Consider the following 286,334-nt stretch of genomic DNA (forward strand, 5'->3'; position numbering starts at 1 on the left):
GGAGGGTTTCCTGGAAGTTCAATGCTGTGATCACCAGTCCTAACATGGGGACTGACTCCTGGGTTTTGCATATTGCTGTTTGGTTAAGACTGGACCCCAGGAACTGAGATAAAGAAGGGGAGAGGTTTACAGCGGTAGCTTTGGATGGCTGCAGAAACACATTCTAAACTGAGACCATAAGAACATGGCAAACTGAGCACAAGCAATGAATTTATTATGAACAATCAAGAAGGTAAGACACTGTGAGTCCTAGTTAATGGAAAAATAACATATTTAGACCTTCACAGACTAAAGGTATGGGAATCACCCATATGAGCAAATAAATATATTCTTGCCTTGACAAAGAAAGCAAGCTGAGTAATTTATGTGTGCGTGCTTAGTCACTCAGTCATGTCTGACTCCTTGCGACCCCATGGCCTGTAGCTGGCCAGGCACCTCTGTCCATGGGATTCTCCAGGCAAGAACACTGGAGTGGGTTGTCATCCCCTCCTCCAGGAGATCTTCCCAACCCAGGGATCAAACCTAAGTCTCCTACATTGCAGATTCTTTACGATCTGAGCCATCCGGGAATTTATAGATCACATTTTTAAGAGTCCCTCAGAGATCTGGGTTCTCAAAGAAAGCTAATTAACTAAAATCCAAACTCCCTTGACCTGCCACAAGGGAGGGGCAGTGAGGACACAGAGATAGCAGTGTGGGTGGTTTGTCTTACAGGCTTTCGGGCTCCTCTCAAAGGTCTTATATTTATTCTTTGCCCTAAGGATCTAAGGTCACAGGGTCTCTCCATTTCCCAGCCCAATCATTTTCTTCCCACATCGCACATACATTAGTATTCCAAACTCTATTATCCTCCTAATTGCCTCCAGACTTATGTTGAGGTACCTAGTCTGTGCGATACTGTTTAACATATGAAGCCCTTCCTAAAATGTGGACCAGCGCTCAATCTTCTCAGTAACCCCTTACTGGGGACTCTAATTCTCTTTCTGAAACCCTCTCCTGGGTCTGTGCCATTTACATAGCGTGGCCCAGTGGCCAGTTTAAATGAGACAGGTCTGGGTTATGCCTTAGTCCTGATACAGTGATAAGTGCTTCTTTCACTTTCCAAAGATGTCTAGTTACGATTTTTTAAATGTTCGTCCTACTTCTATAATCATGGCTACACCGCCCCCATAATGAGAGTTGTGCTCATCATTATGCTGACTTGTCAGTTCCTTCAGGAGGCAAACCTACAGGACAGAGTTCCCAGGACGCACCCTCTGCACTAAATCCTGTCGATAGGTCTCTGTCCATCTTTTTCTGACCTACTGAATAGATATAACGATAGATGCTGATGGAATTCAATCCTTTCTGATCTACCTGCCTACCAATGGGTCACTGTGCCTCACCTAGACATCCCAAGCTACAAAGTAAGGATAAAGCCGAATGTGATGCCATCAAGCATTCGGTTAACAGCGAAGGAATGATCTCTCTGCCGTCCTCCCCTATTGTCATCCTATGAGGATTATGAATCTGCAAGGCCAATTCCAGGGTCTTGTCTGACCCTCTCAACAGCTTTCTGAACTGTGGACCCAGGTAACCAGTCGCCACCTTACCCGGGGAAAAGAGGATCAAGAAGAAGAGCGCAGAGAGCAGCAGGTGGAGCCTCACGGGTGAACAGCAGCTGGAGGGAAGGAGCGTCAGCATGGCTCGAGCTGGTGATCGCTGGGCGGGCAGGTCCATGGCCTTTTATGGTGTCCCCTGGGCCTGCGGTTTTTCCATGGTTAGTAGAGCCTATCCAAAAGAGAGTTAACACAGTCTTTCACAGGAAATCTCCAGGGAAAAAAGTACATGGTGTGGTGGAAACTCAATGGATGAGAAAGCAGAAGCTGATGCCGTGGGTTTCCCAGATTCAGGATATCCGAGCTGTCTGCTGTGTTCCCTTATGGGGAGACCCTCCCAGCAGGGGATTGATGACTTTAGCAGTCAGCCGATGAAGATATAGTCAGTTCCTCTTTACATTACATGGAAAATAGACATTGAGTTCTGTTTCACATTTATAATGTCTAGAATTGAAAGTGTTTGCCCATTTTGCCTTTAAAATTGCTGTTTTAGTTGCTCCACAGTCTTTCTTAATTTTTATTTTTAATTTTTGACTGTGCTGAGTCTTCGTTGCTGTGTGGGCTTTTCCCTAGTTGTGGCAAACAGGGGCTACTCCCTAGTTGGCAATGCGCAGGCTTCTCATTGCAGTGGCGTCTCTAATTGTGGAGGTGCACGGGCTCTAGTGTGCTCAGGTCAGCAGTCATGGCAAATGGACTCGGCAGTTTTGGCTCCCAGGCTTTAGAGCACAGGCTTCATAATTGTGGCGCACTGGCTTAGTTGCTGTGCAGCATGTGGGATCTTCCTGGATCAGGGATTGACCCCATGTCTCCTGCCTTGGCAGGCAGATTCTTTACCACTGAGCCAGCAGGGAAGCCCGCTCTACAGTCTTAATGTATTTTTCATCTACTTGATGTACCAATGGTCAGTGAGAAAATGTTGCCTGCATTACCTTTGGGCCAGTTATTGTAAAGTAACTAGACCCAGAGAACTCCAAGGACAGGGGAGCCTGGCGGGCTACATAGCATTGCACAGTTGGGCATGACTGAAGAGACAGGCAACGAGACCTGTTACCTAGATTTCTAGGATGATACAGCAATAGTATCAGTAACAGCAGCAGGAGAAATAATAGTGGTAGCAGTTCTATCAGTCAGAATCCAGCCAATTAGAACAGAGTAGTGCTTTGGTTTACAGAGGGGACTTACATCAGGATTTGTTCAAAGAGAATGCCGAGGGAACCCAGAAGCAACTGCAGGCAGTAGATATCACCCCTCAGTGAGACAACAAAACGGAAGAAGCCAGGAGCCAGGGGCGGACTCCTGTGGTCCTCAGGCCTCAGAGGAGGGGGCATGCTGCCCAGCCATGCTGGTGCCTCTGCAGACGTGAGGGGAGGCCTTTCAGAGTCAGTCCTCAGGTCTATGAAAAGGGGCATCGGCTAGCTGTTGCAGACACCTGTTTGAGGACATTGTGAGATGGGTTCTGTAGCGCCACGAGAATGTGGACCCAGGAGGCCACAGTTGCTCCTGGATGCAAGCCATTGTTGCTATAGCAACAGTGACAGGAACAAAAGTGAGGGAGGAAGTCCATCCCCCTTCTCCAAGCTCACTCTCCCTGGAGAGTCCATCCTTGAAGTCAATTGGCAAAGGAGTCTGGGAAATACGATCTGCACCTTCCTGGTCCCCGAGTTCCTGTGAAGCATGGTGTCAAAGAGGGGGCATCTGGAACAAAGAGACTCTGGGGAAGTGACGCCACAGTGGATGCAATGTTAGAAAGTGCAAGCAGTCAGATGTTTTTCCAACATGCAGATATTTCAAGTGATTATGTTGTAAATTCATTCTGCATTTCTTAAATTTTAAGTCACCTAGGGAAACAATGTTCCAGAGTGAAATACAAGGAGGGATATTGAACTGGGGATGAACTAAATCAGATTCATTCTGGCAATGGGAGCTGATGATGATTGGGCCAGAAGGTGGTTAGACCCTGAAAAAGAAGCAAAAACAAGAGAGAAGCAATACATAAGAATGAAAAATGCTATCAGCTATGCTGGAGTATCTAAGAATCACTTTCCTGTGCTGCCTGTCCATGAAATAAAGGCTCACCATTCTGAAGGATAGTCATGGGAGTGGGTGGGTGCCTCATACCTATTTAGGGCTTTTGTAGGGAGGCTACAACATGCTCTTGAGGCAGGATATTTACCTCCTTCTGGTTTCTAGTTCTTATCATTGTGTCAAAGCCTGTAGCAGAGTTTTTCAACCTCAGCACTGTTGATATTTTGAGTCAGATAATTCTTTGTCTTGAAGGTCATTTCTGTCATTGTAAGATGTCTAGTAGCATCCTTGGCTGGTAGCCTCTTGGCTACTATTAATAGATGGTGGTAGCATCTTTCTGGTTGTCACAACTGAAGGTATCTCTAGACATTGGCAACTGTGTGCTGGGGAGAAAAGCCTCTCCAGATGAGAGGTCTGGTTTATAGGATCTAACTCCTCATGCGGGTTGTTTTTCTTCTACTTTTGGACCACTCCTTAGGGCCAAGGTTTGGCTGTAGGGTTATCAGATGGGAGCTGACTTTGAATGAACCCAGGTAAAAGCTGGGGTTATATGAACTCGTCAGGAGCAGAGCCAGACAGGGTTTTTTCCATCACTCAGTATCAGGGCCCACTGTTTTATAATTCAGACTGTAGGAGATGATGATGAAGACTTCTCTGCATGATGGGAACCCCTCCAGATTTTCACCTGACCCCATGGTGGTGCCAGGTCTCAAAGGTACAGGAGAGTTGTGGGGGCAGAAGCCGTGGTCACTCTGGAAGGCCGTGTTCTGGGTGGAGGAATGCAGCAGGTTCTCGTAAGTGAATTCTCTCCTGACGTTAAAGCCTGAGGAGAAGAAGCCACAAGCTGTTAGGAGTCAAAGGGAGCTCTAAAAGCTGAAGAAAGCAACAGAACTGACGTTCGTGTTGTCTTTTAAGTCAGACATATTGAGATGTGTCTTACACAATAATTTTCATTAAAATTTAGCTCATTTCTATGACTTTTTAAACGTGCATATAGCTGTATAACCACCACCACAATCAATACCTACACCAGTTCTATCACCTACAAAATTCCTGTCATATTCTTCTGTGTCTGACATCTCCTGTTCCCAGCCCCTGACAACATCTTATCTTTCTGTCCCTATAGTTTGTTTTGTCTTCTTCTTTATCTATTTCTGCTTAAGTGAGGTTTTGGTAGTTTGTTTTTTTCAAAGGATTCACCCATTTTCATTGATCTTATTGGATTTATGTACGTAAAGCTATGCCTAATAATGTCTGATTGTTCACCTTCTATCTGTAGGATCTAATGTGCTTTCTTTCATGGCTGGCATTGGTAAACTGTGTGCACTCTCTCTCTCAGATCAGAATGGTAAGACATATAAATTTTATTCATCTTTTCAAAGAACCAGCTTTTGGTTTCATTTCTATTTTCTATTGATTTTATGTTTAATTTCTTTTGTTATTTACATTAATATCCTCCTTTATTTATTTTAATAAATATTAAATATGCTTTAAATATTAAAGATTTAATATGCTCTTCTTTGACTATATAAGCATTTGGATACTATAAATTTATTTCAAAATGCTACTGTAAGCTTTATTCCACACATTTTGTTATATCAAATTTTAATTTTACTCAAGTTGCATACTTATTCATTTTTATCTAGAATTTGTTGTTTGATTTTCAAATATATGGGAACTTTCCAAGTACTCAATATTGATTTCTGGTTTAATTCTAGTAAGGTTATTGAGCATATTTTGTATGATCTAGATAATTTTGTGTTTATCAAGACTATTTTATGGCCCAGAATACAGTTTACATCTCCAAATGCACACTTAGAGTGTTTATTCTATTGTCATTGTGGGAAGGTTTTAAACAATATTAATTAGATTAAGCTGGTTGTTAGTATTGTCCAGGACTTTTATATACTTACTGAATTTTGGTCCTCATATTTTAGTTGTTACTGAAAAAGAAATGATTATTGAGATATAATTGATATGCAATATTATATTCATTTTGGGTGTACAACATAATGATTTAATATATGCATGTATTTTGAAGTGATCACCACCATAAGTCTAATTAACATCCATCAAAAAGCATGGTGAGCAAGCTCTGGGAGATAGTGAAAGACAGTGAAGCTTGGTGTACTGCAGTCCATGGGGTCACAAAGAGATGGACATGACTTAGGCATGGAACAACAAAGCATGGTTACAAATTGTTTCCTTGTAATTAGAACTTTAAGATTGAGTCTCTTAGCAACTTTCAAGTTGTTGAAGTGTTGAACATCACCCAGAATGAATTTCTGAGTCAAGGCAGAATGCCTGGCAGGACAAGTGTGCAATACAGTATTATTAACTATATTCACCATGCTGTACACTGGATCCCTAGGATTTATTTTATAATGAAGCTTTGTACCTTTTGACCATTTTACCCCTTTTACCCACCTCCAACACCCTCACTCCAATGACCACCAATCTGTTCTCTGTTCACCGTTTTTTGGGCTTGTTTTTTCTTTTGGAGTCCATGTATAAATGAGATCATACAATATTTAACTTATTTCACATAGCATAATGCCATCAAGGTCCATTCATGTTGTCATGTTTTTATAGCTTAATAATATTTCATTATATATTAATATATATCACATTTTCCTTATTCATTCATCTATCAAGGGACACTTAAGTTTTCCATATCTTGATTATTATGAATAATGCTGCAATGAACATTGGAGTACAGATATCTTTTTGAGTTAGTGTTTCTGTTTCCTTCAAAAAAAAAGAACCCAGAAGAAAATTTGTTGCATCATATGGTAGTTTTATTTTTAAAATAGCCTCTGTTTTCATTAAGGTGAAATGATCTTAAAAATAAAAAACCCTAAAGACTCCATAAATGACTGTTAGAACTAATGAATTAAAGTTTCAGGATACAAAATCAACATACAAAACTTAGTTGCATTTCTATATGCTAAAAATGAACTATCTGAAAAATTAAGAAATCAATTTTATTTGTGATAGCATCAAAAACAATAAAATACTTAGGAACAAATTTAGCCAAAGAATTGAACCATCTATACACTGAAAATATAAGACAATAATAAAGGAAATTGAAGAAGGCAGAAATAAATGAAAAGGTGTCCCAGAATGGAATATTGTTTGGTCATAAAAAAATAAGAAGGAAATTTTCATGGAAGAACTTTGAGAATGTATGCTAACTGAAGTAAGTCAGAGAAAGACAAATACCATATGATCTCATTTTTATGTGGAATTTAAAAAAATCCAAACTCATAGAAACCACAAATAGATTGATGGTTGTTGGGGGTGGGATGAATGGGTGAGGGTGGTCAAAGTGTACAAGCTTCCAGTTATAAGGTAAATAAGTTCTGGAGAGCTAATAGACAGCCTGCTGTGTATAGTTAACAACATTTTAGTGTATAATTGAAAACTGATAAGGGAGTAGATCTTAAAAGTTTGCACCATGTATGCAAAAAAATTCTAACTATATGTTAGGATGGTAGTGGTAGTTTAGTCGCTAAGTCATGTCCAACTCTTGTGACCCCATGGACTGTAGCCCGCCAGGCTCCTCTCTGTCTGTTAGGATGGCTATTGTCAAAAAATAAAAGAGAAAAAGTGTTGTTGAGAATGTGGGAAAAGGGGGACCCAGAGCACTGGCTGTGAAGAGGGTGTGAGAAGAACTCGTCTTTTATCTGGGTGTCATTCTGTCTGTGATTCAGCTTGCTGGTGACGTCCGGGAAGATTTCCTGTGAGCTGCCCTTTTGTCAGGAAGGGAGACCCCATGAGGCTGCGTGGAGTGAAGTGGTGCATTCTCCAAGTCGGAAAAGGGATTCGTCTCCCCAGATGAAGGGCAGAGGGGTGCAGGGCCAGGTGAAAACAGGAGGTGAGACAAAGTTCCTGCCCCCAACCAGAGCTCATCCAGGCCAGATAAAAAGATGGAAACCAAACCACGGCCAAGTGAGGATACATCACAGGATTCTTAGAACAGGTTCTGTGTTTGCAAATTTTGATTCTTTATTTATTGAGAACTCACTAAGAATCCCTGCGAGAACAAAAGACAGAGAGGCAAGAGTGAAAGGTCAGGAGAGTAAGAATAAAACATCCAAACAAACAAAAAGTTTCAGGAGGCCTTCAGCGCACCCTGGGTGTGGTGGGGTCGACTTCAGGGATCTTCACCAAGGGCAAGCAGCATGGGCGGCCATCCAGACATCGCCCAGAATGGATTTCTGAGTCGAGGCAGAATTCCTGGCAGGACCCATTTGGACGCTCACAGACCTCCCTGAAACTGGTGCTGCCTGCACAGAGAAGAGGGTGATGGTTACTGTTTACTGGTTTCCTTAAATTTTATTGAATTACATGCAGTGAAGGAATATCTGGAAACAAGCTTGTATGGATTTTTCATTGTTCCTCGATTTTCTTAAAAATCTGTTTGTTGTTTACTTGCTAAGTTGTGTCCAGTTCTTTGCAACCCCATGGACTGCAGCCTGCTAGGCTCCTCCGTCCATGGGATTTCCCGGGCACGAGTACTGCAGTGGGTTGCCATTTCCTTCTCCAAGGGATCTTCCAAACCCAGGGTTTGGCAGACAAATTCTGTACCACTGAGTACCTGGGAGAGTCCCTTAAAAAATCTGCTTTCACACAAAAAAATTTGGATTGGGGGCATTCTTGTAATATCTGGCAAGATTAAGTGCATCTAAGAAAGGAAAGACAGCTCATGGGTAGCCCTGCCCTTGCTCTGGGGCTCACACACATCAAAGCTCCTCCCGTCTTTCTCACTGCCTGTCATCTCCTGACACTGATGGCAGAAGTCAGTCTTTATTTGTTTTGAGTCTTACACTGCTCATTTTTCTAAAGTAGAAAAAACTTTTTAGAGAAAGCTGTCTTTCTGTGTGTTTGTGTATCTTTCAAAAGTGCAACTGAAATACAGATCCAAAAGATAATGTACACAAGGAAATTATTAGAGAGGATATATTTCTGGGGGAAGGGAACAATATTCCTGCCTATGTATAGCGCCCACGTCAGCATTTCTTGAATCATGAGGGGGCCGTCACTGCTTCTCTCCCTGGTGCTGCTCTTCCAGGTTGCAAACTGCTGCAGGAATCGTTGTGTACATTGAGTTCTTAAGGGATAGGCTACCCACTCCATTATTCTTGGGCTTCCCTAATACTTCAGATGGTAAAGAATCTGCCTGCAATGTGGGAGACCTGGGTTCAACCCCTGGGTTGGGAAGATCCCCTGGAGAAGGGACTGGCTACCAACCCCAGTGTTCTTGCCTGGAGAATTCCATGGACAGAGGAGCCTGGCAGGCTATAGTTTATAGGGTCACAAATAGTCAGACACAACTAAGCGACTTTCACTTTCAAGGGCTGAACACATATACTTGTTAAAAACATTGATTTGTATTTGACTTATGTCCTAATATATTAGTGTTCTGGAAATGGGTCACACACTATGAGGGGCTCAGTTTCGAAAGTGGCTTCATTTCAGCAGTCTCCATATGTAACAAAGAACACCTTTCCCAAGACAGTTTCTGAAACTCTTTGCTGGCATTAAAAAAGGTCTCAAAACCAGCACTTCTAGATTTTTCTATTCCAGAACACAAAAGCCAACTCTTGAATAGCTTCAAATCAGTATAGGGCATTTGTGGCAATTCAACAAAAGTCCATTGAATTCAAAGGAAACTCAAATGGATTAAATTGAATTTAACTCTTTACTGTTCACAGAACAATCACTAATTGATATTTGTTATGCATCCACTGAATGGGAGGCCCTTACTGGGGAGCAGGCTTCCAAAGAAAAAAAAACTATGATGGCCCTTGACTTCTAACATATCATGGTCCAGTCATCTTCGTGGTTAGACAGTCCAGGGAAGAGTCAACTAGCTCTCAAAGTAGAACTCTGGCCCAAGGATGAAGAAGAGGTTTGGTAAGTGAGAGCCAGAGGTAAATAAACCATGACTGAAATAAAGACAGCATTAAGTGTCCCAGGGGATGAGAACTCAAAGCACTAAAGCCTCAAAGAATCTGATGGTTGGAGCAGGCTTTGGAAGGAAAATTATGGGATCAGATTAGTGCTAAGTAAGGCTGTGTATTCACGGTTTTCATCTGCATTTTCCCCTATTCCCAGAATAGTAACATTCTCTGTATGTGTTTGTGTACACACACATGCATTTTGCCTGTCTGTGAAATATACCCACTGCTCCACGCTCCATAAGGGATCTGAGACGAATGAGAGGGCTGGGATTACAGCTCCTTATACGAGGACTGTCCACATTCACCCATCTCCATACCTTCGGACTCCTTCCCAGCGCTGAGACCCTGAATTCTCAGGAAAAGATGAGACATTCCTGTTGACGTAGAGCAGTGTGTCACTCATCCCTCCTTAGATCAACACGTCCTGGAGATAAACATCTGTGCCTGCCCCTGTGATGGGTGTTGGCATGCCATACGGCACGCAGGTGGATAGACTCCACCGCAGTGCCATCTTCACCCCTGTGTTTAAGTTCTATTCCAGGAGAACAGATGTTGAAAAGGAAGAGGAAGCCCAGGGTTGGGATGGAGCCTTCGGGGACATCATCAAGCCAGGAGACCAGCAGTGTTAAGGGGCAATGGGTTAGTGGTCTCTCAGGAGTCAGACACAGACTAAGCATGCACACACACACACACACACACACACACACACACACACTGACTCAGAGTGGCCTTTCAAGGAGACCCTTCACCTATCCACCTGCCAGGCCCCTGTAGCTTTGGAATAGCTCTCATATTAAGTATCTTAGGATTCTAATTTTTGCTGGAAGTAGTGGAGTTCTGGAGACCAAAATTTAGTAGAATAATGCCCCCATTTTTGCCACATAGATCTAGAAACTGCTAGTAAACTTGACTAAATAATTCATATTCAGTGCTGGGGCCAGGAGGGTTTCTTTCAAACCCTCCTTGAAACACCCTTGAAACGCCCTTGACCTCGTGTTGTCTGAGAGTCGCTGTGGGGAATGACTGAGTCAGGAGGCTGCGGGTCTTTCCAGGTTTCCCAGGCGGCTTCCCACCTCCTCAGGCAGAGGTGATGGCGACGTTGCTCTGATCCCTGGATCCGCTCAAGGTCTCAGGCGCTCTACTCTTACCAAGGCGTCAGCAAGATTTTGTTGTTGTTGTTACCTGGTGGAACGTGGCTCATAAAGAAGAGAACGGTGAACACGGGGACAGCAGTGGTCATGCTGGAGAGAGGACACGGCCTGGCTTCGTCTCCAAGAGGCAGAGGCCACTTCCGCCCGCGGCTCCGGCGCCTGCGGGACGGCGGGGCCGGATGTCCGCGCTCCTCCGCCTCATTAGGGCTCCGCGCAGAGCTGTTCTGAGCCCAGAGCGGCCTTCGCAGGAAGCCGGAGAATCCTCCCTTCGTGGGACGCTCAGAGAATTGGGAGCCTGTGGGTGCGCACTTTGGACCAGAAAACCGTGTTAAATGGGAACACGAGCTACAAATGCTTTGGCCTCGGATGAAAGGGTCTGAGCGAGGAGCCGTCTGTGTTCAGGTCCAATGAGCCGGGCTGGCTTCCTCAGTGACTAGACATTAGTGAGCTCTTCCAGGCTTTACGGGCCATCCTCACGGTCAGTCGCCTTCTCCCTCCGGGTCGGAAGGCCCACGGTGCCCTGCTCACAATGTACTCAGGACACGCATGTGAGTTTGCTTCCCAGACACTTGCCTCCAGTGAGCTGTGAGCTTGTTGCTGAGACCAGGCTTTGCTCCTCAGGGCTGAGGAGGAAGTTGAATCCTGTGGTCATTTACTCTCAGAACCTCAGCAGGTCAGACGCTGGTGGGGCAGGGAAATGGACATAACCTCTGAACATGGAGGCAGGAGGTCAGGTTCAGGTCCAAGTCTCTAGGCCAGCCCCTCACTAGAGGTCCAGGCATCAGCAGAAAGCCGTCTTCCTGGAGTCTCAGCAGCACCTGCATAGATTCAGATCTGCTGCACCTTGATCAGGAGACACTCGATCATGCATGAACACAACTGGGAAAGCTGCTTCAAGATGCAGACACCTAGACCCACTCCAGGAAGTTTTAGTTTGGTAGGGTGCAGTGGAGCCTGGACGTCTGCATTTTTAACACAGTTCCCAGGTACCAATTCTGGAGTGTATTCTGGAATACTCAGTGGAAAATGTCACCTTAGATCATCTCTCAGCTCCTTTCTAGCTCTACATTAGAGTATTCCAAGTGCTCTTGTCTGAGTAAATCTTGTGGTTGGCTTTTAGGACTAACAACAACATTCTGTGTGTATCTAGGTGTGTATGTGTGTGTGCGTGCCTGTAGGCAGCACACAAAGGTAAATTGCACACCTTAATCTGTGCCAAGTTAGAGTCCAGGGGAATAGTTAAATTGACAGAGCAATCTATTTGGAAGAAGGCGTTTGCAGTAATAGAGGCTAATTGAGGTTCCAGACTAAAACAATGTGTGTGTATAGAGAGGGAGAAGCAAGAATGTTTGAGAGACAAAGCACGGGGCCATGATGACATTTATAATGAAAGTGGGCACACATGAGTAGCCGATAATTTTAACCTCAGTGCTGAAGTAAATGGTAAGAACACTTACCTGGAAATAGAACTGTGCTGAAAGGCAAGCTGGCTTCCCTGATAGCTCAGTTGGTAAAGAATCTGCCTGCAATGCAGGAGACCCCAGTTCAATTCCTGAGTCAGGAAGATCCGCTGGAGAAGGGATAGGCTGCCCTCTTCAGTATTCTTGGGCTTCCCTTGTGGCTCAGCTGGTAAAGAATGCTCCTGCAATGCGGGAGACCTGGGTTCGACCCCTGGCTTGGGAAGATCCCCTGGAGAAGGGAAAGGCTACCCACTCCAGTATTCTGGCCTAGAAAATTCCGTGGACTATACAGTCCGAGTTGGATACAACTGAGTGACTTTCGCTTACTTCACTGAGAGGCAAGGGGGTGGTGACCCTCAGCCTGAGCAAGTGCAGCTAAGTGCCGGGTGGGTCAGGGAGTTTCTATAAGTGCCAGGTGGGTCATGGAGTTTCTATGAGTGCCTGGTGGGTCAGGGAGTTTCTGTAAGTGCCGGGTGGGTCAGGGAGTTTCTAGAACCACTTGTGGTGGCTTCTGCTGCTCCCTGTTGGTCCAGGAACAACGGTCACTGACACTTTCTTGTCTGCTGAGATACTCAGAAGCCTGCTGTCTGGACTCCCAGGCTTCTGGAGGAAGAGCTGGCAGAGGGCACCTAAGTATGAGGGCTGAGGCGATTCTGGGGCTTCCTGTGGCTGTAGGCAGTACACAGACTGACCACCTTCTCCATGCAGGGGACTGACACTGATGCATTTTTAACGTGCATAAGTGGCCCTGGGGATCTGGGAGGCCCTGATTCTGTGTTTTTAATAAAGCCCACCCATGCTCCTCTTTCCCCCCAGTTACAAGATCTATCTTGAGTAAAAATAATATTAAGATGATCTTCAAGGCTTAGAGATAAAAACCACAAACAAAATGTTTTATATGGTAAAACTTTATTAAAATTGAAATTTTTTCATTGGTAAATTTTATAAAATTTGTGGGAGACATTTTATCAGTCCTACCAAAATTATCATTAAAAAGCAAGGCAGCAACTTATTCCAACTAGTTTTTCATACCAGTATTACATAATAGGGCTTCCCTAGTGGCACAGTCTGTAAAGAATTCGCCTGCAGGGCAGGAGACCTGGGTTCAATCCCTAGGTTGGGAAGATACCATGGAGGAGGGCATGACAACCCTCTCCAGTATTCTTGCCTGGAGAATCCCCATGGACAGAGGAGCCTGGCGGACTGCAGTCCATAGGGTCCAAAAGAGTTACACATGACTGAGCAACGAAGCATAGCATTACATGATAACAAAATTAAATAATACATAATAACAAAATCAAAAATTTCCTTATGAGCATAAATAAAAAAATCTTAATAAACTATTAGCATATTAAATTCAACAGTATGTAATTATATATACATATAAAATGGATCTTGACCTATTGGTGATTTGATTTAGGGCAGAAGGAAGGCCCTGCTGGGGCTGGGTATAGGGTCTGCCTGACAAGGATGTTGAATATGACCAAATGATCTTTCTACATCTCTTGAGATGATTGTGTAATTTTTCTTGTTTGTTCTGTAAACAAGAAAACACAGAAAGAAAACAAGTAAACACAGAAAGAAATTTTTTAAAACAAAGCTTTATAGTAACATTTAATGAAACATAGTAAGCACAGCCATGGGAATTTTCCCCACTGTGATTTATAGTGAAAGACTCCACAGAGCCCACTAGTCTTATCTCAGGATGGCGTGGCTGACCTTCTGCAGAGCAGAGTCAGGCCCTTTAGGCAGGTTCCAAATGTTCAGATACAACTACTACCATCAACTACAGATACTGCCATCACTTGCTATTTACACAATGGTTAAAAGTTACTCCAAGAATTTGCCTCGATTGCTTATAATAGATTTAGGCTGACAGCGTGACATTAGTTTGATAAGTGCCCTGTGACAGACTCGGATTCCATGAGGAGACAGTGCAGTGTGCAGCTGTGTCCCCAGGGTGCTCCGGTCCCCCTGCTGTTTCACCCACCAGGGTGGGGAGTCCTGCTTCACCGGGAACCGCCGCTCCCTGTAACACCCACCCCACCCGCCAGAGTCACAGTCACGTCAGGGCATCTGGGGCTGGAGGACGAGTCTCAGTTGCCACTGGTGTCTTCGTCCCAGTCGCTCTCTTCAGAGGAAGAAGACACCTGGAGGTCGTCGTAGAGGACGCTCCGGGGCCTGGGGACAGCGTGTTCCTCGGGCTCCTGGTCGACGGACGGGCTCTGAGCAGGAGGGGCTGGCCGCTCCGCAGGCTGCGGAGATGGGGGCGCTGTGTACCGGCAGCTCCACCAGCCTTCGCCCTCTCTCAGGAAGAGCATCCTGAGAGGCTGGCCTGGGACGCGGATGATGGGCTGGGGGTGGGCTGCGGACACAGCGCAGACGCTCCTGGAGGGAGATCTGTCCGGTGGAGGCTGGAGGTCAAAGCGTTGCCCCTGGGCAGGTGTCTTCCTGGATACACGGGCTGCCACTCTCGGTCCACGTCCAGCTGTGCTGCTGCGTGGAGGAGGGAGATTCAGGAAGGCCCCCAGATCTGCTGTCGGAGTGCTCTCTGGGGGGGTCTGGACGGGGCTGAGTCTAGGTTTCTTTGGGGGGTTCACACATGTCGGGGTGGGGGTCTGGACAGATCTCTTGCCTGGAGTCTCGATGCTGCCCTTGGAGGCCTGGACCAAATTCCTGCTGAGGAGAGGCACTGCGAGGAGGGTGGATTTCACATTATCTTTCCTGGTTGGTGACCCTCTTGGGTGACCTGGATCCTGAGGGATTTCCTCTTGGATGTGTGGATAAGCACAGGCATGTTTGGGTGCTTAAGGAGACGACAGAGAGAGGCCAGGTGTGAGAATCTCCTCTCCATCCAGGAAAACACCTCATAGGAATTAATTTTATATGCTAAGATACTCAACATCAGGGTGCTCATGTGACCTTGATACATTTATGGATCATATAGGTAAATGGAAATGTTATAATAATAGATCTTATTAAGTAAGGGGAAACAAGCTTTTGGTACACCCTCTTCTTAGGACTGTACGCAGCTTGGTGTTTTGCAGGCACTATGATGGCAAAATGAGTTTTCATGGTCATGGAGGATGAATCACAACTCAGAGATTCCTGTTCTGACTTCTACTATGGAAGCTACTGATAAAATCACTTCCATGTCCCTGCCAGCTTCTTCCCAGACATGCAAGTAAGAATGCAAAATCAAAGGCACCATGAAAAATGGCATCTGAAGAATAAATGATCACATTGGTCAGCAAAGAATGTGAACCGTTTCCTCCCACAGAAAGGACTGAGGCCAGTCGATTAAAGAGGGGGCCCAGCAGAGACTGACCCTCAGGCAGTGGCCGGCCTCCAGCTCCTCCTTCCAGCTCTGCGGCTGCCGACCGCGGGGCCTCCTGGGAAATCGCTGTAGGAGCTTCCTCTGCTGCTCCTCTTTCCTGCAACACAAACATGTCAAGTGTCAGAAACCCAGTGTCCTTGGCACAGTTGGGACAACGGTGCTGTGGCCCAGCCCCTTTCCTAGTTTGGGGGTGACACCAGACCTGAACCCCTCTGCCTTTGTGCACACCCCCATGTCCTTCCCCGACTCCTGAGACCCCTCCAGGGTCTCCCAGGAAGTCCTGTCTGTTCATCTCTATGGCTTTGGGGCTGGTCAGGTGCAAAGTTGTGTGTGTTCCCCACACTTCTTCGTGACTTCAGGCATAGTGTGAGCCCGAGTGTGGCCTCTGAGGACGAGGCTCCTGTCTCTGTCTCCCCAGCTTCCCTGTCCTTTCTAGAGATGGCCCAGCACAGTGTCGACAAAGAGAGGAACCGCCTCCAGATTTCAGCCCAGACCTTGGGTCTCACCTCCCCATCACTCACCTCTGCCTTTCTTCCTCCTCTCTCTCTGCCATGTTAGGGGTCCCTGGGGTCGGTGGGTCCTGCAGCTTCCGTGCTTCCAGGTTCTCCTTACCGAGTCTGGACCCCAAGGGCAGGGGGGCCAACGCCCCTTTCCAGCGCTTCATGGGACACCTGAGGCTCCTTGCTGTGTGTCCAAAGGCTCCACAGTCCTTACACTTCACCTGTGGGTGGAGGAGAACCAGGTCAGTGAGTCAGCAGAAACCACAGGCACGAGTCCAAAGTGAGTCCCAGGACAGATGGAGAGGGCTGAGTGCTGGTTCTGGAGAAAGGACACGGTCTCTCAGGGGCCGGGATATTTACAATACTGTGGCCCCCAAAGTCTTCGTCAGGAGCGTCAGAGGAGGAGGGGCTGGCGGTCTAAGGTGAACAGTGAGAGCCCCATTGAAAGATCTGGATGAAGCCAGGCCAGACATAACCCCAAGGAGCCCAGGTGGTTCCTCCCAGCCTCTGAATGGCCCGATCTGCTGGGGAGGGAGGTCCCATGGCAGTTATCTTTGGATGGGAATGCACCAGTGAGCTATGGACCCAGAATATTCCAGGTCTAAACCCTGTCTCCACAGTCCATGCCACCCACAGATTCCCTGCGGTCCAAGCCCCCACTCACCGTGGAGTCTTTCTCCTGCAGTGGGGGAGCCATCTGCCTCCCAGGTCCCGGGTTTTGCTTCCTCACTTTCTGGTCTTGAAAGAGTTGGCAGGCTTTCAGCCATCCATAATGACCAGCCATCTTCCACACCTACTGGAGATTCTCCTCAATCTTAATTTCTGGATTTCCTCTGTGAAAAGAAAGAAAAAATTGTCATATTGATGCAGAGACACAGAGACATCCCTGCCCTATCGACCCTAAATAGGGATTATGACATCATGACCAGGTTTTTGACAATTTGACTTCTCCTGCCCAGATATTTCTCTTCACAGAAAGTGAAGAACTGAAGAGCCTCTTGATGAAAGTGAAAGAGGAGAGTGAAAAAGTTGGCTTAAAACTCAACATTCAGAAAACTAAGATCATGGCAAATAGATGGGGAAACAGTGACAGACTTTATTTTTTGGGATTCCAAAATCACTGCAGATGATGACTGCAGCCATGAAATTAAAAGACACTTGTTCCTTGGAAGAAAAGCTATGACCAATCTAGACAGCATATTAAAAAGCAGAGACATTACTTTGCTGATAAATGTCCACCTAGTCAAAGCTATAGTTTTTCCAGTGGTCATGTATGGATGTGAGAGTTGAATGATAAAGAAAGCTGAGTGCTGAAGAATTGATACTTTTGAACTGTGGTGCTGTAGAAGACTCCTGACAGTCCCTTGGACAGCAAGGAGATCCAACCAGTCCATCCTAAAGGAAATCAGTCCTGAATATTCACTGTAAGGACTGATGCTGAAGCTGAAACTCCAGTACTTTGGCACCTGATGTTAAGAACTAACTCATAGGAAAAGATTTGATGCTGCGAAAGATTGATATCAGGAGAAGAAGGGCACAACAGAGGATGAGATGGTTGGATGGCATCACCAACTCAATGGACATGAGTTTGAGTAAACTCCGGGAGTTGGTGATTGACAGGGAAGCCTGGTGTGCTGCAGTCCATGGGGTCCCAAAAAGTCAGACATGACTGAGCGACTGAACTGAACTGAACTGCCCAGACATTTCTATATTCTCCCCTGAATACTGACACACAGATTATTACCCAGACTAACATGCATTTGGATTTGCATCCTCGGAAGACTAAGTTTAGAGACTTGGGTTACATGTATCACAATCTAGGATATAAAAGATCTCCCCACATGTACACAGATATTTGTGCTAAGGGAAAGCTACATTTAATTTTGAGGAATAGGCATTTGAAAATAAAAAATAAGTGTGATTAATTTGGAAAATGGACTCTCCCATTCGACATCAGAGAAGGCAATATTCAAATACAAATTGACTTAAAATTATCTTCCTCTCTACCAGATTAGATGATTCACGGCTGAGGGTCTGTTTTCTGAAACTTTTGTCCTCAGCGTCTCATTTTTACCTAGCTAATGTGAAATACATGTTTCAACTAAGGATGAACAAATAATGTTTTTGGCTTTCAATAGTATGCATATTCAATGGAAATCTAATCAGCCAGAAAAAAAGAAAAATGTTGAGATGTTATTATTTTCCAGAACATGGAGAGACATTATTGTTATGATGCTAATGAATTAAGTCAGAGGCTGAAGGCAAACACAAAAGGACTTCACTCCTGGGTAGAACAGTGAGAACAAACAAAAAAGTAACAAATCAACAAATCAATGAACAAACCAGAGACAGAAGCAAACACACAGATACACAGAACAGTTAGCAGAAAATAGGGAGGAAGCTTCCAACATCAATTGGATCATCGTAAAAGGAAGAGAGTTCCAGAAAAAAAAAAATCCACTTCTGCTTCATTGACTATGCCAAAGCCTTTGACTGTGTGGATCACAACAAACTCTGGAAAATTCTTAAAGAGATGGGAATACCAGGCCACCTGTCCTGCCTCTTGAGAAATCTATATGCAGGTCAGGAAGCAACAGTTAGAACTGGACATGGAACAACAGACTGGCTCCAAATAGGGAAAGGAGTACGTCAAGGCTGTATATTGTCACCCTGCTTATTTAACTTATATGAAGAGTACATCATGAGAAATGTTGGGCTGGATGAAGCATAAGCTGGTATCAGGATTGCCAGGAGAAATATCAATAAATTCAGATATATAAATGACACCATCCTTATGGCAGAAAGTGAAGAACTAAAGAGCCTCTTGATGAAAGAGAAAGAGGAGAGTGAAAAATTTGGCTTAGAACTCAACATTCAGAAAACTAAGATCATGGCATCTGGTCCCATCACTTCATGGCAAATAGATGGGGAGACAGTGGAAACAGTGGCAGACTTTATTTTCTTGGGCTCCAAAATCACTGCAGATGATGGGTACAGCCATGAAATTAAAAGACATGTGCTCCTTGGAAGAAAAGCTGTGACCAACTGAGACAGCATATTAAAAAGCAGAGACATTATTTTGCCAACAAAGGTTTATCTAGTCAAAGCTATGGCTTTTCCAGTAGTTATGTATGGATATGAGAATTGGGCTATAAAGAAAGCTGAGCACATAAGAATTGATGCCATCGTAAAGGAAGTCAGTCCTGAATATTCATTGGAAGGACTGATGTTGAAGCTGAAACTCCAATACTTTGGCCACCTGATGGGAAGAACTGACTCACTTGAAAAGACCCTGATGCTGGGGAAGACTGAAGGCAGGAGGAGAAGGGAATGACAGAGCATGAGACGGCTGGATGGCATCACCGACTCAATGGACATGAGTTTGAGTAAACTCTCGGAGTTGGTGATGGACAGGGAGGCCTGGCATGCTGCATTCCATGGGGTCGCAAAGAGTCAGACACGACTGAGTGACTGAACTGAACTAAGGGAGGAAGCTTCAGGGAAGAAGGAAGGATAGTAATGGTGGTCAAATGTGTCGTGACAGTGAGAGAGGAAAATCTGGGTGGTGAGCATGAAAAAGGTTCAAAAAGCTGAAATGTAATAATGTGCAAAAGGGCAGAGTTGCTGCAGTCACCATGACACGAGGTAAGCAGCAGGAGCTCGCCGCCAGAAGAACATAAAAAAGCAGAGCAACTCGGTTAAGGGAAAGCACTGAGCTGATGGGGCGATTGTCCCCCAAACAGTGGACACGCAGATCATGCAGCAGAAGCTGAAAAAGGCAAAAGGGAAGCAGGAACCCAGGTAGCTTTGTGGCTTCGTGTGCAAGCCTCTTGCCCTTCGCCTGTGTGCCTGAAGCCAGTGCCCCCACACTGGCATTTCCTGCTGCAGTGCTCACAGGCCCAGGCGTGCTCACAGGCCCGGGACCGACAGCGCTCCCCTTGCCCAGGGTCTGCAGCGGGTCCCTTTTGTGCTTCCTTCCCCTCAGGTAACCCCTCTCCCTTTGGGCCACTCCCAGAGGGTGAGGGGGTTATCCTTTCCCAGTCTTTTTTATTCCTGTGGGGTTCACCCCAAAGTTTTAAAATTAGCTTTGTAATTGCAAAAAAAAAAAAGTACAGATAAAACATCTAATATTAATATCAACGTTAACTCAATTAAAAAAATAAAATTATGAAGTTAAAGACACCTTACCCTATTGCCAGGCCAAATCACTACACAAGTTTACTAAGGAGTTTTTTTCTAAGCGCTATGGTGAACACCAGATTTAAAAAGCAAACCACACTTGATCTTAGCCAAAAGGCCGAGAAGCTGGATGCATGAGACAAGTGCTCGGGCCTGGTGCACTGGGAAGATCCAGAGGAATCGGGTGGCGAGGGAGGTGGGAGGGGGGATCAGGATAGGGAACACATGTAAATCCATGGCTGATTCATGTCAATGCATGACAAAAACCACTACAATATCATAAAGTAATTAGCCTCCAAATAATAAAAATAAATGAAAAAATAAAAATAAAAAGCAAACCATCCTAAAATCCAGCCGTGCTCCTCCTCTCTGTAGGGGATGATCAGAGAGGTGGGGGAGTAATGCCCTCACTGAGGGAGATGCAGCTTTGAAGGTGGCTGAGGACCAGTCAAAGAGGAATTTCCCTTTCCCAGCTGACCTGAGGCTGCTCCAAGGTCACATGACCTTGTTGAGAGTTTCTTAGCCAAGTGACATCATTTATTACCTTTGGTCTAACCACATCTGAAGACATGTTAAGAGAAAGAAATAATTCACAATTTCACTCATGTGTGGAACACAAAAGACAAAAAGGAAACAAGTAAAAAGAATTTTAAAGAAGACAAAGTTGACATGATAGCAAATATGAAGATACACAGACGTGAGTAAAGGAAACCAGAAGAGAAGCCTCGAACAAAACGGGGCAGCAAATAGTAACAGAGGAAAACTGCATTCTTTGGTGTGAGGAGGTGTGTGGTTCACAGAAGCTGAAATGTATGGCTATGCACCTAAAACTTCACTAAAATTATAATGGGATAATACCAAAATTAGAAAAAAATCAAACTAAATTCAAAAGAAATTAGAGAATTGATCCCCAGCTGCCTAAAGCCACATCACTACATGATTTTACTCTTGTCCCATTTCCCTGAGGGACTAGCCAAAAACCAAATTTAAACCACACAACCTGAAATTCAGCTGTGAGCCTCTCTCTAGTCTCTCAGAAGATGCTCAGAATCATGAGTGCTGGACGCTCCAGCTGAGGAGATGCAGCTTCCAGGGTGGCTGAGGAGGGTCAGTGGGGAAATTTCCCTTTCCCGCTGACTTTATACTACCCTAAGATCACATGACCTTGATGAGGTTTTCTTCCTTTTTTTTTTTTTGATGAGGTTTTCTTAACCAATCAATGTTATGTAGGCTACAGTCCAGAGGGTCACAAAGAGTCAGACACAACTTAGCGACTGAACAACAAAAATCACCCTGTATCTATCAGTGTCTTGAAGACCCATTTAGAAAAGAGAAATACCTTGTGAATTCTCTTCGATGTGGAACACTAAACACAAATTTCAAAAGTAAATAAGTAAAAACAAGAAGAGGAAAGCAAATGACACAAAAGCAAACATTCTCAGGGCACGCCCAGAACAGAGCAGGGCATGTCAGAGGACAGTGGCAAGCAGATGGCTGATGAGTAAAACGGGTCCACAGGATGGTAACAAAAACACCTAAGTTGTTGGTGCTAACCAATTTTATGGTATACTGGAATTGAAATATATTTTTTGTACACATAAAGGTTATTCTAACATTTTCACTGAATAATACCCTACAAAAATCATTAAATTTAAAAATTAAAATATCCATATCCCATTGCCTAGACCACACTGGTACCTATTTTGTCTACTATCCCATTTCTCCGATGGATACACACCACCAAATTTAAATCAACCTTAATCTCAGCCACATACCTCTCACCTGTCAGTAAATGCTCAGAATGTTATGTGCCGGACACTTCGTGCACCTTTGAAGGTGGCTAAGGAGGGTCAGTGGGGTAATTTCCCTTTCCTGCTGCCTTTGATTCTGCTCCAACATCACCTGACCTTGATGAGGTTTTATTAATCCAATCAAGGTTAAGTATCACCTTTGATCTAATAACATCTTTTAGACACTTTCAGAAAAGAGTGTCTTTTCTTATAAATTCACTCAAATATGGAACACTAAATACAAAGAAAAAGAGTGAATAAGTAAAAAAAATTATTAAGAGACAGCAAATGACACAAAAATAAACATACATTCACAGAACAGAGCAGTGGGTGTCAGAGGGTAGCAGTAAAATAGGTCCACAGGATGGTAAAAGAAAAAAGTTCTCAGTTTTTGGTGCTGGTCAGTTTTATGGCATACCAGAGTTGAAATCTATTTTTATACAAATAAAACATGTAATATTGTAACCCAATGATACCCTAGAAAAATAAGTACTTAAAAATTAAATTATCCATGCCTCAGTGCATCCCTTGTGACTCAGCTGGTAAAGAATCTGCCTGCAATGCAGGAGACCTGGGTTCAGTCCCTGGGTTGGGAAGATCCCCTGGAGAAGGGAAAGACTACCTACTCCAGTATTCTGGCCTGGAGAATTCCATGGACTGTACAGCCCTTGGGATTGCAAAGAGTCAGACATGACTGAGCGACTTTAACAGTGCATAAAGCCACATGAGTACATATTTTGTCTATGTCCTGTTTCTCTGGGGGATACACTGAACACAAAATAAAAAGAAGCAACCTGAAATCCAGGTGGATACCTCCCATCTATCAGTAGATGCTCAGAATGTTGGATGCTGGACACCCTTCACTGGAGGAGATGCAGCCTCGGAGGTAGCTGTGAGGCTGTGGTGGAATTTCCCTTTCTTAGCTGACTTGTTACTGCTCCAAGGTCATGTGACCTTGTTAAGATTTTCCTGACCAATCCATGTCATATATCAACTTTGTTCCCTCCATGTCTGAAGACAGATTAAGAGAAGAGAAACACCTATTGACTCTACTCATGTGTGAAGTAGGAAGAAACCCAGAAACAAAAAGAAGACAAGTGAAAAAAAATTAAGGAGCTAAACAAATGACACAAGAACACACATACAGACACACAGAACTGAGTGGTGGATACAGGGGGAATTGGCAGGCGGGAGGGCCCAAGGGTAAAACAGTCACGGCAGAGTAAACGAGGGAAAATAACGTGTTGGTGCTGAGCAGGCGTACGGTATGCAGAGCTGAAATCCACTTGTAAATGTAAAACTCATCTAATATAACAGAACACCTCAGAAAAATGGAAATGAAAATTTAAAAAAATTAAAGAATCTTAACCCTATTGTCTAAAGCCACATCACTCCACATTTTGACTGCTGTTCCATTTCTCTGGGGGTTTAGCTGAACACCACATATATTTCAAACCAACCTGAAATCCAGCTGTACTCCTCCTATCTGTCAGTAGAATCTCAGAAAAATGGGTGCTGGACAAACTTCACTGGATGACATGAAGCTACTCAGGAGGCCGAGGATGTGCCCATGGGGAAAGTTGTCTTTGCAAACTGACCTTCACGCTACTCCAAGGTCACATGACCTTGTTGAGCCTTCCATACCAAAGGAATGAAATGCATGACAAGAGACAGACAACAGAATTGGTTGCTCCTTACCCTTACTCAGTTTTACCACCTGACTGTCCCCAGAATTCCTCGTGGAGATTTTGAAAGCTAATGATGGAGTTTCCCTGGTAGTTCAGTGGATAAGAATCCACCTGCCAATGCAGGAGACATGGGTTCGATTCCTAGTCTGGGGAGATCCCACGTGCTATGGAGCAACAAAGCCCATGTGCCGCTATTGAGCCTGCGTTCTAGAGCCTGGGAGACACAACTAGTGAGTCCATGCAGTGTAGAGCCTGTACCCTGCAGCAAGAGAAGCGATTGCAAGGAGACTGCAACGAGAGAGTGGCCCTGGCCCGCTGCAACTCCAGAAAAAGCCCTCATAGCAAAAAAGACCTAGTATAGCCAAAGTTAAGTAAACAAGTAAGGGGAAAAAAAGAAAAGTAGTGAGGTATCAGTACCATCCCTGTGTGTGTTTCTGTGAGTGGACTCAGGCCTTCTTGGGGAATTGTACTGCTTTGGCAGGAACACACCTCATCCGAGTGGATATCCAGGAAGACTCTCCCTGGAGATATGGGTTCAATATGGATGTGTGTCAAAGGATAACTTTCCAGGTCCTACAGACAAGAGGGGAGATTTGCTTTGTGATGACATTCATTTCTTTCTTTGGAAAAAGACATTGCACTAATTATTTTTAAAACCTGCTTGTGTGATGGCTGATAGTTTTAGGTATTTTATATTCTTGCAGATTTATCCCATGAGCTTATGTGAGGGTAACAAGACTGGGTTTCTGTTGAGACTGCTATGTGCATAATTCAGGAATCAGCTGAATAAGATCGACAGTATGATCATGGAAGGAACTCTTCATCCACTTGGCTCAGTTCAGAGGTCTGGGGACAAAATAGCAAAGATTTCTGAGGTCTGGGAGGGCAAAGATCAGATGTCTGTCTCTTGAGCCCCAGGTGGTTTCTCTCTGCAGACGTAGGTTGAAGAGCCTCAAATAATGTTGGACCAGATGTCTCTGAGACTCCCCCCAGGACCTTGCCTGAGCAGGGTCATGACATTCTGGGAAACCTGGCCAGTGGAGCTGAAGATCAGAGCTGTGTCACCACCAGGGCCTGAAGGGGTAGATGGGGTGGGGAGTTGTTGAAATGAGTGGAGCTGAGTTGTGTGGAAAGAACAGTGGAGAAAGGGGGACTCAGAGAGTGGGGCTGAGTCTCTGCCCACTTTCCCAGAGTGCAGACCTGCGTCCCTGTGTTTACAGGGGCCCAAAGAAACCAGACAGCAACACTGAGCTCCTTTAGCCACAAACAATTGTTTGAATATTTACAACTATTATTGTACACACAAATTTTAACTTCTTACAAAACTTTACATTCCATGTTGCCAGGTCTCTTCATTCTCCATTTTATGCCATGTTTTCATGAATAGGTATTTCCCCAAATTATAATCTACTCATGTTTGCTGTTGTTGTTGTTCAGCTGCTAGGTTGTGACTAACTCTTTGCAACCCCATGGACTGTACCCCCCCCCACCCCGCCCCACTCCAGGCTCTTTTTCCCATGGGGTTCTCTAGGCAAGAATATTGGAGTGGGTTGCCATTTCCTTCTCCAGGGGATCTTCCTGGACCCAGGGATCAAACCCATGTGTCCTGCATTTGCAGGTGGATTTTTTACCACTCAGCCACCAGGGAGACCTGATTGTGTTTTACAGGATTTTTTAGGGGCTTGCACAAAGAATCTTTTAGGGGCTTGCCCTGCTACACAAAGAATCTGCCTGTAATGCAGGAGACCTGGGTTTGATCCCTGGGTTAGGAAGATCCTCTGAAGAAGGGAATGGCAACCCACTCCACTATTCTTGCCTGCAGAATTCCATGGACAGAGGAGCCTGGTGGGCTACAGTCCATGGGGTCACAAAGAGTCTCACACGACTGAGCGACTAACACTACACCTCCTACAAAGGATTTTTTTTTTCATGATATGAAATCTAGCTGTAACTCCACTGTGATTTTAGGATTGCTGCATCCTCAGTGTAATAAGTTTGTGTTGACTGAGAAATAAGTGACTGAAGACTTCCCTTCCTTCAGGACCCTGATGGTATGATGTATAGTCTGAGTACATGTGGACCAGAAGGGTTGCTCTATGGAGAAAGAATTTCTCAGAATCTTCAGTGAAATCACTTCTCTAGGATAAATTGTTCAGAAGTATGCTTCGGTGCTGCTCAACATACTTTAGTATTTCTCAAGGGTCTTCGTCTTTGTTCTTGTTTTAGTGCTTATTTTTTTCACTGAATTTCTTGTGCACATCAAACCTGGGGCTTGGCTGAATGTTTGTTGACAGTTATCAAAGTCCTCGTGGTTCTCCACATGGAGTTGGCTCACACTGAACAATAATTATGAAAGAACATCTAGGCATTCTTATCCTCTGCTCACATCCTCTAGGGTTTTTAGAGTTGGGAGTTGTTGCTGAAAATACCCATATTGTATTTAGAGGGAGTTCTGCTAAGTTACCGGAGAAGGCAATGGCACCCCACTCCAGCACTCTTGCCTGGAAGCTCCCATGGACGGAGGAGCCTGGTGGGCTGCAGTCCACGGGGTTGTGAAGAGTCAGAGACGACCGAGCGACTTCACTTTCACTTTTCACTTTCATGCATTGGAGAAGGAAATGGCAACCCACTCCAGCATTCTTGCCTGGAGAATCCAGGGATGGAGGAGCCTGATAGGCTGCAGTCTATGGGGTCGCACAGAGTCGGACATGACTGAAGCGACTTAGCAGCAGCAGCAGCTGCTAAGTTCACCTGAGGTCAGGCCAATGACTAAAGGCTTTGCCACAGAGTTAGCGCACAAGTGGATCCACGTCCACAGGTGATGCCTGTCTGGACCGGGGAGTGCGATGCCTGAAGGAGCCTCCATATTGATTACAGACAGTTATTTAGTGACGTGAACTCGGTGAGTTTAAACGCTAACGCTATGGCTGCTGTTCCTCCCACATTCCTCATGTGTGGAATGTGGAAGGAACAGCGTGTCGTGTCAGGTGAGAAAGTCTACTGAGGGCCTTCCTGATTTTCTCTCTGGTGCTGGGTTCCCTCGTGTCGCCTAAGGGAAGAGCCATGACTAAAGCACTTCCCACAGAGCTGACACTCATAGGGCTGCTCTCTGGTGTGTGTTCTCTCATGCCTTCTCAGGTTGGCATATTGACTGAAGGCATTCCCACACCGCTGACACTTATAGGGTTTCTCTCCTGTGTGGGTCCTTTTGTGCCGAGTCAATTCAGAACTCTGACTGAATTCCTTCCCACACACAAGACACACGTGTGGTTTCTCTCCAGTGTGGATTCTCTTGTGCTAACGGCAGGGCTTTGGCTAAAGACTCCCATGCTGACAACATTCATAGTGCTTCTCTTTGGGATGGATTGTCTCGTGTTTTCTAAGGTAAGAGATGCAATGAAAACTTTTCTCACACAGATGACATTTACAGGGCTTCTCTCCTGTGTGTTTTTTCATGTTTCAGGTAGGAACTTTGAACAGTTTCCCACACACATGACATCTGAAACGTTTCCAGTGTGGACCTGGTTGTGGTTTCTAAGACCATGACTTAGGAAATAGCCGTTTCCATAGAGACTGCATTTGCATGGTTTCTCTCCAGTGTGAATCATCCTGTGTCATCTGAGGTTAAAGTAATTATTAAAGACTTTTCTACACAGAGGACATTCACATGATTTTCCTCTAGTGTGAATAGGACCCTGTGCATTAAGAAATGGTCCTTGACTACATGATTTTCCACAGTTTACTATCATGTTTCCTTCTTAAGTGAATTGATGAATGTTGAGGTGAAGATCTAGAAGCTAATTCATCTCTTAAATTAGTGCATCCAGCAGGATCCCCTTGATGGTGAAAAACCTGTTTTGGGAAAGGAGATATGAGGCTGTTACTGGTTTGCCCATGTCCAGGCAGACACTTAATCATCTACATGTTCACCCTAGAGCATCAGCCAGTAATAGTTCTCCTGGTAAAATGTCTCCCGTGTTAGTTGCAAACATGTTGTATTACTCCCCTTCAAGCACAAACATTCTCTTTTATAGTTTCTAAACCCCAGATGCCAGATTAATTTTTAAAACTTTAGTGTGTTCTAAAGACTAGGAGATGAACAATGTTTGTGCTATTGACTTTTTTCCTTACATTACAGGTTTAAGCTCATATTAACTTAACCAAAAATTTGCTCTGAAAGAACTTTATCGCAACTTACACACAGGCAACTGTGCTCAATTACCAACTTATCACACCGCTGGGTCTTTCATTTGGATGACTGAGGTTCCCACCCCTGAAACTTACTACTGACATAGAACAGGATATGTTCTTTCTATAGACACTTTGCAAGAATATAATTTCTTATTGTTTAAGGGAACTTTCACTGCCTAAAGAATGGAAAAAACATAGATTTTAGAATGGCACTAGGGAAATAAAATGTAGACAACCACCACGGTCCATGTGAGTATGTTTCAAAAATTGGCACTCAGTTGGAGAAACTGTATATAGCAAAGAAATACTCAATGTAGTATTTGAAAGAAATATTTTAAAAGTCATTGTCTATTAGAAAAGAAAAACAGGATTAAAATATAAAAATGTAATGTGGTCAGGAGACATTGGGTCAGAAAATGGTGGAAAAAACATGAAATGGCAGGATCAGGACAAGAATCACTATGTGAAAATTGAAGTGCAATAACTCCACAAAAACCCTTTTCCTTAAAGAAGAGAAAATGGCAGGAAGTAATACGAATTGTGATGATAGGGGCCCAGAATGATAACAACGCGAGGAATATGCCCCAATGTCCTCACTTCCACTTTGGAATATATCCCTGCCTTCATCAGACTTTCATTTGGTATCTCCACGGACTTAATACACTGGCTGAAATTGTTTTGCCCTGAAGCTCAGGCCCCTGACGCTCACCTGGACTCTGACCCTAGAGGCCTCCTGCTGCTTCACTCCACAGTTCTTTTCCTTGTTGCAGCTATGAAATCACATCTGATTTGCTAATTTGATAGCTTGTTTGATTAAAAAACAAAACGTGGATTTTGAGTGTGGGCTAATTACCCTTTGCTGTGCTCATGTCATGGGTAAGGTAGTGAAGACAGTAAAGAGATAATTGAAGGTCGGTGCAGGTAACATCTTCACCAGACAGAACAGTGAAGGTCCTTCAGCAGACCAGGAGGAAACCCAGAGCAGCAGCAAGAACAGTGAGGCTGTTCTTCACTGTTCTTCACTAGGGGCTGATGCCTGAGCACCAGTTCAGAGAGAGGCCACAGAATCCTCAGTCTTTTCCAAATGGGAAAGATCAAAAGACTCTACAGTGGGCTGAATATTTCTGTCAAAGAGGATCCAGTAATGAGTTACCTTACAGGAAGAATCAAAATTATGTCATATACAGGACTCTGGTCTTAAACCTTCATGAATGGATTGGAACAAAAGAATTATTTTTTAAATATTTGATCATTTTATTTATGCATTAAAATATCCATTGAATCCCCAGTCCTGTTCTGAATGTTAAGACTGAGTATCAATAAAGATATGAAACCTAGCCAAGATAACCTTTCAGTGTGGTAATGACAAGTGCCATGAAAGGAATGTCTTCCTCTTAAGTAATTATGAGGACTATTGGAGAATCAGGAAGCAGCTGGAGTGGGACTCAGCATAGCTTGTTCAGTGAGTGAGTGAGCAGAATGGACACAGGTGCAGTTACGTCCCTGTTGACAGACTCACCTACAGAGACCAGGTGGGTGATAGTTTCCATCATCACATCTCGGAACAGGTTTTTCTGAGACTTGTCCAGCAGGCTCCACTCTTCCTGGGTGAAGTCGACGGCTACATCTTCAAACGTCACCGATTCCTAAAAAACTATGGATGTTCTGGTTTAGACAGAGAGCCCTACCACTGTCCAGAGTGGGCGGCTGAGCTGAGGAAGGATGGGGACTGGGTGCAGCTTCAGGAGAAGGAAGCATCACTACTCACCAGGGGCTCCATGCTCAACAGCTCAGTCACCGGGAGCCTTTCTCGGGATCTCACTCACAGCCGATCCAAGCACTAGGCAGGCCAATCTGAGGATGGAGAAGCTGCAAGACCCTACTCCTGTACTTCCAGACCCACCTGAATTCAAGCCCCCAACCTTCACCTGGGTGTAGCCCCAGCCCAGCACTCAGAAACCAGTGGTGCATCCAGGGAATACTGTGCAGCTTCTTCTCTCCCAGATCCCATGTGAAGAGCTAGAGCTGAGGTTGCTAACACAGAAAGTCAGAGTCCGCAAATAGGAACGTGCTAGGCATTGACTCTGTGTTCATTAGCTTGTGGCACCCAGAATCACTCAGTGTCCTCCCTGATTCCAGCCCTCGGGGACCCTGACTCTCGCAGAGTAGATGGTGGTTTACTGCTGTAGGTGAACACTCTGGACGCCCCCAGTCATCTCCTGCCTTATGCGCCCACAGTGCTTCTCCAACAGCCCTGGCAGTGTGTTTCATACTGCCTTCCAGCTCTCCCTCAAACCTGACATCAGTTCTGTCCCCCATGCATGTGGATATCAGTTACCCAAGGACCTATTTTAGGATGGAGTTAAATTGAGGACTTATTCCATCTGGAGAAACCATGGCACCCACCCTGCCAGCCTCATCCTTAACATCCTCTGAACCAGAATGTAGCCGGAATCCAAGAGTCACAGTGTTACTGTCATAGACTGTTGCAGTTCTCTAGATAAAGGATGTTCAAAAATATGGAAAAACCGAGGTTTAGGAAGAAATTGCTTTATTTACCAATTTACAAATGACACCCAGAGATTCCAAACACTTTAATATGACAAGTTACACTAGAGGAAGGAGCAGCTGTCATTTAATTTTGCTCAGTGTCCTCTGATCAAATTCCTTTAGGGTAACAAAGGTCTCCCTGGTTTTACCTGTCGTATGACCTCTAACATTAACAATCAGAAGAAGCTCCCTGTAATCTCTCTTCATGTTTTTCACCCATGGGGGAAACCTCTCCATATATCCACAGTCAATCCCTTCATCACATCCCCTCTGTCTTGAAACAGAAATCTCCCTAGAGATATTTGCTCTCAGGCTCCTGCTCTCCAGTCCTCCCTTCACAATCAAAGTGAAAGCCTAGGGATCATTTCCTATCAGAAATGAATTCCTGGATCCATGCCTCTGTGAACTGTGGAGAGGAATCAAGTGTCCAGGACAAAGCACAAGCCCCCAAATCCACTCAAGAGAGTGACTGAATCACTGATTGGATTATCCGGAGCACCTGGGGAAACCAGGTGGAATGGACTGTCTTTGCGTCTTGCTAAGTCACTTTAGTCATGTCCAACTCTGCAACCCCATGGATCATAAGGGGCTGTCCAGGAAACTAATCAAGATTTGCCTTTCATTTTGACTTAAAGACAATTTCAGAGTGAAGTGACATGTTCTTTTTCACTCCTAGAATTTTCCTTCTACTGATAAGAGGAACAGGTAAATTCCTATGATATCGAAGGAAACCCCAGTCATATGCAAAAGGGCAGCCACACCAGTGGAGACATTTCAAGAGATATTCCATCTTGAAATAATTATTTCAACATAAAAATCTATCTCAAGTCACATAAGAATTGAAATGAAGAAAATCGCTTGATGAAACCCATAAAAGGAGAGTAATTCAGAGAGGCAGAAAATGAAGTAATTAGAAACAAATTACTAAAAACATCAGATGGAGATCAACAGCCAGTAGAACTTTCCAAGACGGAGGGCATGCTCCATACCAGCGTTGTATGATACAGAAACCTCCGTGCCACACATGCATCATGACAGAAGACTTGAAATCTGGATGGCACTACCAATGATGTGAAATTTAGCTATTCAGTTACATGAATTTAAATGTTCCAGCCACATAGGGCTGTATTGGAGAGCACATGGTTAGGATCTTCAGTTAGCCAGATGAAATAATTACATAGATTTAAGACTACAGTGTTAGAGCTGAAAAACAGGGATGTGAACAGTCAAAGGTTGGAAATGAAAGTGGCAAAGAAAATTTTGATACACTATGATTCAGAGACCATAAGAGGCTGCTTTAACACCAGTGTCTAGAGACAGTTAAAACATAACATTTAAGGGAAAGAAACACTCCTATCTCAGTTTGGAGGACTCACCAAAACCCCAAATGGGAGGAGCCGATGAAGCCAAGTGGATTCTGAGGACTCCACAGCAAGCAGCTGATTTCTTTCTTCAAGGTCCCAAGCAGTCCAGCTTCTTCTCTGAACAAATGCATCTGTCTGCCTGTTTGACTTCCTTTTATACCTGAATAACGGCCTATAATCCAATCTACGGTTCACCTATCAGGAACCCTGTTCAATTGATTAGGTTTTCCATACTAATAGGAAAGTATAACCCTCAAGTATGTTGAACAGCAAGGATGTAATGACATTGTCCAGGGACGATGAGAAGATCCATCATTTCCTTCTTCATCCATAAATATTTTTAGTGCATTTTCTGCACCAGGAACCATACTGTGTCTTCAAAACAAGCAGGATATCAGACACACTGGGATTCTGAGGAAATGAAGCTGGGATTCTCTGGGAGAAATTAAAAATAAAATGCAAGATGAAGAACGACAAACACTTGAAAGATAAATGAGGTGACCATATAAAACCTACTGCTGGACTGTAGAGCATGACTCATTAAAGCACTGGCCACACAGGGCCTTCAAAAACATGTTAAAAATTTATTAACTGCACAGAAAATGGGAAGACAATTTTATACTCTATTTCTTGGTTAGTGGGGAAATCAACAAAAAATTTTCCTACATAGTAAACTATTGTAATTTATTTTACTTTCATGCCATGCACAGTTGATTTCTATATTGGAGTAGAAATATTACTGGTGTGGCAATGGTTCTTTAAGCTAAAATTTCCTGGTTCCCAAATGGAAAAAATTAAACCAGAGGACATAGTATTTCATTGTATCTGAGGACATTTTGCTTATACCTCATATAATGCCTTGGAATCCTATTATTTCATGCATTTCAATTCCATCTCCCATGTTCATTAAAGAAATTTCATCTGAAGCTAGTATATTGAGGTAAATCCACTATAATTAAAAAAAAAAAAAAGAATATTTTAAACTTTCCCCGTTACCACTCAATCTCCAAGGGCTCATCCTTTTCCCTTATGGTCATCAGATTCTGTGTAGACCATTTCCTAAATGAAATAGATCATTTTAAGAGTGGACACTTTCCACCACAAGATTTAAAGAACTCTTGTAGGGTCATTCATTATTTATGCCATCTCCCACATGGAAGGAAAGGAGCTGCCTTTCATCTCACTTGGGAATTTATTTCTCTACCTGTGTTTTCCCCTATATCCTCCTGGCAATCAGAATGTATGTTATGATTTAAAATGTATGCACTGTATTTTATTTTCATCTAGTTTTTAAAGATAGTTGATGTAAAGTATGATATTCATTTCAGATGTAGTACAGTGATGCAGTATTTTATAGATTATGCCCCGCTAAAGTTATTGTAAAATATTATCTGTATTCACTGTGTTTTGTAATATATACTGGCAGCTCATTTATTTTATACATGTCAGTTCGTTCCTCTTAATTTCCAACCCCTAACTTGCCCCTCCTAGCTCCCCTTCCCCAGTGGTAACCACTACTTTGTAGTCTATATCTGTGTGTTTCTGTTTTATTTTATTTCAAATTACACACATAAATGATAATACACAGTATTTGTCTTTCTCCGAGTTATTTCACTTGGCATAATATACAGTGCAATATTAGTCATAAAAATAAAAGCAATTTGCCATTTGCAGCAACAAGGGTGGACTGGAGGGTATTATTGGTTCATCTGTGATGGACACTTAGGTGCTTCCGTATCTGGGCTCTTGTAAACAATACTAATGTGAACATGAGAGGTGCATGTATCTATTAGAAGTCACGTTTTCCTTTTCTCAGATTTTACTCAGGAGAGGGACTTTGGATCATACAGTAGTTCTGTTTAGTATTCTGAAGAACCTCCATACTGTTCTCCACAGTGGCTACACCAATTTGCATTCCCACCAACAATGTAGGAGGGTTCCCTTCTCTCCATATTCTAGCCGACACCTGCTAGACGTAGAATTTCGATGATAGCCATGACAGGTGTGAGGTGAAATCTCATTGTGGATTGGACTTCCATTTCTTTGATTAACATTGTTGAGCATCTTTTCATGTTCCTGTGGCCAAGCGTATTTCTTCTTTATAAAAATGTCTGTTTAGACCTCTGCTCAATTTTAAATGAAACAAAAAAAGATAAGCAAACAATTTGGATTCCTTTTATTTCTAATGGTTTCCCTCTCATACCCTCTTTAATCCAGGTTGAGGGTAGAGCTTATTAGCATTTCTCCCCACCTCAAACAATCTTGTGTTTTGTCCCCGTTAATTCATAGACATGATTCTTGCCAGCAAAGCTAATGTCCGATCAAAATTCAAGTCTCATGAGATGACATCAGTCTTCATGTTATTTCCATCCTGAGCAGAAGTTGATTTCTTCTGTTGTGAGCCTGATTTTCCCTGGAATCTTATCACTTTTGTCACAGTTTTGGATACCAGAGGGCAGAGGAGATGGAGCTTCATGTGCTGGGTATTTATTCTGGGAGAGATCTCAAGATGAACATGTGGGAAAAGGATGAGGAGGAAGAAATCCATGCAGTCAGGAAGCCTGGCTTCACCTCAGCCCGACAGCAAGCGCTGGCCAAGCAGTGACCACCGCGCCTACATGGCCCTTCGTGTGTGTCCTTATTCGGACCAAAATGTCCAGGGCTGGATCTCCATCCCTGTGGTCAGCCCTGCGAGGGAGGGTATCACCTGGAGACAGGTGGCTCTTTGCTGATGAGTCACCCCCTGTGTGTGCTGACTGGTAATGTCCCCCAGGGAGTGTGGGTCCCACAGTCCCTATCACCCTGCAGCTCAGAGAGTTTTGAGGACAACATCCTCTGTTCTCTGTGGCCAGAGTGGGCAGTCTTGATGTCAGACCCTCGCAGGCCCAGTCAGGGCAGATCACCGGAATTCAGATTCGATTGGGTGGGGGTAGCTAGGGGGAAACAAAACTGGGAACTGCACGTCCCAGGAGGCAGCGGCCTGCCAGCCAGCTGTCCTCACTCCAGAGAGCTGGCGGTGTCCTGTGGGGGTCCCGGACCAGGCCTCTCTGTGCCCAGAAGCCCCTCCTTCCATGACTGGCAATAGGGTTAGAGCCCCCATGCCCTCTTGGGGACGTGGATTCCTTTCTCTTCCTGCTCCCAGGCTTTTCCCCCAGAACATATTTCCCTGTTAAATCTAGATCTCTGCTGCCCCCTGAGGACTGATGGCATGACCTTGTCACGCACTTGGGGAAGCCTGTCCCTTCATCCCCTTTGCTACAGGTTTATCACCATCATTAATATAATAAGCACATCTCCCTCCACGCATTCATCATCGTCCTTACTGTTATTGTTGGTAATCTTCATTATTCCTATTACTGTCTATTATAGTACACTGTGGTTGCTAATATACAACTGAGGGACATGCTCTTTGGGGAAGTGTTTCCAGCTGTACCACATGGTATTTCTCTCCTGAGGAGCTTCCTGAAATATTCCAAACTGGCCTCCAGGAGCAGAATCAACACTTGATTCTACCAATAGATAATCAAGGTATGAAACAGGTAAGAAACAGATAACTAACAGGGATGCAAATGCACAGCATAGGGAATATAGCCAATATTTTATAACTACTTTATATGGAGTATGATCCATTATGGACTCCTGAGAGTCCCTTGAACAGCAAGGAAATCAAACCAGTCAAATTTAAGGGAGATCACCCTGAATACTCGTTGGAAGGACTAATGCTGAAGTTGCAACTCCAGTATTCTGGTCATCTGATTCGAATAGCTGACTCATTGGAAAAGTCCCTGATACTGGGAAAGACTGAGGACAGAAGGAAAAGAGGGTGTCAGAGGATGGGACGGCTGGATGGCATCACCAATGCAATGGACCTGAACTTGAGCAAACTTCGGGAGATGGTGAGGGACAGAGAGGCCTGGTGTGCTACAGTCCATGGCATCACAAAGAGTCGGACATGACAGGGCAACTGAACAACAACATGATCTATTATCATCATCCAAATATCAAAGTAGTAAATTGTACACCTGAAAGTAATATCCTGTAAGTCAATTGTATTTCTGTTTTTTAAAAAAGCAATAAAAAAATAAGAGCAGGTTTAAAAACAAACCAAAAAAACACAAAAAATGAATGAACTTTATAAACTGGATTGTGTCCCCTCCCCCAAATTGGTATGTTGAATCCCTCACGTTGAAGAGACCAGAATGCGACATCCCTGATGGGGGTTCTAGTGGTTAAGATTTCACTTTCCCATACAGAGATAGCAGGTTTGATCATTGGTCAGGGAATTAAGATCTCACATGCTGCAGGGTGTGGCCAAAAATTAAAAATAAATAAATAAAAATTGAAGAGCCCAGAATGGGGCTGTCTATGGGGAAGGGGCAGATAAAACATTGATTAGGTTAAAGTTTTCCCCTGAGGGTGGGTCCCTCGTCCCAGCAGACTGGTGCCCTTAGAAGAAAAGCAGGACACACCAGAGCCTGAGGAGGGGCAGGCCGAGAAGGACGCAGCAGGTGAGTGGTGTCTACACTCTAAGGATGGCGGCCTCAGGAGAAAACAAACCCACCTACACCTTCATCTGGAAACTTCCTGCCTCCAGGACCGAGCCTCTGGCAGCAGTTGGAAACTTTTTCATGCTAAGTCACTTCAGTTATGTCCAACTCTTTTGGACCTCATGGACTGTAGCCCGCCAGGCTCTTCTGTCCATGGGGATTCTCCAGGCAAGAACGCTGGAGTGGGTTGCCGTGCCCTTCTCCAGGGGATCTTCCGAACCCAAAGATCAAACCCGGGTGTCCTATGTCACCTGCATTGGCAGGCGGGTTCTTTACCACTAGTGCCTCCTGGGAGATCCACTTTATTTAGATGAAACTAGAGCTTGCACCTCTAAATTCAGCCTGGGGGAAGGTGCAGTTTCACATCAAACCCCTCAGGATATATTTTCCATTTCTCTGACCCAGAACGATCTGGTTCTCACTGGCCTCTCCTTCCCAGGAGAACTCGTGTCCCAAGGACACACGGTGACAGAGGAGACTGACAGTTGGCTTTTCCCACAGTCAAATAGCCAAACAGACCTATTAGCTACATAGAGCTGGAGGAAGGTGAGCTCTCTATTACATTCATTGTTAAACAGCCTCCAGGAATACCAGCAACTGTATTTTTTCCCCTTTGACCATGTGTGAATGAAAGGTCGGTTTCTTGGGTCGATAATTATGGTAGCACAAGTTTTAAAGTGAAGTGAAAAGTGATTTCAGCCCAGGCTCACAGAGGAGGATTATATTGTCAAGGGCAGAGCAAGGTCACTGAAGGCAAAAGCATGTTTTTTATGTTCTTTGCAATTTCGCATTTCATATAATAAGGTAACAGGCTTGCTGTATGGAATGACAGTCATCCTCACATCTGGGATTTCTGCCCTGAAGTCTCCACCCCAGCAAGAATGGGGCCACTTTTCCCCACTAAGAGGAGCAGCTCAAAACTGCTGCAGCAGGCAAAGGGCCCAAGACACTTCCTTTGGGCACTTTTGTGGGGCCTCACCTGGCTCAGGTCAGGTGTCTCCACGTGTGAGGAAGCAGGTGCTCCTGGATCCAGAGAATGACCTACCTCTATGAGGGTGAAGGATCAATGCAGGAGGAAGAAGTCTGGGTAGGTCTGTGTTCATGCCTCTGGCTCCCTGGAATCTGCTGGAAAGTCTCTTAGTGAGCTTGTAGATTTGTAGATAAGTTTCCTCTAAGCAGCAAAGCATGTTTCTGGTCAGGTCTGATGTGTGGACCATAGCGGGGCATGGCTGCGGGTGGGCTAGGTTGGCCCCCGGGCCTGCCCTGTATCTCTGCACTCCAAGGCCTCCCCTCCCATGTCGGGTGAAAGCATCTGGACACTAGGTTCATATCACAGTGTGGTTTGGAAATAAACCAGAAAAGGTGAGGGGTGAAAATCCTTTGTCAAGTCCTTCTATAGGATTTTAAAAAAGACTCAAATAACAGAACTGGGCTGCTGCAGGCCCCTAGATCCAGTTTAACAGGCTTTTCAACTTGCTCTAGAGACTGCAGACAGCAGGGTCCAGAATATGGACAGAAATGTCCATCTACCTCTTGTTTTAAGAGTCTGCAGGTGGCTGAGATCGAGGCCTCACACAGAACCGGCCTGCAGGCCGACTGAAGAGGTCAGTGCCAGGTGTCCCCTGGGCCAGTGTAGACAGCCGGTAACACACAACTCATCAGGGGGAAAGAAGCCTGGAATTGGGAGGGAAAATCACACACACACACACTCACACTCACACGTGAGACATCTATGCATGTATATCCACACTCACACACATACCTGTGCACACATGCGCGCACACACACACCTGGAGCACACAGATATATCTGCCTGTATACCCACATGTGCACACACACACACACACACACACACCTCTGGAACACACAGATATTTGTTCCTGTATACCCACATACACACATGTGCATGCACACACACGCACACATCCTGAACTTAACATTTTTCTGTTGACTAGTAGCAGGGCTGAGACATCTCTCATGGGAATCTGTTTCCACCCAGCTGGATTAGGGTTAGTTAGTCTACTTTCTGGGCCACCGCTCAACCCAGGGAGCTTTCAGGACTCAGCCTTTAGATTCAGTTGAGTTTGCCTGTCTCAGTTGTGCAGGCAAGGGGGGTCCTTCCCAGGACCTGTGTTTGCCAGGGCGGGGCGGGGGGGGGGGGTCTCCTCTCTGGCCAGACCTGTGTCCCTTCTCCCCTGTTGATCGTTTTCTGGGTCCTGGTGACCCCAGAGTTACTGATCACCAAGAAGAAAGCACACTGTCTCTGTGAAGGAGTGCAGGAGACCCTTGGGGTGATGTGTGGTCTGGAGGATATGACGAAAGGGAGGGGGTGCCAGCCAAGACATCCGCTCTCCTGCCCCGGCCCATCGGGAGGGACTTTCAGGAGTCCTAGGACCCTGTCCCACTTGGCTCTCCGGGTTGCTGTGGGGGTGCCTTTGTTCTGGTAGGGGTAAAGGACAGGACATAGTTTATTCAGCTAGTTTATTTCGCAGTTTAATTTATAAAAGTTAAGTATCAGTCATCTGTCACAGGAGCCTCTGTCTGTGCTCTTCCCAGAACCCAGGAATATTTGGGGCACTGGGTTTCCTCCAGGGAAAGTGACTCACCTCCAGCCCCAGCGGGACTCAGCTTCGCGCCCACATCAATGCTGGGACACAGCTCTAAGAAAATCGTGGGCTCCAACTGCCTAAGGCTGCGAGCCTCAGGCCTTGTTGCTTCTCCTACAGCATCTCACCACTCCTCCCTGCGACCGGCTGCCAAAGGCCAGCGGGAGAGGGGCTTCCCACATCCCCACCCAGGATACCGCGTTTCTGCTGGTCTGTCTAATCTCTGCGCTCAGCTCCGTCCAGAGAGGCAGGCGGTCCCGCCCGGAGCAGCCCCAGCCCTCGGCCCTTGTTCCAGGGGACCGGTCCCTGCGGGGCCACCACGAGGGGAGGCTCGGATCTCCTCGTGTTCAACAGAAACGCGCCCCACGACCACACCCCCCGGAGACCTCCCTGACTGCGGAACCGCGGTCCAGACAAGTCTGTGGCCGTTAGACCTGACCTCTGGGAATCCATCAAGTCCCTCAGTCGTCTGAAATACGTTTCCTCGAGGCCCTGAACTACAAGAGGTTTTGGCAAGTTGGAAAACGGAGACTCGAACACTGAGAGCGCTGACTTTGAGCTTCTGAGGAGGTCCTGGACCGGAAAGTGCCGGCGGCCCTGGAGCCCGCCTTGCAATGCGCGCCACGAGGCGGCGCCGGAGAAGGGACCGGGCGGGTCCACGTTCCGGGCGTCAGGCGGGACCGGACTCCTCTTGAACGCGAGTCTGCGAAAAGCCTGGCCAGACGGACTGTTAACGCTGAGACGCAGGTGCTCACTGACCGAGCGCCAGGCGGAACGTGAGACCTGCGGTCCTCCTTTGAAAAGTGCGAGAGGCGGGCGCTGTACACGGAAGGCCGGGCGGGGTGCGCGCGGAGCCGCCGACACACCGCGCGCTTCCCCTCAGCCCTGAGATCCTGCTCCTCTTCTTGGTCCAGTGGAGCCGGGCTGTCCACTGGGAAGAGCAGAGAGCAGGAGAGGACTCGGAGACTCACACCCAAACCCACAGGGACGACTTGGTCCCGGGGAGCAGGCTCCGCGAGCAGACCTGCGCTCCGCTCCTGTGAGACGGGCACGCCCGGACCTGTTCCCGGACGGACCCGGGCCGGGGGGAGCCTGGGGCTGGGGCGTCCTCCTCACACGACCGCGCCTGAGGGACAGGGCTGGGGGGCGGAGGTGAGCCTGCGGCTGAAGGGGCTTCAAATACACACAAACGTAAGGAATCCCAATAGTCCTATTTCCTAGCTTTGGTATTTCTCAACATTTTACAAATCTTTTTTCAGCTCTGTACTTTTCATGTCTTTATTTCTCTTTTCCTTTTCTTTCTTTTTTGACTGAAATGGGAAATGTTTATTGTTTAATTCTTTCTGTATTCATTTAATTTTTAATTGGACTGTAGTGGCTTTACAACATTGTGTTAGACTCTACTGCACAGCAGAGTGAATCAGCTGCATGAATACATGTGTCCCTTCTTTCTTGATTTCCTTCCTACTGAGGTCACCACAGAGCATTTCCCCTTTATTTTTCTTTTTGCTAGAGTGTTTTGAAGCAAATCCAGGGTACCGTGTCATTTCACTGATCAGCCCTTCAGTGAGCTTCTTTAGCTGATGAGGCCCTTTCTCTTCCAGCATAACTGCCACATTGCTGGCACCCTAATCAAGTCAATAAGAAGCCTCTGATATTACCCAGTCCATATTCAAACGTATCTGGCCCTCTCAAAAATGTTTTCTTGCAACTGGTCTCTTTGATACAGAATCCAAAAAAGGCCCACCCGTTGGCTGTTTTGCCTCTTTTCTCTCTATAATGGTAATCCTTCTTTCTCCTCAGGCCATTTTTTTTTTTTTAATATTGTTTTTCCTGTACAGCATCTCATGTTCTGACTTTGACTTACTGCTTCCTTGAGCAGTTGTTTTACTTGTTTCTCTAACCTTTGCATTTCCTGTAAATTGTTAGTTAGATGTACAAACTTCATTAGTTTCAGGTTCAACTACTGGTGAGCCCTGAGGGAACTCAGGGAGGAAACAAGAAATACCCACTATCTAGTAGCCATCAGACTGCACCCACCCGCCATGGTGCAGCTTGAGGAAACTCAGGATGAGAAAACTCGGGATCCTGGCCCCAGAGAGCTGAGGAAAGATTTCAGTGAGCCCAAACTCTTGCATCTTCCCATACATAGAAAAGTGCTAAATTCCTTAACTGGGGATATCTGTTTTTCTTTTATTAACAGTAACCTTTTGTTCTATGTGTTGTTATTGCAAAAACTCCTATATATCCTGGCATATATGCTGGGTTCACCAGTTCCTCTTCCAAACAGTTTTATCTGAGAGGCTATCTCCCTAAAAATGCCAGCTGAATATACATAATTCTCAACTTTTAGGTTGTGCATTTTTTTTCAGTGGACAAGCTTTTGGCCAGAATATTTCTTGGGTGGTGGTGTGCGCTTCTCTGATTCACAATAGGAAGTCCATGAACCTCTGGTCCTATCGCTTGCAGTGAGGACAAGGTTGATCATTGAGTTTAGTTGGTGTCAGCCTTAATTTTCTATCATCAAGTTCCCTGCCAGGCTTTCCAGTGGATGTTTTAAAGCCATCCATTGACATTGTTTTAGTTCTATGATTTCATTCAGGGGTGCAAAATGGTGATTTTCCAATTCTATTATCCATTCTTCATTTATTAGCTGGAATTTTCTATAAATATTTCACTCATATAATGGTTGTTTTTTTTATTGCAGCCGTGAAATTAAAAGACGCTTACTCCTTGGAAGGAAAGTTAGGACCAACCTAGACAGCATATTAAAAAGCAGAGACATTACTTTGTTAGCAAAGGTCCGTCTAGTCAAGGCTATGGTTTTTCCAGTGGTCATGTATGGTTGTGAGAGTTGGACTATAAAGAGGGCTGAGTGCAGAAGAATTGATGCTTTTGAACTGTGGTGTTGGAGAAGACTCTTGAGAGTCCCTTGGACTGCAAGGAGATCCAACCAGGCCATCCTAAGGGAAATTGGTCCTGGGTGTTCACTGGAAGGACTGATGTTGAAGTTGAAACTCCAGTATTTTGGCCACCTGATGCGAAGACCTGACTCATTTGAAAAGACCCTGATGTTGGGAAAGATTGAGGGCAGGAGGAGAAGGGGACAACAGAGGATGAGATGTTTGGATGGCATCACTGACTCAATGGACATGAGTTTGGGTAAACTCTGGGAGTTGGTGATGGACAGGGAGGCATGGTGTGCTGAGGTTCATGAGGTTGCAAAGAGTTGGACACGACTGAGCGACTGAACTGAACTGAATGGTTGTTTACCCTAAAATACAGTTTCTACAAGAAGGGCAGAATAAATGCTTAATCTTTTCTCTTATATACCAACTTCCAGAGTGATAAGTTGGCACCTTAACAAACTCCAAGTATAAATAATATATTTTTTTAAGTATCAGTACGACCTCATGGATTTTTCTATATTTTGTGTTTAAAATATAATTTACTGTTATATTTCTGTGTATTTAATGTGTTTATATATTTTATATATTTAACCAGTTGTAGTCATAATTCTCTGCCAGGATGGAAAATGCTCCATCCTAGCCTACAGAGTCCCCCTCAGATTGGAACCAGTGTTCTCTGGACATTCACCAGCCTTTGGTAGCTTCTCTACTATCTAGCACAACGAGATACCCCAGACTCATCTTGTCCATCTCATGCTCCGTACTTGGAACCTGCTGTTTCTATAAGACATCCATGGCCTGTGTGCTAGGGGCGCTCATTGCTACTTCATTGTCTCTGCATTTGTAGGGTTGGGGCTGAGAAATATACACTTGTTAAAAGAGGAAAAGTCAGGATTTTATATTAATACATCCAATTCAAATTTAAGGTTATAGGATTTTCATATAACCTTTAAATTTTATATGAATCTTCTCTTACGTCAAAAATCTTGGTTCTGATGATTTTTTTCTTCCTCCCCCCAACCTGACTTTCATCTTGAGAAGCTTCAGATGGACACACAGGCAAGATTAGTACAGTGCGTACCCATACACCTTCCCTCTGGATTCACAAGTTGTAATTGCTTTGCAAGTTTAATTTGCTTTGAGCGATTACAGAGGAAGTTGCCAGCTTTGTGACATTTCAGCCAGCCCTAAGTACTTCAATTCATACCTCCTAGGAACAGGCCATTCTTCGGCAAAATGTCAATGCAGGAAACAACACAGATGCAAATCTCGTAGATACTGCTTTGAGGATGGGAACTGGTCATGTTGTGTTCAGATGACTTTGGCTTTTCCACTGGACAACAATCATGTCTTGCATCTTCAAAATATATGTTCTGCATACAAACTCTGCATACATTTTACACAAATATACATGTATTTTGTGAAAATGAAATTCTTCAAAGGTACTTAACAGGAAGCCACTGCCTTTCACTTTTTCATATTCACCTCTGCTCCTTCTCTGAATGACATGCTTACCCCTCTTATTTTCACTTATCAACTTTAAACACCATCTGTTGTCTCATAAACCATGAGGACTTAGTTGATACTCCCATTCCCCTAACCAGTGGACCACCAGGGAATTCCCCCACGTTTTTATACTCCTTGATTTTTATGTGTGATTGTGATTGATCGAAGTGGAATGTGGACTTGCTCTTGCCAGATGAAGGAGAGGACAGCGTGTGTATATATCATCAGGAGTTGTAATAAATTTATGGGAAAAAAGGGAAGGCAACCCTGTCTCCCACCAGTGGGTATCTACAGGCCTCGTGGTGCAGAAATGACAAAAGGGGCAGTGGTCCTGGAGAATGCTTCTGTAAGTGATGTGTAAGTAGATCATGTGACTGTGCTGGAGTTAGAAATGGTCCTCCAGGAACCAGCTCTTAGGCCTCCTTACTCGGGATAGTTTTATGTTCCTAATGAAAGTTCTCAAATGCTAAGGTTAACTAACCCACAACCCACTGTCCTGGCCCAGGGAGGAGAAGGGGCAGCAGTCCTGGGCTCAGCAGATGGACAGGCTGCTGAGATTGCTGGGTCTGGGATGAGCTTCTGCTACGAATGAGGGGGGCCTGAGGCTGTGTCATTTATCACGTGCTCTCGGTCTCACCTGGACCCCCTGCATCGCTCACCTGTAGATCTGGTGATAAATCAGAGTGGAGGTGGCATGGCTCACGGCCTCGTCAGCATCCCCCAGTCCCGTACTCGGTGGGCTTTGCGGCCTGGCCTGTCTGCCTTTTCAAACTTCAAACTTTCTTAAGGAGAAAGGAGACACAAGACTCATTCTGGGCTCAAGGACGTATGCCTCACAAAATCCTTTTATTAAAACAATGGTTACAAATACTTCACATGGCTCCTCATCCCCTCTGCCATCGCTCCCAGCTCAGAGTCAACGGATGCAGCACTTGGCTTTGCCCTTGTAGCAGGTGCCTTCAATCCTGTTGTAGAGTGGGCAGGGCGACAGATTGCAGGTCCCCCCTTTCCTGGCACATATGTAGCTGTCAGTCCGCTGGCCGAGAATCGTCAGATGGCAGGCACCTGTGAGAAGGGAAAAGCAAGCATGTCAGACTCCTGGCTTGCAGCCACAGGGATTTTAGGATGCTCAGGGAAAGCAGGACAGACAGCCCTTTGCAAAGCATGTCACAGGGGTTTCCCTTGCAAGAGCTTCACACCTAGATGACCTGTGGAGCTGCTCATGAAACACGGCATCTAAAGAGCCCCCTCGATACTGGTGGGTTATGGTGTCTCCACCCTTAGCGAACCCTCATTTTTTGGCATTATCTTTGAAGATTCAGTACATTATAGGGCCAAAAAGGAATAGTAACGTATCTCATCAGAGTGCTTTGGTTACGTTCCTTATTCTAGAATGAGTCTGTGTGATTTTTAGCAAAGCACTCAAACATTCTGAACCTCAGTTCTCAGGTTTAAAATTAAGGAGACTAGATTCTGTGATCTCATTCATTTTCAAGATTCTGAGGCTGGTCATCTTTCTTTTGGTGGAGAAATAGCACTTTTATGGTTACTTTTTTTAAATTTAAACTTTTTATTTTATGTTGGAGTATAGCTGATTAACAATGTGATAATTTCAGGTGGACAGCAAAGGGACACACCCATACATATACATGTATCCATTCTCCCCCAAATGCTCCTCCCATCCAGGCTGGTGTGTAACACTGGGCAGAGTTCCATGTGCTATACAATAGGTCCTTGTTGGTTATCCATTTTGTATATAGCAGTGTGTACATGTCCATCCCATTATGGCTGCATTTAATTCTCCAAGAAATGTATCACTTTTTCCTAACTAAATGACAGAGGAATTGAGATTAAGTGTTCTCATTATCTAATCAGTCAATGGTTATATTATGTTAAAAGATGCAGAAAAATATTGGAAAAAATTCAACATTGATTCATGATTACAAAAAAGAAAGAACTCCTACCAAATAAGGAACTGGAGGAAACTTCCTTAATCTGATAAAGAGTACTAATGGTCAAGCATTGAAAACATTCCATGAGATTGGCAATCAGATGAGCATAACTGCTATTTTCATTATTATTCCACATTGTACTTGAAGTACTAGCCAGGGGAATAAGATAAGAAAGAAATAAACAAAAGGTACAAGGGTTGGAAAGGAAGAAATAAAACTGTCTCTACTTGCAGATATTATGATTATATGTAGGCAGTCTAAACGGAATTAACAGCAAAGCTTAGCAAATTTGCTGTCCATGAGATCAATATACAAAAAGAAAAAAGAAGAATTTTACTTCTGCAATCAACAGGAAAAAAAAAAAAAGAAATAAAAACACCTTATAGAAGAGCATAAAACATGCCTGGTTACAAATCTAATAAATAATGTCCAATATCTCTATCTGTAAATAATACAGTATTTTTTTTTCTTGGTAATTTAAAGAGGCCCTAAATAAGTAGAAATGCTATGTTTAAGCATTGGAGGATTAATTATTTTTAAAATGTTAATTTTCCCCCAATTAAGCTGCAGTGCTAGCCCAAAACCGTGAAAATCCCAGGAGATTCTTTCAGTGAGACTTGATGAGCTGATTCTAAAACTTTTGTGGCAATTCAAAGGACCAAGAATAGCTAAGGCAGTCTTAGAAAAGAAGGCAGGAGAACTTGCTTTACTGGATTTTGAGACTAATTATAGAGCCACTGTAATTAGACCAGGTGGTGAGGATACAAACATACCAATGGAACAGGGCAGACAAATATACAAATAGAATAGCAGAAGATGCCCAGAGAGTTTCATGCAGATACTGAAAGTTGAACAACAGTGGCTCAGCATAACAGTAGAGGAAAATGGTCTCTCCTCCGTGCTTGGTTCTGGAACAATTAAATATTCATAATGGAAAAAATAAACCCTTTACCCTTAGTCACACCATACGTGCATGTTAAAAATCACTGCCAGATGATTATAAACCTAGATGTAAAAGGAAAATCAATAAGCCCTCAGAAGACAACACTGAACACTCTTCATGCCTTTGGGCTAGAAAAAGATTTCTTAAGGCATCAAAGTACTAACCCTAAAGGAATAAATATGACACATTTAACCACCTTAAAATAATGTGGAAAATTCAGAGTGTGAAAAACTAAGGCACAAGGTGAGGGAAGATATTTGTCATGCTTACAGCTGACACAGCGCTCCTATGCAGAATATATAAAAAACTACTCCAGATTACAGGGCCTCTCCTTTGACCAGCCTCCACACCCAGGAGACAAATCAGTTAAAGGAGCCATGTCTGGGGCATCCCTGGTGGTCCAGTGGTTAAGAATCTGCCTTGCAATGCAAGAGACACATGGGTGTGATCCCCGGCCCAGGAAGATCCCACATGCCTCAGAGCAACTGAGCCCCACATGCCACAACTACTAAGCCTGTGCCCTAGAGCGTGGGATCCGCAACTACTGAAGCCTGTATTCCAGAAAGCCCATGCTCATCCCCAACAAGAGAAGCCACTACAACAAGAAGCCTGCACACACAACAAGGAGCAGCCCCCGCTGCATAACTAGAGAAGGTCCTCACGTCAGCGAAGACCCAGCACAGCCAAAAGGAATAAATAGAACCTTACAAAGAAGAAGCCACGTTTGATTCTGTGACTGTCTGGTTTGACAGCCTCTGGGGCCCGCCTGAACAGAGATGGGGTCTCCTGCTCTTCAGGCCTGACTGACCTGCGCTTCCCTACATCCCTGGTTCCTATCCTGACCCCTTATGCTGGTCCCGGCATGCTCTGTGCCTTGACAGCCCTGCGGTGTTGGAGCTGATGGCCTGCGTTTGAGTCCCTGCTCTGTTACCGATCATGTGACTTTAGCCAAGTTATTAAGCCACGGAATGGGGGTAATGATTCTTCCTCCCATAGCGGAGCTGGGAGGACTAGAGTAAGAGTGACAGCTCTGTTTTTTTCTCTTTTTATCTGGACGTCTGGGCTTTCAAGGGGATCCCCTGGTCGCTCAGATGGTAAAGAGTCTGCTTGCAATGCAGGAGACCAGGGTTCAACTCCTGGGTGGGGGAAGATCCCTGGAGAAGGAAATGGCATCCTACTCCAGTATTTTTGCCTGGGAAATCCTATGGATGGAGGAGCCTGGCAGGCTACAGTCCGTGGGGTCACAAAGAGTCGGACACAACTGAGTGGCTTTGCCTACATACTGGGCATTCATACCAACTATCCTTCCCATGTGGTTTGTCCAGGCCCCTCTCTCATTTTGATAGAGGCAGAGTGAAGAGACAAAATAGTTGATTAAGTAGTTAATCCCACTAGGGGATTGCAACTAGAAAAATATGGGAGACTCCTGTAAGTTAATGATCACTCGAGAGAGCAGGTTTGCTTAACCACAAAACCAAGCAGGCTTGCTTAGCAACAAAACTGTGCAACAGAGGCACGAGACATGCCTCAGAACAGTAAAACGATGGTGGCTTGAGACCCACATCCTGCTCAGTGAGCTCAGTAAGTTAATGACCCACAGGACATGCTGTCTACACACATGATAAAACTAATTTGTGGACCTAGCTTGACCAGGAAGGGATGAGAAAACTCCCCTGCTCAACCTGGAGGAGGAGCAATGTTGGAAGCATGATGTCCACCTAAGAAAGTCAAAGATTTTCTCCCCCTCCCCACTTTTCCATTGTTTATAAAGCAGCACCCCATTGCCTGCCCACTTTTAAGCCTCACAAATGTCATATTCTAATAAATCACCTTTATCACTTTGCCTCTTATTGAATTCTTCTCTGGGCCGAGATATAAAGAACTTTGGTACCAGAGCTCTTCAGAAACACCCCCGGCCAAAAATGACTCCCAAAAGTTTCACTTTCACTGGTTTAGTTAAGTTGGGGCTGAAAATCCAGATTCCCACAACAGCCAGGCAGATAACACAGCTCTGTGAAATGAGCTGAGGTGAGACAGTAGGGACCGGTGGGGTCTGCGGTGTCCTGAGGACTGCATCCTGTGTGGAGGCAAAGCCACTCTTTAGCTGCAGCTCACTGTTGCCGTGCAGGAATCTGCCACGTCTGTTGTATCTTTAAGAGAAGATAACATGTACACACTGCTATATTTGATGTGGATAACCAAAAGGGCTTCCCTGGTGGCTTAGCATGTAATAGGATCAGCCTGCAATACAGGAGACACAGGAAACGTGGGTTCAACCCCTGGGTCAAGAAGATCTGGAGGAGGGCATGGCAACCCACTCTAGTATTCTTGCCTGGAGAATCCCATGGACAGAGACTGGCGAGCTACACCCCATGGAGTCACAGAGACAGATTTTGACTGAAGTCACTGAAAATGCAACCAAAAGGACCTACCGAATAGCACAGGGAACTCTGCTCAGTATTATGTAACAACCTCAACTGGAAAAGATTTTGAAAAAGAGTAGATACATGTATATGTACAACTGAATTATGTCGCTGCACACTTGAACATAACACATTTCTAATCAAGTATACTCCAGTATAAAATTAAAAGTTAAATAAAATTTTACAACTTTTTTAAGAAAAGAAGATAAAAATCTGATTTTTTTGTGTGACATATCCTGGCTTTTAATTGGGAGAGAGTTAAAAGAAATATTATTTTTGAAAATTCCATGAACTCGAAAATGACTTTCATCATTCCCTCACTTCTCAGCTTCCTCAACAAAGCCTTCCTGGCTCCTCAAGACCCCATCAGCTCTCATTGTCATGTGTCCCCCAGCATTGTGCCCTTAACAGCATTTCACAGCATAATTGTCATTAGCTAGGGAATTATGTAATCGGCTCTCTTGTGCTCTGCTTCTCAAATGTGTGGTCATGGATTCCGGGGCTGTTCCCCGACACATCCCCTGATCCCGGGGCAATGCCTGCCTGCAGCAGCTCTTAGCTGGATACTCCTTGAACAGTGAGGACACAGCCTCAGCCTTTCTCAGCACCTCTGCTGGGCTCCCGTCCAGCTTCTGCAGGGACCTGGGTGCCCTTTCCATTGTGACAGCATTCCATGTTCACACAAAGACCATCCGTGTAAGCTAATAGTGGGCGACACAGGCCTTTTTCTCTGACCAGGATGAAAACTGCTTAAGAGAACACCAAGTCTGAGGATCTCCTGCAGTGACCACAAGCGCTGGTTCCCGCGGGCCTCGATTCCCCACCTGTGAAACGACTCGGTCTGAGGGCTTTTCCAGAAAAGGAGCAAACTGACCCTGTGGGGGCTCGGGGTGGCTGAGCAGTGCCGCCTCCCACCCTGCACTAGCCCCAGGCCTCCGACGTCGGGGCAGCCTGCTGGCAGGGCGGGTATTGCAGGGGCGGCTGCAGCAGCCACAACAACCAGCACACAGCAGTGAAGACGCAACCACAAGGAGGGGAAACACCCCAGCTGGCGCCTGCGTGCAGGGCACCTCGGCCTTGGGACACAGGCTGGGGACACCGGTGTGTTCTGACCCAGAAAACACCTGGGCTCTTCCTCCCCTCCAGACGTTTGGACATCCCCCAGAAAACGTGGTGTTAAGCTTGCCCATCCCTGCAGCCCCCTTTCCAGGTGTGAGCATCTCAGGGCTCAGAGCGGGTGCTCAACCTGCAGGGACCCTGCAGCTCAGGGCCCCCATAGCTCCAGCCCAGAGGTGGGGAGGACCCCACTCCGCCCCTTCTAGAAGAGGAATGGGGCTTGGCGAGCAGTCCGGAGGGTCCCCATCCTGAGGCCCTCTTTACTGCTGCTTCTGTGCAGACAGGGCTTGCCTGTCGTCCAAGGGCAGTACCTAAGCTAGTCCAGTTTACACTGAGCGCTCCACCATATCAGCTGCCATTTCTGTAAGGAGTAATTAGTAAGTTCAGTTCCTCCTGCGTGTCCCTGGGAACACTCTTTTTCGAGGCTTTGGATGAGATGCTTGTAATCCTACTTAGATGTCACCAACTGAAAACAACTCTTCATGTTAATATAGTGGCTTTCAAACATTTTGAGTGTGAGCTGAGCTGCAGTAAGAGACTTCACACGGCTGCTCAAGAGCACACGTGCTGTGAGATGAGTATGATACCAGAGCAGGACAGTGACTGCACGGATTCTCTGCCTCTCTTAAGGGTCCCGACTGGAGACGTTAAAACTCTGCACTGGAATACTTCTGAGCCCAGCTGGCCGAGGGGAACCCTGAGGAACCCCTGGAGTAAGTGAGGCACAACTGCACAACGACGTGCCGGCCTGGAGGAAAGCACAGCGGGGCTTGCAGAGAATTCCAGAACTTTAACGCGCTTAGAGCCCTCTGCCACAGCCTACTCACTCTGCCAACGAGGAAACTAAAAGCCAGAAGAGGTGACTTGCTGGAGATGACCTGGGAGTGAGTGGCGGGGCTGGGATAAACTGTGTTCCTGATTCTTCTGGCAGGCAGGGGCTCGCCTTCTCTTACACCAGGGGCATTGCTGCTTTGACCTCGAGGAACTGGCATCCCCGGGCCTGACACAGAGCTCCCCTGCGGTGCACTGGGGAATGGGTCACCCTGGAGGATGTGAGCGGATTTCTCAAGGAAGGTGGATCCCTGAGTGCCTGCACGCAGGTGAGTCAAAGACTCCAGCTGAACTGGTCTTGTGGGCAGGGTAGGAGGCACCTGCTTGCAGGAGAACACCTGGGAGGACCCACCCCGAGACCTGGCGAGAGACAGGGTGCACCTCTGGGCTGGCTGGGACGCTGCACCTCTCAGGGGTAAGGGGGCATCTTGCAGATGGAGTAGGGGTCCCCTTCACAGAGGATACTTTCTGGATGCCCAAGACAGAGACAGGGCTGGGGGTGTGGGGGCTGCCTGGCACCCAACATCCCCGCCAAGGGCTAAGGGGAGGGAGCCCTGAGGGAGAGAGGAGAGAGAGAAGGGAGTCCGGCCCTCCTGCCGCTCAGCTGCCCTTAGGCTCCCAGGAGAACCAGCCCCAGGAGGCTCTAGGCAGGCAGGTGCACTCCTGCCACTCAGGATGGCCTGGACCCCTCAGTTGGACTGCCCCGCGCCATCTGCTCCAGACAGCCCGCTCAGCCCCGGGGAGGCCTTCCTGCTGCCCGGGCCTCGGGTCGCAGAGGTGGCCAACCTCAGACGCGACCCCAGGTTCCAGCCCCGGGTGCTGCAGGGTCCCGGCTCACCTGGGCCCAGCTGGGAGAGGAGCAGGCCAAGGGCCAGCAGCAGCAGGCGGAGGACCCTCATGGTGGCGGCAGGCAGCCGGAGGCCCGGGGAGGGAGACTCAGGGGAGGCTGGGCTCCAGAGGCTCCAGAGGCGGCAGGGTCACCGCCTTTATAGGGCTGGAGGATTGCACAACCACACACACGGACGTGAAGGGCGGCGTCCAACGGCCAGGGAGAGATTCTAATAAATAACCCTACTCGTCAAGCCCTGAGTCGTCGGGGAGTCACGTGGACGCGCATCTCCCTCCAGCTGCAGCTGGATCCAGAGCTCAGCCTGCAGGCCTGGAGGCGGCTCCTCCCGCCTGCTCTGCTCTGGGTCCCCGTGGAGCCGCTCAGAGGGAGTTTCTGGGACGGGAGTGCACGCTGGAACCCCTCCTGCCAGAGGCTCAGGGAGCCGGACAGGTGGCCCTGGGGGCACTGAGCCAGGGGGTCGCCCGGCTGGCAGCCCGTGTCAGGCCTTTAGCTGAGCTGTGCTCTCCACGCGGTGCCCCAGACTTCACCCTCCTCCCTCACAAAAGCCAGGCTGTTTGTTGCCTTTCCTCCAGCCTTTAGGGATGGAATTTTCTTCCGCCCCAAGGTTGACTAATACTAGGCTTTCTGGTTTCTGGCTGGTATTGCTTTTTTTAAATCAAAATGTTCTCTCAAATCTTTTATAATCTATGAGCTTCTTCTGTCAGTTAAACTTTTTTTTTTTGGTCAAGACATTTTGCAGAGCAGTTTTAAGTGCACAGCAAAATTTAGGGGAAGGAACAGAGTTCATCGTATTCATTTATCCTTTCACTCACTGATTGAAGTGTGTATGTTTGGTTCCTGTTATGTGCTCGGTGATGTTTAGAGTCTTGGGGTGCAGTGAGGAACAGATTTATGTTGGTTTCCTGCAAAAGTCTAGCTGAGGAGATGGAAGAGCAGACGAGCCGTTACCATGGCACTCGCTAGGTGCTCTGATTGGCAGCAAGTGAGGACCCCGGAGCAAGGCCGGTTTCTGAGGGAGTGTGTGTGAGTTTGGCTTTGGTTTCCTCCTTAGGCGATAGGGAGATCTTGGAAGATTTGTATCAGGAGAAATACACAAGCCAGTTGCCCTGTTAGAAACCATCTCAGGGAAGTGTGGGTGGAGAAAGGCAAGACTGGACTTGGGAGGACAAGGGAGGAGCTGGTGGAGCAAAGAGGGTCCTAACTAAGGTCGTGAAGGGGGGAAGAAAGGAGACATGGATTCAAGGGATGTTAAGAAGGAAAAGTCCCCCAGACACAGAAGGAGACAGATTGAGCTAGATTCCTGGCTCCATCCAGGACCAAGTTACCATAACCTGGAGGAAGAGGTGATTTGGGGAAATGGTGGTGAGTTGCATAAACATTTCCATGGAAGGAGTGTCTCAGTTTGGGTTTCCTGAGATGCAAAATTTGAGCCCAGAATGTGACTGAAGGTGGGAAGCTGGGATCGTAAAGAGGGGGGAGGTGACTGGACGAGAAGGAAGTGGACAGAGACGTGAGCCTCCAGCCGGTGGTTCCCTTCCTTGTCAGCGGCAGGGCTCCATGCTCCCGGGAGGCCCAGCCCTCGCGTCTCCCTCCCGCTTCCTCTGTGGAGCCGCAGGGCCTGGCACCGTGGCCGGGACAACCTCTTGGCTGGACTTGCCCCATCTGTGAAGCAGGGAGATTCAGACAGAGCCCATCAGGTCGGGACAGCTGGCGTCTGTGGTGTTTACACAGATCAGGGGAGGGATTGGCAGTGCACCTGATGTGTGCGGCGCTCCTGAGAGTAAGAGCAGCCACTTTCACTGACGGCTCACGGGCCCCAGGCCAGCCCACGTGCCCTGCATGAAGACTGAGCGTGGAGCACTCTGCATCAGAGATGTACTTGATTGCATTTCAATGATATTTATGACCTAACCACCATGTGCTGAAGCCGCAGGAGTGAAGAAGGCGCCCTGCTCCTGGGGGGCTGGCGGCTCCTGTTGGGGAGCCTCTCTCTCGTTTCCCAGCCACCTCCTCTGAGAAGTCCTCCCTGACCTCCCCTCGTCCTAAAAGTGGCTGGTACTTTTACAGCCTCCTTCCTGTCGAGTCCTTGGCATGCTGGCTGCATCCCCCGATGTCAGTGAGGTCTGAGGGAGGGGCCGCATGGAGACCCCCATCATCTCCCCTCCCAGGAGGGTCTGGTGTCCGGTATAGATGACCAGTCGCTGGAGGAAATGAATGAAATGAGTGCTGCCATGGACTGAATGGTGTCCCCCAGATTCCCATGTTGAAGCCCTGTGTTTGGAGGTGGGGCCTTTAAGGAGGTAATTAAGGCTGAAAGAAGTCACAAGGCCCCATCCCTGTAGGACGGGTAGTCTTATAAGCAGAGGAAGAGATTCATTGCTCTCTTTGCCACATGAGCACACAGTGAGAAGGCCGCCTCCAGAACCACGAGACAGGAGCATCTGTCCTTCAAGCTCCCAGCCTGGGTGTTTGATTACAGCAGCCGTCCTGACTAATACACCTGTCTGCACCTCGGTTAACTCTCTGAGTCCTAGGACAGTCCCAGAACTCCCTGGACTCAACTCCTGAGAGCTCCCCAACCTCTTGGCACCCCAATGATGGCCCCTCTCTAAATGCCGCAGCCCATGTTTGTGAAAGGATTTCAATCTGAAATGGAACCAGAAGACATAAAATGGAAAGTCTCATGCATGTGCCCTCAGAAAAATAAAACTTCAGGACTAAGAAACAGTTTCTGTAAATGCCCAGTTTACAGAAAAGTGATAATATTACAGTTTTCTTAAATGAGAGGGCCTTGGTCAGAGGTTGCCTCCTATCAGCCTTGGAAAGTTTGCTTATGGTTCCAGAGGTGAGAAAAAGAAATGACCTGGGTTAGGCTAATCTGAGCTTTGTTTGCTGCCTGGGCTGGTTCTGTCTGCTCAGGGAACTTTCAGGGCTGGTCTCTGTACTTTTTAAACTGATTTTTATTTTAATAGACGAACTTACTCTCCCTTCTTTACATTTCCTGGCCATAAACACAGCCTACCCCAAACCTTTTACTGACTCACTTTTGGCTTCTACAGTTTGTGTGCCCTGATGTAATTACTGCTGTTCCTGATAAACTCATCTTTTCGGCAATTTTGAACTTATCTCGGTTTACCTCTTCATGTGGGTCCAAGGTAGTTATTTCCATTCCGCTCTGCTGAGTCTGAAAACAGACTCAAGGCCTTGTTTATAGTTTGGGGCCAGGTCAGGAGGGCCTGCATCCCTCACTGCTTTCTGGGGGACGGTGATCATTAACATTCTTTGCCTGAGAAAGCATGGGTCAGGGTCTTTTCAGGGACAAACTTCAGATTTAAGCACATTTGTGTCGGGTAAAAGAAAAAGAAAATCTACGTGTGTACGTATCCACATATGTAAATAGAGGGGAAAGCCTGGAGACTAACAGAAAGTCACCAAATGGAAGCAGAATTTGTTTCTGAGAAAGGGCAGGGGTTTGGAGGGACAGGCTGGGGAGAAATCCTCCCTGCGTTCCTGCGGCAGGTTTGCATCCTGATTATTCGGTTAGCGGAGCTCACGTGGTGGTCGGGGGTGGCATGTGCCCTGGAATTCCCCGCACTTGCCCCTGTTCTCTCCCTGGCGCCTGACCTTGGTCACAGCCGGCTGGGTCCCGTCCTTGTCTGCCAGTCTCCAGGGCACGTCTGCCTCACAGGCCGCGTGGTCGGCCGCTTCCTGGAGGCAGGAGTTGTTTGCGTCAGGTGTTGATCACACCTTGGAGCATGAGACCTGGGGCAGAGGTGCGGAGGGGGAGGGGGTGCCGGGAGCACCCGCTCTGAGCCCCACTGGCTGAGGATCAAGCTAGACTCTGTGGGGCTGAGCTGCTTTCGGGGACCCTTCCGAGAGGTGGTCCTGGCTGTGGACACTGGAGCTGGGTCCTCAGTGCCAGGAGGGCAGGGCCTGAACGAGCCCCTCCCCGGCCCGGGTGTGATGCAGGGATGCCCACCCCTGTGCCTGCAGCAGCCCACAGAACCATCAGGGCCATGAGGGGAGCCGGATCAGCCCCGGTCAGATAGACTGAATCATGCTTCAGAGCACTTTGAAGACACACAAGATTGGTTGTGATTCTTTTTTTTCTAACGCATTTTGAAAATTGCACTATAGTTGATTTACAACGTTGTGTTAATTACAGCTATACAACAAGGTGATTCAGTTATATACATACTCTTCTTTTATTATTCTCTTCCTTTGTGGTTTATCATAGGATATTGATTACAGCGCTCTGGTAGTAATTCTACAATCAAGAATAATCTCTAATATAGAACCTCCTGTCTCATCTCCACTCAGCCCTTCTTCCCTTACCTAGAAGGGCGAACCTCAGAAATGGATGTCAGTGGATGCTCTTAACTTCCTCCCCATCTTTGCAATCATCCTCCTGGATGCTCTGCAATGCCTCTGACGTCTTTTCCAGAATTGAGCGTCGGACAGTGTCCCTCTCTGGATACAGACACAGTAAGGGTATCGTTTAAGTCATAACCCATGGGCTCCCCTCAGGCTGTGGTAACCGAGCTCTGACATTTGGACTGAGGGCGTAGAAACCATCTTTGCACAGTGACACCCAGAACGGCCTCTCACCACCAGGGTAGCCCCCTGACACCTGAGCTGGAGGGACTCCAGCATTAATGGAGAGTTCCTGCATCCCCCGGCAATGGAGTTGGAGGGGGAGGGTCTCACTGACCACGTTTAGTCTGCCTGGTACCAAAATCTGGCCTCTCTGATCTGCCTGGAGAGAGCTGAGCCGGCCAGAGAGCCCTACAGTCTTCCTATCCTCCAAGATGAGCACTTAGGGTTCACAAGGTCCTTGATTCAAGGGGACTCGCTTTTGCTTCACACGACAGTGAACCACACCTGCCCGCTGCTGAGCATCTGCAGGTTGCTTCTTAGTGTTAACTGTTGTTGAGAACAAAGGCAATCGGAAGCTCCTTAGAAACTTCAGGGGAGGATTGGCACATCCAGTCTACTCTGGGTGTGGAACAAAAGAGCTTCCAGGCCCAAAAGGAAGTAGAACCAGTTTATATGTGCAACTATCGATTCCCACTGGAACCCCCTCGCCAAAAAAAACACCTCCTGATGTAACCAGCTCTTCCTACGGATAATGGGTGTGCTGACTTTCCAGAACTGAGAATAACTAATGACGTCTGAAGTCTGGAGCTGGCAAAGTCACCAGGATCTGGGAAAGTCTGAGGTGCAGCTGGAAGGAGGCAGATGGTGTGGTGGGAGGCCTCCCGGATGAAGAGGAGGGGGCCTCCTGAATCAGGGTTCAGGAGCCGCTGGGTGCAGATGATCTCAGGTGTCCCAGGCCAGCTGTCACCCTCACATTCCCATCTAGCAAAAGAAGGCAGTGAATTCTATGGGGCTTTTTAGGGGCCAGTTTCCAAATGAGGCAGCCCTTAGAGTCACCAGGGACACCTTCATGAAATAGCTCCTGCTTAAAAATTGCCAGGAGTGAAACTCTAGAATCTTATCTTTTATTTAGGGGCTGTGCCACACAGATTTGAAGGATCATATTTCCCTGACCAGGGGCTGAACCCTTGCCTCGGCAGTGGAAGCACCTAGTCCTAACCACTGGACTGCCAAGGAATTCCCTGGAATCTATCTTTTCAAAATGAAAAAGACTCAGGCAATGTCGTGTGCTCTTAGCACAGAAGGAAGAGCTTCCTGCAGGCCTTGTGGCCTCCAGAATTCCCACCGGGCTGGCAACGTGAAGGCAGCATTTGCTCTAAAGGAGTGGACTCACAGGGCTTCCAGTTTGGATACTGGACAGATGAGGGCCCTGTGCGGGCGTCAGGATGGGAGGCGGGTCATCCTGGCCCCCACCCATCCCCCTGCCCCCACCCAGATCCACCTGCGGACTTCACCATCCGACTTCCTTGCAAAGTGCTCAGAACTAAAGCAAGTTTTATTTTTTCACAGCATTGACAGTGAATGTGTCAGAAAGGTAATGGGGCAGCTGTCTTAGCAGGAGAAAAGGGGGTACACTGCCTCCCAGCACCCCATCCTCCCTGTTTATCGAGTCCCTGGAAGGCCAGGGTGGGTGCTAAACCTGGGTGCTTGCTCCTCCATAAATCATTATGCGCCCGCAGTCAGTTCCCTGGCTCTGAGCCAGACTCTTCTTTTTTCTCCTTATTGAACAAATATCACAATACCTGCCTGAGCCAGATGTTATGCCTGAGCAAAAGGAACACCTTGCTGGTCCTAACAGCCCTCATATTATGTGTTGCTTATTCATAGACAGAGATGGAAAAACTACCAAATTCTTGTTATTTGAATATATATTTCCAAATTCCTTGTGCACCACCTGCTTGTTATCCAGGAACCAGGCTTTCTCATCACGGGAAACTGCTTCTATTTTCTCCAGACAGATGCTGCTGGGTGCTTATTGCCATTCTAGAAAACCAAGAGGCCTCTCCAACAGGGGCCCAACAGAGTCCTCACCAAGTCCTTTCCTGGGCCTTGGCTTCTTGCTTATTAAGAATGAGTTTATAAAATGAAAGACAAATTTATGGTTACCAAAGAGGAAGGCGGGAAGAATAAATTAAGACTTTGAAATTAACATATACAAACTACTATATATAATAGATAACCAACAAGGACCTACTGTATAGTACAAGGAACTATACTTAATATTATATAATAACTTATAAGAGAATGTAAAAATGATTATATGTATTATATATAATTATATATGTACATATAATTGAATCACTTTATTATACACCTGAAACTACCACAACACTGTCAATCAACTATATTTCAAGAAACATTTTTAAAAAGGAATGAGTTTGTAAGATAGCTAAACAAGGACCTTCTGTATAGCACAGAAAACTATGTTCAATATCTTATAATAACCTATAACGGAAAAGAATCTGAAAAAGAATACGCACACACACACATATGTATATGGGGCTTCCCAGGTGGCACAGTGGTAAAGAATCCACCTGCTAATACAGCGCCAGGAGAGCTAATTTCCACCCCTGGGTTGGGAAGACCCCCTGGAGGAGGAAAGTGGCCACCCACTCCAGTGTTCTTGCCTGGAGAATCCCATGGACAGAGGCGGGCTACAGTCCATGGGGTCACAGAGTTGGACACAACTGAGTGAGCACACACAGTATACCACATCCACACACATTTAAAACGGAATCATGCTGTTTTAGGGAAATGAAAATGAAGTCTTGTTGGGACTTCAGAAGCAGGAGAGCAGGCCTCCGACTGATGTCTGGTCTGCCTGGACTACGTGCCTGCTCACAAACACACCAATTGTCGTCAGCAAGTCAAGCAGCACGTTAGCTAAGAGAGGGAGTGGATCTTGGCATTTTCTCAAGCCCCTGGAGACCTGTCCAGCCTCCGGGGTTCAGAAAAAAACTCACAAGATGAAATAAACAGCCTTGTAAAGATTAAACTTAAGCCAGAGCTACATTTTTGTGTGCACTGATGATGGTATCAGTGGGAGGCCTGGGATTATAATTGGGAGCTCCCAAAACTTCGATCTGAAGTCTTGCCCTTGAGGTGGATGCGCCATCTGGGGTGAAGGCATTCTGAGTCCGCTGTGGTTTTCCTCCAGGCAGCCCTGATGTTTCCTTTCCCCCCTCAGAGCTTGTTTCCAGAAAAGCTCAATGGGCTAGTTGGACCTGGCATCCCCATGCCACCCTCCCGTTCCTAACCAGGGGGATGTTGGGAAAGTTCTGGGTTTTTTCCTAACCAAGGTGAGGTGGCCATGGCATCTGGTAGGTAGAGGCTGAGAGGATGGCTAAGCATCTGGGTATCATCCGGTGCAGGAAATGGCCCTCTGGACCAAGGACCGTCCTCCCAAAGGGTCCGCAGTACCGGCTCTGAGCGCCTAGGTGAGAGATGGTCAGACCATTCTGCTCTACTGCTTATCATCCCGCTCGTATTGTTGCTATGACCACGTCAACCGCCATCGGCCTGTGTCGGAACAAGGATTTATCATGAAATCAGTGGAAAAAGCTGGTATGCTGTGGGCTTGATCTTATCAAAGAAAATTGGCAGGAGAGCACACTAGGCTCGGGTTACTCATCAGGAAACAACTGCGGAGCTTCTAGTCCCCCGCGGAGCCGCGCGGTGATCCAGGCCTGCCATCCGACATCCGCAGGCGGTGAGGGCTGGAAACAGGGTCTGCGTGGGACCGAGCAAGATATGGGCCAGGGATGCCCCACTCTGCTCCGAAGTTCTCAGTCATCGCCAACTTCACAAGCAATCACGGGGGAAGCACTCCAGGGCAGGAGCACACTGCGTTCACAAGAAGCCGTTCTGTTAAGAATAAATGTGCCCTAGATTACTCTTAAATAGCCAACACCATTTTGAGTTGTTGGAGGTCAACAGTTTCCCAGTGCACTTGGATCCAAGTATCACTGCTCCCTTATGGGGTGCTCCAGTCCTCCCACAGGGTGGCTGCTCGTCTGCTGTGTGTCTGGGACCCTCTCACTATGGGGTCAGCTGTGGTCGACGTGCTGGTCTGCCCACGGGCACCGTCACCCCATGCCTTCACGTGTGGGCCTGAGGCAGCCTGCCCACGTGGGGAACTCCTGTGAGATTTGGGGTCTGCAGTCTGGAGACTGTGACTCTAGGAAGATGGGGGGCCTTCTCAGACTCCCGGGAGTGAGGCGTCTCACACCCCCAGAACCAGGCGTGCAAAGGGGCTGAGGCTGTGGTCGTGGGCTGTGGCCCAGCTGGGGACACCCCTGCAGGGCCCGCTGTTTGGACAGGGGCTGACTCTCTGATTCAACTCGGGCGATTCAAGGACTGCGGGGTCCTTGATGCTAGAACTTTCACCTCAGTGGATGAGGGGGAAGATGGACAGCGAACACAAACAGTACACACACGTGTATGAGTGTTTGTATGAACGAATCAGCGTGTGAGGGAAAGGAGGCGGCAGAAAGGATGAAGGGGGTAGTTCAGAGGGCGGGTGGGGGAAAGTGTCTGAGGAGGGAGCCTGGGGCCTGCACAGGATGAGGCAGCGGCTCTGTGCGCGCCTGGGGGCAGGAGCTGTCTCCTTGCTGGTTCCCAGCGAGGCACGCACTCCCACGGGGGGTACACACAGGTGCACACACATGCCTGCATGTGCACACACACACACCACATAGACGTGCGCCCATCCATTTCATAAGAGGTAGAAAGAAAACTGTCCAGACTGTTATCCCTTGAATATTTCCGGTACAATTCAGCCAGTGTTTTCTAAGCTCCTGCGTTGCACCTGAGAGTTGGTCACTGAACAAAAAGTGTTTCAGGAGCAAGAACACGGTTTCAGAAACAGCTCTGCTCCTTCTCCACCTTCAGGTGAAGGACTTGCCAGCAGATCTCAGACTTGCTGATCATTTAAAAGGCCACGTCAAAGTCAAATAAACTAAGTGATTTAGAAAACTTTGCTTAGCCAAAAAAAAAAAAGAAGCCAAATCCAGAAAACACATCTTATGGATTTTATGCAGGTTGATGGAAAAGCAAAATGATAACATAGTTTGAACTTTTCTTGTTAAAGAAGGAAAAAGGACAGAACAGGAGCCTAGAAACATCCAAGAGTGGTTATTTAGTGAAGAAATCTGCTTTGGGCTCTGGAATCATGTATGTTTATGTATATGGTCCTCAGATCAGAGAAACAAATCAACCTGAGATCACTTTTCAGAGTTAATAATGGCATTTTTCTTACGTTAAATGAATGATTCATCTTTCCTCAATGGCCGAGAGTTGCACTCTCAGCTCCCTGAGAGGTGACGCTGGCCTGTCTGAAGTGGCAGAAGGTTCCTTCCTCCTCTCTGAAAGGAGGTGGGGTCCCCTCTCCCTTCAGGAAAACCTGAATTATTTCACTTGAGATACAGCCTCATCAAGACCAGTGTGGTAAATGTGAGATGATGATTTTTACAATCTTAGAATCTCAAAGATCATGAACAGCTGTCACTGCATGTGAATCACAGGAAAAGTTCTGTTGAAATGTTTAACCAGCGACACTTCACTTTTCTCTAAGTTAAAAAACAATTTTAGTCACAGTATTTTACAACTGCCCATTAACCATCCAGAACTGCTTATTCCTGGTTCAGGCAATGTTCTCAATGACCTTAACACTTTCAGGTGATAAAGTCATGAGACCAAAGGGCAGAGAGGAAAGTTAGACACTTGCAAAACAGAATTCTGCAGACCCTGACGGCATGTGCCACAAGTTACCTGCCCAGCAGCAAACAGTGATACAGACGTAGAGTGTTCAAATTCTACATTCATTCAAATAAAATCCAAATGTAGGAAGTGCAGACCCAGAGTCCGTTTCTTTCATGGAAGAATAATCTGCATGAAACCACTGCTTGTTGGAACTGAGGAAGGGATGAAGACAAAATCTAAAAACATAGAGTCATTTCCTTCATTTTGTGTAAAAGCTACAAAAATAGATTCTGAGTTAGTTGAAGAGTTTGTTTTTAACATTCCTTCTTTCATTTCTGTGGCTATTTAGGTGTTTTGCCTTATAAGAGTCACTGAAGCAAAGCACAGAAATAGTTTAGATATTATACATAATATATATTGCCTGCAGGTGGCAGCATCACCACCCTGGTTTGGTGGTAACAAGCGTAACTGCAAGCTTTAACTTGAGGAAAGTGTTCTCTCAGCATGTTCACAGGCCTTTCCTATGAGGTAATCAGTGTTACGCATGTAATTTCTGTTAAGTATCCAATAAGGAAGGACAGAAAGACCAAACAGAACAGCGATTGTCTGTGTTCAGTGCCTGAAAGCACACCATCAATGGACAATGCATGCAGTTCATTTTCCTTTTTATTCTGTGTGATGTTTGTTCTGATTATGTTTATTGAAATGAAATGTTATGTTTGTTGAATCTAATATTAAAAATAGGACTAATAATTTTTACACATTTTAAAAATGCACAGGCTGGCATACACAAACATAATAAAAGTTTTCACCAAGAAACATTTGGGAAGCACTGCTCGGAAGGATGTGGTTGCGTGGGGTGGGGGAAGGTGAGCTGAGGTGATGGGCAGAACCCCAGTTCTGACCACAAGGGAGATGGGGTGAGAGTTGCCAGCTCCGTGTGCATATTTCGACCAACTTGGTTTTCTTTCTGGGAGTTAGATTTGTTTGTTTTCTCTGAAACGACTTTCTCGTTTAAAAGAGTGTAGTGGTTATAAAAAAGAAAAGCAAAAAACAGCCGGATCCCTGGCAGGGTGCCTAGAAGGACCATTTGCACAAGCTGAGGAGCTGCCGGGCCTGGGAGGTCGAGGAGGAGAATGGGGAGAGCTCCCGCCCTCTAGTGGTCGGACAGAGACTTGCGCACACTCCACCTCCCCGAGTTGGCCTTTCTCTTCAGAACTCCTGCCTGACCCCCTCTTATTTTACAATGTTCTTTTTTTTTTTTAAATTTTTAAATTACTTTTGGAGTATGGCTGATTTATAATGTTGTGTTAGCCTCAGAAGTACAGCAAAGTGAATCGGTTATACATATACATGTATCCACTCTCTTTTAGATTCTTCCCTCTATAGGCCATCAGAGTATTGAGGAGAGTTGGCCTATAGAGTTCCCTGTGCTGTGCAGCAGGTTCTTATTAGTTATCTATTTTCCATAGAGCAGTGTGTATATGTTAGTCCCAATCTCCTAGACCATCCCTCCCTCACCCCCACGACAGCCTGGTAACCATGAGCCTATCTTCCACATCTGTGACTCTTTCCATTTTGTAAATAAGTCATTTGCACTCTTTGTTAGATTCCATTCCTTTTGATAAACATGAAAGCCCCACACTTAACAGTCCTTCCCTTTTCCACCCAAAGATTCCTGGGGATGCTTGCCAAGAATTCATTCAACTTGCTACGTATTTTCATCAGCTAAGATTTGGTCCAATCTTTCTTGAAGCTTGTAATATAAAAATAAAAGTTGTCCCCCCATATGTCAAATGTATATAATATTATAACCCTGAATACACTTAGGTAAACAACTCCCCTCACCTCGGCAAGATTCCTGTTCTCTCCTAGAGCTGCACGTTCAAGGATGATGCTCCTTGCTTTAGTTCCTGCTGAAGATCCCAGTCCCTTGGAGTTTCCCTGTTATTTTCCTGCATGTTTCAGGGGCAGTGATGCAGGTTCTCTGAAGCAGGTTTCCATCAATCTGGTTCCTTTTGCTTCCCTCCCTTTCCCTCCCCTCCTCTTTCTCACCCTCTTTCTATATCCTCAGCCTGTCTTGTCTTGTGGAGGGAAAACTGCTAAAGGAGAGGTATCCCAGCTCCAAGCTTGTGTAGACAGCGGTTCCAGTGAGCTACCTGTATCACCTCATTTATTTTACCCAGCAGCTTCCGGCGGGAGGTAAGAACTTAGAAACGGGAGCTCTGTCCACTCTGCTTAGAGGGGCTCGGGAGTGGAGGTCTCTTCTGACGGCTGGGAGGAAGGAAGCAACGGAAACCACACGGCCGCTGGTTAGTGGGGCTTCCCAGAGACCCGCCATCATCACCCAGCATCTCCGCGGAAGCTCTTCCCTGAGCCCTGCGCTCCCCGGGAGTGGCTGCCCCCTGAGCGGCTGCCCCCGGAGCGTCCCCGGCTCCCCGGTCCTCTGCCCACCCCAAGCCCCACTCCCGGCTTCCCGGCCCTGGCATCGTGGGGCCGCCCTTCCTGCTGTGTCTCTTAGCTTCTGTTTCTCCCACCAGCTGTGTCTCTGTGTGTCAGTGATGTGCAGGGCTGCAGAACCACGTGGTCCACATCATGCTAACCCAACCTCAGCTACAGCCTGTGGCCTCGTTTTGGTGAAGAGACTTAGAAGTTTTCTAGGACTGTCTTATGTGTGTGTGTGTATGAGGGGTGGGGGGCGGGGTGTTCCCAAAAGGTTCTGGAACCCAGGAAAAGTTACTTCAGAGTGTAGACAATCACAGCCCATCCCTGTGGGGCTTTATGGGGTGGGGGTGCCTCCCATCATTTTCCTCTTCACTTGTCCAGATTTGGTTGTGAGTCAGTCAGGGTTCTCCACAGAAATAACCCATTTCTTTAAGGGATCGTCTCACACCATTATGAAAGGAAGTCCCAAAACAAACAAACAGATCAGTGCAGTAGACCAGCGGGACTCAGGGAGGAGCTGATACTGGAGCTCAAATCTGAAGGCCGGCTGCTGGCAGAATTCCTTCCCTTTGGGGGGAAGTCAGCCTTTGTTCAGGCCCCAACTGATTGGACAAGGCCCACCCATGTCATGCAGGAGTTAATAATAACCTGCTTTAATAGCAACCCACTCCAATACTCTTTCCTGGAAAATCCCATAGACAGAGGAGCCTAGTAGGCTACATCCATGGGGTTGCAAAGAGTCGGACACAACTGAGCGACTTCACTTCACTTTATCAAAGTCCACTGATTTAAATGTAAGTCTCATTTCCAAGCATTCTCACAGGAACATCCAGAATGACGTTTGGCTGAATATCTGGGCAGCAAGGCCCAGCCACGTCCGCACATAAGATGAACCAGCACAAGGAGTTTCTCCAGTTTGCTCTTCTCTGTCTTCCGTGTCCCCTTTTCCTCACAGTGTGGGTTTTCAGTGATTAGAACCTTTGAGATGGACAGCATCTGAAGTCCCTTAGAGGTGAGAGGACACATGGAGGGGTCCTCCATCCCTCCTCTCTGGCCCATTTATCCATTTTAAAATTAGACCTAAAGGACTCTTTATTACAAAGCCTGCATTTTGTCTTTGCTAATTTTTAATTGAAGCAGAGCTTGCATAGAGTGAGGAGCACAGATCCTGAGTGTTCAGCTGGAACCCACATCCCTGTCAAGCTATGGGACAGCTCTGTCCAGCCCCAAGTTACCTTGACCCCCTCCCCTCCTCCTCGCCAACACTCTCCTGCTCATCCCGCCTGCAGAACTCTGGAATCTGGGTGGTGAGGTCGGGACACACTCCTAGCAGTGCAAGGACACCCAGCTTTGTATTCCAGTTCTGATATGTTCCTATAGTTTAATGCCAGTAGTTCTCAATTCACATGGTTTTTCATTGTAGTTTACCTTTAAATGACACTTACCCTCATCTTCACTGAATGGTGGGCGTTAGTCCCTTGGACTACAAGGAGATCAAACCAGTCAATCCTAAGGGAAATCAACCCAGAATATTCACTGGAAACCTAATACTGAAGCTCTGATGCTTTGGCCACCTGACGCAAAGAGCCAACTCACTGGAAAAGACCCTGATGCTGGGAAAGATTGAGGGCAGGAGAACGAGGTGGCAGAGGATGAGGTGGTTGGATGGCCTCACAGACTCATGGACATGAATTTGAGCAAACTCCAGGAGACAGTGAAGGACAGAGGAACCTGGAGCACTGCAATCCGCGGGATCACACAGTTAGACATGACTGGGCAAGCAACTGAACAACAACAAGAACAACAAAGACCTCTGGGAGGGGGAAGGGACCACGGACTGTGTTTGGCTCCTGACAGGGACTCGATAAAGTCTGTTGCCTCAGTGACTGCAGAGTCAACATTGAGAACAGAGGAGGGCTTGGTCGTTTACTGGGCTCGGATTATGCATGTGGCCTCTGCAGCAGGGAGCTGGAGGCACCACCAGGGTGGCAAAGGGAGCCCAGGGTGTCCTAAACTATTTTTTGTTGATCTCAGTCTGTGAATCACCAGTGTTGTGGTCAGACTGCCCCTTGTGAGTCTGACACACTCAGGGAGCTCTGAAAAAAAAAAATAGAGGCTTTTTGCTTACGAGACCTAAAACTTCCACAGCACACCTGGAGCGATGGTGTCAGATAGGGAGAGAATGCATTGGGGTGGGGGCGATGGCTAGGCTTTTGCTTTTATTCAGGTATAGGGTTGGGGGTCTGGGTGTTCAAGGATGCTGCTGCTGCTAAGTCGCATCAGTCGTGTCCAATTGTGCGATCCAATAGACGACAGCCCACCAGGCTCCCCCGTCCCTGGGATTCTCCAGGCAAGAATACTGGAGAGGGTTGCCTTTTCCTTCTCCAATGCATCAAAGTGAAAAATGAAAGTGAAGTCGCTCAGTTATGTCTGACTCTTTGTGACCCCATGGACTGCAGCCTACCAGGCTCCTCCATCCATGGGATTTTCCAGGCAAGAGTACTGGAGTGGGTTGCCATTGCCTTCTCCATTCAAGGATGCACTACTGGTGAATTTAAAACATACGAGGGAGAATTTAAAGTGTAGGAAGGGAAACAAAAAAACAAGTGACCCAAATGGTCAGTTACAGAAAACAACCAAGGTTTCTAAAACAAAGGAGCCTGGGTAGGGGACCGTGGTCTGGCCCTTCCTCTGGCATTTTCTGGAGTTCTGTGAGTCAGTCTAGCAAATCGTACAACCTGAAGGGGGAGGTACTGGGAATTCCTGAGTTTGTAGCCAAGTTGGGCAGAAGTGTGGGTGAGCTGGGGACCCAAGAGTTGGCATCTGAGGTGGGGACAGTCTTGTGGAACTGGGATCAGACCTGTGAGGCTGACCCTCCTTCTGGGGTGGTTAGTGTCAGAACTGAGCTGAAGCCCTGGACACATGTTGGTGTCAAGAAGGGAAACACAAGCAAAACTCTCTCAGCCTGGACCTGCGAACCCTCTGTAATCTCAGTTTTAAGCAACCGCCCTCAACTTCCATCTCCTGTCTTTCCAGCTCAACCCTTTGTAGACGAAGCACCTAGAGTCCTTGACCTGATGCTGCTAAGTCCCTTCGCATGCCCCCGGATTCAGCCTGTTTTCAGGACGCCTCATGCACAGTGGGTCCTGTCTCCCTGCTGGCCCGGCTTGGACGCCTCCTTCCCCTCCGCTCGCCTTCACTCCCCCACGACTGCTTCAAGCGGCACCTTCTCTTCCAGAGCTCCCATCAGCCACTCCCCACGACTGCTCTCAGCTGAGAGACGTCATGCCAGGTTTTCAAAGAAAATCAAAGCAACCAGAAGTGAACTTCCCTAGTTGCGGCCCCCAGGTGTGTCTATGTCTGTGCCCACATGTGGCGTGTGATTCTCTCCAAGCTCCCTGCAAACCTTCCTATCTCTTCTCCCCGCAGCCCCTCCCCAGTCCCCACCACCTTTTTCTTTCAGCATCTTTGGAGAGATTCTGAATGGTTTCTGTTTGATGATGACTCATCTTTGTCCAGGTGAAATATTCCTGCACTATTTTTCTTAATTTATTGTATTTAACTGCTTGCTTTCTACTGATTCTTTTTTTGTTGTTGTTTTTTAATTTGTGCAGGCTGTTAGTTGTTGCATGCAGAATCTTTAGTTACAACATGTGAATGCTTACTTGGGGCATGTGGGATCTAGTTCCCTGACCAGGGATCGAACCTGTGCCCCCAGCATTGGGAGCTCAGAGTCTTAACCATTGGACCACCAGGGCTGTCCCTGCACAATCTACTTTAAAGAGGTTTTGTAGGGGGGTAGAAAGAATTGGGTTCCAGGCTGCAAGGATTTTCTCCCTATGATGCATGATTGTTGGTATGAATACCTTCTTTCAATGGGTAACCAATGAGAGTAACACAAACGGACCATCCACATCTCATAACCAGATTCACAACTGCTGCCACCTAAGCAGACTGCTTCCTACCAGTGTGGTCCCTCATGTGATGGTTAAGTCAGCGCATCTCTTCTCCTTCCTGAAGCTGAGCTTCCTGTGCTATACAGCAGCTTCCCACTAGCTAGCTGTTTTATACATGGTGGGTTTAAAACAGTGCTCTACCGTTGCTTTCTGAATCCAGTCTATATATGGCTACCAAGTTATTTCCAGCTTGCAAACCTGGCAATGTTATTTTCTCATTTAAAGTCCTTCAGTATCTTCTCTTTGCTTACAAGGCAAATTCAAATATCCAAACCTGAGTCTACATATCCTACAGTGTTTCCTTTTTCTTTAGCCAAAGGACACACGACTTCCCAAATTCACATTGAAATCTACGCCTTTCTATCTTTGCCTATGATCTTCCTTTTTCCAGGACTGGCTTCACCACTGTGTGTGTGTCTGCCTCATAAATACTGACTCATCCCTTAGACCACAAATCAAAAACTGACCTCATAGCAAAGTTTTCTCAACTTCTCCCCCTGCTCCCACCCCCACACCATAGGAACAGGAACAGTTGTTCCTTCCTTTAAGACCCCTTGTCCTCACTGCAGTGAATAGTGATGAACTGTTACAGTGTGGATCTGTTTGATCCAGCTGAAAGCCCCTGGCATTCCGGGAGCACATTTTGTTCATTTTGTACCTGACTCTGGCTAAGTAACTGGAAATCATGGGAGCAGAGGAAATGGGTCTCATGAAGAATGGTGCTGAGCCAAGCTGCCCTGTGCCTGGAAAGGGGGCCAGGAGAGTGCTAGAAACAGAACCAGGTGATGCCCGGAGGGACCATCTGACTGTTTCCTATCTTTGTGTAATTCCTCTCACTTGAGTGCTTTGCCCAGAAACTTCAAGGATGTTAGATTACCATACTTGTGTAACATGAAGCAGGAAGATAAGCCTACATTTTGAGTAACTTATTTCCTTTTATTAAGCAGGAGGGACAAACATATTTTCCCTGGAGGCAGATAATTTGGCTTTTACTTGATGCAGGAAGTATCTTTTTGCTGAGAAACCATTCATCAGAGCCTAGTATCAGCAGGTGTGAGCCCTGGGCTCTGATGCTGTAGCATCTCAGAGTTGGAGGGACCTAAGTGATCATCACATTTTCCAGATGAGAAAACTAAGGTCCAGAAAAGAGAGGCTACTTCCCAGGGGTCCAGAGGCAAGTGGCTTCTCTGGAGCCACAGCCCTGGTTTCCTGACTCTAAAATTGGTGTTTTCTCAGTTAATCCTAAGACTCAGTAATGACACTCTTTCATGGAGGAAATGTCTAGAGTGCTGAATAATAATCAGAAGAGAAATCAAAAAATAAAGAAGATTATAAAGGTGAACTTAAGCAATACTGTGCTGCTGCTGCTGCTGCTAAGTCACTTCAGTCGTGCTAATCCATCCTAAAGGAGATCAGTCCTGGGTGTTCATTGGAAGGACTGATGCTGAAGCTCCAATACTTTGGCCACCTCATGCAAAGAGTTGACTCATTGGAAAAGACCCTGATGCTGGGAAGGATTGGGGTTAGGAGGAGAAGGGGAAGACAGAGGATGAGATGGTTGGATGGCATCACCTACTCAATGGGTTACCAAACTCAATGAGTTTGGGTAAACTCCAGGAGTTGGTGATGGACAGGGAGGCCTGGCATGCTGCGATTCATGGGGTCACAAAGAGTTGGACACGACTGAGTGACTGAACTGTGCTATTTCCTTTTATGGACACTTTTTAATATTATTGCCAAAGTATTTTTGTCATTTTCAACCTAAACCATTTTTTTGTCTCCCTATTTCAAATGCATCTGATGAAGCACCCTCCACAGATCAAGGTACTGAAGACCCCAAGACTTGCCTCTTCTCAGCTGAGTTCCTTGCTTCCCCGCCGCTGCCCCCTACTTCCCCGCTGATGCGATGGTTAAAGCGCACGTCTAGGTATGATTTACTGCATTGTCTCCCCAGATGGTTTTCTCTCTTTTTCTTGCTGGCATGCCACCCTGTTTCCTCCTGATTTCCTCCCTTCTGCAGGGGGATCTGACCATCTGCGCCCTAAGGCCGTGCCACAGTGTCACAGAGAGCTGTTCTCCACCTTTTATCTCCTCCCGTCCTCAGTGTTCCTGGCGCTGCAGCAGCGCTCGGACCCCCGACACCCGCCACTCGCCCAACAGCTCAGGTTCGGGGTCAGCGGTGACTGGCTCCCTGAGTTTGCTGAGAGGAAAGGGCAGTGACGAGTCCCCCATATTTTGCAGCCTCGCGTCCCCTCCAGTCTCTGCAGATGAGCCAGGCCCGGGTACAGAGGCCCCGGGCGCCAGGCGCTGGCCCTTGGGTCCCTGCCAGGAGGCACTCCGCGTCCGCAGGTGCCCACTCAGTGGTTTCTCTGGTTCACTAGCGCCCGGTGATGGGAACACGGCGGGCCGTCAGGGCGCCTCCAGGAACAGGCCCTGGAGGACGAAGGAGAGGCTCCTCAGGCCCCGCTGCCCACAGGAGGGAGAGGAGGTGACTGAAGAAGCTGAGGGCCCGGGCAGACGGGGTCTCGGCTCCGGGGACCCCAGGCGGGAGCCCGAGGACCAGGTGAGCGGCCGTCCTCCCGCGTCTCCCCCTCCCCGTCGGGCCCCTGCGCCTCTCGGAAGCGCCTGGAGCCACGCGCCTCAGAACCAGGAGACCTGGGGGTCAGCTCACCCAGCTCTGGCATCTCAAGGACGAGGGCGCGGAGGCGCCGTGAAGGGACGTGACCTGTAGTCAGAGGCAGAGCCGGGACAGGAGCCCAGGGGTCCAAAGCCTCGGTCCAGCGTCATCTTTCCACACGACATCCCAGAGGTGTCTGAGGCTACTTCTGAGGGAGCGATGGGGCTGCGGGACGGGACACGCGCGGTGGCAGAGCCCGGCTCTGCGTCCACCCCGGGCTCAATCCTCCTGACCTCCGTGTGGTCCTGCTCCCCGGTAGAAGGAACGGCCGCTTGAGGACGCCCCCCGGAGGCCGTCTGAGGCCGCAGGGAGGGTCCCAGGGCGCTCCGCGCGGAGAGGGTCCCAGAGTGCTCCGCGCGAGGCCGGCGCGGTGTCGCCCGACGCCCTAAACACGTCCGGGTGCAAGCGACGCTCATGGCGGCCGACCGCGGCCCAAGACCTGAAGCCGCCTGTGCGCACGTGGGATGGTGCCTCCCCTAGACCGACCCGAGGCCTAAGACCGCCCTGAGGCAGAGCGTCGGGGGCTTGAAGGGCCCCTTCTTGTTCTCGTTGGAAGCAGGACCCCGAGAGTGGAGTGTGTGCAGAGGTGGGCAGGCCGGGGGCCTGGGGTCCTGAGCCCCTGAGTCAGGAGCGATGAGTGAGGCCCATCGGGGTCCAGCGCGGAAGGCGTGGGAGCCCGGGCTCTGGTGGGAGAAGTCTGGGCACAGATGAAGAAGGAGATGAATCCCGCGTTCCTATGGTTCTGTCAAAGGTGCTTCCTGTTTCCAGGCTCGACTTATTCTCCGTCTGGTTCACACCTAAGGGCTCAACGCTGAGGAGACTCAGTCTTGGGTTTTCAAGACCTCGGAGTCTTGTAGGTGAAACAAGGTCGACAGGAAACAGGACTCCCAACTCATTCATGACGACAAGGACGTCATTCTGTTTCTCTAGGGAGAGAATGAGGGCTCAGAGGGAGGCCTGTCCTGTCAGAGTAGAGTCAGTAACCTCCTCAGAGCAGAGCCGGGTGAGAAGAGAGCTGCCAACACCAGGTTTTCTCCTCAAAGAGAAGAGACGTGTCAACCCAGGGCCGCATGCTCCTGGGCGTGCTCTGCTGGAGGAGCATGTGGGGAGCAGACTGGGGCCTTTTATGGCCCCAAAAGCTGAAGAAGAATTTTATGAGATTCTTGTGACTGCTCTCTCTCCCTTCCTTCCCTCCATTTCTATTTTCTCTCCTTTGAAAGTACAACCATCCTTGCCTTGGACAATTTCTCTTACTTCCCATACATCCTCCAGAGATTTCTCTCAGGGTCAATAAATAGTAGTAGCCCGCATTCCTAGGCCTAATGTGTGTTTTTTTTTTTTTTTATCTCGCTCCAACTTTCCAGACAGAAATCTTGACATGAACTCAGTCATCTCAATTTTGACTCCACAGGAGTAGTTAGACTCAGTCTCAGGGTCACAGAAGCCCTGGACGTTAGTGTTGTCATTAAAATTCCCTCAATTTCTTTACTGAACACAGTCATTTCTGACCACCCAGGGACATCTTGGCTGAAACTGCAGTTTGTGCTTCATGCATGAGTTGAAATTCTTCATTAAGTTCTGGAAGAAAAATCAAAGATTTTTACGGAATAAATCACATGTGTAAAAAAAAAGGATGAAAGCATTTATTTTAAAAGAAAAAACTGTCTTTAAAAAGCTGTTTTTGAAAAACCTTGTTTCATTTTTGAAGATTGAGGAAGTTGATCTTTGACATGAAAGGAGGAATAAGAGAAATGAGGAAACAGTGGAAATGGGTAGAAATAGGGTAATATTTGCATTATGGTAACTGAGAAAGGAGTCTTCCCTGGTAGCTCAGCAGTAAAGAATCTGCCTGCAATGTTGGATATCTGGGTTCAAGCCCTGGTTTTTTTTTAAGACAACCAAATGTAATCTTTAAGGGTAGCTATAAATTTCATCTATTAGATGAGCAAGCACAAAGCCAAAAGCAAGCCAGAAACAATTTTTGCAACACATATAATATAGGTTAGTGACTTTAAATATACATGGGATTCTTAGAAGTCAGCAAGGAAAGATGAATAGAAAATCTGTAAAGTGTAAGAGAGAAAAATAACCAAAAAACATTAAAAAAAATGTTCAACCTCAGAAACAATTAAAAAATATATATATTAAAACAAAAAAGAAAATATTATTCCCCCATTCAATTTGGAAAAATTGAAAAAATCCTTAAACCACTAGTAATGAGAATATTGACTGTCAAATATACTTTTTAACATTGTCAGTAAGAGGATAAAGTGGTACAACAGTTTCTAGCATGGGCAATTGGGCAAAACCCATTAAAACTTGAAAAATGCATATATATATATATATATATATGTATATATATATATATGGAGATTCCACTTGTAGGAATTTATACAAAGGTAAGCGTTATATGAATTTCTCAAGATATATGTATGGTCATACAAATTTATGAGGCAGATTCATTTGAACAGATATTAAAAATTTTCCAAGATAATATTTAAGTGGTAAAAACACATTGGCATTGAATGTGAAGTAAGATTCTATGTTTTAAATTAAAAATAAATATTTACACAATTTCATTTGCAAAGGAAAAGAGCCAAAATATTCTGAATTGTAGGTAGTAGTTATAACTGAAGGGTGGGCCTATGGGTTTTTTAAAAATCTTTGACTTTTGCATTTCTTTATGACTTGAATTTTTATTTTTTTTAGTTGAAACTTTCTGATGTGTATTATTTTTTATAATCAGAAAAACTATGATAGATTTAAATGAAAGTAAACATTAAAATTAAAACCCTAGAAATAATTGGGTATATTTCTCCACTAATTTTTAACCAACACAGACTCTTTCTTCCTTTAACGTGGATTCTCTATGAAGGTTATAACCCACCACCATTCTGGATCTTCCTTTCAAGTAGCCCTGCAGATCCAATCAACTGGGCTCTAAATCTTTTCTAATGAACCTCCTCACCCGCGAGGGGCCGGCCTTACCCTCCTTTTGTAACAGCTGGACTCCCACCCTACCACTGGCCTTGGATGCTCCAGCCTCTGCCTCATGGGAACACCATCTCTGTAGATGTGGGCACAGGAGGGCCTCAACCCCAGATCTGAAACCCCATTTCTGAGTGAACCCAAGGCGAGCCACAGCTGGGGCTCAGCGAGCAAGAAAGGTTGGAGCAGTCACACTCCTCCTGCCGAGTCAGGCACAGGGCCCCGGGGTAAGAAGTGTCTTTGCTCTGGTCCTGGACGCCCTGAGCTCCTCAGACTTCTGACTATGTCCTTGATTCTCCCACCAGGCATTCCAGGACCTCCGTTCTGGGACAATGAGGCTCCTCCATGTCTTCCTCACCGCTCTCTCGATCCTCTTCCAGGTACTGCCCGGTAAATACCAGCCACGATGACCTTTCTTATCATTACTTGGTTTTTCCTTCCCTAAGTTAACCATCATCAGAAAGTAAAGCATGACAGAACTACTAGTAGGTCACCTCCACACCCAAAGTTAGGCATTGAAAGATTAGAGAATTCTTTCCAAAGCGTGTTGTTGTGTCTTCATGACCTTAAATGTCTTGTTGGTGGTAACCTTCTCCCTCCTCCCCTTTCCCTGAAATGATCTGGATGATTTGTGAGCTAAATCAGTTGAATCACTTGGTTGGTATAACCCACTGTGGAGATGACATTCTTTTATTCAGGCCCAGACTGGAGACCTCTTGCCACACATGTCACGGTGTGACCTTGAGTTCCACTGGACAAGGCTTCCATCTGAGGAGCCTGTGAGAGCTGGGTGGGTTTTGCATGATGGGGAGGTGGGGTGACTGGTGAGGCACACGGCACAGTGGTTACTGACCCTGCGGTTAACACCCAGGTGTTCCGGTGGCAGGAAGGGTGTGTGTGTGTGTGTATATATATATATATATATTTTTTTTTTGGCTGTGCTGGGTCTTCGTTGCTGTGGGGGCTTTCCTCTAATTTGGGGGAGCGCAGGCTACTCTCCAGTTGTGGGGCACAGGTTTCTCATTGCAGGGGCTTCTCACTGTGGAGCCGGGCTCCGGAGCACAGGCTCACGGTGGTGTCTCAGGGGCTTAGTTGCTCCCACATGTGGGATCTTCTCGAACCAGGTTCATCAGCAACACTGACATCTTATGTCAGAAAGAGGGTGAGGGATCTGAGGGGGATGTTTGCTATTGGTGTTTAGCTGGGAAAGAAGGGGATCCCAGTCGAATGGTGAGACCCCCAGATTTCCTCATGGGACTTCCACAAGGTTTCATATAAATGTCTTTTCCTTTTCCAGACAGCACTAGGGCACTCAATTTTGAAAGACCCTGCTATCTTCGGGGTGGAATCTGCCTGAAGCAAGGGACGCCGAGCTGTGAGCCCTTCAGAGGACCCTGCCGGGCATTCACCGTTTGCTGCAAAATAAAGCCGAGCTGATGGAGGCAGCCCAGCTGAGGAACCCAGCGAGAGACCCAGAGCAAGTCTCCTCTTGTGCAGATAAAAGCAGACGGTTCTCCCATCTACACAATCGACTATTTTATCATTCAGTCAGTCAGTGATTAAGTTCAGTCGCTCAGTCGTGTCTGACTCTTTGCGACCCCATGAATCGCAGCACGCCAGGCCTCCCTGTCCATCACAAACTCCCGGAGTTTACTCAAACTCATGTCCATCGAGTCGGTGTGCCATCCAGCCATCTCATCCTCTGTCGTCCCCTTCTCCTCCTGCCCCCAATCCCTCCCAGCATCACGGTCTTTTCCAATGAGCCAGCTCTTCGCATGAGGTGGCCAAAGTACTGGAGTTTCAGCTTCAGCATCAGTCCTTCCAATGAACACCCAGGACTGATCTCCTTTAGGATGGACTGGTTGGATCTCCTTGCAGTCCAAGGGACTCTCAAGAGTCTTCTCCAACACCACAGTTCAAAAGCATCAATTTTTCAGCACTCAGCTTTCTTCACAGTCCAACTCTCTCATCCATACATGACCACTGGAAAAACCATAGCCTTGACCAGACGGACCTTTGTTGGCAAAGTAATGTCTCTGCTTTTTAATATGCTATCTGGGTTGATAGGACTGATTAAAGTTATTTTCCACGGCAAGGTAGGCAGTGGGAGGGAGACAGTTATTATGCTTTAAATTCTTGCCTGGAAAATTCCATGGACAGAGGAATCTGACAGGCTACAGTCCATGGGGTTGCAAAGAGTTGGACACCACTGAGCGACTTAACACAAATGTTGCAAAAGTGTTTTCATTCACAGAGCTAATGTGACCCTTAAGCCACTTTGGCCTGATGCTGGAGTCCTGAGAGAGGTGCGATCATTCCATGTCTTCCTAGTTCACCTGTCTTGTCCAAGGCATGGCCCCTGCTGTAGTTTGCTGAGTAGGTCACCTTCCATACAGGTGTCACTCTCCTCCCTCTGGGGAGGGAGCAGGCCTTGACAGGACCACAGCTTTCTGCAGTTTACAGAGCAGGTTTAGGGTGGGAGGACGGAGACAGGATGCAAGGTGCCCAGGAAGCGGGGGACAAAGAGGAAGGACAAGAGACACGGGCATTCTTCCAAAACCTAAACAATCTCATGGGAAAGAAAGAGTGTGACTGGCATTGTGGTGATGTGACGAGGACCAGTTCTATAACTGGGTCCCAGTCAGTGATGAGTGGGCTTCCTTGGTGGCTCAGATGGTAAAGAATCTGCCTGCTATGCAGGAGAACCAGGTTTCATCTCTGTGTCACAAAGGAGCCCTGCAGGAGGAGACAGCAACCCACTCTAGTATTCTTGCCTAGGAAATCCCATGGACGGAGGAGCCTGGTGGGCTACAGTTCACGGGATGGGAAAGAGTCAGACACCACTGAGCAACTAACACTTTCACTTGACTTTCAATCATGAATAATTAAAGAAAATTCAGAACAAGTTTGCAGATGAACAATCAGTGTATTGTTTCTGGCTTCTTTGTTTTGCTTCAGGTTTTTTTTTTTTAAATTCCTCAGCCAAAGTCACATATTTCAAGCCTCAGCATCATCATAAATTATTATAACTGGTAATGAAAGTCATTGCATTGTTCTTTATAAAAATTATCCTGCTTATTCTTGCAAGTTTTCCCTTTACAGGGAATTTTAAAATCAGCTTAGTCAATATAAAAATATTTTTAAATCCTAATTTCTAGATTATCACTAGTCTATGAAAAGTTGTGAGTTGATTTATCATTCTTTTAAAATGTATAATTTTCACTTGATTCTAATACCTAATCCTTGAGGAAGGAGACCAGTAGTAATACTGGAGTAGTAATACCAGTAGTAATACTACAGGAGACCTGCAGTAATAAAGAATTCAGCATCTGGAGTCAGATTCCTGATTCCAATTTTGATTTCACCACATACAAACTCGAATACCACACTGAATATCTCTAGTCTTATTTTTTCCTCATGGATACCATTAGGGATGATATCAGTATTGGTATAAGGTAAGACTAGTTTACTCCTGGTTGTAGGAAGGCCATCATAATCACCTTCAATATGCTTCACTTGATGACTTCTAATTAACTGCATAAATGTAGGATGAGTAATCAGCCATCATCTTCGGATGAGAGGGAAAGTATGAGAATCCTTGAGTCAGTCACTCTGAAGACATTTGTTACAGAAAATGCTTCATTCAGAATAATGGGGATCATTTCTTATGAGAAGTCCAAGATTTTCTGGGTGAGAAAAAACTGAAATCTCACCCCCAGCTGCTGAGACTCTAAGTTAGGGATGGCTCAGCCAAAGCCTGGAAACAGAGGAGAGAAACAGCAGGTTAAGGAAAACCAGGAGGGTGGTGCCTGGATTGCTGTTATCATCACTGACGCCATCTTGGGCTCGTGCAGCTCCTGCTGGCCTTCTACTGACCCTGCCCAGAACTGGCCCTATGCAGTGAATCACATCTTGGTCATCAAGGGCCTTGTAGTTAATAGATATTGTTTAATAACCATTAGCACCAGGCAGCCTCTATGCTCTGTTAGTTCCTAAACAATGAGGAAAACCTTCCCTGATGTACTATAGTCCCATGTGACTATTTACCCTTTCACAAATCTTAGGAAAATACATTCCTATTTCCAACCCCCACCCGCATACACCAGGTTAGCAACAAAATAGCCCCAGTGACTCCTCAGAGGGAGGAGTGAGCTGTGAAAGCTTTGGAATCCTGCTCTGTGAGTAAGTAAGGTGCCTCCCCTTGGCTAAAACGGACTTATTGATTAGACCCAGCGGCCTCCTCATTTTTGGTCTCAAGATGCCATCTCAGTTTGGTGAGCTGTTTTCATTCCTTCTATCCTTCATCAGGGACACTTAAGCCCCTGTCTCAAACTTGTTTTGATTCAGGCTTTGGCTAAGGAGCAAAGCCCTTCGACTTTCACTTACCCTAGAACTATGCTGTGTTTTATAGCACAAGAGTCAAGAACAGGAGGCTTTATAGGTCGTTAGACATCACCATGGCCTAGACAGGGCCCTGAACCAGCAGGGTCATCCCTAAAGCACAGATAAAGTCCATTGTCAGACTCAGGGGGACCGTCCTCTGTACAAACTGAGCCAAGGGACATGCCAGGACAGATCTCAGACACCTCTCGGCATCCAAAGGGAGGTGAGTCCTAAACCATGGGACAGTTTTTCTTCTCGAAGTCCCATTCGGTTAAGTGCAAGAGTAACTGTTGGAAAAATAAAAGACTGTATCTTGACTGTACTTGTGCCTGAGTTGAAGTAGTGGATGGTACTAACTCTATGAAAGCAAATGGGGAAAATGTCATCTAAACTATTCACAGGTTCCCATAGAGTAAGTGCTCCATCAATTTTAATAATTCTTTTAGACTTTTATTTTTTTGATGTGGACCATTTTTAAATCTTTATTGAATTTGTCACACTATTGCTTCTGTTTTATGTTTTGTCTTTCTGGCCACAAGGCATGTGGGATCTTGGCTCCCTAGTCAAGGTTTGAACCCACATCACCTGCACTGGAAGGGCAAGTCTTAACCACTGGACTTCCAGGGACATCCCATCTATTCATTCTTATTTTTACTGTCATCATCATTGTTGTTCTTTTCTGGTGCTGCACCCATTAAGAGCTAACAAAAGAAACCCCTCCAGCTTTGCCTGGAACATTGTTAATCATTGCTCCTGTTTATTTCACAGGCTTTCAAAGTCCAGCAAGTATTTTAGTTAGTACTCAGATCACAATTGAACACTCTCTTCCTCATGTAGTCACCCTGATTGGACCTATAAAAGAAGCTTTGGGTCATTTTTTTATTCAACCCACTGAAGTGCTGTTTGTTTTCTCCTTTCCAGGAACTTGCAAGGAGTCTCTTCTGAATCAGCCTTGAAGCTGTCTTACCTCCGCATCTTTGTTGTCTTCTTTTCTCAAGTGATACCAGGTAAATAGTCTCTGGCATCTCCTGGTCATATCTGAGTTCAATTTCCTTTCTCCAACCTGCTCCACTTTCAGAGAGATACCCTGCTATCCCCAAAGCAGCTCAGGGATGCTAATTTGGGAACAGTAGAAAAGGGAAGTTTCCCAACTGGGTTTGTGGAAGGTCATCTGCCCTGGAGGCATGGAGAAGAAACCCTGAAATCAATGGGAAAGAATGGGAACCAACCATCTTCTGCTTTCTTTGAAGTCTAATATGATGACACGCCTCATACATATTCTCCTTTTTTAAACCTTCCACCTACTGATGTGTGTCTGAGCTGATAGCAGTGCCTGAAGTTTACCATTTGCCTCATTCTATAGGCATTTTGTTCCTGGCTGCATAGCAAGAAAAAAGAGGAAGCTTAGAGATATTTTTTAGAAGGAGGTGATTCATACAGGTAGAACCACGGCATTTGGGAAAAAAACACGGATGTATTTTCTGTCCCATATCTTGAGCAAGGGGTGGCAGGGATGAAAAAAGAAGGGGAGGCAGATCTGACCTGCTGTGTGTTCGCTCCTTGCATCACAGAAGTGCTGAATGTCATGGGACAGCTCAGATGGCAGTAACATCACTTGGATGTGCAGGAGAAAAGTGGCTGGTGTGGCTGAACACCAAGAGGGATTGGAGGGTCCCTGAGAGCTGGCACCTTGCCTCCTGCAGGGAGTCTTGTCTTTTGCTGCCATATTGGGCTCTGTGCCCACCGCCCTTTGTCCTCTGTCTCCCCTCACTCACTTCCTCCCATCATCACATCACACCATGTAGTTGCTCAGTTGTGTCTGACTCTTTGTGACCCCATGGTCTGGCCAGGCTCCTCTGTCCATGGGATTCTCCAGGCAAGAATAATGGAGTGGGTAGCCATGCCCTCTTCCATGGGATCTTCCTGATGCAGGGATCTAGCCCAGGTCTCCCACACTACAGGCAGATTCTGGACCATCTGAGCCACCTAATATAAACAGATTCATCTGACCAATCATTCCTTTCCGAGGTCTCACTGCTCAGGGCTCCTCGTGCTTCCCAGGGTGTTAGCTCACAAAACCAACAGATAATGAGCTAAGCGAGCAGGGGCTGGATGGGTACAGTAGCCCCCCCCAATGCCCACCCCCAGGCCCCGTCCTCCGTTCTGGTTCTGGTCAACAAGCCGCTCTCTGCTGTGGGCCTGCTGGGCACAGTGATCGATTCTGTGGCCTCACTCAGATGAGTGACCCCAAATCAGTTTCCTCACTGGGCTAACTTTCAGTCAGAGAGAAGGGGGCATAGATTCCCTTCCTCCACTGGGCTGTGAGGGGACGTCCTGGGGAAGAATGAAGACAGAGCCATAGAGTTCCTCATGTGAGATTCTTGGCGCAGCACTAGGATGTCCGTGGATCCCAGTGATGGGGGTCCAGGGGTCAGAGCTCCTGGGTCACTGCTGCTGTGATGAAGCCCAGGGTGGCATGGGTGGGCATCAGGATAGCCTCCACTATGTGGCATGGGGCTGGGGGTGCAAGGACTCGTGATAAGCAAGCTGTCTGCTGGAAGCCAAGTGCTAGCACCTTCCCTCCAGCCTGTGGGTAGAATGAGCAGTTCAAGAAAGTGGAAACAAGGTTGACGTCCCTGAGTGGGCAGTGAGGAGTGTGAGCCTGCCCCCAGCCCCGGCATTGACCCCACAGGGCATTGACCCCCAGGCCAAAGCCAGTGAGAGTCAGCTCTCTGACCACTCAACCTGGCTCCAAAGCTGGTGACCTCTACTAATGACCCAGAGTGGACAGGCTGGACTGGAGGGTCCATGGAGCCCTTGCTTATCTCCCCCACCTCCTAAGAGGCAGGAAAAGCAATCTTCTTGTGTTGTTTATTTTTGGTTGCACTGGGTCTTTGCTGCTGAGCCCAGGCTTTCTCTATTGCAGTGACTGGGGGCTCCTCTCTAGTTGTGGTCCTCAGGTTTCTCATTGCGGTGGCTTCCCTTGTTGCGGGTCCTGGACTCTAGATCGCAGGCTCAGCCGTTTGGCACATGGGCTTAGGTGCCCCGAGGCCTGTGGGATCCTCCAGGACCAGGGATCAAACTCGTGTACCCTACATGGGAAGGTGGACTCCCAGCCACTGGACCACCAGAGAAGTCCAAAACCAATCTCAGTCCTGGTTTGGAGCCAGGCGGGCTATTCCTTCTTCTGTTTCAGAAACCTCTCTCCCCTCAGCTGGTGTCCTGATCATTCTAGGTCCTTGGCTTTAGGGCTTTGAATTTTAGATTTTTAATCTTAATTCTAAGACTTATCTGAGAAACCCTGAAGGCAGGAGTAAGTTTTTAGCCTGGGAATGCTGAGTGACCTTCAGAGTATTGCTGACACTCTTCAAGTGCGTGGGGCATGTGTGTGAGTATGTTCGCAGATTTTAGTAAATATCTGAGGGCTGTGCTACCATCTTGTCTTCAGTGGGATCCCTTGCCAGGAAGATGAAAACACAAACTTACAAAATGTTAATGTGCTGTTTCCAAAAGACATCTGACAACCCCACAATGGCGCATCTCAGAGGGCACAATACAGGCTATAAATGTCATCCCGAGAGAGCTGTTTACAGTCTCTGACCCTAGTTTCCAAATTACAGCATGAAATTTCTGTTCATAACAAATTTGAAATTCAGCCTGTTCTCCTACTGAACAAGCAAGTGTAATAGGAGGGACAAAGTAATGGAAAAGAGGTGCATATGACAGAGTGCTTTCCTGGCAGTGTATTTTGGGGATTCCTGGTTGTACTGAATTATTTCTTCCCTGGATAGTGATCTTAAGACTTTCTTCCAAAAACAGACATTTTTGTTCTTTCTTTAGGTTGTGGACACAGTAGTAGAATGCTTAATTTGTGTGACTCTCACACAAGTGTGTGCCTGAGAAGAAAATAGTCTTCATCACATGGTAAGCTCTTCCTCTGTATGATGGACTCATGTTTGATGGAACTTCCTGAATTAAGTAAACTGAATTCACATTTAATGGATCATCCCTGAATTAAATTGGAAATCTGAGGCCTCATTCTATCGTTTTCTTTATTCATTGACTATTCTGTCAACATCTATTGGATACCTGCTGTGTGCTAGGAATTGTACTGGTAGCTGAGGCCATGGAATCAAAGTCTCCTCTCTTACTCAAGTTGAGTGAATGAAGGATGTCTTCCCAGTGAAGGCCATTTGTGAGCTGAGACTATAAAAGCGAGTACGAATCAGGCAGGAAAAATCAGAGGACAAGTAGCTAAGTGTGTTTCAGTGTGAGGAGAACAAAATATGCCAGAAAGACGACTGACATTGTCAGGGGTTAGTGTGAGAACCAGGCTGAGATAAGATGAAACTAGAGAAAGTGTGGCCAATGGATGAAGGACCTGAGACACTAGAGAATTTGTCCTTCATCCTTTTAACAGAGAAACACTGAGAATTTTACATGGAGGTGTGACGAGGGATGGGAATACGGAGAGACTGGAAACTCAGAGGCCATTGAGATTATCAGCAGCGACCACGGCTGCTTCGGAAAGCAGTTTGCTGTCTCTTGTGAAGTTAAGCACACGTTTACCATGTGGAAACCCATATGCCAATGGAAACACAGATGTCCTTCCACAAAGGGACACAAAACCTCGGTGACTTTTCCTACTGTAACACACACACTCACACTCACTCAAAGCGCTTTCCCTCAGTCCATACATTTGTAGACACATATTAACAGGTTGGCTCTCCTGGGGCTCAGTGCTAAAGAATCTGCCTGCCAATGCAGGAGACACAGGAGATGCAGGCTCGGTTCCTGGGTCAGAAAGATCTCCTGAAAAAGGAAAGGACAACCCACTCCAGTGTTCTTGCCTGGAAAATGGCACGGACTGAGCAGCCTGGCGCCAGGCTTCTCAGTCCATGGCATCACAGAAGAGTCAGACGTGATTTAGCAACTAAACCCTACCACCAACAGAATTAGGTTGTGGAGAACATCCATTTCAATAGTTACAGGAGCAGAGACTGAGACCTAGGAAAGGAAAGGCCTGTCCAGAGTTAGTCAGCTAACAAGTGGTGTGGCCAGACTTCCAACAGAAATCTTCCCATCCAGTTCATGACCTCATGCACCCAGAAAGACCCATGGGACCCGAGTGAGCAGCGGCTCTTATTAAACAGGCCCCCGAGGCGGGGAGAGTCCCGTGCGGCTGTGGATGCCCGATGCTGAGCTAGACTCGGCAGCAGTGTTTCTTCCGACTCTTGCATTCTCCAGGCAGGATGACGCACCCGTGGGTGTTTTGATACTTGCAGGCACCACCCATTTTCTCACATTCAAGGTTGTTCTTTTTTTCTTTAGCTGTAAAGGAAGGGGAGGTGAAAAAGAAACAAATAAATAAGGCAAGTGTAACTAGAGCTACCAGAATTCATCTTGGATAGCAAGGACTCCAAATGACACACCACAGGGCTGCAACTGGCACTCTCCTTGTGACCTACAGGCTTAGAAGGTTTTTCCACATTTCTAAAAATTGTAGAAAAGCTGAGAAGGGGCCATAAATTGTTCTATGGGAAGGTGATCGTGCTCATTCATTTAAACACGTCTATGGGGCTTCACTCAGGCTTCCCTGATGGCTAAGCTGGTAAAGAATCCGCCAGCCAATGCAGGAGACACAGGAGATGCAGGTTCGATCCCTGGGTCAGAAAGATCCCCTGGAGAAGGGAATGGCAGCCCACGCCAGTATCCTTGCCTGGAGAACCCCATGGACAGAGGAGCCTGATGGGCGGCAGTCCGTGGAGTCACAGAGAGTGAACCACAACTGAGTGACTAAACAACTGGACCTGCTTGGTTAATGAATTCTGAGCGGAACTGACGTTTCCCTTCAGGGCTGGGGCCCTTAATCACCAGCACGAGAGTCCTGAGAGCGCCTTCCTCGGACACAGGACCAGCAGCGCCCACGGTGGTGGCTGCTCCTCGGGGGTGGGGTCTGATCAGAGCACCTGGGCCCTCACGGGTTGGCGTCATTTGAGCAAGAATTAACTTTGGCTCTTTTTAGACGCTAAGATCTGGAGGCGCTGTCACTGCAGCACAGCCTGGAGCATGCTGTCCCCTGAGGAGGGCTGCAGGGAAAATGCAGGACACCCAGTTTAGCTTGGATTTCAGGTGATCAACAAACAATCTTGTAGGATAAGTATGTCCCAAGTGATGCAGAGATCACACTCAAGCTAAAGTATTTGTTGATTTTATATAATTCAGTAAGTAAATTAGTTTTCTGGGATTGTTGACTATTTCATAAAAACAAGGTCTTTGGAGTCAAACCCACTTGGGCTTGAGTTAAAGTGCTCCCTACATTCAATCTGCCCTCCTTTGAACAAATTACTTCATTTCTTAATCCCATCTTATAAAATGGTCTACCCCATAAATATTGCTATGACTATATTTGGGATAAGACATTAAAAGTTTCGTTGTTTTGGTTAAAGAGGAAGTAGTCAACATTATTTACTATTATTATTAGTGTTACTGTTACTCACATGGAAGTGATTTGTAAGCTGTAAAGTCCCCTGTAAGGGGACTTTCACCATTACAATTTATGGGTTTACTATCAACTGGTTAAGGGCAATCACGGGAGGCTATTTTTCACTTCTTTAATCTTCTCTTTCGTTATTTGTAAAATGGAGCAAGTCGTATATGCTATGCTTCTCTCAGACTTGATATTATTCCGTTTAGCACATCACTGGATGATGAATCAACTTGACCTTCCCTACTCCAGTCTCCAAGGTCATCCACCATATCACCCGACCAGTTGCATCTGCCACTTACCCGCTGTTGTCTGCATAAGACACACAAGTAAGAGGAAGAGAAGGTAGAGTAGCTTCATGATGGGGAAAGGAGTTTTCGGAATTCCAAGCAGAACCAGTGTCTCGTGGCACACCTGAATCGGGGCAGGCGATCTGGGAAAGAGTTTGAAAACTTCAGCTGGGAAGAGAGTGCTTTTATTCCTACTAGAGACGTTCAGCTGGCGCTGGGCCTAATTTGAGGATGTTTCATCATCTATGGACACACGGTCCAAGCATTTGCCTGTTGTAAAGGAAGAGGTTTGTAGCAAGTCAGGGTTTCCACATTGATTCTCACTTTTGCTTATGGCTCTGAGGTTTGGTGCATTTTTTGGAGAAAAATCATTAAAAATTGAATTCTGTTAGCAAATTATTCATTTCTGTTTTCACCTTTATTTCATGTCTCTGCATCTGTCCATTTCTCCTTTCAGAATAAACACCCTCAATCCATGGGGTTACAAAAAGTTGGACACGACTGATTGGCTGAACAACAACAACCCACCACACCTACACCTTTTACAACCGAAAAGTGAGAAGGTTTTGGAAATTAAAATTATCTTTTTTCACTCTCAACATTTTTTTTTTTTTTTTTGGCTACCATTTATAGAGAGAATTGATCCATCCTAAGCAAGCTCTTGCATAGACCACAATCAGGTGAGGCTTTATGGGCTAGAGTATTTCTTAATACCTGTAATTCACCAATGTATTCATGAGCGAAAAGCACCAAAGGATACCAGATAAGAGGCTTCCCAGGTGGCCCTAGTGATAAAGAGCCCACCTGCCCATGCAGGAGATGCAGTTTTGATCCCTGGGTTGGGAAGATCCCCTGGGGAAGGGAATGGCAACCCACTCCAGTATTCTTGCCTGGAGAATCCCATGGACAGAGGAGCCTGGTGGGCTACAGTCCATAGGGTCACAAAGAGTTGGACATGACTGAAGTAACTCAGCACCCACGCATACCAGGTAAATAACTGAAATTTTTCTCCATCTCTTCCTTCTCTCCATCTCAGTTTTGCTTTACAGTGTTCATATCTCTCTTTTTCTTTATATGTAAATTTCTAAAGCAACAAGTCCTGTTTTATTATCTCACATTCTCAGCACCTAGAACAGTGCTTGGCATAGAGCAGGTGATCAAACATTTGTTTCTATGAATAGGTATTAGTATGGAAAGTCAACCTATGGGTGAATGAATAAATGGATGAATGGAGGGAATCAGGGAGAGAAGGAGGGAAGGAGAAAAGGAAGGAAGGCTGGGGGCATAATCCTTAGGGTTTTGAGGGTCTGGAGAGAGCCCATTAAGTTGCTTTATCCCAAAGTGTTCCTGAGCACAAGCACCCACTCACCCATTCCCAACATAACAGGTCAAAGCTTCTCATAATACGTCATGGTCTCTAGCCTTCACTCACCCACCTCTCCTCCATCTTACATGAACTGTATGTTCTGACATTTTTCTCTCTGTCCTGAGGCAACTTAGCAATAAAATGTTTTCACTTTTAATCTTTTGATCAGCATTTGAATCTTTCACTAAGTAGAGATCTATTTTAGTTTAGTGACATCAACCTAAAAATAGAATGAGTGTTTGCAGTAAGCTGTTTCAATAAGTCTTACCTAATTCTACAGAATATCTGTGAGGGTTTTACTTCCTTGGCCCCAGCAACAGTACTTTTATAATAATAGAAAAGAAAGATAAACTAAAAGCATTGGGTCACATTTCTCTCTTGTACTCTTATACTGAAAGTGATCCTTTACACTGACTCCCTAAATGTTATGCATCTATTCCCACCCCTTCTTCAACCACAGATGTCTCTCTCTCTCTGACTGAAAACCTACCTTGCAGTTGGCTCCTCCGCCCTTCTCAGGTGGACTGAGGCCCGTCCACTCAGGCAGAGACACCCGAGAGCCCCTGTCCATTGCCACACAATGAGGGGCAGGTCAACAAAGGGCAGAGGAAGGGCTGAGTGAGCTCACACAGGATGCCTCGTGATCCCTGTTGGCAGGAGTCATCCTGGGGGAGAGGGGTGGGACCAGCCTGACTCTATGGCATTGTTGCCACCGAAATTCTTGGTTTTCTTGCCCACTGGAGCCAAATAAAATTTGCAGAGACAGAGTCTGGAGGAAACAGAAAGATGGCTTTAATCATCAAGCTGGCAGAAGGGAGAACACGGTAGGCTCTTGCCTCAAGGACCCTGTCTCCCCTCCGTGGGAATCCAGGGCATCATACAGTGGCGCTCACAGTCAGGGGTTGGAGATACACCACAAAAGGTGTAGGGGTCCTGAATGCTCTCTTTTTGGGCTGTTTGGAAACAGTCAAGGCCAGAGTCAGGTAGCTGGTTTTTGGGTCTGGCAGTTGGTCCTGGTGGTTGGGTCCATTGTCCTTTGGGGATTTCCTGGCGACTTTCTTCCTGTAATACAGAAGGGGGAAAGCAAACCACTAGGGGGTGGCTTCCAAAGAGAGTGTACCGTAAAGTTAAGCATCAACATGAGGTAACACAGAGCAAAAGAAGGGAAAAATAAACTACAAGTGGAGGTTTATGATGGGATGAAGTTAAGTATCAGGATGTGGCTAGAATAAGTTAAAGGATAATAGATGCAGATGTGACTCCTGCAGAAATGGAGGGCCATAGGTGCTGGATGTAGTTTGCATAATAGGTTAGTCTTCTGATAAGAAGAAACTTGGTTATCAGTGCAGACTGTAGGTTAGGAACAGTTAAAGTGGAGAAAGATGCAAAAGGGCAAAAAGAAAGAGGGAAAAAAACTTTTCTTAATTCACTGCAAGACAATCACATGCCAGTCTCATAAAATCTCAGTGGGACACGTGATGGGCAGATGGGTGCTCCATTTCCTTTCATCAGAGACAGAGTGGGAGGATGATACTGCCACTGAACGCATCTCCCCAGCCTAGTATCACAAAGGCCCAGCAGTGGGGACCCCTTCACTGGGTTAAGGGGGACCTCCATCACTAAGTAACAGCCCTCACTTAGTAACATCCATCCATCTCAGTGCTGGAGAGACACTGACCTGGCTTTTCAGAAATGCTAAAGCTCAGGATGGAGCTTGCCATGCAGCTCTGAGTAGAACTCCAAGCCCTTTAGAAATGTGGGTACCCCGGGTGGACCCCATCCTGAAGGAGCCCCCAGAGCTTCAGTCCTGTTCAGGTCCCCCGCTGTGGCTCAGCATCTCACATCTGAGGCTCCCAAAGCCATGGAGGCTGTCTCGAACAGACAGAGTCCCTGGCTGCACCCAGGGATAGGAATTTTCTGATGGAAAATAAGTTGTCTTGATCATGATTCCTTCTGCTTTAGCTCTAAATGATATTTGAGAGAGGTAGACATCATCTACTATATATATATATATAATTATCTATACAGATCCAACCAGTCCATCCTAAAGGAGATCAGTCCTGTGTGTTCATTGGAAGGACTGATGTTGAAGCTGAAACTCCAATACTTTGGCCACCTCATGCAAAGAGTTGACTCATTGGAAAAGACCCTGATGCTGGGAGGGATTGGGGGCAGGAGGAGAAGGGGACGACAGAGGATGAGATGGCTGGATGGCATCACCAACTTGATGGACGTGAGTTTGGGTGAACTCGGGCAGTTGGTGATGGACAGGGAGTCCTGGCGTGCTGTGATTCATGGGGTTGCAAAGAGTCAGACACGACTGAGTGAAATGAACTGACCTGATACATAAGATATATATATGTATCTGTTTATTTATGGACCTTGCAGTCAAAATCTATACTACAGGGTTAATTTGCATGCATGCAATAATACTACACTGGAGAAAGAAGTGAGACTAAATCGTTGTCTACAGTGTCTCTTCATTGAAAATGCTGTTTTTCAGGGAACTCTGCTTAATGTTATGTGACAGCTTGGATGGGAAGGGAGTTTGGGGGAGAATGGATCCATGTATATGCATGGCTGAGTCTCTTTGCTGTCCACCTGAAACCATCACAACATTATTAGTCAGCTATACTCCAATTCAAAGTTTTTTAAAATGTAATTTTTAAAAATGCTGTTTTCCGGGACTTCGTTGATGGTCCAGTGGGTAAGACTGTACTCCCAAGCATAGCAGGTCAGGGAACTAGAACCCACATGCCACAACGATGACCTGGTGCAGCCTAAATAAATAAACAAAATAAAAATTGGTGTGTTTTAATGATCTATGGTTTGCAGCACAGCAGATTTTTTTTTTTTCTTTTAAGGAAGCTGATGATGCAGTTTTATGTGCAAGACCGGGCATGACTTTTCATAGAAGGAAGTTTCCAAAAGGCTTGCAGGGTGCCATGGTGAGTTTCAAGGGAGTTTCTTGCCACAGTTCCTCACAGTGGGACATGGCCCTTGTCAGGAATTCTCCAATTGCAGTGGCTTATTTTTCCTAGGCAAGATCTAAAGATGACTCCTTTGCAGCTATGTTAATCTGGAGATAAAGCCCAGGGGCATCTCTGTCCATCAGGGAAGGGTCCTGTTGCTTCAGCAAGGAGGTCACACACCCAAGAAACCATGGGGTGGCTCACCAGAAACCAGAGATGAGTTAATATAAGATAGAGGGAAGGGTTAATCTTAGGTAAAGTCTAAATGGATTATTAGTTTTCACAGGTTCAAAGCCAAACAAGGCCATGTGGATCATGGTTGCTTCATGCCTGGGCTGAGAGGTAACTCAGGGTTTCATTCTTTAAAGGGAAGATAAATGCTGTGTCCCCAAACCTTTAACCTGTGAGTAGGAAATTGAGGCATGGTCTCTCGGGAGAAGTGCCTCAGTCCCTCAGGCAAGAAGGGGTGTCCCAGTCCTACAGATAAGGTTTTGAAGAGCAAAGCCCTTCACATCTATGACTCCACAAACACAGGTGTTCTCAGCACAGAGCCCTGGGTGTTAATGGGCAGAGGCCGTTGTTCCCAGTTCCCTTCTCCTGTGGATGGGGTGGGCGCCATGAATTTTGACTGTCACGTGGGGACCTGTCCTCAGAAGGGGACTAGGGCTGGGTCTAATGCTGTGTTCCCCCACTGACACTTTTAGTAGTTTTTTCTTTGAACTTGTCCCACAATCATATTTTGCAATGAGCCTTGCTCAGTAGCTGGCCACTTGTATTCAAGTTACCACTTTGAGTTCCCCTAAACAAACCCGCCAGGTAGGTATGACCCAAGTTTTATACAAGATGGTCCTGAGGACTAGAAAGCCATGTCTGAGGCCACAGGCAAAACTGACTGAAAAAGTCAATTAAAATTGGCTGCAAATCCAACAAAAAGTTGTGTCCAAGGCCTCAGCATGCTAAGTGGCAGTGGTGTAACTTGGAGCAAAATCACCCTCTCTTCACAGGGTCCGGCGTGCTGCCTACAGTCAGCACAGGGTCCTGAGAACTTCACCAGGGCATTCTCCTGTAAGGTGAAAGCTCCCATAGTGCTGTCAAAGGCCAGCTATCAGGTGCTGATGAGACCGGAAGTGGGTGGGGCACAACCGTTAAAAGAATGACAGGGATTTCCCTGGTGGTCCAGTTGTTCAGAATCTGCCTTGCAACGCAGGGGATGTGGGTTCAGTCCCTGGCCTGGGAACTAGGATTCCACGTGAAAGAAAGAAAGTGAGGTCGCTCAGTCGTGTCCAACTCTTTGAGACCCCATGGACCTTGGCCCACCAGGCTCCTCTGTCCATGGAATTTTCCAGGCAAGAATATTGGAGTGGGTTGCCATTTCCTTCTCCACTTGCCGTGGGGCAACTAAGCCAGTGTGCTGAGATGAATATCCTGCATACCGCAACTAAGACCTGAAGTAAATATTTTTTTAAAATCCCTTTGTGACACGGCAGCTAGGTGACACACCCAGAGGCGCCGTGACAGTTCCACGGCTGGTCATAAAGGCCAAAAAGTGGGTGCTGACCCAGTTCCTGGAAATCCCCACTCTTTCCTGAAAATAGCTGGCACACTCCTCCCACTCATCAGCCTATGAAATGACCCCCCCCTATAAACACTGACAGCCCCATACCCTGGTGCTGGGCTTGCCTTCCAGGATGGCCAAGGCTCTCTGTGTAGCGTGTTTCCTCCCTGGATTGACCTTCTTTCACTTCACTGTGACTCGCTCTTGAATTCCTGCCTATGTGAAGCCAAGTACCCACACTTGGCGGCCATCCCAGGGACTCGGACATGACCTGGGATGTGACCATCCTCTCTCACCCCACTCTCTTGCCTGCAGCACTGCTGCCATCTCCTCCAGCCTCAGAGATCCCTGGAGCGTTAAAAGAACACCGTCTTTTCAGGTTGTTCATTGTTTCCTTTGCTGTGCAGAAGCTTTCAGTTTGATGGATCCTACCGTCTAGCTTTGTTTTTGTGGCTTGTGCTTTTGGTGTCAAGCTCAAAACCATCCTTGTGGAGACCCATGCCAAAGAATTTTTCTCCTATGCTTTCTTTTAGGAGTTGTGTGGTTTTTGTAAACCTTTAATCTATCTTGCATTGAATTTTGTATATGATATAAGAGATCTTACTTGCTCAACCAGGGACGGAACTTGTGCCCCCTGCATTGAAAGCTAGGGATCTGAACCACTGGATTGCCAGGGAAATTCCAGTTGGAATTGCTAATTTGTCTGTTTCTCTGCTTATTCCTATAAGTTTTCTTTAAGAATTTTAAACTTCCTTTGCTAAGTACATTCTGATTCAGTATTCATATGTATTCTTGATGAATTAACATTTTATCATTAGGATAAATACCCCTCTCTATATCTGGTCCTTGTCCTAGAAGTTACTTGATTGTGTGCCATGCATAGTCACTCAGTCGTGTCTGACCCTTCGTGACCCCATAGACTGTAGCCTGCCAGGCTCCTCTGTCCATGGGGATTCTCCAGGCAAGAACACTGGAGTGGGTTGCCATGCCCTCCTCCAGGGCATCTTCCCAAACCAGGAATCGAACCCAGGTCTCCCACATGGCAGGCAGATTCTTTACCATCTGAGCCACCAGGAAGCCTGTCAATTAACCAATACAGCCTCCTATGTTTTCTTTAAATTAATGTTTCCATAGCATATCTGTTGTCTCAACAGTGAAGAATCTGCCTGAGATGCAGGAGATGCAGAGACATGGTTTTGATTCCTGGGAGGGGGAGATTCCCTGGAGGAGGGTATGGCAACCCCCAGCAGTAACCTTGCCTGGATGATTCCATAGGGGTCACAAGAGTGTTGGACACGACTGAGCGTCTAAACAACAGCAGCAGCATATCTGTTTCCATCCTTTCATTTTTAATCCATTTGCCTTTATATTTGATATCTCAAGTGGGTTTTTTAATAGATAATTAATACCTGATTCTTGCTTTTCTTGTTTTTTTTTTTTTTAACTGAAATGACCATCTCTTTCCTTAAGAGAGTGTCTAGAATCTTAGCATCACAGTTTATCCCATAAGGCTGAACCAAAATTCCATCTAGTATCATAGACTTCATTTTTTAGAGCAGTTTTAGAATTGAATGAAAAGCACAGTTTTCCCCTATGATTTCAGCAACTCCACAGTCCACAGAGTGGCAAAGAGTTGGACACAACTGAAGCGACTTAGCACACAGGCACACACCCCTGATCCTGATGCCCCTTGCTGGTTTTCTGTCCAGAAGTGAAGATGACTGCACTCTCTGAACTTTGACCCCACTCTCTTCGACTCAGAAGAATTGTTGGTATGTTTGGGTTCTTGTTCCCTATGCTTTAAGCCTGGAAATCTGTAAAGGCTGGAAATGTCATAAGTCTCACTTGACTTCTTTTCTTTTCTTTTCTTTTTTTTTTAAATGGTTGAGCACAGACATTATTACAATTTAATTAGCGAATTCATTAATTTGTCTGCCTTGGAGCTTAATCACAGCAGGCAGAATCTAGTTGCAGCATGTGGGATCTAGTTCCCTGACCAGGGGTGGACCCAGGCCCCCTGTGTTGGGAGCACAGAATCCCAGCCCCAGACAGCCAGGGAAGTCCCTCACCTCACCTGATTTCTGCTCTCCTCAATTACGGTCCTGCATTGCTTGTGCCAGAGTCTGAATCAGTGGTTTCACAGGTTTTGCCTGGTTCCTTAGTTGTGTACTGTAGAAGGGCAGCATACAGTCCCATCACGTCCTGTTTTTTGTTTTTTTAATGCTGAATTGTGGGGTCCAAGCTCTTGTCTTTGAGTGTCTGCCCTTTCTTCCTGAGAACTCAGTTCCTTGACTGGGGGCTCTAGTTGGGGGTGATGGGCCTGCCACCACATTTGCTGGAATCATTCTGTATCAACCTCCAGAGACCACTGAATAGTTACAGGGCCTTGGAATGTACTTCAGCTCACATAAGGGAGGACATGGCAACCCACTCCAGTATTTTTGCCTGAAGAATCTTATGGACAGAGGAGCCTGGTGGGCCCCAGTCCATGGGGTCACAATAAACACTTGTTGAGCAGCTTTTGTGCCAAAACACTTGGGCCAGGAGTGATTAAGTGATGAAGTGCCCTTCAAAATCCTGCAACCAAATATGGAGATTGGAAATAAGCAAATGTAGTGAATGTAAAAATCAGGCAGGACTCAGAGATGGAGCACTCAGATCAGAACCCTTTTAAAAGGAATGATCATATTTGTGGGGGAAACAAATATGTGTTTTTAAGAAGGAGGTAGAATTTGAGGTGCCCCTGAGAGATGGGTTTGGAGACATAGCTGGAGGAGAGATTTTATCCAGGCCTGAGGTCAGTCAGAACAGAGGCAAGAGTGAGAGGAAAGCTGAAGGCAAGGTCGAGGAGGAGCCAGGTCCCCGTGTCTCTGAGCTGGAAAGTGCTCAGAGGACCTGGGAGACCCTCAGGGAAGCCCTGCAGTTTCAGAGATGGATTTGCTGGGGAGATGCCATGACAGATGGACAGACTGCACAGCTCAGATGGGTGACAGAAGGCTAAGGAAGTGTTTCAGAAAGAACAAGTGGTCCAGCATCATTGTGGGGTGAAACTTGTGAAAGAGGAATAAAATCTGACAATCTTTGGAACATCAGCTGAGACCCTCGTGTGGCTTCCTCTAGGGATTATACTTTATTTGAATTAAAGGTGAGTCATTAACACTTTCTAAGTTGCCTGTTTGGTAACAACTAGCACAATAAACAGAATGTTAAAAAATAATCATGATAATAATCAAGCTTCTAATTTTTTGTAAAAAGTCTTTAATTTGATTTGGCTTCTGGAGTCTTCAAGGAGGCATTTTCACACTATGCAACATTCTCCTCGTGTTTCTGGATTTTTCATTTCTTCTTCCGGCAGCATTTTCGGCCACTCAGGGAACAGCGGCCTATCTGTTCCTCCTTTGGAAGGCAGCCGATCAGAGCACACCGGCCGCTTCTTCTTTTGCAGTAATACTTTTGTAACCCGCTTATGATTCCGCCATTGCCTGCGGTGAAGAAACGGAGCACACGGAAGGTTTTAGGAAGGCCGAGGTGCAAGTCCAAGGCTTTTGAAATCTCTCTAATAAGTTATCTGTTGCCATTTTCTGTTCTTTTATGTCTTTTTCCTTCTTTCTTTACCATCTGCAGTAAAGAAGAAGGTGGGGCTAGCTACTAACAATGATTCTGTGGGTTCGGCTCAGCTGACAAAGTGGCATGACCGTGGCAGCCCCCTTGTGAACTGACACCTGGGAGGCAGGGCCACGATGGTCCCCCGGGTCCTTAAGAGGCCGAAAGACTGTACCTCTGACCGCTAAGCTAATAAAAGGGAACCTGTGCTTCTGTCCTCAGATTAAGTTCATTTTTCCTGTTGATATTAAAGATTTACATCACTTTCTTCCTGTCTCATGAACAGGTATAACAATCCTCCCATGGAGGGATGGTTTGTGAGCTGATTAGTCTCTTAAGAGTGAATCAGAAGGGATGGAGACCCTACTTTGAGCTTCTTGATGGTCTTTGTCAAGAAAAAAAAAAAAAGAGAAAAACTGGTAATGTCTAGTTCCCAAGCAATAAATCTCCTTTATCTAAAATTCCCAAATGAATGGAGAGGGCTGACTCTGACTGACAAATTCTCAATCCATTCAGCCCTGTCATTTCCCAGCGCATCTTACCTGGAACAGGCAGCAAGAACAAGAAGAGCAACGCAAAGAGAAGGTAGTAGACCCTCATGGCTGGCTGGCTTCCCAGCTGAGACTGGACAGGATGGTGTGCTCGCTCACTTTATAAAGGCTCCAGGTCCGCAGCCATAGGGAGAAGCATTCAGCAGCTGCAATTCCTGTAATATTACAGTGATGACAATATGATGTATTTCCTTCAGCTTCATGCCAAGGTCCCTTACAAAGCAGACCACGCCTATTCCCCCCAGGAGTTAATTACAAACCTCAGGGAGACTCAGGGCCTGATGTGAGCACAGGGCTGTTCTGATGCCTCTGAGCTCTGGGTGCTCATGTAGGGCTGGCTCATGTCTGGCTGTCTGAGACGGGAAAGACCTGCCCACTCCTGGATGCAGTCCTGGGGCATGTAGCTGGGAGCTCACCTGTGCCCACTGTGGTCTTCTAAGCTTTTGCCTTCTTCCTAAAGTCCTGGGAGAGCCTGAGCCCCATCAGTCCAGTCCAAGACTGGTGTATTCAGAATCTAGGTGTAAAGTGGGGCTGGGTCACGCCCTGAGCCTGCACGGATACGCCCAAAATGGAATCAGCTTTTAAGTAGTGTGGGAAGGGAAGGAAAGTGGGCTGCATTCCAGAGACTCTGCCCTGTGTCCTTGGCCTGTGATGGAGTGTGGCATCTCAGGTCAAACACAGCTTATACTTTACTGTGGTCTGAAAACCACCAAATTCGTGAGTCAGGAAGGTGTCTCATTTTCCCTCATCAGAGAGAGATGGATGATGTAATTTACAGGCTGATGTGTCCTCAGTGATGGTATCACTCCCTCTACAAACCAGAGGCTTCGTAAGATATATTTATGCCCCCAGTTACAGCTGGCTCATGACATTCAAGGAGGTCGAAGATCAGGGATTTCCACTGGATAGAGATTCAATGTTTAGGAAAACAACTGCCTTTTAAAAAATTATTAGTCTTAATTAAATGTTACAGAATCTGATCATGGGGTTATACTCGAGAGGTTATTTTCTTGGAAGCTGAAATCCCCATGGTGGTGGTTGGTTATTACTTTGTGTGAAAGCAGTTTTAACATCCACCAGGGTTCTGGGGTGAAGCCCAGGGTCTAGGACTGTGGGTTCAGACTCATGTTGTACCTATTGGATTCTGTAAGCAAACTCTGAACTCTTACCATAGATAAAGTACCATAGGCTTGGGGTAGGTGAGGGGATAGAAGGGTGAAATACAGAGGGGCCAGTTCTGCCTCTTTCTCTCAGGGAACTCCCATGTAGACTAACACAGAGCCAACTAAACCATAGAGAGTGGATTTTAACAAAGGGCCGTAATAGGGGTGCACAGGACCATGGAAATGCAGAGGCAATGTAATTCATACTGAAAGGCAAGTTTGAATCAAAGATTTAAAAAGAATTTGGAGTTATTGCACTTCATATCTTTAAAATCTAACTTTCCTCATCAGTTCAGAATATGAGACAAAGTAGGCATTTTTATATTAATTAATTAAATGAAATACAGTTGATGTACAATATTATATGTTACAGGTGTACAATATTGAGATTCATTCTTTTTAAACTATAACATATTGGCTGTATTCCCCATATGTTGTACTATATTTCTTTGTAGCTTATTTTATACATAATAGTTTGTAGCTCTTACTCTGCTACCTGTATGTTGCCCTCTGCTCCTTCCTCACCACAAGGGTAGCCACTAGTTTGTTCCTTATATCTGTGAGTCTTCTTTTTTTTTGGTTATGTTTGCTAGTTTGTTACATTTTTTATATTCCACATATACCCAGCTTCATAGGTCATTTGTCTTTCTCTGTCTGACTTATCTCACTGAGCATAATATCCTCCAGTCCATTCAAGTTGCCACAAAAGGCAAAGCTCCGTTATTTTTTATGACTGAGTAGTATTCCATTGTGTACAAATGCCACATCTTCCTTGTCTATTCATGGACACTGAGGCTGCTTCCATGTCTTGGCTACTGTAAATAATGATATAACAAACACTGGGTGCATGTATCTTCTCAATTAGTATTTTTAGTTTTTTGAATATATACCCAGATGTGTCATATGGCATTTCTATTTTTAGTTTTTTGAGAAACCTCCATCCTGTTTTCCGTGGTGGCTGCACCAATTTGCAGTCCCAAAGGCAGACACGTTTAAATACGGAAGGAGGTAAGTGTGGGCTGGCGGGCGCTCATACCTGGTCTCACGTGAGATAAAAGAGAAGGTGGCTGGGGTGTTACAGAGAATTAGAACCAGCTCTCAGCCCAGGCTCAGGGCTGGCATCATGAGAGCTCCAGTTACCTGCGATGACATACTTTTCTTGGAGACCAGTCCTTTACGTGAACCCTGAGTCTAACCTGTCCCTTCAAAGACAGGAGGCCTTTCTACAGCAACACGACTGTTTAATCAGAGGTTCTCTGAGAGTGGAAGCCACGTTTTCTTGTCAGCTAATTTGGAAGCTGGGTGCTGGGGAGTGGGCTATGGCTATGGTACCTGTCCCACTCACAGAATGAATTTTGAGGAACATTTCTGTATATTAAGATGTTTCTAAAAGTTGGGTGAAACTTTTTGTGGTGGAATATTCACACAACAGTTGAGTGAGACTGTTCACTTCTCTACCCTGGGGAACCACTGCTAACTCTGGTTTGCCTCCTTTTTGTCTTATTGTACCATTTTATGTGTCACAAATACTTCTGGCCTCTCAATTAATAGGTGCACATTTACTGTTGAATAATTAATACATACCTATGAGTCTGACATTGACAAGAACTGGGGCCATGCCCCAGGCCCAGGGGCTTGAGTCTCTGGGCTCAGAGATGCAGACCCTCCCAACCCTCCTGCAGGGCCTGCTGGGTTTTTTCCTGGTGGCTCTGAGCCAGCATTTTTAAAAATTTGGTGTTGATTAGGTTGAGAGAGGAGAGACTTATTTTCTCTCAGATCAGACTTCTCCTAATCTCCTCTAATCCTTTTTTTGTTTTTAACTCTGTTTTTGAAATCTGGAGCAGAGTTTTGGTTGATCCAAGTTTTTGGTCCAACAGAGAGACTCACAGACTTAAAGAACAAACATATAGTTGCCAGGGGGAAGGATGGGGGAGGGATGGTGGGGGAGTTTGGGATGGACATGTACACACTGCTCTATATAAAATGGATAACCAAGAAGGTTCTACTGTATATCACAGGGAACTCTGCTGTATGTTATGTAGCATAACATAACATATGGATGGGAGGGGAGTTTGGGGGAGAATGAATACCTATGTATGTATGACTGAGTCCCTTTGCTGTCCACCTGAAATTATCACAACATGGTTAATTGACTATATTCCAATACAAGATTAAAAGTTTAATTAAAAAAAAGTTTGCGGCCCAAAGGCAATACCATGTAATTCTCAGTGCTATCGTTTATTATCTGGGTTTACTTGAATAAGTTTCATAAACTCTTTGACCATCTGTACCTCAACAATAAAGTACAGAGAGTAATAAATGTCCTGTTTAGTCCACAGGGAAAGTCCTATGAGTTAATGATATGAAATTGGCTTGTAAACTGCAGATTACCACGTAGCCGGTGGATCACCCATGTGGCCCTGGGCAGGAATGATCAGTGAGGGCTGGTGAGCAATAGCAAGACAGCTTAAAGATTGTGGCACGGGCTCCTCACAAGGGAGCTGGGACTTCCCTTCTTTATCTTAATGCAGTCTAAGTGGGACTCAGCCACTCTCCTATGCAGCCATTTAAAATTGTCATGACCACTGCTAATTGTCAGCAAGGATAAGCATTAGCCCAGTTTTGCAGATGAAACTGGGGTTCAGAGAGGCTGAGTGACTTTCCCTGGGCCACCCAGCTAGTTAATGGCAGTGTTGTAGGGAACGACATGCATTTCCCACGCACTCCTGCCTCCAGGCACCATGTAGATCTGCCAAAGGGAGAAGACACCGGTAGAAAATGAGAAGGCAGGAACTGGTAAGAAGCCAAGGTAATCATCTTCCTGAGCTTCTAAAGGCATCTCCTCTGTGCTTCTAGTTTCGGCCAGAATGCTGCTTCATCCAAGGGCCTGGCTTTCATCAGGCAGGTTCACCAGGACCCCAGCTTCTGTGAGGTGCTCCCTGTCCCAGGCTCTGGGAAGGTTACCTCCTTCCTCACTGTGTCCCTCTGGTCCCAGGGATAGTAGTGTCTTTATGCTATTGCAAAAAAATTTTTTGGCCGCACCATGTGGCTTGTGGGATATTGGTTCCTGAATCAGGTATTGAGCTCAGGCCCGGGGAAGTGAGAGCTCAGAGTCCTAAGCCCTGGACCACCAGTGACTTCCCTGCTGTTGCAAGTTCTGAGGTGACTCCCGATACATTTATTTGATTTCTCAGCTCTCCTATCACCTCTATAACCAATTGTCTATAGTAAACTCCTCCCTTTTGAGGTCCTTACATTTATTTCAACTTATCATATTTTCTTCAGCTGTTGAGTTTTGACTGTCTTCTAAGAAAGCAGGGCTTCCCTGGTGGCTCAGATGGTGAAGAATCTACCTGCAATTCGAGAGACCCAGGTTTGATCCCTGGGTCAGGAAGATCCCCTGGAGAAGAAAATGGCTATGCACGCCAGTATTCTTACCTGGAAAATCCCATGGACAGAGGAGCCTGATGGGCTACAGTCCATAGAGTTGCGAAGAGTTGGATCAAAGCCATGCTCTAAATCATAGCAATATTGAAATTCTATTCATTCTTCCCCTTGTGGTGGCGATACTGTGTTGTCGCCAGCTAGAATGACACTTGGCTACACTCTGCCTCCTGTCTACTTTATCAGAATCTTAAGATTCAGCATCCAGTGGGAGCTTCAAGACAATGACATGGAGTTGCCAGTTGCTACCAACTTATCATGGTCCTTTGTTAAAGCATGTCAGAATTGTGTGCTTCCTGTTGTAGGTGTGTATGTGAGGCAGTTTCTAGAATTCCAACTTATCACTGTTATTTTAGCTTAATTAATTTTCTCCAAAAGAATCTAATGAAGAAAACAGGAAAAACCAAGCCTTTCCTTAACTATGTAACCATAGACTGCCTTTTGGGCTTCCCAGGTGGTACAGTGGTAAAGAATCTGCCTGCCAGTGCAGAAGATATAAGAGACTCGAGTTCAATCCCTGGGTCAGGAAGATTTTCCACTGAAGGTAATGGCAACCCACTCCAGTATTCTTGCCTGGGAAATCCCACGGACAGAGGAGCCTGGCAGACTACAGTCCAGGTCACAAAGAGTCGGACACAACTGAGAATGCAAGGATGCATAGACACCTTTTACTTCTGGAGGAGTGTAGGTGCTCAGTCTGGGGCCCTCTATGGAGGTATTTAGTTTTGTTAGTAGTTTGGCCTCCGTGGAGGTTGAAAAATCAGCTTAGCACTTTGTCCCATCCCCCTGCTTTATGCATTAATATATCTGCCTATCTCCCAAAGGATCTGAAATGTTACTCCTGCTTTAAAAGATATTGTCTTCACTTCAAATTCACACCAGAGAACTACAGTTCAACATGAGGAAGTGGACCCAGCGAGAACAGGCTATATCTCACACTACGTGACTGAGCTGTTAGTCTCCACCAAACCCCCTGGGTGTGGACTAGTATTTTATATCATCTTCAGACAGCAAGTATTCTTGGCATTCTTGCATATTCCAGGCATGAGTAAACATTGTTGACCCTCTAAGATTTCTGAAAATACTCTTGAACTGTGAACATTTTATTTGACATCTCGCTTCATCCACTGTATCAAAATAAAAGGAAATGTCAATAGAAGGTGAAGGGAGGAAGTAAAAAGAAAAAACAAGTGTGGGAGTGAGGGATGCCTGGATCACCATGAGTCATGGACTCGTGATCTGGTTGATGAGGCCGAGCAGAATCAGAGCCACACTGCTCTCCTCAGGAGCCAGGGCACATGGTGTGGAAGCACAGAGCAAGTCAGCGGACAGTCAACAGTCTAACGTGGCCATGTGGACAGCTTGGGGACAAGCCTGCCTTGATTCGGAAAACATGGGGACCATGGCAAGAATTCATGATGACGGAGATCTAAGACGTAACTCATCTAACATGCTGAGGTCACCAACATCTACCTCCACACCCACCATGTCTCATCTTCATACAACTATCCCCCACTCCTCTGAACGTGGACCACTGTAAGCTAGCCAGATCCACTGATTCCTCACCACTGTCTTGATGATAAACAATCTTCAGGATTTTACTCATGGGTCCAGCAGACACAGAGATACTTGTTAGCTTTGAGAAAGGGCAAATAAACTAGCAAAGTGAGTCCACGTCCATAGTCTGCATCAACTCTGCATAGAGAGCTCCTCTTAGGTGCTACTTGAGTCACAAGTCCAAATCCTCTCAAATTACCCTAACTGACTTTGCTTCAAGTGAAAACTGTGCTTACTTGAAATTGCCTAAGAATATTACAAGAAGAAAAAATGAGGGCCATTGCATAGGGGAGAGAACCTCTCAGGACAGAAGAGGCAGAAGCTTAGTCTCCATTATCAAACTTCCCAAGAGTGGTCTATACCACTACATATTCCCTCAGCCTATTGGTCCTAAATTTATTGCTTCCTGGCATCTGTTTCAAGAAATTCGTCAAAGGCACTCTTTCCAAGTTCAATAATGACCTTGACATCGCCAATCCAATGGTTTCTTTGTCCGTAATCCTTTGACTTGATTTCTTTTCAACATGTGATTTGTGGCACTATGTTCAGGTTTGAAACCTGTCCATCTACTTCAACTCAACATCCAGAAAACTTTGTGGATAGTTAATCTATATTAAGACCTTGGGGCATGATGACTTAAAAGATAGAAGACATACAGTTTTCATATCTGTTCTCTTTTGATGGTTGTCTATGATTCATTATGGGATTTTTCTTTTTTCTGTTCTCTAAGCCTCTAAAGGGCTTCCCTGGTGGCTCAGGGAATACAGGAGACTTGGGTTCAATCCCTGGGTTGGGAAGAACCCCTGAAGAAGGGAATGGCAACCAACTCCACTATTCTTGCCTGGAGAATTCCATGGACAGAGCAGCCTGGTGGGCTACAGTCCTTGGGGTCACAAAGAGTTGGACACAACTGAGCGACTAACACTTTCACTTTCACTTTCAAGCCCCTAAAAGAGAGTATCTTCAAGAATTTAACATTATCATAATGATGATAATAACGATGATCACCATCATGATAGCTGACATTTGTTGAGCACAGACATTTTTTTGTGCCAGACACTCTGCCGAGAAGGTCTATATGCATTTATTTCATGTGAATCATGCAATAATTCAATAAGGTTAATATAATTTTCTGCATTTCACATATGAAGAAGCCACAACATAGAGAGGATAGATAAGGTACCCCATCATCTTTATATATTGAATATTAAAGTTTTACTTCTGGTCCTCTTATTGCTGCACATAATTCCTGGGATGTGGATTATCTATGTCTCTACACAGATGGCTTCCATCTTTATCACTACTCTGGACCACTCTCTCAATTTTCTGATCTTTACATCTTTTTAAAGAGCACTGCCTCCTGGGACCCTATCATCACCTCAGCATGTAATCTTCCATCATCTTGGCTTTTCAATTGCTTGGCAATAGAAGGCAGAAATTAAAATCTTTCTGATTCTTCTCTTTTCCCAATTATTCAAATGCAATCTGTGTCCAGTCAATTCATCCCACACGTGTTTGCACAATCTATTAATACAAAACCCAGACTAAATGCCAACTTTTCATGATGCTGACCACCCTGGCTGAAAGTGCTTGCTCCTTACTTTGCATTCATGCAGGGCATATTTTGTAACACACTTGGAACTACTGCCTAACTCCTTAGTAAATATCATATCCTATCACTATTTGTGGACCTTTCTTATCACCTTTAATAGACAGTGCCTTTTTATTTGTGTCCTTGAGTTAATGAGAAAGTACTCATGTCCTACATTGCTTTCATCCTTTGAATAATTTGAAGTATTTTCAACTAAGAAACTTAGGGAAAAAACTATTACAAAGAGAAATAATACCAGAAGAGTTAGGAAATAGAGACTATCAGCAGGTAAACAAAGTCAACAAAGGATTTACAAAGGACAACAATCCAAACAAATTTATGTTTTAGCAAACAAAATTTACAGCAAATATAATAAAGGTTAGAGGATTATGAGGCTAAAGGTCAGGAAACTAAGAGCTGAAGTGAGTACTGTTTAGTTTCCCCCCAAAACAATGGGATAAAGAGACAGACCTGAGAGTGAGAAGCACCTAAGAGGCAGAATACGAAGTTAGTACGACTGAGCATGCGAGAAGGAATTAGGAGTGAGACAAAGCAGACTCGGGAGACCACCAGTGTTCTGCACAGGGGATAGGTAAATGGAATTGTCATCAACATGCAGAGACGATCAAGCTGGTGACTCCCAGTGGGAAACACGCTCTGGAGAGAGAACCAGGCTGGAGATGTGACACCTTTTAACAGGCTCCAACTTGTTCAGGAATCTGAAGGCTTAGTAGTGATGTGGGGTAGTGTGCATTTTTCCAGAGTCTAAAATCACACCCAACAAGGTGGGGCTACTCTCCTGACTCCTGAGGGCAAAATCGAGGACAATACCTCAAACATTCATGTAAGTCTCCTCAAAGACCTCCTCCTACCCATCTGACAGCAATGTTTTCATTTCAAGTAGAATGAAGTGTGCAGGACACTTTACTTTCTGTTGATACTTTTATACTTTAATCAGATTCTTTGCATTTCACCCTCAGCCCCAGTGAAAACTTATCTGACAGCAACTCTTGCCACTAGCCTACCCAGTCTGCTGGCTGCTTCCTCGAGCAGGAATTTTGGGGTACAGGTGGCTCTTAGTAAAAAGACATGTAGTGAACTCATTAATGGGTAGGGACTGCAGGGAGGAAAAGAGGAAACCTCAGGGAAAACTTGTGAAAACATAGGGCTTTTGCCACTAGTATATAAAAACTGAAACTAGAAATGAACCTGTTGGCTGTTGCTAAAATAAGCTATGGGAAACCATCTAAGACTTTGCACATAATGACTGACACCTACTGAACTGTTATGTACTTAGCACTGTAATTCTTGCTATAATGCACTTTTTGTGACCCCCCCAAAAAAAAAGCACTTCATTTGTGAAGTCAGTGTTACAATCTGGATTTTAAGAATAAGGAAATTGAGGTTGAGAAAAATGAAGTAAGCTGGTAAAATTCAAGTTTGGAGTTCAGGCCCATTAGGGTCGTGGGCATGCATGCCCAGTCAGGTTTGACTTTTTTGTGAGCCCATGGACTGGAACCTACCAGGTTCCTCTGTCAATAGGATTCTCCAGAATACTGGAGTGAGTTGTCATTTCCTTCCCTGGGGGATCTTCACTACCCAGGAATTGAACCCAAGTCTCCTGCGGAGAAGGATCTGGGGAACTGAAAAAAGGTCAGTTTTCATTCCAATCCCAAAGAAAGGCAATCCCAAAAAATGCTCAAACTACTGCACAATTGCACTCATCTCACACGCTAGTAAAGTAATGCTCAAAATTCTCCAAGCCAGGCTTCAGCAATATGTGAACCGTGAACTTCCAGATGTTCAAGCTGGTTTTAGAAACAGCAAAGGAACCAGAGATCAAATTGCCAACATCCACTGGATCATCGAAAAAGCAAGAGAGTTCCAGAAAAACATCTATTTCTGCTTTATTGACTATGCCAAAGCCTTCGATTGTGTAGATCACAATAAACTGTGGAAAATTCTGAAAGAGATGGGAATACCAGACCACCTGACCTGCCTCTTGAGAAATCTGTATGCAGGTCAGGAAGCAACAGTTAGAACTGGACATGGAACAACAGACTGGCTCCAAATAGGAAAAGGAGTACGTCAAGGCTGTATATTGTCACCCTGCTTATTTAACTTATATGCAGAGTACACCATGAGAAACACTAGGCTGGAGGAAGTACAAGCTGGAGTCAAGACTGCCGGGAGAAATATCAATAACCTCAGATATGAAGATAACACCAGCCTTATGGCAGAAAGTGAAGAAGAACTAAAGGGCCTCTTGATGAAAGTGAAAGAGAAGAGTGAAAAAATTGGCTTAAAGCTCAATATTCAGAAAACTAAGATCAAGGCATCTGGTCCCATCACTGCATGGCAAATAGATGGGGAAACAGTGGAAATAGTGTCAGACTTTATTTTTCTGGGCTTCAAAATCACTGCAGACGGTGATTGCAGCCATGAAATTAAAAGACACTTGCTCCTTAGAAGGAAAGTTATGACCAACCTAGACAGCATATTAAAAAGCAGAGACATCACTTTGTCAACAAAGGTCCATCTAGTCAAGGCTATGGTTTTTCCAGTGGTCATGTATGGATGTGAGAGTTGGACTATGAAGAAAGCTGAGCACAGAAGAATTGATGCTTTTGAACTGTGGTGTTGGAGAAGACTCCTGAGAGTCCCTTGGATTGCAAGGAGATCCAACCAGTCCATCCTGAAGGAGATCAGTCCTGGGTGTTCATTGGAAGGACTGATGCTGAAGCTGAAACTCCAATACTTTGGGCACCTGATGCGAAGAGCTGACTCATTTGAAAAGACCCTGATTCTGGGAAAGATTGAGGGTAGGAGGAGAAGGGGACGACAGAGGATGAGATGGTTGGATGGCATCACCAACTCAATGGACATGGGTTTGGGTGGACTCCGGGAGTTGGTGATGGACAGGGAGGCCTGGTGTGCTGTAGTTCGTGGGGTCGCAAAGAGTGGGGCATGACTGAGTGACTGAACTGAACTGAACTCCTGCATCTCCTACATTGCAGGTGGATCCTTTACACACTGAGCCACCTGGGAAGCCCTATTAGGGTCACAGAGAGTGCTAAATATGTATTTTACTACTTGAGGTCATTACAACTATGCTTTTTGTATCCATCTTTTTGTCAAAGGTTTTGTGAGTAGGGTTTCCCAATGGAAGGGTGAATGACCATATGTGGTGGAAAATGAGCAGAGAAGGACCTGGGGAGCTGAAGTTAAACCTCATCCACTCGACCCAAACCATAGAGCTGTTTTGAAATTTCCCATTTAAAACTCTTATGGAAGTATCGGGCTTTCCAGGTGGACTAGTGGTAAAGAAACTGCCGACACAAGAGCTGTAAGAGATGCAGGTTCAATCCCTGGGTTGGGTAGATCTTCTGAGGAGGGCATGGCAACCCACTCCAGTATTCTTGCCTGGAGAATCCCAAGGACAGTGGAGCCTGGGAGGCTACAGTCCATGGGGTCGACACGACTGAAGCGACTCAGCACGCCAGCACACAAATAGAAGTACCACTGTGACATTCACAATGCCAGAGCCCCATGAGAAATTCAATCAGATGATGAATTTGGCATCTCCACCTAAATATTCCATATTTTCAAAAATATCTTATGATTGTGTACATCAGAAATCAGAAAACTGGGACTTCGCTGGTGGTTCAGTGATTAAGACTCTGTGCTTCCATTGCAGGTTGTATGGGTTCAATCCCTGGTTGAGGAATGGGGATCCCACATACCGGGTGGCATGGACAAAAATTTTTTTTAAAAAGAAACCCAGAAAACTTTTTCTGCAAAAGCCTGGACAACGCGTACTTTTAGGCTTTGCTGGTCATATGCTTTTTGTTGCAACCACTCAATGCTGCAGGTAAAGTGCAAAAGCAGTCATAAACAATAAATACATGGGCATGGCTTTGTTTCATAAAACTTTGTGAAAACAGTTAGCAGCTGGGTTTAGCCAGTGGGCTGGCTGCTGGAATGTCTTTGTGAGATGAGTAGGTAGGTGGCCTCTGAAGACACCTGCCCTTATAAAGCTGTGTAACCCCCATTTGTTGCTTGTGGCCTGGCCTCACTGACTCACTTCTAACAAACAAAAGTGATGGATGCCACTCCCGAGATAAGAGGAGAGTGGGCTCAGTTTTGGGTGCCCACTTGCTCTCTTACTTGCTGCCATTGAGGGAAACCAGGTGCCATGTTTGGAGCTGCCCTGAGAGGCCCATGTAGCCAGGAGCTGAAGACGATTTTTCGTGGGAACAGCCAGTGGGAACTGACTCTTAGTCTAACAGCCTGGGACACACCAGCTCCTGCCAACAGCTCCCAGAGTGAGCGTAGCGATGAGAGCTTTCTAACGGAGCCACAGGTTGGCTGACGGCCGGACTGGATCTCCATGAACGCTTTGGTTGAGAAGTACCCAGCTGAGCCATTAGCTTAGCTGCGATGGTTTTCACAATACACAGAAATTGTGAGATCCCATTTGCTGCTTTCAGCCATTAAGTTTTGAGGTCATTTGTTACGCAGTGATGGTTAACTACTATGGTGAGGCGTTCTACAAACAATGCTCTATGGGATCTGGAGACGAGCTTTTCGGTCTCAAGGTTTTTGACAAATTTACTGTGTGAATTTAGGTTAGCTGCTGACCCAGTGTGGGCCTTCCATTTCCTCTCTGCCTGCCGAAAAAACAGGAATCATGCATTTCTGAGGTTATTATAGCTTTAATTCTTCATAGTTCATTTAATTGAGTCAAACTGATTTCTGTCTCTGAGCCAGAGTTGTGCATTGGCAACCCATGGGTAAAACACAACATACTAGCTTATTGTGATATAATTATGAACATTTAAAGGACTAAAGATTCTGCAGAAAAACCCAGATTTCTGGCATTTTTCAGGAAAATTCAATGATTTAAGTCATATTTTCATACTGTAACTTCAAAGAGTATCCAAAGATCTCTCCCCCTTTATACAGAATGGGACCCCCAGAGTAGGGTGGGACCCTCATGAGTCATTTTTCACTGACCTGTCTCACTTAGTCATAATACCTGGCCCTGAAGGGCTTTAGGAAGCTGCTTAAATTATATTCCGTCTTGCTTTGAGAGCTCCCCTGAAACACAGCAAAGGTGTTCTCTTACCTTCTGCTTATGTCTGAGGCCAGGACATTGCCCATATAATGGCTCAGTCTACCCTTTGTGAAACCCAGCTGTGTCATGATAGCTGGGTCCTGCTGCCCAGACCTCAGGGAGACTCGGCAGGTTGTGAGTCTGGTCGGTGCCTTTCCTACGTTCTCTTTCCCCACCACAGATCTAGAAGACCTCTCCTCTCTCCCACAGCCTTTACAGGGAGACACATGCACACACAAATACACACACAGAATGACAGAACTCACTCTAGCTCAGATGAAACCTACATGTGTGTCTTATATTCCCTCTGCTCCTGATACATAAGAGCCTGAAAAACTCCCCCCTTTGCCACTTCTGGCAGGTCCTTACCATTCCTCTTAAAGGATGTCATTTATCCTCTAACAATCTCTGTGAAAAGAGTTTCTGTTCTTTCTTCTTTCGCATTCTTTCTCCTTCTCCTTCCTTCCTTTTCACCACTCTACTTGACAGTCATGGGCACATGTTTCTATATATCTGTGCTGTTTGTGTGTATCTTCTTCTTTTGAGCACTAGGGATCAGTTCATGAAAAATACAGTCTATATAATATATGTATACATGTACCTGTTTAAATTACTGTCTTAAAATGTGTTTTGTTTCGAGGGTGTTTTTGCGTTTGGTAATAAGCATTTCACAAGACATGTCTGTTTTTGGAAACACTCTGGCCCAGGGCCAAATCTTGGGTTTAGCTGTCTGGTTATGTACACATACTCACAGCTTACAACACCTGTTCAGACCTGCATGCCCAGCTAAGGAACTTGTCTACTGGATGACAACCTACAAAAACTGGGGGGAAAATCAACGATATCTCTAGATGTTTTCAAGCACAATACACATTTTAGGAAAAATAACTGATAATGGCCTGGACTTTATTCTCCTGGAGGTTGGTGTTTAGAGTCACCAGACTGTCCTATATTGTGACTATGATGGCTCACTGAACAAAAAACCCCCGGGGTGCCTAGGGCAGGATGCCCTGCTTTCCAAAGGGCCACATTTGCCTCTAGGGCAACAGAGAATGAGATAGTTAAACAGTATCACTGACTCAATGGACATGATATTGAGCGAACTCCAGGAGATGGTGAAAGACAGGGAATCCTGGCATGCCGCAGTCCATGGGGTCACAATGAGTCAGACACGACTAGGCAACTGAACAACAGTGGTGGTGGGCTCTCTAGCTTCTTCGGAACTGGATTTTATTAGAGACAGTGATGCTCAGTATCAGAGGCTGTCTTGCTCAGCTGCCTGAAGTTTCTGTTTAAGTCTCACTTCAGGGACCCTTTTGAGTTCTGCCTCTTCCCTGGGGAAGTGTGGAAGCTCCAGATGCCAGCTTGCAGAGCCCCTGCAAGACTGCACCTTTTCACTCAAGACAGGAAACCATAACGTGTTCCCAAATCTCGTTCACCTCCCCTGTGTGTCTTGCTCTTGTTTCTCTCTCCCCCTATTCTTCTGTCTCTGTGTGCTTGTATCTGTCATGGCCTGGTTCCTCCCTCCTCCTCTGTCTCTGTCTCCCCGTGTGTGTGTCTTCCGGCCGAGTGGTCTCTCTTCCTCTGCTCTGGAGGACAGTACCATGGTCTCTGGGTCTCTCCACGTCAGAAGTCTCCTTCTGAGTGTTTCCAGCTCTGAGAACCCCCTTCCACACCCAAGGGAGTTTCCTGACCAGGAAGTTTCCTTCTCCGGCCAGGCTGGCGCCACCAGGTGAGTGTGGGAGAGCCTGACAAGAACACACAGACCCTTCCTGTCCATAAATCTGGCCACAGAGCTCCGTAATGACACATCCTTTGAAGGTTCATGGGAAAGAGATAACAGATAAGAATCAACCCTCATTTTCTGTGGGGAGAAGAGCTCAAGGTGGGAGTCAGCTCATCTCAGACTAACCATTCTCAAATCCCAAATGAGCCAAGCATAGGGCTGTGAGTGGGTCTTCTCTCTATATGAGGAAATATGACCAAGTTGACATGGTCAAAGCCACACTTTTAGGGGAGTTTGTTTACTTTTTAAAAACAACTGTTTTCTAGCTTTGTTATTAACAGTAAACAAAATCTCCAGACTTAAAGGGAGCTTCAAGTTCATGTAATAAAATACTTTATGTGATGGTTAAATCCTGCCTTTTTTGAACACTTCTAATGTTACTGAACTCATTGTTTCCAAGAGGATCCCATTTTACTTTCAGCTGCTATGTCTATTATTTTATTTTTCTCCTTATTTTTTTAAATTTATTTATTTTAATTAGAGGCTAATTACTTTACAATATTGTGGTGGTTTTTGCCATACACGGACATGAATCAGCCATAGGTGTACATGTGTTCCCCATCCTGAACCCCCCTCTCACCTCCCTCCCCATCCCATCCCTCAAGGTCATCCCAGTGCACCAGCCCCGAGCACCCTGCCTCATGCATCCAACCTGGACTGGTGATCTATTTCACATATGATAATATACATATGATAATATACAATGCTATTCTCTCAAATCATCCCACCCTCGCCTTCTCCCACAGAGTTCAAAAGACTGTTCTATACATCTGTGTCTCTTTTGCTATCTCGAATATAGGGTTGTCATGACCATCTTTCTAAATTCCATATATATGCGTTAGTATATGGTATTGGTGTTTTTCTTTCTGACTTACTTCACTCTGTATAATAGGCTCCAGTTTCATCCACCTCATTAGAACTGATTCAGATCTGTTCTTTTTAACGGCTGAGTAATATTCCATTGTATATATGTACCACAGATTTCTTTCCCCAAATCTTGTCTCATTGTTCCTGTCTTGGTTCCTGGTTCTCAAAAACCTCCCTCCCTTCCTTTTGGTTACTTTCTTCTCTTCTCATTTTCTTTCCTTTTTAGTCTGACTGTGTCCTTTTTAAAAATTTTTTTGGACTTTTTCATTTTTAAATTTGAGGTATAGTTGACATATAAAGTTGTAAGATCATGATGTGGTTCAGATGGTAAAGAATCTGTCTGCAATGCAGGAGACCCAGTTTCTATCCCTGGGTTGGGAAGATCCCCTGGAGAAATGAATGGCAACCCACTCCAGTATTCTTGTCTGGAGAATCCCATGGATAGAGGAGTCAGGTGGGCTATGGTCCAAAGGGTCACAAAGAGTCAGACATGACTGAGTGACTAAGCATACACATGATACCGACATCATGATGATTCAAAATATGTGCACATTTTGAAAGAATTCTCCACCCCCATCCTGCATCTAGTTAATCAATACATCCAGCACCTCATATCTAGATCTTCTTTTTTGGAGGTGGGGGTGAGAAACTTTTCCCTGGTTTCCTTTCTTCCTCTCTTTTGAAATTTGAACACAAATTTCAAACTTGGCCAGAGTAGCAATGAGTCAGGACCAGCTGCTAAGACTATAGTGATTCTGGGGAGAAGTGAATTGGGTTGCATCTCCTTTCTTTCCCCAAGAATTTTCACCTTCAATAGAAAAGTTCTTTTACCTCCAAATTAAAGCCCTGTATTGGTTCCCTGAAATCTTGTTGAGGAAACTAGAGACTCAAACAAGTAATTAGGGTTTCTGGAGGTCTTGAGAAGTCTATAGGAAGAGGATTTCAGACTTTCAAACTTCCTGGCAGGCAGGAATGGACATTGAGCAAATTGGTGTCAGTTCATGTTCGGATCTGAAGAACTAACTTTGAGTCAATGTCCCCCAAATAGGGACTACTTATCTGGAAGAGGTAGAGGGGGGATTTCCTGGACGACAGTTCCTGGGCTGGGGTTTCCTATTAGACACAAATCTCTGTTCTCACTCTTTATATCTCCATGGATGCCATCAAGTGTAAAAATGCACCATTTTTTTAATGCATTAATTAAAAAAAAAGTTGAATTATAAACAATGTATTTTTATCACATGGAATCTTAACTTTACACTTATTGAATGAACTCTGAAATTTGTTTAGACATAATTACTTATTTTATTTTATGCTTTTATATGAGTTTAAGGAAAAAAAAGGTGTTTCCATATCAAGAATACTGTTTATGTTAAGGAAGCAATTCTTATAAGACTGTTTAACTTGGACTTTTTTCAAGGACGCCAACACCTGTTAGGAAAATTTTGATGGTGATATATTTTTAATCTTAATGAAGGTGTCAACAGAAAGTTTCTAGTCAAAAACCAGAACCTAACGTCTTTTCTCAAATGGCACTTCCGTAGTTGGTTATTGGAGCAGGGGTGCAGGGCTTGCACAGGGATGCACCAGCTACACCACCAGGAGGGGAGGACCAGGTACCACAAGACCCTCGCCCTCCGTGGGGGGTCATCTGCTCAAGCCCTGTGGTCCTCAGGGACATCTTGGCAGCATTTAAGAATTACGTGTGGCCCCCAAGGCACCACCTATAGGGTCTAGCACCTGAAGAGGAAAGGGGCTGGAGTGGGAAATCCTGGAACGAGGCTTTCTGCCATCTTGGTGTTCCATCCTTCTTTTCAAGAGGAGCTGTCTCTCCACCAAATTCCTTTCCCAAGACTCACGGTGTCCTCCCTGCACAGGAGCAGAGGGTGGAGATGTCCGAATGACGGGGAGCAGAGGAGGGCCGGCCGGGCTCCGGGGATGTGGGTTCCCACGCTGAGCCAGCCTGGGGCTCCCTGGCTCCACTGTGGCCTGACCAGCTGACGGCTGCACCGTGGTGACTCACGGAACAAGATGTTCAGGTATGATGCCTGCTGCAGGTGTGGTGCGGTTCCAGGTGAGCACCACAGGAAACTGGAAAAGCCACACATTTCACTTGTTGTTGTCACTGGGTTGCTCCTGTGAGGAAGCTGGGGGAGCTCAGACCAGCTTGGACCAGTTCTCAGTCCAAGTCCAGGCGGGTGTCCTCCCCCTTCAGGAATCGTCTTCCCTAGCCCTGTGGTCCTCAGGGACATCTTGGCAGCATTTAAGAATTACATGTGGCCCCCAAGGTACCACTTATAGGGTCTGATGGATTGTCTAGGGTGGATCCTTAGCTGACTCTGTAATGGCACCTGAGTGAAACTGTTGTGTATCCAGACTGAGAACCACGGCCTCAGGTAGAGAGCTGGGGTTCCCAGGAGCCCCCTCCAGCAGTTCACTACCTTCTCCTGCAGTCACATGACCGCTGGCACCACCGCAGCCACCCAACAGGTAAGGCTCCGAGTGAGTGGAACACAGAGAAGTTGCAGTGAACCCTGGTAAACATCATTTCACCACATGAACCCACAGACGCATAAAAACCTGTGAGAGGAAAGGATGGCCCTCCTCCTCAGAAAGCGAGAAGGCGCCCTCAGAGGAGACGGGTCACATGATCCACTTCATGTCAGACAGACAGGCATATTCGGGAGGATATATCTCACTGCTGGGGGCCGGGGGAGGTGGGCTCGTTTGTACGGAGAAAGAGTGGTCTGAGGAGAGATGTCAGATGAGCAACACCCCATTCCAGACAGAGAGAGAGCATTCCCTGAGGAGAAACTTGGAGTCCTGGGCCTTGACCTCAGGGAGGTTAACAGCTCTCGTTGAAGACAAGGCCTGGTGCCTCACTCTTGTCCTCAGACACAGAGACAGGCTGCAGACTCCTGAGTTTGGAAGCTCCTTACTTCACCCCCAAGTAACAGATGGAGCCCGGGACCACGGTGGATTTCTGAGCTTCTAGGGGCCTGGGTTTTCCTGGCTTTTACGTACATGACCATGCATCTTCTGAGAAGATGGCACTATTGGCGCTTCATGGAGGAGGAATCTGCGGGCGGTTCCGGAAGAGGGAGCTTAACAGGCTGAGCTAGTGCAACATGACTGTGAGCATGTACAGCCTGTGGCCTCACACAAGAGCTAGTTTGAATGGTTTTCTTTTTTGTTGTTGGTGGTGGTGTTAAAATTTCATCTGAGTCTTTTATTGCTGCATCACCAAGGACAGCATGATTTTTCAGACAGCACAGAATTGCTGTGGGAAACAAGCAGGTGGCATCTGGCCTGAGAGATTTTTCATGAGATGAGCACACTCACCTCCCCAGCACAGAGTTTCACAGGTGGGATCTGGTGGCAAAGGTCATCTTCAGAGGCAGGTGAGGGGGCAAGCTTCTCACTTTTCTCTGTAGTTTGTTGTTGTTTAGTCACTGAGTTGTGTCTGAACCCAGGGACTGTAGCACACCAGGCTTCTCTGTCCACGGGATTATCCCAGCAAGAATACTAGACTGAGTTGCCATTTCCTCCCTGTGGGGAGGGAGGTGGATCTTCCTGACCCAGGGATCAAATTCACATCTCTTGTGTCTCCTGCTTGGCAGGCAGATTCTTTACCACTGAGCCCCCGGGGAAGCCCCTCTCAGCTCTGTCTTCAAAGACCCCAAGATTCGGGGAGAACAAGTGCCTTCGTCTGAAGAGTCCAGATGAACATGACAAAGACGATCAACATTCAGCTGAGGGACTGTTTCACCCATGAAGGGTTCAAACACCCTCTCATGTTATAACTGTACAGAGAAAGAGCTTGTGTAAATGTGTCCATGTATATGCATGTCTATATTTTCATTACTAAACTGCTCCACCTACAGGAATTCAAATACAATGTGTACTATTTCCACATCGAAAAACAATCTCAAATCACTCTCCCTGTGTCTTATTTGAATCAAGAAGATTCCAACATTAAATAACAAAAGTTTAATGACCCATTTGAGATCAGCAGATACAAACATATGACCACATTACAAATGAAGAGCGTGACAGGGATGAGTTACAGGACTAGAATTCGGGGGGTTTGATTCCTTGCTTAAGAATCTTTCCATGATTGCTTCTCAGCCTTTTGGCTAAGATCAGGTGAAGAGTCTTTCCATGAAACTGTGTTGCCTATGTAGGGGAGGGGAGAGCTGGTGGTTTTGTTAAATGACCTTTTGGGGCCTTTTTGGCCTAAGATTCTGTGTCTGGAGGGCATGGGGTGGTGGGTGAACATTTGTGGTGGAGACTCTTCAGGGCTTCTGGCAGCCTCGCTCCTCTAGTTCTGCTGCTCGCAGCGGGGAGCCGGGAGCCCTGAAAATGAATGGGTCACGTGCTCAGCTGTGAGGCAGTACAACAGGGCAGAGCTGCTGAGAGCTTTGTCCTACTTTCTGGCCGTTTGTGAGAGAGAAGGGGTGGGGGCAGGCGTTAGGCTGTGACAGGGATGTGGAGATCACCACAGGGGGATATCCCATGTCCTGTCCTCAAGTCAGAAAGGACAGCAGCAGTGGTGGACTGAAGATCTGTCTGAGGCTTGAATTATTCATTCCTTCATCTGTTTCACATTGACTGTGCTTGGCTGGTCACTAAAGTCCCACAGAGGAGAAAGACCCAGACCTGTCCTGAGGATTTCCAAGTGCAACGAGATAAGCAGACATGTGAGTAATTAACAACAGCACAATGACAGGTCCTAAAAGGGGAGGAAGTTAAGTGAAGTGAAGTGAATTGGCTCAGTCGTGTCTGACCCTTTGCGACCCCATGGACTGTAGCCTACCAGGCTCCTCCGTCCATGGAATTTTCTAGGCAAGAGTACTGGAGTGGGTTGCCATTTCCTTCTCCAGGGGATCTTCCACTTTACTGTCTAAACCACCAGGGAAGCCAAAAAAAGGGGAGGTGGGGAGCACCAAGGAGCCTGAGGGCCACGAGCCATAGTGATAGACTCCGCTATGCTGGGCAGGGCAGGGCCCCGGGGGGGCCTGAGTGGGGGACGTTGGAGCCCTTTGGAGTCTAGGGAGGACCTGCCCTGTTACTCATTAGCCATCTCAGAGGAGGAAGCTGCATCTTTGAGATGAATGGTGGGGGATAATTATATTTAGCTCAGAAAAAAAGAGCCATGGAGAAGGTGTATAGACTTCCCAAATAGAAATGCTGGACCCTGTTGGTCCCAGCCAAATCCCTCTGTCCCCTCCTGGCTGTCCAGGGCCCAGGATCACCACCGGGAAAAGTCCAGCCCCTCCTGGGTCAGTAGAAGGTCCATGCTCCCAACTCCATTTCCACCAAGAGAAGAGACTTGCCCAAATCCTGGGTGTCCCCCCTGCCCGGCTCCCAGCTATCCCTGATGGTTGATGGGGCCCTGATTCTACACCCACGTGGGAAGCTGTGAGGGCTCTCAGAGGTCTAAACCATCTCCCTCATTTTATTTTTGAGGAAAATAAGGTCAAGAGAGGAGGTAGAACCAGATCCCAGTCCCCCAGTATTCTGGACATGGGCCCATCCCTGTGTGTGTGTGTGTGTGTGTGTGTGTGTGTGTGTGTGTGTGTGTGTGTGTTCATGTGCGTGTGTAAAATCTCCAGGGGACAGAGCTGTGGGACATGGAATGGCAGGACTCTTGGCAGAGTATGTGTCTGCCTGCCCTGAAGCACGGAGAATGTCGTTTCCCTTGGGAGTAAGAGCTAAGCCTGAATGAGATCCCTCCCCAAGCAGACAATCCCTGCAGGTCTGGAACTGGCCCTCAGTCCTCTGAGGGGATGACCAAGGGCTCCGCAGAGATGCCTGCGATTAAGACAGACTCCACTCCTCACACCCCCACGAGCCTGTCTGATGGTATTTAGGAATCGACCAAGAGTGAGTGCAGGAGGGCTGGGGAGAAGCCAAGGCATTGTGCCGAGTGTGGATGGACGCCTGAGCTGGGAGTCAAGACAGGAACCCAGAGGCAGATCTTCCTTGTGACTCTTAGAGTAAATTCAGCTTATGGGAGAGCAAACTGGATTCAGGCAGTGAGCACAAATATGGAAAGAAGGTACCTTATCAGGCTCTCTAACTGGTCTAGAAAAAATCTGGCACATGGTCTGGTACATCAGGACACTTGCTTTCATTACTTTTTTACATTTCTTACCTGTAATTAATATTTACTGCCCTTCGGATGACTGCTCAAAGATATGGGATGGGTGACAAGTTTCAGCAGATTCAGAGAAAAACAAAGGAGAGTGGGTTGTGAATGTCAAGTCCTGCCTTGCTTTGTTTACTCAGAAATATGCTCTTTAGAAAGAACACAGAACAACGAGCACTGGTTTGGTAATATCAGTGGGATGTTCGTTTAACCTTCTGATTTCCATCTTCTTCCCATCCCTAAAATGGAACTGCCTCAACCTTATCATATACCCCATAAGACTGCATTGATCAACCGAGATAACCTCAGATTGTTTGAAAAAATTTTAAATCCTATTTACATGTGACCTATTGTTATTGTGACTTGAGGAGGCTGTGGAAAGGAGATCGGGCACACAATAGTCTGAGAATCAGTACGATGAGGCTGGGCTCGGGTTTGATGAGAAGAAAGATGTCATTCGGTGGAAAAGAGGCCAGTAGACTGGCTGCATTTCTGACTCTCTGAAGATGAGCTGGATTTGCACTTTGGTTTCTGGTCTACCCCTAACTGTGGGCAGTCCCTGGAAAGGAGGTGAATATTATGAAATTCTAAGAGTCTTTAAAGAAAAAAAAAAAAAAAAAACAGAAAAAAAAGAAAGTAGGCAAACTTTTGGGAAAAATCTTTTATCAGACCTTCACCCTTGATGCTGGATTCATTCAACAAATGTTTGTTGAGCACCTGCTGTAAGTCACACATTCTTCTAAACCCTTAGCATACTTCAAGATCCCGCCTGCTTTCTGGAAGCTTACGTTCTAGGTGCCTGATCGCCATCCATCTCTGGTCTGTATTTTTTTTCTTCCTCTGAATGTGGTATGCAGCACCTATTCCAGGGGTCGGAGCAGATTTCAGATTTTTTCTCACCAGAACGGCAGAAAAAAAGTCTGCAGGTTCCATGTTGCATAAGGCAGATAATATTTCTAATTCCAGGTGGAACATCCCCTATGGATAGAACAAATAAACAAATTAGTTCACACAGCAAAAGAATAAAGGATGAACATAGGCCACCTCCACAATGTTTATCATACTCTTAAAAAATTGTCTGGACAGGTTCCAGTTCAACTGGAACAATAAAACAGGGACGATACATTTTGTTGTTGTTGTTCAATTGCTAAGTCATTTCTGACTCTTTGCAACCTCATGGATTGTAGCACGCCAGGCTCCTCTGTCTTTTACTATCTCCCAGAGTTTGCTCAGATTCATGTTTCATTGGGTCGGTGGTTAATCTATGAACGTGAATGAACATGAATCTAACCATTCTCATCCTCTGCTGCCCCCTTCTCCTTTTGCCTTCAATCTTTCCCAGCACCAGGGACAATAATCCATACCTCTAAAAGTTGTTGGGAAGGTATATATAATACACGTATTTGTATATGTTATTGTATTGTATCACGCTTCTCAAGCCTCCTGGTGGTGGATGTGAGCTAATACAATAAGGAAAAACGGAGTTTTGGAGAACAGAGTGCAATGATTGGAGGGATGAGTCTTGGTCTTTAGGAAAATAGGAAAGTGTTCTGATCCTCAGGCTGTGGCCTAATTTTCAGTTTTACAGCCTAAAATGAAATAAAGAAAAGAAAACTGAGTTCTCCTAACCATGACTTGTGGATCGATAGGTTAAGCAGAACTACCCAATGTTCCCATAAGGAAAACATTTTCTATTTGTCACAAGAAAAAAAAAAAAAGGAACTACATGTGGTAATGGATGTCGAATGGACTTAGGCTGATTATTTTGCAATCTGTACAAATATGGAATCATTATGTTGTACACCTGAAACTAATATTGTATGTTGAATATATCTCAATTTTTTAAAAAACAGCATTTTCTATTTGGGAATGAGATGATTGAAAGAAAGGTCTTATATCAGATCTCCAAATGTCAATCTATCTTGACTCAAAAAAAAAAAAAAAGAAAACAAGCTTTGCTGGTGGCTCAGTGGTAAAGAAGTCACCTTCCAATGCAGAAGACACGGGTTTGATCCCTAATCCAGGAAGATCCCATATTCCAGGAAGCAGCTAGGCCCATGTGCCACAACTATTGAGCCTGTGCTCTAGAGCCTGGAAGCCACAATTACTGAGCCCAAAGGCCGCAACTACTGAAGCCTGAGCACCCTGGAGCCCATGCTCCCCAACAAGAGAAACCATAGCAATGAAAAGCCTGCACACTGCAATGAAAAGTAGCCCCTGCTCGCTGCAACTAGAGAAGAGCCTGTGTGCAATGATGAAAACTCAGTGCACCCCAAAATAAATAAATAAATAAAATTATTCAAATCCAAAAACACTCACAGTGTTGGCCTTGCATGATTTAAAAATGCAACCTTGTACAATATCTCATCTCCAAACAGGGTACACTCTCTGAGCCTATGCTATCTCAGTTCTACCATGGTTGGGAGAGGAGCCCAATGAAGCGATGGGTGACATACCTAATGAAGGTCAAAGAACCACAGCCCAGAAATCTGGAGATCAGGTCTGGCCTCACTTCTCCCAGTAGCTAATGATTTCTCCTTAGATAACTCGTGTAACAGCTTGTGCCTCAGATTTCCTCTGTAAAACAGGCTTTCTGTGGAAGCTGGAGGAATGCTATCGTCAGTAGGAACTGCTGCTGTGACCGTGACTGTAAATTTCTCTGCAGGACAGCAGCCTTTCTTGGGAGTGTTGTTTCCTCCCCCTGTAAAGTGTGGGGCTTCCATAGAGGATTCATTCCTTTCCAGCTTTGACATTTGGGCGATTGTAATTTCTTTCTGCAAACTTTTCTCAGACTGTGATGAATCTTTTCTATTTGTATTGGAGCAAAGATGCCTCTTTGACTTGTTTTATGACCCTGAAAACTCATATTTAGCCTCTAAAAACCTCTTTGTAGGGAAGATCAAAATGGTCCAGAGCTGAGCCCCAGAGGGATCCGCCTGCACCCACCACCAACACACAGACACCTGCCGCCCATCCCCGCCAGGGACACACACATCAGTGGAATTCCTGCACAGCCTTCCCCAGCCTCTCCCAGCTCATCCCTACTGGTTGGGAGCAGCTTTCTACCCTGACCAGGAGACATTTACCTGAGTTCATTTGGACCAAACAGAAGAGAACAGTGAACAGAAAGAGGACCTTCATGTTTTAAAGTTCCCTCAGGTCTCCCCGCCCTGCTGTGCAGAAAAGCAAATCTGATGAAAGAGCCAAGTGAAATGGAGAGGACAGGTCACAAAAATGGGACATTTATAGGTTTGGGGACACTAATGAGGAATGAGCACATTTATCTGGTCTACTGACTAAGGCTGTGGGCAGAAGTTACTGGATACTCTTTTCTGCCTAAAAATAGACAGGCTTCATCGTATTCAGGACTTGACCAATAACTTGGCACATAGAGGCTTCAGTGGCAGAAGAACCACTGGGGTGATGGTTACTTAGTACCTGGTGCTAGGCCAGGTGATGGGGACAGAGACACGCAAAGACATGGTCCCTGCCTTCTAGTAGCTTCTGACTGGCCAGCATCTACCACAGTTGGACACATGGACACACTCCCAGCTGCATAATAGCTACAAGACCACTTGGTGGTCTCCTGCCCGTTTAACCAGTTTGCAGCAAACATGTTTGACCACGAGTCTTACCGAGAAAATGGATTTTGACAAAGAGTTGTCAGGTGGCAGCCCCATACTTCTGGAGGTGAGTAAGGGCATAGGTGAGCAGGGTGGGCACCCATGGGAATGGGGGGCAGACATTCAGTTCAGAGATTCCAGTTCTAGAAAGATTAAGCAAAGGAAGTGGGTCCTAACAAAGGATACCCTTATTCACTGGCTTGTTTGTACTTTGTAAAAGCACCTACTAAAATAGGGCTTAAAGGGAAGTTACTTGGGAACTTTACCTCTCTGTGCCAACAAAAAGGTTCACAAAGCACTATGTAATTATAAAATAGATATTAAGACAGTGTCTAAGTGTGATTCAAACAGTAAATAATAAATATTAAAATTTGCAACTCCTTTTTTATGGCTCATTGCTCTGAACCTATGTCTAAAATCACCTGTGATAAAAATTACCAACCGAGAGGAGTGGGATGGGGTGGGAGGTAGGAGGGAAGTTCAAGAGGGAGGGGACATATGCTTACCTATGGCTGACTCATGTTGATGTATTGCAGAAGCCAACACAATTTTGTAAAGCAATTATCTGCTAATTAAAAATAACTGAAATTTTAAATATATAAACAAATTGATTTAACCCTGAGAAAACAGGCTTCCATACCAAAATAATACATCCTAAAAGTTCAAGGATTCCAATGAATAATTACAATTCTGAATTGATCTCTCTATAAGAGACAAGGATTATTGCTCAATGAAAACACTGAAGTGCATATACCCAAATGTATGGGTCATTTTTTAAAAAGTCACCTTCGTAGATGACACAATAAAAAGCCTGCTTTATAATTTGTATTCATCCTCACTATTTATACTTACCTGATGTAGAGAACATTTAAGGTAAAGGTGTATGGTATATTTTTTCTAGCATTAAAGCCCAAATAGTTGTGAAATTATAGTTTAGAAACTGTTTTCTGTACAGTTGGAAATTTCATGAACTATGTTGGAAAATCAGCTCATTTGGGTGAGAAATAAATTGAGAGTATCAGGTTTTATCACCCACATTTTCTCCTACACTTTAATCTATTTTCAAGTCAGTCACAGACTTGGAATGCAAGCACTAAGGAAGAACTGCATAAACAGTCTGGAGAGTCAGGTGTGCCATTCTCAAGGAAGCTAAAGTAGAAAATCAAGTTCACTGAATGGTCTTATTAATCTGGTCATAGGTTCATTGGTTTCTATAATTACAGGGTTGAAAGAAACTGTAGTTCATTTTGTTCCAACACAGAAGATAATTATTCTGATGTGTATTACACTTATAAATAGAAGAAAACAGTATAAGGAGAGATGAAAGATACACGGGTTTGAAACATATGCCATTATGAGATGGTTGGATGGCATAACCGACGCAATGAACATGAGTTTGAGCAAGCTCTGGGAGATGGTGAAGGATAGGGGAGCCTGGCGTGCTGCAGTCTACGGGGTCGCAAAGAGTCAGACATGAACATGACTGAGAGACTGAAAAACAGCATCAAACATTTTTATATATTAAAAAAACTTGATACAATTAAATAACAATTAGTCAAACAACCCAATTAAAAATTGGGCACAGGACTTAGACATTTCTCTAGAGAAGAAATACAAATGGCCAATAAGCACATGAAAAGATGCTCAACATCATTAATCATTTGGGAAATGCAATCAAAGACTCAGAGAGATACCACTTCACTTGCCCTAGGATAGTCATTTAAAAAAAAAAAAGTAGCAAGAATAATATATTGGAAAGTAGACAGTATTAGTAACAGTGTGGAGAAATCAGAACCTTCATACATTGCTGATGGGAAAGTAAAATGGTGCAGCTATTGTAGAAAAAGTTTGATGGTTCCTCAATAAGTTTAGGAAATTCTTATTTTTATTTTATGTATTTGAATAATATTTTATTTATTAAAACAAAATTTGTACATGAATGCTCTTAGCATCACTATTCACAGTCACCAAAAAGTGGAAATATAAAAATGTCCATCAATGGATGAATGGAAAAATGAATGGCGATGTAGCCATATAATGGACCACGGATGGATCTAAAGATTGTCATACTGAGTGAAGGAAGTCAGACAGCAAAAGACAAATATCATATGACATTGCTATATGGGGAATCAAAAAAATGGTGCAAATAGACTTATTTACAAAACAGAAATACAATTACAGATATAGAAAACAACCTCTCGGATACTAAGGGGGAAAGGGGAGGAAGGAATAAACTGGGAGATTGATTGACATATACACACTTCTATATATAAAATAGGCAACTAATACATTATTAATTAATAATTGTGTTGTTAAAATCACCTCATTTCAAGAAAATAACTCATCTGAGGACACAAGGATGGTTACTTTTAGTCCCAGGAAACAGATCCTTGAACAGCCAGAGGTATTTCTTCCACTAATGTGGTGAGTTGTGGTGCTAAGTACATACACACATGCACACACAAACCACTCTATCCCTCACCACATAAAATAGAATACAGTTCAATTCAGTTGAGGTCAGTCGCTCAGTCATGTCCAACTCTTTCTGACCCCATGGACTGCAGCAGGCCAGGCCTCCCTGTCCATCACCAACTCCCGGAGTTTACTCAAACTCATGTCCATTGAGTTGGTGATGCCATCCAACCATCTCATCCACTGTTCTCCCTTTCTCCTCCTGCCCTCAATCTCTCCCAGCATCAGGGTCTTTTCAAATGAGTCAGTTCTTCGCATCAGGTGCCCAAAGTATTGGAGTTTCAGCTTCAGCATCAGTCCTTCCAATAAATATTCAGGACTGATTTTCTTAAGGATGGACTGGTTGGATCTCCTTGCAGTCCACTGGTTGGCATTCCAGGTGGAAGAGGAAAGAGACACAGACATGAAAACTGTTAGAGTCGGTGAGACGCGAAAGTCAGAGGAAGGCAAGTCAACCTACCTAAAGATTATGGCATTCCTGAGAAGGAAACAGAATTTTCAGAGAAGATATAATGTGAGCTAGAAGGAATTATTAATCAACACATGTGACATTTCAGATGAATAAGTGCTAGAGATCTGCTATTCAACACTGTGCCTTCGGTCAACAATGATACATTGTACTCTTAACATATTTTATGGTAGATATGATGCTAAGTGTTTTTTTATCATAATATAATTACTTTTTTAAAAGGAAATAGTGCTAAAATACAATTTTAAAATCATTTATAAAGTAGAAAATCAATGAAATAAGCCAGTTGATAAGACTTACCAATTTTCAGGTAAAACCAATTAAATGAGAATTGCAGTTACATATATCTTAATAAAATGTTGAAAGCATAAAAAAAAATTAAAAAAACCCTAAAAAAATCAGGAACAAAAGCAGACCTGCCTTATGTATCTCTCACACTATACTAAATGCTAGATGAGGAACTGGCACCTTTGAGATTTTAAGAGGAAAATTGTGTTGCAAGGATTTGGTTCCATAACTGATTCTCTCTTATGGGTTTAAAAAAAAAGAAAGAAAATCATTCTAAAATAGTCAAGGAATCAGAAAATATTACATCCAAATGCTATTCTTGAAAATGTTATAAAATTTACCTTTGTTTTACAGTGCTTATTTTGTTTTTTTAAGAAAAGGAATACCAGATGTTATTTTCCACCTTTAGATTTGCCATTTTCGAACTCATTTTCAGGTGTCCTTGTAACAAAGGACAGAAAGCAGTACCTTCAATGTTAAAACTCTGTGGCTTTGCCATTCTGTTTGTTCAGGAGGTAACAGCTACTAGTGAAAAGCATTTAGTGGTTGGCTACATTCATCTTTTCCCTTTCCAAGTCATGCTTAGGTTCACACTTATGTTTTCTCTGTCCAAACTGGCTTTTCACTTTTACTGAAGCATTTCTTACTCATCATGTCTATTTCACCACACAGAGTGTTTCATAATCTCCCTTTTATTCCGAAAGAAATAAGCAGAATTTTCTGCTTTCAGTATCTCAATGGAATTATCTCACACTCCCATAAAATCCATAGCGAAAGTCTTGATTATCTATAATAAGACCAATTTCTCTGTTCATCAGAGGCTTCCATCAAGTCCTTGGTTCCCAGCTACATGAATTACATCAACACAGCCCTTGCGTGTAGACTAAAATAATACACTGGGTCCCCACCACCTGACTTTGCCTGAGGGCAGTTGTTCTTATTTGTGGCTAAGGATTTTTAGCACAATATCCATTTGAAGTGATCTTCCCACTGACTCCCTCTCGTCCTAGAGTCCACCTGGTGTGTCTTTCTTTTGTATTTATTCCTGCTGTTGTGCTCAGTCGTGTCTGACTCTTTGCGACCCCACAGACTATAGCCCACCAGGCTCCTCTGTCCATGGGATTTCCCAGGCAAGAATACTGGAGTGGGTTGCCATTTCCTCCTTCCAGGAAATCTTCCTGACTCAGGGATCGAACCTGCATCTCCCGCACTGGCAGGCAGATTCTTTACCACTAAGCCATCTGGGAACTTCAGTTAAAGAACGACTGGTCAGCATAACCAGCTTCCTTTCCTCCAAGCCCTGGAAACTCCTTTGGGCTTCTTTTCACTATCCTAACTCAATTCTTCAGTTACTTTCTATAATCCCCCATTTTACACAAAATCCCTGTACGGCTAATCCGATACTTGGTTAAGCAAGGGAGAAAGTTGGGGCGATTATTTACTGTTTTCTTAACATCTTACCCCAAACTCTTGTCTCATTTGTCTTGCAGGTCTTTTTTTCTCTTCCAGGCTCAACATGATTCTCCGCAGGGGAGCACACCAAGCCCATGCAGTCCACATTTCCGTTGTCTCCCGAGGTTCTCAAATAACTGATGGAAATAGGTCTCCAGGACAGACGTCTGTTTCACGGTCTTCACCAACTGTGGTCATGCGACTTGTTTCCCAGGATGAATTACTCATTCACACAGTCACAAGTCTCTGGGCTCAGGACATTTTTGCTCACTGTGCTCATCAAGAGTTACCCAGGGCATCAACACAATCATCACTGGATTTGAGACTAGAATCCAAGCACCTGGCCTTCCCGCAAGTGCTGCCTGTTCACACCCACTCAGATCCACAGTCATCGGGGACTCACCGAGCCACAAGCCTTCCAGTCCGGAAAGCCCCTGTCCAGGGCTTGTTGAGAAGTCTGTCTCAGTCAGTGCTGCCAGGAAACATCCTGAGAAAGGAATGTGTGTCATCTTAGGTAGAGCAAAGTTGTGTAAGGCAGAAAAGCCCACATCCACACCTTGAGACTTCTGGCTCGAAGTAAGCTGGGTCAGGGTCCTGGCATGTCACCTGATCGCCACGTCATCTAGGTTGGCTCAACAAACTCTGCTCTTAATTTGTCCTACAATGAGGCAGACATGATAACTACCCATTACAGGAGCCTTGGATGGACAGGTAGGAAGTAGCACCTAGCTTTCCTAGAGGCGCTCTCAGAACTCAGAGAAAGGAGGAAGCTGCTAGAAGAGAAACAACAACGGATCCTCTGAAGCCTTCTTGTTCTCCTGAAAGCTTCACCACAGTGCCCACTGAGGCATGTGTGCTCAGCCTCGTCTGACTCTTGGCAACTCCATGGGCTGTAGCCCTCCAGGCTCCTCTGTCCATGGGATTCTCCAAGCAACAATACTGGAGTGGGTTGCCATTTCCTTCTCCAAGGGATCTTCCTGACCAAGGGATGGAACCCAGGTCTCCTACCTTGTAGGTGGAGTCTTCACCTTCTGAGCCACCAGGGAAGCCCATGCCCACTGGTGCATATAGACCTAATAGCCATTTCATCAGTCCCCTGTGGGACGCACCCGCTGCCCCTGGCTGCTGGGGTCAATCCCATCCCTGCTGTCCCCATCAGTAACACTGATGTGACTCATCTGACCCCAGGAAACCTCTCTGATCCATCAAGAAAGATGCTGTGTTAATGAACTCAATTTCTCTTCATTAGTGTTAATGTCAGTGTGTTAGTTGCTCAGTCGTGTCTGATTCTCTTCATTAGGACAGACTAATTTTAATTTTTGTTTTTATTGCTAAGAGATTCGCTGGGTCTAGTTAGATCACCTCCTATGACCCAAGAGATAAGGGCAAACCAGCTCAGAGCAGGCCGAACCTGCAGGACCGTGGTGACCACTGCATGTGTGGACAGGAAGGAGAGATTAGGTGTGGCCATTATTAGTCATAGGAAGCCAAGTGGGGATGTGATTGACAGAGGCCGGCCACCCTGGCTCCGCCCCAGCAGACCCTGGGCTTCCTGATGACCGGGAAGCTCTGGAGGGTGGATGAGTCAGTGGGATCAGAGCGATCAAAGCCTTCTGGGGGAAGGCTTCTCCGGGCGCAGTGGGCAGAGAGGACACAGTGTGTGGACAGTGGGTGGAGGGGGCAGACAGCAGGTAGTCAGGTCAACCTGCTGCCTAAAAGTTCTCTTCCCACTAGGAGTACAGCAGGTGTCTATAAGCCTGGCCAGGCCTGGGGCCCTGCACCCAGCTGCTTCCCTGAAAAGACAGACGAGGTGACTAATAGAACTGCTGGCTCAGAACTGACCCTGAGGAGCCAGGGGACTCACTCCCTTGTCTCCAGGCAGAAATGCAAAATCCTCTCTGGATAACATGCTTTACTGTTTCATAATCTCAATGCCCAGGAAGTCCTTCCTTATGTTAAATTTATGACCTTCTTGAGGCCATTTAAGTCTACTATAGACTGGCTCTGCCTAGGGTTGAAGTAGTCTTTGCTTACACATACATACTTATTTATCCTTAGGCACATCAATTTTGTCTTTTTAAATGTAAAATTGAAGAGTACTTCAATAACTTGACAGAGTCATGTTTTAAGATAAAATCACTTAAAATCACCAATAATCTTAACACTGGAAATGAAAATATTTGCATTTGCTTTTGGACATATTTTTCACAATCAATTTTATATCAAATATACAAAAACTGTATCCTGTTGGCATTATTATGGACAAATAATGCCATTTGTCCAGTTATTTCATCCTTTTCTATGGCTAACTTTGACTCTTATTTCTTGTCTCCTTGCTCTTGGGATCCATTAAGTCCCTGCAGGTCTCAGTTGGACATGGTGAATGCTGCAGGCTTCAAATCCAACGTTCCCGAGACCCGTCTAGCCAGCCCCTTGCTCCTCCTGCTCTCCTTGTTCCTGATGTCACCTGATCCCCAGGACTTTTCCCTTTCCTTCCTTCTCCTCCGTCACCAAAGGTGTAACCCCAGTCTCTGCAGAAACCCCTTAATTGTTCCCTCTTCAGAGCACTGTCTCCACTACAGTCACTGACCTTGGCCTCCACTGTCAGGAGGTCTTCCTTTCCGGCCTCTGGTCTCCCACATTTGCAGTCTAGGCCCAATTCTTCTGTTGGAATGAACATTCCAACACTCAAGTATGATTACGTTCACACCCTGGGAGCACCTGGGAACCTTCTCTTGTTTAGCTGTCCCAAGTCTTTAGTAAATTATTTGTTCTTTCTTTGACAACATCACACACTTTTCCTGCATCGTCCTCATGTGATACTTGTAATCAGTCCCTCTCTTCTACAGTTATGCTGAGCTTTTCCACATTTTCTTAGCGAATCATTCTTTTAAGATTCTGCAGCTTCCTACCAACTGCACCCTTTGCCTGAGAATCTCTGTTTCTCTTTCACTTAACAAATTCCTAATCATACTCCAAAATCCTGCTAAAAATTTCTCAGGAATCCTTTCTTAATTCTGTTTGTATTTATCTTCCCCACATGCTGGATACACGTACATTTTAGAATATGTAGCATCCTTTTGGTTTCATTTATTGAGATATCTTTCTCCCCACGTAGTCCTACTTCCAATTCATTACATTTCCCAGTGCCTAGGAACCAAAGGAGGTACTCAAAAATATGTTTAAAATAAAAGAACAAATGATTTGAATGTTTTCCTGGGAGAATTTATTACATCCAAATCTACCAGTAAAAACTGTGTTGATCTGGAAAATATTGTATATCTCAAGCTAGCCATTTTCTCTAAGATCACATCAAAAGATCACGTGTAGCAGTTTTCCTCTTTTCCTTCGCTGTAGTGAAAGTTTAGGCTGGCGCCACCGACAAAGCCCCAGTTCCTCTCTGCTCAGCCATTCAGCTCTTGTCCAAAACACCTGCATTAGGATGGATGGCCCAGGAGGCAGCCGACAAAGTTTTAGCTTCCATGTCAACACCTCAGTTCAAAGGTAAGCAGCAGGCGTCTTTTTTTTTAGAGCAATAGCCTAATTGGAATTCCATGTAATTACAAAATTTTTGACATTTGCCATCGCCTTTTGTGCACCTGACAACTTTGAATCCTGAATCTGCATCTGTATAAAGAAACAGTCAACGTTAGCATCTTAAGACCATCTCAAAAACCAAACACTAGTTATCTTAACCCTAAGGCATACGGTGGAGGACGGCAAGGGATAGGAAATGGACTCTTTGTACACGATCAAACTCAGATCCTTGATTGTGGCTTAAACGTCACCTTCACTTTCCCTGAAAAATGAACTTTTAATTCAGAGGCGATTGGCAAGAGAAATGGTGAGGGATGCTTTAGGACACAAATGTTGTACTTTAAATAATCTAGAAGTTGTGTAGGGGGACAAAGAAGGACTTGCTGAGATGACCTCATGAGACTTGTCCTAAGTGGCCTAATGGTCCCTGAGGCAAGTGGGAGGAGCTACCCTGTGAGGGGGATGACACACCCAGGCCCGAAAGCAGGCGTGGCAGAGGGTAGACCTGCTAAGAGTTAAAAAGATGTGCTTTCTCCCCACCGCTGTGAGAGAGTGCCTGGATCTGATACCTTAAACATGAGTCAAGTTACCGGAGTAATTGTATTGATATCTCACTCTGTACTTCACGTACTGATATTGGTAAACAAATTTTTCTCTTAAATAATATATTATGGTGCAAAGATGAAAGAAAAAGCAGGGAGACTTCCCTGGTGGTACAGTGGTTAAGAATCCGACTTGGCAATGCAGGGACATGGGTTCGATCCCTAGTCTGAGAACTAAGATCCCATCTGCCTCTGAGCAACTAAGCCTCCTGCAGGCTGTGACTGAGATGTGACCCAGCCAAAGAAATAAATAAATTAAAAAAAAAAGAAAAAGTTGATGAACACAATGAAATCAGAGGCACAATATCAGAGACTTAGCAGTAAGTGGGGAAGGTTTCTGATGGACACCATGCCCAGGGTGCTTTGTTTCTCAGAGGCACTGCCGCTGATGTGAGATTTGACTTGTGAGATTTGACTTTTGAGATTTGAAGAGGTGTTACCCTCTTCCTGTCCTAATTTCTGTCATCAATAAGTCTTACAATTATTTGATTAGATCAATGAATCAATTGATCAATCAAATTATTTTCTTATCAGTTCATTTTCAGAACAGTCTTTTTTTTTTAACCTATTAAAAACCTGAAAGTAGGGAATTCCCTGGTAGTCCAGTGGTTAGGATTCAGTATTTTCATTGCCAAGGCCCTGGGTTTGATCCCAGGTTTGGGAATTAAGATCCTGCAAGCCTTGCAACACAGCCAGCCCCCACCCAGCAAAAAAAAAAGAAAGACAGAAACCCTGATACTATCACCATAATCGAAGTCATAAACATATTCATCGCCTCCAAAAATTTCCCTGTGTCTCTTTGTTTTTGCTTTTTGTTTCTCTTGTGGTGAGAACATAAGATCTACTCTCTTAACAACTATTTAAATGCACAGCCTGCACCATTAGCTGTAGCCTTTATGACGCACAGCACACCTCTAGCATCACTGAAACTTTATCCTAATGAACAACAGTTCCACTGACTTCTCTACCTGCTTCCTCTGGAAATCCCAGAGGCATTGCTATTGTATACTCCTCTGTCTTTGATTGTTTTCAATACCCCGTAAGGTTCACAGTTTCGAGTTCAAAACTGTAAAATCAACTCCAGGTATACAGCTCTGCTTCTTCCAAGAGAGAGAGTTATTTCCTCAAATATGTTATTCATTGAGTTAAACCCCAACACAATTCAAAGATTGTTTGTATTATGGCTTTGATGGCAGATGACTCCAGAATCGTCTCAACGCTGCTGAGAAATGTCATGTTTAGGGTGCCCTGTGCCAAAGCTGCGCAATAGTCATTGTTAGCGATCCCTTTCTTTGGGGGATCCAACACTCTCTATGATATTCACTCTGTGGCTTTGTCTAGTGTTCAGATCTACTCAAAATAACCCTGTCTTAGGGGAGCTACTCTATCCCTCCGCATGCTGCAGTCTCAGGATGACATAGGTCGCGAGCTTTCGGGTTATTCTCGAGTAGACATTTGTATGGTCTGGTTGTCCTCTCCAGGTCCTTCCAGCGGGAGACAGAAGCGACACACACCTGTCACTCAACACAGGAGCTCATTCTCACTGCACCCACACACAGTCCAGACCCCTATTCAATCTGCATCTCTAGTCACCAAAATGAATTCTAAAACATTCAGAAAACTAGTGCTCTGAATGGAAACAAGAGAAGATAATATTGCAGGTTCTGGAGGAAGACAGTTCTGAATCCACACGACTTTTCTGCTGCTTAGGTGGCCGTGCTTTAAGAAAGCAACTCTTCAAGGAGCTGAGAGTTACCTAACCTTCAAAAGGAGGTGATAAAGCCTATCTTTTAACTATGTGTGAGTTCTAGCAAAGCACCCAGCACATCGCAGGTGCTTATTATACACAAATCATTATCCTATTAATTAAAACAGGTGGGACATACTTTGGTCCTAGAAGCCTCTGGCCCTGGAATCTTCTAACCAATCAGTAGGAGCAACCAGAGGAAAGACGGCAGAGTATTTGGAGACCCCAGCTGCTAACAGCTCTGTCATCCCCTAGGGACAGTCCACTTGTTCTTCTCAGTTTACTTATCTGCAAAGTGGGGACAATAATAGGTCTTATCTCCTAAGCCTATTGTGAAGATTAAATGAAATTATGGGAAGCAGTTGGAACATACCCACATTAAGTGAGCAGAAAATAAAAAATATCATTATTGTTCGTGAAAACGTCCTAGTCTTCTGCATGCCCTCTGTAAGTCATAAGGCAAAACAATCCAGTGTTATGAATCTCCTGTACAATAAAGGCAAGTTTATAACAATATTTGTCCACTGAGCACTGTTTTCATGAAGCAAAACCAATTCACCTGAGTATTGACTCAAGACATCAACACTGAGAACCTGTAACATGCTAAGTCCTCCTCTGCGTGTTGGGCTTTACACAGTGAATGTGGCAGTTGATCTCTAATTCTCTGCTCAGGTTTACATTCTCCACGAGTTTGCAAGTGACCTTGGAGACATAGGGAAAGCACAGTGGGGACACAGAAGTCACGTGGCCCGGAACCTCCAGCAGGCAGATCACAGTCTGTGGACCACTCTGAGAGCATCACAGTCAGTCTCCAAACCTGCTGTTTCGCACTCTCCTTCCACTCTCTTTGCTTGATGCTTCCACGTTTCACGAGACCTTCGGGGGTCCTGCCCTGGGGGGCTGTCATACCCCTCCCTAACCTTCCCGACAGGCAGAGCAGACTCAGTCATGCACGTATTGTCTCAGGACACTCCACCGCTCAGCCCATCCGCCCCCACAGTCACCTCCCATCCATTCTTCCTCTGAAGGTCCTGCCCATGAACTGACCCATCCCGGGCTCTGTCACTTACCCGGGAAGGGGGGCTGGCGAGGCCCGAGGTAGCGCTTTACTTGGTAGTGAAGTGGGTGAGACCTGTTTGTTCCCCGTCCCGGGGATTCTTCTTGCTTCCTGGGACCCTCGGGGTCCTGGTGGTTAGCATGTGTGACTCCAGAAAGCCCTGTTTCAGGGTAAACACACAGCAGAAAATGTTCACAGACCCAGGAGAGTGAGAGGCTTATGCTCCAAGAGACGAGCGAAGAGTGGAAGTGAGAGGGGCAGGGGATCATCCATCAGTGGTCACGCAGGACAGACGTGTCCCAGGCCCACGGTCCAGCTTAGGTGACAGTACGGCCTGTGCGCTTCCAAATTTGCTGGGTGGGAAGATCTCATGTTAAGTGTTGTAGCCATAGGAAAATGACGGCACAGAGAGTGACACAGAAGCTCTGGGAGGCACGGAGGCGTCCGTCCCCTTGGCCATGGGGACAGGGCCACGGGTGTTTGCACACATCCAAACTCATCACATTGTGCATGGTAAGCAGGTGCAGTGCCCTGTGTGAGGACCACACCTCAATAAAGCTGCAGATTCAGAAAGGGGAGGATGGGTGGAGTGGGCTGGAAGAGGGGCAAATGTGACCTGTGTGCGTGAGAGGCAGAGACAGAGATGAGCGGTGTCTGAAATGGGAAGTGGCGGAGCCTGAGTCTCCATGAAGTCAAGCTGAGCAGCCGCCAGGCTGTCACCAAGGTAGTCGTGGAGACCCCCTGAATGTCAAGGTCCTTCCTGACACTCACTGTCCTTCTCTGTAAGGGAAGGAGGTGCTAAAAGGATGAAAAAGCACAGTCAGCACCTTCAGAGTGTCATTGACAGGACTCCCCTGGAGGTCCAGTGGTTAAGACTCCACCTTCCAGCGCCCGGGGTATGGGTTTGATCCCTGGTCTGAGAACTAAGATCCCACAAGCTTCAGGGCGCACAGTGTTGTTCACAAACTCAGGCAGAGATACCTGCTGAGCAACCCGCCAGGAGATGGGCTCCCAGAGCTGGGTTGCTCAAGGCCCAGGAGACTCCTACCCTGGAAATGACCATCTCAGAGAGACCCCAGCCCTCAGGCCCAGGTCCCGTTTCTGATTTACCTGGAAAGAGCAGAACCACAAGGAGAAGAGTGGATGGAGCAAGGAATTGCTTCATGTCACCGAGGGGGCTGCAGCTGGGACATCCAGGGCTGGCTGAGGGCATGTGGGCGGCAGGGAGGGCTTCGTTTATAGCCGGGTTGGGGGTTGCCGGCTGGGAGGGGCTGCAGCCGCAGTAACTTCCTACTCACAGAAGCACACAGGTAGATGCATTATTTTCCCACTGCTAGCGGAACAAATATTGAGCCATTTTCTCAGGAAGTAAATAGTATGCCTGAATGCTTTGGGTAGGTTTGGTGAATAAGATATGTCAGGGGAAGAGAGAAGGAGCAGGAAGAGGAGAGAGGCAAGAAAAACGGCATTAAGGGAAAATCACCAGTTTCAAGTGCTGATGGCTAAAGCACTGCTGTTCGTTAAAATGACATAAATAAAGCTGTCACAGTACTGCTGTCTTGTCCTCAGAATGTATCTTCAAAATCAATGCAAGTTTTACTGTATATGGGCAACTTATTTTTACACCTTTGCTTTGCCTATAAGAAAACAACTCTGACTGAAGCAGACCAGCACCATTAGAACTCTGGTTGGCTCTTAAACAGTGTTAAGGAGTTGGCACTGAATTTTCCAGGTATGGTAAGAGCCCTCTGGTCACATTAAAAAAAAAAAATAGTTCTTTTCTGAGTTATATATTTTGAAGTATTTTCCCACGATGTGATAAAACATGGTGAGTGTTTTGGAAACAACCCAGGAAGGGAAGCTTATCGAGGAAAAACAAGACTGAGTCCGTGTTGACGCTGGGTGACACTAACAGGAAGGGTCATTTTTCATTTTGGGGAGAAAGGGGACAATCAGCCTCACAGTTCACAGGTGGCATTGAGTTCCTCTATTAGGAGACACCAAATGCGGGATTGTTGTTCTCACTTTAGTGGCTGTTGACATTCGTTAGCAGCTCACTCTTTCCCTGGGTGTTTGCAAAATAGTGATATTCTCTATTACTCCTTCATTTATTAGCTGGACTACTCACTCAAGTGCAGTCTGGGCAGGAAACCCAGGTCCAGTATTTTATCACACCTCTCACTTTTCAGGCTAAGGCGGCCGGGAAACCCAGGTCCACTATTTTATCACACCTCTCACTTTTCAGGCTAAGGCGGCCGGGAGCGTCCACCCAGTCCGGGGCAGAATCACTCTCTGCTGCCATTTGCCCGATGGAACCTCCACATACATCCACTAGGGTCAACCTTTCTCACAGAGCATCTCTGGTTTGTCTCCATGGAGGTCTGTGTTTTGAATTGCAGGGTATGCCAGACAAATTGCACTCGGTATTGATTTATTCCATTTTAATTAATAAAAGACGTATAACTATTGAGCAGAACTGCTGATCAGAAAAGAAACCCAACGTTACAAGGTCATTCAGTATGATTCAGGCAAAAGAATAAAATGGTGTTCACGCTGGCTTGTGGCGGACTGGACCTGCTTCTGGCTCATCTTCTGAAGTACTGAGGCGTTCATGTAACCTGCACTGCTGCCCCGCCGTCGGCAGAGGCCCCGCGCTCACTGCTCCTGCCTCGGCTCTGCACGCGTGAGCGCCCTCGGCCGGCCCTCAGTCAACCAGACCTGTTCCGCTGGGGACGGCCCAGCGGGACGGCCCGGAGAAGGCAGGCTCAGAGGTCTGGCTGGCGGCCATTTCTAGGTGCCAGGCTCCCTTCGGCTTTCTGTCCTTCGAAGGATTCTGTGAGTTGCCATTCCACTTTTTCAAACAGCACGGATAGGTGTTGGGGCATTTTCCAACTTTGAACTCTTGTTTCTTACAGTTCCTCCGGCAGCGAGCAGTCCCGTAGCCGCATATCCTGCCTGCGTCAAGGTCACTTCCCACTAAATAACAGAATAAGGCAGTGTGATTAACTGTACCCGAGGACCAAGAGCCAAGGCTCTGGCAACAGCTTTGGCGCGGAAAGTGACGCTGACTGGAGGACGCCGGGGAGCGGCGCTGACACAGAACCAAGATGGCGGCCTCCCCGGCAACCCCACCCCCTCCACCTTCCTCGCTGATCCACTTCACCATCTGATTTGCTTCCAGCATGGCTTCATTTATTTATTTATTTTTAAGTTAATTGGTTCATGTCACACTTCTTTTTAAAATCCCTGCAAAAGTTTGCTATTAATTTTTTTTTAAATTAAATCCAGTCAAGCCTGTTAGCTTGGCCCGCAGAGCTGGCTGCTTAGAGCCTGGGCCTTCTCTTCAGACTCCAGCTGTTCCCCAGCGGCCCTCGCTCCCCCATATCCAGAGACCCCTGGACTCTGCGGGCTCCTGCACACCAGCCCCTGTCTGTCTCAGGGCCCCCCGCCCCGACCCACAGCCTTCCCTCTGCCTGGAACACTTTCCTCCTTTTGCCACGAATAACCTCTCTGAACCTTCTGCTCTCCACCTCAGTGTGAATGGCAGGGAACTCTGCCTGCTCCTCCTCATGTGGCTCAATGCCCCAGAACTATTGTCTTCCTGATGTAATTTAAAAAAAATTCTTTCATAAGTGTTGGTCACGCAGTTGTGTCCTCTTTGTGACCTCATGAACTCTAGCCCACCAGGCTTCTCTGTCCATGGAATTCTCCAGGCAAGAATACTGGAGTGGGTAGCCATATCCTTCTCCAATCTGTATCCCAAATTGTAGTGTGTGTGTGTGTTTAAGTAATTTGGTCTTCTCAGTTGAATTCCAGGTTCCCTGAGTGGGAGGAGGATGTTGCGTTCATGCTCACGATTGCACACCCAGGACAGGTACACACGTGTGCTTCACAGTGACCTGCTGGGCACATGCCTGGAGAGACTGGACTGGAGTGAGTAGAGGAGATAGGATTGGGGAGAAGGAGGTGGAATCTTGATCCTGTGACCCTTGACCGAGAGCCAGAGAGGCGGTTTCCTCACTTGGTGTGTGCTCTGAGGCTGAACAGTCAGCTCTCACATGACAAGCTGGTCGCATCTCACAGCGGAGCCAGGAGAGCCCTGGAAGCACCGGTGGGGAGGTGGATGGTGGATTGAGCCTCCCTCCAGAACTTTGCTTAAGGCAGCTTTGCAGCCAGGTGCCTCCTGCCTTTGGCAGGAACCCAGTGAATTCATTTCCAGGTAGACCAAGTGATACTAGGTCTTTCTTATATAACTGATCATCCTCCTATGTACCCACTTTCCTGCTTCATGGGCATTTCAAGGGGCTGCACGTATGTAAGAGCCAGAGTCACTGAGAGGAGGAGCAGCAGAGATGTGGACGGGTGGTCATGGCAGTCTGGACTCCACTCCCCCACTCTCCCCCAACATCGCCCGCGTCCTGGGGCCTTTCTCAGGCTCAGACTCTAGTGGTCACCCTGCCCCAGCCCTCAGTAGCCAAATGCAGGCAATGATGACCAGCTCGACGTGAATATCCCCTGGTCCTGAAGGGACCCCAGGCCCAAGTTTCTGTCACAACTGGTTCTTCTTCTTGTGATCACAGATCAAAGGGAAGCTGGTTTTTGATAAATTAATTACCATCATACTTTGACAGGCCTAGAATATGCTGACAGCAGGACTTCAAAGAGATATCGGTGGGAAACAGCCCAGAAAGAAAGAACAAGGAAGGAAGAGTTAAGCTAAACATGAATCCTCCAGGATAAAGAAATAACCCATGTGAATTAATGCAGGAACTCACTCTAGATGGGAACAAGGTTGGGTAAACTTTGGAGCTTTGGAAATCCACCAAGTGGCTTGGAGAGGATCAAGGAGTTTCTCTGATCAATCGGTGTCATCCCAGCACAGCTGGACCTGAGACTCGGAGGACCTGACTTGCCCTCATTGTGCTATGGAGTGTTTGGCTCAGCCTTTAGGAGGCAGGAGTTAGAGTCCCTGCCGAAGCTAACAGTTTGCCTCTGGGTACACAAATTACCACAGGGGTCAGGAGATTGCCAGCGTCTCAGTGTAACTTAGAAACTTCCTCAGCAGAGTCCAGCAGCAGCTGCTGTTTATGTTTCTGTTCTGCCTACCGAAATCATAGCACTTCTCTTCATCCTAACCCTCAGATTTGATATGAAAATTTTAGGAGTCTGAGTGGGGTCCCTTTCTGTGCAGATCAAAGGTTTTCAGGAGCAGATGGGGGCCATCGATGGGAAGGGGAGGGGCAGGCATCTCTTTCCACAAAATCCCAAGTGAATAACTGCAACTGTCCTGCAATGCAGTCAGGACGGTTAGTGAATCCCCCAGTGACATCTAAAGTCCCAGGGTTTCTGAGTCATGGAGCTCGCTGCCGGGAGGGGTACACCAGCCCAGTCTTTCACTGCAGATTACTCCTGGTCTCAATCAGGCTGAGATTAAAGATTAATGGAAGAAGATTGCGGCCCCTGCAGGATGTTTTTTTTTAGTCAAGCTTTTTCTTCACCCCCTGTCCTCTGCAGTTCCCTGGGTTTCTAGATGAGAGTCCTTTTTTACTTGGAGAACCCTGGGAGAGCAGAAGAACAGTGGTTAAGAGCAGACAAGGATCCTCATGGTCCCTTGGTCGCTGGAGAGACACAGAATTGAGTCTGCAGGAGTCACCACAGGGCAAGAGAGGAGCAGCTCTGTTTACGACAGAGCAATGCTGTAGACTGTTCATGCTTATCAAAAATAGCATTTATTGGGACTTACTTTGGTGGTCTAGTCATTAAAACTCTATGCTTTCAATGCAGGAGATGCAGGTCTGATCCCTGGTCCAGGAACTAAGATCTCACATGCAATGCATCACGGCCAAAAGAATTTTAAAAAGCAGCATTTACTGGTAAGCACTCACGCAGCATGGAGGCAGGTGCTAGGGACAACTCTAGTGGCCTGGAGACAGCGCTCAGGATGGGGAGGGGGTGAAAAACTGTACGGAAAAGATCCTCAATGAGGAGTTGTTTGTGCCTCCACTTGTTTCCCCATCTGAAACAAGAATTGGATCTAGATGATCTCTAAGATATTCTTTGATTCAGATGAAAGGACTTGCAGTTCTGTTTCAGTTCAACTGGCATTAAATTGCTCCAGGTAAATTGCAGCCTGGGGCTTCTTGTTGACATTATAGCTGAGGCAAATGGGGACGCAGTGTGTCATTCCCAGGATCGCTCTGAAACAAACATACGGAGATCGATAAGCACATAATGTGAAAGAGAAGAATGGGTGAAGGCGGGAGAGAGCTCAGCACATTTCAGGGACAGAAAACCTGTGGGATGAGGACAACGGGCATCTCCAAGGAGCAGGTGAAAGTGATCAGGAGACAAAAATGCTGACGCAGCATGTGCCTGCGGAGGCTAAATGTGGGGGGGTGTGGTGTGGTGTGCAGGACTGGGCAGGGAGAGTCTGCGACCCTGCTTTGGGCCTGACCTCTGTGGAGGCGAGGTGGGCGGGTAGGAATAGCCTGGGACTGCAGCACAGCAGACAAAATGGAGCGTCCATGGGTGTAATCCATGGACTCTGCCTGACCGTCAACAGCTTGCATACATGCTAAGTCGCTTTAGTCGCCTCTGACTGTGTGACCCCCATGGACAGCAGCCCACCAGGCTCCTCTGTCCACGGGATTCTCTAGGCAAGAATACTGGAGCGGGTTGCCATTTCCTTCTCCAGTCAACAGCTTAGGCCTAGTGATCTTTGATGATGAGCCTCAGGGAAAAGACAGCCTAAATTCAAGGTCTGACAAACCACGAGAGTCTGACGAGCAGGAGAGGTGGAAAGTCCTGAATGTCCCAGGCCAAGATCCAGTCCCCTCCTCCTGGGTTTTAACTCCAGGAAACCCACCAAGTTATCCCAGTGGAAAAACCAAAAACACAGCCCCACTGACTCTGGCAGGAAGAAGGAAGAGTAATTGTGTGAAATATATCCAGAGAATTCTCTACAAGAGCTCACTCCCCGGGAAGAGCATTACTAGAGCCACGACCCATCCTGAAGAAGGGGGCTTGCCCCCAACCCTCGCCCCACCAGCCTTCCTGTCTCACCTCAGTGGTGGCAGGGAGGGGATAGGCTGAGAAATACTTGTGAAGGTGGCGCTGCAGAGACACAGGGCAGGAGAGGACTGGGCTTTAATTGTAAGATTATAAACTGCTTCCCTTCTCCATATCCACGGGGCTCCGGTTTAGGAACAACAGGTCACAGATGCAAAAGCTGCATATACGAACTATTTAAAGAGGACTTGTGTGAGTGGAGTGAGTCAGACAGGGAAGTAGAAACATCATATGACATCCCTTAGATGCAGAATCTAAAAAGACATGATACAAATGAACTTATGTACAAAAGAGAAACAGACTCACAGACTTAGAGAATGAACTTATGGTTGCCAGGGGAAGTTTGTGGTGGACATGCACACACTGCTTCATTTAAAATGGATGACAAAAAAGGACCTGTATAGAACAGGGGATTCTGCTCGACATCATGTGGCAGCTTGGATGGGAGGGGAGATGGGGAAGAATGGATACATCTATGGGCTTCCCATGTGGCTCAGTGGTAAAGAATCTGCCTACCAAAGCAAGAGACATGGGTTCAATTCCTGGGTTAGGAAGATCCCTTGGAAGAGGACATGGCAACTCATTCCAGTATTCTTGCCTGGAACATCCCATGGATAGAGGAGCCTGGAGGGCTACAGTCCACAGGGTCACGAAGAGGTTTGGCTGAATCCCTTCGCTGTTCACTTGAAACTATCACAGCATTGTTAATCAGCTGTGAGTGCTAAGTTGCTTCAGTCATGTCTGATTCTTTGCAACCCTATGGAACTGTAGCCAGTCAGGCTCCTCTGTCCATGGGATTCTCCAGGCAAGAATACCAGAGTGGGTTACTATGCCCTACTCCAGGGGATCTTCCTGACTCAGGGATCCAACCCGGGTCTCTGACATTGCAGGCAGATTCTTTACCACTGAGCTACCAGGGAGTCTCTTACTGGAGTGGGTTGCCATGCCCTCCTCCAATCAGCTATATTGCAGTATAAAATAAAAAATTAAATAAAACATAAATAAAAAGGAGTTGTTTCCAGGGAACCCAAAAATACCAGGGAAGACAAAAACAAGGATGTCAGAGGAAGCTGAAGCTTCTGACACCTACAGCTGCAATAAAGAGTAAACTCAGCCCAACTCCCAGTCGGATTAACATAAAACCTCACACAAGTTCTCATAGTCTGAGATAAATGTCCTAGGGTACAACTGCTACATCCTTTGGGCGCTAGAAGTGTAAGTTTTTAAAGAGGATACCAAACTTTTCCAGAATGCCTGCAGCATTCCACATTTCTATCAACAACATAAGAGTGATCTAGCTTGTCCACATTCTAACCAGGATTGTCTAGAAATAGTGGTCACCAAATTTTTTTTTTTTTTTTTGCCATTCTGGTAAGAGTATATTGATGGTTCATTGTGATTTTAATTTGCAACTCTCTAAATGTTAATGATATTTAACATCTGTCAGTAAAATATCTGTCACGTGTTTATTTTCTAATTGGGTTGCTTTTTGTTTGTTTTTACTAATGAGTTTTGAGAGTCCTTGGTATATTCTTGATATTAGTTATTTGTATGGATATGTGGTTTTCAGATACTTATCTCCAGTCCACGGTTCATCTTTTCAAACTCTTAACAGGATATTTTGCAGAGCAAATTTTGTGAGGTCGCACATATTTTCTTTTTATGGAAAGAAAATTTTATTTTCTTTTGGGTTTTTAGCAAGTCTAAGAACTTTTTGTGTAGCCCTGCCTGCTGAAGATGTTCCTGTGTTATGTGTTTACAGTCATGTGTGACTCCACAATTGTCTCGAAACAGAAAGATGTCATTAAAAGGGACATTGGTTCCAACAGGATTAAGCACATTGACCTTGAGGAATTAAAAGGGAGGTTAAGGCAAGATTTCTGGCCCAGCAGGGAACCCATGTTGGATCTTAAGCCTAGGGAACATGACAGGGAGTCCTTACCTGTCATGAGTCCTTAGCTCTCATATTACCTAGGTAAGGACTGAACTAGGTAACATGAGAGTCTAGAGTCAGAAGGTGATCTGGCGGTTAGCCAGTTCTTAGGAAAATAGTAGAAAGTCAACGTGAGACCAGAATCCTGGTCATTGGAGCTTCTAGCAATTATAGAGATATTGACAATCTCTGTGCCCATCAGCAAATTTGATTCTAGACTTATAGATAAGGAATAAGTCCATAGGAACTGTCTCCAATTACAATTAACGGCAAGGAGTCAAGATGATAAATTTAGACAGGTGAGTAACACAGGGTAGTCCTTGATAAATAGATTGTCTATTCATATATCATTAATATAATTATCCATCTAGATATGTGTTCATTTCTCTAACTACCCATCATCTATCTGTCATCTATCTATCTCAGTAGGTTGATAGAGGTTGACGATGGCCTGAGAGCGAACTAGAGGTTTGTTGATTACAATAACATCTAGTCCCCTTCTAAAAAGAAATATCAGGTGGCTTAGGGACAAGCCCCTTATCAAAAAACTACAGAAAATTAAACCAAGAGTCGGGAACCATCAAGGTTAGCTACTCATATTCCCCTTCTAAGTGAAGCACTTGACAAAGGGATCAAAGACAGTCATTTATTTTTATTAAAGTGTCTTCTTACTGGAGGCCAGAGTAAAAGCAAGAGGGAGCTGGGTCATCCGTGTTGCTCTGGGATCTTAACTGCCTTCCTTATTTATCCTACACGGCTGGAGTGCCAAACAGCATTTCAGAGACTTCTGGCAGAGACCTACAAGTTCTTCATTTTTCTGACAAGACTCCATGCATTTCCCTTTAAGCTTGTAGCACTTCTCGTCAAAAAATCCACTCCTGGCTACACAAGGAAGAAAGAGCCACCTGGATTAATTCTTCTCTCACAGATGCCTAGTTACCAGGTACAGTCATTTAATTAACCAGTGAAGATTTCTTTATGAGTTGTTATAATGCCTCATCTCAGTAAGTAAGATGGCAGTGGGGGAGTGTTTCCCATCTGACTTTCCTGTCATTTTGTCACACAGGGTGAAAGGCCAGGAAGGACAGATCTGTCGTCCAGTATGTCGGATTAGGTTGGGTTGAGTGGGGGAGCGAACTTTGGGAAACAGAAGCTAATGTTCTTTTATCAAAATCTGTTGGGATACCATCAACTTGTTCTTATAAACACCTGTGTTGGTAAGCTTCCCCAGCACACTCTCGAAATGCTATCTGGTGAGGGTGGAGCAAGACCTGAGGCTGCAGAGATGTCCCAGAACTGGAGTGAAAAGAAGTAAATGCATAGAAAGCAAAACGTTTACTGTAGTGGATAGAAGTTGAGAGATTGCTTTAAGAGGTTCAGTCTCATTTTCTCGCCACATTCCATCAAAAATGTTCAAGACCAGGAAGATGGACTGTGTTGGGAGTGGTTCTCCCAGACTTTCCTTCTGCTGCTCTGCACTGGAGGCCAGTTCTGGCCTTAGTACTTGATGAAGAGCAATCACTGGACTAGCCAGTTTCAACTTAAAGACAGGCAGTGCATCTTTTCTTTTTTTTTAACATTTTGTTTTGCTTATTTTTTATTTTTTTGGCCATGCCATCCCATGCGAGATCTTAGTTCCCCAACCAGGGATCAAACCTGTGACCCTGCAATGGAAGCACAGAGTCTTAACCACTGGCCTGCCAGGGAATTCCCCTGGCGACACATCTTAGCAGTATCAACATTTTAGAGTTGCACAATTTGGGTATATGTAACGAAAGTGTCAGATGTATACAAATTGCAATTCATGTCAACTTATAAAGGCACCTAATTCACATACCTATAAAATTAAAACCAGATGGATTAGTGTTAGCATGTGTGCTAATCATATGAGCATCAGCGTGTAAGTTTATAAGTTTAAATACCCCAGTATTTCAAAGCTCAGTGAACGCTGGCTCCCACCCCAGGAAACTACACTCCTTGTGCCATCCTAACAGTAGAGGGCTGTCTCAGGCCAGGGGCGCTGGACCTCACTCTGACAAGAGTCCTTGTATCAGGTCCAGTTCACAGTGATGGCCCAGAAAGAGAAGGCCTCTGGAATGAGCACGTACCCTCGTGCCTACAGGGCTTCTTCAGGATCATCACAGACACCATCTAGATGGTGACATAACCCCGTGCCTGCCTATGTGTGCACACATGGCTCATTGATAGATAAGTTTCATTCAGTTAGGTCAGATAACTTTGCAGCATATCATCTTGTGTTCACTGAGTATGACTGATCTAGAAAGGGTGCCTTGGTCAGTTTCCAGCATGTCCACCAAAGCCAGTGGAAGGAGCAGTTTAGGTGCTAGATCCCCACATGTGCACTTGTCCCAGAATCTGCTCACACAGGGTGACTCCAGAGCAGACAGAGAGGCATGCACAGCTGCTATGAGACTTCTGAGCATCATGTCAGGAACATCACTGGTATTTGGCACAAACTCGGACTCACTATCGGTTCTAGAAAGCGCTTCGATCAGCTCTTTGGGGTGTGGGACGAGCCTAGCCTTGGACTATAATTTTGGGTGGGATCCAAATGGAGCCCTTGGAGGTCCTGGGGTTCTGATTAGGAAAGAATCTTTCCCCTTACTGGGACGAGACAGACCCGGTTTCACGTCCTGGCTTCCCTCATGCTTCTCTGCAGGACTTTGAGGAGCTTCTCAGCCTATTTAAAGCTTAACCTCTACAGCTGTGAAATACATGTAACATGTATTCATGTATTGAATTATGTAACATGTATGTAACATGTAACATGTATTTGGGCTTCCCTGGTGGCTCAGAGGTTAAAGTGTCTGCCTGCAATGCGGGAGACCTGGGTTCGATCCCTGGGTCAGGAAGATCCTCTGGAGAAGGAAATGGCAGCCCACTCCAGTATTCTTGCTTGGAAAATCCCATGGACAGAGGAGCCTGGTGGGCTACAGTCCACGGGGTTGCAAAAAGTCGGACATGACTGAGCGACTTCACTTCCAAACCAAAGAAGGTTGCTATAAATATCACTAAATTAGAGGTAAGACGGAGTCTCCTTTAAAGGTCTGGCACTGGAGAGAGAAATGCATTTCATTACATGACAGCTTCGTCTCAGCATCCAGCACCACAGCCTGTGATTAAGGAACGGCAGTTTAAGCTTTCCTGTTTTAAGTGCTAACACCATGACCAGCGTGATACACAGTGTCTCCAAGCTCCACCCTCTTTTCTCATCCATTTCTTCCTTCCTCTGTCTCTCTTCCCTCCCGGTCTTAATCTCTATCACAACTATTTTTTAAGGGATCCATCAATGGCTAACCTTGCTTTTAATTTTTTTTCCAAGTTTTTGTTAGTGAGTGTAAGACTGGGGAGGACCAAAAGGTATCTTTTCTGGCATATCGCGATGTCTTCAAACCTGTGACAGCCCATCCTAGACAACAACAAATGCAAAGGATTTGCAGCAGAGACATTAGAGGAAAATAGCCTCTGGTCCCCTCTGCAGGGCTCCTGGGCTGAGGGGGCTCACAGCATTCTAGAGCTGACTGTGCCCGGGAGCTCACTGAGACAGATCCTCTCTCTGGGCCTCCACCTCCGATAACCTTCCCTGCCAAAGTGCTCGTTTTACCTGGGGCCAGAAAGAAGAAGACAGCAAAGAGAAAGAGGGACGTCCTCATGACTTGCAGCTCTCGAGAGATCAGCACAGTGACCACGAGGAAGGAGCAGCAAGCACACACATTTATATATTTCTCCAGGCCGATAACCTCTTGATCGGTGAGGCGTGGCAGCCTGTGCTCCTCTCAAGGTAGCCCACGGACACTTGGGTGGAAAGGAAGACCTTAACTGTTCACTTTAACCCTCCCCCTTGGGAGAGAGGGAGTGCAATGCCTCCCTTTAGGAAAACGTGGAATTAGGGGGCTATGCATCTATCCGCATCGCCCCACTGCTATGATGACTGCTAATGTCAAGATACCTTAGAAGTATTTGTTGAAACAACCATAAACCTCCCCCAAGGAGAGGATATATGTATACATATGACTGATTCACTTTGCTGCACAGCAGAAATTAACACAATATTGTAGAGCAACTATACTCCCATAAATATTAATTAAATCAACAACAAGCCAACCACAAATGCCTCAAAAGCTATGTTATGGAAAGGTGGTTTTCATATGTGATCTGGATAAGCTCACCAGTTCACTTCCTCACGTTCTGCTGATATCAGTAAGTGAATGAACATATAAATACATTCGCGAAAACAGACACGTTTCTGCCCCGAAGAATTCCAATCGGTACTTGTGGATACTCCGATCCAGGAGCTGGAACTTAATGATTTCAGTTTAAAGGAAAGTGAGTTGCTTCCAAAGAACAGACTGTGGAAGGAGAAGAGCAATCATGTGAGACTGGGGGAGCCTGGCAGGACAGCCTATCAAGTGGTCAAGCTCAGTCTCAGGAGGGGTCTGTCACATTCGCATTATGTAACCCTGATGTGATGAATGGGTTGGGAAGGACACACCACTCTGTGCTCTCCTTCTCCAAACCCCAAACCCAATCCCCGTCAGGAGAAAACATCAGAGAAACTGGAATCCTGGCGTTTACCATGTAGTCATGTCCTACTGTGACTCTGTCTGTTTTGACAAGTGAACCACGGTTATTAATGTGAGTAACTATTACCATGGACGTTAACATTGGAGGCGCTGTGGGTAGTGGGTAGGTGGTCACACTCTATACTGTCTTTGCAACTTTCCAGGACATCTAAAATTTTTCCAAATAAAAACTGTATTTTAAAAAGCAGTTGGGAAAAAAAATAAAATAAGAAGCAGTTGGTGAATATCCTATCTAACTTTAGCCTCTGTCAGCACTTTTTTGTTAGACATTTCTTTACGCATATCCAGTTAGAAATGATTTACCAAAACAATGTGTTTTCTCCTATTTCCTTCCAGCGTCACCTAAGCAGACTGAAGCCCCCAAGAAAAGACAAACTTCTGGATATTTTCAGTGATACACAGTTTCATTTATCTTATCAATTATCTTGTCATCTCATTGATTTTTTTGATTTATCTACTTGTTTTTTGGTTGCACTGGGTCTTCATTGCTCCATGCGGGCTTTCTCTAGTTGTGGCAAACGGGGGCTGCTCTCGAGTTGCGGTGTGGGGCTCCTCAGTGCCGCGGCTTCTCTTGCTGTGGAGCACGGACTTGAGAGCATAAACTCAGTAGTTGTGGCTAATGGGCTGAGTTGCTCTGGGGCATGTGGGACCTTCCTAGACCAGGGATTGAACCCATGCCTCCTGCATTGGCAGGCAAATTCTATACCACTGAGCCACCAGGGAAGCCTGATATGGGTATAACTTTTAATACCCATGGTTTTTTTTTTTTTTTTGTGTGTGTGTGTGTGTTTGCTTTCGTTCTTTGTCTATTAGCTCCCTAGGTTATTTCATCCATTTTTGTAGCCTTATTTTTTGGTCCAAACCTCGAGGCTTGTGGTATCTTAGTTCCCCAACCAGGGATCGAACCCAGGTTCCCTGCAGTGGAAGCAAGGAGTGCTAACCACCAGACCACCAAGGAAGTCCCAATACCCGTGTTCTTAATGAATTAAAGAGATGTGATAGTTATGACTTTGGTCTTCTCAGTGGGGCTTCTACAGGCTCAAGGACTCAAATAACTTGGCAAAATGACTGCTACCCCTCCCTTTCTCCTTGGGAAAGTCAGGGACAGCACGCCTGAAGGCCAGGGAAGTGATACTCCACGCTTACCGAGCTCTCACAGGGCACCAGGGCTCCTGTAGCATTCCACGTGTTCAACACATTCTTGTCATCATCACACCAGATCCTCAGACCAGCTGGAAGAGGTAGGAGAGTAACTGTGCTCACTCTCAACAACTGTGAGTTGTTCTTTGCTTGACAGATGAGCTCGCTGAGCTGGGAGAGTGAGGTGGGGCTTCCTCCTACTCCCTGCACCAGGACTGAGCTGCCCCGGTCTCTCAGCTCCTAGCCTGGCATCCCTTCTACCAGCCCAGTAGGCATTCCCCCAACACAAGGCCCTGTGGAGGCCAAGGGCATCACCCCGGTCCTTGATCCTGGGAAACGGAGCATGTAAGTGTGCTTTCTTTATGGATTCACTTCACTGACCAAGAGCACATCGCATTACTTTCAAATATAAGGGAGCCTCTCGTCTTCTCAAAGGAATCCCAAATCTCCCTTCTGAAGAGTCTTCCCGCAGAGATGGCGCCGAGCAGGAAGGTGTTTTATTTTGTCTTGGCCTTTTTCTTCCTGTTGGCTCAATTTCCGTCAGGTAAATGAGAGTAGATGGGATTTTGACGGGACAGATCATAAAGCCTGATGATTCTTCTATGTACCACCCTGAAGAGGAGAGACAGCCAGCTCCCCACTGCACTTCTCATGGCAATTCTTGAACTGGCAGTAGCGTTTTCTAAAAGCAAACTATGAGTCCTTAAAAAAAAAAAGAAAGAAACTTATTGGATACCAGCAGTTCCAGCCTTCAAAAATAGAATAAAGAGTCAAGCTCTGTGAGCTGGGAAAACTCTTATCAGTGTTGTGTAAAAGCTTTCCCAGTGTTGTTTCCCTGCATTGGTTTTCATATTCAAAATGTGCTTTGTTTTGAATTTAGGGTGCCAGGCAGGACTCCAGTATTCCCAGCCACTCTCAGCAGGTAAGATAAATCCGTTTTACTTTTAGCAACTCTGGCCTCTCGAACCTCCAGAGACAAGGAAGCCGTGGAAATAGAACTGCCTGACATCCCAGACCAACTGATATCCAGACTAACCCCACCTTTTCTTCCTCTTGTTCCAAGCGTTATATCTGGATTTTTCCACTTCACAGAGAAACCTCTTTGTTACTGGTTTGTCCTTTTGGCTTTGGATTTCATGGCTGTTCTCATGAGATCATGGTACTAACTAAACCAAAGTCACAGGACCAAGCTTGTACCAGCCAATTAACACTGCTCTCAGAGCACACTTAGCCAACTCTTAACAGCCTCTGCTCCTAAATCCAGGAAACTGTGTCCCAAATGTATACCAGTGGTCTAAGAAGGGAGTGAGGGAGGTTCAGTGAAAATCCCTCACCACTGCAGATGACCGGTTCATAATGGATAGCCCAGTGATCTTTTTTGTAAACTCACCCAGTATAGGAAAAAAGCATATTATAAACAGAACTGAAAGAAATATTCCTGGGTAATTCTAAACAACATTTAAAAGTGTTCAGACAGAATTTCAGAGTGGGAGAGCGACAAAGGCTGCCCCTAGCACTGAGTGCTTACTATGTACCAAGCAAGCTCTTAACAACTTTATGCGCATTATGTCATTTGATCTTCAAAACATCCCTTTGAGGCAGATACTATCATAATCACCATTTTTACAGAAGGTGAGACTAAGCAGTTTAGTGAGGACACATGGCCTTTACCTGGCCCAAGCAAAACTGAGCCTGAGTCTTGAAACTACCTAAAAGATCTTTCAAAACCACAAGATCTCTCTCCCATTTTCATTTTATAACTTTTGCAGCAGCATCAGGTATGTATTTTTTATAGTTCTGTAACATACATGACACTGTCCAACTGCACGTATACTTTTGACCCATGCAGTTGTTAAACACATAGAGACAGGAATTATATCTTCCTCTTGCTTAAACATTAAACTCCCCAACTCTATTCTGAAAAAAGTGGAGGTCTTTGGAGAGAAGTCCAGGCTATTTCTTGAAAACACTCTTTATCGTCATAAACACAAACCTTCCCTTCTTCTATGGCCTTGGCGCCTTCCCCCATTCCTAGAGAGTCCTTAGGAGGGACAAGTCAGCAGCTCTTTCTTGGTGCAGGTGGTATGTCGCCCTGTGAGCCGTGCTGGCTCGGTCGGGGCAGATGCAGGAAGATGTGCAATGAGGACGAGAAGATTGTCGGAAATTGCAAAGTGAACTTTTTCTGTTGCCGACGGAGGATCATGTAAGCCACACCAGCTCTCTTCGGAAATGGGACTGGATGTTCAAGGAAGGTGGAGAGGAGTTATGTAGCCTAACCTAGTCACACAGTGAGTGTGAATTCAGGATCATTCTCATTTCCTTCTCCCTTTGTTTTGTTCCTTTGCTTCTTTTTGAAGATAATCTCTAAAAAGGTTGCCAGTGGGGAAAGAGAAGGCAGGAAAGGGGGAGGTAGGAGTTGGGGGGTTAAGAGGTATGAACTATGTATAAAATAAATAAGCTGTCAGTATATATTGTACAGCACGGGAATAAAAATATTTTATAATACCTTTAAATGTAGTATAATCTATAAAACAAGGAATCTCTATGTTGAACACTTGAAAAAAATGTAATACTGGAAACCAACTATACTTAAATTTAAAAGAAGTCAAGACATGAGTTGGTACCTAACAGCTACTCACACAGTCACATACTATTACTATATATTTATAGAGTCCCTTATAACTTATGAATCTTGCCCATATACTTTTCTCATACGACTCACAAACATCTTATATGGTAGATTTTATTGTCCTCGTTTATATTTGAAGAAACTGAAGCCAGGAGGTTGTCATTTGCTCAAGGTCATAGCTGGAAACGAGCAAAGGGTGTGCAGACCACCACCATGTTCTGTGTATTCATCCTTATGGACTAATTCTAACACAAAATAAATGGACATGGCATCCACATCACTGTTAATGGAGTTATATTTCTGTAACAAATTACTTTTTTCCATATCATTTCCTCTTGTACCAATATATTGTCACTCACTCTAGTACTTATGGTGTATTTTTATTGACTATCTTTGACATAAAACTATGTACATTTAAGACATAATATTAATTTGATAAATTTCTATATTATAGTATGATTCTGTTGTAGTGATGTCAAGCACCTCTATCACAGGACGTACTTATCCTTTCTTTTTACTGCTTGGATAATTAAGTTCTAGTCTCTCAGCAAAACTGTCATCTGTATTCATTATACTGTACATTAGATCGGTATGGTTTATTTACTACCTGTTGCAGGTTGGTGCCCTTAAACAACTTTGACTTCAGCCCTCCACCTCCCATCTCCTGGTAACTACCATTTTACTCTGGGTTTTACATGTTTGGCTTTTTTAGAGTCCACATATAATAGATATAGTCCAGTACTTGTCTTTTTTTGATGATCTCACTTAGCATAATATGTTCAAGGTCCATCTACATGGCATTAACATGGCCAACAGGGACTTGAAAAGATGATTAACAGCACTACTCCTCAGGGAAATGCAACTCAGACCCACACCTCACACCACTCAGCATGGCGATAATCAAGAAGACCCAAGACAATGGTGTTAGAGAGTGTATGATGTGTATTTTTTAAAAACATCTCACATCAGCTCAGCTAAGGTCCAGGACACCAGCTTTATGTTTCTCTTCTCTTGCGATCCCATGGACTGTAGCCTGCTAGGCTCCTCTGTCCATGGAATTCTCCAGGCAAGAATACTGGAGTGGGTTGCCATGCCCTCTTCCAGGGGATTGTCCCAACTCAGCAATTGAACCCAGATCTCCAGTATTGCAGGCAGATTCTTTACCTTCTGAGGCACCAAGGAAGCCCTTCTCTTCCTGCCAATGGATGAAATGCTACAGATAATTTAAGATGTTCAACATGGGCTATGCATAAATGGTTGACTCTTTAACTCTGCCTTATGAAAAAATTTGCAGTTCACAAAATAAAGGTCAAAATGATTGGCCCTACTCAAACTTGCTCACTCAGTTTTAATATGTGAATATGTTGCTCCACATTGGAGAGGACCATGGCCTCATTGGTCTTTCTGCGCTCAGATCCACGCCTGTCTTTTTTCCTACTTTGCTCTGTATAACTGGCATATTGTCTGCAAAGTACATTCTCTAAGCTTTCTGGTTTTTCTGGCTGGTATCAGTCTATTGCAAGCGACTGGCAGCTGAGTGGTGGATAAGAGGACAGGAGAACTGGGGGTCTCCCTCCCTCACTGTCTCTCTTGGTTTCAGCTTCTGCTTCCTCGCCTCCCTCACCAGAAGTCCTACTTCAGGCCCAGCTCCCACCATCTCGTCCTTGCTCCTGAGCTCACACCAGAGCCTCTTGTTTTCCCTCCAACCGTCTGGCAGAGAGGTATTTCAGCTGTGGCTAATATTAGGGTTGCCTCACTGCTGCCATTCTACAAGTTCAGTTCTTCCAACACTTGACCACCAGCAGTCTAAATTAAATTATTTCTTCAAGCTTCTGGTGTGGGAACCATTTCATGTCTGACATGAATGTAAATAGATCAGACAACAGAGCCTGACTATTTCCATTTGATCAGTTGTTCTCCAGAAGGGATCTAAGATAGAATGCTTGTGGGCCTCTATAATGTTTCCTTCATTTTCACAGAAAAAAAAATTCAGGGAAGTGGAAAGTGGAGGATCTGGTCCTAAAAATCTGGTGACTCACCATCTGCCAGAGGATGGTCCTTCTCCCCTGATCTCCACAGTGTAGCTGATGACTCACAGAACATCACAGGGCCAGGGTACTCCTTACTCATCCCACAACACATACTGCTTGACTCCAAAAACTGAAAGTATTCTGGATCCGAACTAATGCTCTTTTACAGCATTCATGTACATGTCTCAGAGTCCTACGGAGTGGTGGACCGGTGGTCATGCCCTGTTATTACCTTAATCATTACCTTAAACGGCATCCAGAGTCAGATGGCTTGTGGTCTCAGAGGGCACCTCTCATAAATGCTCAACCATTCACAAATTTCCCTCCTTCCTCTTGCTCTCTCCTCTCTTCCATACTTTGCTCCTTTTAGAACTTCTCTATTCAGTTATCTCTTTTTCCCTGAGACACCCGGTCCTTCCTACAGAATAATATAGTCTCAGCTCATACTAGCTTCTTGTTACTTGAAAAGTCAGCCCTTTCAGATGTCAAGCGGATGCCTCAGATAAGTGTCTGTGGATTTCTCAGTAAATTATTAAGATCTCTGATTATTGGTTTCCGCTGAATCTTCTGAAGAGGAAGGTTCTAGGTGATGGATGGGGCAGAGAGAAGTGGCAAGGAAGAGAGACCCTGGGGCCGATTCTCTCCTACAGTGTCTCCACTTGAGTTGGTCTACAAAATGCTCCTGGTTAGCAAGGATTGAACTCCATCAATTCTGAAGCTATAGCTTTTGTAGGCCTTATGCTACATGGCTATTACCCTTTCCTGGCTCTGGGTTCCACCTCAAAGCCGTCTCACAATAACTGCAAGGAAACGATGGTGCTGCAGGGCAAGACGGATCAGTTTGGCCCAAATTCCCAAAAGGCAGAGGACAAGACACTAAGTATCATTAACTTCCACATTCCTGACTGAGGTGCTAAACCGCAAAGGTAAGGAGAGTAAAGAGGCGGACCTCAAAACGTGTTCGGAAACCCTTAGCCTTGTACCTACCTGAGGGTATAAAAGAAAATTAGAGAAGGCAGGGGCAGGCTTCCTCTGTGGTGCTGTGACTGTGACTTCACCCAGCCTCTCACGGGGAAAGGTGAGGAAAATATCACATTCACATCAATGCTTAAGAGACTGAATTCAAGGAAGGCTACCTGGAGAACTAGACTGTCACCCCCGAGTGCTCACGCCTGAAAAAGAGCTGTGGCTGGGGCCGCCTCTGACGGTAGGACCAGAACAGAACATGCTGAGAAGCTGCCCTCAGGATATTGGGCAGACAGATGGGTGTGATTCTCGTGGACCAGAGAGGAAAAGGGTGAGGACAGATACACCATGCATGCAGTCACCAAAAGAGCGCTAATGGTTCCACTAAAAGCAGACAAAACAGACTCGAAGACAAACCAGCTACTAGAGACAAAAGACCATTTTTATAAAAAGTAAACCCCACGAGACCTCATCTATGGCCCAGCCCATCCAACAACAGCAAAACACAGATTCTCTCGAGTTCATCTATTATTTTGCTGGCAATGGCAGTCTTGTGTGTATAGTCTTTTGACCTCTACTCAGCAACAGAAGGCAAGTTCAGGCTGGGAACACTTCTTTATCGAGAGATAAAAAGCCCACACAGCCGGTATTGGGCTTGTAACCTTGCATGGGAATACCTGCCCCTCTTTCAGGCCTCCAGAATGCTCTTTTCTTATTCTTTTTGGCCACACTGCTTGCAGGATCTTATTTCCTCAACCAGACACTGAACCCATGCCCCCTGCACTGGAAGAATGGAGTCTTAACCACTGAACCGCCAGGGAAGTCCCCAGCTTTAAGTAACTTTGATTCTGTCCTTGTGTCTGTCTTAAGTTTAGCAAGGTGACAGATTATTTTTACATATTTATTTTTGGAGCTTTAACTGCTTCATGCCACGTTGCAATCAAAGAACTCATTCCATTCTGGTCCATTTTTCCAAGTTTGACTTTTCTCCAAAACATGTCTGTCTTTACTGTAACTTTCATATCCTTCGGGTAGGTTGTTTTTTCCCTCCAGACTTTCATTTGTTATCAGTGGAAACAATCATCTTGTAGGAGCTCATGGAACTCATTTGATTTTTTTCATGTTTCTTCCTATATAAATTGGGCTTCTCTGATAGCTCAGTTGGTGAAGAATCCACCTGCAATGCAGGAGACCCCAGTTTGATTCCTGGGTCGGGAAGATCCACTGGAGAAGGGATAGGCTACCCACTCCAGTATTCTTGGGCTTCTCTTGTGCCTCAGTTGGTAGAGAATCTGCCTGCAATGTGGGAGACCCAGGTTTGATCCATGGGTTGGGAAGATCCCCTGAAGAAGGGAACGGCTACCCACTCCAGTATTCTGGCTGAGAGAATTCCATGGACTGTGTAGATCATGGGAACTCCAAAGAGTTGGACACTACTTTCACAATTTCACTTTCCTTTATTTAATTGCTCTTTCATGTCTTTAGTCCATTTCTCTATAGAAATGTTTATTCTTCTCTTAATGTTTTATAAAACCCTTTATATCTTATTTCATTTCAAATCTTTTGGACAACTCCCTTACTTAAAACCCTTTGACGACTTTCCTTTGATTTTAGGATAAAATTCAAATTTCTTAGTAACATACAAATACACATGGTATTTACTATTCAACACATTTGCTGAATGAATACTATTCCCATAAAATATAAACTATGGGCATATGTAATACTAACATTATTACCCTTAGTATTAATATTTTACATGTGTAAAATGAACATTTCATGACAGTTCTCATACTGATTGCTTGATTATTCATGGGTTCCTCTAACCAGCCAGCTAATAACCAATAAGTCAAATACATATATTTTGAACACCTATTGTTAAAAACACTGTTGTAAGGAATGAATGGGAAGAAAGAAGATGAGAAGAAAGTTATTTTCCTTTATGGAGTTTATAATACAAATGAGTAGATAATTTTTTTTTCATAGAGTGTAATTTGAAAAAGATATATACCAGGTGCCAATCAATAATGGCTGAGTGAATCTTACAAAAGCAAACTGCATGCAAAATCTTAGAGACGGATAAAAGGAATGGTTGTTATGGATGCTATGGAAGTGGTAGGGCTTGAGAAGGGGTTTAGGGAACATAGGAGAAATCTAAACAGAGATGTAGAAGACAGCATTCCAGGTAGGAAGACAGAAGATAAAGTACTCTCTCCTAAGTGTTTACTTAGGTAAAACCTGACCCAGCAGCCCACATATTATTCAGTGGAGCATGGAAAATAGTTCACTCTTAACGAACACTACAAACCAAAATTGACGTCCCACTGTTTCAGAGCTGTAGAACTTGTTTTAATCAATTTCCCTCGATAAAGCAGCTAGATTCCTGCCACTTTACTTCCTTCATCCTCTCTCCACTGATGCCTGGAGCCATGAAAACCTTCTTCTTAATGTTTGCTGCCATGATTCTTCTTGCTCAGATTTTCTCAGGTAAGTGGGAAATCTTTATTGATGTAAGGATGACAATCTTTTCAGGATCTATCTTTTGAGAAGAAAGCTCAAGCTTTCAGAAGAGTACACGACTCAGCCCTATGTCCTGAAAAGTCCCAGAACAAACCAGTTACAGGAAATCTTTTCCTAAGCTTAGACACAAATCAATGTGGCCACACTGATCCAGGCCACCTTCAACCAGAAGAGTATCCTGTTAATTTTCCTAAAAGCTCTACAAAGGGGTTCAGCATTCTCTTTATGTTTAAATCTCTTGCCTCCTATAATCTTTGACCTAACTGCAAAGTATGACAAAGTGATTGCTTTAAAATGAGAGAAAATGTCAGAGACAAACTCCAAGAGAACTTGTTAATTTAGAGAAATATAGCTTCTGTAGCCTAAGAGAAACAAAACTTATAATGGTCCTTAGTCTATTTTTTCAAGTCTAACTAACTGGTGCAAATCTCCTAATCCTAGATTACCTTGGACCTTTTTTCTGGCTCTTTCACACCGATGGAAAATTATATCCTTTAAAGCACTAACACCTTGATTAGTTTTCTTTGAAGCCCTTGGGTCCTTAGAAATGGGTTCTTTTTACTCAATACAGCCAAGACTTCATCCCTAATCAACTTTTATGTTCATTCCCTTCTCAACCATCCTTCATTCCTTCTGTTATGAAGCCTTTCCTCATGGGGTTCTCCATGCATCATACAGCATCTTGTCTATTTCTCCTTCATGGTTACTGAATTGTTACACTTACTCACTGCACAATCTGGCCTCAGTACCATAGTTTTTTGTTGTTCAGTTGCTCAGTGCTGTCTGACTCTTTGCAACCCCATGGACTGCAGCACGCCAAGCTCCCCTGTTCCAACATCTACTGAATGTGTGTTTCCACTGATGAGAAATCATTCTAGGGACTGCAGCAAAAGGAGGTAAAGTGGAGGTGAACATTAGAATGTGGCCTTTGCTCTAAATTTACTTACTGTTCATTAGTCTATTATTTCTGTGTTGGTCAAAAATAGGTTGCCCATAATATCAAATAAGCATGCAATAAGTTTAGAATGCAAATATATCACAAATAACTATGATACAAAACAGTGCTCACAAGTGCCATGAAGAAGAAAAGTAAAAGAGAAGCCACAGAAGCAGAAGTTTGTTTCCAACTAGGGGGAACAGGAAAGGCTTCCTAGAAGCTCGTTGTTTGCATTGCATTTTTGAAAATTTTGAAAACCCGCAGGACTAGAAATAAAGAACAGAGCTGAGGAACATTGCCCTCATGTTTCAAAGCATCTCTTGTAAAGTCAGTTTTTTAACTTCGGCCTCAGTCTCTTTCTTGGGGTGCCAGGGGTGGGGACAGGGGTCGGGGTGAAGTCAGACAACGGATCCAGGCTAAGGAAACAAGTTTTAAGCTGTCCTGTCCATCTCCTTCCATCCAGACTCCAGCTGATTCAAATCAACTGTAGAAGATGTGTAAGAGCTTCTTATTTCCAAAACTCAGCTCAGACATGCTTGCTTCTCAATAAGGAGCAGTCTAGGGCCACCACCACAACAACAATCACACAGAATTTCAGCATTGCAAGTGGGTTTAATGATTAATAAAAGAGGTGATGAACATAGACTATAATGCCAATATATTTGAGGCTGATCTCAGCTCCAGTCCTCATAAGATTTATGAACTGTTTCAATTTATTTCCTATAAATGGAAAAAATAATAACAATAGGGCTTTTTTTTTCAAGATTAAGACATTTTATTATATTAATTAGAGTAGAGGCTAACTGGTTTTCATTAAAAAGAAAAAAAACAAAAAACAAACCCTTAAACTAGAGTAATAGAAAAAAGGGAGTTTATTTCTCTCTCATGTAAAAGTTCCAAAATAGGCAATTGAGTAGGTTGGGAAGAAGGCTCTTCTCCATCAGGTAAACCATGCTGGGACCAGGGAGGAAGGTCAATCTTGCCATCCTAAACAGATGACCATGTCACTGATTCTAAGATGCTCTAAAAGGAAGGAATAAAAATTGAGTAAAAGATTACACAGAAACAGCTCGTATCACTCCAGTCCTATTTCATTGGTCCAAACTCATTCACGAGGCCAGACGGAAATAGAAAACCAGAAACAGTAGTCTTTAGCTAAGGATCTGAAAAGTGAAAGTGAAGTCGCTCAGTCGTGTCTGACTCTTTGCGAGCCCATGGATTGCAGCCCACGGAATTTTCCAGGCAAGAGTACTGGAGTGGGTTGCCATTTCCTTCTCCAGGGGACCTTCCCTGAGCAGCCAGCTAAAACTCAGAGGTTCTACTGCTTACTAACAGATGGAAGGTGAAAATGACTTCTTGAGGACAGTCTCTATACACACTGCTTAAACAGTGCCAGGCGCACTTGATGGAGTTAACTATTATTATTGTTCAGTTCTCACTGTTCTTATCATTATTATTGTTATTCTTTGCCCCAATTCAATGTAAACATATGACACATCAATTGACTGCTCTGGTGCTGAATAAATTTCAGTGATCTATAACTCACAATATCCTGAGTTCAACTTTGGACTACTGAAAATGTTTCCCTTTACTCTGAGCAGAAATCTAAGTTCTGGGCATTTTTTTTCCCATTGGTTAGTCCTACCCTGGGCATCAACAAGCTTTCAACATGGTAATGTCTGAGATGCGTGACAGCTAATATGCACACATCCCTCCCAGAGTTGCTTTGCAAGCATATAAGCATATAACCTTTTGAAAATAACTGTCAGCTCTTTCAATTATTTTTCCAGAGAATATCTTTTCGATCATTCCTCTCTTAAAACATTTTACTCTTTTCAGCTTAGTCTCTTTGTTCTGAATGAGCACACATTGCCTCAGCTGCCGTAAGGTTGCTGGTAAAGATAATATTCTGTTGATGGTATTTATGGAGCAGGCTAGTGCACTGTGTTTCTTTCAATCTTTATACCAAAAGTGTGAAATTCCACAACCATATGCCAAAGTACCAATTTGCCTATAATGTAAATAGCACAAGCTTTATCTTTGTTATTTATCAGAGACTATTATTTTGGAGACAAGAAAAAAACCACTTCTTGGAAAAGATTGTTCATTGGAATTCAAAAGTATATCGTCTCCCCCCAGGAAGAAACATTCTGTTTGTATAGGTCCAATAAAGACAATAGCAGAGGGAACTCTTTTTCATTTTTCCTAATTGAATACAATGGAAGGACACTGTACATACTGAACCAGGGATGTGAGTTCAGACACAGCTGTTTAGGTCACATCTGCTTTATCTGATAGCTAGATTCACACTCCGAATCTCCTTGGAATTCGGGTGACAGGGAATTCTAAGCATTAAGTACTAGATAACTAAAGACTAATTGCTTTCTTTGCTTTCTAGCCCCAAGAAGCCTTCAAAGACAGATACGCTGTCAGAAAATGGACGGTCGCTGTGAAGTCGAATGCCTCTCCTTTGAAGATAAGATTGGGGGCTGCAGAGCTGAACTGACGCCATTTTGCTGCAGAAAAAGAGTCAATAATTAAAAGCTAAGCAGCAGCTACACAAATGAAAGAGGAGAAGACACTCTGGCTTTGATCTCAGTGCAGCAAACCTCTCTGGGTCTTTTCTCCTTGACGTCCACATCGGGATTCTCTGAAGTTGTCAGTCCAGTCTCTGATGCTGCAGGAAATACCCTTTCTAGGCTGCAAGCTTCAGGGGAGGAGTTGGGGGCGGGGAAGAAAGCTCTCTGTGTTGTTTGCTTTGCATCCCCCTTCCTCACATAGGGGCTGTTAGTTACTTTATTGATGGATAAAGTGAGTAAACTAATTAATAAAAGAGGTAGAATGAAAAGGTTGAAGAGCAAGTCAATGAACTGAGTTCCAAGGTTATGCTCCTGGCTTCTACCAGACATGTGACCTGGGGCTGTCTCCACTGAGATTCTGCTATTTGCAATGTGAGGAGACTCAACTCTGTGGTAAACGGACCCCTTGCTGGACACCAACTGTGACCTCCTCAGCAGCACCCCTGACACATCCTCCTCCTCTCTCTCCTTTATACAGAGGAATTATTTAGAATGTCTCCTGTTCCCTGTCTGATCTAGAACATTGAGTTCCCTAAAGGTTTGGACCTCGTCCAAATTTAAGCTGGCCAGACTGAGTAGCATCCTCTTTGTGGCCACTTGCAGTGAGGGTTGATTAAATCATGGTCTATTCAAGCAGTCAGCTCCCTAGAGGTTATCTAATTCAACACCCTCATTATAGGTGAAGCAGTCCAAGTTCAAGATCACACAGTTACAGACTTAGTCACTCCTCTAGTCAGACTTCTCATTTGGTCTTGTGTTCTCAGCATGTCTATAGAAAACTGCTGGATGAGCACAAAACAAGGCCAACACTAAAGATGGAACAGCTTTTAGCAGCTCAAATGAGAAGTTAGATTGAACAAAAAGTTGAAAGCAGCTGCAAAAAAAAAAAGTGGGCACTTTCCAGAATCTCTCCTGGGATCCTTGCTCTTTGGAGCAAATTGAGGCTTGCCTTTATTCTGTTTTGCCAAAATATGGAGTCCCAGATTTCAGGCAGAGCAAAACCTATCTCATGGGCCATTTTCATCCTAGAATACTGACACCATACCCTTTCAAAGCAGAAGAAGGCAAAATCCCTCAGCTCTGCTCTAGAGAATTCCCTCATCTCCTGGGTTAAGCTTGCTTCCTATGAAAGATATATTAATACATAGGAGAGAATGTGGTAAAACAAACTTTCCTGGGGCAAGACAATTTGTAAAAGGCTTTGAGAAATAAACTTTTTTTGGACAATATTCTGGTATTATCACTTATCTTTATGGCTCATTTCTGACAACTGCAACAGGTTGAGGACGTGACCTGTTGGAATCAGAGGAACGGTCTCCGGTTCTGGCTTTCCCAGCAGTGCCTGATCAACAGGCTTGGATAAAACTAACTGCCTTTGAGAATCTAAATTTACCTAGACTTTGCTCTCCCTTCTCTCCTTTTCTCTTTTCTCCCTTTCCTCACCAAATGACTTGAAAGGTACTGTATGTTTTCTGTCACCCTAGTTGCTTCCTAATCTATAGAAACATCTTCAGCCTTCATCACACCATTGGGACTTGTCTACTGAGACAAGGGACCTCTTAGACTCCTCTTGGTCACTCTTCTCTTCTTAAAGATGCCAGGGTCAGGAGCTTCCTGATGACCTAGCGGTTGGGACTTTGGGGCTTTTAGTGCTGTGGCCCATGTTCAAGACCTTGTCCAGGAACTAAAATCTCACAAGCTGCACAGTGTGGCCAAAAAAAAAAAAAAGATGCCAGAGTCAACTCCTAAGATCTCTGATCATCATTCGTCCTTGTGGCCTGGAGATGGGAACTCTGTCCTCTGGTTTTTAGTCTCTGTGCCCTTTCGACCTGTCAGGCCCTGTGCAACCAGTTACTGCAGTAGATCCACTCTGTTTCAAATATTCAGTATGGTTTCTGCTTACCTGAGTGAAGCCTGTCTAAGAAAAACTCTACACTGTTTCCAACTTGAACTTCTTGCTGAAGTTTATTGGTGAAAGTTGCTCAGTCATTTCCAACTCTTTGTGACCCTCTGGACTCTACAGTCCATGGAATTCTCCAGGCCAGAATACTGGAGTGGGCAGCCTTTCCCTTCTCCAGGGGATCTTCCCAATCCAGGGATCAAACCCAGGTCTCCTGCATTGCAGGCGGATTCTCTACCAGCTGAGCCACAAGGGTTAGGTATTCTCGAAATGGATTTCTGATAGATATCTCAAAAGTAACTTACCTTTATTTCAATAGATTACTTTCTTTCCAAAACTGATCTTCATTTAATATTCTAGATCTTAGTCAATATTGTTACCCTTTACTCAGACACTCGGGTGAAAAATGGCTTCCTCAGGAAAGCTTTCTTTGCCTCATAAATCACACAATTCACCCATTACATCAATCTACATAAATTGCTCATTAGAATCTTTGCAATTACAATTGCAAATTGTAATTATCATCCTCCCTTCTCTCTCCTCACTCACACTGTTGGGCGTTCAGAGCTGCACCATCTTCAGTCTCTATATTCTATCAAACTAGTGAATTCTCACTGTCAGTTACCTAAGGTTTACTTATACATTTGGGTTTGGGCTTTGTGTGGAATAAGAAATAGTTTCACCTTTTCATGCTGCACATGTGTGCATGAGCACACACACACACACACACACACACACATGTGAGTTGTTCAATCATAGAAACTGGTATTAGATTCAAACTCAGTTTTATAGGAATACTTGGAACACTACAATAGCAGAGCTAGAAGTAGTCTTCATCTTAGTCAATGTTTCCATAACCAAGTTGATTCTAATCATCTAGCATATGTATAAAATCAGAGCTCTGTGCCCACTCTAATGCTTCATACTAGGAAATACTCAAAAAACAAAATGAATTTTTAAAACAAGTTTTCTAACCGAGTCTCCTGCCCTGTAACATCTGAAACTGATAAACAGAGGAGCATCTGAGATACACTGTGGTCACTGCTCTTGACCCTTACCTCCAGGGAGCCCCAGAATCAAGAGGCACAACTCAGATCCGAAGTCTGGGCTTTGTATCCACTGCTACTTCACTGCCGTGCACTTTTTCATTTGGAAAGGAGATGGTGAATGGAAATGAACAAATGGCTCACCTTCCTGTTCAGCTTAAGGGTTGGAAGTGCCATTTTAGTTGTCAAGACAGACCCATGTCCAGCAAACTAACATACGCGGTGGCAAGTTCCACGAGCTGATGGGAACCCCAGGGGAGCTCAGAACCAGAGAGGAGGCACTGACTAGTTCCTGGAGTCTTGAGAGGGTTCACAGAAAAGAGGCCCAGTCACTCTTTAAAACAATGGGTTCCTCAAACTAGCCTAAGTCACTAACTAAAACAGAAGGACAGCTGTTGGTAACCTTCCATTCTGTTGTCAATAAAAGCGTAGCTTATGTTCCCATTTGACAATCATTTCCATTGAAACTGCCTATTCCCATCACTGAGGAACGGAGCAGCCAGCATAACCAGGACTCCCTGTCCTTTCTGGAAGACCATGCTGCTCTCATGGGACCTCCATGACCCTGGATACCCCTGATGAAGTATTAAATGTCCTCATTATCCAAACAAAGACATCCCACTGGCCCTGGTGTGCTGCTGACGGACATCACGCCATCTGCGCACGCACAGGAACTTCTGTTGTTCTCCTCTGCCGCTTTATTCTTTCTTGAACCACATCTCCCCAGGTAACAGAACAAATTCATAAAAGCACAGGAAGGGACTTCCCTGGTGGCTCAGTGGTGGAGAGTCCGTCTGCCAATGCAGGAGACGCAGGTTCGATTCCTGGGCCGGGAGGATCCCACAGGCTGCAGAGCGGCTGAGCCTGTGCACCACAACTCCCGGGCCTGCACTCTGGAGTGGGGACCGCAACGCCTGATGAGCCAGGACTATGAAGTCTGCGTGCCCTATAGCCCGTGCTCCGCAACAAGGGAAGCCACTGCAATAAGAAGTCTAAGCACCGCAACGAAGAGTAGCCCCCACTGACCGCGGCCTGAGAAGAGCCCTCAAAGCAATGAAGACCCAGCACAGCCAAAATAAACAAATTATTTTTTAAAAAAAAAAAAACACACAAAAAACCTGGTTAAGTTTAGAGAACATGAGAGCTTGAGAGAATCCTGCACCCAAGACAAAATCCCTAGAACATACACACGGAGAAGGAGCCCCAGGGAAAGTCACCTGATCTTGGAATCATCGCTTCTGATGTATGAACCACATACCAGGTCAGGTGAAGGCTGATGTAGGTGAAGTGGCTGTCAGAGGCTCTGGAACTATCTCCGTCCCATCAGTGAAAACGAACAGGATCAGGGACTTCCCTGAAGGTCCAGTAGCTAAGACTCCATGATCCCATTGCAGGGGGCCTGGGTTCAATCCCTGCTCTGGGAACTAGATCCCACTTAAAAAGTGGGATCTTTTTAAGCAACTCAAAAAAAGATCCTGCATGTTGCAACTAAAAGCTGGTGAGGCCAACTAAGTATTTTTAAAAATACAGAAAATGAATAGGATCAGAGTCATAGAAAATGGGACATTTTGCTAATAATTCTTTTGTCTCTAAAACTCCTCTGCTCAAGTTCTCCAAGAGTTAGTGGTTCTAAAATGCTGGCAAGAGAGAGCCACGACAAAGTCCTGTAGACCCAGGCAAAGGGAAGCAACAGGGCCCTACTTGGAAGGATCATTATGAGTTTAAGTAAACTGACCAAGGACTAAACATCTTTAGAGCTTGACTCTGTCCCAGTGGCCTTATTCCAGACCTTGGTTCTCGATCTTCCCTTTCAACCCCTGCTCTTCTAAAATAGAAGCTACACACAGAAATTCAAGGTGACCCCGAAATTGAGCATGCCTGTCTACATTCGGGGGCGGGGGGGGGGGGGGGGGGGGAGGCGGACCAGGAACTGAAGGCATGAACCATCCTGCCTGGACACGCCTTACAGCAAGCTCACCAATGCCTTGGGCCTGGTTGATTTCTTATGCCAGCAGGCTGCCTGCTTTTGCTTTAAGGCATAATTTCCTGTGTGAGAAATTAGGAGTCCAGGTCTAAAATACCCCACAAGGACTAGGTGTGAGTACCTAGTCATTTACTCTGAAGAGTATGTGCTCTAATCTCCCATCCCCATCCCCTTGGGTTTGTTCTTATCATTACATTAATGTCACTGTGACCAGCACCCTATCATTGCTGTTGTTTTCATCACTGTATTTACTACGAGTCTTATGGTGGATTATTTCAGTAGTGGTCATTGTATAACATCAAATACACTTTCTCTGTTCAGGAGGAGGGTCCCATTCACTAGAGACCACTGCAGATATTTCCCCCAAATTCAGACACGTACACCGAGGCTTTACCACTCGGTCTCCTCTTGTGAGACTAGCCCCCTGAAATGTTCCTTGTCCCCCTACTGAGGTACCCTGTTGGTGGGGGGTTCAGTGGAGGACATCCCTCGGTTGGCTGAGCCTCTAGGATGTGAGAAAGTTCCCTCCAAGGATTAGCACTGTCTTGCACAGGCCTGGAAGACCCAGTAAGCCTCCTTCGTTCTCCAGAGCCACCCCAAACGTCTAACTCCACCAGGGGGTCCTGGCACTGTTCTTGCCATCTTGGAAAGGCTGAAAAATATGTTACCGACTGCCTGAGAATCCTGAGATTTTCTGCTGTAGCTCAGGACCCAGGATCATTGTTGCCAAAAGCAGAGGCACGAGGTGGGAGTCCTGGGCTCACCTGAGCCTCTGCACATGTTCACTGTCCCCTTATTGGCCCAAGAAATGCCTGTGCTGCACTGCAAGGCACGGAGATGGGGCTATGCCAGCCTGCGGCACTGCACAATTTTCTGCCCTCCAGGAAGCCTATGAAATGCTTGTACAGGCCAGTGATACCCCTGCTGGTCAGAAGCACCATGCACAACTCTTGTCTACACCTTCTCTAATAGAACACAAACCCAGGTGTCTGGATTTCTGCAAGTCTGGGCAGAACAGATGGCAGAAGGTCAGCCAGGAGGTGCTGGCTGCAGTATGGTGTGGGGCTTAATGGATGCTTATGGATGGTGTAATATTCAAATCAAGTGCATGTGAGTGTGTGTGTGTGTGAGTGTGTGTGTGTGTGTGTTAAGGCAGATGTAAGTATAGAAAGAAAATCCTGGATACCAAAATTTCCACAAGTTGACCTCTATCTGTTGGATTTACTGTAAGCTTTTTCCTTTACAGCTCCTATGCATATATACTATTTGCATCTTACCTAAGATTCTGCAAAATTTAGGAAATCACTTCAAAGTCTAAAATCAATTTTATTTAATCAACTTAAAAATCTTTCAAAACTGAAATCTTAAAAAATTAAAAACTGAAAAAATTAAAAAACTTAAAAAATCTTAAAAACTGAAAGATGGGGACTTCCCTGGTGATCCAGTGGTTAAGAATCCACCTGCCAATGCAGGTGAAAAGAGTCCATCCCTGGTCCCAGGGGATTCATGCTACAGGGAAAGTAAGCAAGCCAGAGCACAACTACTGAGCCTGGCACGCCTTAGAGCCCAAGCTCTGCAACGGGAGAAAGCATTCCCATAAAAATCCCGCACACTGCAACTAGAGCAGGCCCCGCTCACCACGCTACAGAAAGTCAATTCCGAGCAACAAAGACCCGATGCGGCCAAAACTAACAACAAAAAATTTTTTTTAATGAAAGATGTCATAAATGGCATCTTATTTAGGACATTTTAGGCAACCTTGATTTCCTAAGGTTGCCATAACAAATTATCATAAACTTGGTGATTCAGAAGGAGAGAAATGTATTCTCTCACAGTCCAGGGCCTCTCAGGGGACCAGAGCTGTTTTGCTAGGCCGCTCAGAGGAATACGAGAAGTACCATTTCAAACATGGCAAAATAGAATAGTGGATTTTGGATATGTACTCAAACTGGGGTGAAATCTTAAGGAAAAAAAAAAGTCTTACAAAGAAAAGTAAGACATGCCACAAGACATATACTGTTAAAAATCTTAACATTTTGGTTTTCACAGGTCATTGTAAATTTGTGTTTGTTTTGCCAAAAGTTTTCACTTTCATCTCAGGTTCAAAGAATTTGTTAACAAAATAACCCACTCATTATATACAAATATCAATTCAATAATTATTAATATTAGTTCATATTGATTAATGAGTATTAATAATTAATTAATGTTAACTAATGAATATTGCCCAAAGAAAGACAATGCCAAAGAATGCTCAAACTACCACACAACTGCACTCATCTCACACACTAGTAAAGTAATGCTCAAAATTCTCCAAGCCAGGCTTCAGCAATACGTGAACCATGAACTTCCAGATGGTCAAGCTGGTTGTGTGGATCACAATAAACTGTGGAAAATTCTGAAGGAGATGGGAATATCAGACCACCTGACCTGCCTCTTGAGAAACCTGTATGCAGGTCAGGAAGCAACAGTTAGAACTGGACATGGAACAACAGACTGGTTCCAAATAGGAAAAGGAGTACATCAAGGCTGTATATTGTCACCCTGCTTATTTAACTTATATGCAGAGTACATCATGAGAAATGCTGGACTGGACGAAGCACAAGATGGTATCAAGATTGCCGGCAGAAATATCAATAACCTCAGATATGCAGATGATACCACCCTTATGGCAGAAAGTGAAGAGGAACTAAAAAGTCTCTTGATGAAAGTGAAAGAGGAGAGTGAAAAGTTGGCTTGAAGCTCAACATTCAGAAAACTAAGATCATGGCATCTGGTCCCATCACTTCATGGGAAACAGATGGGGAAACAGTGGAAATAGTGTCAGACTTTATTTTTGGGGGCTCCAAAATCACTGCAGATGGTGACTGCAGCCATGAAATTAAAAGATGCTTACTCCTTGGAAGGAAAGTTATGACAAACTTAGTTAGATAGCATATTAAAAAGCAGAGACATTACTCTGCCAACAAAGGTCTATCTAGTCAAGGATATGGTTTTTCCAGTGGTCATGTATGGATGTGAGAGTTGGACTACAAAGAAAGCTGAGCGCTGAAGAATTGATGCTTTTGAACTGTGCTGTTGGAGAAGACTCTTGAGAGTTCCTTGGACTGCAAGGAGATCCAACCAGTCCATCCTAAAGGAGATCAGTCCTGGGTGTTCATTGGAAGGACTGATGCTGAAGTTGAAACTCCAGTACTTTGGCCACCTCATGCAAAGAGTTGACTCATTGGAAAAGACCCTGATGCTGGGAGGAATTGGGGGCAGGAGGAGAAGGGGATGAGAGAAGATGAGATGGCAGGATGGCATCACCAACTCGATGGACATGAGTTTGGGTAAACTCCGTGAGTTGGTGATGGACAGGGAGGCCTGCTGTGCTGAGATTCATGGGGTCGCAAAGAGTCAGACATGACTGAGCGACTGAACTGAACTGAATGAATATTAATTCAACTACTAACATTAAATTGGGTTTTGACCAACATCCAGACTTAATCAGTGCTGGGGAATCCCATGGCACAGCATGTTTGGAGTCCCAACTGGGAAAAGGTCCCAGGTAGCAGGTTCACTCCATGGGTGAGACCTAAAAGACTGCAGTTCAGGTTCCCGTTTATAATCCCAGGAGGGTCACAAACTGATATCATCATCAATCTGCGCAGCTCTCAGTTCAGTTCAGTTCAGTCGCTCAGTCGTGTCCAACTCTTTGTGACCCCATGGACTGCACCCTGCCAGGCCTCCCTGTCCATTACCAACTCCCGGAGTTTACTCAAACTCATGTCTATTGAGTCGGTGATGCCATCCAACCATCTCATCCTCTGTCATCCCTTTCTTCTCCCACCTTCAATATTTCCCAGCATCAGGGTCTTTTCAAATGAGTCAGATCTTTGCATCAGTGGCCAAAGTATTGAAGCTTCAGCTTCAACATCAGTCCTTCCAATGAATATTCAGGATTGATATCCTTTAGGATGGACTGGTTGGATCTCCTTGCTGTTCAAGGGACTCTCAAGAGTCTTCTCCAACACCACAGTTCAAAAGCATCAATTCTTCAGCACTCAGCTTTCTTTATTGCCCATCTCTCACATCCATACATGACCACTGGAAAAACCACAGCCTTGACTAGATGGACCTTTGTTGGCAAAGTAATGTCTCTGCTTTTCAATATGCTGTCTAGGTTGGTCATAACTTTTCCTCCAAGGAGCAAGTGTCTTTTAATTTCATGGCTGCAGTCACCATCTGCAGTGATTTTGGAGCCTAAAAAATAGTCTGCCACTGTTTCCACTGTTTCCCCATCTATTTCCCATGAAGTGATGGGACCGGATGCCATGATCTTAGTTTTCTGAATGTTGACCTTTAAGCTAATTTTTTACTCTCCTCTTTCACTTTCATCAAGAGGCTCTTTAGTTCTTCTTCACTTTCTGCCATAAAGGTGGAGTCATCTGCATATCTGAGGTTATTGATATTTCTCCCGGCAATCTTGATTCCAACTTGTGCTTCCTCCAGCCCAGCGTTTCTCATGATGTACTCTGCATATAAGTTAAATAAGCAGGGTGACAATATACAGCCTTGATGTACTCCTTTTCCTATTTGGAACCAGTCTGTTGTTCCATGTTCAGTTCTAACTGTTGTTTCCTGAGCTGAATACAGATTTCTCAAGAGGCAGGTCAGGTGGTCTGGTATTCCCATCTCTTTCAGAATTTTCCACAGTTTATTGTGATCCACACAATCAAAGACATCGGCATATTCAATAAAGCAGAAATAGATGTTTTTCTGGAACTCTCTTGCTTTTTCAATAATCCAGCACATGTTGGCAATTTGATCTCTGGTTCCTCTGCCCTTTCTAAAACCAGCTTGAATATCTGGAAGTTCACAGTTCACGTATTGTTGAAGCCTGGCTTGGAGAATTTTGAACATTAATTTACTAGCGTATGAGATGAGTGCAATTGTGAGGTAGTTTGAGCATTCTTTGGCAGTGTAGCTCTGGTTTCATGTTAATGTTGTTTGTTTTGTTGTGTAAAACTTGGAATGTAGTTAAGCCTGAGGCTTGGTTGGCCAGGCCTCTTCCAGGGTCTCAACAATCTCAAGATTTCTCTTCCATTTTATCTATGGTGCTGCATGTCTTGCACTCACAGCAGGCAGTCACTCATAGTCACTCCCAGGGCAGTGTCCAGGCAGGTTGGAAGCAAGGTTAGAGACCTGCTCTGCTTTGCCTCTGAAGCCTAAACAAGACTACTCATTTAACCTAACAAACAGGTCTTTAGATATTTAAGATATTTTCAGAAGCTGATTTCATGATCCCAACCCTTGCATCTCTTCATATCTAGAAAAGCACTAAATCCCTTCATGATCACATCAGCTCCACCTGACTAGTAGAAAACCTCTTGTAAAATGAGTGTTTAATGATATTGAGGAGAAGGGGATGACAGAGGATGAGGTGGTTGGATGGCATCACTGACTCAATGGACATGAGTTTGAGCAAGCTCCGGGAGTTGGTGATGGACAGGGAAGCCTGGTGTGCTGCAGTCCATAGGGATGCAGAGAGTTGGACGTAACTGAGCAACTGAACTGAACTGAAATAATTATATTGAACTCCCCCTTCACCAAAATCTTCTGTATTGACCTTCCTCACTGCCTCTTTGGAGCATCTCTCAGAGCTCCCTGAGGTGCTGCCTCCCAGGCTGCAGTCCTCGTTTTGCCCCAAATAAAATTTAACTCGCAGCTCTCAAGTTGAGCATCTTTTCAGTCGACACAGTCCAAATCTGAACACAGGAGAATACAGATGTCCCAGCTTGAAAACAAAAAGGCAGAGAGAGAGCAAGTTCCCTCTTGTTCAGTCTTTTGCTCCATTCAGACTTTCAAAGGCTTGGATGAGTTTTCCCTCCCCAGCCCTGGAAAGGGCAACTGTACTTCTTTCAGTTTACTAACACAGATGTCCATCTTACCCAGAAACACCCTTGAGACACATCCACAACAATATTTAACCAAATATCGGGGTACCCTCTGGCCCGAGAATGGTGGTGGTTTAGTCGCTAAGTCATGACCGACTCCTGCAATCCCGTGGACTGTAGCCTGCCAGGCTCCTCTGTCCATGGGATTCTCCAGGCAAGAATACTAAAATGGGTTGCCATTTCCTTCTTCAGGGTATCTTCACGACCCAGGAATTGAGCCTGGGTCTCCTGCATTGCAGACAGATGATTTACCAACTGAGCTATGAGGGAAGCCTGGCCCGAGAACAGTAGGCGGCTGTTTTAATAAGAAAGGGAACTTACATGTGAGGCTTGTCTTGGGCAGCTACAAGGTGAGTAGATCTCCACCCAGACTCCCAGAAGCTTAAGCATTTAGAGAGGCCTTAATGGACCCTCAGTCACACACACCATCCAGATGGTCTCAACACCACATTGCTCTCAAAGCTGCCTCCTAGAAATGACCCTAGGGAGGGAACAGAGCAGAATATACATTTCAAAGACAGGGGAGGGGATGAGGGAACTCTAATTGCCTGGGTCCAGTTCTTGAGTCGACCAGTGGTTCCATCTTCTCCTGGTGACCTCCTCCAATGTTCGCCCCCACGTCTTCACCTAACTCTAATTACCTCCCAGAGACCCCATTTCCAAACACCATCACATTGGGGGAACAGAGTTTTAACGTAATACTGAGGGGAGGGGGATCACAATTCAGTTCATAGCACCATATCACTGGTTAGACCACTTGTTAGTGAACAAATCATCCTGTTACTGAAGATCCTGGAACGGGGAGGTAGGGGGCTGGGTGCTCTCAGGAGAACTTAGGGCACATGAGCAGGATTTGGGCTGGACATTCAAGTCCTACAGCTGCTGTCAGGGGCTGGGGGTGGGGGTGGGGGGTGGTCAGAGTTTGGTCTGGGAAGGGCCACTTGGTGTCCCTTGTTACTTTCAAGTAACGGCGATAATAAACACAAACGAAAATGTGAAACTACAATATATTAAGAGAGTAATGACTTACACAACATGTGGGATGCCATTCCCACCCAAATGTCAAACCTATCACAGGACTCACAGGACAAGCTCCCAGAAAGGATTTTTGACTTAAATCCTTTTCTATTTCTTGAGAAGGAAAGATCTCTGCGTTCAATATAAGTGGCCTCAGAACCCTAGGTTTTTACCTGAAAGCACCGTAAACATCTGACTGGAGGGAACGTGAGCGCGGCGCCACGGGACAAGGTCCCAAGGCCCCAAGGCGATGGAGACTGAGAGACGAGGTACCCACCAACCGGAAACGCCCAGGGGAGGGGAGGTGGCGCGGCCACGCCCCCAGAGCCCCGCCCCTGGCCACGCCCCTCGGCGGCGCCATTTCCTGCCAACCGGGAAGCAGATCTCCGGGACTGGCGGCCCGGTTCACCGAGTGAGTTTCAGTAGTTCGCGTCCAAACTCGCGCGCTGACGCGCTCAGCGCCGGGTCCTCCACACTCCCGGGCCCCCGCGGCTGTTACCGTCCCGGCCGCGGGGAGCCCCGCCTAGTCTGGAGGCGCTCTGCCGCGGGGGCCGGACCTACACCTGTTTCTGGTAAAATCGCTGCGCGCCTGGTCCTCGCCCCGACCTTCCAGCCTAGGTCCTCGTCCCCGTCTTCCCTTCTCTCCCCGCGCCTGATCAGGTCCCTCCCGATGTGTCCCCCGGCCCTGGAGGGCGGAGTCGGGCCGTCACGCCTGCTCCTGACGGCGGGTCCCGCAGACCCCTGTCCTCTCTGGACTCCTCCTTTCCAGCCTTACTTCGTCCTGGGCACCAGCCCTACTGCTGCCCAGGCGATTTCTTGGCAGTCATCTCCTCAGACAGGCCCCCGAGACCCGGGGTGGGAGTGCGCGGCCACTCCTGTCCTGTGACACCCCGTGGTTTCAGATCCCTTCCCATTGGCAGCGCCTGTCAAGGCGTGCTTGTCCTGTGAATGCGTAGGTGGGGCAAGGGGATGAGGCGGAAGGGAGATCAAGAGAGAACCAGGGAGACAGCGTGAGATAGAAGCAGGGGGCAATTGAACTTGGGGGAGTGGGTCCCCTGGGCTTGGAAAGACACAGTAAAGAATGAAGGAGAGTGACCTGGACAAAAAGCAGGGGGGTGAACAAAAAGACACAAAAGGAATATCCACAGACAGAAAAGGACAGAATGGGAGGAGGGAGTTATTATGAGCCACAGTAGCAGCGAGGGGCAAAAGAAAAGTAGATCCCAGATTCATTCATTTTGTTCTTAAATTACCAACTTAATTCCCTTTCACATGTATTGTGTCAGATTCAGTTGATGATGTCTCAGTGGTTTTCCAATTGATATCATATATTGAAAATATATCTTAGTGCTAAATAAGTTTATGCTACCTCAGTGTGTTCTTGCTAAAGATATTGGTAATTTTTTATATTCACAGTCAAACCCTAGATTAACCCCTTAGTCTAATAATCAACATCTGTATCCCCTTAGATGAGCTTTTAATTTAGTGGGCTGTGGTTTCCAACCAAGTCTGGGCCCTTTTTCTGGATTCTGTAGACACCTGTCCTCTCCTGAGTCCCCTTCCCTGGCCTCACCTGGTCCTGGGGCCCTACTGCTCCCTGGGGCATCTCTTCACAGTCTCCTCTTCAGAGAGGTGCCCCCCTAGACATCCTTTCGTCTTGTCTTGGAAAGTGATCGAGGGTGAACTGCATTGTCCTCAGAATTAGTTGGAAGAGATCACTTCTGCTCAGGGTGAATCAGCTGCTGCGCTCTTTCCATTGCACATTTTCCAACGCTACTCCTTTCTTTCATCTTTTCCAGTGCTGCTGATTAGGTCTTCTTAATATGTTTTTTGATAGCTGTAGTGTGATATTCTGGGAAAGAGGAGTTAAATCTTTTGAGATTATTGGTATTAAAGTCATGAAAGGAAGTGGCTCTTGCTCAGAATTAGGAGATGTGATTTTTAGGGGCAGGCAGGGTTGAGAAGGGCAGGCCCTGTTACTCTCCCAGTCAGGCCATGTTCTTATGGGGACAGTGCTTGTTCCTGTCTGAGGGCCTCCTGCTGACCCCCTAGCCTGCTCCATCACTGGCAGGAAGTCATGAGTCCGCTTGATAAGGGAAGATCCAGACTTTTTATGTTGTTCTTGTTGCATTGGGTCTAGGGGGCACAGGCTTCAGTAGTTGTGGCTCATGGGCTTAGTTGCTCCACCGCATGCAGAATCTTCCCAGTCCAGGGATCAAACCCATGTCCCCTGCATTGGCAGGCGGCTTCTTATCTGCTGTGTCACCAGGGAAGTCGGGTCTAGACTTTTTAAACTAAGTGCAGGTCAAAAGTCTCTCTCCAGTGAGAAGGGATTAGAGGGCATTGCCTCTGTGAAGGTAGCTGGAAGAAAGGACAGGAGTGCTGTTGAGGGGTTAAGGAGCCAGGAATGGGAGGGAGACCGAGAAGCTCAGGGACTAGAGGAAGGGAAATCTCTTCCATCCTCCCCTGAAGTGGCCCTGTGCTTGGCAGATGCTAAGGAGACCGTGGGGTCTGTGACTAACAGGGAAGGCCAGTCCAGCTCACATACCCACTGCTGCCGCCAAATATGTGGGGCTTCTTGTAGGGTGGGAGGGTGTTCTGAAGAAATGGACAGAAAAATCCACCTGTCCATCTCCTGTTTACTGCTTTTGAATCCTTGGACAGCAGGAGACTATCTAGGCCACTCAGTGAATTCCTTCCCGTGTGGTTGTGGCATTGGAAAGGGGTGTGTTGAGCCGAAGCCCTGAAGGCATGTTCTCCACCCTGAGGAGTGATCACAGACTGATCTTGCCAGAGAAATAAGCTTTTCATGTGTCTTTTTTAATTCCTTGATTTGACTTATCAAAACTTTTACTTAATTGATTTCTGTCAAATAATCTGTTTCTTCATTTTATTCTTTAATCTTTTATTTAATCTTTTGTATTTCTTTTAACTTTTACTAATATCTTAATTCCTAACAATTTGAAATGTCAATTTACTCTTGTTTCCTTTTAGTTTCTCTTGATTTATAAGGTCAAACAACTGACTCATTCATTTTCAAGCCCTTTGTTTCTGTTAAGTCTATTTAAAGTTAAACTTTTTTTTTTCAAGATAACAATACCGCCCTGTTCTGCGGTATTGATCATGTTCATCCTTCATGGTGACAGTAACTAACTGTTAATTGGCAATGGTCATTTGATTGTATTGTAACCCTATTGTTTAAACTATCATTGTCTTTCGAAAAGTTTGTTTCTACTACTGATTATTGTTTATTTTTTCACTTTAACTTTACTGCAGTAAGCCTGTGTGGCCTATTCGACATACTCTCTTTTGCATTTAGCTAAAATTTTCTCTGGGGCTAATTACACAGTCAAATTTGATGGATGCAGTGGGTGAACTGAAGTCTCTCCTTTGGGATAAATGAAGATAATAAGTCTCCACAGTTTGGATGTACACTCATATACATGTACACTCATATTCATTTAAGTATGTGTGTATGTGTCTTCCTGGGAATCTGGCCTCCCGGGAAGAAGGCCAGACTCAGGGACTGTGCCCTGTTCCCAGCCCTCCAGGGCCCCACCTACTCTGAACAATAAGACTAGAGCCTTTCTCAGCCCTGACTGTATTGCTACACATCCTGCCATCTGCCCGCCGCCACAGCCTAGAGGTATGTACTTTGAGACCTTGCTTCCAAGCCTGGGGCTGCGAGTGGGCAGCTCGATGGTCCCTTCTTGCCTTCCTTTGTACTCGTAGGATGTAGAGCAGGTGAGCAGTCGCCTGGTTCTGGGCGCACCTAGAAAATGCAGCGGAGCCTCCAGGTGGCAAGGACCTCCTCTATAGTTTCCATGCTTCTCCTGTTGTATCTATGCCAGGGCCTCCAAGGACTCTAGGAAAATTTTCACTGAGCCTGGTCAGCTGTGGGCTTCCTTCCCAGGCCTTGCAGGCAGGATCAAATGGTTGCTGGTCCCCAATATGACTTAGAACGTTTTCCAGAGGCTCAGGCAGGCCAGGATGTCCTTATCTAGTCTCTTCTGTCAAAATGGCCACTTCTGGCCTCCTGAGAGAAACTTGGGAAATTGATGGACACTCATTTCTAGAAAGGGCCCTGGAATGACTTGAAAGCATCAGTGTATTTGTATGTATTTGTGGAACCCTCTGTAGTCCGTTCAGGAAACTCGGTGCCTTGTGTGAACAGAGAAAGGTGAGTCATTGTTTTTTAACAGCAATGATAAATCATAATTGTTGTAATAAGTACCATCACGGTGATGAATGTCAGTAATGATAATGGTCCTATGATGGGAGCAGTAGCTCTCCGTTCCCTCCTTCCACGTCTCCTGTCAACTATCTAAGACTGTTGTCTCTACTGTATTGTTCTGTGTATTTTTAAATATGTTTTAATCCTTCCTTATTGAATTAAATCATAACATTATTTTTGTCATATCATTTCCTTTGTTATCTTTACCGTTAATGTGGATTTTATAAGTTGCAGACTTGTCTTTCACAGTTTTCAATTTCTCTCTGATCCTTTCAATAGTTTTTACTTGATTTTTACTTAATTCTTTTATCTCTTGCTCATTTTAAAGCCTGTCATCCACATAAATGAATGAGTTTTTAGCACTGTCTGTTCTCTCTCTGCTCTCCCAATATGGTCTCTTCTTTTAAATTACTAATAAATCTTTATTTTACTTCAGAAGTTTTGAAGCCCTGTCAAGTCATTTTTCCTTCTGATGTCTTATAATCTCTTATTTTCATTCTTGTGATATGCTTTGAAGTTCTGTTAATTAAGGTTTTTAATAGTTTGTAGTCTTATCACTAAAATTATTGTATAATATTTAAATGATGTTCTGCTCCAAGGCAAAGGAATCTGAATATAATATTCAGTCTCTTTTCCATGCCAGTCTCTCTTACACTTTAGTCTTTTTAATAATTACTGCTTTGGTTATTTTTTCTAAGTCTTTTTCATTGAGTTGGGTTCTCCTTAAACCACATGAATTCATAGTGATAGTTTGGAGAAAGATATCAGCTCCCGCGGGGCTACGTTTATTTATAGTTCTCACCTACTGGTGACCTTTGATGCCTTCTGTTTGGAAGTGTGGGGAAAGCACAGTGATAGCTAGATATGTTCCTTCCCATTCACAGGGCTGTTCTGTTTTTTGTGCAGAGGGGTTCCCTGGATATCTTTTATGTCCTTAGAAGAAAAACTCTAAAGGTAAAAAAATTATTTTACATTTCAATTTAAATCTGCCTTGAGGTCAAAACCTAACCTAACCCCATGGACAATGCCTGAGTAGTCTTACTAGATCTTTCTTCTCTTTTTGACTCAGTACGTAAACTGTGTTGACAGAGTAGCTCCTGGACATTGTGAACTATCCTCGGTATTGACAGCCTTTTCCCAGTTATCAGACCCTTGCATTAATCTGGGGCTTTTCTTACAGATCTGATTGATGGTACTATCCTCCTTGTTGGATGACTCACAGAGGAAAATAAGAGGAAACAGTGCCCAGAATTCTATTTCTCACCCCCACCTCCAGACATTTAAATCACCCTCCAGATCCTTAGTCCCCTCAATTCGCCCCAGAAGATTCTTGTTCCTCTTCAGAGTGTGTGCCTACAACAGGCAGCGAGCGAGCCTGAGAACCACCCTGGCACTGCTTGTCTCTGGAATGCGGACAGCATTCTCCCTCCTGTGTATCACAGAGAAGATTCAGGTTTCCAGGTATGGACCAGTGTCGGGGGGACGGGTGTCCTCATTCTTCTGAAGAGCCGGTACCTCAGAGCTCAGGATAGAGGCAGGTGCTAAGGGGTGTAGAACATAGGACCCAGTCCACACGCAGTAAGGAGGAACACTGGGATAGAGCTTAGGGCCCACCTGGAGTGGGGTGTCCAGCCACTTCCTGGCCTCGTGTGTAGGACGGCAGGAGCTCAGGTGAAACCACAGACTTGCCTCAGTTTCAGAGAATGAAGGAATGTCCGTTTTCTCCCTCTGCAGGGTCTGTCAGCTTTGGAAGATGCTGGTTGAACATTCTGCTCCATGGAGACATGTACCTGACATCTTACACAGTATGTATGGATTCTACTTGGGAAAATGATCGAAGGTCTCTGCTCTAAACCGGCGTGGCAGTTCTGACACAGAACCCGCGCTGGGCTCCTTGGAGTGGAGAGGGGGTATATCTGATGGCTGAGCGCAGCTTTGGTGTTGTCCAAAGGCCCTGCATCTCACTCTCTCCTCTCCCTGATTCTGGCTGAAGGCAGTTGATTTTAGGCCTCCAGTCATCAGAGTGTTTGGTTGTTGCAGGGAGAAGCCCCAGTTGTCAGGCTTCTCTCCCCGAGTTCGTGGGATTCGGGTTGCGGTCACCGAGTATGGAACTCTGTGATCTCAAGCATAAAGCCTTCTGGAAGCATCCCAGCTCACCTGCACACCCTACACCATTTTTATCCATCCCCTCCCTGCTGAATGTTTATCCCTCTGGGGTTCTGATTTTTCAGAGGCATTTTTAACCATGAAAGGACAGAACTCACCTTAAACTGTGGTCCAGGGAACGGACTTTGGAGCCAGACACATATGGGTCTGAAAGATAGTTATATGCTGTGTAGTTTTGGGTAGTGAGTGACTGTATCCCCAGTAGTTGGCTTCTTTAGCTTTTCCATGGGCTGGGGTAAATATTAGAATTTTTACCAGGAAGGACAGACTCCATTATTTTGGAAAGGAGTTTATAATCAGAAAATAATTGTTTACAGGACTGCAGCCCCTGTGGGCAAGGCACGGAGGGCAAGTTACCTTGCAATGGACATTTCTCTGTGTTTATAATTCATACATAATGGTCAGAGGTGAACTTGCCTAATTGTATCATTCTTAGGGAGATTTAGACCATGGGAGGACAGAGCATAAATAAATATCTAGTGACTAGTGAGATGAATGGCCTCAGGGAGTGGTAGAGTTCTGTGTAGATCAGGGCAGAGGGGAAGGGAAAGGTTTACCTCTGGTTGGATTTAGTGAAAGTCTCTGCTAGTTGAGGTTTAAACTGTCCATGTCATCTGTTAAATTGATAAAATCACCAGGTTACTGTGAGGACTAAGTGAGTATGTAAATATCCAAGCACAGAGTCATATTTGATGCAAATGTATCTTTTTTTTTTCTTTTGTGGACCTCAGGTACAAATGGGTGAGTTAATCTTACTTTTATTTATGACCCATTATCATCATTTTTCCATAAAATATATCTAGTTATTATTGGTATTTTAGAGGAGAATTCCCTGGTGGATCAGTGGTAAAGAATCCGCCTGCCAATGCAAGAGACATGGGTTCAATCCCTAGGTTGGGAAGATGCCCTGGAAAAGGAAATGGCAACCCACTCCAGCATTCTTGCCTGGGAAATCCCACAGACAGTGAAGCCTGGAGGGCTGCAGTTTGTGGCGTCGCAAGAGTTGGACATGACTTAGCAACTAAACAACAACAAAGGGGAGAATTTACGCTTTATAAATGCTTCCTCTGTGTGTCTCTCACACACGTTTGTATGCATATGTATATGTATGCATGTACACATATGTGTGTTTGTATATAATGAAATGCAGGCATATGGCAGCTAATGAAGATTAATGCAGGGATTTCAAGAATTTCAGCTACCCCTTTACTAAGGTAATCAGGTGGCATTAATTAGATTTCCTCCTAAACTCCAACCATCCTTGACCTGCAGGGTTGAGACAGTACATGATGGTCCACTATGACTCTTGGACTCCTGCTACTTTCTGGTGCAGGGGATGTTAAGAACAAGGCTGGCAGGATAGGTGCCATGATTCCTCCAAATAGAATAAATTCTTAAATTTCCATCATAATGCAGATTTTTAGTTCACTGACTTCTAAGTTCATGGGGGACAGATCTAGAAGGGTTAAGGGAGAGCTGGAAGGGAGTGAGTTTTCAGAGAGCCACCATGAATGCTGAAGAACGGTTGTGAGTGCATAAATCAAGAATAATGAAATCTGAGAATTCCCAGTGTTACCTACAAATGAAAACCAAAATCTACATGTGGCATGAGTCAGGGGTCACTATGGTTTGGAGTCAGGGAGAGAATTGAATAACTCTGGATATCACAGAGTTATTGAAGTTACTTATTGATGTGAAGCTCAATACTTTGAGCTTTGATGTTCTTGTCCATACGTGTCCATAAGTTGTCTGTGCTCCTGTTGTTGTTAACGACTACCCTGGGAGAGCAGCAGCATCCTCTGTGTGTTTCCCATAGAGTGTGCACTGCATGTTGATTGGTTAGACTGGGAGTCAACAACCAGGTGAAGTTTTGGGGTTTCACGAGATGTTGGACTGGAACGTGTGCACAGGACTGGAGTCTTTCAACTTTTCTCTCCATCCTCAGCTTTGCCTGCTTAATGCTGGGACTGTCTGTGAGTGAAAACCCAGAGAAAGACTGCTGGCAACTGAGTTATTGACAATGCAGCCATTGGTGAGTAGGAAATGCCTTTTTCTGCTGAAACTGCATACCCTGCTCCTGGAGGAGATGGGCAGGTTTCGCTTATTGGATTGGATGTTCTAAGTGCAATCAAAAAGTATTCATGGGTCTGAGCACCAGTGAAATCTATTAACTAGTATCCTTCCTAACATCACACTGATTTATTTCCACCTCCATGCAGCTTGTGTATTTATAGAAGAGGTGAGAGAAGTATTCTTTCTCTAATCTGTCCCTGGTCTCATCAGGGAATAATTCACTTGTTAATCATGTTATTGGCTGTAATGGCCTAAGGTTGTGCTGACCAGAGATGAGGGAGGAGCAGAAGTTTACCATCCAGTGGAGAGGCTGAGGTCTCATCACCTGAGTTCAGTGAGTCCAGTCTTCACCAGTCTTGGGTGTTGGGGGGGGGGGGGGATCTGAAAGGAGGACGAGGGAAGTTGAGGACAGAGAATGCATGAGGAATCATTCATTTATTTTTTTATCACTTTAAAGTTTTGATAGACTATATCTGCTCTTTTAGGAACTTCTTAAAAAGAAAACCCTTTTTTCATACTTGGTAACTGAAATTAATATATAGGGGGTATTATTTCCTTTATTGTGGCTGCATGTTCAGGAGGAGGATAGTAAAGTAAAAATTTAAGACCCTGTGGATAGTTTTGAAGAGCTAGAATGCCCAACCCAGTCAAGAGGCTTCTGTTATTCTTTAGCAGAGAGGCAAGCTGAAGACAGGAGAGAGTGATGAGTGGTGTTTGAGGTCCCAGAGAAAATTGAGAATAGGCATAGTCAGTCTAGGACTGTCCTTCAAGAGAGCTCTCTCAGAGTCCCTGGCTTATGCTACTGAACTATCTGACCTCATACCTTATTGTGAACATCCAACTCTTTTGAGTTCAGTGAGACTGCACTTAATGATACCAAGTTCTATATGAAACTTGTTCATTTCTGAAGAATGATGGAGATGGTTTCAAGGTTCTTGGACAGTTTACTGAGTAATAGACTGAGGTTTGTATTTAATGCATGTTTACTTAGATAGGAGGAACATCATCCATTAGTTCGTTGGATCTTTCAATACTCATAGCACATTAGTAAACCATTTAATAGATGAGGAGTCTGAAGTTCTTTTAGGGGAATGATATAACCACAGTTATGGTTTAAAAGTGGCAAATCATGGTTAATGTTTGCCTTATGATATGTCTGTAAGTTATTTGAAATTAATCAAGAAGAGAGTTCTATGAATTTTCAAGTGAAAGTTTTAATTACATGTCTGAACTCATAATTACCATTTTGGGGGAAATTTTTCACGTTTTATCATACCACACTTCATGTGGTATTTCTTTATGACAAAGTTGTATTAATTCAGGCTGTGTACATCTCTGTGATATATCTGAAAAGCAAACACCAGCTCAGCATGAACTAATGGGAACCCCAAACTTGGCTTGATCCTTCTGTACACCCAGCGTCTCCACCCCCTTACTCAGCACTGCCATATCAACCCTTCTGCCCTGGATGTTAATAGAGTTGTTCTGTCAGAACCATAATATCCATGTTGTAGGAATCAGTGACGTTTGAAGATGTAGCTGTAGACTTCACCCAGGAAGAATGGGCCCTGCTGGACACATCCCAGAGAAAACTGTTCAGAGACGTGATGCTGGAAAATATCAGTCATCTGGTCTTCGTGGGTGAGTCTCTCAACAATTATGTATGTATGCAGGTGAGTAGATAAGTAGGTAGGTTGGTTGGTAGGTAGTTGAGGTGAGGTGAGGTGAAGTCGCTCAGTCGTGTCCGACTCTTTGCAACCCCATGGACTGTAGCCTACCAGGCTCCTCAGTCCATGGGATTTTCCAGGCAAGAACACTGGAGTGGGTTGCCAATTCCTTCTCCAGGGGCTCTTCCTGACCCAGGGATCGAACCCAGGTCTCCCGCATTGTAGGCAGACGCTTTACCATCTGAGCTACCAGGGAAGCCCTGGTAGGTAGGTAGGTAGGTAGGTATTTATTGATTCAGTCAATAAGTTTCTAGAACAGCTTCTACATACTCACCCAGTCTCTGTCCTGATGCTTTTGTAGGCCTTATAACTACATTCAAGTTGTTTCTTTATGGAATACTTACATCCAGTTTGTCACCCTACTAAATGTAATCTTGACCACAGTTTAATCTCTTTCTTCCTATTCAGTCTCTAATATTCAGAACAGACCTGGGAACTTATTATTTTTGATGTATCAATAAATTGAGTATAAATATTTTCTAGTTATTCTGCTTTAGTCACTGTGCTGAGGATTGACAGCAGACGAGAGAAAATGGTAAAACCTTGATTATACTTGTGGAACTTATTGGCATCTGTTTGAAAATAATATTCAGTCTACTATGGGGACATTTAATTTCTCCATTTTGGAAAAGACTAAGAATTCTGTGTGTCCTGTCTTCGAACATGGACATCAGCATCTAGAGGTCTTCACTATTTTGGACACACAACCTGTATTTCAATGTTTTGTCTGTTCAAAGGGTTGTTGCCTGAGCTGAACTTCAGTGGTCAGCCTTGTTATTTCTCAGTAGCCTGTCCTGGACTTGATGATAATGTGCTTTCACTAGCACAAAACTCAAAATCCACCTTTTTTCCATGAACAGGGTATCAGCATTGCAAATTGGATGTGACTTTCCAGCTGGAGCAAGGTGAAGAGCTGTGGATTGAAGGAAGAGGATTTTTCCAAAGCCACAGTCCAGGTATGCATCAGGGGCCTGTGCCGAGTCAGTGATACTGAGTATATACTTAGAAAACATCAACTGAAGATTTTGTTAACTGAGTGATATTTTCTAAGATGTAGGTGAAGGACACTAGGGCAAAATTCTTTAAATGTTGTTATTTCAGGCTCACTCATGTGTCCTCCTGCCATTATCTTTTTTTTTTTTTGGCTTTAGGGAAAAGGACATTCATATACTTATTAAACTTTCACTTAATAACTCTTGTTCCCATCCTCCCCTTTGAAGGTTTTCCCTCTTTACCTACTCAGCATCTCATCTCCATTTTAAATTTTTCATATTTCAGTCCTGAAAATGTTTACTAATTATCAATGCCCTATAATGTGTTTCTGTTTCTTGGAGTGTTCCCCATCGACATGCCAGTTTTTGAAACATAGAAGTCAGAGTTTTTCAACATTTCCATTTCCCTAATGCCATTCTGATTTTTTTTTTCCCAATTATTTTAGGCAGGGAAAGTGCCTTTAAAGAAGAATTGTTAGCCACACAGCATATCAGCAAGAAGGACACATCTACAATCATCCCAATGGTAAGTTTCCTGAGTGTTAACCCTGGTCCTCAACATTAAAAACCTGGCAGTGGGTATTAATAATTTGGATTAAGGTATTTCTGAGCAAAAAGTTTTAAATGGTTTGAATTTAGTGAAGAAATTAACCTGACCTCAAAACCATAACCTCAGATCTTTAAAAAAAAAAAGAGGATGGGCAAATGCATAAATATTGTTCATATGTCTAGTCTTTGAAACATATTGCAGTCTTCAGAATTAACATATAAGCTCAAACTGAAGTTGGGATACTATTTAGAGAAAGTCTTTATAACACATAAAAAAGCAAATCACTGTGTGTGTGCAGGTAATATTGGGAAGATTGTAAATGGAAGCTCTCACTGAATGATGTGTTTTGGATTTGTATGTAGAGCAAGGAGTGTATGAATGTATGTAGACAAATCACTAACAGCCTTTCATCTCCTTTCCAAAAGCAGACATTTCACACTCCAGAGGATCCCTGTGAATATAATGATTTGGGAGAAGATTTCAGTCCTAGCTCCACACTGACACAACATTTGTTAACTCACACAGAAAAGACACCCAATATCAGCAAATCCCATAGTGACCAGTCATACCTTAATCCACATAAGCAGATCCACACCAGAGGTAAATCATGCGAATGCCATCTGTGTGGCAAAGCCTTCAGCAATTGCTCTAGCCTTAGAAGACATGAGATGACCCATACTGGCGAGAAACCTTATGAATGCCATATCTGTGGGAATGCCTTTATTCAAAGCTCTGACCTTAGAAAACACAATCTGACTCACACTGGAGAGAAGCCGTATGAATGTCATCTCTGTGGAAAAGCCTTTAGTCAATCCTCCAACCTCAGACAGCATGAGAGGACGCACACTGGAGAGCAACCGTATGAATGTCAACTCTGTGGGAAAACTTTCAGTAAATGTTCTGCTCTTAGACGTCACGAGAGAACTCACACTGGAGAGAAGCCGTATGAATGTCATCTCTGTGGAAAAGCCTTCAGTCAGTGTTCTGCCCTTAGGCGACATGAGGGAACCCACAATGGAGAGAAAATTATGAATGTCTTCAGTAAGTATTCTGACCTTAGATGACATAGTATTATAAATGTAATAAACATGAACAAGACTTCAACCATAGCTTTAATTGAACACATGAGAGAGTCACATAGAAGAAAGCTGTAATCACTGTAAAACACTAATCAGTGGGGAGGACCCTTCAGTTATCCTTACTCCATTTGACATATGCAAATTTATATGAAAGAGAACCCACATGTGTGACATTTATATAGCAAAACCTTCAGTCTGTTGTGTGGTCATAGATGTCGTGAGAGAACTTGCACTGTAAATATAAGGAATGTGGACGTCTTTAACAACAGCTCTAAACTTTAAACATAGTGGAGGATTTGCATAGGGGAGAATCCAAGTCTGCAATCAATGTGAAAATGCTTTCATTTATAATTAATGGTAAACAACATGAATAGACTCCATCTAGGAAAGCCTCTAGGTCTAATCACTGTGAACAAACATTAAGCCAGGCACAGTTGTTGTGCACAAGAAAACTCAGTGAAGGAATAATCACTATCATAGGAAGTAAGAAGAGAAATACTAAATAATTCATCCTAAAGAAGTGACTCACTGAAAAATCATGACAAATCCTTTATTCATAAGATCCACTCCTGAGGTACATGTGTGGATTCAGACTGTACAAAACACTCTGTGTCATGAAAGAAGGAAAGTCTTCAGTGACCTCATTTCATAATCAACATTAAGGTTCTCATGTTGAAGAAACAGTGATCCTAAAATCAAGTGGAGAAAACTTCATCTAGATTTCAGAAAACTAAGGGGAGGTGAAAAACCCTTTAAAAGAGCTTTTAACATACAATTTAGCAAATAATTCAGAATTTTGGGTGAACTATTTATGAAGAAAAATCTGATATATAAATACAAGATAGTAAAGTGATCTGGGAACACTGAATGCCAAATTTTGTAAGAAACTAAACTTTTTTCAATAGATTATTATTTGTAAATATTTAAATAATAAAGTCTGTTGCTGAAAAATCTCACATGTTGATGAAGTTCTAGTTTTCTTCATGCAGCTGTAAACACATAGATCTGGCTCTGCACTTGGCGACATGTGGGTAAGATTCAGCCTAACTCTGAGTCTTCCCTGTTTCTCTCACAGCTCCTTCCACACAGCACAGCTCCACTCAGTCCAGCTTCCCACCATCAGCTGTCTTCATCCACACCCTGGTGGCAGTGTTCAGCCCACTGGCTGGTTTCTCAGGCGCCTGACCCTGGCCCACCATGTGAGCAGTGTCATGGACACCTAGTGTGAACCGCCGGGTAGCCCCCAGCCTGGCTCTGCCCTGGGGCAGCTACATGGGGCCAGAAAGACGCAGCTCTGCTGTTCCAGGCCAAGAAGATTAGTAAGATTTTTCTGAGAAGCCTCTGAGTTGAACTAATTGGGGGCAGAATTCGTTGTACGACCCCATCCCCCATTTTATTCAGGTGAGTCCTTAGTTATGCACTTACTCACCCTCCAAACAGGCTGCTGTGCCACCCCCCAACACCCCCCCCCCCCCAACACACACACAGCAGCCCTGGAAAGAAGACCCAAGCAATATAATATCCCCTAACGTCTCAGATACCACAGAAGCCCTTCTTATCATTAACTTAGTGTTCTTTTCCCCAAGCGAAATGAAGTTTTTTCAAAGGAGGTCTCCCCTGCCTTGCTCCCAGGGCTTGGAAATGTGTTGCCTTTCAATGCACTTCCACACTGAACCTCCATCTGTAGGGGAAGTACTCTCAAGAGAATACTAAGCAGATGGGTGCTCTTCCCAAAACTAACACATTCACCACATCATGGTCTGAGGCCAACTAAATAAGCACATCTCAGGGTGAAACATAATTTTTTTGAAAAGTGATTTTACTGTTCAGCTAGGATGGAAACAGGTCATATGTGAGGATGATGAGCAAAATTCAACATCTTGGTGTTTTGGCTTGAGAGGGATCGGCTGTGATCAGGAAAGTCCCTATTAATATTTTATATAATAAACACAGGTGAAAGCCCATAGTACTTTTAGCTCCAGAATATCTATTTGACTCCATTTTATAATCTCTATGTTGGGAATTCCCTTGTGGTCCAGGAATTGGGACTCTGCTCTCATTGCAGAGGGCCCAGATTCAATCCCTGGTTGGAGAACTAAAATCCCATATCCCAAGGGCACAGCCAAAAAAAAAAAAAACAAACCTCTTAATTGAAACTCGTGATATGATGAAGCATCATTTGCCTGGTTTCCTTTACTTGTTTGAGCGACATTGAGACAGTTGTTTAAAGCTTTTTTCTAGTAACTCCAATGTCTGTCCTTCCTCAGGGACAGTATCTGTTAATTTTCTTTTTATCCTAAGGATGGGATGTATTTTCTTGTCTCTTTGCATGAAGTACTGGATATTTTGAATATTATAATGTGTCTAGAAATAAGACTCTCCTGCCTTCCTGAGATTTGTTGACATGTGGTTTGTGCTTATTTGTTTATTGATTTTCTGAACTTTGTGTAAAAGGTTTTGTTATGTATGATACACCATTGAGGTCTGTATTACTTTAGTGGCCACCTTATGATTTGAGCGAGATCTTAAACACTAGAGCCAAAACCAAAAAGCCCCCCCTCCACACAAAATACTCTGCCAGTATCACCAGATCTCTGTGTTGGTGCTTTTCTTAAAGCTTAGCCAGGAAGTTTACAACTGTCTCACCCTTCCCTCACTGCTTGCTCTTACTATCTTGCATTACTGTGCAAGATGTGAGGATCCACCTTCTTATTTGAGAAGCTCTGTCCTTGTATATATATATATAACTACAGTGTGAGATGATGGACTACACCAAGGAAAGAAAACCTGCACCATCTGAAAACACAGAGGTAGGTAGCAGAGAGGGTGGTTTTCATTCCTGTGTGGAAAACAGCAGTGAGAGGCCTCCCCAATAACATGAACTAAAACCTAGTAATAGGTAAGAAAGCAGGTCCTCAAATCCTTTGAGAAGTTCTTCTATAAGACGTGTAAGATCTAGAAACTCCTCTAAGTTTAAATACATGAGATATTGAATGATAGGCAGAACTGTCTAAAACTGGCTCTAGTGTTGCCTAATCAGAGAAAAAGCCATTCACGTGCATGGGTCTCCCCTTATCCACTGCTCTGTGACCCTCCTCATCACAATGCCCAGGGCCTAGTCACAGTCTTATTATGAGCCATCAGCCATAACTACAGCAAGAGAACAACCTCCCGGTTTCTAGTCTTTTCCATATGGGAGGACAACCTCCAGGTGATAACTGTGCTGGACTCAGATTAATATCACTACCACATTTAATATTCAAAGGTATGCCTTATTCAGTTTATTAGTTCCTGAAAACAAATCTGTCCTTTAGGGAAAACTAGCCCAGAGAAAGGTTACCAACTGGTGATTCATGATCACACGCATATGGAACCTTCCAAAAAGCATCTTTGAGTTGACTGAGAACTATAGTTATATTCAGGTTCTACTGCATTGAATAAAGACAATATTTCTTAGGGATTTTCGCATTTTAAAAACTTTTAATTACAGTGTTATAAATCAAACACGATTGAGATGAAAACAAAGTCAATTTCCTCTTGCAGCCCCCAGGCAGTGAGAGCCCTCAGGATTCGATGGCATGTCCACTACAGTCATGTCTGGAATTCAAAAGAAAAACCAATAAGATTTTGGATAACCTATACTAGAACGTCTAGTATTAAAGTAGAAGGTGAATTTAAATGATAGTAATTACAATATTGATGATATAGTAATTAATGAAAACATTAAATAATGATGGAATATTTTAGTGGTAAACAAATTTCAATTTCATTAATGTGATATATGCTTATACTGAATTATGCAGTAATTAATGATACTATCAAATAATGAAGTACTGTTAACATAATCTACATTACTAATATATCAGAATTTGAAAGATATGTTAATAAAATTTTAATAGAATGCTTTCTAACATTCTCAGTAATAGTTAAATAAAAGTTGTGTGAGATATTATTTATTCAACAAATAAAATGATATTTCTCAACATCAGTTTTAGGTTTACAACAAAATTGAGAATGTACAGAGACTGCTCCTTCCCCCAAACCACACAGTCTCCTACATTATCAACACCACTACTAGATGGTACATTTTTTAATAAAGATGAACCTATACTGACGCATCATAATCATCCATGGTCTACAGTTTGCATTACAGTTTGCTCTTGGTGTTGTACATTCTGTGAATTTGGACAAATGTATAATGACATGTATCCATCATTATAATGTCATACAGAGTATTTCACTGCTCTAAAAGTCCTCTTTGTGATGAACTTTTTAAAAAGTGTACATTTACAAAAGAATGAGTTATCTGAAATTATATTTTAATGGCTTTTAATTTTCCATGTAATAAAATTATTGTCAACATTTATTTATGAAGAATTCCTAGTATTGGTTAATGTCCTCATCTGAAATGTCAAGTAATTCACACTTGGCATACTTTACATATATCATTTCCTGGTAACGAACACTTTATCTGAATGTTTTATTACTATTAACTAGCCTATCTTAATCTACAACTTAATCTATGTGTGCTAAAAAAACATACTTGTTAGGTTAATACCATTGACCTTAAATTCCATAATAATTGGTTATATTTTGATATAAATTTTTCATTTTATGTAATATTTTGATTTCAGTTCTTTTGGAGGCATGTCCTCTGTACATCAACAGTTATGTGGGTATATGAATGAGCCTAGAATGAAGTGTTGCTAGATGACAGACCCTAAGATAGAATTAAAAATAGACATTATTTCATTCTTTATACGCCTGGAACATAAAAATCCACATATTATCACATGAATTAGCAGAGTACATTATGCATAAAACACATTTATTTTTCCATTATTACTGGTTCTCTACGAAATAAGCTGTAATAGATTTCCAAAATCAGCTTTTGGGAATTCCCTGATGGTCCAGTGGTTAGGACTCAGTGCTTTCACTACCCTGGCCTATGTTCAGTCCCTAATCGGGGAACTTAAGATCCCTCAAACCACGTGGCACAAAAAAGTAAACTTTTAATGTATCTTCTAAATATGATAATCCAGACTTAATAATGACAATAACAAACAGCACATATTCCTATTTTATGTTACAGGGATCATACAAGAGCATTCAGTAATTATTCATAACTTTCCTTGTTATTCTTCTTCTCAACCAAATTTAAAAAACTGGGGAAGTTTGGGAAATAGAAAGTTCACCTCTCTGTTGGAGAAAATGACCACTGATCCCCAGAAAGCAGGAGTAAAAGTATTATTGTACAGTAGTTCATGAGATAAACTGTAAACACTTGAGGCTGTTTTCCTCTGGGAGATTCAGCCCACTAGGCCGGGTGAGAGTGACACAGTGCCCAGAGCGTGTGCTGTGAGCGTGCCCCCAGCACACCCACACAGGGCACACCCACACAGGCCTGTCGGATCCGACGGGCACTGTCACTGTTACATCACACACAGCTTACACGTTAATTCTCAGAATAAAAGCCAAAGGGTTTTTTTTGTTTGTTTTGATTTCACTTCAACTAGTTTTTCACTGTCATGAATGCTCCATACAAAATGACTTCTGAGATAGAAATTTCTATTTTGTATCAATTCACTTACTATTTGGAATGTTCTCAAATGAGACTAGGGAAGCCACCGTGGCACCTGAGTGTAGGTCACGGATCAGCCTTTGAATATCTCACTCCAAGCTGGCATCTGGAGCAAGGCAGGCTCAGCACTACCAGCCCTGAATCCAACAGGGCGGGCATGAAAGCAGCTTCTGAGACTGAGCCGAGGGCAGTGGGTATGGGAATGGCAGGGTAGAGTTGGGGTGCAGAGAGAAAATTGATATCTGTTCCTAGTGCAAGGGGAAGTGAGAGACCAACATCAGGAGAAACTGTGGAGGGATCAGCCCTAAGGGGAATGAACCAGGGCTCACTGGCTGCCTGGCCCCTGACTCATCCCTTTGCTGAAGGTCGCTGTTACCACCAGCCCAGTTCCCATCCTCCTCCAGCTCTCTTTGGCTCCCATATTTTCCATCAGGTTTTCACTCCATTTCTGTTTTCTCTTGGACCTAGAGTGCAGAGCAGACACCCTGAAAGCTCTGGCTCACCTGCTGCCCTAGTCTTTGAAGGCATTTCCACATTAGTTGCAGACACACAATTTGTCCCTGTGTAGGTTCTCTAGTGTGTATAAACATTAAAATTGAGGATGAAGACAGTCCTTCATTACATTTATAGTGTGAGTTCTTTCACATCAATTAAGGTTAAGGAACTATTTGAAGGCTTTTCCATAACACGTGATTATTTTCTTTAAGGATTGGACATATGCCTGGAATTTTTGTCATATTTATTTCATATGTAAGATTCCTCTTTAGTGTGAACTCTCTCATGCTATCTAAGGCCGAAGTTTTAACCAAAAGATTCCTAGTTTTTCCCCAGTGTGATTTTCTTTTGTTGACTAAAGATGAAGGAAAGGATGAAAGAAAGCTTTACCATGTTTATTATAAAGGATTTCTTTTGTGTGAATGTAAGCATTTATAGGGTTTCTCTGTAGTGTGTGTTCTTCGGTGTATACAAAGCTGAATGCACTGATGGAATTCTTTGCCACACGCATTGCATTTATAGGGTTTCTCTCCTGGGTGAGTTGTTCGGTGTGAATGTAAGTGCTTTCGCTGAACTGCTTCCCACATACCTTACATTTATATGGTTTCTCTCCCACATGAATTCTTCATGCAAGTAAACATTAGCCCTGTGGCTGAAGTTGTTGGAGAAGATTCTTGAGAGTCCCTTGGACAGCAAGGAGATCAAACCAGTCAGTCCTAAAGGAAATCAGTCCTGAATATTCATTGGAAAGACTGATGCTGAAGCTGAAACTCCAATACTCTGGCCACCTGATGTGAAGAACTGACTCATTGGAAAAGATTCTGATGCTGGGAAAGATTGAAGGCGGGAGGAGAAGGGGATGACAGAGGATGGCATCACCAACTCGATGGACATGAATTTGAGCAAGCTCCAGGAGTTGGTGATGGACAGGGAAGCCTGGTGTGCTGCAGTCCATGGGGTCGCAAAGAGTCGGACACAACTGAGCAACTGAACTGAATTGATGGCTGAAGCATTTACCACATTTGTTAGGTTTATAGGGTTTTTCTCGTGTGTGTCCTTTCATGTACAGAAAGCTGAGTGCTCTGGTGGAATTCTTTCCCATGTTTATTACATTTACAGGTCCCCCCCCCACATATGATTTAGCACATGTCTTTTCACTGTAGATCTGTGAGTGAAAATGTCCCCCAAATCATTATATCCATGTATGTCCTCTCCAGTGTGAAATCTCTGCTGTTCCAAGGAGATGAGAAGCTATTAAAGATTTCTCACAGACATTCATTAATTTTCTCTACACGACTTCTAGTTTGACCATGCCACAAACAGGCTCCTGTTGAATGCTATTTACATACTCATTGCATGTTACTTTCTACAACACAGATTTCCTGTTTCATAATATCTCAACTGCAAATCTGTTAAATATTTCATTAGTTTCAAAGTCATGTTTATGCAATTCTTTTATAAGTACTCAGGCTATGGTTTCGAGTATGAATTTTTTTCTCTAAATTGAAACTATCTAAAACTTTCTGCTGCAGCAGCATTTAAGTTCACCTCAACTAACCATGCTGTCCTGCCTTTCAGTTCCCATGCCTTTAATGAAGAGGGATGGGTTCACCCCCTTGAGACTTACCATTCACAGTTAGATAGGTCTTCCCTGTAGGTATCTTGCAGGGATATTTTTTCTTGTCTCACAGGATCACTTTTCTTGTCTAAAATGATGTTAAAAAATGCTAGTGTGACATCGGAGGAAGAAAACGGTTGAAAGCATGCAAGGCCTGCGTGAGTATGTTTCAAATACTGACCCTGAATCAGAGCAAGAATATGAAAAGGAGGTAAAGTGAGTTAAAACCCATTTTAGAAAACTGAAAATTAAAAAATATTTTCAAGATTGAAATAAGAGACAAGAAAATCAAGATTGGTTGTTGATAAGGTAAAGAGAAGGAAATTTTTCAAAGGGAAGAAAACAGGACAAAGAACACCACACAAAACTTTAAGAGGACGTGAACAGTTCCTTTCTGAGGCCAAAAGAAAATGCAAAAGAGAGTGCAGGTCCCAGTGGCCTCCACCACTTTCCTGAAAACAGAATTCACTCAGGAAACTCTGCTGCTGACATTTCCAGGCATCTGCTCCCCTAATATCAGGGTCTTCCTGATACTGAACACGCGGGAGCCTGGAACTCACCTGAACTCGGGCACTGGGGAAATCCTTTCTCTTCCTTACACAGCTCCGCTCCCTGCGCCAGCTGGGAAATCACATCTGATTTGCTGAGTTTATACCCTGTTTATAGGGGAAAAAAGGCATTTTTGTCTTGGATTTCATTCATGGTTAAAGAACTATGCACATTCTTTAATTTCAGGGCAGGCTGCCAAGGAAGGACATGGTGAATCCCGGAGAACAGCCCAGGAAGAGCACCTCTGATACTGACAACACTAAAGCTTCTTTCAGGAAGCTGTTCCTTCTGAACAGGAATAACATCATGGCACTGGGCCAACACAGGGGGCTCTTCTTGCTGATGTGTGGGCCCAAGGTCAAAGCTAGAGTGAAGAAGCCTCAGTGCTTTAAATGGAGAAATTAAATCTTCCCACACTAGGATAGGTGCATGGGGTTGCAAAGAGTCAAACACGACTAAGTAACTGAACAACAACAGTAGGATAAACTTTACTTTTAAAACAGAATAAAATAAAATAAAACAGAATCCAAAACACAGAAGCTCCACAGGAACAATCTAATTTCTCTTTGGAAATAGATCACTGGTATAATTTTCATTAATGAATTTGTAACTATCAGGTGAGTAAACAGAGTTATTTAGTAAATATTTAACACTTTCACTTATTTAGAAATATTTATTGAATTCCTGGTTGTTAAAGAAGCAAGAAGGACAGGGAAGAGTGGTCAGGAAAACTATACTCTTTGGGGCTGACAAAAACATGTATAAGTAAATAAATAAATAAACGAATTAACTTCAAGGCGTTTTAAAAACCATGAAAGAATGTCAATGAGGGCTGAGACGGGAAGGGAATATGTAAAAGCTGTTCTGGATACTTGTTTAAAAAAATGCCTCAATGTTGACAGACTCACCCACAGAGACCAGATGACTAAGGCTCTCCAGCATCACTTCTCTGAACAGCTTTTTCTGAGAGGTGTCCAACAGGGCCCATTCTTCCTCGGTGAAGTCTACAGCGATATCCTTGAGGGTCACTGATTCCTAAAACATGGACATTTTGTGCAGCCAGGGGCTTCCCCACAAAGTGCCAGGGAGGATACGTACACAGTAGTGCTGCGGTTAGATTGCTGTGTAAGAAAAAGCTCAACCTTGTTTGGGGTTCTGGTCAAACATTTCTCTATGCTGATATGCCGCGTGTCTCTGACACATGTTCACAGAAATACACACCACTTTGAAAACAAAGTGGTTTCCCTTGTGGCTCAGCTGGTAAAGAATCCGCCTGCATTGCAGGAGACCTGGGTTCGATCCCTGGATTGTGAAGATCCCCCTGGAGAAAGGAAAGGCTACCCACCCCAGTATTCTGGCCAGGAGAATTCCAGGGGGTATAGGCCATGGGGTCACCGAGAGTCAGACACGACTGAGTGACTTTCACTTTCACTTTCTTTGAAAACAAAACATCATTATAGCAAATGAGGTAACTGTAGTGGAAATAACCTGGCAAAGAAGTGGCCAAATTCTGCAGAACTGAACACCCTCCTGGAGAATGTGACAATTAGGTGGCCTCTCCCATCTCTGCACAACTCATATGTTCATGACAGAGAATAAGACGTACAGTTCAGAAGCAAACCCCAAGAGGCCCTAAGACTGCCACACAGAAGGAGTGTCCTAGCCCGACCCTCCTGTGATGAGACCTTTCATTTCCGTCTTCTCTGGGACCTTCAAGCATGGGTTATCACCGTCCCTCCTGTACCACCAAGCTGTTTATATACTAACAGGAACTAGAGGCCTCTCAGCAGAACCTGATCTTTCCAGCCCTTCAAAAATTTCTACAGGACCCCAGGTTAATTCTATTATAATCCTTCTTCTTAATGCACAGCCCAAAGTAAGAAAACAGTACCGGACATTTCTTTCTGTTTGCAGTTTTGATTACAAAGAAGGAAACTGGGTTGTTGGGGACCAAAGGGGTAAGGAGTTTTTTTTTTTTTTCTTTTTTAAAGTTATTTAAATGTGCAAGTATATGCTATAAAATTTTGAATAAATTTAAAATTGGGGAAAACTAATGATTCATTATTGCTCTCTCGCTTGCCTCCTCTCAAGCCAATCTCCATGCTGCAGAACCCTCCTCTGCAACATCCAAATCACTGGATGGACTACACTCACCTGAGAAACAGCTGCAGGACTAGACACTTACTCTTACTCGTTTCTGTTGCCTGTGTTTACCACGTGCCTAAGCCCACTGCAAACCCTAACGTGGCATAAATTCAAGGAAATAACTTTTTACCTTTTCTTCAATAACATCCTTAAGGGAGCGAGGAATGGAATACAGCAGTGTAAATACTGGGTAGGGAATTATTTCTCGATCAGTCCCTGGCCTGCCCTAAGCCTCCCAGAGTCCTGAGGAAAATTGACTGACAGTAATTTAATTTCATGGGGGCCCCAGGAAATCCAGCCCAAGACTCAAAACCCACTCATCCCCTGGGGAAAAAAAAAAAAAGATAGGTATCAATTCACAAGAAGGAGCAAGTCCTACTCACCTGGGGTTGCATTGTCTGGAATTTAGTTGCCCTGTCTTCTTGTGTATTCTCACCAAAGGACATTTCAATGACTAAGCAGACAAAGCTGAGGGAAGAGAAAGAACCAGAGAGACTCCAGTCATTTTCTAACATCCCCAGAAAAACGCACCATCTTGAATCTGCAAACCTTCACATGGAAATGCTCCCCACCTCAGTACAACCCACAGGTACCTGCAGAGGAAGCAAAGACAAATGGGGGGGGGGCTCTCCTCTCAAAGGGGCAGCAATAAGTCTTTGGCTCTTGACAGTCATAAAAAAGATATTAACATCCTCATTATAATGAGATAACAAAGCAGAAACATGGGGCTTTACAGTTTAATTAGACATACTATTCAGATGGATTATTTAATCCCAACCCTGGCAGCTCTCAGGGCTTGCCTGATAGCTCAGTTGGTAAAGAATCTGCCTGCAATGCAGGAGACCCCGGTTCGATTCCTGGGTCGGGAAGATCCACTGGAGAAGGCATAGGCTACCCACTCTAGTATTCTTGCACTTCCCTGGTAGCTCAGCTGGTAAAGAATCCACCTGCAATGCAGGAGACCTAGGTTTGATCTCTAGATTGGGAAGATCCCTTGGAGAAGGGAAAGGCTACCCACTCCAGTATTCTGGCCTGGAAAATTCCATGAACTGTATAGCCCATGGGGTCGCAAAGAGTCAGACACTACTTAGTGACTTTCACTTCACTCACTTTCACTGGAGGCAAATCCTAAGAGAACCTGACTCCTGCCATATGGAGATTGTCTTAGTCACAGAAAAAAAAAAAAGTAAAAGTGACTATTTTTTTTTCCGCAACTCTGAGCCTTTAGCTGGTTTTCTGTCACCTGATTTGAAATTGTTAAAAAAAAATTTTCAGATAAAAACACACTGGTGATACTGCCAAGAAGCAAACATTTTGATGATTATGGAGAGTTCATATTTTAATACAAAGTAAGAGAGAGTCAACCCAGGATGCATTTCTGCAAGAATATTTAGCTACACCCTAAGTATGTAAATCACTACTACAAATTTTTAAAATATTATGCCCTTTCAGAAAAAGAGTCACAACTTACAAATGTTTTCAATATAAATAGTGTCTTAACTAATATTTTAAAAAGTAAAACTTAGGGACTTCCCTGGTGGTCCAGTGGTTAAGAATCTGCCTGCCAGTGCAGGAGACATGGGTTCAATCCCTGACCCGGGAAGGTCCCACCTGCCACGGAGCAACTAAGCCCACAAACCATAACTAGACAATAAGCCCCGCTCACCGCAACTAGAAAAAGCTGTTATGCAGCAGTGAAGACCCAGGGCAGCCAAAAGTAAATAAATAAATACTTCTTAAAAAAAAAATATTAGAACTGAGATGTCTCAGGCTATCTATGATGGCAGCCTGGCACGTCCTTCCTGTTCGCAGTTCCTCCCGACCCCGCCACCCGCCCTCCGTCCTCGGTCTCAAGAAAGAACACGCAATTCTGAAAAAAGTGTTAGCCGATTATCATTTCGAGTCTAAGCTTGTTTCAAAATCAGTATTTTCCCTTCATTTCCTTTTATGACGATTTAATAAATTTGCAAGTATCCTAGGTTTCTTGCAACAATTCCTACCACACTGAGGTTCTGCAGAAGACCTGCCCTAAGATGAAATTAACTCAGAATTATCAAAAACTGTTATTGGGTCACAACACAAAAAAGGTTAATCATGGCAATAATTCAACTTGAAACTGAGATACGCAGAGAAGCATTACTTTAAAGGAATGAGAGGGAAGACGATTTTCTTTAAAGCCTGGAAAGTGAACTTACGATATATTCTGATTTGGATGTGGGGGGAGGGGAATCAATATTTAAGTATGGTTGGAAGTTTTAAAACACCCTCTTTAATTTTTCAATATTCCAACTATTTCCACTTTACAGAAAAATTACCCTCTAAAAATAAACAAACACGTATAGTGTTGCAAACACTTCCCTTCCCCCCGGGGCCGGGTGACTGCTAACCAGACCCTTCTGTGTCCGCAAGACACACGACCGAACCGCCGCTCATGGTTGCTCCCACCATCCACACGTCCACACGGTTCCCTTCCTCCAAATTTGTAGCGAGAGTTCTCTACAGAAGCCATCCCGAATCCATAAAAAATACTAAAGCAGGCTCTGTGATTTTTCACCCCAAACCACTTAATGAATGAATACTTCTGTAAAAGAAGTCTTGTTCATAGTGCACAGAAGTCTAATTTATAGTGCACGAGAACGGGAATAATAGAACAACGGAAAAAGTCCAGAAAATGAAAAGCACATTCCCTCTATTTGAGAGAAATACCTCCTGGTCCCGGTGCGTCCCGACGGTTCGGAGCTCCTGTCCTCTCGCCCGGAGACTGTGTCGAGGTCCCCGCGTGGCGACGCGTTCTCCACGTGGCACGGTCCGATGCCCTCTGCCGGCGGCCGGGCACAGTACAGGACGCCCGGAGATCGGGGAGGGGGCCCGGCTAGAACAGCCCGTGTGCCCGTAGATGACAGACGAGAACATCAGGATGAATTATTAAGCTGTTGCTGCTGCTGCTGCTAAGTCGCTTCAGTCGTGTCCGATTCTGTGCAACCCCATAGACGGCAGCCCACCAGGCTCCGCCGTCCCTGGGATTCTCCAGGCAAGAACACTGGAGTGGGTTGCCATTTCCTTCTCCAGTGCATGAAAGTGAAAAGTGAAAGTGACGTCGCTCAGTCGTATCTGACTCTTAGCGACCCCATGGACTGCAGCCTACCAGGCTCCTCCGTCCATGGGATTTTCCAGGCAAGAGTGCTGGAGTAGGGTGCCATTACGTTCTCCGATTACTAAGCTGGGTCTATGTTAATATAATGGAGAAGGAAATGGCAACCCACTCTCTTGCCTGGAGAATCTCAGGGACGGCAGAACCTGGTGGGCTTCTGTCTATGGGGTCGCACAGAGTCGGACACGACTGAAGCGACTTAGCAGCGGCAGCAGCATGTTAATATAAATGATAATTATTCCTTACAGACATGCATCTCTGTCTATGTGTGTGTTAGTCGCTCAGCTGTGTCTGACTTTTTGAGACCCACCCCCAACATTGCAGGCAGATTCTTTACTATCTGAGGCACTAGGGAAGCCACATCTTTGTCTATTTGTACATATTGATCAGTGGATTGATAGACACAGCTTAGGTGGGCATACACAGGTCAGGACAAACAAAAATTTCCTCACACTGTCCGCTGAAAAGCCAAGAAACAAGCACTCCCTCTAGCAATGAACACATTCAGATCTATGCTATTTCTGAAGTCGGATTTGCTAATAAAAACAAACCATATTCTTTGGATAAATAGTTCATTCTAGGGTTGGAGCAGGAAATATACAGATTTGTAAATTCTTGTAGTTCCAGAAAATGAGGAAGTGTTAATTCAACAAAACAGCTATACACACACACACACAGGCATAGAGGAGATTATGTCAAAAGAAAACAGAAGTCAACTAAAAGAGTTCCCAAGGGCCCAAACTGGAACATTTTGAGCAATAGGATAAAGTTGTACTCACTATATCCTGGGATACAAAGTAAATATCCAAGAGTTCATACTGATTTAAATAAAAAATGGGACTTCCTGCTGGTTCAGTTGTTAAGATTCTGCTCTCCCAATGCCTGCATTGGGAGTTTGATCCCTGGTCAGGTAACTAAGATCCCACATGCTGCATGGTGAAGCCAAAATAAATAAATAAATGTATAAAGGATTAACTATATAAACAAATTGGAGGACAGTACAAATCTCCCATGGAGAGGAATTCCTGATAATTCATGTGGATATCAGCAATCAAGGAGGTGGAGCATAACTCTTCACTCCTCAAAGGTTGTGCATAGTGAAATTCTTCCAAAACAATGCATTTTTTGACATGATATAAGCATAACTTTACACTGGAGAAACCTAATCTAAGTAGCTGGACAAACAACACTAACATCCTAGTATTAAGTCGTTTCAGACTTGTAGCCTTGAAATGAAATGATGAGAATGGTGGATGGTAGCTCTGCCATCTTTCTCCAAAAAAAAACAAATAAATAAAAATCCAACAAACAGTGGCTTCCAGGTGGCTTAATGGTAAAGAATTTGCCTGCCAATGTTCTGTCCCTAGTCCAGGAAGATCCTACATGCTGCAGAGCAACTAAGCTCATGGGCCACAACTACTGAAGTCTGAATGCTCTAGAGCCTGTGCTTGGCAACAAGAGATGCTTCAGCAATAAGAAGCCCTCACACCGCAAGTAAAGAGTAGCTCCATCTCGCAACAACTAGAGAAAAGTTCACATAGTAACAAAGACCCAACACAGCAAAAAATAAATAATTTTAAAAATTATTTTAAAAATCCAACAAACAAGAAAACACAAAAGCCAATGTGATCATAAGAAAAATCATCGGCTATATCCCAATGGACTAAATTCCACAAAACTCCAAGATTCCCTGGAGTACTTACAAAGTTCTGCAGTTGCTCGAGAGAGCTGGTCACTTTCTTCAGGACTTCCAGGACAGTATCAACATTTCCTGGCCACCAGAAGTGAACTAGAAAGTTTTCATCAACTTCAGAGGAGCTAGGTAGCTGTCTCTGAGCAGCCATTTTGACCGATGGCAGTTCCCTGGCTTTCAAGCTTGAAGTAAACATTTCTGAAGAGGGAGAAAAGTTTTCTCGGTAGCCTTTCCAAGCTGGTTCTCGTGTCTTTAGGGGCATCTGAGGAAGATTTCTGGAGTCTTAGGCCCACCATTCACTCCCTGGCATTCTGTGTCATCAAGAGCTGCTTCTGGGGCCCTGAGTTGAAGTAAGAAATGTAGTGGTTTCTCAAGATGTACCAAGATGCCCTCGCTGGAGATTCTAGATGTCTACAGACAATTGCTGGGCTCCACAGGGACTTGTGAATCTTTCCAGTCTCAGAAGGGCCCATGACATCATCCTTGGTCCTCAGATCCCAGCACAGAGAACCTCTGCCTCAGAAGGGGAACAAGGTGTATTTCAGGAGCATCTTCCAACCGTTGGGTTCAGTCAGGTGTATCAGGAGCTGGGAGCTGCAATGTATGAGTATTTATGTTGGGGACCCCTCACAGACATTTTCAGAAAATCAGACTATTCATTTTTTATGAATATAACTGAAACACAACACATAAAGGCAACATATGCATTAATAAAAATCATCATGAATGTCAACAGTAACAGTTATCATTATCATCCTAGTGATACTAACAATTATAATTCTGACAATAGTACTCAAACTACAAAGAGGGTAGACAAGAGTACAGGTTCCCTTAAGGGAATGACATGTACAGATCCTGGACTTCTTGGAGATGGTTGGAATCACAGTGTCAGTTACACAGTGAAAAGTGTCCCCCGAAGGCAAGAACTACTAGCCCCAGGAGGCAACAGAAACACAAGGCCAATTTTCACATGTGCAATCACAGGGATTCTTTTTTTTTTTAATTTATTTATTCTAATTGGAGGCTAATTACTTTACAATATTGTAGTGGTTTTTGCCATACATTGACATGAATCAGCCTTGGGTGTACATGTGTTCCCCATCCTGAACCCCCCTCTCACCTCCCTCCCCGTCTCCCATCCCAGTGCACCAGCCCTGAGCACCCTGTCTCATGCATCAAACCTGGACTAGCGATTTATTTCACATATGATAATATACATGTTTCAATGCTATTCTCTCAAATCATCCCACCCTCACCTTCTCCCACAGAGTCCAAAAGACCATTCTTCAAATCAGTGTCTCTTTTGCTATCTCTCATATAGGGTCACCGTTACCATCTTTCTAAAGCCCATGTATATGCATTAGTATACTGTATTGGTGTTTTTCTTTCTGACTTTCTATAGATTCTTGGGGTAGTATATTCATTTTCACTGTATTGATTCTTCCGATCCATGGACATGGTATATTTCTCCATCTATTTGTGTCATCTTTGATTTCTTTCATCAATGTTTTATAGTTTTCTATATGTAGTTCTTTTGTTTCTTTAGGTAGGTTTATTCCTAAGTATTTTACTCTTTTCATTGCAATGGTGAATAGAATTGTTTCCTTAATTTCTCTTTCTGTTTTCTCATTGTTAGTGTATAGGAATGCAAGGGATTTCTGTGTGATAATTTTATTTCCTTCAACTTTACTATATTGATTGATTAGCTCTGGTTATTTTCTGGTGGAGTCTTCAGGGTTTTCTATGTAGAGGATCATGTCATCTGCAAACAGTGAGAGTTTTACTTTCTTCTTTTCCAATCTGGATTCATTTTATTTCTTTTTCTTCTCTGACTGCTGTGGCTAAAACTTCCAAAACTATGTTGAATAGTAGTAGTGAGAGTGGGCATGGAAGCAACCCAGATGCCCATCAGCAGACGAATGGATGAGGAAGTTGTGGTACATATACACCATGGAATATTACTCAGCCATTAAAAAGAATTCATTTGAATCAGTTCTGATGAGATGGATGAAACTGGAGCCCATTATACAGAGCGAAGTAAGCCAGAAAGATAAAGACCATTACAGTATACTAACACATATATATGGAATTTAGAAAGATGGGAACGATAACCCTATATGCAAAACAGAAAAAGAGACTCAGATGTATAGAACAGACTTGTGGACTCTGGGAGAAGGCGAGGGTGGGATGTTTCAAGAGAACAGCATTGAAACATGTATATTATCTAGGGTGAAACAGATCACCAGGCCAGGTTGGGTGCATGAGACAAGTGTTCGGGCCTGGTGCACTGGGAAGACCCAGAGGGATCGGGTGGAGAGGGAGGTGGGAGGAGGGACCGGGATGTGGAATACATGTAAATCCATGGCTAATTCATTTCAATGTATGACAAAAACTACTGTAATGATGTAAAGTAATTAGCCTCCAACTAATAAAAATAAATGGAAAAAAAAAAAAAGAGAGAGTGGGCACCCTTGTCTTGCTCCTGACTTTAGGGGAAATACTTTCAATTTTTCACCATTGAGGATAATGTTTGCTGTGGGTTTATCATATATGGCTTTTATTATGTTAAGGTATGTTCCTTATAGTCCTGCTTTCTGTAGGGTTTTTATCATAAATGGATGTTGAATTTTGTCAAACTCTTTCTCTGCATCTATTGAGATAATCATATAGTTTTTATCTTTCAATTTGTTAATGTGGTGTATCACATTGATTGATTTGCAGGTATTAAAGAATCCTTGCATTCCTGGGATAAAGCCCACTTGGTCATGATGTATGATCGTTTTAATATGTTGTTGGATTCTGTTTGCTAGAATTTTGTTAAGAATTTTTGCATCTATGTTCATCAGTGATATTGGTCTGTAATTTTCTTTTTTTGTGGCATCTTTGTCTGGTTTTGGTAATCACAGGGATTCTTATGTAAACTCTGGTTCAAAATCTTTAGGGTATTAAGACATTCAAAAGCAGCAATGTATCCCGGGGGTTTTAGAAAGCATGTGTAACTCCAGGCAAGAAGAACGCTCTGAAAAGATCTGAAGTGGCCTTAAACTTTCACTTCGGGATGATCTCATGTAAAGTGAAATTTGCTCAGTCATGTCCGACTCTTTGCTACCCCAGGGCTTATACAGCCCATGAAATTCTCCAGGCCAGAATACTGGAGTGGGTAGTCTTTCCCTTCTCCAGGGAATCTTCCCAACCCAGGGATTGAACCCAGGTCTCCCACATTACAGGTGGATTCTTTACCAACTGAGCTATCTGGGAAGCCCTCAGATGATCTTGTGACTCAGAGCAAAACTAGCCAGCTAGTAAGGATTGTCCTACAACAGTGTCTGCAAAGACTGGTACAGCTGGATTCTCTTTCTGTTTTTGATGCTTTTAAATTTTTTGAATTTATCTACTAAAATTTAACAGAGACATAAGTCTGCAAAATATACACTTTCCTCTCCCATTGTATATGCCTATATACTCTCAACCACTGGTCCTGCTTCTGGAGGCTGACTTGGAATATTTATGGATGCTGCTCAGGATCCTGCAGGTGATACAGCAGGAAACACTTCCTTGTAGAGAGTTTCTTTTCAAAGTGTAGCAAAAACCACAAAAATAATTCATAGCAAGAAAGATAAAAATGAATATAATGATGAACAACAGCAATGCGGATGATTTTTTTTTTCTTTTCAATTCAAATTTCAGATTGGATGATATTGTAACATATTTAAATGCTAACAGGAGGCTTCAGAGAGAGAGGGAGTAGTTTAAAATAAAGTAGTGTAAAGAGTAGCATAAAATTCATGATGGGGCAGGAGATAATAGGAACTGAACATAAATGTAGAAATAAACTATGAAGTTGAGATTAAAGGCAATTCCTGGGTTTCTCTGGTAACTCAGAAGGTAAAGAATCCTCTTGCAGTGCAGGAGACCTGGGTTCGATCCCTGGGTCGGGAAGATCCCCTGGAGGAATGAACACCAACCCACTCCAGGATTCTTGCTTGGAGAATCCAGTGGACAAAGGAGCCTGGCAGGCTACAGTCCATGGGGTCGCTAAGAGTAGGACATGACTGAGTGACTTTCACTTTTCCTGTCATGAGCGAGTGCATGCCGGGAGATCTTCCCAACCCAGGGATTGAATTGAGTCTCATGTCTTCTTCATTGGCTAGCAGGTTCTTTACCACTAGAGCCACCTTGAAGTGAAAGTGAAAGTGAAGTAGCTCAGTCGAGTCCGACTCTTTGCGGCCCCATGGACTGTAGCCTACCAGGCTTCTCCCTCCATGGGATTCTCCAGGCAAGAATACTGGAGTGAGTTGCCATTTCCTTCGCCAGGGGATCTTCCCGACCCAGGGATCGAACCCGGGTCTCCTGCATTGTGGGCAAACGCTTTAACCTCTGAGCCACCAGGGAAGCCCACTGGAGCCACCTGGGAAGCTGGTTATGAAGGAGATGGCATAAATAATGAATGACAGTGCCGGGATAATTTCAATCTAGTGGTAGGGTGTATCTTGGAGAAGGAAATGGCAACCCACTCCAGTGTTCTTGCCTGAAGAATCCCAGGGAAGGGGGGAGTCTGGTGGGCTGCTGTCTATGGGGTCACACAGAGTCAGACACGACTGAAGTGACATTAGCAGCAGCAGCAGCAGGACGTATCTACACCCAAAATTATTTCCTTTGTGAAATGGTTTACATATAGCCTGTAAATGTGAGGGAAAAGGTGAGTCCATAGAGAATGAATGGTAATGGGGAAGGCTTGAAGTAATCTTATGAGAGACAAAATTGACAAGATAACCTAATAGGATTGCCAGGCATTTTTCTGAGAAATAACCAAAATGTCCTCAGATACAATGAAATACCTACTGTGTTGCCTAGCTTAATTATTTTCTCTTGGGAATCAGGAATTTTAAGTTTAAAGAGCCATTTATACAACTGTAAGAATTCCACTCAAATGTATAAATGTAAAACTTTGAATGACATGGAAGTAAAAATTATTAACTATATTGTACTATGTAGGGACATTTCTATTTGTTTTCCCTCTAAGCAAGAAATAAAGTATAAAACTGTCTTCCCATTTTCTTTGGACACTTAATAAATTATTAACATGCTCTTGAAAGTACTACATGGTCAGTGTTTTAAGAGTCAAGTTCTCCTTCCCAATACTGTTACCCCCTCATTGTTTATATTTCAATTTTTCATATTTTTTCATCTTTCATTTTATTTGTAAGTATTTGTTTCCTCTAGGGAACTCCAGCTTTATGTACATAGAATTCCATTGTGTCTTTTGTCCTGTTTTATTTCCAAGACACAGAATGTTTTCTGGTATATAGCATGCACTCAGAAATATTTATGGATGAATGAAGGGTGAATGGATTTCCTAATCCCTTCACAAAATCCTTTCACCTTTGCTTATTATATTAGTCTGGAAAATCCAAACCAGTTGAATGGGGTGTGGCTTGCAGGTTGAAGCCCTATGAGAATCTAGTTAGGGTGTGTCCCTGGAATGTAGCCAGATTAGAGCTCCAGTGAAAGGAAAAGTCAAACAGAGGAGGCAAATGCTGAGAGAAGGAGAAACTGAATGGGAACAGTTTAGGAGGAAGCTGGAGGAAGAGGAATGGGCTTGCCTCTGAATCGATTTGGTTTTACCAGCTCCTCTGATTTTTGAATTCTGGTAAATTCTCCGAACAGTGAGTTGTGAGGTGGCTTCATCCCCTTAAAACTGTCTTAAGTCCGGTCTGTCTTTAGACTTATGTCTTATTACAGCAGTTTCTTATGGTCTTTGAATGTTGTTGTGCCAAGATTTATTCCATCACCCTCATAATTCTAGTTTTGACTATTTTGTTGTGGTCTCTGCGTGGGTTTGAAAAGAATTTCCAGCCACAGGGTATTTCAGAAGGGAGTGAGTTTATTAAGAACAAAGAGCGGAGATAAGGAGGACACAGCCGGCCGACCTCCTGTCCGGCCAGGGAGAGCAGACGCTTTTTGTGGCTTAGTAAACAATTTTTATAGTCTCAAGACAAAGAAAATTCCTACTGGAAGGATGGCATTAGGTAACTGGTTAGGTTTTGTTTGTTTACCTAATATGGTGTAAGAGGGCTAACTGGGTTAGAGCAGGAGGCCTCATGGCAAGGGTTGCCATGGGGCTAGGTCCATGCCGGAGGTGACCTTGGTGCTGGGCTCTGTAACTGTAGCCTCGGTATTTAGTCGCTAAGTCATGTCTGAATCTTTTGTGACCCTGTGGACTGTATCCCACCAAGCTCCTCTGTCCATGGAATTTCCCAGGCAAGAATAATGGAATGGGTTGCCATTTCCTTCTCCAGGGGATCTTCCCAACCCAGGGATCAAAACTATGCCTTCTGTATCGAAGGCAGATTCTTCAACACTGAGCCACCTAGGAAGCCAAGCTTGGTGTGTGTAAAAGTTGCTCAGTCATGTCTAACTCTTTGCGACCCCATGGCCTATCTATGCCATGGAATTCTCTAGGCTAGAATACTGGAGTGGGTAGTCTTTCCCTTCTCCAGGGGATCCTTCCAACCCAAGTATCGAACCCAGGTCTCCCGCATTGCAGGTGGTTTCTTTACCAGCTGAGCCACCAAGGAAGCCCAAGAATACTGGAGTGGGTAGCCTATCCCTTCTCCAGCAGATCTTCCCGACCCAGGAATCGAACTGGGTCTCCTGCATTGCAGACAGATTCTTTACCAACTGAACTAAGGCTCCAAGTATTTGTGTCCCCCTTTTTCCCCCATCCTTTTATTTTTAGTCCCAACAACACAGTCACTAGCAGCCACAAGTGGCTATAAAATTTAAATTAATAAGGTTAAATAGCTATACTTCACCACCACTGTAGCGCTACTTAAATTTCAAGTGTTATGTAACCATGTGTGGGGCAGTTACTCCCTTACAATGTGGATACAGAGCATTTCCTTCACCCTGGAAAGTTCTATTCACACCTTGATCCATATCTTATGTGTTTATAATTTTTTGTTGCTGTAAATACTTCATGTCCTGGTTCTCTGAATTAATTTCCTCTTATGGCTTTCATCTAGCGATTTTCTTCATTTTATTTATTCCATTTCTTGAGATAGATATTTTACAATAAGCATCTCAGGGTTAAATAAACCTCTTGAGATATTTAATTATTTTAAAACATTAATAAATATGAACCTTCTCTGATGTTTTGATGCTTGGGAGATGGATACAGCACAGGGATTCCTGGCACCTGGGTCCTTTCTGCTCATTAGGATGCCCTGTTGCATTTACCTGGCGGCTTCTTGAATACCAAATAGGGATGTGCATGGTTTTATCTTTGTATACAGTAAAAATCCTGAGAGTGAAAAATAACAGATCATTTCACTCTGAATTTGCCTAGAAGTCAAAACAAAACATAATCCATAGCCAAGTCAGATTTCGTTTTCCTAGAACTTCCTTCCCTTCTTGGACACTCTCTTGTGCTCTGGCTAATCCAATTGCTACACAGTATTTCTCAGGGGTCCCTAAGGCATGCTGAATTGTCCTGGGTACTGGAAGCATTTCTGCAGGGGCTTCCCTGGTGGCTTAGCAGTAAGAATCTGCCTGCCATTGGAGGAGACAAGGGTTAGATCCCTGGGTCGGGCTGATTCCCCTAGAGAAGGAAATGGCAACCCCACTCCAGTGTTCTTGCCTGGGAAATCCCATGGACAAAAGAGCCTGGTAGGCTACAGTCTACGGGGTCACAAACAGTCAGACACAACTAAAGTGACATAGCGAGGGGATTGTTTGCTGTCCTAGGTTTTGAATCAAGAAGGACATTGAGTAATTCTGGGCACTGTGAAATGAAAATATCTCCTGCCATATCAATAAACAAGAAATGTCACAGCCATCATTGATATCTGGCCTTCAAATGTGAATGAGGGCTCACAAAACTGAGACTCAACAGATGCTGCAAACCCCCTCGGTGATTGCTGAGGAGCTGGGAGAATGCAAGAGGCCGCCATCTGCCACTCCTTAAGGAAATAGGAGTGGCCACAGATAGCTTAGGTGCATGTGAATAGAATGAATTCAATTAGCCCGAGGCTCGTATCTTCCCAACATAGAATGCTAAATTCCTTAATTTGAGGCCTGATCTTTGACGTTCAGACTGCCTGCTCCCTGCTTTACAAACTTGTCTATAGCCTGACTTCCCTTCCTGGCCCCTCGGAGCAGTCAGTCTCTCAGAACTAACTGGGGTGCAGTCTCCTGGCCTCAGTACTCATTTTGCCCCAAAGAAATCTTAACTCACAATCTCAAGTTGTATATATTTTTTAATTGACAGTTTGGTGACCAATGAAGTGACCTAGAGCGGACTTCCCTCCTTCGCCTGAACTCCACAAGGAACAGGAGCTTTGGCACCAGCAGTGGCCCCTGGCACCCATCCACCTCCTAGGAAGTGCAAATCAATTTGCGTAAGTCTCTCCTGGTTCTTGAATCTCCCATACTGGTTGAGATTCTGAGTTTTATTTGGTGGTGGAGCAGGTTATCTAATCCCTTCCAGTGGGAAAGATTACGGGGTGGGGTGGGGGCCGAGGATGGAATATCCTGGGATATCCACTCATGGTCTAGATACTGAGGGGCTCAGTTGAAAGATACCAAGAAATCCCCACTGGGTGGGGGACTAGTTGGGAAAAAAATAAACAAACAGGTGATGACCCACCCAATAGAAAGGTGCTGGGGGCAGGGGCTTGACTGAAAGAAATTCAATAATACTTGGGGTTCGGTTGAGAGCCGTCAAGGTGGTTTCATTGTAGAAAGACATAAGAATAGAACTCATACTTGCAAGTACCTAGTTAATTGGAGTCATTAAATCTTGTCCTAAATATTGTGGGGGCTCTTTAATGCGCACACAGTTAAAAATTAAAAGCTGGCTTGGTAAAACCTTAAGCAAGACCTTCTAGGGGGAAGCTCAGATTTCTCTGTGTCTTTGAATTGTAAATGTCCTATCTGATCTTCATAGGTTGTTCTTTTGTGTTTTTGTTTATTCACGTTAAGCCTATAAGAGATCTTTTTGCATTTTTGTTGCTGTTGTTCAGTCGCTCAGTCGTTTAGTTACTCAGTCATGTCCAACTCTTTGCAACCCCATGGACTGTAGCACACCAGGCTTTCCTGTCCTTCACCATGTCCCGGAGCTTGCTCAAATTCATGTCCATTGAGTCGGTGATGCCATCCAACCATCTCACCTCTGTTGACCCCTTTCCCTCTTGCCCTCAATCTTTCCCAGCATCAGGGTCTTTCCCAATGAGTCAGTTCTTCACATCAAGTGGCCGAAGTATTGGAGCTTCAGCATCAGTCCTTTCAATGAACATTCAGGACTAATTTCCTTTAGGATTGACTTTTTTTTAAAATCTCCTTGCTGTCCAAGGGACTCTCAAGGTTTCCTCCAACACCACAGTCCAAAAGCATCAATTCTTTGGCACTTAGCTTTCTTTAATGGTCCAGCTCTCACACTGATACATGACTACTGAAGAAACCATAGCTTTGACTAGAAAGACCTTTGTCTCTGTTTGTCTCTGCTTTTAATATGCTGTCTAGGTTGGTCATAGCTTTTCTTCTAAGAAGCAGTTCAGTTCAGTTCAGTCGCTCAGTTGTGTCTGACTCTTTGCGACCCCATAAGTCGCAGCACACCAGGCTTCTCTGTCCAACACCAACTCCTGGAGTTTATTCAAACTCATGCCCGTCGAGTCGGTAATGCCATCCAGCCATCTCATCCTCTGTTGTCCCCTTCTCCTCCTGCCACCAGTCCTTCCCAGCATCAGGGTCTTTTCCAGTGAGTCAATTCTTTGCATGAGGTGGCCAAAGTATTGGAGTTTCAGCTTCAGCATCAGTCCTTCCAATGAACACCCAGGACTGATCTCCTTTAGGATGGACTGGTTGGATCTCCTTGCAGTCCAAGGGACTCTCAAGAGTCTTCTCCAACACCATGGTTCAAAAGCATCAATTTTTTGGTGCTCAGCTTTCTTCACAGTCCAACTCTCACATCCATGCATGACCACTGGAAAAACCATAGCCTTGACCAGACGGACATTTGTTGGCAAAGTAATGTCTCTGCTTTTTAATATGCTGTCTAGGTTGGTCATAACTTTCCTTCCAAGGAGTAAGCATCTTTTAATTTCATGGCTGCAATCACCATTTGCAGTGATTTTGGAGCCCAAGAAAAAGTCTGTCACTGTTTCCATTGTTACTCCATCTATGTGCCATGAAGTGATGGGACCAGATTCCATGATCTTAGTTTTTTGAATGTTGAGTTTGAAGCCAGCTTTCTACTCTTAATGAATAGCTTTTTGCATTAATCACTTGCATCTCTATGAAGATATAATTTACTGGTGGCCAGATGATGGATCCTTTGAAAATTTAGAGAAACTAACAAATTCTTTAATCTAGAGTGCTCTCATTGTAAACAACTGTTTTGTTGGTACCTATAAACAAAAGTCAAATTAACCTAAGAACTTTTTTGAACAAGAAAAACTGATTTAGGAAGCTTCATTGAGACCTTCTCAGTGGGCCTTACAGATGCTAGTAAGAGCAATTAAGACTATCAACAAAAAACTTGGGGAAAAAAGAAAGAGGTCTAGCTATTATTTCAATGACATAAAAAAAATTTTGTTTTTCTTTTTAAAGGGGGTTACCTCAAATGAATAAATAATTCTTTGGATGGTTATTTAGAATAGGATATATAAAATAGGCATTTCCATTATTAAACAAGCTTTGGTATTACTACACTACCTGAAGTTAATGAGCCAAGGGGGACCCCCTACTGGTCCCCAACATTAAAAGCTAAACAAGTCTGTTCTATTTACCCCAGTTTTAAGTTATTTATTTAAGGGGCTAGAAAAATTTACACTGAGATAGCTGACCAGTTATTTTGGGACAGTTAAGCTAAATGAACTGACTTCCTTGACTCTGGGGATTCCAGAGCCTTTTAGTAAAAGTAGGTAAAATAGACAGGGAACAAAAAGAAAAAGCCTTCTAAACTCTCCCCTGAGACCAATGTTTGTTGATTGGATCCTTCTGGAAGCTAAAGATACAGAAGTTGGTGGAATCTAGGTAAAAAGGTATATAAATGAATACATTTAAGTGGGCTTTATTTAAGGTGGTTACAGCTCTTATTTAATTAATATTGTGGGATTAACAAGGCATATAGATTGCCACTGAGGAAATAAGAACTAAATGTACTGAGGAAACCAATAGTTACTTGAGTCATACAAAATAACTAAATTGGGAACTAACATGCAAGGGTTAATAAAATAAAAATAGTGATTTTGCTTTGGTTTAATTTGTAAACTCAGAACGGCCTTTGCTAAATGCCTTATACAAACCTCTGATAATGTGATAAATTAAAACTCTAAAGTTACAGAACATAGAACTTTGTAAATTACATTTCAGTTTGATAAAAATCTTGCCACTGATTTTAGTAACTTTAGGGTGACAAAACAATTCTTTAAAAAACTAAACAACTGCCTTTCTCTCACAAATGTCTAATCCAGAGAATGAATACAAGCTGCAAGGGCCTAGTACTGTGCCTAGCTGCTCAGTCGTGTCCGACACTTTGTGACCCCATGGAACTCTTTGAGACCCCATGGATCGTAGCCTGCCAGGCTCCTCAGTCCGTGGGGATTCTCCAGGCAAGAATACTGGAGTCGGTTGCCATGCCCTCCAGCGGATCTCCCCAGCCTAGGGATCGAACCCAGGTCTCTCGAATTGCAGGTGAATGCTTTACTGTCTGAGGCACCAGGGAAGCTGCAAGGACCTAGACTAAGCCCAGTTAAGCAGGCAAGACATACAAGACCAAGGCAGGGGAAAAAAGTGGCAGTTTTAAATCTAAACTGCTGAGAATGTTAGCTCAGCCAAAACTTACAGATAGTAAGCCTTAACCGAGAAAGCAACTTTAAGGTACTCCAGCTGTTTGTTAACTAGTGAGTTTATATTAATATTGTAATACTTGGTTCATATCTAAACTTTTAGTAAAACCATGAGATCTCTAGTTTGTTTATGTCTGTGTACACATTATACATATGAGATATTTCTAATTCTAAAAGATCTTATTAGATGTGGATTTATAAAGAGATCTATTTAATTTTAATAAGCTCTTAAAACATTTAAAGAAAAGCCAAGATGACTTTCAGGTTCACATGAACTGGGAAATAGTCAATATTAAGTTGATACCTGATATTAATGTTTAAGTTTGTGGATCTAAATTAATATAGATGTCATTAATAGTCATCAAAATTAACTATTATACTTTATTATACCTAGGTTTAATAAATAAGACCTTACTAATCTCTCGCAGGAATATAACTGGACTTGATGAAACTTCACATGAATGTAAATGAGATTAAAAACTTCAGGATAAAAGCTTTAAAGTAATCATAAAGTAGAAATGTCTACTTAAAATGATCTTTCCAGATGTTTTATAACTTAAGATTCTAAAGCTGGGCCAATTTAAGCTTAGTGGTGGAAGTTAATTTAAAAGATACTGAGCTATCAGTTGGGACTTCCGGGGTTGGGAGAACAGCTCATTGGTAAAGAATCTGCGTGCAATGCAGAAGGTGCAGGAGACACCACGGGCTTGATCCCTGGGTTGGGAAGATCCCCTGAAGAAGGGCATGGCAAACCACTCCAGTACTTTTGCCTTGGAGAATCCCGCGGACAGAGGAGAATGGCAGGCCACAGTCCATAGGGTTGCACAGAGTTGGACATGACTGAAGTGACTGACCACTGACGTACAAGACATCAATTACCAAATTTAAAAATAAAAAATTAAAAGTATTTGAGAATACTAATGAAAATGTTTCATACCACCTAAGATGTTCTCTATAGGAAAACTGATATTTTATTTTTAAAATTATCACTAAGTTTAAGCTCATCAATTTATAAAATGCCAATGTAAAGACTGCATAATTGCTTACTTCTTAATTTTACTAAAATTAAGGTTTTAAGAGCTGAGGATTCTAATTTAGACATGTAATTAAAACTGTTAGAAATAATAAAGTAACTTTTCAGAATACAGTAGGAAATAAAATGTTTCCAGTAAAGAAGATATGAGCAATGAAACTGCATTTTAGTTAAAAAAAAAAATGAATGAGCTAGTTAATTTTATTTAGTTGAAAAATGAAAGGCTGGATACAAAAAGTGGAACCCTGAGGAAAAAGTTTTATTCCTAGTCAGGATTAACTTGGATTTAGATTGAAGTTAACTAAGTAAATGGATTTTGTTAAGTGAGCTAATGCAAGCCTGGAATTATTACTTCTGTCTGTTATAAGTGCTCCTCCTAATAATAGATTGTGTGAGTTTCTGTTCCCTTAAATGATCTACATTTATCTTCTTTGTGGCCTTGATTAAATGGATAGGTATTGTTTCAGTGACCCATGATTCTGTGTTTTAAAATCTTTTTTGATATTTCTAATGAACTTTCCAAATATCAAAACCTAACTAAGCTTTTTATCTTCCAGCTGACTCTGGGATGGATGCTTCAAAGAGACATCTCTGAGGGACCTCAGAGATGAATATTAAGCTATGTTTTTTTATTTGGTATTTTTAATTCAAAACCATTGTCAAATGATTGAAAGTAAACTTGAGATTGTGATGTATAGGTAAATATCATTAATACAGATATTACAAATATCTCTAACATCTGACATGTCCTGACACAGTGATACTATTCACAATTTTAGTGATTATACTGAAATGTTATATGTTGCAGAAATATCCAAGTTTCCTAACTGCGTTGTACTCAAATCTCCAACCATGCAGAAGGGCCATGGCACAATCAGCTGCTTTTTGAAAGAGTGATTCCAACCTGGGGAGTCCCCTCTGAACTACACAGTGACAGGGGGACCCGTTTTACTGGACAAATTGTTAAGGAAATGTGTAAAAGTTGGCTGATTACACAGCATTGCCATTGTACCCATCACCCCCAGTCTTCTGGGTTAGTGGAAAGGACACATGGAGCAATTAAAGTAAAACTCAGGTGGCTAAAATTATGGACGCTTATTTCTTCTCTTGGCCTAAAGCTCTTCCACTGGTTCTCCTCAACCTCAGATCTTCTCTGACAAACATCATTTGTCTCCCTTTGAGACTGTTACAGGGAGACCGATGAGACTAAAGGAAAGACTATGATCCTATATTACTTAGGGAGATTTATTATTGTAAGGGTTTAATCAAAGTACTGACAAGTCACTCTATACTTGTTTCTGAAGCTTAATACAGTAATCTATCCTTAAAGGATGATCAGATGTCCCATGAGAGATTAACCAGGAGACTAAGTTGCTTCAGTTATGTCTGACTCTTTGCACCCCGTGGATTGTAGCCTGCTGGCTCCTCTCTCCATGGGATTCTCCAGGCAAGAATACTGGAGTGGGTTGCCATTCCCTCCTCCAGGGGATCTTCCTAACCCAGGGATCAAACCCGCATCTCTTATGTCTCCTGCATCGGCAGTCAGGTTCTTTACCACTAGTGGCACCTAGGAACCCCAATCCAGAGATTATGTATAGAAAAAAAGACATCATTTAAAGGACTCCCTCTAACCTAGATGGAAGGGCTCTTATCAGGTTCTTTTGACTAGCTCATGTGCAGTGAAATGGAAGGGAATTGACTCTTGGATTCATATTTTTCACCTAAAAAAGGCTCTTGCACCAGACTGGTCTATAGAGAGAACTGCTGGCTTCAAACTCACTTTAAAGTGATACTCTGATAATAGGAAAACACCAAAGCCAGGACAAGAAGACAGCATCAGAAGTAGACAGCTGATCCTAGATGTTGGACCTGACCCATATGATTGTTTGTAAGTTTTATTCTTAGTTTCTTGGACTCTTACACATAAATGTTTTTCTATCATGGGCACGATCTTATGCAAATTTTAGAAATCAATCAAATAGTTGGGTTGTGGTTAATTACCAGGATCCAGTACCTCTGGTTTACCTTAGTGGGTTTCTTCCCTCCAAGGCTCTGATTGGTTTATGACTCTTAGAAAGTTTATTAAAGGAATTATAATTCTGTTTGGGCTACAGCTAATATTACTAGATGGGACCCACTCACTTGGCCAATCAAACATACTTATTTTAACCATAGCCATAAACATGAATTTTCTCTTAAGGGTTAGGTAAACTCTAGACTATTAGGAGGGACACTTCCTCAGTTATGGGATGGATTTATCTAGCTAACACCAGACTGTGGTCATCTAAGCCTAAAGGTTCCCCCCATGCTGGGAACAATTTAATCATATCAAAGATAATCAACCTAACAGCACTAGAAAATTATGCTGGGTGTCATATGAAAACTGCCAGTGTACCATTCCTCTTAAAGACAATAACTGATATGGAACAGATTAGGTCAGAAGACCAGAAATATACTGGCTGGCACCTAATGGGACTCCATGGCTTTGTGGGTCCAATCTATGTCCTTAGCTTCTACCAGGCTGGCTAGAAGCATCTGTTTTAGGATTCCCTTGGGCTCAAGGCCACTTATGTACAAACTTAGATGTGACTCCAGCAAATTTACCATCAATATGAGCCCAATGGGCCAAGAGATCTATATTTCATGGGTATGACCACTTAGCAGCTCTTTTGGCAACTTCAGTAGGATTGGAAATTGTTATTTCTCACATTGAAGCCTGAACAAGATTCATTCAAGGCATTAAATAATTAATGCAACCAGTCTATTAGCCTACTAAATTCTGAGGTTTCTATGATAAGAAAAGCTGTCTTATAAAATCATACGGCCTTTAATATCCTTACAGCATCTCAAGGGGACTCCTGTGCTATAATTCAAACTGAGTGTTTTGTTTACATACCACATGAATCTTCTAATGGGTGATATTTTAGGAAGATGGTTTGGTTCTGAAAGCTCATGGCTTAAATCCCTATTAGTAACCTTAATCACATTATTAACAGTATTACTTATAACCTGTTTATTTTATGATTGTTGTCTTTTGTATTACATGATGTATAACCAGGCCTCCTGCCAAATTAGTGACAGCTAAACTTCTTGAAGAAACAGATCACATTTATAATATAGAGTAATTGTAATAGTGTGATTCTAGGTATGGTAATAGGCAACAAGGGAAATATCTCTGGATACTATTAGGTTAGAATATAAAGGATGCAGAGACTCTTTTATTATTTATCAATGGGCCTAATCTGGAAATTAACACTTGGATTGACATATCAACAAGGACCTTCACCTGATCTGGGATGAGCCTCCCAGCACTGGGAGTTCTTCAGGCCTTTTAGCCTGCCTGCTCCCTTTGTTACAAAATTTGTATATAGTCTGACTTCCCCTCCTGCCTCCTTGGAGCAGTTTTCTCAGAACTGCTGAGATGCTGTCTCCCAGACTCGGAGTCCTAAACATTGCACCAAATAAAATAACTCTCTACTTTTAGGTTATGACTGTATTTTGTAGTCGACACCAGGATACTAATAAAGAAGGTCAAACTACAGACATCTTAAAAATAAGGCTTACAAATGAGGCTTACAACATAAGCCTTGAGTTTTCTATGTTCAGCAGCCTATGGCATCATTGACTTAAAAATATGCACAACTTGAGAATTGCAAGTTAAGTTTTATTTGGGGCAAAATGAGGACTGCAGCCTAGGAGGCAGTGACTCAGTTAGTTCTGAGAGACTGCTCCAAGGAAGCCAGAGGGGAAGTCAGGCTATATAAAGTTTTTAACAAAGGGAGTGGGCAGTCTGAACATCAAAGATCAGGTATCAGATTAGAAATTTAGCACTCTTTGTATGGGAAGATGTAAGCCTCTGGGCTCACTGAATTCATCCCCTTCATAAGCACTTCAGCTCCCTGGGGCCAATCTTGTTTCCTTGTTCCTCTTGCTGCCTGTATTTCCCCAGCTTCTCAGCAATCACTAGTGTGGGGGGTGGTGGGGGGACTTGGTGGGGGTGGCAGCATCTGCTTGATTGCAATTTAGGGAGCTCTTATTCACATATGGAGGCCAGAAATTACTGCCAGCTGCAACATTTCTTGTTTATTAATATGGCAGGAGACATTTTCATTTCACAACGGCTATAGCCATCTTACATGTGACCCTGCAGAGAAGATTCTTAAGGTGCATCACTTATTTTGGTTTGAGGGGCTGGGGGTCACGTCCAGGTGAAGGTTGGGGCTTGAATTCTGATGGGTCTGTGCCGGGGTCCAGCCCCGGCAGGATCCAGGGGAACCCTCAGGATGAACGACGTTGGTGAGAGAGAGACACGTAGGACCGGCCTTGATAGGGCCAAGTCTGCTAGGGAGAGAGAGAGAAAGAAAGAAAGAGACCAGACCAGGAATATGCAGCAGAGTCTGGCAGTTGCTTTATTTTTCACCATCGCCTTTATACCCTAAGTTGGTACATTTCTAAGGGGCAGATAAGCACACAGACTTGGTTTAACATTACATCAGCTTGTCCTTCAAGAAACCAGGTGTGCTCTGTATATTTTTGTTTATGAGAGTCTTTTCCCATAGATTTTTTGTACATTATCTTCTGGCCTTGAGCTTAGCAGAAAACAGAAAAGTGGCAGACTCATGATACAGCAGGTTGTATCAGAATAGAAATACAATCCTGTTAACATAAAAGACAGTCTTTTTGCAGAAGTTCTCAGCTAAATTTATCTAAAAAGTTTAGCACACAAAGACTCTGTGGCTCTGGTGAGGCAGCCTCTGTTTAGCACTCCTGGTTAAAATTAACAATTATCTTATTGTTTTTACACTAGGGCTAAACTCTTATTTTACTATATCTCCAACTATATTAACAATAGTTTCCACTGCACAACCTCAGCACATTAACATCAATCAAACGTTGATCTAATAACCACTTTTAAAATATTTTTTGTATTCTCTAATAGGGCTTCCTCACCCCCCAAAGGGCTCTGTGCCTATTAGGGCCTTTTTATGGTTAATCTCTATGTATAGTATCTTTTGGCTTTCAGGCCTATTGACAATTTATGGCTTGCACCTGGTGCAACTTTAAGCAACTTCAGTAGCCGACCCTGTCTTATTTGTGGTTAATCTATTTTCTTTCTATTAGGTGTCATATCCAAGGGAACTAGATAGGATTACATTTTTTACAGAACAGAAATGCAAAGGATTGCAAAAACAGCAGATATGGCACAAAACAGGCTCTTAGTCTAAAAGTTAATTACCTGCAAGAGGTTGCCAGCTAATCTCTCTCTCAACTATTTTCTATTAGGCACATTTGTGGCTATAATATTTGTGGAGCTTTCCTCACCCGGCAGAGGGACCTATGCTTAATAGTTTCTTTTGTTAGCGTACTGTGCTTAGAATGTTTAGAACAATCATGAGCATTTTGTACAATGAGAGCACATATTTATCAAACAAGCCAGAATGCCAGCAAAAGGGTTTGAATTGAAGCATTTCCTTCATCCCTGGCCCCTTCATAGGGTACCAGCGTCCAGGAGATTCACTAATTAGGGTTTTAAGTTGGTCTTTATTCAATGAAAGAGGAGCAGGAGAACTCTCGGCAGGCAAAACAAGAATCTGCAGCAGGGCAAATAAGAACAACAGCAGAAAAGTGGGGAGGATCCAGGGTGGGGTAGAGGCTGAGGCCAACCTGGAGGGTCCCTTATCCTAGACGGCCTTGCCTGCCCGGTATTTTCTTCATGACCTCGTCACGGGCGGGACCTCCCATAATGGCTCCCGACAGGTCTGGAAGTCTGGAGTCTCAAGGCTTCTTCTTCATCCTCAGATTGACCTACCTAGTGCTTGGATTGGCTGTGAGTGAAATCGTGAGAAAGGCTCCTGGTGACTGAGCTGTTGAAGATGGAGCCCCTGGTAAGTAGTGATGCCTCTTCCTGAAATTACACCCCAAGTGCCATTAGATGGACAAGGTTTCCAAACTGGCTTCTATGTTCTAAGCACAAGCAGGCAGGGTTCAGATATCTGAGCTCAAATTACCTTTGTCCAGGACTCTGGGATAGTTATCATGGGTCAGGATCTATCAATAATAAGAAACTAATCTCATTCTTTACAGTAAACAAATTTATGAGAGCTTGCACTAATCTTGTGTATTTACAGAAGAGATAATAAAATTTCTTTTTACTTATTCAACCCTTGTCCTGATTGGTGAAAGATTAATTTGTTGACTGTTTTTGGATGTGAGGGGCTTAGGAGCAGTAATGGCAAGTAGTAGAGATCAGTGAGGAGAAGACATCACAAGCCCTGGAGAGTCAGAGGTTACAGCCCTGAGTGTAGCTAATCCAGTATAATACCACCTGATGTGAGGCTTTTCAGTGTTGACAGGAACAGAAGTGAGGTTTGGAATGAAAAGGGAATTATTTTACATTTTTTCAGTTTGTAACCTCTCATTACTCAGTATGTATGCACTACTGAAAGTTACTGAAAAAGTCAACAAACTATCATTAGCATTCTTTCCCCAAATCATGCATTTTCAGTTCAGTTCAGTCATGTCCAACTCTTGGACCCCATGGACTGCAGCACACCAGGCCTCCCTGTCCATCACCAACTCCTGGAGTTTACTCAAATATGTCCACTGAGTTGGTGATGCCATCCAACCATCTCATCCTCTGTCTTCCCCTTCTCCTCCTGACTTCAGTCTTGCCCAGCATCAGGGGCTTTTCAAATGAGTCAGTTCTTTACATCAGGTGCCCAAAGTATTGGAGTTTCAACCTCATCATCAGTTCTTCCAATGAATATTCCGGGCTAATTTCCTTTAAGATGTACTGGCTAGTTCTCCTTGCAGTTCAAGGGACTCTCAAGAGTCTTCTCCAATACCACAGTTCAAAAGCATCAATTCTTCGGTGCTCAGCTTCCTTTATAGTCCAAATTTTACATCCATACATGGCTACTGGAAAAACCATAGCCTTGACTAGATGGACCTTTGTTGGCAAAGTGATGTCTCTGCTTTTTAATATTGCTGTCTAGATTGGTCATAAATTTTCTTCCAAGGAGCAAATGTCTTTTAATTTCATGGCTGCAGTCACCATCTGCAGTGATTTTGGAGCCCCCAAAAATAAAGTCTGACAATGTTTCCCCATCTATTTGCCATGAAGTGATGGGACCAGATGCCATGATCTTAGTTTTCTGAGTGTTGAGCTTTAAGCCAACTTTTTCACTCTCCTCTTTCACTTTCATCAAGAGGCTCTTTAGTTCTTCTTTACTTTCTGCTGTAAGAGTGGTGTCATCTGCATATCTGAGGTTATTGATATTTCTCCCGGCAATCTTGATTTCAGCTTGTGCTTCCTCCAGCCCATTGCTTCTCATGATGTACTCTGCATATAAGTTAAATAAGCAGGGTGACAATATACAGCTTTGATGCACCCCTTTCCCTATTTGGAACCAGTCTATTGTTCCATGTCCAGTTCTAACTGTTGCTTCCTGACCTGCATACAGATTTCTCAAGAGGCAGGTCAGGTGGTCTGGTATTCCCATCTCTTTCAGAATTTTCCACAGTTTATTGTGATCCACACAGTCAAAGGCTTTGGCATACTCAATAAAGCAGAAGTAGATGTTTTTCTGGAACTCTCTTCCTTTTTCGATGATCCAGCAGATGTTGGCAACTTGATCTCTGGTTCCTCTGCCTTTTCTAAAACCAGCTTGAACATCTGGAATTTCACAGTTCATATACTGTTGAAGCCTAGCTTGGAGAATTTTGAGCATTACTTTGCTAGTGTGTGAAATGAGTGCAATTGTGCGGTAGTTTGAGCATTCTTTGGCATTGCCTTTCTTTGGGATTGGAATGAAAACTGACCTTTTCCAGTCCTGTGGCCACTGCTGAGTTTTCCAAATTTGCTGGCATATTGAGTGCAGCACTTTCACAGCCTCATCTTTCAGGATTTGAAATAGCTCAACTGGAATTCTATCACCTCCACTAGCTTTGTTCATAGTGATGCTTCCTAAGGCCCACTTGACTTCACATTCTAAGATGTCTGGCTTGTACTCATATATGAGAACTGGAACGAATGTGTTGTTGTTGTTGTTTAATTGCTCAGTTGTATCTGACTCTGCAACCCCATGGACTGTAGCCCACCAGGCTCATTTGTCCATGGGATTTCCCAGGCAAGGATATTGGAATGGATTGCCATTTCCTTCTCCAGAGATCTTCCTGACCCAGGGGTCATACCTGAGTCTTCTGCACTGGTAGACAGGTTCTTTACCACTGAGCCACCAGGGAAGTCTGGAAGGAATGTGTAGGGAGGAGTATTGTCTGCAAAGAAAAGAGAAAGACTAGAGTAGATAGAGTAAAACTAGGCTTTTATATAGATTTTTTTAAAAACTGAAGAAAACAAAGCCAATAACTAGGCTCCTTTCATCCTTCACTGTAGAGACAATGTTAGATTACAAGAGAAATAGGGATAACTAAGGTCAAGGTCCCTGAGAGTGCAGAGAGTGGGTGTCCTCCCACCACAGGAATAGCCAGTCTCAGTCTGTCCTTCACTCCAGCCTGAGAGTCCATGACTCATCCTGCTAAACCGTCTGACCTCAGAGTGTGTTCTGAACATCTGAGTCCCACAGTGCTGAGAGAGACAACATCTCCTGCTACCGAGTTCTATATGAACCCTGTTCAGTTCTGAGAACACTATAGACAACTCTTTATGATTCTCTGACATTTGCATGATTAGTCCGATAATGTTTTGTATTTAACATAGGTTTCCTAGGCCAGAAACAGTTCATACCATAATATATTGAGCGATTCAACACTCATAACAAGTTAGGAAAGCAGTTTCTAGTTGGAGAATCAAAAGTTCCCCTAGGGACATAATTTACTTTCTGAGCCACCAGGGAAGCCCCTGGGGACATAATTTAAACCAATAGTCATGGTTTAAAAGTAGCCCATCATGGTTATTGTTTGTCCTGTTGGAAATCTGTCCAGTTAATAAAAAAGAGAAATTTAATTATACATTTTCAAGTGAATATTTCATAATCACCTGTCTAGAAATCCTAATTACCAGGTTATTGAAAAGCTTCCAAATTATACCGAAACACATGTCATGTGATATTCCTGTAAAATAAGGATTCTTGAGTGTATAGGTATCCATGAAAGTACCTGAAAGGCAGACACAGCTCAGTGCTACAGGGAACCAGGGGAACCTCACATGGAGCATGATCATCATCCACCCAGTCCTCATCCTTCCTCAGCTGAACCTTCCCACTCTGGACAGCAGTAGAGGCTGCTCTGTCTAAATCAGAATATCCCTGATGTTTTAGGAATTGGTGACATTTGAAGATGTAGCCATTGACTTCACCCAGGAAGAGTGGAGCCTGCTAGACAAGTCCCAGAAAAACCTGTTCAGAAATGTGATGATGGAAATTATCACACACCTGGTCTCTGTAGGTGAGTCTTTCAACACAGATGTACATGCCTCTGTGTCGATTGCATTCATTCATTCGCTAAACAAGGATTTAAAACAGCTTCCCTGTGTCCCACTGCAACTGCTTCCTGATTCTCTGATATTCCTAATGACCACTTAAAAGGAAGATGTTTCTTTGTGTGGCACTTTTCATCACCACAGTGAAAGGTTTTATTGGCCAGGTTTCATCTTTGTTGCTACTCAGCTTCTAGACTCAGAACAGAACTGGGGATTCAACGGATATTTTAATGCATAAATAAAAGGATTAGATATTTTAAAAATAATTCTTCTGTTCCAATCACTTCTTGAAGGTGTAAGAGCAGAGCCCTGTATATGACATAATTTTGATTCTTCCTGTAAGATGGATCATTACTGGATCCTGTTTGACAGAAATATTCAGCCCACTGTAGAGTCTTTTGATCTTTCCCATTTGGAAAAGACTGAGGATTCTGTGACCTCTCTCTGAACTGGTGCATGGGCATCAGCCCTTTGACAGCCTCACTGTTCTTGCTGGTGCTCTGGATTTCCTCCTGGTCTGGTGAAGGACCTTTACTATTCTGTCTGGTGAAGATGTTGTTGCCTGCACTGACCTTCAGTTATCTCTTTATTTTCTTCAGTACCTTACCTTGGGCTTCAGCATAGCAAAGGATAATTAGGCCAGACTCAAAATCCATACTTTTTTTAAAATCAAACAGGCTATCAGATCAGCAAATCAGATGTGATTTCCCAGCTGGAACAAGGAAAAGAGTTGTGGAGTGAAGCAGGAGGCTTCCAAGGTCAGAGACCAGGTGAGCATCAGAGGCCTGGGCTTCACTGCAAAGAGGTTCTATTCATTGAGTGACTAAGTCCCTGGAAGCAAAGCTGAAGGTTTTGAGACATGAGTGATCTATCCTAAATGAAAGTGAGGACATTGGGGCATATTCCTCACATTATTACCATTCTGTGCACCTAGGATCCCAATTCATGTGTCTTCCTGCCACTTTCTTTTCTTTAAATACTTGTGGACTTGCTGCACTTAAATTTACACATAGTGATTCCTGTCTTGATCTTCTCATTTAATGTTTTTTCCATCATTTCTGACCCACTGTCTCTTCCCCACATTACATTTTTATATTTTAATCCTGGTTTTGTCTAATAGACAATGACTTTTAAAGTATTTTACTACCTTGAGTATTTCTTTGTTATATACACAGTTTCTCCATGTGAGTGCTAATTTTTGAAACATACTCACATGGAGGACTTTGGTGTTTATCTATGTTTCTATTTTCCTAATGCCATTCTAAAATCTGTATTTTTTCCATTTCTTTAGGCAGTGAAAGACCCCTTAGACAACAAGAAATGATACTCATGCCAAGTGTCTACAGGAAGCACATATCCCCTACCATGGCAATAGTAAGTTTCATGGGTGGGAACCCCAGTCATCCAAATGAAAGACCCGGCAGTGAGATAAGTTGGTAATTGAGAACCATTGCCTATGTGTAATTTGAGATTGAGCTCTTTCTGAAAAAAATTTTGGGTAGTCTGAAATCAGTTAAGAATCATGAGCTCAAAACCACAACCAGTGAATTAAGGGGGAAAAGTCAGTTATACAAACATTGCTCACCTTCAAAATTAATCTGATATTTGAGGTAGGAAACTATAAAAGTGAATGTTTATGCCTGCAGGGGAGTAACACAAGACATGTTTACATCTAACACTGGAGATATTTTAACAGGAAATTTACCAGCTGATGCTCTACAGTGAACATGCAGGCAAATGAATGTCTGCCTGGTCTTGGGCAAACCAGTAACAGTCTCATATCTCCTTCTCCAAAGCAGGTTTCTCACTCGCAAGGGAATTCTGCTGGATGTACTGATCTGAGTGATGAATTTACTACTACATCTTCACCTCAATATTCAACAGTTCCCTTAAAAAGGAAACATAATGTCAGCAAACAGTGTGAAAAATCACTTAGTCAAGGTTCATTCCTTAATGGACAGGGTCACATTCACATTAGAGGTAAATCATGTCAATGTGCTCTGTGTGGAAAAGTCCATAGTAATTGCTTTAGACTCAGAGGACACAAGATAATTCACACTGGAGAGAAACCATTCAAATGTCAACACTGTGGGAAAGTCTTCAGTCAAAGATTCTCCTTGAAAGAGCATGAGAGAACTCATACAGGAGAGAAGCCCCATGAATGTCCTCTATGTGGGAAAGCCTTTAATAATTACTCTAGCATCAGCAGACACAAGAAGATTCACACTGGGGAGAAACCATTCAAATGTCAACTCTGTGGGAAAGTCTTCAATCAAAGTTGCTCCTTGAAAGATCATAAGAGAACTCATACAGGAGAGAAGCCCTATAAATGTCCTCTATGTGTAAAAGCCTTTAGTAGTTGCACTAGCCTCAGCAAACACAAGAGGATTCACACTGGAAAGAAACCATTTGAATGTCGACTGTGTGGAAAAATCATCAATGGAAGATTCTCCTTGAAAGAACATGAGAAAGCTCACAGAGGAGAGAATGGCTATGAATGTCATCAGTGTGGAAAAGTCTTTAGTCATTGCTCTAGGCTCATACGACACAAGGTGATTCACACTGGAGAGAAACCATTCAAATGTCAACAGTGTGGGAAGGTTTTCAATCAAAATTCCTCCTTGAAACAACATGAGAAAAGTCACACAAAAGAGAAGACTTACGAATGTCATCAGTGTGGGAAAGTCTTTAGTAGATGTGCCAGCCTCAAGAGACACAGCATGATTCACACTGGAGAGAAACCATTCAAATGTCAACTGTGTGGGAAAGTCTTCAGTCGAAATTCCTCCTTGAAAGAACATGAGAGAACTCACACAGGAGAGAAGCCCTATGAGTGTCATCAGTGTGGGAAAGCCTTTTCTCAAAGAAGGGACCTTAATTCACACAGTAAAATTCACACTGGAGAGAAACCATATCTATGTCTTGAGTGTGGGAAGTTCTTCCGCTATAGTTCGGGGCTTTCTATGCACAAGAAAATCCACAGAGGAATGAAAGCACGTTTGCCTTGTGTGTAAGAAGGCCTTCAGTAAATGTAATAAACTGAGAGAACATAGAGAACCCACAGCAGAGAGCAGCCCTATGAATGTCAGCTCTGTGGAGAACACTTTGCTCCTGCTTTTTCCCTTAGACAACATAAGGGAACCCAGCACAGGAGAGAAAAGCAGAAGGGCCCTCCTCCATAGATGTTCTAACCTGAGGTGACTTAATCAACATGGAGGCTCCTACAGGCATCATACTCCATCCACAGTTCAGATCGGCATCACCTGTGGAAGTGGACCCATATGTGCACTGTCTATGCCTTTAGTCAATTGCCTGACCTCAGGTAACTTAGCAGAGCTCACTCTGTAAACACAATATGAATGTTTTCAGCAGCACCTTCCAACTTTATAGACCCTAGAGTATGTGAGGAGAGGATAAGCAACACCTAGTTCTTCTTTCACGATTAATTTTTCAGTATGAACCTACTCCATGTGGCCTGGAGAAAGGAAGAGATTCCAGGATTCTTGCTTGGAGAATTCCATGGACAGAGGAGCCTTGTGGGCTACAGTCCATGGGGTCACAAAGAGTTGGACATTACTGAGCAACTAATGCACACACACACACACACACACACACACACACTCCATGTGGAGAATCACTGGGACTGTAAGCACTCTTAAATACTCAGGTGAGCCCCAGGCTTGATGTGCACAAGAAACTCTTTGAAAATAAAATAAACACTAAAACAAGACACTTTATTTATAAAACTTGAGAAATACCAAAGTATGTTGAGCAACATCAAAGCATACTTCTAAATAATTTATCCTCTAGAATTGATTTCATGGAAAGTTGAGAGATTGAAAGTTGATTTCATTGAAAGAATTCATGAGAATTCTTTCTCCATAGAGCAAGCCCACTGGTTTACCTGTGCTCAGACTATATAACACACCCTCAGTGTCATGAAGGAAGAGAAGTCTTCAGTGATCATTTATTTTTCAGTTAATGTGAAATTCTCACACTGAGGATTTAGCAGTCCTAAAAGCCACAGTGGAGCTACAGCTAGATTTCACATCAGAAAAAAATGATCATATATGGGAGGGGGAACCCCCAAAAGAAAACTGTAATACACAGTCAGGCTTCCCAAGTGGCTCAGCGGTAAAGAATCTGCCTGTGAATGCAGGAGACACAGGTTTGATACTGGTTCCAGGAAGAAACCCTGGAGAAGGAAATGGCAACCTGCTCCAGTATTCTTACCTGGAAAATCTCATGGACAGATGAGCCTGGTGGGCTAGTCTATGGCATCGCAGAGTCGTACACAACTTAGTAACTGAACAACAACACACAATCAGGCAGATTGTAATTTGGGGAAATAGTTCTTGATGGAAATGTGACATAAAATGAAGAGTGAAGCAATATGGAATACAGAGTTTTATAAGAAATTAATGTTTGTGTGTAGAATAATAATTGCAAATATTCAAACAATAAAGTCCATGGCTAAAGAAGTTCAGAGTTGCTGTTTGATTTCTTTGAGCCCCTGTAAGCAAGGGACACAGGTTTACACTCTGGGAAAGTGGGCAGAGACTCAGCCCCATTCTCTTGAGTCCCCTCTTTCTCCATAGCTCTTTGTACACAACTCAACTCCACTCATTCCAATGTCCTGCTATCCTCATGTACCCCATTCAGGCCCTGGTGGTGACACAGCTCTGATCTTCAGCTCCACTGGTCAGGTTTCTCAGAATGTCATGACCCTGCTCAGGCAAGCTCATGGGGGAGTCTCAGGGACATCTGGTCTCACATTATTTGAGCCCCTCAACCTATGTCTGCAGAGAGAAACCACCTGAGGCTTAAGAGACAGACATCTCTGCCCTCCCAGACCTCAGAAATCTCTTTGTTACTTTTCCCCCAAACCTCTGAACTGAGCCAAGTGGATGAAGAGTTCCTTCCATGATCATAATGTCTGTCTTACTCAGCTGATTCCTGAATTATGCACCCAGCATTCTCACTAAACAGGAACCCAACCTTGTTACCACCACATAAGCGCATGGAATAAAGCTGCAGGAATATAAAATGCCCCAAACTATCAGCCTTAACACAAGTCAGTTGTGAAAATAATTAGTGCAATGTCTTTCTTCAAACAAAGAAATACTGTCACAAAGCAAATGCCCCCACTTGTCTTGCAGGACTTTGAAAGTTATCCTTTGATACACACCCACACTGAACTGAAATTTCCAGGGAGTCTTCCCGGATATCCACTGGGATGAGGTGTGTTCCTATCAAGATTCTCTTAATTTGTTTTCAGACACAGATGGAACAAGCTGACACATGACCTTAATTGGCCAGGAGAAATCTTAACAAGGTAGCAGGACCACAGAGCAGTAACAAAGTTAAGAAAGGGAAATCTCCCCACTGACCCTCAGCCACCTCTGAGGCTGCATCTCCTCCAGTGGAGGGTGTCCAGTGCCTACCATTCTGAGCATCTACTGACAGATGGGAGGTACCCAGCTGGATTCAGGTTGTTTGATTTTTTTAAAAATTTGTTTTGGTGTTCAGTGTATTCCCCAGAGAAACTGGACATAGACAAAATATGCATAAATGTGGCTTTGTGCACTGAGGCATGGACGATTTAATTTTTAAAACTAATTATTAGACTTTTGGACTCCATGGGAGAAGGTGAGGGTGGAATGATCTGAGAGAATAGCATTGAAAATTGTATATTATCAAGTGTGAAACAGACCACCAGTCCAGGTTGGATGCATGAGACAAGTGCTCAGGGCTGGTGCACTGGGATGACCCAGAGGGATGGGATGGGGAGGGAGGTGGGAGGGGGGTTCAGGACGGAGAACACATGTAAATCCATGGCTGATTCATGTCAACGTATGGCAAAAACCACTACAATATTGTAAAGAAATTAGCCTCCAACTAATAAAAATAAAGGGAAAAAAACTAATTATTTTTCTAGGGTGTGATTGGGTTACAATATTACATGTTTTACTTGTATAGGATTATACTTCAGTTTTAGTATGCCACAGAACTGGTCAACACCAAGAAAGTAGAGGTTTTTCTTTTACCATCCTGTTGACCTATTTTGGGGCTTTCCTGGTGGCTCAGATGGTAAAAAATCCACCTGCAATGCAGAAGACATAGGTTTGATCCCTGGGTAGAGAAGATCCCTTGGAGGAGGGCATGGCAAACCACTGCTATATCCTTGCCTGGAGAATCCCATGGACAGAGGAGCCATCAGCCATCCCTCTGCTGCTACTGTCTGCTATCAACTGCTCTGTTCTGTGAATATATGGATTTATTTTTATGCCATTGACTGTCTTTAATATTTTTTTACTTTTTGTGTTCTTTTTCTTTGTTTTTAGTGTTCCATGTATAAGTCGATTCACAAGGTATTTCTCTTCTAGATGTGTCTATAAGACCTGACAGGGTCAAAGGTTGATACATAACCTTGATTGGGTTAAGAAAAACCTCATTAAGGTCATGTGACCTCAGAGCAGAATCAAAGGCAGCAGGAAAGTGAAATTTCCCACTGATCCTCCTCAGCCACTTTCAAATGGACTCAAGTGTGTCCAGCATCTGCCATTCTGAGCATCTACTGACCAACAGGGGTTAGGGTTAGGGACCAGCCTAGCTGGAGTGCTGCAGAGTGGAGGATTTAAGGTTGTTTTATGTAAATTTGGAGTTCATTTGTCCATTTCGACATTACTTGATATACCTGCTTACTGCTGTTGAGTTGAATAAACTTAGTATTATATAAAAAATAAATTTGGCATTCAGCCTGTCCATCAGAGAAATGGGACAGTAGACCAGATACTATTATGTACTGGTGTGGTTTAAGCAATGGGCTGCTGATACTTTAAATTTTAATTTAATTAGTCTTTTCTAGGTTATCACTGGTCACAACATTAGATAAGTTTCACATGTATAACAATATACTTCAGCTCCAGCATACCATAAAATTGCTTAGCACCAAAAACTTGGGTTTTTTTTGTTACCATTCTGTGGACCAGTTTTACTCATTGGCCGTCCACTTGCTGCTACCCTCTGACATCCACTGCTCTGTTCTGTGAGAATATGTGTTTGTTTTTGTATCATTTGCTTTCCTCATTTTTTTAAACTTATTTTCTTTTTAAATATATGTTTTGTGTTCCACATTTAAGTGAATTCATAAGCTATTTCTCTTCTAAATGTGTCTTCAAGATGTTGATAAATACAGGGTGATTGCTGTTGTTCAGTCACTAAGATGTGTGACTCTTTTCGACCTCCTAGACTATAGCTTGCTGCTGCTACTGCTAAGTCACTTCAGTCGTGTCCGACTCTGTGTGACCCCATAGATGTCAGCCCACCAGGCTCCCCCATCTCTGGGATTCTTCAGGCAAGAACACTGGAGTAGGTTGCCATTTCCTTCTCCAAGACTATAGCTTACCTAACCTTGATTGGTTAAGAAAACCTCATCAAAGTCATGTGAACTTAGGATAGTATAAAGTCAGCATGAAAGGGAAATTTCCCCACTGACTCTACTCAACCACCCTGGAAGGTGCGTCTCAGCTGGAGTGTCCAGCACTCATGATTCTGAGCATCTGCTGACAGACTAGAGGTTCATAGCAGACTAGAGCTTCACAGCTGTGTGGTTTAAATTTGGTGTTCAGCTAGTCCCTCAGGGAAATACGACAAGAGTAAAATTATATAGTGATGTGGCTTTAGACAGTGGAACTGATTCTTTAAATTCTTTCAACTTAGTTTTAAGTTTTTTAAACTTAGGTATCATTCCATTATAATATTAGTGAAGTTATACATGCACAGCCATACATTTCAGCTTCTATGAACCACACACCTCCTCAGCACCAACAATGCAGTTTTCCTCTGTTACTATTTGCTGCCCCATTTTGTCTGAGGCTTCTCTGATTTCCACTACTCAGGTCTGTGTATCTTTGTATTCGTTATCCTGTCAACATTTTTCTTCCTTAAAATTCTTTTTACTTGTTTTCTTTTTGTTTTTTGTGTTCCACACATGAGTGAATTTGTGAATTATTTCTTTTTCTTAACATGTCTTCAGATGTGGTTAGTCCAAAGGTAATAGATGATGTCACTTGGCTAAGAAACTCTCAACAAGGTCATGTGACCTTGGAGCAGCCTCAGGTCAGCTGGGAAAGGGAAATTCCTCCTTGACTGGTCCTCAGCCACCTTCAAAGCTGCATCTCCCTCAGTGAGGGCATTACTCCCCCACCTCTCTGATCATCTCCTACAGAGAGGAGAAGCATGACTGGATTTTAGGATAGTTTGCTTTAAATTTGGTGTTCAGCATATCGCTCAGAAAAAGATGTCCATAGTAAAGATACATAGTGATTTGGCCTGGCAATAGGGTAAGGCGTCTTTATAATTTAACTTTACAAATTGAGTTAACATTGTGTGTTAAGGTTAGATGTGCTTCATTTGTGCTTTACACATCGTTTGTAAACCTTACACATGCTCACCACCTGAATTTTCCTCTCTCACTGTCACTACACATTTGATCACTTTACCATCGTGCCTTTACCCCTGAAACCTGCTCACTGGTATTCACTACTCTGCTCTGTATATCTGTGTGCTTCTTTTTGTCATCTGGTTTGTTTCTTTTTTGTTTGTTCTTACTGTTCTACCCGGAAGTGAAGTCCTTTGGTGTTTGCCTTCAGCCTCTGACTTAGTTCATTAGCATCATAACAAGGTCTATCCGTGTTCTGGAAAAGTACAAGAAAGACCTCAATTTTTTTCTTAAAGGCTGATAAGATTTCCGTTGAATATACATGCTATTTTTTTTTTTCCTTACCCCCTTTTCCCTTGACTGGGAACTATGACAAGGAGCATATTACATTTGTTTTCTTCTAGGAGGCTTACAATCTTAGGTGTTATCTTCAAATCTTTAATCAACTCTGAGTTGAGTTTTAGGTGTGGTGCCAAATAAGGATTTAGATTTAGACCGTGATGCTGGGAAAGATTGAAGGCAAAAGGAGAAGGGTGCAGCAGAGGATGAAATGGTTATATTGAATCAGTGATTCAATGGACATGACCTTGAGCAGACTCTGGGAGATTGTGGAGGACAGGGAAGCCTGGCGTGCTGTACTCTGTACTCCATGGGGTCGCAAAGAGTCAGACTCAACTTAGTGAATGAACACACACATACAATGATCTAGATCACTTAATCTCAGTAAATTTGAGAACAGAGGCTGACGAAATACATCCTTCTGAATGTTATTATTATGTGAAGATTCAAATTCTAAGGAGTTTAACATCCTATCATTCTGAATGATGTGGGACACTGGATAAGCAGTTATGAAAACCCAATGCTATTGTCTGTAGGCACTGAAAGCTTAAAAAATTATTTGTTCATCTTTAGTTGAAAAATATATTTCACATTATTATTAGCTAGGTAAAAAAGAGACACTGAGGATGGAAGATTCAAAAAACAGGAGAGAAGACAATAATTTGGGTAAGTGAATTTGTATCTGAAAATTGCCTTCTCTGATGTCATTTGGGAGAGTTCAGTTTTTTTTAATTATCAAATTAAATAAATATTTTTTATTTTCAAATGCCTATGGCTCAATATTAAATATAGCCTTCTCCTAGTACAGCTATTTATATACATGTGGGGAAATCTTCTCTCACTTTTATCTCCTAGATTGTGATACACATAACCAAAATCTCTAAATTTAGTCTTTTATGGATGCAAATTCAAATGCACATTTCTGCCTAAAACTTTTAACAGAGTCCAGGTCCTAATCTGTGAGTGGGTAATCAGGAAAGAATAGAGAAACGTCTGGGCAGAAGTCAAATGAGTCATGAGGTTTCATGATCCCCATTTGGGGTCGAGGGGGCATGGATGTCTTGTTTCTCCATATGAATATGACAGTTTTCTCTTTCTTTTTACAGAAGAAATATAAAAGTTAAGATTAAGGAGAATCTCTAGTATGTGTGGAAGATGGCTGGTCGCTGTGAATGGTAGGGACCCTGCAAACTCATTCAGGATCAGAAAATGAGGAAGCAAATCCTGGGACCAGGGAGATAGATGGATCCCCACCACAGGAGAAAGACTCCACGGTTTGGACCACAGAGAATCTGTTGGGTGGCATGGACTGCGGAGACAGGGTTTAGACCCGGAATATTCTGGATCCATAACTCACTGGTGCATTCCCATCCAAAGATTACTGCCTCAACCTCCCTCCCCAGCAGATCAGGCCATTCAGAGGCTGGGAGGAACCACCTGGGCTCCTTGGGGTTATGTCTGGCCTGGCTTCACCCAGATCTTTCAATGGGGCTCTCACTGTTCGCCTTAGACTGCCAGCCCCTCCCCCTCTGATGCTCCTGACGAAGGCTTTGGGGGCCACAGTGTTGTAAATATCCTGGCCTCTGAGAGACCGTGTCCTTTCTCCAGAACCAGCACTCAGCCCTCTCCATCGGTCCTGGGACTCACTTTGGACTCGTGCCTGTGGTTTCTGCTGACTCACTGACCTGGTTCTCCTCCACCCACAGGTGAAGTATAAGGACTGTGGAGCCTTTGGACACACAGCAAGGAGCCTCAGGTGCCCCATGAAGCGCTGGAAAGGGGCGCTGGCCCCCCATGCCCTTGGGGTCCAGACTCGGTTAAGGAGAACCTGGAAGCACGGAAGCTGCAGGACCCACCGACCCCAGGGACCCCTAACACGGCTGAGAGAGAGGAGGAAGAAAGGCAGAGGTGTGCGATGGGGAGGCGGGACCCAAGGTCTGGGCTGAAATCTGGAGGTGGTTCCTCTCCTTGTCGACACCGTGCTGAGCCATCTCTAGAAAGGACAGGGAAGCTGGAGAGACAGAGACAGGAGCCTTGTCCTCAGGGGCCACACTCGGGCTCACACTATGCCTGAAGTCACGAAGAAGTGTGGGGAACACACACAACTTTGCACCTGACCAGCCCCAAAGCCATAGAGATGAAGAGACAGGACTTCCTGGGAGACCCTAGAGGGGTCTCTGGAATCGGGGAAGGACATGGGGGTGTGCACAAAGGCAGAGGGGTTCAGGTCTGGTGCCACCCCCAAACTAGGAAAGGGGCTGGGCCACAGCACCGCTGTCCCAACTGTGCCAAGGACACTGGGTTTCTGACACTTGACCTGTTTGTGTTGCAGGAAAGAGGAGCATCAGAGGAAGCTCCTGCAGCAATTTCCCAGGAGGCCCCGCGGTCGGCAGCCGCAGAGCTGGAAGGAGGAGCTGGAGCCCGCCACTGCCTGAGGGTCAGTCTCTGCTGGGCCCCCTCTTTAATCCACTGGCCTCAGCCCCTGTATGTGGGAGGAAACCACTCACATTCTTTCCTGACCAATGTGATCTCATTTATTTTTCAGATGCTGTTTTTCTCGGTGTCTTCAATTTTGCATTCTTACTTGCATGTCTGGCAAGAAGAAGCTGGCAGTAAAATGGATGTGATTTTATCAGTAGCTTCCATAGTAGAATTCTTTAAGTTAGAATAGGAGTCTATAAATTGTGATTCATCCTCCAAAACTGGACATGAAAACTCATTTTGCCATTAAGGCACCTGCAAAACATCAATCTGTGTACAGTCTCAAGAAGAAGGTATACCAAAAGCTTGCTTCCCCTTTCTTAACAAGAGCCATTGTTAGAATATTTCCATTTGCCATTTGATGTATAAATCAAGGTCAAATGAGCACCCTGATGTTGAGTATCTTCAGTTCAGTTCTCTTCAGTCGCTCAGTCGTGTTCTACTCTTTGTGACCCCATGAATCACAGCACGCCAGGCCTCCCTGTCCATCACCAACTCCCGGTATTTACTCAAACTCATGTCCATCGAGTCGGTGATGCCATCCAGCCATCTCATCCTCTGTCATCCCCTTCTCCTCCTGCCCCCAATCCCTCCAAGCATCAGGGTCTTTTCCAATGGGTCAACTCTTCACATGAGGTGGCCAAAGTACCGGAGTTTCAGCTTCAGCATCAGTCCTTCCAATGAACACCCAGAACTGATGTCCTTTAATATGGACTGGTTGGATCTCCTTGCAGTCCAAGGGACTCTCAAGAGTCTTCTCCAGCATCACAGTTCAAAAGCATCAATTCTTCTGCACTCAGCCTTTCTTACAGTCCAACTCTCACATCCATACATGGCCACTGGAAAAACCATAGCCTTGACTAGACGGAACTTTGTTGGCAAAGTAATGTCTCTGCTTTTTAATATGCTATCTAGGTTGGTCATAACTTTCCTTCCAAGGAGTAAGCGTCTTTTAATTTCATGGCTGCAGTCACCATCTGCAGTGATTTTGGAGCCCCCCAAAATAAAGTCTGACAATGTTTCCCCATCTATTTGCCATGAAGTGATGGGACCAGATGCCATGATCTTAGTTTTCTGAATATTTAGCTTTACGCCAACTTTTTCACTCTCCTCTTTCACTTCCATCAAGAGGCTTTTTAGTTCCTCTTCACTTTCTGCCATAAGGGTGGTGTCATCTGCATATCTGAGGTTATTGATATTTCTCTTGGCAATCTTGATTCTAGCTTGTGCTTCCTGCAGCCCAGCATTTCTCATGATGTCCTCTGCATATAAGTTAAATAAGCAGGGTGACAATATACACCTTGATGTACCCCTTTCCCTATTTGGAACCAGTCTGTTGTTCCATGTCCAGTTTTAACTGTTGCTTCCTGACCTGCATATAGGTTTCTCAAGAGGCAGGTCAGGTGGTCTTGTATTCCCATCTCTTTCAGAATTTTCCACAGTTTATTGTGATCCACACAGTCAAAGGCTTTGGCATAGTCAACTAAGCAGAAGTAGATGTTTTTTTGGAACTCTCTTGCTTTTTTGATGATCCAGTGGATGATGGCAACTTGATCTCTGGTTCCTCTGGCTTTTCTAAAACCAGCTTGAACATCTGGAAGTTCATGGTTCACGTATTGCTGAAGCCTGGCTTGGAGAATTTTGAGCATTACTTTACTAGCATGTGAGATGAGTGCAATTGTGAGGTAGTTTGAGCATTCTTTGGCATTGCCTTCCTTTGGGACTGGAATGAAAACTGACCTTTTCCAGTCCTGTGGCCACTGCTGAGTTTTCCAAATTTGCTGGCATATTGAGTGCAGCACTTTCACAGCATCATCTTTTAGAATTTGAAATAGCCCAACTGGAATTCCATCACCTCCACTAGCTTTGTTTGTAGTGTGCTTCCTAAGGCCCACTTGACTTCACATTCCAGGATGTCTGGCTCTAGGTGAGTGATCACACCATCATGATTATCTGGGTCGTGAAGATATTTTTTGTACAGTTCTTCTGTGTATTCTTTCCACCTCTTCTTAATATCTAATTCTTCTGTTGGGTCCATACCATTTCTGTCCTTTATCGAGCCCATCTTTGCATGAAATGTTCCCTTGGTATCTCAATTTTCTTGAAGAGATCTCTAGCCTCTCCCATTCTATTGTTTTCTTCTATTTTCTTGCATTGATCACTGAGGAAGGCTTTCTTATCTCTCCTTGCTATTCTGTGGAACTCTGCATTCAAATGGGAATATCTTTCCTTTTCTCCTTTGCTTTTCGCTTCTCTTCTTTTCACAGCTATTTGTAAGGCCTCCTCAGACAGCCATTTTGCTTTTTTGCATTTCTTTTCCATGGGGATGGTCTTGATCCCTGTCTCCTGTACAGTGTCACGAACCTCCGTCCACAGTTCATCAGTCACTCTATCAGATCTAGTCCCTTAAATCTATTTCTCACTTCCACTGTAAAATCATAAGGGATTTGATTGAGGTCATACCTGAATGGTCTAGTGGTTTTCCTTACTTTATTAAATTTAAATCTGAATTTGGCAATAAAGAATTCATGATCTGAGCCACAGTCAGCTCCCAGTCTTGTTTTTGCTGACTGTATAGAGCTTCTCCATCTTTGACTGCAAAGAGTATAATCACTCTGATTTTGGTGTTGACCATCTGGTGGTGTCCAAGTGTAGAGTCTTCTCTTGTGTTGTTGTAAGAGGGTGTTTACTATGACCAGTGTGTTCTCTTGGCAAAATTCTATTAGCCTTTGCCCTGTTTCATTCTGTACCCCAAGGCCAAATTTGCCTGTTACTCCAGGTGTTTCTTGACTTCCTACTTTTGCATTCCAGTCCCCTATAATGAAAAGGACATCTTTTTTGGATGTTAGTTCTAGAAGGTCTTGTAGGTCTTCATAGAACTGTTCAGCTTCTTCAGCATTACTGGTTGGGCTTGGATTACCATGACATTGAATGGTTTGCCTTGGAAATGAACAGAGATCATTCTGTCTTTTTTGAGATTACATCCAAGTATTGCATTTCAGACTTTTGCTGACCATAATGGCTACTCCATTTCTTCTAAGGGATTCCTGCCCACAGTAGTAGATATAATGGTTATCTGAGTTAAATTCACCCATTCCAGTCTATTTTAGTTCGCTGATTCCTAGAAAGTCGATGTTCACTCTTGCCATCTCCTGTTTGACCATTTCCAATTTGCCTTGATTCATGGACCTAACATTCCAGGTTCCTATACAATATTGCTCTTTACAGCATCAGACCTTGTTTCTATCACCAGTCCCATCCACAACTGGGTGTTGTTTTTGCTTTGGCTCTATCCCTTCATTCTTTCTGGAGTTATTTCTCCACTGCTCTCCAGTAGCATATTGGGCACCTACCGACCTGGGGAGTTCCTCTTCCAGTATCCTATCATTTTGCCTTTTCATACTGTTCTTGGGGTTCTCAATGCAAGAACACTGAAGTGGTTTGCCATTCCCTTCCCCAGTGGACCACATTCTGTCAGACCTCTCCACCATGACCCATCTGTCTGGGTGGCCCCACACGGTGTGGCTTAGTTTCATTGAGTTAGACAAGGCTGTGGTCCTGTGATCAGATTGGCTAGTTTTCTGTGATTATGGTTTTAGTGTGTCTGCCCTCTGATGCCCTCTCGCAATACCTACCATCTTACTTGGGTTTCTCTTACCTTGGACGTGGGGTATCTCTTCACGGCTGTCCCAGCAAAGTGCAGCCGCTGCTCCTTACTTTGGACAAGGGGTATCTCCTCACGGCCGCATCCTAACCTTGAATGCAGAGTAGCTCCTCTCGGCCCTCCCCTGCACAGCCACCGCTCCTGGATGTGGGGTTGCTCCTCTCGGCTGCCACCCCTGACCTCAGACGTGGGGTAGCTCCTCTCGGCCGCTCCAGCGCCATCGCAGGCTGGCGCTCTCGGTCGCCGCCCCTGACCTTGCTATATACCAAGTGTTGAGTATCTTATCATATAAAATTAATTCCTATGAGGTGTTTTACTGGATGGAGAGAAGATTCTCACACCTGGCCTCTCTGTGGTTTTCTCCTACAGCACCCAAACAAGCCCGTGCTTATCCACACATCCAAGAGGAAATCTCTCCTGGATCCAGGTCACCCAAGAGGGTTACCAACCAGGAAAGATGATGTGAAATCCACCTTCCCGACAGTGCCTCTCATCGGCAGGAATTTGGTCCAGGCCTCCAGGCAAGAGATCTGTCCAGACCCCCACCCTGACATGTATGAACCCTCCAAAGAAACCTAGACTCAGCCCCGTTCAGCCACCCCCCCACCCCTCCAGAGAGCACTCCGACAGCAGATCTGGGGGCTTTCCTGAATCTCCCTCCTCCACCCAGCACAGCTGGACATGGACCGAGAGTGGCAGCCTGTGTATCCAGGAAGACACCTGCCCAGGGGCAACGCTTTGACCTCCAGCCTCCACCGGACAGATCTCCCTCCAGGAGCGCCCTCGCCATCTCCGCAGCCCACCCCCAGCCCATCATCTGCGTCCCGGGCCAGCCTCTCAGGATGCTCTTCCTGAGAGAGGGCGAAGGCTGGTGGAGCTGCCGGTACACAGAGCCCCCTTCACAGCCTGCGGAGCGGCCAGCCCCTCCTGCTCAGAGCCCGTTCATCGACCAGGAGCCCGAGGGACACGCTGTCCCCGGGCCCCGGAGCGTCCTCTACGACGACCTCCAGGTGTCTTCTTCCTCTGAAGAGAGGGACTGGGACGAAGACACCAGTGGCAACTGAGACTCGTCCTCCAGCCCCAGATGCCCTGACGTGACTGTGACTCTGGCAGGTGGGGTGGGTGTTACAGGGAGCGGTGGTTCCCGGTGAAGCAGGACTCCCCGCCCTGGTGGGCGAAACAGCAGGGGGACCGGAGCACCCTGGGGACACAGCTGTACACTGCACTGTCTCCTCATGGAATCCGAGTCTGTCACAGGGCACTTATCAAACTAATGTCACGCTGTCGGCCTAAATCTATTATAAGCAATTGAGGCAAATTCTAGGAGTAACTTTTAACCATTGTGTAAATAGCAAATGATGGCAGTATCTGTAGTTGATGGTAGTACCTGTAGATGATGGTAGTACCTGTAGTTGATAGTAGTATCTGTATTTGATGGTAGTATCTGTATCTGAACATTTGGAACCTGCCTAAAGAGCCTGCTCTGTAGAAGGTCAGCTGTGCCCTGTCCTGAGATGAATCTATAAATCATGGTGGGAGACATCCATGTCTGTGTTTATGTTTCTTTAAGGGTTACTATAAAGTTTGTTTTAACATTTTCTTTCTATATTTATAAAAATTTCTTTGTCTACTTATTCTTGTATAGAATATATAAGAAAAACTATACAATCATCTCAAGAGATGTAGAAAGATCATTTGGTCACATTCAACATCCTTGTCAGGCAGGCCCTGCACCCAGCCCCAGCAGGGCCTTCCTTCTGCCCTAAATCAAATTTGCATAATCACCTCTAGGTCACGATCCATTATATATGGATTTAATATGCTATTACATATTACAGACTGTTGGATGTAATATACTATTTATTAAGAATTTTTGTATCTATACTCATGAGGAAATTTGAGGTTTCCTTACAATGCATTATTGGATTTTGTTATCATGTAATACTGGTATGAAAATAGTTCGTATGAAAAAAGTTTGAATAAGTTCCCACCTTCCTTTTTAATGATAATTTTGGTAGAACTGATATAATGTCTTCCACAAATTTAATAAAATTTACCATAGAATAAAAAATTTTCTTTCAATTTTAATAAAGTTCTACCATACAAAGACATGTTGTATGTGTTTTTTATTTCTAAGCCTTGAAGATCATCTAAATGTTATTTTTACTCAAGATAGATTTTGTAATTGAGGGAAAGAGGAGCTTCAGAGGACCTTATTAAAGACACAGAATCAGGCCCTCCCAGACCCCCGCATACGCACATTAACAATGCACCATGTGAGTCTCCTGCGTAGAGAATATGATAAGCAATTGTACTGGTTTATTCTCACTCTGGTCACACTCGACTCAGCTGGTGAGTTGCAATGTGTACATACGCCCGGATCCTCCTTACAAGTAGAGCTGGTTGTCTGTTCTGAGGCCTGGGCACTGGGCTCGTCGCTGCTCTGAGGTCATCAAACGAGCGGCAGAGTTTGAGAAGCACCGGAGGTGGTGGGCAGAGATCACCCACCTCACAGGCTGCCTCTCTTCTCCAGCAGGAAAAGACCTGAGTGGGTCCAAGAACGGCCACTGAGCCGCGTGGAGAGGACTTCCTAGGAAGAGCAAACTGTGCTCCTTCCTTCCTACAGAGCGACAGTTGGGGGAATGTCTTCATTTTGCAGAGCCCTGCACCTCAAGGGCAGGGAGCTGCTGGCTGAAGGCACAAGGGGATGAAACTATCAGGGAGACAGCTGGCACATTGGGGCCATGCCCAGACCTCCCAAAACTTCTGAGACGGTCTTTCTCTGTGACCTGGGTCACAGCCTATTCCTTTTACTCCCTTGTCTCAGGATCTAAATCCTCCTCAGTACATTGCTGCTGCTGCTGCTAAGGCGCTTCAGTCGTGTTCGACTCTGTGTGACCCCAGAGATGGCAGCCCACCAGGCTCTCCCGTCCCTGGGATTCTCCAGGCAAGAACACTGGAGTGGGTTGCCATTTCCTTCTCCAATGCATGAAAGTGAAAAGTGAAAGTGAAGTCATTCAGTCATATCCGACTCTTCGTGACCCCATGGACCGCAGCCTACCAGGCTCCTCCGTCCATGGGATTTTCCAGGCAAGAGTACTGGAGTGGGGTGCCATTGCCTTCCCTGCAGTACATTCTTAGATTCTCACAAAACAAAACATCGTCTGATCTTCAACTTTGTCATTTCAAAGGCTTAATGGGCCTGAGAAATGCTCTGTTTTATGGGATCCTCTGAGCATCACAGGAATAGAGAGGAGGCGTCTGTCAGAGAAGCCAGGTGGGATTGGAATTATCAGGGATGGGCTGATATTCTTGGACCTGTGCCTCCAGGGGGCAGGGCTTCAGGACACAGGACGATTTTAGTGAGACAGCACGGATCTGGGCTCCATCAGAACATGTGCTGTCAGCTGTGAGAAGACGCTGGTCCTCCATCCACCCAGGTGATGGCACACAGCTCTTTAGCCACACTTGGCCCAAAATATTCAGACAGAATAAGCAAAGAGGGGTTCAACAATCTCCTACTTTCAAAACAAAAATAATCTTTCAAATAGCCCAGGGAGGAAAGATAATGAAATGTGTGAAATGACAATATATTTATAAAAAGTGAAAAAGTATGTGACGCTATCTAGATTTTTTTAAAGGTATTTGTCTTAGAAGACACAAAGAGGAAATAATTGACCCTTCAGAAGTATACATTTTTTTCTAAGTTCACCCTGAAGGTGGGGGTGATATTGCTTTTGGCTTTCTAGACAGTGTCACCACCTCCCCCTACCTTCTCAGTATTTCCTACATCAGCTCAGAAACAGGAAGCCAACACTGCCCCAAACTGAAGGGCACTTATGGCACCCTAGGAGCATTTAGAGACCCTAGGACCCCTTGCACCTCTGGACACATTCTCAGTCCCCTCACTGGCTCAAGAAGTTCTGTTACTGCCCTAGAAGGCATGGAGGTGGCAACTGACCTGTTCCACAACCACAGATTTGTCTAAGTCCCATAGGAAGCCCTCATGTTGAATAAATCAACTACAGAGTCATCCATAATAAGGAAACAAAGATGAATACTATCACTAATAAATGCTAATAAAATAATAATGACCAACAATGGTAACAAAAGTTGAGGGCCATCATAAAGATAACAGTACCACCACTGTCAATAACAATAAAAATAAACTCTAAGATCATGGGAGATTAGAATAGAGACTCTCCTATACAGATGACAAGGTACTAATTTCTGGCCTTGTAGGATATTTGAGCTTCATAGTCCAAGGTCTGCACAAAGGAAAAAAAAAAAAAAAAAAAGGCAAATGGTGCAGCAAAGGGAAATAAAAAACCACGGAGGAGGAGGACACAGATGAACTTGGGAATTCTGGCACAAACCCCAGAAGACAAGTCCTGCAGGTTTGTCCTAAGGGACAGCGACAGAGGGACTTTGGTGCTGAGACTGCCTACCCCTCCATCCTCACCCATTTCAGAAGTTCCACCCAGGAAGTGCATGCACGCAGGACCCCAGACCCACACCCAGTGTGCAGAAGCTCCAGCTACACCCACAGGAAGCCCCGCCATCATCTCAGCCCTCACACTTAAGTGCCCTCTGCCAGCTCTTCCTGCAGAACCCTGGGGGTCCAAACAGCTGGCCTCTGGGTATCTCAGCAGGGGGCTGCAGGCAGGTGTCAGCAACAGTTGGTTCTGAACCAACAGGGGGCAGCAGAGACCATCACCAGTGGCTCTAGAACTCTGACCAACCAGGCACTTATCTACACTTGCTGAGGCTGAACACTGAAGGCCACCACCCCTTTGCCTCTCAGCACAGCTCCATTTCCAGGTAAGTGTTCTTGCCATTTACTTAAGCACTCAGATTAAAACTATTGGCTACTCATATGTGCCCACTTTAATTTTAAATGTCATCATGGTCCCATGCTTTGTCTCATTCTTCTATACATGCTCTCTGTTTTAGTCTGGAAGCTCAATTAGCCTTTATTACTGCAACAGCTTTCTTCTAAATAGATTGCTCTGTCAATTTAGTTACTCCTCCTGGCCAGATTTGTTTATAAATATGGACTCTAACTTGGCATAGATTAAGGTGTGCAATTTACCTTTGTGTGCTGCCTACAGGCACGCACACACACATACACACCTAGATACACACAGAATGTTGTTGTCAGTCCTAAAAGCCAACCACAAGATTTACTCAGACAAGAGCACTTGGAATACTCTAATGTAAGAGCTAGAAAGGAGCTGAGAGATGATCTAAGGTGACATTTTCCACTGAGTATTCCAGAATACACTCCAGAATTGGTACCTGGGAACTGTGTTAAAAATGCAGATGTCCAGGCTCCACTGCACCCTACCAAACTAAAACTTCCTGGAGTGGGTCTAGGTGTCTGCATCTTGAAGCAGCTTTCCCAGTTGTGTTCATGCATGATCGAGTGTCTCCTGATCAAGGTGCAGCAGATCTGAATCTATGCAGGTGCTGCTGAGACTCCAGGAAGACGGCTTTCTGCTGATGTCTGGACCTCTAGTGAGGGGCTGGCCTAGAGACTTGGACCTGAACCTGACCTCCTGCCTCCATGTTCAGAGGTATGTCCATTTCCCTGCCCCACCAGCGTCTGACCTGCTGAGGTTCTGAGAGTAAATGACCACAGGATTCAACTTCCTCCTCAGCCCTGAGGAGCAAAGCCTGGTCTCAGCAACAAGCTCACAGCTCACTGGAGGCAAGTGTCTGGGAAGCAAACTCACATGCGTGTCCTGAGTACATTGTGAGCAGAGCACCGTGGGCCTTCCGACCCGGAGGGAGAAGGCGACTGACCGTGAGGATGGCCCGTAAAGCCTGGAAGGGCTCACTAATGTCTAGTCACTGAGGAAGCCAGCCCGGCTCATTGGACCTGAACACAGACGGCTCCTCGCTCAGACCCTTTCATCCGGGGCCAAAGCATTTGTAGCTCATGTTCCCATTTAACACGGTTTTCTGGTCCAAAGTGCGCGCCCACAGGCTCCCAATGCTCTGAGCGTCCCACGAAATGAGGATTCTCCGGCTTCCTGCGAAGGCCGCTCTGGGCTCAGAACAGCTCTGCGCGGAGCCCTAATGAGGCGGAGGAGCGCGGACATCCGGCCCCGCCGTCCCGCAGGCGCCGGAGCCGCGGGCGGAAGTGGCCTCTGCCTCTTGGAGACGAAGCCAGGCCGTGTCCTCTCTCCAGCATGACCAATTATTTAGGCAAGTTTACTAGCAGTTTCTAGATCTAGGTAACAAAAAACAAGGCATTATTCTGCTAAATTTGGTCTCCAAATTCGTCTACTTTCAGCAAAAATTAGTATCCTAAGATACTGATATAAGAGCTATGCCAAAGCTACAGGGGCCCAGGCAGGGGGATTGGTGAGGGTCTCCTTGAAAGGCCTATTCTGAGTCTGAGAGACCACTAACCCATTGCCCCTTAACACTGCTGGTCTCCTGGCTTGATGATGTCCCCGAAGGCTCCATCCCAACCCTGGGCTTCCTCTTCCTTTTCAACATCTCTTCTCCTTGAATAGAACTTAAACACAGGGGTGAAGATGGCACTGCGGTGGAGTCTATCCACCTGCGTGCTGTGTGGCATGCCAACACCCATCACAGGGGCAGGCACAGATGTTTATCTCCAGGAGGTGTTGATCTAAGGAGGGATGAGTGACTCACTGCTCTACGTCAACAGGAATGCCTTATCTTTTCCTGAGAATTCGGGGTCTCAGCGCTGGAAAGGAGTCCGAAGGTATGGAGATGGGTGAATGTGGACAGTCCTCCTATAAGGAGCTGTAATCCCAGCCCTCTCATTCGTCTCAGATCCCTTATGGAGCGTGGGGCAGTGGGTATATTTCACAGACAGGCAAAATGCATGTGTGTGTACACAGAGAATGTTACTATTCTGGGAATAGGGAAAAATGCAGATGAAAACCGTGAATACACAGCCTTACTTAGCACTAACCTGATCCCATAATTTTCCTTCCAAAGCCTGCTCCAACCATCAGATTCTTTGAGACTTTAGTGCTTTGAGTTCTCATCCCCTGGGACACTTAATGCTGTCTTTATTTCAGTCATGTTTTATTTACCTCTGTCTCTCACATATCAAACCTCTTCTTCATTCTCGGGCCAAAGCTATACTTTGAGAGCTAGTTGACTCTTCCCTGGACTGTCTAGCTACAAAGATGACTGGACCATGATATCTTGGAAGTCAACGGCCATCATATTTTTTTTTTCTTTGGAAGCCTGCTCCCCAGTAAGGGCTTCCCATTCAGTGGATGCATCAGTTCAGTTCAGTTCAGTTCAGTTCAGTTGCTCAGTCATGTCTGACTCTTTGTGACCCCATGAATCGCAGCACGCCAGGCCTCCCTGTCCATCACCAACTCCCGGTGTTTACTCAAACTCATTTCCATCGAGTCAGTGATGCCATCCAGCCATCTCATCCTCTGTCGTCCCCTTCTCCTCCTGCCCCCAATCCCTCCCAGCATCAGGGTCTTTTCCAATGAGTCAAGTCTTCGCATGAGGTGGCCAAAGGATTGGAGTTTCAGCTTCAGCATCAGTCCTTCCAATGAACACCCAGGACTGATCTCCTTTCGGATGGACTGGTTGGATCTCCTTGCATTCCAAAGGACTCTCAAAAGTCTTCTCCAACACCACAGTTCAAAAGCATCAATTTTTCAGCACTCAGCTTTCCTCACAGTCCAACTCTCACATCCATACATGACCACTGGAAAAATCATAGCCTTGACCAGATGGACCTTTATTGGCAAAGTAATGTCTCTGCTTTTTAATATGCTATCTAGGTTGGTCATAACTTTCCTTCCAAGGAGTAAGTGTCTTAATTTCATGGCTGCAGTCACCATCTGCAGTCATTTTGGAGCCCCTAAAAATAAAGTCTGACACTGTTTCCACTGTCTCCCCATCTATTTTCCATGAAGTGATGGGGCCAGATGCCATGGTCTTAGTTTTCTGAATGTTAAGCTTTAAGCCAACTTTTTCACTCCCCTCTTTCACTTTCATCAAGAGGCTTTTTAGTTCCTCTTCACTCTCTGCCATAAGGGTGGTGTCATCTGCATATCTGAGGTTATTGGTATTTCTCCTGGCAATCTTGATTCCAGCTTGTGATTCTTCCAGCCCAACATTTCTCATGATGTACTCTGCATATAAGTTAAATAAGCAGGGTGACAATATACAACCTTGATGTACTCCTTTTCCTATTTGGAACCAGTCTGTTGTTCCATGTCCAGTTGTAACTGTTGCTTCCTGACCTGCATACAGGTTTCTCAAGAGGCAGGTCAGGTGGTCTGGTGTTCCCATCTCTTTCAGAATTTTCCACAGTTTATTGTGATCCACACAGTCGGTGGATGCATAACAAATATCAATTAGTGATTGTTTTGTGAACAGGAAAGAGTTAAATTCAATTTAACCTACTTGATTTTCCTTTGAAGTCAATGGACTTTTGTTGAATTGCTACAAATGCCCTACACTGATTTGAAGCTATTCAAGAGCTGGCTTTTGTGTTCTGGAATAGAAAAATCTAGAAGTCCTGGTTTTGAGACCTTTTTTAATGCCAGCAAAGAGTTTCAGAAAATGTCTTGGGAAAGGTGCTCTTTGTTACATATGGAGACTGCTGAGATGAAACTGCTTTCGAAAACGAACCCCTCGTTGTGTGTGACCCGTCTCCAGAACACTAATATATTAGGGCATAAGTCAAATACAATTCAATGTTCTTAACAAGCATGTGTGTTCAGCCCTTGGAAGTGAAAGTGATAGTCGCTTAGTTGTGTCTGACTCTTTGTGACCCCATAGACTATAGCCTGCCAGGCTCCTCTGTCCATGGAATTCTCCAGGTAAGAACACTGGGGTTGGTAGCCAGTCCCTTCTCCAGGGGATCTTCCCAACCCAGGGAAGATCTTCCCAACCCATGGATCGAACCCAGGTCTCTCGCACTGCAGGCAGATTCTTTACCATCTGAGCTATTAGGGAAGCCCAAGAATAATGGAGTGGGTAGCCTATCCCTTAAGAATTCAATGTACACAATGATTCCGGCTTTCCAGATTCCTGGAAGAGCAGCACCAGGGAGAGAAGCAGTGAGTGCTCCCTCGTGATGCAAGAAATGCTGACATGGGTGCTATCTGCACATTACATAGGTAGGAATATCGTTCCCTTCCCCCAGAAGTATATCCTCTCTAATCATTTCCTTGTGTACATTATCTTTCGGAGCTGTATTTCAGTTCCACTTCTGAAAAATACACAAACACACAGCTACACAAAATACACAATACACACACACAAATACACAAAAGACAGCTTTATCTAAAAAGTTTTTTCAACTTTAGGAAAATGAGCAGTACAAGATTCATAATAAATAAAAACTGACTTCTTCCATCAGTTTCAGGAGATGACAGGCAGTGAGAAAGACAGGAAGAGCTTTGATGTATGTGAGCCCCGGAGTGAGGGCAGGGCTGCCCATAGCTGGCCTATCTTTTATTAGATGCACTCAATATTGGCAGATTTTACCAGAATGTCCCCAATCCGAATTTTATGTGAAAGCAGACTTTTAAGGGGCTTCCCTGGTGGCTCAGGGGTAAATAATCCACCTGGTAATGCAAGAGACATAGAATCATTCTCTGGGTCAGAAAGATTCTCTGGAGGAAGAAATGGCAACCCACTCAAGTATTCTTTCCTGGAGAATCTCATGGGCAGAGGAGCCTGGTGGACTACAGTCTATGTGGCAAAAAGGAATCAGACATGACTTAGGGGCTGGGCAACAGATTTTTAAGACATAGAATAACAGTGAAAAATCTATACAAGTTTGTTTCCAGATACTGCCTCCTCCCATGTAATTCAATAAAATTCAAGGAGACCAGTAAACAGTAACCATCACCCTCTTCTCTGTGCAGACAGGGCCAGTTTCAAGAAGGTCTGTGAACATCCAAATAGGTCCTGCCAGGAATTCTACCTTAACTCAGAAATCCATTTTGGGTGATGTCTGGATGGCCAACGATGCCACTTGCCCATGGAACATACCTCAAGTCGACTGCACTACACCCAGAGTGCATTGAAGCCCTCCTGAAGTTTTTGGTTTGTTTAGATGGATGTTTTATTCTCACTCTCTTGTGCTGGTCAACTAAAAAGATGCACAACTTGACAGTTGCAATTTAATTTTTATTTTGGTGCAAAATGAGGACTGCAACCTGGGAGACAGCACCTCAGATAGCTCTGAGAGACTGCCGCAAAGAGACAGAGGGAGAAGGTCAATATATAAGATTTTGGTGAACAGGGAGTTCAGTGCAATCAAGCACTTATTTTACAAAAGGTTTTCTGCTAGTCATGAGGAGCTGATATCATTATGAAGGTATTTAGTGCTTTTTTAGATATGAAGAGATTCAAGGGTTGGGATCATAAAATCAGTTCCTGAAAATATCTATCTAAAGACCTGTTCCACCAGATCTCCTGGAGCACAGAGTGCCTCACTCCACTCTGGACTCCCTCAGCAGACGTTGAAGGTCAGCAGCTGCACCAGCACAGGGTTCAATCTCCACAAAGGCAGATGGCAAATGCCCTACTTGTTATTCAGTTCCTGGCAAATGCTCTTGGCAAGTGCCAATTTGTAGTTGACCAGCAACTGCCAATTTGTAGTTGACATTCTCTTTCACTCTTATCTCTCTTCTGTCTTTCTTCTCACAGGGATTCTTAGTGAGTTCTCAATAAGCAAAGAACACAGAACCTGTTCGAAGAATCCTGTGATGTATCCTCACTTGGCCATGGTTTGGTTTCCATCTTTTTATCTGGCCTAGATGAGCTCCAACTGGGGGCAGGAACTTTCTCTCACCTCCTATTTTCAGCTGGCCCTGCAGCCCTCTGCCCTTCATCTGGGGAGAGGAATCCCTTTTCTGACTTGGAGAATGCACCACTTCACTCCATGCAGCCTCATGGGGTCTCCCTTCCTGACAATAGGGCAGCTCACAGGAAATCCTCCTGGACGTCACCAGCAAGCTGAATCATGGACAGAATGACGCCCAGATAAAAGACATGTTCTTCTCACACCCTCTTCACAGCCAGTGTTCAGGGTTCCCCCTCTTTCCACATTTTCAACAACACTTTTTTTCTTTTATTTTTTGACAATAGCCATGCTAACAGGTGTGGGTATCTCCTTGAATGCAAGATTTGACTTGCATTTCCCTGATGAATACTAACGTTCAGCAATTTCTCATGTAACTATTAGCCTCTGATATGACTCCTTTGGAACAATGTCTATTTAGGTCCTTTGCCCAGTTTTTTAACGCACATATTTATCACTGAATAACTACCACAGTAATTCATAATCAGCTGAGATAGTTAGAATTTTTTTGCATATGTGATACAAATTGTTAAGATCTACTCCCTTTTCAACTTTCAATTATACAATAAAATGTTAACTATACATAGCAGGGTGTATATTATATCTCCAGAATTGTTAAGTAGTTAGGCCAGGAAAAAGGAGTCCAAAATGGCAGTGACTAAAAGAAAAAGAAAGGAAAAAGCCCGTGAAAATGAAACAAAAGAAAATCCAAGGGCCGGAGGGAGAACCTCATGTGAAACAAATAGCCTTTCTGGCTAGCCCAATTTATATAGGGCAGGCTCAGGGGAAGGAGATCAAACATATAAAAAGAGGAGCCAAGATTGGGCCTTTCCTTTGGGGTCAGCCCACCCTCATGCCTCAAGAGTGTACTTTCCTTTGCTTGACGAATAAAATTCTGAGCTTTAACTGAGCTGTAACACTGGACCACCGTTTCAAATCTTTGCTGTGGTAAGACAGAACCGAGGAAATTACACAGCCCCCCTGACAGAAGTTATTCATCTTATAGCTGGAAGTTTGTATCCTCTGACCACCTTCACCCATTCACCTGACCCCCCACAACCACCAATCTACTTGTGGTTTCTATGAGTTTGAATTTTTTTTTCAGATTCCATATATAAATGAGATCATATAGGATTTGTCTTTCTCTGACTCACTTCAGTTAACATACATTCTCAAAGTTCATCCATGGATTTCTTTCTTCTTTTTCATGACCAACCAATATTTCATTCAGGGACATCTTTTCATTTATTTATGTCTTCTTCAATTTCTTTATTATTGTCTTTTTTTTTTTTTTTTTTTTTTTTTTTTATTTATTTTTTTTATTATTGTCTTATAGTCTCAGTGTATAAGTGTTTCAATTCTTTGGTTAAATTTATTCCTAAGTATTTTATTGTTTTAGATGTTATCACAAATAAATTTTTTTTCTTAAATTTTCAGATAGTTCATTTTTAGCATATAGAAATACAGCTGTTTTGTATGTTGATTTTGTATTCTGAAACTTTACTTAGTTCATTTGTTAGTTCTAACAACCATTTATGGGGTCTTTAGGGTTTTCTATATGTAAGATCATTTCATTTGCAGAGACTATTTTAAAAAGAAAACTACCATATGATGCAGGAATTCTGCTGCTGGGTTTTTTTTAAGGATATAGAAATGCTAATTCAAAAAGATATCTGCACTCCCATATTCATTGCAACATTATTCACAATAATCAAGATATGAGAAAAACCTAAGTGTCCACTGATAGATGAACAAATAAAGAAAATGTGATATATGTTAGATGTATGATGAAATATTAAGCCATAAAAAAGAAGGAAATCCTGCCATGTGTGACAACATGGATGGATCTTGATGGCATTATGCTATGTGAAATAAATTAAATACTGTATGGCCTCATTTGTATGTGGAATTCAAATGAGAAAAGAAAAGGCAATGAACTCACAGATTCAGAGAAGAGATTGGTGGTCATTGGAGTGAGGGTGTTGAAGGCGGGTTAAAAGGGTGAAATGATCAAAAGGTATAAAGTTTCAGCTATAAAATAAATAAGTCTTAGGGATATAGTGTACATGGTGAACATAGTAAAAATACTGTATTGTATTATGGGAAATTGCTAAGAGAGTGATCTTAAATTTCTCATTACAAGGAATAAATTTGTAACCATGCTTTGTGATGGATGTTAATTAGACTAGGTGGTGATCACTTCACAATATATACAAATATTTAATCATTATTTTGTACACCTGGAACTAATATTATATGTTAATTGCATTTCAGTAAAAAATCATTTCTTTTTCAGTAATTTATGAGAACAAAAATTCTGTAAGCATATCAATTCAATCCAATTAATATTGCTTAAAAGCTTCCCACAATGACAGCAGAATAAACATTCTTTCTAAGTGTACACTTACCAAAGTAAACCATATTCTGGGCAACAAAACAAGTCTTAAAAAACATAAAATTATCCAAACCATGCAAAATACACACTGACCTTAATAGAATTAAACCAGATTTCAATATTCAGTGCTTGGAAAATTCCCATATATTAGGAAATTAAACAACATGCTTCTAGATAAAAATGGCTAAGCATTTGAATTGAATAAAAATAAAATTTATAGTATCCAAATGCTTACATAATCAAAGAGCAAATTAAATCTAAAACAAGAAAAGGAAGAGATTAATGTAAATAATAAAAGAAATTAAACAGAAAAGCAACAGAAAACAAAATTGAAATCAAAACCTGGTTCTTTGAAAAGATGAATAAAATTTACAAATGTCTTACCATTCTGATCTGAGATAGAGAGTGAGACAAAAAACACACAGATTACCAATGCCAGCCATGAAAGAGAGCACATTAGATCCTACAGATAGAAGGTGAACAACCAGACATTATTAGGCATAGCTTTACATACATAAATCCAACAAGATCAATGAAAATGGGTGAGTTCTTTGAAAGAAAAAAACTACCAAAACCTCACTTAAGCAGAAATAGATAAGAAGAGAAGATAGACTATAGGGACAGAAAGATAAGATGTTGTCAGGGGCTGGGAACAGGAGATGTCAGATACAGAAGAATATGACAGGAATTTTGTAGGTGATAGAACTGGTGTAGGTATTGATTGTGGTGGTGGTTATACAGCTATATGCATGTTTAAAAACTCATAGAAATGAGCTAAATTTTAATGAAAATAATTCTATTGTGTAAGACACATCTCAATATGTCTGACTTAAAAGACAACACGAACGTCAGTTCTGTTGCTTTCTTCCGCTTTTAGAGCTCCCTTTGACTCCTAACAGCTTGTGGCTTCTTCTCCTCAGGCTTTAACGTCAGGAGAGAATTCACTTACGAGAACCTGCTGCATTCCTCCACCCAGAACACAGCCTTCCAGAGTGACCATGGCTTCTGCCCCCAGAACTCTCCCGTACCTTTGAGACCTGGCACCACCATGGGGTCAGGTGAAAATCTGGAGGGGTTCCCATCATGCAGAGAAGTCTTCATCATCATCTCCTACAGTCTGAATTATAAAACAGTGGGCCCTGATACTGAGTGATGGAAAAAACCCTGTCTGGCTCTGCTCCTGATGAGTTCATATAACCCCAGCTTTTACCTGGGTTCATTCAAAGTCAGCTCCCATCTGATAACCCTACAGCCAAACCTTGGCCCTAAGGAGTGGTCCAAAAGTAGAAGAAAAACAAGCCTGCATGAGGACTTAGATCCTATAAACCAAACCTCTCACCTGGAGATGCTTTTCTCCCCAGCACCTAGTTGCCAATGTCTAGAGATACCTTCAGTTGTGACAACCAGAAAGATGCTACCACCATCTATTAATAGTAGCCAAGAGGCTACCAGCCAAAGATGCTACTAGACATCTTACAATGACAGAAATGACCTTCAAGACAAAGAATTATCTGACCCAAAATATCAACAGTGCTGAGGTTGAAAAACTCTGCTACAGGCTTTGACACAATGATAAGAACCAGAAACCAGAAGGAGGTAAATATCCTGCCTCAAGAGCATGTTGTAGCCTCCCTACAAAAGCCCTAAATAGGTATGAGGCACCCACCCACTCCCATAACTATCCTTCAGAATGGTGAGCCTTTAATTCATGGACAGGCAGCACAGGAAAGTGATTCTTAGATACTCCAGCATAACTGATAGCATTTTTCATTCTTACATATTGCTTCTTTCTTGTTTTTGCTTCCAAGTCTTTTTCAGGGTCTAACCACCTTCTGGCCCAATTATCATCAGCTCCCATTGCCAGAATGAATCTGATTTAGTTCACCCCCAGTTCAATATCCCTCCTTGTATTTCACTCTGGAACATTGTTTCCCTAGGTGACTTAAAATCTAAGAAATGCAGAATGAATTTGCAACATAATCACTTGAAATATCTGCATGTTGAAAAAAAAAATCTGACTGCTCGAACTTTCTAACATTGCATCCACTGTGGCGTCACTTCCCCAGAGTCTCTTTGTTCCAGATGCCCCCTCTTTGACACCATGCTTCACAGGAACTCGGGGACCAGGAAGGTGCAGATCGTATTTCCCAGACTCCTTTGCCAATTGACTTCAAGGACGGACTCTCCAGGGAGAGTTAGAGCTTGGAGAAGGGGGATGGACTTCCTCCCTCACTTTTGTTCCTGTCACTGTTGCTATAGCAACAATGGCTTGCATCCAGGAGCAACAGTGGCCTCCTGGGTCCACATTCTCGTGGCGCTACAGAACCCATCTCACAATGTCCTCAAACAGGTGTCTGCAACAGCTAGCCGATGCCCGTTTTCATAGACCTGAGGACTGACCCTGAAAGGCCTCCCCTCACGTCTGCAGAGGCACCAGCATGGCTGGGCAGCATGCCCCCTCCTCTGAGGCCTGAGGACCACAGGAGTCCGCCCCTGGCTCCTGGCTTCTTCCATTTTGTTGTCTCACTGAGGGGTGATATCTACTGCCTGCAGTTGCTTCTGGGTTCCCTCGGCATTCTCTTTGAACAAATCCTGATGTAAGTCCCCTCTGTAAACCAAAGCACTACTCTGTTCTAATTGGCTGGATTCTGACTGATAGAACTGCTACCACTATTATTTCTCCTGCTGCTGTTACTGCTACTATTGCTGTATCATCCTAGAAATCTAGGTAACAGGTCTCGTTGCCTGCTAAGTCTCTTCAGTCATGTGCAACTCTTTGCAACGCTATGGACTGTAGCCTACCAGGCTGCTTTGTCCATGGGGTTCTCCTGGTCTAGTTACTTCACAATAAATGAACCAAGAGTAACACAGACATTTCCTGACTCACAATTGGTAGATAAAGTAGGTGAAAAATACCATTAAGACTTTAGAACAGGCTTCCCTGTTGGCTCGGTGGTAAAGAATCTGCATGCGAATGCAGGAGACATGGGGTCAATCCCTGATCAGTGAAGATCCCAAATGATGCAGAGCCACTAAGCCCATGGGCCACAACTATTCAGGCTGTGCTCTAGAGCCCAGGAACCACAACTACTGACCCCACTTGCCCCAACTTTAGAAGCCTGAGCACGCTAGAGCTTGCACTCCTCTGAAACAAGAGACGCCACTGCAATGAGAAACCTGTTCACCGTAACTAGGGAGTAGCCCCTGTTTGCCACAAATAGGGAAAAGCCCACACAGCAACAGACTCAGCACAGTCAAAAATAAATAAAAAAATTTAAAAAGACTGTGGAGCAACTAAGACAGCAATTTTAAAGGCAAAATGTGCAAACACTTTCAATTCTAGACATTATAAATGTGGATGTCTATTTTCCATGTAATGTAAAGAGGAACTGACTATATCTTCATCAGCTGACTGCTAAAGTCATCAATCCCCTGCTGGGAGGGTCTCCCCATAAGGGAACACAGCAGACAGCTTGGATATCCTGAATCTGGGAAACCCATGGCATCAGCTTCTGCTTTCTCATCTGTTGAGTTTCCACTACACCATGTACTTTTTTTCCCTGGAGATTTCCTGTGAAAGACTGTGTTAACTCTCTTTTGGATAGGCTCTACTAACCATGGAAAAACCGCAGGCCCAGGGGACACCATAAAAGGCCACGGACCTGCCCGCCCAGCGATCACCAGCTCGAGCCATGCTGACGCTCCTTCCCTCCAGCTGCTGTTCACCCGTGAGGCTCCACCTGCTGCTCTCTGCGCTCTTCTTCTTGATCCTCTTATCCCCGGGTAAGGTGGCAACTGGTTACCTGGGTCCACAGTTCAGAAAGCTGTTGAGAGGGTCAGACAAGACCCTGGAATCGGTCTTGCAGATTCATAAACCTCATAGGATGACAATAGGGGAGGACGGCAGAGAGATCATTCCTTCGCTGTTAACCGAATGCTTGATGGCATCACATTCGGCTTTATCCTTACTTTGTAGCTTGGGATGTCTAGGTGAGGCACAGTGACCCATTGGTAGGCAGGTAGATCAGAAAGGATTGAATCCATCAGCATCTATCGTTGTATCTATTCAGTAGGTCAGAAAAAGATGGACAGAGACCTATCGACAGGATTTAGTGCAGAGGGTGCGTCCTGGGAACTCTGTCCTGTAGGTTTGCCTCCTGAAGGAACTGACAAGTCAGCATAATGATGAGCACAACTCTCATTATGGGGGCGGTGTAGCCATGATTATAGAAGTAGGACGAACATTTAAAAAATCGGAACTAGACATCTTTGGAAAGTGAAAGAAGCACTTATCACTGTATCAGGACTAAGGCATAACCCAGACCTGTCTCATTTAAACTGGCCACTGGGCCACGCTATGTAAATGGCACAGACCCAGGAGAGGGTTTCAGAAAGAGAATTAGAGTCCCCAGTAAGGGGTTACTGAGAAGATCAAGTGTTGGTCCACATTTTAGGAAGGGCTTCATATGTTAAATAGCATCACACAGAATAGGTACCTCAGCCTAAACCTAGTCCCGCAAAACGAGGCAACTTGGAGGAAAACACAGTTTGGAATACTAATGCATGAGTTCTGTAGGAAGAAAATGATTGGGATGGGAAATGGAGACAGCCACATGAAATATGAGACTCTATGATCTTAAATCCTTAAGGCTAAGAATAAATATAAGACTTTTGAGAGGAACCCAAAAGACTGTAAGACAACCAAGTATACTGCTCCCTCTTCCTCCCCCTCCTCCCCACAGTAGGTCGTTACCTCTTTGGATTTTAGTTAACTAGCTTTATTTGAGAAACCAGATCACTGGGGCTCTTTAAAAAAAGCCATCTGTAAACAACTCCACTTGCACTCTTCGTAAGGAACATAACTATTTGCTCACATGGACGATTCCATATCTTTAGTCCTTGAAGGACCAAACATGTTATTTTTCCATTAATCTGTACCCCTAATATCTTGCCTTCCTGATCTTCTTTCATAATAAATTCATTTACTATACTCAGTCTGCTATGTTCTTGTGGTCTCAATAGAGAATGTGTTTCTGCAGCCATCCAAAGCTACTGCTGTAAACCTCTTCCCTTCTTTTCTCAGTTCCCGGGTTCCAGTCTTAACCAAACAGCAATGTACAAAACCCAGGAGTCAGTCCCCGCGTTAGGACTGGTGATCACAGCATTGAGCTTGCATAAAACCCTCCACCTGCCCAGTTGACCAATACAGAGGGCCCGCTGCTCAAGTTTCAGTTCACAGACTTTTTCCCTTGAAAAAGAGAGTATTTTAGGACATTAACATACCATTTTCAAGAGTAGAAATATTTCAAAGGTATTCTCTAAGGTGTACTTTTACTATAAAAGCAGTAGCTTGAGAGCATTGAACTTGTAATTTTGGCCAAAGTTTAAATCTTTCTTACAACCTGATTGTGTTTAGTTTATGTCTTTCAGTTATTTCTCAGTTTCTGATGCATTGATGGTACCCTGTGATTTCTGGCACCCCTACACATTCTGTCAAAATGTTACTTACATCATTCCCATGGCATCTGGGGAGATATTGAAAGAAGGGTTCAAGTAATCATTGACTTTCCTTCTTATGACTCATGGCATGGTTCAAAAATTTCAAAACTGTGTTTATATAATACTGACTGTGGACATTCTTCTATTTCTGATTTTCATGGGATTGAAGCTATATTTTACTATGAAATATTCCCTGGATTTTTGTGTTCAAACTTTAACTTGGTTAAAGCAATACTCTTCTCTTCCTATTTAAAAAATAATGTTTATCAGGTGTCAGTGTTGATTTACTTTTCCATTCTCCCCTCCAAACACATGTTTCAGTTACTTGACCAAGTGAGTATATTGTCTATGTCATTCTGTTACAGTAAACGGGAACATCACCACAAAATTTTAATCTAAAAATATTGACATCATTCTTAGCTAGGAATGACCTCAATAGAGAAATATAAATATAATTAACAAGATTACACTCAAAATAACTTATTTAATAGACTTCATCCATTATAAATGGACTTTGTATTATTTCTGGAGTGTTAAAATTTGACACTATGCAAACTAACAACACACAGGTAAGTCCAAGGTGAAGTTATTAACTATCTGTTTCCTAATTCTTGCTTTAGATAGATTTTTTACTAGAAGCCTAGTTTATTTAGCTCTACCACTAGAGAGCTACTTAGTAAATTAAATTTTCTACCATATAAGTTACTGAGAGGAAATAATGGTCTGGACACAATGACCAATTTTCAGCTTTCTAGTACCTTTTACTTTCTTAAGATTTAGTTGAAAGGATCATTGAGAATGTCTATAATTTACTTTTCCTCTGATTGGTACACTCCATGATGAAAATTTCCTTGTCCATTGAGTTAGGTAGATCATATCTAATTTGGAAAGAAAAAATAACCTCTACTTCTTTCTGAGATGATTGAAACATGTAGAGATTGAGAGGTTTTCTCTCTTCAGTTCAGTTCAGTTCAGTTGCTCAGTCCTGTCAGACTCTTTGTGACCCCATGGACTGCAGCATGCCAGGCTTCCCTGTCCATCACCAACTCCTGGAGCTTACTCAAACTCATGTCGATTGAGTTGGTGATGCCATCCAACCATCTCATCCTCCGTCATCCCATTCTCCTCCTGCCTTCAATCTTTCCCAGCATCAGGGTCTTTTCAAATGAGTCAGTTCTTCACATCAGGTGGCCAAAGTATTGGAGTTTCAACTTCAACATCAGTCTTCCAATGAATATTCAGGGCTGATTTCCTTTAGGATGGACTGGTTGGATCTCCTTGCTGTCCAAGGGACTCTCAAGAGTCTTCTCTAACACCACAGTTCAAAAGCATCAATTCTTCAGTGCTCAGCTTTCTTTATAGTCCAACTCTCACATCCATACACGACTGCTGGAAAAACCATAGCTTTGACTGGACAGACCTTTGTTGGCCAAGTAATGTCTCAACTTTTTAATAGCTGTCTAGGTTGATCATGGAGAAGGTAATGGCAACCCACTCCAGTACTCTTGCCTGGAAAATACCATGGATGGAGGAGCCTGGTAGGCTGCAGTCCATGGGGTTGTGAAGAGTCACAACTGAACAACTTCACTTTCATTTTTCACTTTCATGCTTTGGTGAAAGAAATGGCAACCCACTCCAGTGTTCTTGCGGAGAATCCCAGGGACAGTGGAGCCTGGTGGGCTGCCATCTATGGGGTCGCACAGAGTTGGATACGACTGAGGCGACTTAGCAGCAGCAGTAGCAGGTTGATCATAACTTTTCTTCCAAGGAGCAAGTGTCTTTTAATTTCATGGCTGCAGTCACCATCTGCAGTGATTTTGGAGCCCCCCCAAAAATAAAGTCTGTCACTGTTTCCACTGTTTCCCCATCTATTTGCCATGAAGTGATGGGACCAGATGCCATGATCTTAGTTTTCTGAATGTTGAGTTTTAAGCCAACTTTCTCACTCTCCTCTTTCTATTAGTGTAGAATAAACCAGTACCTGAATTAAGTATTCACAGGGTCTTTTTTCCTGAAACTTTCCCCTACCCCTTATCTAAATGGATTGTAGGAAATAGGGGGTGAAAATGCCAAACATTTTTAAAGATTGAGCACCGAGAAGCTGACGGAAGGAAGCTGCAATGTTAACTATATGAGTCTACAAGCTTCCTGTGACCTACAAGTCCCAAACGTCCTGACTCTGTTAAATCAAGGTCACCTCCTTTCTTATCAAAGTTATTTTTTTCCCCAGTATGCTCCATCCACACAGGTCTTTATGTTCTTCAAATAAACTAAGTAAAGGACCTTGTTCCCTATATACCTATCATTTCCTCACATGAATATCTGCTTGTCTATCTCATTTTCATCACTCAAATCTCAGTTCAAATGCTATCCTCAGAAAGCCTTTTTCAGTCCATTTTTATTAACTCCATCCTCCAGACTATAATTGGCCCATTATTGTATTATTGTGTTCTAACCACTTATCACTTTCTGAAATTATCTTATTCTATTTTTATAGGGTCACATTTTCCTCACTGACTGTAGGTGCTATGAGATATAGAAACATTTCTGCCATTCTCACTGTTCTATTGCCAGTGCAAAAAAATGCCTAGTGAATAGAAGACATTTGGCAAATACTGGTTGAAGGTCCATATAAAGCAGTAAAAATAAGGACATTGCTGTATTCAGAACATACATTTTGTTCCCTCCATTGTTCAACATTTACCAAGGTTACATTTGAAGACTAAACATATAAGGAAAGGAGGGAGGACTTTGTCGTTATTTTGACTCTTGGGTAAAAAGGAGTCCGTGCCTGTGATAAAGCAATTGGATGGACTCTTTGTCCAGTTTCTTTCCTCCATGTAGAAATGCTCACCCTAGAATTCTTAATCTCACACCAAAATTTACAGGTTTATACTCCCTTCATGGACTAATGATCTTAACGGACTCTTCTTCTGCAGTAAGAAGTGGTTTTTCATCTGCAGAAAACCACTGTCTCAATGTGAATGGAGTTTGCAGAAAAGACACCTGCAAATTGATAGAGGATGTACTTGGTACCTGCTGAAGAAGGTGGAGATGCTGTCGTGCGTGGTGGATTCTTTTGCCAGTTCCAACGCCCATTATCTATTCAGATTATGAAGCACCCCATAAGAAGATTGCGAAATGAAACTTGAAAAATCATCGAAAAGGAAATGTCTTTGTGTCTAAACATTTTAGAATGTATATATTAAACATTATTGTTTTTATTACCAACTTCTATCATCCCTTGCCAAAAAAAAAAATATATATATATAGAGAGAGTTCACATCTACCCTGATACTGCTTTGAGACTCATTTTCAGATCCAGAAAATCTCTTTAAAAGTAAGAAAGGTTGGGATTGATATATATACACTACAATGCATAAACTAGCCAGTGGGAAGTTGCTATAAAGCACACGAAGCTCAGCTGGGCAATCTACAATGTCGTAGATGGGTAGGATGGGGGTGGGGTGGGATAGAGGGGTTTAAAAATACATATACATATACATATATATATATATATATACACACACACACTATATGGCTGATTCGCTTCATATTACAACAGAAACTAACACAGCACTGTAAAGCAATTATACTTCAATGAAAAACATAAGAAAAAAAGTAAGAAAGCCCATTTATTTAACAAATATTTAAAAATTTGTCACAAAAAGATAAAAAAAATTAACCAACAAGTTGCAAAGATGAAGATAACTTTATATACAGTGCAATTAAATAGACACACAGAGAGTTCAAAGAAAATGCAAAAACCAAATCTAGAAATGATCTGGGAGTGGACGAGATATAAATAGGGAAGGGGGAGAAAACTGGAATGAGGCAAGAGGAAATAATTTGAGGTGATATATAAGTATTATAACTGCATGGCAGATAACTGCAAAGAGATGAGATCAAAAGGGAAGGAACAGAAGGTTTAAGACCAACAGAAATAAGTATACTAACAAATAAAACCTCAGTTAACAAAAAAAGATATCGATGTCCTCCTGCAATGAGGAAACATTGTGATAACTTAGAGATTCTCAATTGTTTTGTTCTACACAAATAATTCTCTTTTCCAGAACCTAAACATTTTACTGTGAAAAACATAGTAACCTCTCTCAGGGTATGCTATCAATACCCTTTTAAATAGATTTTTGATCTGTCACAACTTCTGACTACAACTTCACTTTCTTCCCTAGAGTCATAAGGCCTTACTTTCCTTGAATGCCCTTAGGACTTGAGTTCAACTACATACCTCAAAGTTGTCCTTAGAAGGAGTCAGTTTTAGTCACGTGGAAAACTTCGATGATTAAGGAAGTGTGGTTTGGTAGTGAAGACTCCCCTTCTTTCATCATATAATGCAGTATTTATGAAATCAACTAATGTTTGACAAGTGAGTCAAGAACACTCAATGGGGAAATGACAATCTCTCCAATAAACGGTGTTGAAAAAACTGGATAATCACATGGAGAACACTGAAATTGTACCCCTACCTTATACCAGTAACAAAAGTTAACTTGAAATGAATTAAGGACTTAAATATAAGACCCTATATCATAAAACTAAAAGAAAACAGGGGAAAACTTGACATTTGCCTTGGCAACAAGATGTTTGGGGGTATGACACCAAAAGCAACAAGCAAAAATTAACAAGCAGGAATACATCAAACTAAAAAAGCTCTGCATTGCAAAAGAATCAATCTTCAGAAATGAAAAGGTGGATTTACAGTGGAGAAGAATCTGCCTGCCAGTGCCAGGGACATGGGTTCCATCCCTGGTCTGGGAAGATCCCACATGCCATGGAGCAACTAAGCCCATGAACCACAACTACTGAGAGTGTGCGCCTAGAGCCTATGCTCCACAAAAAGAGAAGCCACCACAGTGAAAAGCCCTCGCACCATAACTAGAGAGTACCCCGCATGCAGCAACAAAGACCCAGTGCAGACAAAAATAAATAAACAAAAATTTTAAAAATGAAAAGGCTACAGAATGTAAGAAAATATTTGCAAATGATACATCAGATAAGGGTTAATATGTATAAATATGTGAAGAACTCATACAACTCAACAAAAACCGAATAACCCAATTTTTAAAAAAATGGTCAAAGAAATTGAATAGATTTTTCCAAAGAAACATACAAATGACCAACAGGTACATGAAAAGAGTCTCGATATCACTAATTATCAGGAAATGCAAATCAAAACCACAATGAACTATTACTGCACACCTACCATAATGGCTATCATTAAGAAGACAAGATAACAAGTGTTGGTGAGGATGTGGAGAAAAGAGAAACTTGTGCACTGTTAGTAGAATGTAGAATGATTCAGTCATTATAGAAAACAGCACAGATATTCTTCAAAAAGTAAAAATAGAGTCACTATATGATCCGGTAATCTCACCTTGGGGTATATACACAAAGGAAATAAAATCAGAATCTTGAAGAATTATCTGCATTCCCACATTCCAGCATTCCAGTATTATTCACAAAAGATATGACAACAACCCAAGTGTCCACCAATGGATGAATGGATAAAGAAGATAGGGTGTGCATATACAATAACATATTATTCAGTCATGAGAAAAAAAGGAAATCCTGTCATTTCCACCAACATAGATGTACCTTGAGGGCATTATGTCAAAGTGAGGTGAGTTCAACATAGAAAGACAAATATTGTATGATACCACTTTTATGTGGAATGTAAAAAGGCAAAACTCGTAAAAACAGAGAGCAGAATGGTGGTTACCAGGGGCTTGGGGTGGGGGAATTAGGGAGATGTTATTTAAGGGAGGTTGTGGTGGTTCAGTTGCTAAGCTGTGTCCAACTCTTACGACCCCGTGGACTGTAGCCTTCCAGGCTCCTCTGTCCATGCTATTCTCCAGGCAAGAATAGTGGAGTGGGTTGCCATTTTCTTCTCCCTATTTAAGGGTGCAAACTTACAACTAGTAGATAAGTAAGTTCTGGAGATTTAAGGCACAAAATAGTGATAATAGTCAATAATACTGTATTATAAACTTCAAAGTAATAGGAAACTAAATCTTGTTTTCACCACAAAAAAAAAAAAAAAGAAAGAAAGAGAAAGGTGACCTAGGAGAAGTGTTAGCTAACACGGTGGCGGCAATTGTCCTATAATATGTAAATGTATCAAATTGACATACTCTGATATGCAGATTTTATGGCAGAGAGTGAAGATGAACTAAAAAGCCTCTTGATGAAGGTGAAAGAGGAAAGTGAAAAAGTTGGCTTAAAGCTCAACATTCAGAAAACTAAGATCATGGCATCTGGTCCCATCACTTCATGGCAAATAGACGGAGAGACAGTGGAAACAGTGTCAGACTTTATTTTGGGGGGCTCCAAAATCACTGCAGATGGTGACTGCAGCCATGAAATTAAAAGACGCTTACTCCTTGGAAGGAAAGTTATGACCAACCTAGATAGCATATTAAAGAGCAGAGACATTACTTTGCCAACAAAGGTCCGTCTGGTCAAGGCTATGATTTTTCCAGTGGTCATGTATGGATGTAAGAGTTGGACTGTGAGGAAAGCTGAGCACTGAAAAATTGATGCTTTTGAACTGTGGTGTTGGAGAAGACTCTTGAGAGTCCCTTGGACTGCTAGGAGATCCAACCAGTCCATCCTAAAGAAGATCAGTCCTGGGTGTTCATCCTAAAGGAGATCAGTCCTGGATGTTCATTGGAAGGACTGATGCTGAAGCTGAAACTCCAATACTTTGGCCACCTCATGCGAAGAGTTGACTCATTGGAAAAGACCCTGATGCTTGGAGGGATTGGGAGCAGGAGGAGAAGGGGACGACAGAGGATGAGATGGCTGGATGGCATCACTGACTCAATGGACATGAGTTTGAGTAAACTCCAGGAGTTTGTGATGGACAGGGAGGCCTGGCGTGCTGTGATTCATGGGGTCACAGAGTTGGACACGACTGAGCGACTGAACTGAACACCTTAAAGTTACACAATGTTCTGTGTCAGCTGTATCTCAATTTGTAAAAATACATTAAATAAGTAAACACATTAGTTAGTAAACATTTCCAGGTGGCACTAATGGTAAAGAACCCACCTGCTAATGCAGGAGAAGATATGCAGGTTTGATCCCTGGGATGGGAAGATCCCCTGGAGGAGGGTATGGCAACTCACTCCAGTAATCTTGCCTAGAGAATCCATAGGACAGAGGAGCCTGCAGATTACCGTCCAAAGTGTTGCAAAGAGTCAGAAAAGGCTGAGCAACTAAGCAGAGGACAGTCATAAGAGTAGACATAGAAGTATAGAAAAATTTCCCCTCAAAGCAATTATATATGAAAGCTTAAAAAGGCAAAAATAAGTGAATTTAGATAAATGTGTCATAAAGCCATTGATCAGTAGGTAAATGAACTTTAGATAAATTGGTTTTAGGTCAATTGGTTACTGGCCAAAGGCTTTAGGAATATACTTTGTTTCCATATGGTAGGTGGAAAGACTGTTGTTGCTCAGTTGCTTAGTCATGTCCGAATCTTTGTGACCCCATGGACTGCAGCACAGCAGACTTCCCTGTCCTTCAACAACTCCCAGAGCTTGCTCAAACTCATGTCCATTGAGATGGTGATGCCATCCAACCATCCCATCTTCTGTCGTCCCCTTCTCCTGCCCTCACTCTTTCCCAGCATCAGGGTCTTTTCTAATGAGTTGGTCCTTTGCATCAGGTGGCCAAAGTACTGGAGCTTCAGCTTCAGCATCAGTCCTTCCAATGAATATTTAGGATTGATCTCCTTTAGGATAGACTGGTTGGATCTCCTTGCAGTCCAAGGGACTCTCAAGAGTCTTCTCCAGCACCACAGTTCAACAGCATCAGTTCTTTGGTGCTCAGCCTTCTTTACAGTCCAACTCTCAAATCTGTACATGGCTACTGGAAAAACCATAGCTTTGGCTATATGGAAAGGCTGCAGATCTCCTTAAGCTTTTGGCATAGAGTCTTTAGACAATACATGGTGATTGAGGAAATACTGTGCTCTTTGACTCTTCTGTTCTCACCAACCTTGTCATATGGGACAATTATACAAAGGGTTATAATGGATGAGAAAATTTTAGTTTTCAATGTGAACTAAGTGTATTTACCTTTCAGATGCTACTGAGAACATAATATATGTGTGATACTGGCCTCTCTTTTAAAGAAATAACTTAAAAGTACAGCTTCTTTTTTCCAGAAATAGACCTTAGGCAATTATTTTCTTCCTCATATGATAAAGAGTCCCCTTGCAACACAGAGGACTTTGTGGTGAGCAGGACTTTGCACTCAGTGATCCCTCAAAAGATGCTGGTCAGAGATACTGACCTCTGAAAAATGTGAGAGCCCACAGAAAAAGTACAGGATAAGCCATCTGGTCTCCAGTGGTTGGGTTAATTTGTCACCAAATTTAGAGAGCCCAGGGTTTGGAAACATTCCAGTGGAAGCTGTTTTGTTTTCTTATTTGTTAAGCTTCACTGACTAAAAGGACTGTTGGTCTGCAGAAGTAAATAAAAGGTGCTGTATCCTGCTGTTCCTGATTACTCACTGCTCTCTACCAGGCATTCAACCATGAGACTCCGTTTATTGCTTTCTGTTCTCCTTCTCTCTTTGGCTCTAATACCAAAAGGTAGGTGGCGAACAACTGTAGAGCTGGGTTTCTTAGAGACCTACTCGGACACTGAGTTATCCCATGGCCATCTTGACTGAGACCCTAACGCACAGTCTCAGGGATACAGAGGTCCAACATGAGCGTCCTCCTTAGAACTGATGGGGTCCAAATTGGGAAGAAAGACAAGGATTTCCACCAACAGAAAACAAGTCCCAAGAGCTCCATGATTACAAAAGGCAGCTCAAATATAGAGGGAGGGGGAGAAGCCTTGACATCTGACACAAGAATACAAATCAAGAAGCTTTCACAAGGGCCCCCGTCTCCAAAAGAGACAGTGGAAATGGCAGCTATTGGGTCAGACTTGGTTAGTGAATCAAAGTGACCTGGAGTCTATTGGCAAAGGAATATTTGTGAAGGGTGCAAGTTAGGTGTATAAGACAACTCAACACCAACAACAACAAAAGAGAATTTTATCAAGTTATTTAAAACCAACAGGGGGCAGGGGAATTTGGAAAAGCACAGAAATTTGGGATGGCACTTCAGTGGCAAAATTTTAAGCATAATGCAAAATAAGAAGGAAGGAATTCTAACAGTTAGAGGTACATCCTTGGTGCTCATGACTGAGAAGTTGGAATATTAAAGTGTAGATAAAGGAGGAAGGGAATGTGTCATTTTCAGCCTGGGTTGTTCACATCCTTGTAAAACTGTTTATGACAGGGTATTTCCACCCCTCAACATCTGGGTTCATTTGGGTAACTCTCTCTTCCTTGAATCACATTCCTTCAAATACAATCGAATATATTGACTTGTTTGATCTTCACCTGATCTATGAATATCTTAGAAACTCTGATGTACAGTTGCCCCCTTGATTTGTGAACTCTTGAGGGAGTTCACATAATTTTCATCTGGCCCTCAGTTCTGTCAGAAGACGACACACTCGCAGTGAGAGCTAACGTAAAATTATACGATGTTAAGGACTTAAAGATAGAAGGCAACTAATAGTTAATTTCTTAATTTTACAGATAAGAAGATCCATATCCACATAAAGAGTGTTTTCAGTAAGGTCATGTAGGTAGGGGCAACATTGCAGCTGGAACTGAGTATTTCTTTTTAACTTTTATTTTATATTGGACTATAGCCAATTAACAATGTTGTGATAGCTTCAGGTAGATAGCAAAGGGACTCAGCCATACATATATATGAATCCATTCTCCCCCAAAACTGCCTTCCCATCCTGGCCACATATGACATTGAGCAGTGCTCCGTGTGTTTTACAGTAGGACTTCATTTTTGAACCAAGTATTTTTAATCTGGGTCAGTGTTGTTTCCATTACTCTGTGCCCACAGAGTGGTAACTCTAATTTCTGTCAGGGTTTTTAATCTCCTAATTAGACATTGAGGAACCTGAGAAGATTTTTAAGGTTCCTCTTTGGGGAGTCACAATGTCTTTGAAACATGTTTCTTCACTTAACTCTATACTCTTTCTCTTCAGTGTTTGTGGCAGGCATGTCCAATTGGCTTAATATTCTGGCATTGTTATTCAGACAACTTACACTAGTCTTTAGATTTTCCTGATCAGTGTTCCTTAAAATTAGATAATAGTGATAAATTCTCAGATTGCTGAAAGCGATTGCCTCAAGACAATTATGTCTGCATGATTGACTAGTGAATATTTTATTTTATTTTTTAAAATTTTTTCCTCATGCTTGCTTTCCACCACTTAAGCTAAATTCAGTTCAACATAAACGACTGTCTCCATCCAAAGTCATACTTACTCCATGTTAAGGGCCTTTTTTTTTAAATTAAAAAAAAAAAAAATGTTAAGCGGGATAGTTCTCCTGGAAGTAAAGATCCAGCCAAAAGTCATCACTGGAGTAGGAAAAAGGATATGGCAGTGGTTCAGCCTTAGGGTGAAAAACAATTTTTAAAAAGATTATCCTAGAACAAAGACCAGAAATAACTGACAGGAAAATAAGACTCCAAGAAATCTAGGCCTAAGATTCAGAGAAGTTCGTAGGGTAATAATAAGACTAGACACCCACAAATACAATTGTATATCCAAGGGTGAGGACCAGTCAAAAACAGGCTGGAGCCAGGAAGTTTTAGAAGGAATAAGAGACAAATAATGTGTGTGGCATCAAAGAACACGTAACTGCATCCAGTGGTAAGAAGTGTGTACAGAGCACCTATTTCCATGGGCTATGGGAAATACAAAAGATGCAAATGGGAAGCAAAAGGAAGGGCGTCTTCCCACAGTACAAAAGACAGACACTAGGTAAACGAAAACAAATTTATCTATAATAATAAATTTTACCAAGTACAGTGAAGAGGAACAGAGTATTAAAAGTGCCTGAAGCATGTGGTCATGGTTGATTTGCAACATTTGGGAAGAATTTCTTGAGGTATGCCTTTTAAGCTGAAAACTAGAAGGTAAGCGTTCATGGATAAAGCACTTGCAAGGAGCCCTCAATGCTTCTGGCAAAGGAAGAAGCCAGTGTAATTTCCCTGATGCAGAAGAACACATAGTGTGTGCAAGGAACGGCAAGAAGGCCCCTAGAAGACAGCAGTAGTTTGTACCAGAAAATGTGCCACGCATTTCATGGGATTGTGCCCCAGGAAAAGCTAAAAAAGCCAATGCTAAATCTGTAGGGATGCTTCAAGAATGAGGGCAAGGACTTCCCTACTGGCCCAGTGGTTAAGAATCCGACTGCCAGTTCAGGGAACACAGGTTCAATCCTTGGTCCGGGAAGATCCCCCATGCCACAGGGCAAGTAAGCCCGTGTGTCACAACTACTGAGCCTGAGTGCCCTAATGCCCATGTTCTGCAACAAGAGAAGCCACTGCAAGGAGAAGCCCCTGCCCCACATGAAGAGTGGCCCCTACTTGCCACAGCAAGAGAAGGCCTGGCCACAGCAACAAAGACACAGTGCAGCCAACAACAAACAAATAAATAAAAATGAACCAGAAGGGCAAGTTCACCAAACTTTACACTGGGAAGTGGTAGATCACTAGTATCTCTATCAGGCAGGAGTTTCAGTTTACCCTGAAAGTAGGATCATCTACAGGTTTTAGGCAGCCTATGAGCCTGAGATGTCTTTCCTTTTTTAACACTACCTCCGCTATTCTTTCTTTAGAGTTTCTATTCCTGGTTCTGCCACAGAAGGAGTTTCAAGTGTAGGGTAGCTTCCTTCTTTTCTAATCCTGAGATCATTATCTTTTGAGGTACCCAAACTGAATGAAGCCTGAGGAACCACCAGAATCTGTGTAGAAATAGATAAAGGGTATTAATATCATTTATTCTATCTTGAAGCCATTCTTCTGTAAATGTATTGCTTTATGTACATTATCAATACATGGATGGTGAATTAATGACGTTGTTACATTTCTTTCTGTGCAGCAAGGACTGGCCTTATCCCCGGACAGAAACAATGTAATCTGCTGAAAGGGGTGTGCAAAGACGGAGGCTGCACCAGCATAGAACAGCCCATTGGCGTATGTAATGAAGACAAAAGATGTTGTAGAAAGTGGTGGGTATTTTTTCCCTATCCAACGCCAGCTCCCAAATCAAAATCTCCTTGATAGGAGCCAACTGTAGGCTCTTCAAACTCTAGAACACATGCATGAACTTTAAAGGCTCCAGTGTGGCCCAGAACTCCAGAACTTGAGGATAAATTATACCGACTCCTCTGAAACTTGTTTTTCCTCCATTGACTGGAAATAAATGTCCTAATTCTACTTGTATTCATCCCCGGGGAACTTCTTCTCAATGCACTGCCAGCCTCTTAAGAACTACAAGACTAAACTACATGACAGGGCATCTTATACCCTAAAGACGATTCTCTTAAAAAAGATAAAGATGAAATGTACATATACACTATGGAATATTACTCAGGCATTAAAAAGAATTCATTTGAATCAGTTCTAATGAGATGGATGAAAATGGAGCCCATTATACAGAGTGAAGTAAGCCAGAAAGATAAACACCAATACAGTATACTAATGCATATATATGGAATTTAAAAAGATGTTAACAATAACCCTATATGCAAAACAGAAAAAGAGACACAGATGTACAGAACAGACTTTTAGACTCTGTGGGAAAAGGCGAGGGTGGGATGTTCTGAGAGAACAGCATTGAAACAAGTATACTATCAAGGGTGAAACAGATCGCCAGCCCAGGTTAGATGCATAAGGCAAGTGCTCAGGGCTGGTGCACTGGGAAGACCCAGAGGGATGGGATGGAGAGGGCGGCGGGAGGTGGGATCGGGATGGGGAACACATGTAAATCCATGGCTGATTCATGTCAATATATGGCAAAAACCACTACAAAATTGTAAAGTAATTAGCCTCCAACTAATAAAACCAAATGGAAAATAAAATAAAATAAAATAAACTCAGTTCATAATAAAAAAATTTTTTATAAGAAAAAAAAAACCATAAGGGTAAGAAATAACAATAGGTAGTTTTGCTTATCTAAAGGGGAATATCAGCCTTTTTCTTCATCTGACTCTGAACAAAAATCATTTTCATTATTAAGATAGACCTACTCGGGTGGCCTGATTCAAGGTCTGTTCATCACATGATCCTGCTAACAGGGCACCTGAGCTGGAAGCTTTCGTCCCACTCAGTCCTGCCAACGCTAGCTGAGGCTGGTCTCGCCCCCTGCCCCCTGGCCCTGGGGGAGTTAAGCACAAGAACTCTTCCCTGTGAGGAGGTTCATGGGTAGACGACAGAGGGCAGTGAGCCTTGTTCATTCTTTTCAAATGTGCCACATTTGGAATCCCACACCCTGGCTGGAATCATTTCCACCAGAATAGTAATTCTGGATCCTTCATACTTTGTGCTGTGTGTGTGCTCCATCCCTTAGTCATGTTCCACTCTTTGCAACCCGTGGACTGTAGCCCACCAGGCTCCTCTGTCCATGGGATTCTCCAGGCAAGAATTCTGGGGTGGGTTGCCACGACCTCCTCCAGGGAATCTTCCCAAACAGAGGATCAAACCCCCGTTTTCTGCATCACCTGCATTGTAGGTGGATTTGTACTTTATAGCTAAGAAAATGAAAGGCGGAGAGAGAGGACAAGAAGGTTACTGGACACAGGTTTCACAGGATGGAAAAATCTATTAATGAGGCCAAATGACTCCACAAACACCTCTGCTTAGCCTTCCTCCAGATGCCCTCCACACCCATCTCACAAAGCAAGGCAATCTCTCTCTCCTCTGTTTCTACACACAGAGATATACCTCCATGGAAGTTCTTCACTCAATTTAGTGAGTTTGATTTAATTCAGTTGCACTGAATTAAAGTTTGGATTAATTTGGTTACACTGAAATTTCCTGAGATAACAAAACTGTCAGATGTGGATGTGTTAATAATAAATTATCTAGAACATTCTGGGTTTTAATATGAATATAAATGTTTTGATAAAACTTTGATTATCCACAATTGTTAAGATGTCCTTTGTAACTGAAGAGCCTCAAAACTGAGAGGATGAAGACTAGTTATATTCTAGGAGGACAAGAGATAAATGTCAAAAGTTGAAAAGAGAGGTTGGTTGCCACACAAATTTCTAGAATGGCAATTTGAAATAAATCCTTCATCTTTGTCTAGTTTATTTCATTCTCTCTTTTCCCTTACTAGTCTAATCCACTCAAAATAAAACAAGGATTCAATAAAGAAACAATTTGTTAGTGAAGTCCATGTTAGATTTGAATGATATGAACAGATAGGTTCCTTTTTAGTTATATTTAATGAACACTGAATCATTTTATTACATTTTTGAAAACTTACAAGTTAAAAAAGGCTTTTAAATATGACATAGTTTGTCACAGAAGATACTGTATTATTTTAGATTCATATGCAAAATAAAACCAGAATTGGCATATACCATGGGAAATTGTGTCAACTATAGAATAGGAGGTGATAAGCCTGAAGAAGTAAAACATGTGGGCTCAGCAAAGCAGACTCTGCCTCCTAATCCTATGTTATTATACCTTAACAAAATGTAAGTTAGCCATCACTGTTCCACTCAAGAAAAGACAAACCATGACACCTCGTGGCTAAAAGTCTCTTTCCATTTTTGACAGTTTTCAGTTTCCCAAACAGCTAAGAATTTGTAGCTTTTCTAGCAGACTACACAGCATTAGATAAAAGAATTGGAAAAATATAATAAATATACACTATTAATAAATATATGATAAATTGGAATATACATAATCATTGAAAATACAGGTTTGGCTTGCATACTAATGGAAGTGATTTTCAAATAAAACTCATTTAGATGGTTCTGGTTTCCCTTTCCTATAAAACTAACACTTAATATGAAGCAGAGTTGACTAAAGTTAAATAAAGACAATAAATTGGAAATTGGTATTTTAAATTCTAGTAATGCATATAAATATAATTCATATAATACATATATATATATGTAAACTGACAGCCTCAGGTGACTCATACATCTTCATGACTCAACTAATAGAAATTATCAGCAAGATGTCCATAAGTGAAGTAGTCACCCTCCCCAATCATTTCTAAGCAATAGGTCTTTGGCTATAATTCAAAACAACAAAAGAAGAGGAGTAATTGTAATTGTTAACTCAACCCAAAATGTGTGCAATTGTGTCATAAATACATATGAGCTCATCAAATTTACTCAGAACACTAGAGAAATAGAAAGGCTAACATTTGCCCCAAGCCCTCATGAGTTACTCAGCTGGAATTAAGGCACTTTTGTATCCAAAATCATTATTTAGGAGAAACACTAAAGAGGATCATTTTCTTGTAGAAAGAAGGAAAAGAATAGCAAGTTCCAAGAGAGGGAAGGATAAATAGGGAGATTAGGATTGACATATACATACAACAAGTAGATAGAAGGGATTAGATCTGGTAGACAGAGTGCCTGAAGAACTATGGAGAGAGGTTCATGACATTGTACAGGAGTCAGTGACCAAAAACATCCAAAAGAAAAGGAAATACAAGAAGGCAAAATGGTTGTCTGAGGAGGTTTTACAAATAGCTGAGGAAAGAAGAGACTCAAAAAGCAAGGGAGAAAGCAAAAGATATACCCAACTGAATGCAGAGTTCCAGGGAATAGCAAGGAGAGGTAAGAAGGACTTCTTAAATGAACAATGCAAAGAAGTAGAGAAAAACAATAGAATGGGAAAGACTGGAGATCTTTTCAAGAAAACTGGAGAGATCAAAGAAACATTTCATGCAAGGATGGGCACAATAAAGGACAGAAACGGTAAGGACCTAACGGAAGCAAAAGAGATTAAGAAGAGGTAGCAAGAATATACAGAACTCTACAAAAAAGGTCTTAATGACCTGGATAACAATGATGGTGTGGGCACTCACCTAGAGCCACACATTCTGGAGTGTGAAGTCAAGTGGGCCTTAGGAAGCATCACTACCAACAAAGCTTGTGGAGATGATGGAATTCCAGCTGAGCTATTTAAAATCCTAAAAGATGGTGCTGTTAAAGTGCTGCACTCAATATGTCAGCAAATTTGGAAAACTCAGCAGTGGCCACAGGACTGAAAAAGGTCAGTTTTTATTCCAGTCCCAAAGATGGGCAATGCCAAACAATGTTCAAACTACCATACAATTACACTCATTTCCCATACTAGTAAGATTATGCTCAAAATCCTTCAAGCTAGGCATCAACAGTATGTGAATTGAGAACTTCCAGATGTACAAGCTGGATTTAGAAAAGGCAGAGAAACCAGAGATGAAATTGCCAACGTTTGTAAGATTATAGACAAAGCAAGGGAATTCCAGAAAAACATCTACTTCTGTTTCATTGACTATGCTTAAGCCTTTGACTGTGTGGATCAACAAACTCTGGGAAATTCTTAAAGAGATGGGAAGATCAGACAACCACCTGTCCCTGAGAAAAAAAACAGCAGAACCCTACATGGAACAACTAACTGGTACAAAATTGGGAAAGGAGTAAGACAAGGCTGCAGATTTGAGAGAGCTAAGCCTTAGGAAGGTTGATAAGGAGTCCAGAGCCCCGAGGAGGAGAAAAGGGACAAATGGTTTTTTTCTATATTGCTTTGTCTTAGTCACATAAGACATTTTTTCTTAAACTCTGAGTTGTTACGACAACAGTCTTTAAGACTAACTTTCTTTAAGCCTAGAGCTAATGATTACACAACAAAACAACTCATCTTGCTCAAAGATATGTTTTTCCTTAAGCTCTGTACTAATGATTATATAACAGCAAGGTATCTTGCTCGACATGAACCTTCTGACTAATCTTGTATATTGTGGGAGTGGGCCTGGTAAACTATAGAAGGCCTTGATAAGACTAGGAGTGGGGCACTTCCTCTTCTGATGTCTGTGCCAGAAACTTTCTCTGTCCTTTTTCACTTTAATAAAACTCTGCTACATAAAAGCTCTTGAGTGATCAAGCCTAGTCCCTAGTCCCAAAGCTAAATCTTCTTCAGAGATCACAAATTCGACATTGTTCAGTGTATATCTATCATATTGTCATCCTGTTTATTTAACTTATATGGAGAACACATTATGTGAAATGCTGGGCTGGATGAATCACAGTCTGGAATCAAGATTGCTGGGAGAAATATCAACAGCTTCAGATATGTACATGATACTGCTCTAATGGCAGAAAGTGAAGAGGAACCAAACAGCCTGTTGATAAGGCTGAAAGGGGAGAGTGAAAAAGCTGGTTTAAAACTCGACATTCAAAAACTAATATGATGACATGCAGCCCCATCACTTCATGGCAAATAAAAGGGGGAAAAGTGGAAGCAGTGGCAGACTTTATTTTCTTGGGCTCCAAAATCACTGCAGATGGTGACTGCAGCCATGAAATTAAAAGACACTTGGTCCTTGGAAGAAAAGTTATGATCAACCTAGACAGCATATTAAAAAGCAGAGATATCACTCTGCCAACAAATGTCCATCTAGTCAAGGCTATGGTTTTTCCAATAGCCACCACTGATGTGGAAGTTGGACCATAAAGAAGGCTGAGCGCCAAAGAATTAATGCTATCTAACTGTTGTGTTGGAGAAGACTCTTGAGAGTCCCTTGGACTGAAAGAAGATCAAACCAGTCGATCCTAAAGGAAATTAACCCCGAATATTCTTTCAGAGGACTGTTGTTGAACTCCAATACTTTGGCCACCTGATGTGAAAAGCCAACTCACTGGAAAAGACCCTGATGCTGGGAAACAGTCAAGGCAAAGGGAGAAGTGGTGATAGAGAATGAGACGGTTAGATAACATCATCAACTAAATGGACATGAATTTGAGCAAATTCTAAAAGATAGTGAAGGACAGGAAATTGTGGCATATTGCAGTCCATTGGGTCACAAAGAGTCAGACACAACTACTGATTGAAGAAAAACAATATACACACAACTACATATAAAATAGACAACCCATAAAGACTTACTGTATACCACAGGAAGTTCTACTCAATATTCTGTAAAACCTATAGATGAAAACAATCTTTAAAAAAATCACTCTTTCAGTCAGAATTACCTCAGAAATCTCCTACTTTTCATCATTCATCAGAAACTTCCTTCTTTCTGTCAGAATTCCATCAGAAACGTCCCTCTGTCTGTGAAAATTCCTTCAGAATCATCCTTCTTTCTGTCAGAATTCTCTCAAAAACATACATCTTTCTATCAATATTCCCTCAGAAACTGCTTTCTCTTCCTCAAAATAGCCTCAGAAACATCCATCTTTCTGTCAGATTCCCCTCAGAAAACCTCTTCTGTCAGAATTTCCTCAGAAACTTACTTTGTACTCTGAGGATTCTTCAGAAACATTCTTTTTTTATGTCAGGATTTTCCCACAAATCACATTGTTTCCTCGAACTTTCTCAGAAACCTCGTTCTTTCTGTTAAAATTGCACAGAAACCTCCTTCTTTTTCTCAGGAGGAGGAAGTCATAGATATATCTTCCAAAGCCCCTCATTTGTAGAGTGAGTGACACCATCAGGAAGGAGACGCCAGCACATTAAAAACATCATCCATCTGTCTCTGATAAAGGAAAATGAGACACCTTCCTGAGATATGAATTTGGTGGTTTTCAGACCACAGTAAAGTATAAGCTGTGTTTGACCTGAGATGTCACACTCCATCACAGGCCAAGGACACAAGGGCAGGGTCTCCAGAATGCAGTTCACTTTCCCTCCCTTCCCACACTACTTAAAAGCTGATCCTGGTTCATAACCATTTCTAGTATTTGTGCAGGCTTAGGGCATGACCCAGCCCCAGTTTACACATAGATTCTGAATACACCAGCCTTGGACTGGACTGATGTGGCTCCCAGCAGCCCTTGGGCTCTCCCAGGACTTTAGGAAGAAGGCAAAAGCTTAGGACCACAGTAGGCACAGGTGAGCTCCCAGTACATGCCCCAGGACTGCATCCAGGAGTGGGCAGGTCTTTCCCGTCTCAGACAGCCAGACATGAGCCAGCCCTACACGAGCACCCAGAGCTCAGAGGCATCAGAACAGCCCTGTGCTCACATCAGGCTCTGAGTCTCCCTGAGGTTTGTAATTAACTCCTGGGGGGAATGGGCGTGGTCTGCTTTGTAAGGGACCTTGGCATGAAGCATCAGGAAATACATCATATTGGCATCACTGTAATATTACAGGAATTGCAGCTGCTGAATGCTTCTCCCTATGGCTGCGGACCTGGAGCCTTTATAAAGTGAGTGAGCACACCGTCCTGTCCAGTCTCAGCTGGGAAGCCAGCCAATCATGAGGGTCTACTACCTTCTCTTTGTGTTGCTCTTCTTGTTCTTGCTGCCTGTTCCAGGTAAGAAGCGCTGGGAAATGACAGGGCTGAACAGATAGAGAATTTATTATTCAGAGTCAGCCCTCTCCATTCTTCTTGGGATTTTAGACCACGTAGATTTATTGCCCAGGACCTAGACATCACCAATTTGTTTTTTTTCTGACAAGACCATTAAAAATCTGAAAGTAGTTGTCTCCATCTCTTCCGATTAGTCAATCAGCTCACACACCACCCCTTCATGGAAGAATTGTTATACCTATTCATGAGACAGGAAGAAAGTGATGTAAAATTTTAATGCCAACAGGAAAAATGGGCTTACCCTGAGGACAGAGGCACAGATTCCCTTTTTTGAGTTTAGTGGTTGAAGTTAGAATCTTTCGGCCTCTTAAGGGCCCAAAGAACTGTTACAGCCCCTGCCTCCTAGGTGTCACTTTGTAGTGCTATGGTTAATAATTTAATGTTATTTAATAATTTATCTTAATGTTATTTAATAATAAAATGTTATTGAATAATATTATTACATAATATTTAATAATATTAAAAATGTTATTTAATAATAATATATAGTAACAAAATTTTATTTAATAATAGTAAAAATGTTGCTTAATAATTTAAAGTTACTCTAAGGACTAAAAGTATGTCCCAACAAAGAAATATCATAACAACTTTCCATACACTCTATTGCAGATATTTTTGGTACTATATGCCAAGAATTAGAAGCTATCACTATCAATATAGATAGAATATTGCTTAACTCAACATTCATCTTTTATGGTGATAGAAAATAAAATATAGGTGAAAACAATGCATAATAAATATCATACACTTGGATCATTCCAAAACCATCCCCCTCTCCCATCTGTGGAAAAACTTTCTTTCATGAAACTGGTCCCTGGTGCCAAAAAGGTTGGGGACCACTGACACTATCTGAGAAGGAAATAATGATATAAATAAAAGAACACTGAGTCTGAAAATATGAATAACATATAGATGATGTTTTAAAAAGAAAGCCATAATAGTTGCAAATATAGAAGCAAGCACAATAGGAATCCCATGGTGCATGCTAGATGGCAGTGAAGAAACTGCCTGGGCCAGCAAAAGGGGCACATAAAATTGAACTATAGAAGGTCCTGAAATATTAAGCAAACAACTTTTATTTTTATCCTCTAATCACTGTCAAATGATTAAAATTGGGGCACAGATCTAAGGATTTAAAAGATTAAAGTTTAATTTTTTAAAATTCAAAAAATATAATAATAATAATTTAAAGTTACATCATTAGGTCATTGTTTTGATGAAGCGTGTACCAGATGGTGACCTGATGTACTGTGTTCATTGCTTGTACCCAAACAACATGTGTTCTTAGACATTACTTGTACTTAAATAACTTATGTACTTAAACATCATGAAGAATGGGAGCATCATGAAAACATCCACCAAGAAAGGGGAAAAGCATCAACAGTACATAAAGATCAGGAATAGCAGGGTTTGAGGAATACCGTTTTTCTCCTTTGATCTGGACAATCAAGGGGCCAATCAGGTTTTTTTCCATTTCTCAAATGCGCAAACTCTTTGAACTCCTTTGAGAACAAAGAACTTCGTAAGTTATAAAATGGCACACACCCAGACTCACAGCGAGGTCCCCTCCCTGCATGGATGCATGGAGTGGATGGTGCCCCCACTGGGACTCTGGTGCACTGACCACGGCAACTGCCCAGCCGCTGTGAGCCCGATGAAGATGCTTTCCCCTGGACGGGTGAGATTAATTTGCTAAGTGCTATTGTAAATTCACTTCTTTCTTTTCACTTTGATCCTTGATTTGTACTAGCCGTTTCCCTGGTGGCTCAGAGGTTAAAGCGTCTGCCTCCAATGTGGGGAAACTCAGGTTCGATCCCTGGGTCGGGAAGATCCCCTGGGGAAGGAAATGGCAACCCACTCCAGTATTCTTGCCTGGAGAATCCCATGAATGGAGGCGCTTGGTAGACTACAGTCCATGGGGTCACAAAGAGTTGGACATGGCTGAGCGACTTCACTTCACTTCAAATACTTTAATAAATTGGTTTCTGTTACCAACCTGTGGACTACATCTTGATTTCTTTAAAAGAACCACTGAAGCAAAGCAAATCGTTTTTGGCATAGTCAGCAGGTTTTGAGACACTATTGCTTTTTCATGGGAAAGTTGATCCTATTCCAAGTTGGGAAGATCCTTCTTTTAGCAGTTTAGCTCAGGAATGGGAAAGGGAGCTGGACTATGTGAAAACTGGGGCACTGTAATGTGGTGTGCTGAGCTGCTGGACATGTTGGAACAGCTTCCCATGGTTAACTTGGAACAGGTAAGGAACAGGCTCTTTTTTGGAAGACGAGGTTGGTGTTTGTTCACAGCTTATAGGAAAATACATACTAGGAAGGCAGAATTGGAAACTGAAAAGGTACAAATGAAAGAAGAAATGCTGGGTTTACAAAGCCACATGGCTATGTTGCAATGTCAAAATTGAGTCTTACCTGATCAAGTTTCTAGATAGCAGACAGTGTCAGAGAAAGCAGCAGTGCATGTGGCTAAATACAAATTATCTTCACCGCAAGGGGCAAGTCAATTAACACAAGGTACAGGTTGTCTTGGCCCATGCCTGCCCTAATTGGGACCCTGATACCTGGGACGGCGATATCTGGGATGATGCGGAAGATGATGAATACATGGATGATGATGATTGTGTAGAAAAGTCAAAGGAAGGAGAACTTTGTCAGGCACAACCGGCTTTACGTGGAAAGATGGAGCAAAGAGGGGGCCATGCTCCCACAACTAAAATGATACATAAGGATTATACAGAAGAGATAAATGATATACCGTCCCACAGCATGCAACTGGCCAGAGAGCCACTTTAAGCCTGGCTGATCCAACTATCTGAACCAGGGGGTCATGGAATAGTTCTAGATGACCAAGACTGTATTAAATTTATCCCTATATTCCATGACCCAGAAGTTCAACAAGACTTCAGTGATTGGAATATTAATCATGGGCAGGAACCTATAGCTTTGCTACAGTTATGTGCTGCGGGCCATGGAATTAAATATCCTACTCTTGGCCAGCCTGCACCAAATCTTGATATATACTACGGGAGTGTATACAAAGATTGAAGGAAGAGGGTATGAAAATCTTTCTATATAATAGACAGGGACCAGCTACTGTATATAATACTGCTTTGGATGCAAGTACCTATAACCAAATTATTAAAGCTTCTCTAGCTGCATATAAGAACATTATTGTGATTTTATTGTCCTCTGAAACTGGAAACCCAATTCAGGAAGTTATTGAGAAAGTGCAGCAATTAGGAGATCTGGGAGAATGGGAAACTCCCAAGGCAAAAGGTAATGGTGGAAATAATGGCAATGGCAAGCACCAAATTTCAGGAAAGATATGTTTGCTGCACTGTTTTGCAGAAATTGATGGAAAAACAACTGTGGCATTATGGCAGAAGTATAAAGCTCTACACTTAGTTGCTCTGTCGTGTCCGACTCTTTGCAACCCCATGGACTATAGCCCACCAAGCTCCTCTGTCCATGGGGATTCTCCAGGCAAAAATACTGGAGTGGGTTGCCATGCCCTCCTCCAGGGGATCCTCCTAACCCAGGGATCAAACCCAGGTCTCCTGCATTACAGGTGGATTCTTTACTGTCTGAACTACCAGGAAATATAAAGAGAAAGGCTTTCATATCTGAAAGGCTGAAGTAGAAACTAAAGATCTTGGAAACAATAATCCATTTCCCCAGGTTATTTCTCCTCCTGCTTCTTCTGTTATATTCGGATTCGTTGCCCAAATGAAGGGAAGGCCAAGCCCTGGAGCTTTCCAAGTCAGATGGGTTACTAGAGACATCTGCCCACATGTGCAAATTCAGACATTTTGGGAAAATGGATCTAAAACAATTGCTAAAGTATTAGTTGATACTGGGGTGGAGGCCAATTTAATTTATGGAAATCCAAAAATCTTTAAGGAGCAGACAGTTATTATTTCAGGGTTAGAAGGCAAAGAATCTAAAGCTGTACAAACCTCATTATACATGAAAATTGGCTATTTACCTAAAAGAGAACATCAAGTTATGATAGTTCCCATTCCAGAATACATAACTGGAATAGATATTTTAAAGGGGCTCACTTTAAACCTACATGCCAGAAAATGCCAATTAGGTGTGCACATGATTAAATTAGTAGCTCCAGTGGTAGTGGGAAAATTGTTCCTCCAGTAACCCTCCCAGAAACTACTGAAGTGGTCGCACAAAAGCAGGACTGTATTCCAGGAAGGGCAAGAAGAAATGACTAATACTATTAAAGAATATGTTGATGCAGGAGTCTTAATTCCGACTTGAATGGAATGAAATAATCCTATACGGCCTGTAAGGAAATCGGATGGATCTTGAAGGGTGACAGTAGACTATAAAGAACTTAACAAGCATACTAGGCTTTTAACTTCAGCCATCCCTGATACTGTTAACTTTAATTGAATAAGTGCAGAAACATGCTGGTACTTGGTATGCTGTCATAGATTTAGCTAATGCTTTCTTTATTGATCCCGAACAGTGGGAGCAGTTTGTCTTCACGTGGCAGGGGCGACAGTATACTTGTACTAGACTGTCCCAAGGATATATTCGTAGCCCTACAATTTATCATGGTATTGCTGCTAAGCATTTGGATGAGGTGGCTCTACCTACAAGAATGCAGAATACTCATTATATTGATGATAATCTTTTTGAAGGATCTGATGAAGAACAAGTGAGGACTCAGCTGGATGTAATTATCCAGCCCATAAACACGAAAGGATGGGAAATAAATCCTGAAAAAATTCAAGGGCCAAGACAATCAGTAAAATGTTTAGGAATAATTTGGAAAAAAGGGAAATAAGAAATACTCCCTAAAGGCAAGCAGAAAATCTTTGAGCTTGTTCCTCCCTAACCTAAGAAACAGTCCCAAAAGTTTATAGGAATATTTGGCTTTTGGAGGCAGCATATTCTTCATCTCAGGCAGATATTACAATCTTTTTATAAAGTATTCAGGAACAAATATAATTTCAAATGGGGAGAGTCACAGAAGTTGGCTTTTGAACAAACTAAAATAGCCATTCAAACTGCTTCGGATTTATTCCCATTAGAGAAGGCCCTATGGAATTATAGGTGTCCATGGATGAGAATTATGCAAACTGGAGTCTATGGCACAAACAAGAAGGGGAAAGAATGCTTCTAGGATTTTGGTTACAAAAACTTCCTAACGCCAGCACTCCTTTTGAAAAACAATTCATAGCCTGCTATTGGGCATTAATTGACACAGAGGCTATGACTTTATATCATGAACTACAATTAAGGCCAAATATTCCTATTATGACTTGGGTTATGAGTACCCCCAAAACTCACTGAATTGGTTATGCTCAAGAGTCTAGTATAAATAAATGAAAATGGTATACTCAAGACCAGGCAAAACCTGGGCCATCTGGCCTTCTGTTATTACATGAATGAGTGTTTGACTGTTCTGATGAAGAATCTTCCCAATTACAATATCAAAACCAACAGAAGAATCACCCATAAAACAGGAAGTAGAATGTTAACAGTTAACTAAGGAACAAAAGCATCATGCATGGTTTACACATGGTTCTACTAAATATGTGGAGGCAAACCAACATTGGAAAGCTGTGTCTTATAATCCTGCAACTCAAACAGTAAAGACCACTGAAGGGGAAGGGTAATTCTGAGTTATTTGCAGTTTTCCAAGTGTTGTGGGCAGAGGATTTTAAAGAATGTCATATCTATGCAGATTCATGGTCGGTAACTAACGGTCTTACTACCTAGATGCCTCAATGGAGAAAACATAACTGGGAACTTGGATCTAAACAAATATGGGGAAAGGAATTGTGGCAAGATATTTGGGAGATATGTTCACAGACTAATGTTTCAGTTTTTCCTGCAGATGCACATGCACCTGAAGTAACAGAAGAAAGAAAATATAACAGGGAACCTGATTACTTGGCTGAAACCAGTGGTGCATCCATTGTCCCTGATTCTGAACTGGAAGGATTAGCATTATGGGCTCATCAGAAAGCCAGACATCTCGGTGAAAAGGCTACATAGAGGCAGGGGCAAAGTCATGATATTCTTACAACACAAGATGTAATAAAAACAGTGATAGCTCACGGTCCAATACATCAGCATCTAACCAAGTGCCCCCTTCCTCAAAGATTAACTGGACAATTACAACAAGGAACATTACCTGGCCAGATATGGCAGATTGACTATATTGAACCTCTACCAGTTAGTCAGGAATGCCAGTAGGTATGTACAATAGTAGACGCTTATTCTGGATATCTAGTTTGTTGTGCTTACAAACATGCAAGTCAGCAAAACACGATTAAAACTCTAGAAATTATTACTCCATACTGTGGTACTCTAGTTCAGATTCAAAGTGAAAATGGATCATACTTTAAAGTTAAGTTAATTAAAACCTATGTCCAGACTAGCAATATAGAATGGATTTATTATATCCCTTATTATCCTCAAGCAGCTGGTTTAATTGAATGGATGAATGGACTTTTAAAACAACACTTATTAAAGTTAGGAATGGGAGAATATAAACAATGGAAAGATAATTTATTTGAAGCCTTGCAACAATTAAATAATAGACCTATTGGACAAAGTGAAACCCCCTTGATGAGAATGGTGAGTCCTCGTCTTAGTTTATCTGTGGCCCTCACTGCAAGATGGGATGCAACCTTAGAGTATTAGGAAATGCAACCAGGAGCTATGAAATCTTTTAAAGCCACTCCTGAAGCAGCTGGATTGGATCTATATTCTCTTGAACAGACTCATTTAAATCCCTCAGATACTAAAGTGCTTCCTACAGGAATTGGAATTAACTCCAAAACATCTTGGCTTGATTAAAAGTCATTCTAACCTGGCCATTAAAGGTATACAAATCTTGGGAGGAGTAATAGACAATGATTATCAAGGGGAAATTAAGGTTATTTTACAAAATGGTGGGGACCACCTGGTGTTAATTGCCTTGCCGCTCCAGGTCAGATTGCACAATTACTCATTTTACCCTACTTACATTTAGAGTTATCTATCGGAATGCCCCCTGCCTTGCAAACCCTCCAGGGAGACAAAGCATTTGGATCCTCTAATCTAACATGTCCTGGGGCTAAAATATGGTTTAAGTTACCCAATATGAATAAACCAGAACCAGCTATAGCCCAAGGCCCCAAAATGTAATTGTTGCTATGAATATGGGAATGGAAACACCTAACCATACCCCTTTACAATATTGCTATGCTCAAGAAACTTAAAATAGATATAATGTTTATCACACAAACTGGCCTAATAGATCTTTTCCTGAGAATCTTTGTCACTTGGACATGGGCCAACCCACAGGACGTCTTCCTCTCTTGGGCCTGCTTCTATGCAAACTTCCAGAGCCAGTCATACTGTTGGGCCTGTGGAGGTCTACTGCTATCCTCCACTCATGGACTGCCTTGGTGGGTGTCACTCTTAAATGGACCTGACTTTCAAGAAGTATGTCATTTTATTCAAGAAAATAAAAATCAAACCAGAAGTTTAAATGTCCTTAATATACTTGTTAACTTGGTGTAATAATACTGATGGATTAGGACACAATTTGCATTTTGATTATGATCAAGCAAAAAGAGCTGCCTGTGACTATTATATGAAAGAAAGAACCAATGCTAGCCATGCCCATAGGGAAACCGAAGCTACACGACATGGTACCCTACAAATATGCCAAATGTGGGACCAATATAAGTAACTTCAGAAAAGGGCCAATTGATAAAGGAAGTCCCCATTTGCTGGGAACAAAATAATCGTACCAAACTGTATCCTAAATAGTACTAAATCTCTAGCATTCCTGCCAACATCTTATGTAACATCTTGATTGGTTTTGTGTAATCAAACAGTAACAGTGAGTCACATGAATTCATCAGATTCAGTCATATGGCCAGGAACTGATTGGATAAACAACCTGGGCATATGATTTTAGTCCCAAATGGAACTCATTGGATATGTGGGGTTAATCTTTGGCTCTGGTTACCCACAGGATAGACTGGAAGATGTACCCTCGGACTGTCATTTGCACATGGTCAAATTTTAAATGAATTACCACACACCCCAGCCAATTTCCCGATAGCACAGGCAAGATAGACACGATCTGTGTTCCAACTGTATGGGTGCTTAGCTGCAATATTTGTGCCATCACTTGGCACCATTGACATAATGCTCATAGTAGAAGCCTTGACTAATTTTACAAAACAAGCTTTAATGCACAAAGCCATACTTCAGAATAGAATGGCATTAGATACTGAAAGGTTGTTGCTGAACGATAAGATGCAGGATTCTTGGCCTCCGGAGGAGACGAATTCAATCCGGGGCCAGAGACGAGGCTGGATCGCTCAGAGCTTTTGTGTAATAAAGTTTTATTAAAGTATAAAGGGAATAGAGAAAGCTTCTGACATAGGCATCAGAAGGGGGCAAAAGAGTACCCGCCTCCTAGTCTTTAGCTGTAAGTTATATAGTCACTCACAGTCTGTTAATGAAAAGAATGTCTTAGAATTTAGAATGGCAACAGATAATTCATCCCTGGCCATAAAACGATTGACTTGAATCTTGTATAAGGGCAGATTACCAACAAATAGTTTCCTTTACATAGATTAGGGAAACAATATCTGAGTGAGTAGGTTAGGCCATTTGGTGGAACCAACTTGAAGCTAGAGTCTGGGGTACATTAGCATAGCTTAAGACAACATTTCCATAAGAAAAAGAAATGTATTGGTTAACTCAAGGTTTGAGAGTAGTTAGTTTCAGGTGAGACCAGTTCACGGCAACAGAGCATTTTAAGAGAAACCTCCTTTTAAATTTGTATAGAGCAGAAAAAATATCGCTGGTTTGTTTCCTCCTGCCGCTTAAGAGAGATAAAAACGTCTGGCACTTGCAGCCTATTTCCTCTGTTTGGAGACCCCTGGCCTTCCTGCCTGTTACCCTCTCAATACATTAACAGCAGCATGGTAAACTTGTGTCATAACTCACACAGAATGTGGTGTATTCATCCCTGATCATAGTGCTAATATGTCAAATTATCTTCAACATATGAAGGGAGTGATCAATAAGTTAAACAACCCTAAAGCATCTATATGGGACTCCTTGCTGTCTTGGTTCTCCTCACCTTCACATTGGATAACGCATGCTTTGGTTTTTCTAATCATACTTACCATCCTGTGAATTGTATGTTATTGTGCTACGCAATGTTTATCAAGTCACGTGCACAGTTAATGTTAATGCTTATGGTTACTATAATACTTGACTCCCTCATGACGTGTAACGTGAGGGTCAAAATGTAGTGCAATGGCTAATATTTCCATGTTACTGTACCATACATCACTGTTTTGATGACACATGCACCTGATGTACTGTGTTCATTGCTTGTACCCAAACAACATGTGTACTTAGACATTACTTGTACTTAAATAACGTACGTACTTAAACATCATGAAGAATGGGAGCATCATGAAAACATCCACCAAGAAAGGGGAAAAACATCAACAGTACATAAAGATCAGGAATAGCAGGGTTTGGGGAATACTGTTTTTCTCCTTTGATCTGGCCAATCAAGGGGCCAATCAGGTTTTTTTTCCATTTCTCTAATGCGCAAACTCTTTGAACTCCTTTGAGAACAAAGAACTTCGTAAGTTATAAAATGGCACACACCCAGACTCACAGCGAGGTCCCCTCCCTGCATGGATGCACATAGTGGATGGTGCCCCACTGGGACTCTGGTGCACTGACCACGGCAACTGCCCAGCTGCTGTGAGCCTGATGAAGGTGCTTTCCCCTGGACGGGTGAGATTCATTTGCTAAGTGCTATTGATGAAAGTGAAAGAGGAGACTGAAAAAGTTGGGTTAAAGCTTAACATTCAGAAAACTAAGATCATGGCATCTGGTCCCATCATCTCATGGGAAATAGATGGGGAGACAGTGGAAACAGTGTCAGACTTTATTTTGGGGGGCTCCAAAATCACTGCAATGCTGACTGCAGCCATGAAATTAAAAGACTCTTACTCCTTAGAAGGAAAGTTATGACCAACCTAGACAGCATATTAAAAAGCAGAGACATTACTTTGCCAACAAAGGTCCGTCTGGTCAAGGCTATGGTTTTTCCAGTGGTCATGTATGAATGTGAGAGTTGGACTGTGAAGAAAGCTGAGTGCTGAAAAATTGATGCTTTTGAACTATGGTGTTGAAGACTCTTGAGAGTCCCTTGGACTGCAAGGAGATCCAACCAGTCCATCCTAAAGGAGATCAGTCCTGGATGTTCATTGGAAGGACTGATGCTGAAGCTGAAACTCCAATATTTTGGCCACCTCATGCGAAGAGTTGACTCATTGGAAAAGACCTTGATGCTGGGAAAGATTGAGGGTAGGAGGAGAAGGGGATGACAGAGGATGAGATGGCTGGATAGCATCACTGACTAGATGGGCATGAGTTTGAGTAAACTCCGGGAGTTGGTGATAGACAGGGAGGCCTGGCGTGCTGCGATTCATGGGGTCGCAAAGAGTCGGACACCATTGAGTGACTGAACTGGACTGAACTGAATTAATTGTAAATTCACTCCTTTCCTTTCGCTTTGATCCTTGATTTGTACTAGGCTCAAAACATAATAAATTGGTTTTTGTTACCAACCTGTGGACTACATCTGGAATTCTTTAAAAGAATCACTGAAGCAAAGCAAAACACATTTGATGAAGTAGCTGCGATGGTCACACCACTTTTGAGGCTGAGCTGAGTTCACAGACACGTTGTTAGTTGCTAGCCTCACCTTTTCCTTTACTCCTGATGGTATAGAAAATAAAAAAGAAATAAAAGAAAGGCAACAGATAACGTATTAGAGGGATTCCAAAAGCCTTGGACTTATATCGCGGACTTCCTAAACCTTCCTGGGTGTTTCGTTTCTTTATTGCAGGCAATGGCGGAATCGTAAGCTGGTTACAAAAGTATTATTGCAAAATAAGAAGTGGCCAGTGTACTCTGATTGACTGCCTTCCAAAGGAGGAACAGATAGGACACTGTTCCCTGAGTGGCCGAAAATGCTGCCGGAGAAAAATGAAAATTCCAGAAACATGAGGAGAATGTTGCGAATAGTGTGAAAATGCCTCCTTGAAGACTCCAGAAGCCAAATCAAATATATTTTTTTTTTACAAAAACTTAAAAGTTTGATTATTATTATTACTTTTTAACATTCTGTTTATTGTGCTAGATGTTACCAAACAGGCAACTTAGAAAGTGTTAATGACTCACCTTTAATTCAAATAAAGTATAATCCCTAGAGGAAGCCACAAGAGGGTCTCAGCTGATGTTCCAAAGATTGTCAGAATTTATTCCTCTTTCACAACTTTCACCCCACAATGAGGCTGGACCGCTTGTTCTTTCTGAAACACTTCCTTAGCCTTCTGTCACCCATCTGAGCTGTGCAGTCTGTCCATCTGTCATGGCATCTCCCCAGCAAATCCATCTCTGAAACTGCAGGGCTTCCCTGAGGGTCTCCCAGGTCCTCTGAGCACTTTCCAGCTCAGAGACACGGGGACCTGGCTCCTCCTCCACCTTGCCCTTAGCTTTCCTCTCACTCTTGCCTCTGTTCTGACTGACCTCAGGCCTGGATAAAATCTCTCCTCCAGCTATGTCTCCAAACCCATCTCTCAGGGGCACCTCAAATTTTCCCTCCTTCTTAAAAACACAGCTGGTTTCCCCCACAAATATGATCTTTCCTTTTAAAAGGGTTCTGACCTAGGTACTCCATCTATGAGCCTTACTTGATTTTTGCATTCACTGCATTTGTATATTTCCATCCTCCACATGTGGTTGCAGGATTTTGTAGGGCACTTCATCATTTCATCACTCCTGGCCTAAGCATCTTGACACAAAAGGTGCTCTGCAAGTACTTAGTGAGTTGAAGAACATTCCAAGGCCTTGGAAGTGTTGCACTGTAACTATTTGGTGGTGTCTTGCGGCTGACACAGAAAGATTCCAGCAAATGGAGTGGCAGGCCCATCACCCACTACTCGTGCCCCTACTCAATAGCTTCTCAGGAAGAAGGGGGCACACACTCAAAGACAAGAGCTTGGACCCCACAATTCAGCATTAAAAAAAAGGACATGATGGGACTGTATGCTGCCCTTCTACAGTACACAACTAAGGAACCAGGCAAAACCTGTGAAACCACTGATTCAGACTCTGGCACAAGCAATGCAGGACCGTAATTGAGGAGAGCAGAAATCAGGTGAGGTGAGGGACTTCCCTGGAGGTCTGGGGCTGGGATTCTTTGTTTCCAATGCAGGGGGCCTGGGTCCACCCCTGGTCATGGAACTAGATCCCACATGCTTCAACTAGATTCTGCCTACTGTGATTAAGGTCCAAGGCAGCCAAATTAATGAATTAGCTAATTAAATTGTAAAAATATCTGTGCTCAACCATTTAAAAAAAAGAAAAGAAAACAAGTGAAGTGAGACTTAAGGCATCTCCAGCCTCTACAGATTTCCAGGCCTAAAGCATAGGGAACAAGAACCCAAACAGGCCAACAATTCTTCTGAGTCGAAGAGAGTGGGGTCAAAGTTCAGAGAGTGCAGACATCTTCACTTCTGGACAGAAAACCAGCAACGGGCGTCAGGATCAGGGCTGTGTGCCTGTGTGCTAAGTCGCTTCAGTTGTGTCTGACTCTTTGCCCTCTGTGGACTGTGGAGTTGCTGAAATCATAGGGGAAAACTGTGCTTTTCATTCAATTCTAAAACTGCTCTAAAAAATG

General features: G+C 43.9%; 9 protein-coding genes, 6 long non-coding RNA genes and 3 pseudogenes across 24 annotated transcripts; 10 read left to right on the forward strand and 8 right to left on the reverse strand.

Annotated features, from left to right (window-relative positions):
* Nucleotides 1-14,296: 14,296 nt before the first annotated feature.
* Nucleotides 14,297-16,821, reverse strand: LOC139032633 (protein FAM90A12-like). Its single transcript, XM_070460171.1, has 4 exons — nucleotides 16,702-16,821; nucleotides 16,059-16,258; nucleotides 15,529-15,716; nucleotides 14,297-15,006 (listed from the first exon to the last, which is right to left on the reverse strand). Exons 1-4 carry the CDS (start codon nucleotides 16,819-16,821, stop codon nucleotides 14,297-14,299), a joined length of 1,218 nt encoding a protein of 405 aa, XP_070316272.1.
* A 2,851-nt stretch (nucleotides 16,822-19,672) lies between these two features.
* LOC110135262 (small EDRK-rich factor 2-like) lies at nucleotides 19,673-19,842 on the forward strand (annotated as a pseudogene).
* A 6,849-nt stretch (nucleotides 19,843-26,691) lies between these two features.
* On the reverse strand, nucleotides 26,692-27,443 carry LOC139032634 (zinc finger protein 596-like; annotated as a pseudogene).
* A 12,275-nt stretch (nucleotides 27,444-39,718) lies between these two features.
* On the forward strand, nucleotides 39,719-54,596 carry LOC110135261 (uncharacterized). The gene is made up of 3 exons (XR_002313309.2): nucleotides 39,719-40,143; nucleotides 50,432-50,901; nucleotides 54,017-54,596. It is a non-coding gene; the product is annotated as an uncharacterized lncRNA (long non-coding RNA).
* Nucleotides 54,597-68,935: 14,339 nt separating this feature from the next.
* On the reverse strand, nucleotides 68,936-71,011 carry LOC139032547 (uncharacterized). The gene is made up of 2 exons (XR_011485075.1): nucleotides 70,692-71,011; nucleotides 68,936-70,453 (listed from the first exon to the last, which is right to left on the reverse strand). It is a non-coding gene; the product is annotated as an uncharacterized lncRNA (long non-coding RNA).
* A 7,939-nt stretch (nucleotides 71,012-78,950) lies between these two features.
* LOC110129500 (uncharacterized) lies at nucleotides 78,951-85,242 on the forward strand. The gene is made up of 3 exons (XR_011485186.1): nucleotides 78,951-79,075; nucleotides 81,909-81,992; nucleotides 84,765-85,242. It is a non-coding gene; the product is annotated as an uncharacterized lncRNA (long non-coding RNA).
* Nucleotides 84,854-86,976, reverse strand: LOC110129497 (uncharacterized). The gene is made up of 2 exons (XR_011485185.1): nucleotides 86,702-86,976; nucleotides 84,854-85,115 (listed from the first exon to the last, which is right to left on the reverse strand). It is a non-coding gene; the product is annotated as an uncharacterized lncRNA (long non-coding RNA).
* Nucleotides 86,977-93,843: 6,867 nt separating this feature from the next.
* Nucleotides 93,844-95,046, reverse strand: LOC110129495 (beta-defensin 103A-like). The gene is made up of 2 exons (XM_070460126.1): nucleotides 94,884-95,046; nucleotides 93,844-94,220 (listed from the first exon to the last, which is right to left on the reverse strand). The coding sequence occupies exons 1-2, from the start codon at nucleotides 94,939-94,941 to the stop codon at nucleotides 94,075-94,077; spliced, it is 204 nt and encodes a 67-aa protein (XP_070316227.1). The 5' UTR covers nucleotides 94,942-95,046; the 3' UTR covers nucleotides 93,844-94,074.
* A 22,167-nt stretch (nucleotides 95,047-117,213) lies between these two features.
* Nucleotides 117,214-132,979, reverse strand: LOC110129484 (sperm-associated antigen 11B-like). The gene is made up of 3 exons (XM_070460128.1): nucleotides 132,925-132,979; nucleotides 131,828-131,974; nucleotides 117,214-117,545 (listed from the first exon to the last, which is right to left on the reverse strand). The coding sequence occupies exons 1-3, from the start codon at nucleotides 132,977-132,979 to the stop codon at nucleotides 117,352-117,354; spliced, it is 396 nt and encodes a 131-aa protein (XP_070316229.1). The 3' UTR covers nucleotides 117,214-117,351.
* A 1,523-nt stretch (nucleotides 132,980-134,502) lies between these two features.
* On the forward strand, nucleotides 134,503-135,451 carry LOC139032622 (uncharacterized). The gene is made up of 2 exons (XR_011485190.1): nucleotides 134,503-134,649; nucleotides 134,730-135,451. It is a non-coding gene; the product is annotated as an uncharacterized lncRNA (long non-coding RNA).
* A 10,733-nt stretch (nucleotides 135,452-146,184) lies between these two features.
* LOC110129485 (beta-defensin 35-like) lies at nucleotides 146,185-148,857 on the forward strand. Its single transcript, XM_070460172.1, has 2 exons — nucleotides 146,185-147,103; nucleotides 148,561-148,857. Exons 1-2 carry the CDS (start codon nucleotides 147,034-147,036, stop codon nucleotides 148,764-148,766), a joined length of 276 nt encoding a protein of 91 aa, XP_070316273.1. The 5' UTR covers nucleotides 146,185-147,033; the 3' UTR covers nucleotides 148,767-148,857.
* Nucleotides 148,858-154,392: 5,535 nt separating this feature from the next.
* Nucleotides 154,393-158,411, forward strand: LOC110129487 (beta-defensin 107A-like). The gene is made up of 2 exons (XM_020880880.2): nucleotides 154,393-154,671; nucleotides 158,040-158,411. The coding sequence occupies exons 1-2, from the start codon at nucleotides 154,602-154,604 to the stop codon at nucleotides 158,180-158,182; spliced, it is 213 nt and encodes a 70-aa protein (XP_020736539.2). The 5' UTR covers nucleotides 154,393-154,601; the 3' UTR covers nucleotides 158,183-158,411.
* LOC139032621 (uncharacterized) lies at nucleotides 156,496-170,343 on the reverse strand. The gene is made up of 3 exons (XR_011485189.1): nucleotides 170,280-170,343; nucleotides 169,411-169,570; nucleotides 156,496-156,664 (listed from the first exon to the last, which is right to left on the reverse strand). It is a non-coding gene; the product is annotated as an uncharacterized lncRNA (long non-coding RNA).
* A 103-nt stretch (nucleotides 170,344-170,446) lies between these two features.
* Nucleotides 170,447-187,293, forward strand: LOC110129492 (zinc finger protein 705A-like). 10 transcript variants are annotated; one of them, XR_011485187.1, is made up of 10 exons: nucleotides 170,525-170,678; nucleotides 175,521-175,801; nucleotides 176,075-176,145; nucleotides 178,452-178,538; nucleotides 180,094-180,220; nucleotides 181,167-181,262; nucleotides 181,745-181,824; nucleotides 182,274-182,889; nucleotides 184,003-186,595; nucleotides 186,917-187,293. XR_011485187.1 is itself a non-coding variant. In XM_070460133.1 (9 exons), exons 4-9 carry the CDS (start codon nucleotides 178,527-178,529, stop codon nucleotides 184,110-184,112), a joined length of 1,041 nt encoding a protein of 346 aa, XP_070316234.1. In that variant the 5' UTR covers nucleotides 170,447-170,518; nucleotides 175,685-175,801; nucleotides 176,075-176,145; nucleotides 178,452-178,526; the 3' UTR covers nucleotides 184,113-187,293. The 10 variants fall into 10 exon arrangements, 8 of the variants coding, with proteins under 8 accessions (XP_070316234.1, XP_070316231.1, XP_070316230.1 ...); XR_011485188.1 differs by having other exon boundaries at nucleotides 184,003-184,328; nucleotides 186,471-187,293; XM_070460133.1 differs by lacking the exon at nucleotides 170,525-170,678 and adding an exon at nucleotides 170,447-170,518 and having other exon boundaries at nucleotides 175,685-175,801; nucleotides 184,003-187,293.
* A 3,318-nt stretch (nucleotides 187,294-190,611) lies between these two features.
* On the reverse strand, nucleotides 190,612-196,515 carry LOC110129498 (zinc finger protein 69 homolog B-like). The gene is made up of 6 exons (XM_070460173.1): nucleotides 196,461-196,515; nucleotides 196,022-196,187; nucleotides 193,699-193,783; nucleotides 192,079-192,205; nucleotides 191,182-191,277; nucleotides 190,612-190,709 (listed from the first exon to the last, which is right to left on the reverse strand). The coding sequence occupies exons 1-6, from the start codon at nucleotides 196,513-196,515 to the stop codon at nucleotides 190,627-190,629; spliced, it is 612 nt and encodes a 203-aa protein (XP_070316274.1). The 3' UTR covers nucleotides 190,612-190,626.
* Nucleotides 196,516-216,784: 20,269 nt separating this feature from the next.
* Nucleotides 216,785-231,697, forward strand: LOC110129488 (zinc finger protein 124-like). Its single transcript, XM_070460174.1, has 4 exons — nucleotides 216,785-216,868; nucleotides 220,320-220,442; nucleotides 222,280-223,070; nucleotides 231,595-231,697. Exons 1-4 carry the CDS (start codon nucleotides 216,785-216,787, stop codon nucleotides 231,695-231,697), a joined length of 1,101 nt encoding a protein of 366 aa, XP_070316275.1.
* Nucleotides 231,698-252,243: 20,546 nt separating this feature from the next.
* On the forward strand, nucleotides 252,244-257,277 carry LOC110135263 (beta-defensin 109-like; annotated as a pseudogene).
* Nucleotides 257,278-262,694: 5,417 nt separating this feature from the next.
* LOC110122619 (beta-defensin 130B-like) lies at nucleotides 262,695-266,420 on the forward strand. Its single transcript, XM_020870120.2, has 2 exons — nucleotides 262,695-262,756; nucleotides 266,136-266,420. Exons 1-2 carry the CDS (start codon nucleotides 262,695-262,697, stop codon nucleotides 266,311-266,313), a joined length of 240 nt encoding a protein of 79 aa, XP_020725779.1. The 3' UTR covers nucleotides 266,314-266,420.
* Nucleotides 266,421-286,334: the final 19,914 nt, after the last annotated feature.

The sequence above is a fragment of the Odocoileus virginianus genome, chromosome 32, assembly GCF_023699985.2.
Source record: "Odocoileus virginianus isolate 20LAN1187 ecotype Illinois chromosome 32, Ovbor_1.2, whole genome shotgun sequence".
NCBI classification, from domain to species: Eukaryota; Metazoa; Chordata; class Mammalia; order Artiodactyla; family Cervidae; genus Odocoileus; species Odocoileus virginianus.

What these genes read in the sequence shown, in the direction of transcription:
- LOC110129487 (XM_020880880.2), top strand. Translation starts at nt 154,602, where the DNA reads ATGCCTGGAGCCATGAAAACCTTCTTCTTAATGTTTGCTGCCATGATT. An exon ending in TCTTGCTCAGATTTTCTCAG is followed by an intron (nt 154,672 to 158,039) that starts GTAAGTGGGAAA and finishes TTTGCTTTCTAG; the next exon opens with CCCCAAGAAGCCTTCAAAGA.
- LOC110129484 (XM_070460128.1), bottom strand. Translation starts at nt 132,979, where the DNA reads ATGAAGCAATTCCTTGCTCCATCCACTCTTCTCCTTGTGGTTCTGCTC. An exon ending in TGTGGTTCTGCTCTTTCCAG is followed by an intron (nt 131,975 to 132,924) that starts GTAAATCAGAAA and finishes ACCCTGAAACAG; the next exon opens with GGCTTTCTGGAGTCACACAT. An exon ending in TCGCCAGCCCCCCTTCCCGG is followed by an intron (nt 117,546 to 131,827) that starts GTAAGTGACAGA and finishes TTCTATCCATAG; the next exon opens with GGGATGTTCCACCTGGAATT.
- LOC110129485 (XM_070460172.1), top strand. Translation starts at nt 147,034, where the DNA reads ATGGCGCCGAGCAGGAAGGTGTTTTATTTTGTCTTGGCCTTTTTCTTC. An exon ending in GTTGGCTCAATTTCCGTCAG is followed by an intron (nt 147,104 to 148,560) that starts GTAAATGAGAGT and finishes AAACCTTCCCTT; the next exon opens with CTTCTATGGCCTTGGCGCCT.
- LOC110129498 (XM_070460173.1), bottom strand. Translation starts at nt 196,515, where the DNA reads ATGGCACCCTACTCCAGCACTCTTGCCTGGAAAATCCCATGGACGGAG. An exon ending in GGACGCACCGGGACCAGGAG is followed by an intron (nt 193,784 to 196,021) that starts GTATTTCTCTCA and finishes CTCTTCCCTCAG; the next exon opens with CTTTGTCTGCTTAGTCATTG. An exon ending in TCCCCAGTGCCCGAGTTCAG is followed by an intron (nt 190,710 to 191,181) that starts GTGAGTTCCAGG and finishes ACATCATTTTAG; the next exon opens with ACAAGAAAAGTGATCCTGTG.
- LOC110129488 (XM_070460174.1), top strand. Translation starts at nt 216,785, where the DNA reads ATGGCTCCCGACAGGTCTGGAAGTCTGGAGTCTCAAGGCTTCTTCTTC. An exon ending in TTATCACACACCTGGTCTCT is followed by an intron (nt 220,443 to 222,279) that starts GTAGGTGAGTCT and finishes TCTCCAAAGCAG; the next exon opens with GTTTCTCACTCGCAAGGGAA. An exon ending in AAACCATTCAAATGTCAACA is followed by an intron (nt 223,071 to 231,594) that starts GTGTGGGAAGGT and finishes TTTGTGTTGCAG; the next exon opens with GAAAGAGGAGCATCAGAGGA.
- LOC110129492 (XM_070460133.1), top strand. An exon ending in CATCTACAATCATCCCAATG is followed by an intron (nt 181,825 to 182,273) that starts GTAAGTTTCCTG and finishes CCTTTCCAAAAG; the next exon opens with CAGACATTTCACACTCCAGA. An exon ending in GAAAATTATGAATGTCTTCA is followed by an intron (nt 182,890 to 184,002) that starts GTAAGTATTCTG and finishes TTTCTCTCACAG; the next exon opens with CTCCTTCCACACAGCACAGC.
- LOC110129495 (XM_070460126.1), bottom strand. Translation starts at nt 94,941, where the DNA reads ATGAGGGTCTACTACCTTCTCTTTGCGTTGCTCTTCTTGTTCTTGCTG. An exon ending in GTTCTTGCTGCCTGTTCCAG is followed by an intron (nt 94,221 to 94,883) that starts GTAAGATGCGCT and finishes TCTTCACCGCAG; the next exon opens with GCAATGGCGGAATCATAAGC.
- LOC110122619 (XM_020870120.2), top strand. Translation starts at nt 262,695, where the DNA reads ATGAGACTCCGTTTATTGCTTTCTGTTCTCCTTCTCTCTTTGGCTCTA. An exon ending in GCTCTAATACCAAAAGGTAG is followed by an intron (nt 262,757 to 266,135) that starts GTGGCGAACAAC and finishes CTGTGCAGCAAG; the next exon opens with GACTGGCCTTATCCCCGGAC.
- LOC139032633 (XM_070460171.1), bottom strand. Translation starts at nt 16,821, where the DNA reads ATGGCTGGTCATTATGGATGGCTGAAAGCCTGCCAACTCTTTCAAGAC. An exon ending in GAGGAGGAAGAAAGGCAGAG is followed by an intron (nt 15,717 to 16,058) that starts GTGAGTGATGGG and finishes CCCCCAAACTAG; the next exon opens with GAAAGGGGCTGGGCCACAGC. An exon ending in AGGCCGGCCACTGCCTGAGG is followed by an intron (nt 15,007 to 15,528) that starts GTCAGTCTCTGC and finishes CGTCTCCTTAAG; the next exon opens with CACCCAAACATGCCTGTGCT.